The sequence below is a fragment of the Oncorhynchus mykiss genome, chromosome 25, assembly GCF_057628025.1.
Source record: "Oncorhynchus mykiss isolate SJ-2025 chromosome 25, ASM5762802v1, whole genome shotgun sequence".
Classification (NCBI taxonomy): Eukaryota; Metazoa; Chordata; class Actinopteri; order Salmoniformes; family Salmonidae; genus Oncorhynchus; species Oncorhynchus mykiss.
This window is the reverse complement of record NC_143046.1, coordinates 65584844-65828905: the sequence shown is the minus strand read 5'-3', so window position 1 is coordinate 65828905 and position 244062 is coordinate 65584844. Positions and strand designations below refer to the sequence as shown.

General features: G+C 43.7%; 4 protein-coding genes across 6 annotated transcripts; all 4 read left to right on the top strand.

Moving 5' to 3' along the window:
* Nucleotides 1-35790: 35790 nt before the first annotated feature.
* LOC110505531 (latent-transforming growth factor beta-binding protein 2) lies at nucleotides 35791-198632 on the top strand. The gene is made up of 41 exons (XM_036962678.2): nucleotides 35791-36884; nucleotides 41959-42032; nucleotides 67645-67921; nucleotides 129535-129749; nucleotides 130716-130892; nucleotides 137885-138088; nucleotides 139202-139443; nucleotides 140998-141100; nucleotides 153638-153712; nucleotides 161569-161691; nucleotides 161803-161967; nucleotides 164480-164956; nucleotides 165665-165684; nucleotides 165873-165909; nucleotides 166548-166646; nucleotides 167592-167717; nucleotides 168216-168344; nucleotides 168725-168844; nucleotides 169175-169294; nucleotides 172238-172360; nucleotides 172553-172675; nucleotides 172787-172909; nucleotides 173048-173173; nucleotides 173370-173495; nucleotides 173581-173706; nucleotides 174336-174461; nucleotides 175684-175809; nucleotides 176311-176430; nucleotides 176595-176720; nucleotides 179971-180093; nucleotides 180761-180889; nucleotides 189367-189501; nucleotides 189761-189895; nucleotides 191115-191306; nucleotides 191484-191570; nucleotides 192192-192320; nucleotides 192429-192569; nucleotides 192752-192925; nucleotides 193043-193360; nucleotides 193476-193625; nucleotides 194708-198632. Exons 1-41 carry the CDS (start codon nucleotides 36421-36423, stop codon nucleotides 194887-194889), a joined length of 6387 nt encoding a protein of 2128 aa, XP_036818573.2. The 5' UTR covers nucleotides 35791-36420; the 3' UTR covers nucleotides 194890-198632.
* A 1279-nt stretch (nucleotides 198633-199911) lies between these two features.
* Nucleotides 199912-208357, top strand: pomt2 (protein-O-mannosyltransferase 2). Of its 2 annotated transcripts, none has more exons than XM_021584809.3 (20): nucleotides 199912-200155; nucleotides 201088-201172; nucleotides 201316-201420; nucleotides 201519-201627; nucleotides 201846-201954; nucleotides 202079-202238; nucleotides 202339-202445; nucleotides 202569-202651; nucleotides 202836-203012; nucleotides 203114-203174; nucleotides 203305-203383; nucleotides 203504-203655; nucleotides 203766-203857; nucleotides 203982-204058; nucleotides 204144-204215; nucleotides 204312-204371; nucleotides 204450-204555; nucleotides 204638-204778; nucleotides 207171-207282; nucleotides 207502-208357. In XM_021584809.3, exons 1-20 carry the CDS (start codon nucleotides 200034-200036, stop codon nucleotides 207605-207607), a joined length of 2115 nt encoding a protein of 704 aa, XP_021440484.3. In that variant the 5' UTR covers nucleotides 199912-200033; the 3' UTR covers nucleotides 207608-208357. The 2 variants fall into 2 exon arrangements, with proteins under 2 accessions (XP_021440484.3, XP_021440483.1); XM_021584808.3 differs by having other exon boundaries at nucleotides 199986-200992.
* Nucleotides 208358-209406: 1049 nt separating this feature from the next.
* Nucleotides 209407-229974, top strand: LOC100136175 (rtp12.5). The gene is given in 6 exon segments (NM_001124453.1): nucleotides 209407-209430; nucleotides 211352-211426; nucleotides 211532-211569; nucleotides 211667-211733; nucleotides 211823-211906; nucleotides 229376-229974. Coding segments are annotated over 6 exon segments (339 nt in total). The 5' UTR covers nucleotides 209407-209411; the 3' UTR covers nucleotides 229432-229974.
* Nucleotides 229975-235219: 5245 nt separating this feature from the next.
* On the top strand, nucleotides 235220-243040 carry LOC110505529 (visual system homeobox 2-like). 2 transcript variants are annotated; one of them, XM_021584807.3, is made up of 5 exons: nucleotides 235220-235911; nucleotides 236316-236400; nucleotides 237542-237665; nucleotides 240220-240400; nucleotides 240814-243040. In XM_021584807.3, the coding sequence occupies exons 1-5, from the start codon at nucleotides 235497-235499 to the stop codon at nucleotides 241140-241142; spliced, it is 1134 nt and encodes a 377-aa protein (XP_021440482.2). In that variant the 5' UTR covers nucleotides 235220-235496; the 3' UTR covers nucleotides 241143-243040. The 2 variants fall into 2 exon arrangements, with proteins under 2 accessions (XP_021440482.2, XP_021440481.2); XM_021584806.3 differs by having other exon boundaries at nucleotides 235422-235911; nucleotides 240751-241852.
* The last annotated feature ends 1022 nt before the right edge of the window (nucleotides 243041-244062 follow it).

Genomic DNA, 244062 nt, shown 5'->3' with positions numbered 1-244062 from the left:
TGGTCTCAGAACAGGGGACCTTCCAGCTGTCATGAATAACGGCGAGCTATGGCATGACATCATCCTGCACATTGTGCCGCCATAAGCAAGTAAGCAAGCGTTTACTCCATTATTGTACAGCTACATATCAATCAAGTATGCTCCAATTCAAATAATATTCACCTTCATTGCAAATGCCATAGATAAAAAAATGAGGGGGGAAATGATGCTGAAACAGGAAAATCCGATTTGAACAATATTCCGGTGTAATTCAGTGATCAAAACATTGTTAACGTTGCAAATGAAGTCCGGGATCTGGATGTGTCTGACCAGTCCAACATGGCCACCCGACTACTGACTCCAGACTTATAGGAGAACCCTGGGCCTGACCCTCTCTCTGATGGGGAGTGTGACCAATGCTGTCAGAATGATCATGTAGAACCAGGCTAAGTCCAGACCCCAGGTTTCTGACTGCTGAGTGTGGGGGAACTACACTAAGTGGACAAAACATTAGGGACACCTTCCTAATATTGAGTTCCATTCCTTTTTGCCCTCAGAACTGCCTCAATTCGTCAGGGCATGGACTCTACAAGGTGTCGAAAGTGTTCCACAGGGATGCTGGCCCATGTTGACTCCAATGCTTCCCACAGCTGCGTCAAGTTGAATGGATGTCCTTTGGGTGGTGGACCAGTCGTGATACACATAGTAAACAGTTGAGTGTGAAAAACCCAGCAAGCAGCGTTACAGTTCTTGACACAGTCAAACCGGTGCGCCTGACACCTACTACCATACCCCGCTCAAAGATACTTAAATATTTTGTCTTGCCCATTCACTCTCAATGGCACACAGTCCATGTCTCACCTGGATTTACCTGGTCAGTCTATGTCAGGAATGGCCAACTGGCTCCCCTTTTGTAGGCCTGCGGACCAATTTCACACCAAAAATATATAGATATATTTGTATTTATTTTAGGAACACAGTTGGAACTTCCTGTTGAGAGCCAGAATAAAAGAATACATATTGTGCAATTTTGACATTTGGTTGTGCATCAGCAGTCACTCAATTAGCCAGGCCTTTTTTTTAGATTGATGAATTAGTCTAGCGGCCAGCTATCTAAACTTGTAATAAGTATGGTTGAATTACCGACCGGGCTATGGATGTGGTCATGCAGACCCACGAGCCTCGGCGGCCCTCTTTTTAGTTCAGTTTTTTGTGGCCCCCATTAAAGTTGCCTATCCCTGGTCTATGTTATGGAAAGAACTAAGTTTTGTACACTCTGTGTACATGACAGTGATAATTGCAGCAGCCTGGCTAGTGACTATAGTATGTGCCCTTTCACTGCAACACAGACGCACCAGCCTTTCTTGCCACAGCACAAAACTAAAGGTGATTCCCATAGACAGACAAGGTCTTGTCTACAGGTGCTAAAATGGGAAGGTCTCATGTTGCATTAGCATTTCATTGAGATTACATGAAGAGCGCAACCAGATGGTGCATGATTAGCACATGCTGGGAATATCTGGAGGCCTGCTCTTCACCTGGACTGGAGCCTTCAGTAGGCTACCAGACTCCTTTCACTTTCGTCCTACTATGATTTTAGGATCGTCTACCATTTGTGGGACTTGCATGTTTTGTTTAATAGTGCACCATTGCCCTGCTGTGATAGGCTACAACTCTCAGGATTTCAGATGACTGTAATGTTCTTTCAGACACAAGTGGGCAGTATTTCTACATGTAAAGCAAAGCAGCAACAGTATGGAAACACTCCCTCCAGTCAGCAGACTTCACAGGTTACCACTAAGAGAGTGAATGTTATTTATAATAAGGGTTACATGGAGAAAATCGGACCGCTCCGAAATGAAAGTGGATGGCCCTCCCTTCAGCAAATATATTTGACCTAAACCCTCCCTAAACACTTTAAAAAAACAAGTGGCCCTCCCCTATAGCCATAATAATTATTAAATCAAAATGGATAGCAGAGAACATGGATACCCTCACTTCTTGGACTGGACAGACCAGAACCTTAGATAAGCAGTTTTAGGAACGGTTCTGCGTCATATACTCATTACATGGTAAAGCATGAATTTTGATAGCGCACAGGGCTGCAGGCCAGAAGGTTGTGGGTTCGCAGACCACTGTGGACAAGAGTAGGGGTGGAAAGATCTCCTTTATAGTTTAATCATTACATTAATCTATCATCGTATTTGCAGGTCTGAGAAAAAAAATGATTTTTATTAAACATTTCATGCAATTCTACGTCCTTTTACATATTAGCAGAATATTTTTTAATACCACACAAATTACCGACATTACAGGCTAAGGATTGACCTACAGTGGGGCAAAAAAGTATTTAGTCAGCCACCAATTGTGCAAGTTCTCCCACTTAAAAAGATGAGAGAGGCCTGTAATTTTCATCATAGGTACACTTCAACTATGACTGACAAAATTAGATTTTTTTTCTCCAGAAAATCACATTGTAGGATTTTTAATGAATTTATTTGCAAATTATGGTGGAAAATAAGTATTTGGTCAATAACAAAAGTTTATCTCAATACTTTGTTATATACCCTTTTTTTGGCAATGACAGAGGTCAAATGTTTTCTGTAAGTCTACACAAGGTTTTCACACACTGTTGCTGGTATTTTGGGCCCATTCCTCCATGCAGATCTCCCCTAGAGCAGTGATGTTTTGGGGCTGTTGTTGGGCAACACGGACTTTCAACTCCCTCCAAAGATTTTCTATGGGGTTGAGATCTGGAGACTGGCTAGGCCACTCCAGGACCTTGAAATGCTTCTTACGAAGCCACTCCTTCGTTGCCCGGGCGGTGTGTTTGGGATCATTATCATGCTGAAAGACCCAGCCACGTTTCATCTTCAATGCCCTTGCTGATGGAAGGAGGTTTTCACTCAATCTCACGATACATGGCTCCATTCATTCTTTCCTTTACACGGATCAGTCGTCCTGGTACCTTTGCAGAAAAACAGCCCCAAAGCATGATGTTTCCACCCCCATGCTTCACAGTAGGTATGGTGTTCTTTGGATGCAACTCAGCATTCTTTGTCCTCCAAACACGACGAGTTGAGTTTTTACCAAAAAGTTATATTTTGGTTTCATCTGACCATATGACATTCTCCCAATCTTATTCTGGATCATCCAAATGCTCTCTAGCAAACTTCAGACGGGCCTGGACATGTACTGGTTTAAGCAGGGGGACACGTCTGGCACTGCAGGATTTGAGTCCCTAGCGGCGTAGTGTGTTACTGATGGTAGGTTTTGTTACTTTGGTCCCAGCTCTCTGCAGGTCATTCACTAGGTCCCCCTGTGTGGTTCTGGGATTTTTGTGATCATTTTGACCCCACGGGGTGAGATCTTGCGTGGAGCCCCAGATCGAGGGAGATTATCAGTGGTCTTGTATGTCTTCCATTTCCTAATAATTGCTCCCACAGTTGATTTCTTCAAACCAAGCTGCTTACCTATTGCAGATTCAGTCTTCCCTTTGTGCTTACAGCGCAACACCGTGCAGGACGTTTGGCATTTGCCAGAGAACACCAAGATTGGCAAATTCGCCACTGGCGCCCTGTGCTCTTCACAGATGAAAGCAGGTTCACACTGAGCACATGTGATAGTCTGGAGACACCGTAGAGAACATTCTGTTGCCTGCAACATCCTCCAGCATGACCAGTTTGGCGGTGGGTCAGTCATGGTGTCGGGTGGCATTTCTTTGGGGGGCCGCACAGCCCTCCATGTGCTCGCCAGAGGTAGCCTGACTGCCATTAGGTACCGAGATGAGATCCTCAGACCCCTTGTGAGACCATATGCTGGTGCAGTTGGCCCTGGGTTCCTCCTAATGCAAGAAAATGCTAGACCTCATGTGGCTGGAGTGTGTCAGCAGTTCCTGCAAGAGGAAGGCATTGATGCTATGGACTGGCCCGCCCGTTCCCCAGACCTGAATCCAATTGAGCACATCTGGGACATCATGTCTTGCTCCATCCACCAACGCCACGTTGCACCACAGACTGTCCAGGAGTTGGCGGATGCTTTAGTCCAGGTCTGGGAGGAGATCCCTCAGGAGACCATCCGCCACCTCATCAGGAGCATGCCCAGGCGTTGTAGGGAGGTCATACAGGCACGTGGAGGCCACACACACTACTGAGCCTCATTTTGACTTGTTTTAAGGACATTACATCAAAGTTGGATCAGCCTGTAGTGTGGTTTTCCACTTTAATTTTGAGTGTGACTCCAAATCCAGACCTCCATGGGTTGGTACATTTGATTTCCATTGATCATTTTTGTGTGATTTTGTTGTCAGCACATTCAACTATGTAAAGAAAAAAGTATTTAATAAAAATATTTCATTCATTCAGATCTAGGATGTGTTATTTAGTGTTCCCTTTTTTTGAGCAGTGTAGATACAAAGATGAAAAGCCTGGAAGGAGGAGAGATGACTAGAAACAATTTGGTTGACCGTTTTATGTGTGGATTAATTGTCGGAGTTGAGGACCTTGTGCATTTCAGGTAAAATAACAACTCAATGTTTATATCCCAGGACAAATTAGCTAGCAACAGCAAGCTAGCGAAATAGGACAAATTAGCTAGCAAGTGCAAGCTAACTAGCTAAATTGCCTTAAAAGTTTAATGCGCGACCGGGAGGTCCGTGGGGCGACGCACAATTGGCCTAGCGTCGCCCGGGTTAGGGAGGGCTTGGTCGGTAGGGGTGTCCTTGTCTCATCGCGCACCAGCGACTCCTGTGGCGGGCTGGGCGCAGTGTACGCTAGCCAAGGTGGCCAGGTGCACGGTGTTTCCTCCGGCGCATTGGTGCGGCTGGCTTCCGGGTTGGATGTGCGCTGTGTTAAAGAAGCAGCGGCTTGGTTGGTTGTGTATCAGAGGACGCATGACTTTCAACCTTCGTCTCTCCCGAGCCCGTACGGGAGTTGTAGCGATGAGACAAGATAGTAGCTACTACAACAATTGGATACTACGAAATTGGGGAGAAAAAGGGGTAAAAAAATTGTTTTTTTTAAAGTCCCAAATTAATGTAATTGGTTCAGAGTTCGTTTCGATATTTTAACCTCCATGTCGTGATCGTGTTTGGTGTAGGGGGGCAAAATAAATGTATGCACGCGCGCAACCGGTTTGGGTTCTGTGTAGATGCAGAAAATGTTAAGATTTAACTGCTGGCTACTCTTCTTCTGTGGCTTAACCCAACGAGGGAAGGTCACAAGTGTTTCCCTTAAAACCTGTCTGGGTTTAAACATCTTCTATAGTGACCAAATTAGATTGCTTCCCAAGCAAAGCAAAGGCTATAGGTTGTAGCTCAGCCGCTGAATGTCAAATAAACTAAACCATGATATTCCCATAAGCTTCGGAGTCACGTTTTTTCCCCGGGTATTTTACAGCTTGTTTCTAGCATAAAGCATTGTGGACCAAAGCGCCTTTTATAGATCACTTCATATAATCGAATCTGTTTTATTTTCTTCAAAATCTTAAGCTAACAAGGGGTGTTTTTTTTCTCTCCGTTTTCTTTAATACAAGTTAGGTCTATGGAATACCCTCTCATACCCCCTCAATTTGAGTCTTGGTTTTAACTTAACATCACTTCACTGACACACAGGTAGTCTATTTAAAGAGTGCATGGTTGGTGGTGGAATTGACAGACACATCTATGGATATAGCAACCTAAAGCATACATTTTGTCTGTCAAACAGGTAGACCTACTAATTATTTATTACATAGGAAGAAATAGGCCTACACAAAGCCCTATTGTTGTTGGTAAAGTCTAATTAAAAAGAAGACGGTTTAAATGAATTATGTCTACTCGAATTTGCCTATCTTCAGAACCATGAGCTGTCCCCTTCCGGTTGATTGTGCCGTGGCTGCAGCTTCAAGTTTCACCACCACAACGTATATGACTAGAATCTGACTTATTGTGAGGTCAATAACTCTATTTTCTATCAAATCAATTGTAGTCGTAGCAAAGTATTAACATAGCCTATGTTCTGGAGGTCAATCGGCTAGTACACCCGCATTTTTTGGACTAGGTCTAATAAAAAAAGATGTTTCGGGAGAAACCTTTGACTCTCCTGAACTGGCACCATAGGCCTACACAGCCCAGCATTGGTTAGGCAGCACACAAACAAGTGTGGGATCAGCAAAAGCAGAGCAGGCTGGGGCTCAGGGATGGAATATCCATTGCAGTGTGTAATGCAGACCAGTTGTATTTACACCATCCTAGCAGCTATCTTAGCAATATAACTTTCCTCTGTGACTGTGCTTCTCCGGGCATGCACTTCGTAGCCTATAAGCTATGGATCATTTGCTTGAGACCACACTAAATAGCTTACATGCCCACTTGATATTGAGCACGCTGAGGAGAATCAGAGATGAGGGGCAGCACACATCGATATATAGCCTAATAAGCAACTAATTCTAAAACACTGAGAAGTATTAACATTTCATAAATTACAAATTACATGAACCTCCCTTGGACTAGATTAAAAAAATACTAAACCCTCCCCTTGACTGAAATTGAACAAGCATGACCCCCATTTTCCTCCAGATAGGCTAACCATTCTATAAATGTCGATCCATCCCTAACCCTAGAGTAGAGACAGATCCCACAGTAACTGATGATGATGGGGCTTTCCTCTCCTCAACTGACCACCACACCTGTCCTGATATCTCCACTTATGCAGTGTGGGGGAGAGTCAAAGACAGTCCAATGATAATGTATCCAGATGTCTTGTTTATTTACCTAGTGAGTTCAAATGGTTTGGCGAACGACCCTGCTCACACCTCATTACATTTAAAAATAAATACGCCTCTTTCAATAGCACTGGTTTCCCGTCAGTTAAAGACTTAATGAAGTCAACCAATTGAGTGTTCTACTGTGCACTGGAATGTGATACTTGAGTGGAGAAAGTGGAGAATGAGAGAGGGGAAAGAAGACAACCTAGCTTCCCTCAGTCAAAACATACAGAAGTGATAACTGGTGACCAAATAAGGGTTGAATGTAAAATTGTGGCTTTAATATGGCCGGTTACAATGACCATCACTTTGCAGATATCCAGTGCAGAGCCAAGCCTAGTATCTAATGGTTTTGTTGTTGGAATGGGGAGTACTCCAGACATGCAGAACTCCTGGCCCTCCACACTCCATCCACATGCTCACAAGCTGCCTCCCACCATTGTTGTGTAAACCCTATCAAGGCCAAGGCATCTTGAAGCACTTGGAAACAAGAGTTCAGTCCCTCAGTCTTGGCATGCACCTGGGTATTTGCATAATGGTCCCTCTCAAATTCCCTGCAGGAATGCTCGATAAACAAGGACCACAAATCCAGATGGATGCCTCTGGCCCTCCACAGAGATATTGTACCATATTTGTTTGTTTGTTTTTTGTTAGTCCCCTCCCATGAGAAATTTAATATGGAGATAATTTAAGTACATGATGAAGTCACAGAATCATCTTTATCAGTAGAAATCCTGTGGGACATCATCACTTTCCGACAATGTTCCCATTCTCAGGCAATGGCCTAAACGAGCACTTGTGGGTGGTTAGCTCAAACCATTGGATTGCCTTGAATGTGTTGAGCTCCATTTCCTCTCCTGACTTAGACTTCCCCTCAGGAATAGAATGGTTATCTGTTATTCTGCTAGCCCATTTCACAATAATTGTGCACAGACAGTACTGTGCCGTGTGGGACAGAGAACAGAAGTGTGGCCTGGCAGTTCTTAATGTCTGTAGAACATGACTGATGTTTCCTCCTGCTGGACAGCCTCAGGGCCCTCTGCTCCCCATTCCAACATTGGCTCCTGATTACCTGATTGGATGGCGCTGATTAACTGGCAACTCGATTGGCTGTAGGTATTTATCATCCGTGCTGATTGAGCTGATTGAGGGGCCAGTTTCAATCAGTGTTGAAGGACAGACATGCTCTCTCTCTCCAGGAGCAGTCTTGGCTAGACTTCTTCATGGGCTTCCATCCTCCTATCCTTGAAGGCCCCATGGAAGACTGACTTCATGTTACGTGCGATCGGTCCCTTAGGCCTGGGTCCAAAACCCTGGCAAACGTCAGCCGCACGGAGCATCCTCCTCAAAACGAGAACAAAAGCGCTCTCCCTCAGCATGTAACAGAGCACAGCGGCCGGCCAGTCACAACAGCTCTGACAAGGTGATGGATTGACTAAGTTACTTTAGTGGATATTTATCACCGCCGGTTCTGTCCCCTTCAGGTCTTCCTGCTGCACCACTGCCAGGGCCAGCAGTGTGTGGTTTTATGACATGGTGACAGTGTGGCGTTGTGGGGGATTGAAGGGGAAATGACGGTGACCCTGGGGGAGATGGGTGGCCGGGTGATGACAGCACTCTGGCAGATCACTGGGGGTGGAATGTATGCATGGGATGCTGGTGATTAAAGGATTTGTCTCCCTTTCTTTTTTTTCTCCTTTTCTCTCTTTCTCACTCTCTCTATATCTCTGTTACATATGACTGTCTATCTCTGGTTTGCACTGAGACCTGGAACTCATCCCCCTAGAACTCATTACCCATGTTGGGACGCTCTGAACGACTCCAATCTGAACGAGGCCCAGAGCAGAGACCATTCCTGCAGCTTCCCACTGTACAAGGATGAGAGATCTCCATACCAGCTTCACCACCACAACTTGCCTTCATAGGATAGACTATGGGTGATGCAAGTGGCTTTGAATGCTTTAAAATACAGAGATATCTGATATCAATCCATGGGAGGTGAAGTCACTAGTGTCTACAGAATGTGAGATATTTAGGGTGTTTGAATGTTAATGTTCTCACTGAAATATAGCCTTCGTCTTCCTTAAAAAAACAAAACAGCCAACGTGTTATGCGAGACCTGTTTTGAAAATGTACATAAACCCTATAGTTTACATATTGTAGGCTGAGGTCAGACATGTACAGAATCGTTCATCCTCTTTCATTCAAAATATAAAAAACTAGGAATGGACTTGGAAAGATGTTTGGAGGTAGATGGAGTGCTCCCCAGTCTGCTGCTGTCTGTGTTATATATGGTGTTACAGTAAGCCACCTTGATTCATGGGGGTTAGTGGTCCTGAAGGGATGTGCAGCCGTATTATTTTCAGTTTGTCGGGAAACATTTACAGTCCTCATATTTCCTCTGCACTGCCTGGCTCTCTGAAGCCCAGTCCTAAATTGTTTGATGACCCCCCCCATCCCCATCTCTCTCTCCAGGGTCCCCCGCCACCGCCATATCAGGTATGAATCGGTTGTAAAGTGGAGTCCACGCCGTCTTTGGGAACAGGACTCATGTAAAAGTATGGAAAACAAACAACGCGGAACGGCACAGTGTTTTCTCCTGGTCCCATAAACATGGCCATGTCAAATTGTCCCATTTACTGCAAACGCATGTTAAAACACTTTCTATACATCTTCACTCATGCAGGAGGACATGGTACTATTTAGGCTGTCTCCTCCTGGTGTGTGTGAATGGCAGGGACATTGCTGCGAAGCCATTGGAGGGGGAGGGCTCTGCTGAAGGTCAAAGTCAGTGTCATGAATTCAGTCTGAACAATGAGAGCCTTTCTGCCAGCCAGACCTTGGCGTATGTCAAGGCCCTCAGAGATGTGAACATACCCTCACCAGATCCCTCTGAAGGGCCCTTCAGAGGGATCTGTTGAGGGTATGTTCACATCTCTCAGGGCCTTGACACACGCCAAGGTCTGGCTGGCAGTGCCCAGGAATGGGTTTGGCACCAGCCCCCTTTCCAACCGCTGTGACTGACTACAGGCTTACAGAATGATCCAGGCCACTCAGCCAGACCTGAACCCAGCTAGGTTGAAGAGAGCACTGCTACTCTTCAAAGAGCTTTGTTCAGACTAAACACAAATACTGTATGAGAGAGTGGATGTCTCCAGTCATGGATCTGCATGGAGAGAGTAGGCTACAGTGTATTTTATATATATATATATATATATGGTGCTGTTGTAAATTTCCTGCTTCTGTTGCAGTTCCCCTGGTGACACTCACACTGGGGTTAATTTATCTTTTTTTTTTACTAGCCTCAGTAAATCCCCTGGAATGGGGTACTGCTGTAACAGTAGATGACAATGAACATTGTCCTTACCGGGAACCTTGTTTTATGGAAATTCAAAATAGTGTTGGTTTAAGTTAGATTTAGTGCAATCTGCAGTCATAAATGAGTGAGATATACATTCTCTGTCTCTTGTCACTGAGCCTACTCTGCCTGGATTATTTCACCCGTTCCTCATGGAGAGGCTGAGCCTGGTTCTCCACTGTTGACACAGACAGACCACAGTGGTTGTGCTGTCGTCTGTGCATGAGGCTCTCCATGTCAAGGAGATGTGGTGTGGTGCTGGGAGCCTCTTTCAGAGAGCGGAGTGAGCAGTGTCTCTGTGAGAATTGATATCACACAGTTTATCTAGTCTGTGGAAAATTGAGGGACACGTATGACAACAACTGAACAACCACTTCAATAGCAATGTCTGGCAACCACATGTATCACCATGTCTCGTAAGCCCACTATCAGACCTCTTTGTGTGGGTCAGTCAGTAATGGTAATGTTTTGTTGCTAGTTCAATCATACACAGTGTAGACAGGGGGGAATGGACTAAGGGAAAAAAAAGGACAGGGGTTTAAAAGGAGCATCAACGACAGGACGTAGAAATTTGCCAAATAAGGTAGCTGCTCAGGCTGGCATCTAGATTGGCCAGGACAGTGGTGCATGTAACTGGGCTGGCATGGTGCCACACTGAGCAGGCCTGAAGCTACGCAGGCGAAACTGACGGACCTGCCTTGCTGGGAGACCGAAGGGCTGGTTGGAGGATGGGTGGGGTGAGATGGAGGGGTTCCCAGAGGAACCAGGGGGAATACACCTGCTGAAAACTGCTGAGTGAGTGAAGTGTGTTCCTGTCTGTCTGGCCCTGGTGTGAGTAGCATCCTCTGCCAAGCCTTCTCAACAGCCTGCAGATCCATGGGACCACCCTGGCCGTGGGGTAACAGAGAACAGGGCGAGGCTCTGTTCAACACGACTGGAAGATTGACGGAGTGCTATTAGGTACTACTGCCTCCATGCCCACCACCACTCAATCTAGATGAGGCTGGGCTGTGTGGTAAGGCTGTCTGCACGTATAGGGTAGTTCAGAAATGTTTCAGCTTGACAGTTTAATGTATTTTGAGGGTGCATGCAAGGTAAGGTAGCATGTGTATAATCTCACAATGGTCTGGACAGATGAGATGTAGTCATTGTTTATGTCGTTGTTGTTCGTATGTATCAGTTCGTTTTTTGGAGTGTATAAAAAGGGGGGGGGGGGCAATCTCACTGCTTGGAAGTATTTATTTCACTAGAAAATGAACCTGTTCATGAATGTCCTTGATCCCCACTGTCCTCTGTGTTGAGCTAATACCTGATTATTGTATGAGGGCAAAGGTCGATCATTTCCATGCTTCTCTCCATCTCTCAACACATTATGACACTGTTGGCCCCTTAGTTATTACCAGGTGCCATCAGGATGTGATGTAATACTCCCACCATCCTCTCTGCTTTCTGTGTTAGTGCTGTGGGTCAGTACAGGAGCCTCTTCCTGTTTGAAAGTGTCAGCCACCCAATAGGATAATGAGGATAACATCCAGTGCACTCTGGGGAGGACATTAAAGGCCAGATACATGAGAAGGGCCGCAGCCATGGCAGACAGTGTTGACTTTGTTCGGGGTGGGAGCCATGAGAAGAGCTGGCTGTATATATTTTTTTAATGGATTGGACGAGAAGCCTCAGCAGCGGATGTCCTCTGAAAGTCGTAACACTGTTCGAACAGGAATATCAGGGAGAATTTTGTAAACGTATGCCTTTTTAACCACTACCTTTACACTTTCAGTTAGATGATCTGGGACTTTCACAGCTTCCTTCTTCTCTACCAAGAAACGTTTCTTGGACAGATTTCAGACATTTTAGTAAGCCTTGGTAAAAATGTGGCAAGGTTGAGAGACGGCATTGTTATTAGCTTATGTATTAAAGCAGTTGTAATTTCAAACATGCCTTGCCAAACATGCCAAACATGACTGATTTGAGCGTTAGAATATCCATGAATCAGACATCAAAGATGAGAAACATCTGGAGATGACTTAACATAAAAAAATGTATTATTACTCTAATAATTACCAGTGAAAACATCAACGTCAGATGAATAGAATGAAATGGCATCATCTTGATGTCCAAAAGAGGAAGAAATGTCAGTATGCACTTCATGTGAGTTCATGAATAGAAAATACATATATTTAGGGCCTCCTGAGCGCAGTGGTCTAAGGCACTACATCACAGTGCTTGAGAGATGATCTACAGACCCGGGTTCGATCCCAGGCTGTGTCACAACCGGACGTGACCGGGAGTCCCATAGGGTTTGGCCGGGGGGGTGTTACTTGGCTCATCGCGCTGTAGCGACTCCTTGTGGCGGGCCTGACGCCTGCAGGCTGACTTCGGTTTGTTTCCTCCGACAAACATTGGTATGACTGGTTTCCAGGTTAAGCGGGCGGGTGTTGTTTCAGAGGACGCATGACTCAACCTTCGCCTCTCCCGAGCCCATAGGGGAGTTGCAGTGATGAGAGAAGATCGTAATTGAATATCACGAAATTTGGGAGAAAAAAAGAGGGTACAATACAACAACAATAATATCTACATATATTCTTGATGGACAAGAGGAGAGTCTGACAGGCTCCTGATTTGTTTGCTTCCTTTGGACAGGGCTGTAGTTCAGGAAGGCCCGTTGGTGTTTCTTCTCCAGGATGCAGAGACCCAGAACCTGATCAGATGGGTGTTGATTTGCAAGGCATTGTGGGGTGGCAGGTGGAAAGGAACTAGTAACAGCTGCTGGAGGCCCTAACTGAGAGGACAGTAGGTGAGTTATGATTCATGATTTGTAGCAGGGAGGGATTGAGTTTACTGTAAATTCTTTCTCTCCCTCTCTTTTTCTCTCTCTCTCTCTCTTTCTCTCTCTCTCTCTCACACACACACACACACACACACACACACACACACACACACACACACACAGTGTTTATGTAATCCAGTCCAGCCTCCCCATACGCTATATGAATCAAATCTGAAATCTGCCATTCTGACGTCGCTGACATCACAGACTTGACCCCTTTCTCTCTCGGTCTCTGCTTTTTTCCCAGTGTCACTCTTCACAGGGCCAATTAGCAGCGATAATTAATTAACGTCATGGAAGCCCCATTACCTTTTGAAGAATCCCATTCCAGACTGCTGCCGTCACAGAGGGTCTGTCAACCTCAGCCTGGCTCTCAGCATCAGGTCAGCCCAGCCAGACAGCTCAGCCTGGAGGGAGATTCAAAATGTCAGATATGCTACACTGTGCATGCACACCATGGTTTGGATATTTTATTTTCCATCTGATTAATCAATCTTTGATCTGTGTGTTGAGTCTTAAGAGAACTCTGGCAAGACTAAGCTTTCTGCGACAGAGTAAACATATCAGAACAGCCCTTGACCATAAAGGCTTCTTCAATGAGGTTTGGCATGGAAATGAACTTGAACATAATGCCATTCGTCTAGCCATAACTTTAAGCCATAACTTTAATCCAAGTTTATAGTTGTATTGTATAGGCTACGGTTAGGATATGAGCATGACCAGTTAGTTATTTCTAGACTGCAACACTCATGTGACAGAGTTTTGGAAGTGACCGTGGTGTCCTTATTTCAATGAAACTGGCTTCTGTGTGTTGCATATTATATATTTGGTCTACATATTTGGATATAATATGATCTTATGATATGAAAAGCATACTGTACATTCCAAATGACTTACCTGTACAGCACTTATTGCAGTTCTCATTTTCAGAATGAGCTTCTACAGTATACTCCATACTTCTTTCATCCCTTCGCTCACGAACAAAGATGTCATAACAATGTACTTTAACAAGTGACCTAATGCAGTACTTTTGACATTTTGCACCTTTGCCAAAGCTATTTGAGTGTTCTATATTTAGATAGGCCTTGGACAGTGCACACAACAGGTTGTTTCCAGATGTGGTCCTGTATGCCTTTCTGAATAATGAATAATACTTTGTAAAGATTTCCAAGTTAAAAGATACATTTTATCTGACAACATCCATCATCATTAAACATGATGCAGCGATCTGATAAGCACATCAGTCTACAAGCAGCAACCATGGAGTCATTCTTCTCCTCTCCTCAGTAGACTGCTGTGCAGATGGTTGGACCCCTTATCAAGGGATCACAGCCAGAAATTATTCAGCTTCTCGTCACAGACTATCCATAAGAGGAATGAAAACACAAATGTGGCTGAAGGAAACAGCAGGATGAACACAAACATGGCCACTACTACAGCCCTTAGTGTAATTCAACCCTTATGGAAAGCACTGGATTCTCCGCCAACTCTCCTCTGCTGTCTGTTTAATGAGTGAGGAAATTCTGTCTTTTTAGAATGTGCATAGTCATGGTGCCAAACGCCACAGAGTCTGTGTTTATTTTCAAAGGGAGCCGGAGAATGCTCTGGATACATCCATGGTAAACAGGGCTGTATATTAGTGCCACAGACCAGTCCTTGTGCTAATTTGTGAATACTGACTGTCTTTCATCAGCTCACTCAAAACACTATATTTTGTAAAACAATTGACTGCCTTATGGTCTACTTCCAAAGAGACACACTTTTCTGAATGAAAAGTATGATTCCCAACAGCCATAGGGCAGCTAATGAGCATTAACTCTACACCTTCCAGACAGTAAATGACAAGTTGTAACCTATATTTCTATAGTACGTCACCCTGTTTATGTAACTCTTCTCATTTGCAAAAGGAAGGTACATTATCTGAGGATCTATATAAAATATGTGAGAAAAATGTATGCAAAACGATGGAACATTATAAAATGCTTGTTTAATTTCTCAGAGTTTACCTGCTTTCTGCCCACATTCCAGGAGCCAGCACAGTTAAGTACCAAATGCTGAAAGATAATCGTGAAATACTACCTTGTTCGTTCACAGGTCCTGATATTTGTGATGTCTGTCGTCAGGTGCCTTTCTCCTCAGCTGTCACCCTGCCCTTTATAATTCAACTTTTCCCAACAGTCTCAATAGAACAATGTCCTGCATGGGCCAAGTCTGAAAAGGACAGTGAAAGGACTGAAACTGGGTGACTCACTTTTACAGGAGAGGGTTTTGAGATCACGACGATACGAAGGAAACATGATTAATATCAGAAAGATTCCTACATGACCTGGCTGGTCTAGAGGTAATGCCGCAGCCTCCTGCACACGTCTACAGTGTCAGCAGAAATACAAATCTGGCCTACTACCCTTTAATCCGGCCTACTTCCCTTTAATCCGGCCTACTACCCTTTAATCCGGCCTACTTCCCTTTAATCCGGCCTACTTCCCTTTAATCCGGCCTACTTCCCTTTAATCCGGCCTACTACCCTTTAATCCGGCCTACTACCCTTTAATCCGGCCTACTTCCCTTTAATCCGGCCTACTTCCCTTTAATCCGGCCTACTACCCTTTAATCCGGCCTACTTCCCTTTGACTCAACCTCTCTCTTATCTTTCCCCCATTGTCTTCCTCTCTTACTACTCTTACCTCTCTTACTATCCCTCTGCCATCATTGGCTCTTATGATCCTAGCTACTCCTCTAGTACAGTTCTATGACACTCCTGTATCTGGCATGTCTCTGCGTTTCCCTCCTTACCATGGGTTTTAGAGTGTGTGTATTTTCAAGTTGAATCTAAATGGAGAGATATGCAAAGTATTCCTGAGGAGTGAAGATTATGGTGCACATCTGGTGTAAATGTGTGAGTGAGCAAATCAAATGTTATTGGTCACATGCACATGGTTAGCAGATGTTAATGCGAGTGTTTGCGAAATGCCGTGTTGTGCTTCTAGTTCCGACAGTGCAGTAGTATCTGACAGGTAATCTAACAAATTCACAACGACTACCTTATACACACAATGTAAGGAGATGGAATAAGAATATGTATATATAAATATTTGGATGTGTGATGGCAGTGCAGCATAGGCAAGATGCAATAGATGGTATAAAATACAGTATATACGAGATGAGTAATGTAGGATATGTAAACATTATTAAATGTAGGCTGTCTCGTCGTTGTTGGGAATCAAGCCTAACACTGTAGTGTTGTCTGCAACTTGATGATTGAGTTGGAGCCGTGCATGGCCACACAGTCATGGGTAAGCAGGGAGTACAAGAGAGGGCTGAGAACGCACCCTTGTGGGGCCCCAGTGTTGAGGATCAGCGGGGTGGAGATGTTTGTTGTTTCCTACCTTCACCACTTAGGGGGGCGGCCCGTCAGAACGTCCAGGACCCAGTTGCACAGGGCGGGGTCAAGATCCAGGGTCTCGAGCTTAATGATGAGTTTGGAGGGTATGGTGTTGAATGCTGAGCTGTAGTCAATGAACAGCATTCTTACATAGGTATTCCTCTTGTCCAGATGGAATAGGGCAGTGTGATGACGATTGCATCGTCTGTGGACGTATTGTGGCGGTAATCAAATTGGAGCTGGTCTAGGGTATCAGGTAGAGTGGAGATATGATCCTTGACTAGTCTCAAAGCACTTCAGGATGACAGAAGTAAGTGCTACGGGGCGATTGTTCCTGTTCCCACGAAACTATGGTGGAATATGGAAGCATGTGGGGACAGCAGACTGGGATAGGGATTGATTTGAAAATGTCCGTAAACACACCAGCCAGCTGGTCTGCGCATGCTCTGAAGACAAGGCTAGGGATGCCGTCTGGGCCTGCAGCCTTGCGAGGGTTTTACTCACGTTGGCCATGGAGAAGGAGAGCCCACAGGCTTTGGTAGCGGGCCGTTTTGGTGGCACTGTATTGTCCTCAAAGCGTGCAAAGAAGTATTTTAATTTTTCTTGGTGCCAGACGTCGATGTCCACAACAGGGCTGGTCTTTTGTAATCCGTGATTGACTGTAGACCCTACCACATATGTCTTGCTTTTGAGCCGTTGAATTGCGGCGCCACTTTGTCTCTATACTGACGCTTTGCTTGTTTGATTTCCTTGCGGAGGGAATAACTACATTATTTGTATTCGGACATGTTTCCAGTCGCCTTGCCATGATTAAATGCGGTGGTTTGCACTTTCAGTTTTGCCCAAATGCTGCCATCAATCCACGGTTTCTGGTTAGGGAAGATTTTAATAGTCACAGTGGGTACAACCTCTCCAATGCACTTCCTAATAAACTCACTCACCGAGTCAGCGTATACGTTGATGTTATTGTCTGAGGCTACCCAGAACATATCCCAGTCCACGTAATCTCATGCTATTCATGTAGAATATCATGAGATTAGCTATAAAACTGCACGTTTTTCTCTGTGCCCCATGCAATTGTAGAATTCCTGGAAATTAGCTTTATAAATGCAAAATTATCTCAGCCTCATGGCAAAATATGTAGAATTGTAGAAAGTTAGCAGTTTTGGGGCCTTGCTCAGACCTTGCTGGCGGCCCCTGTGAAACTGGTACGCCACTGGTAACGGGGCAGACTGATAACCCATGTCATGATGTGTCCATGATCCCACCACCCCGCCTTCCTCTATTCATAAGGAAGGCCCTTACCATCTCATGACTACTGGGTCAACCCATACATGTAAGACAATGGACATTGACAAAGTATCAGGAAAAGCTACAGATCAGTCTTTGTTAAGGGTGACTGTTTGAAACAGAGAGATGTTTGGCTGCAGGTCATTCAAGATATCTGGAGTCATGAGGGAGAATGTAGTGACTGAGTGCACAAAAGAAAATCACCTTTCCTGGCACTTGGGCTGTGTAGCAGCATGTCTGTCTGCGGGCTTATTAAAACTTGGCTCCTTAATGACCGTTCGCCCTTGAAGCCTGCTGGGTGCTCAGCAGCGCTCAGGAGCCGAGACCATGCAGCACAAGGCCTCTCTTCCTGCTCTCTCCTGACTGCTCAACTCTGTAGCCCCCATAGGCTGCATGGGGGAATTATGATACAAATAATTTGATATCAAGTTCTCCTAATATAAACACAGTGCAGTACAGTAAACACACGGTGATTGTTTCTTCTTCATGTTTTGCAGATATGTGCTTGTTGAGAAGGCATAGTTATTGATAGGAGGGGATGTATGTTTCCTATGTTTCCTTTTCTTTGCATGGTAAACAGCAGAGATGCGGACTCGAGTCACATGACTTGGACTCGTGTCAGACTCGAGTCACAAATATGATAACTTGCAACTCGACTTTGACTTAAACACCAATGACTCGTGACTTGACTTGGACTTGAGCCTTATGACTCGACCTGACTTGATACCCTCCCCAAGCCCAAATATAAAAAATGATGCTATTAAAAGAAGTGTGCAGAGCATCAACTCTTCATTTAACGCATTAAAGTTTGAATCGGACAGCAGCCAATCAAATTGTGCCAGCGGAGAAAAAGTTACGCGTGGCAGTGCAGAGGAACATCGGCGGGTGAATTCAGATGGAGCCCTTGGAAAGATGATACCCCAAATTATTATTTTAGGATATAAAGACAACGCTGTATCAATAAAAAACGGATTGCAACTTGCAAAACATGCGAGAAGAAAATTACAGACGGAGGCGCAACAATTTCCAACTTTGTTCAACATTTGAAGCTGCATAAAGAACGGTAAGTCGTGGCTAATATAGCCGACAGCTATATATTTTATTACCTTACTGGTTTATCATGTAGGCTAACAATGTTAAATCAATGAGCCTCCACACAGTCAGTGAGTGCGGGAACGTAATCATTGCACCAAAGATTGAGCTACAACTGGCTAGGCAGTTGATAGCCTAAATCCTGCCTGATGATACTGCTGTTCCTAAAACCATTGACATACATTAGCCTACTGTAACCACACAGAGAGTGTGTACAAGCCTACATCGCCCGATTGCGATAGTCGATCACTTTTGGTTGGCTGTGTCTTTCTCATGGCTACCCATGTATTTCCATGGAAATATAACGTTTATTTGGAAAGTAATAAATATGTAGATATTTTTAAAAGCATTCATGATTTGCGTAAATGTAATATACTATTACTCTTGTTAAAAATATGAAATGGTACTACATTTGGTGAAGAGCACAACTTGTTTAGGACTTGACTTGAGACTTGCCTGTCTTGACTTGAGACTTACTTGTGACTTGAAAAACAATGTGACTTGGTCCCACCTCTGGTAAACGGTGCCTTCAGGAAAGTATTCAGACCCCTTCACTTTTTACACATTTTGTTAGGTTACAGCATTATGCTAAAATTGATTAAATAGTTGTTTTCCCCTCATTAATCTACACACAATACCCCAGAAAGACAAAGCAAAAACTTTTTAAAACATTTTTGCAAATTTATAAAATATGAAAAACTGATATCACATTTACCTAAGTATTCAGACCCTTTAACTCAACTTTGTTGAAGCACCATTGGCAGCAATTACAGCCTTGAGTTTTCTTGGGTATGACGCTACAAGATTGGCACACCTGTATTTGGGGAGTTTCTCCCATTATTCTCTGCAGATTATCTCAAGCTCTGTCAGGTTGGATGGGGAGCGTTGCTGCACAGCTATTTTCAGGTCTCTCTCTGATCGATCGGGTTGAAGTCTGGGCTCTGGCTGGGCCACTCAAGGACATTCAGAGACTTGTTCTGAATATACTTCTGAGTTGTCTTGGCTGTGTGCTTAGGGTTGTTGTCCTGTTGGAAAGTGAACCTTCACACCAGTCTTTTTTATTACATTTTTTACCTTTATTTAACTAGGCTAGTCAGTTAAGAACAAATTCTTATTTTCAATGACGGCCTAGGAACACTGCCTGTTCAGGGGCAGAACGACAGACTTGCCAGCTCGGGAGTTTTGAACTTGCAACCTTCCGGTTGCTAGTCCAACACTCTAACCACTAGGCTATCCTGCTGCCCCAGTCTGAGGTCCTGAGTGCTCTGGAGCAGGTTTTCATCAAGGATCTCTCTGTACTTTGCTCCGTTCATCTTTGCATCGATCCTGACTAGTCTCCCTGTCACTGAAAAACATCCTCAAAGGCCTCCCGGGTGGCGCAGTGGTTAAGGGCGCTGTACTGCAGTGCCAGCTGTGTCATCAGAGACTCTGGGTTCGCGCCCAGGCTCTGTCGTAACCGGCCGTGACCGGGAGGTCCGTGGGGCGACGCACAATTGGCCTAGCGTCGTCGGGGTTAGGGAGGGCTTGGCCGGTAGGGATGTCCTTGTCTCATCGCGCACCAGCGACTCCTGTGGCGGGCCGGGCGCAGTGCGCGCTAACCAAGGTTGCCAGGTGCACGGTGTTTCCTCCGACACATTGGTGCGGCAGGCTTCCAGGTTGGATGCGCGCTGTGTTAAGAAGCAGTGCGGCTTGGTTGGGTTCGTCTCTCCTGAGCCCGTACGGAAGTTGTAGCGATGAGACAAGATAGTAGCTACTAAAACAATTGGATACCACGAAATTGGGGAGAAAAAGGGGTAAAATTAAAAATAAAATAAAAATCCCCAAAGCATGATGCTGCCACCACGTAGGGATGTGCCAGGTTTCCTCCTGACGTGACGCTTGGTATTCAGGAGTTCAATCTTGGTTTCATCAAGCCAGAGAATCTTGTTTCTCATGGTCTGAGAGTTTTTAGGTGCATTTTGGCAAATTCCAAGCGGGCTGTCATGTGCCTTTTTACTAAGGAGTGGCTTCTGACTGGCCACATAAAGGCCTAATTGGTGAGGTGATGCAGAGATCCTTCAGAGATCCTTAGCCCATAGTCCTTCTGGAAGGTTCTCCCATCTCCACAGAGGAACTCTGGAGCTCTGTCAGAGTGACCATCGGGTTCTTGGTCACCTCCCTGACCAATGCCTTTCTCTCCAGATTGCTCAGTTTGGCCAGGCGGCCAGCTCTAGGAAGTCTTGGTGGTTCCAAACTTCTTCCATTTAAGAATGATGGAGGCCACTGTGTTCTTGGGGACCTTCAATGCTCCAGTCATTTTTTTGGTACCCTTCCCCAGATCTGTGCCTCGACACAATCCTGTTTCGGGGCTCTTTCCAAATCATGTCCAATCAATTGAATTTACCACAGGTGGACTCCAATCAAGTTGTAGAAACATCTCATGGATGATCAATGGAAACAGGATGCACCTGAGCTCAATTTTGTGTCTCATAGCAAGGGGTCTGAATACTTATGCAAATAAGGTATTTCTGTATTTTGTTTTTAATAAATGTCCAAAAACCTGTTTTCACTTTGTCACTATGGGGTATTGTGTGTAGATCGCTGAGGAAATTGTTTTATTTAATCCGTTTTAGAATAAGGCTGTAACGTAACAAAATGGGGGAAAAGTCAAGGGGTTAGGGAGCAAATTAATCAGTGGGCAGTACAAGCAAGGAGGAAGGGAGAGCCAACCAAGAGCTAGCGAGAGCCTATTGTCGCATTCTAGTAAGTATTTGCATATTTCTGTTAGGGAATGCCTACTCTGTCAAGTGCACGTGTGCAATAACTCAATTCGCCCTTGCACTCCTAAACAGTTCAATTTTCCTCCTAAACTTTATAATTTTCTTAACTTTGGCAAAGGGTAAAGTCTACAAAACTTAGTCCACTCTGTTTGTAACCGATCTAGTTCTGGAAACAGAAAACTTTGTTGATATCAAATGTTTCACCGATGAGAAAAATATCAGAAGGTCGACCAAATTCCATCTCGCTCCATCTTCTCCCGCTGCCGGCCACTTGGCTTCCTCTCACCACCATATTTAGTAGTGAGTGGAAACGCCAACCGGATGCTTCACATTTATACATCCGGTGAAATATCTGTCATTGTTCTATCTGTGGCGTTACCTTCCTGCAGTCTAATGATTAGTTATGGTTAGTAGCTATGTTTCCATCCAATTGGCGACAGATTTTCATGCGAATATTCAAAAATCTGCATGAAGAAAATTTGCTCATTTTCCCACAAGTGGTATTTCCACCAAACAGACTTGTTGCAAGATAAAACATCAGTGCGTGATGCCATAGTGCACACAAAAAATAAGGAACTCAGTCCGGCTTTAAACTTACTTGGGGCTCCTGAGTGGTGCACTGCATCTTAGTGTAAGAGGCATTCCTACAGACCCTGGTTTGATTCCAGGGTGTATCACATCCGGCAGTGATTGGGAGTCCCATAGGGCGGCGCACAATTGGCCCAGCGTCTTCCGGGTTTGGCCTGGGTAGGCCGTCATTGTAAATACACATTTGTTCTTATCTGACTTGCCTAGTTAAATAAAGGTTTAATGTAAAACGTTTATAAAATATTCTCTTGAAAGTTGTAATAGTAGAACGCACAAGGTGCAATTTTGAAATTGGGTAGTGCATCATCAGTTCTTCTTGTCATGTTAGTCATTGCATATCTTAGAGAGATATTTATAACATGTAAGAAATGTCCAGATCAACTAGCCCATGTCAGCTAATGTAGTTTTTTTTAGCCCATAGATATTGTTACGTTTTAGTTTTCAAATATCAAAATGTGTAGAATATCAGGAAATAAGCTTTAAACCTGCAAAATTCTCTCCACCAACGAGAGGTGTGAACAGTTTGTGCCCATAGAAATAGATGTGTCGCGTGTGCACTCACGCAAGGGGGGTTCACCAATGCTGGAAGGGGGCTCCGAGTGAAAAGGTTTGGGAACCCCTGGCCTAATAAACTGCATGCTTTCCCGAGTCGTAGTGGGAGGACCATACACCATATCATCGTGTGGCTCCAAGTTTACTTAGATATGATGGTTATTATATCAATATTTGCGCATAATTTATTGCATAATTAATTTTATCGACACAAAAATTCCACCACGTCAAATGAACAAATGATCTGTCTGCATTTATAGAATTGTACCAAACCTCATGATTCTAGCACAGCTGTCGTACTGTTGATCTCTTATTTGTGGTGTTATCCATTTTTACCGTAAGCAAGCTCTCAGAGGGCGAATCCTAACTTTCACTTAAGTCAATTCACTTCATCAAGCATTGATGTCAATGGAAGACTAAGTGAAAATGTGTCTTAAGTTTGGATTCACCCTGTTAACAGAGCTCAAGTATACCTAGTCAGCAGCTTGTGCTGAGTAGGCCTAAGTAGGCTATGTAAAGGTGTAATGGTCTGAAAAATAACACATTTATCATGCTTAATGGGAACCTATTAAGGTCAAATTGACCTTGTGGGGGGGTAAATCTGATAACCTTCTGGCGCGTAAACCTCATTGTTAATTGGGTTAAATGAAGAGGCTTATACTTGGTTGAGATTCACCAATGGGCACTGAAGAGAGCACATGATGAACCTCCACTCAAGCACAAGTCCTTTCCAGGACAAATAATAAAATAACATTGTGGAAATGGTTAATAAACCCATTTAGAACAAAACTTATATCAAATTGGTATTGATAAGTTACAAAATATAAATATCAACCATAGTATTTTTAAATGAATTATGTCTTGAAAACATGGTTTCCAGTAAGTGTATCCTAAAATACTAAGTTGATTTCCTGCCTCTGCTTGTAAGAGAGGTACTTGTCATCAATGAGTCAACCACCAAACACGGTGAATGCCTCATCTATTTTCCAGAAGCAAAACACTTTTACGTTCATTACTCAACTGACTCAATGCTTAGTAATATCAAAATAATTGACATTTTGATTTGTTTGGTAAATCCTTTCCCGCATTTGCTGCATTTCCCCTGTCTTACCCAGCACTCAGAGACAATTGCTGTGAAGAACCAACAGACTATGATTGATTACAATACACATGTTTCAGCCTCAGTAGATCACAATTACTGTCAGGGCAGAACTGTAAACTGTAATTTGTGTTTGTGCGTTATTACTACTACAGCAGCACGTGTGTTTGTTTTTAGGGGCTAAATTATTTCTGCGGGTCATGTAAATAATCTAGATGCTTGCATCCTTCCATAAACATGATGTAGGCTGACACAGTGTTGTAAATATGTGGAGATTTTAAGGGAATGTTTAAAAAAAAAGTTGACCTCTACATTTACTCCTTCAGCAACGTGCTGAAATGTGAGTAACCTTCTGGAGATTATCAAGAAATGTTATTAAAAGGCATTTTACTGCTCCTGATTCAGGTATAAAATCTGAACTAAATGAAAGGGAAGTAGTCAATGTTTCTCCAACTGCAGTGGAAGCTTTAGGTCATGTTATTTTACAACAAACTGCAAGGCAGTGAATTACAATTTAAAAGCTTTGTGTCTTTTTAAAACATTAGGTGATTGTTTACACCTTCTGTGAAATAAACCTGGATGGTAGATCAAAGGAAATACATTAGAATTACAGTATGTGCTGCAACTTCTGACTTCACCTTTCCCCCATTTATTTTACAGTAAGACATCCCCCTTCTAATGGACTCCCAGATATGCGTTATTCATGCCATTGGTTATGAAGTTACAGTAAGGGTTTATGAAATTGTGTTGAATAGAGACATCGGTTGCCATTAGTTGTGGCTTATTGTTGGGACTGATAAGTGTGTTGTGTTTAGCGCTGAGTTAAATGGATACTTCGGGATTTTGGCAATGAGGCTCTTTATCTACTTCCCCAGAGCTTGTTGAAGCATGCTAGTAGACACTCATAGACACAGTGACTTCCAGTCATTGTGCTAACGCTAGTTAGCAATGGGTCGAGAAACTACCCCTAACTTCCTTCATACTGGACTTCCTTCATACTTCCTTCGTCCTTCATTACAACAGAGTTCACAAGTTCATCTGACTCTGGGGTAGATAGAGTTCCTCATTGCCAAAATCCCAAAGTATCCCTTTTTTGGGGGAGTTATTACAACGCGGCAGATACTAATTTCTATCCTCCCGGGTAGTAAAGCTGCTAATGTGGAAAATGCTTGACCCTGATTTTCCATGCTCTGCTGGTGTAGACGCCATGGAACAACGTGAATGGGGAGCAAGGCTGTGATTCGAAAAGGCCGTCTTTCACCCCCTCAGAGCAAATGGCAGCTTCAGAGAGCAAAAGGACAGTCCTACGTGGAAGCAGGAGCCCAGTGGAGGCCAAGCAGTGGACCCAATCCAAATTGCACAGTTGACCAGGTCACAGGAGAGGCCGTGTAGAGGACTCTCATGGGGCTGTGCCACAGGGTATGTAAGAGTACTGTGCAGAGGGTGAAGGGAGGGGGTCCCATAGGGGAAAGGGGTTCACAGGCCCATCCACCACATCCAATGGGCTCTGGTAAAAGCATATCAAAACATGACTGTCACTAAGTATTTGGAGTTCACCCCCCCCCCCCCCTTATTTACTAGTTAAATAGTTTCTCTATAGATTTATGCTGTGACTGATTTTATGTGAGTATGAGAGAGTCTCAGGCTAAGTCAGACTAATGAATGGAAGGCCTCTCAAATTTGGAAAATGTATACTTGCTGGAAAGTTATGGCTGCAGGGTCTTTCTTGGCTTAATTGGCCGCCAGCGTGATCCGCCCTTTGAATTGGGTCCAGTGGCATTTATGATGAAGGGCCATGACATCATGCAGAGCATTGTTCATAAGGGACGCTTCTAAATCAAATGTCTAGAGACGTGACGACTGCCTGCCTCCCCACCATATGCAACAGGGACAAGCTGAGGTGGTGACTTAAGAAACCATTCAAAATGTGTGAGAGGAGTTTGGATCAATGTTTCCATTCTTGCCAGGCAGGAAATAAACAGATGTTTTAAGGGCCGACCTGGTTTGCCACGGACAAAATAACTCTGATGTGCTAAATCTAAGACATAGGTCATAATAAAATAGTAAGGACTAGATGGTATACTTCTACGAACAGAATTGACTTTTCGTAGCAGGTTAGGAGAACTTTTCAGCAGGTTAGGATAATTAACGTAGCAGGTTAGGAGAATTAGGTTATGTTTAGGAAAATTAGGGTCAGTTAAAATGCTCAAATTCTCACCGAAACAACTAAAAAATGCAGATTTTGACTATTTGTGTGTCACTTCCAATCAAAGCTGTATACCATCTAGCCACAACCAGGCTTATAAAACTATGAAACTCATGGTGATCTATGTCCGAGGTTGTAAACTCAGTTCTACTGCCCTTGATCCAAGTCCCCTGGTCCAAAACACACTTCACCTCAGCATCTGAACCAAAACCAGACAAATGAGGGTATGGAGCAAGGCAATTAAATCTCAAGCACCTTATCATTGTGATTTATGCTAATGAGAGGCAGCTGCCCTGATCACATTCCAAATTGCAGAAGTCGTTATGTTTGGTAAACGAGCGTCTCGGAGAGTTGGGCCGACGGAGCTGGATGGGACCGGCGGGAGACCCTGTTTACGTTCAGCCCTCTGCATTCCAGCTCACAGATGAGTTCAATCTCTGCAGGGCAGGCAGCAGGCGGGCCCGACCTTCCCTTGGGCTCCCCAGGCAGACCTCTCAGGAGGGAGAGTGAGAGATGAGTCTATGAGGGAAGCCTGGCTTGTTGAAACACTGGCACCATGGGTGTCTCTGTGTCAGGGTCTGACTTCAGAGGAAGGGCCCCTGTCCACTATAGACACAGTTTATTACATGGGCCGAAGACACACAAACAGCGTCGCTTAGCCCCTGCCGGGTGACCCCAAACATCAGGAACAAGACAAGGAAGCCTCTGAGCTCTACGCTTAAAACACATAGCCCCCCTCAAGTCAGGCAGAAACCTTACTGATCAGCCTGGACCCTGGACGGTCAGCAGGGTCACTGATGCATACGTACGTATACCTAACAAACACGACTCATAAAACATGGAAAATGTATGTTTGGGAGGAATTTATTCATTTTGTTTATCTGCAGAAAGGCTTGTGACTTCAGGCCATTTGTCATTTTCTGCAGTTGGCCCCTGGATCCCTATTACACTACCAGGAGTCATCCACATCACACACTTTGCTGTGGGAGTAGCATGTGCATTATGTACTGGCGGTGCCTTTGCCAAGAAGATGTTAAGAGCAAGCACTTGTCCAGTGATGAAGCTTTGGGAGAGTCAAAAGGGTGATTTGTCTTAAGAGGTTGTAGATTTGAGGGAGCTCCACTCTGAAGTTCTTAATCTGATCCTAATAACTATTTCCTGATTTTAAAATGGTTCATGAATTACATCATCCCTGTGTGGCTAGTGCATGAAGTCTTTGTAAATCTTAAACTACTCACACCCGCTAATGAATGAAACGATCATTCAGCTGTAAATAATGCAGTGTGGATGTCATGCCAGTAATGGATGACATATTTGAAACACATTGCCAAGGGTTCTGAGGTCTGTGTAACTTTGAAGTGTTACTGGACTCCCACTCTCATTTGAACAAAGTTGAGATATTTTTCCACTACTTCTCCAGCAATCCAGGAAGTGAACAATGAATCTGTGGTGAGTCTTTAGGAGGCTTTTAGACACACGCACACGTGCACTTTTGTTACACACACAGCGGTTAGAGCATTGAGCCAGTATGCGAAAGGTCGCTAGTTTGAATTCCAAAACCGACAAGGTGAAAAATCTGTCAATGTGCCCTTGAGCAAGGCACTTAAGCCTAATTGCTCCAGGGTCGCCGTTGATAATGGCTGACCCTGGCCGTGACCCCACTCTCCGAGGGTGTATCAGGGGGAGTTGGGATATGAAATAAACAAACATTTCCAATTCACACCTGCGTATAATACACACTTGTACATGTGTGAACTAGGACAAATATAAGCACCTACCAAATGAATATTATTACGTCTATTTTCTGTGTAGTGCTCTCTCAAGCCAGTACTCCTAATTCCACATAAAAAAAAAATGAAAAGGCAAAGTATGAGTATCATGAAAGAAGTGGACGTGGCTGTCTTAACACCCATGTGACCTAGTTCCATTACCCTGAGCTGACAGCACCTCATTCATTCAGTACAAGCTGGGAGGACTCCTTAGTCTAAGCACATTACTGTTATTCTGCTCTATCTTCCACTGTTTCCTCTTGGTCAGGAGATGCCTGTTTTATGTTCAAAATAAATAAATAAAATAATCTGTAGTGAAACACGATGGAGGTTTAAATGATATCCGCTCCAAGGAGAAGCTGCCATGTTCAATGAAAGAAACTACATTAATAGAACCCATATGCAATTTAGGCTGCGACAAAATGTTATTCTGCCAAAACGAGTCCCATTTCTCTTTAGCTTATAAGATTTGTATTCCCTCCTTTTTTTCCCAGGTCTTGACTGCTGCCCAGCCTGAACAATATGTGTATTATGTTCGCAGTTGGACAGAGAAAAGGGAGCTGAGGACATTGGTACAAATGGCAAAAAGTAGCTAAGAGATTGACATTCTTCATGGTCGCCTCCATCAAGGGCACTCACAGAGGACGATTCAAATGGAACACTTAAAATTCCGGAGCCATGGCTTAGAATGTACTGTTGATACTTGGTTAGAATGAGGGCCCTACATTCTGAGCGTAATGATACTGTTTGGGTTTCTAATGGGTACACTTGAACTCTGACCCCAAGGCAGCACTCTAATGGTGACGGGCCATTCAATCATTGTGCCTTCGACCAAACTAACGCAAATGTGTGTCTCCTGGGACAGTTCCACTGACAGGCAAATCCTCTGTTTTTTGTTCCCCGGATAGAATTGATTAGGAGGTGTCAAACCCATAGAATATGACAACTCAATGGCCCCACAATGCTGTCTCATGGTGACACACAGCCTCAATGGCCTCTCAATTCACAGCACAGAGTGATCATTCAATGAAGGGATTAGTGAGGCCCAAAGCAAAGGCACAGAGACAGACATGCACTCTCTCTCTTTCGCTCGCTCGCACACACACGCATGCACACAAAGTAAACATGCACAGGTTATGTAATATATGTATATCAATTTCTATGAATATTTCTATAAAAAGTTAACAGGAGGGCCTCCCGGGTGGCGCAGTGGTTAAGGGCGCTGTACTGCAGCGCCAGCTGTGCCACCAGAAACTCTGGTGGCACTCTCGCCCAGGCTCTGTCGTAACCGGCCGTGACTGGGAGGTCTGTGGGGCAATGCACAATTGGCCTAGCGTCGTCTGGGTTAGGGAGGGTTTGGCCGGTAGGGTTATCCTTGTCTCATCGTGCACCAGCGACTCCTGTGGCGGGCTGGGTGCAGTGCGTGCCAACCAAGATTGCCAGGTGCACGGTGTTTCCTCCGACACATTGGTGCGGCTGGCTTCCGGGTTGGATGCGTGCTGTGTTAAGAAGCAGTGCGGCTTGGTTGGGTTGTGTATCGGAGGACGCATGACTTTCGACCTTCGTCTCTCCCGAGCCCGTACGGGAGTTGTAGGGATGAGACAAGATAGTAGCTACTAAACAATTGGATACCACGAAATTGGGGAGAAAAAAGGGGGTCTTTTTTTTTTTTTAAACACTTAAAAAAAAGTTAACAGGTATGTCATTTAAGCATGAAGGCACGGTATATGTGTGGTATATGGCCAACATACCACGGCTAAGGGCACATCGCAGAGTTCCTGGATACTGCCATTACTGCCATTAGCAGTGGTTTATTGGCCATATACCACAAACCTCCGAGGTGCCTTATTGCTATTATAAACTGGTTACCAACGTAATTAGAGCAGTAAAAAATAAATATTTTGTCATACCCGTGGTATACGGTCTGATATACCACGTCTGTCAGCCAATCAGCATTCATGGCTGTAACCACCCATACAAAACACTAAATAGTGCACTGTTTGTAATTGTAATTTATGTTCTTAGTAACTGTACTGTTTGTTCACAGAACAGCTATAATTTGTTTTCTATTTGAAAATTGATAGGAGTGGCTTGGTTGTCACGCTGGAGTTTTCTGAGGTCTCTTTGTGTAAAAACCTTGGTCGCAGCCAGAGAGATCCTCCTGGTATTCATTCCTGAGTCACTCCAGATGCTGTAAATTGTGTCAAATTGGGCCAGACTAAGGCAAGCTTTCATAACGTTGATAGCTACTCCAAAGATCCCCTAAACACACGCAACATGTGGGCTGTAAATAGCGTGGAGAAATTGAGAGAATCCCTTCTAGAACAACACATTCCTACAGAGCAGCAGAAAGTAGCAGAGAAACACCTTACTAACTGCCCCTCTGAACTCATATCAACTCTCCAATGCACAACACTCTACCACCAATCTCAGGCTATGTTACAGACCTAGCAATACACGTATTACCAGTGCTTAATCAGATGATGGTGATCAATTAACCAGGAGTGTTTCAGGCATAGACAATATAACATGTTCTATATCTTTGATTTCAGAAGCAACCTTCGGGGGCCTCCCAGACAATAGAGGCCAGAGGCAGGTCAACCCCCCTGATGCCCAGGGCAACACACCAGGGGATCGGAATGAGCACCATCGAGTCGACCCCAGAGTCATAAGACAACTGCAGCTTCCCTTCTAATTAGATTTCCCATTGGCAAGAGGAGGACGAGGAGCGCTAATCAACTCCAGTACATCTCCACTACACAACCTTGGTCAGCCCTGCTCTCTACTCCTCACACACCGGACATGTTTGGGTTGGAAATCATCACACAGGCTGGATTCTGGAGGGGAGCAGCTAAGCAGAGCAAGGGCGAGTGTGGTGGGTCCGATGCTCTTCTCTCTCAGCTGTTATTCATCGGAAGCAGGGGCGTAACGGGACCAGAAATCGTCCCTGGCATTTCTAACACACCGGCACATTTTTTTCTCTTGAGGGCCCATTATTAGACAGATAATGATCATTTTGCGCAGAAAAAACAACAAGTTAGACCCACTGGGCTAAACATGAACAAGCCTATCTGGCATTTGCGCAAAATGATCATTATCTGTCTAATAATGGGGGTCTCGGGAAACATTTTGCCTGTGTGGGGGCCTCGAGGAAAGAAATGGGCCGGTGTGGGGGCCTCAAGGGAAAAAATCGTCCAGTGTTTTAGAAATGCCAGGAACGATTTCTGGTCCCAGTCTGCCCATGAGAGGAAGGACAGCTGGCTTGCTACTCCCAACACACTTAAACTCCACAGTGAAGTTATGATGATTTCCCTGCATGTGATAACCTCTGTTCATTAATTCCCATGAAACTTGGCCAAAGAAAGAGAAACTTACTTCCCTTATGGGTGGGATAGAAAATGAATGGACAAACCATGCATGCTGACCACACTAGCCAACTCCTGTTGACATTTTTGGAAGGTGTGTGTAACGGTAATGGTGTTGGCATGGTGGAGACAGGAGATTGGAGACATACTGTAGGCCTATTTAAGTGTTAGTGATGTGCAGGTTGCTAACCCGCAGGCCCCGCGGTTACTGCGGTAGGGTGGCAGGCAGGTTGAATAAAGAAAAAACAATGCATAAAAAAGTCCATAAAAGTATACTTCTTGTGCAATTCATACTGTCTGTAAAGGTGCTATATTTAACAGCATTATAAAAGCTGATTAGTATTTCAACTAAATAAAATACGCATCCAAGCCGAACTGAAATCTTATCAGAAACATTTTGGGTAGTTTTCAAATATTTTAATTTCCGTATAACCGGTCCAACTGATGTCATTCGGAAAGTTAGCACGAAAAATCTTTCCAGTTGCATTTTCTACCCGGTTCCTAGATGTTTTTGCTTTGGAGCGGCGGTTAAGAGCATTGGGCCAGTAACTGGGTTCGAATCCCAGAGTCGACTAGGTGAATAATCTGTTGATGTGCCCTTGAGCAAGGAATTTAACCCTAATTGTTCCTGTAAGTTGCTCTGGATAAGAGAGTCTGCTAAATGACTTAAATGTTACATTTAAATATGGCGGAACAGAAGCAGAGATGACAGAGAAGCTTTACCGATGCCAACTAGATTGAAGCATTGATTCTATCGATTTATTACATTATTTTGGTGAGCAAGTGTTTGTTTAGTATTCAAGGGCAACAAGTATTGACAGAATATAAGCTGCATGTAGGCCTATTTATTGACAAGTTGACTAACAAATAGCCTTCCAAAATGTTTGAAATTATAAGCAGAAACATAGACATATCTAAAAAGGCCTAAAAAAATAACTCCGCCATCTCTGACTGTACAGCGCCTTTTCTGTATTTGCAGGTTAGGACATCGGGTGCGGGCCTCAGATTTTCACTATGGCGCCGGACGGGATGACTGCAGTTTTACGGGCTCCTAACCAACTGTTTTTTCACATTGTTTGTAACTTATTATGTACATAAAGTTGCTGCTACTGTCTCTTATGACTGAAAAGAGCTTCTGGACATCAGAACAGCGATTACATACCTCGAACTGGACGAATACTTTTTTCTTTAATGATTCCGGAGAACAGGTCCAAATCCCCATCATTCGTTTGAAGAAAAGGCGGAGATACCGAGGGAGAAGGTTGGGATGCCTTGTTAGGATTCGTAGGCGAGTGAGTAAATCGCCATTACCATCGGTTCTATTGTCCAACCTGCCATCACTGGAAAACAAACACTGGAAAACAAACTTGATGATCTACGGTCGAGACTATCCTACCAACGGGACATTAAAAACTGTAATATCTTATCTTTCACCGAGTCGTGGCTGAACGGCATCACACACTGATCTGTTTCACCTGTCTTCGTGATTGTCTCCACCCCCCTCCAAGTGTCGCCCATCTTCCCCATTATCCCCTGTGTATTTATACCTGTGTTCTCTGTTGGTCTGTTGCCAGTTCGTCTTGTTTGTCAAGTCAACCAGCGTTTTTGTATCTCAGCTCCTGCTTTTCCCTGTCTCTCTTTTTCTCGCCCTCCTGGTTTTGAACCTTGCCTGTCCTGACTCAGAGCCCGCCTGCCTGACCACCCTGCCTGTCCCTGACCCTGAGCCTGCCTGCCGACCTGTATCTTTGCCCCACCTCTGGATTACTGACCTCTGACTACCCAGACCCTGAGCCTGCCGGCCGTCCGGTACCGTTGCCCCACCTCTGGTTTACTGACCCCTGCCTGGCTTGACCTGTCTTTTGCCTTCCCCTGTTGGATTATTAAACCATTGTTAATTCGACGTTGTCTGCATCTGGGTCTTACCTTCATACCTGATACACGGATAATATAGAGCTGGCTGTTTTTTCTGTGTATCGCCAGGACACGGTAGCTACAGTTGAAGTCAGAAGTTTACATACACCTTAGCCAAATACATTTCAACTCAGTTTTTCACAATTCCTGACATTTAATCCTCGTAAAAATTCCCTGTCTTAGGTCAGTTAGGATCCTCACTTTATTTTAAGAATGTGAAATGTCAGAATAATAGTAAAGATAATTATTTATTTCATCACATTCCCAGTGGGTCAGAAGTTTAGATACTGTCACGACCTCCGCCGAAGGCTTCTTCCTTTCAGGTTATGTCGATATAGGACTTGTTTTACTGTAGATATAGATACTTTTGTACCTGTTTCCTCCAGCATCTTCACAAGGTCCTTTGCTGTTGTTCTGGGATTGATTTGCACTTTTCGCGCCAACGTACGTTCATCTCTAGGAGACAGAAGGCGTCTCCTTCCTGTGTGGTCCCATGGTGTTTATACTTGCGTACTATTGTTTTTACAGATGAACGTGGTACCTTCAGGCGTTTGGAAATTGCTCCCAAGGATGAACCAAATTTGTGGAGGTCTCCAATTGTTTTTCTGATGTCTTGGCTGAATTCTTTTGATTTTCTCATGATGTCAAGCAAAGAGGCACTGAGTTTGAAGGTAGGCCTTGAAATACATCCATAGGTAGACGTCCAATTGATTCAAATAATGTCAATTAGCCTATCAGAAGTTTCTAAAGCCATAACATAATTTTCTGGAATTTTCCAAGCTGTTTAAAGACACAGCCAACTTAGTGTATATGAACTTCTGACCCACTGGAATTGTGATACAGTAAATTATAAGTGAAATAATCTGTCTGTAAACAATTGTTGGAAGAATTACTTGTGTCATGCACAAAGTAGATGTCCTAACCGACTTGCAAAAACTATAGTTTGTTAACAAGAAATTTGTGGAGTGGTTGAAAAACGAGTTTTAATGACTCCAACCTAAGTAATGTAAACTTCCGACTTCAAATGGATATACCAGGCGGTGTCAGAGGAAGGCCCAAAAATGTGTCAAAGACTCCAGTCACCCAAGTCATACACTGTTCTCTGCTACCGCATGGCAAGTGGTACCGGAGCGCCAAGTCTAGGTCCAAAAGGCTCCTTAACAGCTTCTACCCCCAAGCTATAAGAATGCTGAACAATTAATAAAATGGCCACCCGGACTATTTACATTGACACCCCCGTTCCCCCTTTGTTTTTACACTGCTGCTACTCGCTGTTTATTATCAATGCATAGTCACATTACCTCTACCTACATGTAAAATTACCTTGACTAACCTGTACCCCCGCACATTCACTCGGTACCGGTGCCCCCTGTATATAGCCTCATTATTGTTCTACTGTGTTACTTGTTATTTCGACTTGATTTTATTTAGTAAATATTTTCCCAAATCTATTTCTTGAACTGCACTGTTGGTTAAGGGCCTGTAAGTAAGCATTTCACGGTAAGGTGAACCTGTTGTATTTGCATGTGACAAATACTATTTTATTTTATTTGGGTGGTTGCAGATGGGTTATTTAACAATTGTAGGCAGGTGCTGAAGCGTTACAGATTCTGCGATAGAAATTTTAAGGTAATTTCCGATTGAGCAGACATACAGCATTTACAGTTTGCAGCTTTGTCGCTAAAGCAATAACATTGCCTTTAAATTTAAATCATGCTGTAAAGCTAAACTTCTACAATGCAGATTGAATAAAGCTTATTCACACTGCAGGTCTTAATGCTCAAATCAGTTTTGTTTTTCAAATCCGTTTTGGAGTACTGACTGTCATAACAGTTAGTTATGTTAAGTTACAAGTGACCAAATCGGAATTGTGTGTTCAGACAGTCAATTGCTGACAATTACTGACAATCAGACGCTAGTTGTCATAGTAATGATGGGTGAGGGCACAGTGGTGTAGGCTGATTGGTGGTGGTGCTCCTGCTTCCCATCAAAGGCTAAGGTGACAACAATGCCTGCCATGGATGTTTCCCAGTTGCTTTGAATGTTCAAAATCATAGTGTAACAACCTTTTTAAATCCTCAGAGGATAAGATGATCCAACTTTCACAATGAGTTCATTTTTATCTAGCAACCGCAGTCAACTAGCTAGCAAGGTAGCTGTTGAGCTTTCTAGCACATTCACTAATTCGCCAATCAGCAAGCTAGTTAGCTACCGTGTCATGTTCATGTCAAACTGTCAACAGAGTAGCTAGCAAGCAACAAAATATGCCAAATAGCAGTCTAAAAACCACTTGGGGGTAAATAAACAAGACTTTACCATTCCGACACAAGTCGCATGGCCAGGAATCAGATTTTTATCTGACTTCAAATCAAGCTGATTCCATGTGCTTTTTGGCTTTTCAGACTGCAGAACAGATTTGAATTGTATATGCAAAAACATTGGATTTGAGTAACTTCAAACTGCCAATGTGAACCAAGCTGAAGTGTATCATTGTGGGTTGAATGGGACAAGGCAGCCAACTCTCTTTGGGTTGTTTAAGATCTTATGGGAGAAAAGAAATGTGTTGTTTCCAGGCAGTCCAGGGAAACTGATGATGCAGCATGGAAGAGAGGGGAAGATGAATGGGATTTGTTATATAACTTCTATAGTTTTCCAAGAACTCAAATGTAGCTTTAACCGTGTGTGCACTTCCCATGTCCCCCATGTTGTGTGACATAAACATCATATTGTTATGTCAATGTTCAATTACGAGCCTACTAATTACTCAATCACGTTTATCAATGTGCTATATTATATGACAAGTTGACCTTACCTAGCATACTCAATCTAACATTTACTTGATTTGCATTTTTAATACTATCCTGCAAGTATCCACATTGTGCGCTACATGTGCGTTTATGCAACCGCAGCAAAGAGGAGCGCAGGTTTAGTTTGTGTATGATCTCGTACTGTAGCTTGGCGGCTTGGACTGGGGGGGCTGAGCGTAGGCATCAATACGACCACTAAGGGGGAGTTTTCTACTTGTAAAACGCATGAAAAGCCTCCACAAATTCCCGGTGACTTCAGATTCAAGGAGGTGGTCATATCCATCGGAGCACCATTCATACTCTAGAACTTTCACTTCTAGTAGGACTGCGGCTTCAGACAAAATCCCATTGCTGCCTGAGCGCGCTCTTAACATGAACTCAAATGGATTAAAACGTATCTGACATAAACCTGTTTCTGTAAGTAACCTATAGGTAAGCTTTACATTTTCAATTTTAGGAGAATATGCGAAAGCTGTGAATTGGTTTAAGATTTTGAATCCATCCTGCGTAATGCTTACCTGGACATTATGAAGAGACATCAAAGCATTTTGCATGCTTGGGAAAAGATACAGTATTGCTGAAACTTTCTGTTCGCCTCCATTCAACCACTCGATATTGCTTGTGGCTATCGACACAACTGAATCTTGAGTGACCAGCCTACACGTAGCAGCAATTCCATTTTTGACACAAATATGGACCGTTTATGGATTGCACTTTTAGTGGTTCTAACCATTGCACTAGTACGAATGTGTGACTGCCAGAAGGACTCAACAGGTGGTAGACAGGAGATGTGGGAGCAGCTCCGGGAGCTAGCGAGGAGCCAAGGTCACTCCGCAGTGGGAGCTAAGGACGCTGTCCCCGACATACCATCCAGAGAAAGCTTGCTCAACTTCTCTCATAATGTCTCGCACTCCGGTCGCCGGGCTCCGGTGAGCTCATCATCTCAACGAGATAACAGGTACGCGACGGCAATTAAACCAGTTCCAGCTCCCAGTACGGAAGCTTCCCTCCGGGCGGATGATGCCACGGTCCCACGAGATGCTGCGCGTAGGGCCGCGACACAGCTCGGCACCCATCACTCATCACAGCAAAGACCCCGAATCAGTTCCAGACAGAGCAACAAACCCAGCTCAACGCATACCAGGCGCCTTGCAGGGTAAGACACAGCGCTTGTTTTTTTTGTTGAACAAATATGTACTGCCCGCAGGAGTACTTTTGAGTTTGTCTACAAATTAAACATGTTTTTTTTATTTTTTTTTACATAAATCCTGCTGTTTCTCCTCCAGGGGTTGTGAGGTTACATTATTTATTATCATCTTTGTTGTTTGTGATTTGTGTTGTTGCTATTGTGTCGTGTCATGAATGAACACTAGCCTACTACAGTGAAACATTTGCTTAGTTGATACACTTGCTATTTGTCTGCTACACAATAATGATTGTATTATAGGGTGAATGACTTTCAACAGTAGCCTATGCAGTTGTGTGCCCTCTATCTGCTACAGATGTTTTGTTGCTCTTATTTTCCCCTATATCTCACACAGGATGCAAAACATTGGCTATATTGCTATAATGCCTAATGAATGAATTAAATAATTCCATCCCATGGCTCCAGTGTGTCTGAAGTGAAAGTCGGACCTCTCCTCTATTCAGTCTGACACTGAATTCCTCAGTGACATTTCTCTGAATGGAATGATAATTTGTCATGTGGGGTCATGGCAGGACTTGAACTATATTGGTAGAGGTTAAACCCTTTATTCATATCAGAACAGTGAACACAACATGTTTCTCTGGACTAGGAAGTTGTTCATTAACGACAAGTGTTAAACCACGTTTTTGTCACCAGTTTATGCAGAGCAGTTTATTGAAAGAGCACTACCAGAGCTATCATTTCATCTTAAGAAAACTTTGAAAGCAGTACAGTTACCATGTCCTCAGACTACTCCTAGGTATGTGTGTGTGTGTTGTGTGAATACACATGCTGCCCATGGCCATGTAGTGGTTCTACAAAAGCCCTTGCCCACATTTGCAAATTCACTTAGTGATTAGAAACACCTGTTTTCCTGGAGGCTTTTTCTCAGTGCTGCAAATACCTGGAGTTCTTTCTCTTTCTTTTTACTCAAAACAGAACCATCAGTTGTTTCCATTAAAAGCTGATTCTTTTTAGTAAATGAACCCTCATGCAGCCAACCCTGTTTGTTTCATAGGACAACGCATGGTACACATGCATGGCACACGACCCTATGGGAATCAGGTTATTTATATGGTCAGTTTCTGAGGGACACTTTATGAACAGTGTGAGGATCCCTTCTAATTGGAGAAACACATGTTGGGGGATGAAAGGTGTACTCACAAACCTTACTCTGCTGAATAAGGTGAGGAATGCCTAGCACACTCTGTGTAATGTCTGACAGTTAAGGTTAGGAGGAGGTGAGTAGGGAAAGATCTGGGATGATAGTCTGAGTGCCCTGATTTCAACCACCGTTCTCCTTTTAATATCTTGCACTGGTAGGCTTGTGTCACTTGGTTCCAGAAAAGTCAACCTAATATAATGGTTCCCATAGGAGATTTGGAGATATTAGTGTATCAGTGTGTTCAGCACCAATGTCTTTATTACTGTTGCTGAGTTGCTGTAGAAAGCAGTTCATGTGGCGCCCCCACATCCACACAACACAATGGGCTAGATTCCATCAAACTTGCACGGTAACCAGAAACATCTTACTTCTTGTGCATTAAGAATGCACATTTGGATTCATGGACTCAACAAGCCTATGTTACAAAACAATGTGAATAAAAATATAATCCAACCCATGTGGATTTAAACATGCTTTCTCACTGCACAGAATAAGTGTTATTAAAAAATATATATATATCCAGGAACCTAGTTACTAGTTTGATTGAATAGGGTATGTGCGTCAATCTAATTAACATAATACCAAATCCCCATGAAAATCAGTCTGTTTATGAATGACATCTGTTTTTTGTATGGGCTGCGTCTCAATCCACGGCATCCGCCTATGTCGCCTTCCACATCTTTTTTTAAATGTTTTTTTTTTTTTTTTTAACTAGGCAAGTCAGTTAAGAACAAATTCTTACTTACAATGACGGTCTACTGTGGAACAGTGGGTTCAGCCTTATTCTGCCCCTGAACGACAGATTTTTACCTTGTCAGCTCGGCTTAGACTTGTAGGGGTTAAAGGTCCAATGCAGCTGTTTTTATCTCAATATCAAATAATTTCTGTGTAACAATTAAGTACCTTACTGTGATTGTTTCAATTAAAATGGTCAAAAATAAACATTAGCAAAAAACATTTTCTCAAACAAGAATTTTGATGGGACTGTCTGGGAGTGGTCTGAGTGAGGGACCTAATTGGAGGACCCTAATGGGAGGATATGTAACCTGAAAACTAGTTGTTATTGGCAGATAGGTTTGAAACTTTGTCATTGGTCTATTAACTTATACTGCCTAGTGATGTTGCCAGGCAGGCCAAAACTCCATCCCACCATCTTTTCAAATCGCTCAAACACTAAAAGGGCATTATCATAATTTTCACAATTTCACAGTATTATTTAAACCGTATTGAGTGGAAATACCTGCCCCTTTAAGGGATCGTAACAGTAAAGGTGCCATAAATCTTCAGAGGCATTAATTAACCTTGTGTAATTCACGATTTTTCACCTCTTTCTCTTTCATTAGCTTGAAATGAATTATCTGCTTGTCGTTAGAGAGCGTGTGCTTGCATGACACATTTCCTCTCGGAATTCCCACTGTCTCCTTACTCACTCCCTGATTTCTGGTTAGCCCTCTGGGATAGGGAGTTCCACACGGCGTACCTGTCATGCCCTCTTGAGCTCAGTCTGTCAGGAAGACCCAGGACTGCTCCAACTTGCTCGGAAAATTGCTCAACCTGGCTGCATAAAATGGGTCATTATGAGTGCAAATATGACATCATTGATGTTTATAGAGCTTTTATGAAAGGTTTTGTTATGTAGAACTTGAATACTTTTACCATGCTACTGTACTCTTCATGATGCTATCAGGAATGATACCTATAGGCATCAACTTCCCCACAGACCTGCTGGTCTATTTTGTACGGTTCATATTCATAATTTCTGGGAGATATTATTGTTTTCTAAGTCACTGTTGGATAGTTAAAATATGGTGAATCAGCTGTTTGCAATTGTAAAGGTAATTGATTAACTACCTACTAACTACTTTGCTCTAGTCTGATTGGTCAGATGTTTGTTAGTTGTCAGAAGAGTTCAGGAGTTGATGCATGGTTGTGAATATGGTCAGTTTGCCTTAGCATTTCACAGCTAAGGCAAAGCGACGCAACAACCAATGGTTGCGTGGCACGTCATGGACTGTGTCATGGACTGACAAATTGCTATAGCAGATGTGGTTAACTGATTCTTAAAATACCTATCCAGGCATTGTAAGATCTGTCATGCATCAGCAACGTCTAACAATAGGAACACATCCTAAATCTGCAAAAGAGTCAATGGTCTCCATCCAGTGTTTTTCTACATAGAGAGTAATCTATCCATCTAAAGAACTCTCAAACCACAAAAAAAAAAAACGGATGTAATCGTTAGTCTTAACCGTTTTGCAACGGAAACAAGAGTTTCTATTAGACAAATTCTGGTAGGTCCCTCCCCATTTCATTCCGTTTCCTTCCGTTTGGATCTGGTTCCTAGTGAATACACCCCAGTTGACTGACCAGGTGGTGTTGACAGAAGGCAGACCGTACTACTGTCACCCTGTGTTTACCCTTTAACAGTTTACTAGTCATCTCCTGACCCAGAACAGATATCGTACTGTATCTGCATAAGCCATACATACATTCACTCAACTCATTGCCATTAATATCTCGTGGAAAGAAGATGGCAAGTCAATTTATGCCAGAACTCTTGTTTGTGGTTTGAATTTGCCCTGGAGTTGCTCTTGTGGTGTGGTGCCTTTTCATGCATCTCGCAGTTCAAATTGGCCAGCGCTGTTCTTGCAGAGTAAAATATGTAAAGAATCTAGTTATTATAGTTTGAAACTTGTCATCTTTCATTTTCCTGGAGATTTATGTGAGCAAAGGGTGCTTTTCATGTGTTTCTCCTGTTCCCTCCCAGGCTCAGATAACCACTAGCCTATTTGTTTTCCCTCTGGACTCCATGCAGCACAGAGAGAGAGGGGTGTGTGGCTCTACACTCACAGATAGAGTTTCATGATTTGCCTGCAAATGTTATTGAATAAAATGCAATTATTTCTGAATCTCTAAGGTGCTCCTTCAATAGGCCAACCACATTAAGGGATATGAGACTATAATGGGGTCAGAATTAAATCTCAGATAGAAATGTTAAGGTTTGAGACCATGAACACTCAAAACATTATTCCCCTTATGAATTGTGGGGTACTGTACTTTGTACATGCCAGTCCATTTATTACGTACAAATCAAATAAAATGTATTTATAAAGCCTTTTTTACATCAGCAGATGTCACAAAGTGCTTATACAGAAACCCAACCTAAAACCCCAAAACAGCAAGCAATGCAGATGTAGAAGCACTGTGGCTAGGAAAAATTCCCTAGAAAGGCAGGAACCTAGAGAGGAACCAGACTCTGAGGGGTGTCCAGTCCTCTTCTGGCTGGGCCGGGTGAAGATTATGAGAGTACACTACCATTAAGGCCATATCGTTCTTCAACATATTGAAACATTCATAAATGACCAACAGGGTCAGATAATATTCACAGTGGTTGTTGAGGGTGCAAAAGGTCAGCACCTCAGGAGTACATTTCAGTTGGCTTTTCATAGCCGAGCATTCAGAGGTTGAGACCGCAGGTGAGAGAGAGAGAGAGAGAGATTCAGTTAGTTAGTTGAAAACAGCAGGTGCGGGACAAGGTTGCACGTCCGTCTGGTAAACAGGTCAGGGTTCCATAGCCGCAGGCAGAACAGTTGAAACTGGAGCAGCAGCACAACAGGGTGGGCTGGAGACAGCCAGGAGTCATCAGGCCAGATGGTCCTAGGGTTCAGGTCCTCCGAGAGAGAGAGAGCGATGGGAGAATTAGAGCGAGCATACTTAAGTTCACATAGGCCACCAAATAAGACAGAAGAATTTCACCAGATAGGACAGACCCTAGCCCCCTGGCACATATACTATTGCAGCATAGATACTGGAGGCTGAGTATTACATATCCCCATACAGTATTACATATCCCATTTCTCTCCCTCTCTTTCTCTGCAGGCCTAATGTATGTGGAGGTCACCAGTGCTGCTCTGGATGGGCTGTGGCTTCTGGCACCAACCGCTGTATAAAGCGTAAGTATTCATCTTTGACCATATGCCTTAGGTAAACAATGATCAATGATCATCTCTATCCTTTGGCATGACTGTCTCTTAACCGTCCTTCTCAATAGTTTAAGCATATTGTCTTACCCAATAGCAGGGGTCGGCAACTTTGGCCCCCCAAAGTTTGAAATCAAAAATATATATATAATTTTTGTTTTTGTTTAAGAAAATGACTGTAAAATGTAGGAAATCTGTTCCCAAATATTCCCACAAATAAAACAAAATAGATATGATCGTGTCTCAATGAAATTATGAAATGATTGCTTTCAAAATTTAAACAATCTCTTTTTGGGCTTAGGTGTGGGTCAATTTGGCCATTCGCTCCTACAAAAACCGTCCCGCGGCTGAATCTTGTTGCCTACCCCTGCCCTATAGGAAGTGTTCCGGTGTGTCATTATTACCTCCATGGTCATGTTATTAATGTAGATTAGCATGCTCTTTCATATAAAATCCTAACATGGAACTGACCAGTGCTTAGCACTTGGCTCGCTCTGTTTGACACAAGCCCTTAATTATGGGTGTAACTGCACTTTCTTTATTTGACCACAGCAATATAGGATATCTTAACTACCATATAATTAAAAACTCAATGGCAGATACTGGGGGTGAGTGAATAATTGGGCACTTTTTAAAGCACAATTTTTGCAGAATCTTAATAGCTTACAAGTGTTACCATTGTAACATTCTTGACATTTGGAAAGTTTTTTTGGCCTTTTTACTGTTCTGTGGGTTGTGAAGTGTTCTGTATGTTTTCTAGTGGGGGGCAGGCGCCTTAAACAATCTCTCCTTTTAAGAGAGAATTATGACCTAGTAACCACCCAGCTAGCACTTTTGTTCCTTCAAAGTTTTGGGAACATACGTTTTTGGTTTCCCATTGGTTCTGGGAACGAAGCCATACGTTTCCTGACCGGTTAAACTAAAAGCTTTTTAAACGTGCTGAGAACAGAAGTGAAAATTACGCCTGTCTGGGAATGTTTATTTATCGGTTGAAGGGAGGTTCTGATAATGTTTTACTCTGGTTCTTTGAAAGTTTTCCTGGGAGGTTTTATTAATGCACTGAGAACGGAAATTACAAGTTATTTTGAGGTTTTTGATAACTTCCTTAAAACTTTAATTGAACGTTTCAATAAGACTTTTAATAACACTACTAGCTTGTTTTTTTTACATAAAAAAAACACTCCAAGCACAGATAGGACACATGGTAATTCATTCCCTTAGGAATTAATCACGTGAACACATTTATTTTTTGTGACACGGCGTCAGTGTGATTCGTATATAATCTTCTGTTGTCTATCTATGGAATTAGTCCACTGCGCCACCAGGATGGTGCTAGCATGCCATGTTTTTATACACATACTAAGCTGTTCTTTTAAATCTATTCAAACAGACCTCATTTCAAGCGCTCAAAAACTAGAGTCGATTTCCGTGGCACCGTGGAAATGTAATTTGCATCATTACCTCTGGCTTAAATCTGTCAGTTTAAGCCAGAGATATGTTTTTTTTTCATTAGATACATCTCAATCCACCACATCCGCCGATATCGCATTTCGTGTCTGCGGTGAAAGGGGACAGAGCTAGAGCGGTGTTTGTCCTGAAAATCGGTCTTCTCACAAAATCGTCTGTAGCATCCGAACAGTTTAGCTTACAAACTATTATGACCCTCTATAAAAATATGAGACTCTCACGAACACGATGGTGTTCTCCATTTTGCTCTACGAGCGTCTTGGGACTCGTCGGAAGACGGCACAGCCGATTTGCCAACTTCTGTCTGTAGCGTCCGAACAGTTTGGGCTACACACAAAAAAATGAGACTCTCACAAACACACATATGTCAGGTGTTTTGCTCTAGGATGCCCACAGTCCTCACAAGACTCGTCTGAAGGTCCCCAGGTCCCCGTTTTTTAAAATTATGTATGTACAGTGCCTTGCGAAAGTATTTGGCCCCCTTGAACTGTGCGACCTTTTGCCATATTTCAGGCTTCAAACATAAAGATATAAAACTGTATTTTTTTGTGAAGAATCAACAACAAGTGGGACACAATCATGAAGTGGAATGACATTTATTGGATATTTCAAACTTTTTTAACAAATCAAAAACTGAAAAATTGGGCGTGCAAAATTATTCAGCCCCTTTACTTTCAGTGGAGCAAACTCTCTCCAGAAGTTCAGTGAGGATCTCTGAATGATCCAATGTTGACCTAAATGACTAATGATGATAAATACAATCCACCTGTGTATAATCAAGTCTCCATATAAATGCACCTGCACTGTGATAGTCTCAGAGGTCCGTTAAAAGCGCAGAGAGCATCATGAAGAACAAGGAACACACCAGGCAGGTCCGAGATACTGTTGTGAAGAAGTTTAAAGCCGGATTTGGATACTAAAATATTTCCCAAGCTTTAAACATCCCAAGGAGCACTGTGCAAGCGATAATATTGAAATGGAAGGAGTATGAGACCACTGCAAATCTACCAAGACCTGGCCGTCCCTCTAAACTTTCAGCTCATACAAGGAGAAGACTGATCAGAGATGCAGCCAAGAGGCCCATGATCACTCTGGATGAACTGCAGAGATCTACAGCTGAGGTGGGAGACTCTGTCCATAGGACAACAATCAGTTGTATATTGCACAAATCTGGCCTTTATGGAAGAGTGGCAAGAAGAAAGCCATTTCTTAAAGATATCCATAAAAAGTGTAGTTTAAAGTTTGCCACAAGCCACCTGGGAGACACACCAAACATGTGGAAGAAGGTGCTCTGGTCAGATGAAACCAACATTGAACTTTTTGGCAACAATGCAAAACGTTATGTTTGGCGTAAAAGCAACACAGCTGAACACACCATCCCCACTGTCAAACATGGTGGTGGCAGCATCATGGTTTGGGCCTGCTTTTCTTCAGCAGGGACAGGGAAGATGGTTAAAATTGATGGGAAGATGGATGGAGCCAAATACAGGACCATTCTGGAAGAAAACCTGATGGAGTCTGCAAAAGACCTGAGACTGGGACGGAGATTTGTCTTCCAACAAGACAATGATCCAAAACATAAAGCAAAATCTACAATGGAATGGTTCAAAAATAAACATATCCAGGTGTTAGAATGGCCAAGTCAAAGTCCAGACCTGAATCCAATCGAGAATCTGTGGAAAGAACTGAAAACTGCTGTTCACAAATGCTCTCCATCCAACCTCACTGAGCTCGAGCTGTTTTGCAAGGAGGAATGGGAAAAAATGTCAGTCTCTCGATGTGCAAAACTGATAGAGACATACCCCAAGCGACTTACAGCTGTAATCGCAGCAAAAGGTGGCGCTACAAAGTATTAACTTAAGGGGGCTGAATAATTTTGCACGCCCAATTTTTCAGTTTTTGATTTGTTAAAAGTTTGAAATATCCAATAAATGTCGTTCCACTTCATGATTGTGTCCCACTTGTTGTTGATTCTTCACAAAAAAATACAGTTTTATATCTTTATGTTTGAAGCCTGAAATATGGCAAAAGGTCGCAAAGTTCAAGGGGGCCGAATACTTTCGCAAGGCACTGTATGTATGGAGACTGTAAAAAATAAGGCGTTAAATACATATATCTTTTTTTACATATATTTATAAACTGAGCAAGAAAAGAAACGTCCCTTTTTCAGGACTCTTTTCTTTCAAAGATAATTCGTAAAAATAGATCTTCATTGTAAAGGGTTTTAACACTGTTTCCCATGCTTGTTAAATGAACCTTAAACAATTAATGAACATGCACCTGTGGAACGTTCGTTAAGACACTAACAGCTTACAGACGGTAGGCAATTAAGGTCACAGTTATGAAAACTATGGACACTAAAGAGGCCTTTCTACTGACTAAGAAAGATGCCTAGGGTCCCTGCTCACCTGCGTGAACATGCCTTAGGCATGCTGCAAGGAGGCATGAGGACTGCAGATGTGGCCAGGGCAATAAATTGCAATGTCCGTACTGTGAGACACATAAGACAGCGCTACAGGGAGACTGGACGGACAGTTGATCATCCTCGCTGTGGCAGACCATGTGTAACAACACCTGCACAGGATCTGTACATCCGAACATCACACCTGTTTGACAGGTACAGGATGGCAACAACAACTGCCTGAGTTACACCAGGAACGCACAATCCCTCCATCAGTGCTCAGATTGTCCGCAATAGGCAGAGAGAGGCTGGACTGAGTTCTTGTAGGTCTGTTGTAAGGCAGGTCCTCACCAGACATCACCGGCAACAACGTCGCCTATGGGCACAAACCCACCGTCGCTGGACCATACAGGACTGGCAAAAAGTGCTCTTCATTGACGAGTCGCGGTTTTGTCTCACCAGAGGTGATGGTCGGATTCGCGTTTATCGCTGAAGAAATTTGTGTTACACTGGGACCTGTTTGATCGGAGGGTGAAGGCTTGGGTCATTCCCCCCAGAAATGTCCGGGAACTTGCAGGTGCCTTGGTGGAAGAGTGGGGTAACATCTCACAGCAAGAACTGGCAAACCTGGTGCAGTCCATGAGGAGGGGATGCATTGCAGTACTTAATGCAGCTGGTGGCCACACCAGATACGGTTACTTTTGATTTTGACTAGAGGTCGACCGATTATGATTTTTCAACGCCGATACCAATACCGATTATTGGAGGACCAAAAAAAGCTGATACCGACGTTCAATTAATCGGATGATTTTTTATTTTTATTTGTAATGACAATTACAACAATACTGAATGAACACTTATTTTAACCTAATATAATACATCAATAAAATCATTTTAGCCTCAAATAAATAATGAAACAGTTTCAATTTGGTTTAAATAATGCAAAAACAAAATTTTGGTGAAGAAAGTAAAAGTGCAATATGTGCCATGTAAAAAAGCTAACGCTTAAGGTCCTTGCTCAGAACATGAGAACATATGAAAGCTGGTGGTTGCTTTTAACATGAGTTCAATATTCCCAGGTAAGAAATTTTAGGTTGTAGTTATTATAGGAATTATAGGACTATTCTCTCTATATGATTTGTATTTCGATTTGTATTTGTATTTCATTAACCATTGACTATTGGATGTTCTTATAGGCACTTTAGTATTGCCAGTGTAACAGTATAGTTTCCGTCCCTCTCCTCGCCCCTACCTGAGCTCGAACCAGGAACACATCGACAACAGCCACCCCCGAAGCAGCGTTACCCATGCAGAGCAAGGGGAACAACTACAAGTCTGAGCGAGTGACGTTTGAGACGCTATTAGTGTGCGCCCCGCTAACTAGCTAGCCATTTCACATCAGTTACACCAGCCTAATCTCAGGAGATTATAGGCTTGAAGTCATAAACAGCGCGATAGCTGCTGGCAAACGCACGAAAGTGCTGTTTGAATGAATGCTTATGAGCCTGCTGCTGCCTACCGTCACTCATTCAGACTGCTCTATCAAATCATAGACTTAATTATAACACACAGAAATACGAGCCTTTGATCATTAAAATGGTAGAGTCCGGAAACTATCATTTCGAAAACAAAACTTTTAAAGAAAGGCATTGATGTTTATGGTTAGGTACATTGGTGCAACGACAGTGCTTGTTAAATCCCCGTTTGTCGAAGTAGGCGCAATCGATTATATGCAACGCAGGACGCACTAGATAAACTAGTAATATCATCAACCATGTGTAGTTAACTAGTGATTATGTTAAGATTGATTGTTTTTTATAAGATAAGTTTAATGCTAGCTAGCAACTTACCTTGGCTTCTTGCTGCCCTCGTGTAACCGGTAGTCAGCCTGCTACGTAGGCTCCTTTTGGAGTGCAATGTAAGGCAGGTTGTTCGAGCGTTGGACTAGTAACCGGAAGGTTGCAAAAACGAATCCCCGAGCTGACAAGGTAAAAATCTGTCGTTCTGCCCCTGAACAAGGCAGTTAACCCACCGTTCCTAGGCCGTCATTGAAAATAAGAATGTGTTTTTAATAACTGACTTGCCTAGTTAAATAAAGGTGTAAAAAATAAATAAATAATAATAATCGGCAAATCGGTGTCCAAAAATACAGATTGTTATTGAAAACTTGAAATCGGCCCTAATTAATCGGCCATTCCGATTAACCGGTCAACCTCTAATTTTGACCCCCCCCCCCTTCTTGTTCAGGGACACATTATTCTATTTCTGTTAGTCACATGTCTGTGGAACTTGTTCAGTTTATGTCTCAGTTGTTGAATCTTATGTTCATACAAATATTTACACATGTTAAGTTTGTTGAAAATAAATGCAGTTGACAGTGAGAGGACATTTCTTTTTTTGCTGAGTTTATAAATTGAACTTTTTTTCTCTCTCAGATATAGGACAGACACCTCAGAACAAACTTCCTTTAGATTTTTTGAGGGAGACTATCTGTTGTTCCATGTAGTGAATCTGTTATTCAATGCGTTTGTATGGGCTAATAGCAGTAAGGACAAATGAAAATGGTCATACTTTTTATGTATATATTTGTTTATACTTCAAGTGGTATTAAAATTCTAAATCAAATAGCTAAATGATCCTTGGTATGACCTTCTTAAAAAGACGCAGTCATAGCTTAGTAGAACCCCCCCCCCTCCCCCGGTTTAGACAGGGCTTACACTGTAAAGGGTTAAGATCAGGTGTGGCCAATTAGTGGGCGCGGCCAACACACCTTGGGCGCGTTCAGCAGGATTGAATGTTTTGGAACATTCAGATAGAAATAGTGTATGTACATCAAAAATACCTCTCTGATATGTAGAATAAGGAATCACATCGGCTCTATTCATGGCATTTCTATCTGCAACGTTCAGGAATGTTTGGCAACTGAACATGACCCTGAACACACTTACAAGATAGAGGATAGAGAGAGTTTTGTTGATGCTGAGAACAAAATATATGTTTTTAATAACGTTCTTAGAACATTCTCTGAACGTTACTAAAGTTTTCTTGTGCTTTTTATGGAAAGTTTTCTTAATATTCTGAGATCATAATGTATATTTTTAAGTAAATTCTTAAAATGTTCTCTGAATGTTACTAAACTTTTTTTTGTGGTTTTTATGGAAAGTTTTTATAACGTTCTCAGAACAATTTGAGACCATTACTTTAAATAAGACTGTAGGAAACGTTATACTGAAGTACTGAAATTCACACAGAAGAACTTTACTTCTTAACGTTCTTGGAACAATTTGAGAACATGACTTTAAGTGTTAGCTCGGCAGCTCCTGGTTACAAATATTATCAAAGCTTTTCTATAGCCTATCAAAACATTTTGACAATGTTTCTCCTTTTATTTTTGTCTGTCATCATGTTGCTGACTGAAATAACAGGTTATAGGAGAAGCTGTTCTAGAAAGAGTTATCTTTACGTTTTACAAGCACAGAATGTGAAACCCACACTCACAACCTGCATTTCGGGGCTAGAACAGTTCCCACAGCATCTAGACAGCAGCACACAAACACACACTCACAGTGTCACACGATACAAAAGCTGTAGTTGTTTGCCCATCAGTAAATAAAGTCACCTCCTCATTCGCCAGCCTCCTAATTACTACCGCTGGTTCTGCCTCCTTTTTTTCAAGTCCCAGCTAAAGGCACACTTACAGAGGTGTAAATTACTTAGGATGAAGCAGGAGTTACCCAGATCAGATGGGTAAACAATTTCACCTGCCAGAAAGTAACATGTCCCTTCTAAACCAGTCATGTTAAACACAGTAGACCATCTAAGAAGGCAAGGTCTCCATCCCACCACCATCTGGTCTCTGTTAGGAGTTTGGCCCTCACCCAGGTGTGGCTGGAGGGTAGGGAACCATCAGCTGTGTAGTGAACTCCACATCACGACCCCAGGCCGGGCCCTGGCCTGGAGCCAAAACAAGCCCCCCAGCCAGCCTGCCCTGGGAGCTCCCTTATGGAGACCTCCACCGTGGTGGTGGAAACCCCCCCACTAACTCAGACTATCACATTCTCTGAGTGTGTTACTGCAGACCCTAACAGGGTATAACTAGTGGGGGGCGGCCGCATGAGGAAACATGTTCACAGTGGGGGAAAGAAAAGGAACAAACCTGTCAACTGGGCAATATGTAAAAACATATCCTCACTGAGCCACGTCTTGGAAATTATATATGACGGGATTGAAGTAATGTCTAATATTAAAACTGTCGGCCGTAAGCTTCAACCGGGAGAGCGGATTTGGTGTCTTGAGTTATGGTTTCTCAACAACACGTCCTTGTTGAATCAGGTTGATGTCACAGCAAATATATGGCAGGAATTGGTTTGACAGTTGTCCAGTGAGAATGCCTACAAGGATTTGTAAATGCTATGTTTATAGAAATGTCTGGGTCTTTGTGTGTCTGGTCTGGTATGGAATCAAGATATGGTTTTAAGAGGTTTTCAGAGTTCTTGCCCAGTTAGTACATTTGGTTCCTTGGAAGTTGTGGGAAAGTATATTTTTGGTTTCCCATTGGTTCTGGGAATGAAGCCATAAGTGAAACTTTTTCAAATGTTCTGAGAACGGAAGTGCAAATTTTGCCTGTATTGGGAACATTCATTTTTATTTTGCAGGAAGGTTTTGAGAACGTTTTACTCTGGTTTCTTGAAAGTTGTCCTGGGAGGATTTATTAACGCTCTGAGAACGGATATTATAGGCTATTTGGAGGTTTTTATAATAACTTACTTAAAACTTTCACTAAATGTTACAATAAGACTTTTAATAACACTCCAATCTCATTTTGGGTAAACTTTTATGAACTCCAAGCACATTTAAGAAACGTTCAAACATCCTCATTTAAGGAACTTAGTAAAACAAACGTCATGTAAATGAATTTCCTTTGGCATTAATCATGCAAACACATTTCTTTTTTATTGTGACATGGCATCTGTGAGATTTAAACACATCATCTTTTCTCTACACATGGAATTGGATGGAGCTAGCATGCTATGTTTTTTACACATACAAAGCTGTTCATTTTAGTCAATTCAAACAGACCCCATTTCAAAGGAAACAAGCACTCATTAAGATCACGTGTGGCCAATTAATGGCCGCTTTCTCTATCCTTTATCTTGTTTTGTTGATGCTGAGAATGCAATGTACAGTGCACTCAGAAAGTATTCAGACCCCTTGACTTTTTCCACATTTTGTTACGTTACAGTCTTATTCTAAAATTGATTAAATTGTTTTTTTCCCCTCATCAATCTGCACACAATACTCCATAATTACAAAGCAAAATTGGTTTTTAGACATTTTTGCTAAGTAAAAAAGTAATGAAATATCACATTTACATAAGTATTCAGACTCTTTAATCAGTACTTTGGCACCTTTGGTAGCGATTACAGCCTCAAATCTTCTTGGGTATGACGCTACAAGCTTGTATCACCTATATTTGGGGGGTTTCCCCCATTCTTCTCTGCAGATCCTCTCAAGCTCTGTCAGGTTGGATGGGGAGCGTCACTGCGCAGCTTTTTCAGGTCTCTCCAGAGATGTTAGATTGGGTTCAAGCCCGGGCTCTGGCTAGGCCACTCTAGGACATTGAGGCTTGTCCCAAAGCCACTCCTGCGAAGCAAACTCCTGTGTTGTCTTGGCTGTGTGCTTAGGGTTGTTATCCTGTTGGAAGGTGAACCAGCAGTCTGGTGCAGGTTTTCATCAAGGATCACTCTGTACTTTGTTCCGTTCATCTTTCCCTTGATCCTGACTAGTCTCCCAGTCCCTGCCGCTGAAAACATCCCCACAGCATGATGCTGCCACCACCATGCTTCACAGTAGGGATGGCGTCTTCCAGACGTGACGCTTGGCATTCAGGGCAAAGGGTTCAATCTTGGTTTCATCAGACCAGAGAATCTTGTGCGGGCTGTCATGTGCCTTTTATTGAGGAGTGACTTCCATCTGGCCACTCTAACATAAAAGCCTGATTGGTGGAGTGCTGCAGAGATGGTTGTCCTTCTGGAAGGTTCTCCTATCTCCACAGAGGAACTCTGGAGCTCTATCAGAGTGACCATCGGGTTTTTGATCACCTCCCTGACCAAGGCCCTTCTCCCCAGATTGCTCAGTTTGGCCGAGTGTCCAGCTCTAGGAATAGTCTTGGTGGTTCCAAACTTCTTCCATTTAAGAATGATGGAGGCTACTGAGTTATTGGGGACCTTCAATGCTGCAGAACTTGTTTCGTACCCTTCCCCAGATCTGTGCCTTGACACAATCCTGTCTCGGAGCTCTAGGGACAATTCCTTCAACCTCATGGCTTGGTTTTTTCTCTGACATGCACTGTCAACTGTGGGACCTTATATAGATAGGTGTGTGCCTTTCCAAATCATGTCCAATCAATTGAATTTACCACAGGTGGACTCCAATCAAGTTGTAGAAACATCTCAAGGATGATCAATGGAAACAGGATGCACCTGAGCTCAATTTCGAGTCTCATAGCAAAGGGTCAAAATATATATGTAAATAAGGTATTTCAGTTTTTTATTTTTAATACATTTGCTAACATTTCAAAAAACCTGTTTTCACTTTGTCGTCATGAGGTATTGTGTGTAGATTGATAATGGGGAAAAAAAGTAATCCAAGGCTGTAACGTAACAAAATGTGGAAAAAGTCAAGGGGTAACGACTTTCCGATTGTACTGTATATGTTTTTGAATAACATTCTTAGGTTCTCTGAACATTACTAAAGTTTTATTGTGGTTTTTATGGAAAGTTTTCTTCACGTTCTGAGAACGAAATGTATGTTTTTAAATAACAGTCTTAGAATGTTTTCTGAACATTACTAAAGTTTTCTGGTGATTTTTTTATAGAAAGTTTTCTTAACGTTCCCAGAACAATTTGAGAACATGACATTAAATATAACCATGAAGAAACCAGTAGGAAACATTATGCTGAAGTGCTGAAATTCCCACAGAAGAACGTTGTTTCTTAACATTCTCTGAAATATTTGAAAACATTCCCAATGTCAAACCTGTTGGAGAACATTCCTAGAAAATGACCAAAATTGAAATTAAATGTAACCATGTTTGAGCTTTTTGGAAATGTTCTGTTAAATTATTGAAAACTAAGAAAATGAAGTTTGTTTTACTAAGTTCCTTAAATGAGGATGTTTGAAAGTTTCTTAAATGTGCTGAGAATGATCCATGGCCAAGTAACTATCCTGCACCATTCACATGAAGTTGTGGGAAGGTTGTATACTAAATAACCATAGGACAACTATGGTCTCACCAAGCTCTGAGAAACATTAGGTTCTCAGAACGTTATGTGCTATCTGGGTGTCCTGTTGTGGGTTTGGCCCAAGGTTTGCTCTTGGCTCAGATTCTGCCTTGTTGTTGTAGAAGATGGATGGTAAACACAGTTGTTTTTTCTGTTTTGTGTTGTTTAGTAAGTAACATCCGTCTAAAAGAGTTTGCTGTTATGTAATAGAATACTGAGCAATAATTTGTAATTATTTTTGCTTGAAAGTCACCTTAGTAAATGTTCTTTGAAGTATCATCATTAAAAAGAATACATTGTTGAGAAAATATCTTATGTTATTGTTATGTATATACATTCTGATCAGGCTTTTAAGTCTGTGTTTGTCAGTGTCCAACCACTGGTTTTATTGATGGTTGTCATAAGGCACATAGTTCTGTGGTTATTTCTGCTTAGGTTGGCCAAAGCCATAAAGTGATGCCAGGTGTAACTGTGGCCAATGGCTATAGAAGATTCCCAGTTTACCTTCATATTTATTTACAAGCAGCATTTAGCATAACTATGCCCCACGGATCCAAAAGGGTGCATCTGATTTGGGGGTCATCTCTTTAGTAAATTTGCCAGATTCACATCTGTTGACCAAAAAACCCTCAGTCCCAGAGATCAAGAGCAACGGAAGGCCAGATGTACCCCAGACAGACAGACAGACAGACAGACAGACAGACAGACAGACAGACAGACAGACAGACAGACAGACAGACAGACAGACAGACAGACAGACAGACAGACAGACAGACAGACAGACAGACAGACAGACAGACAGACAGACAGACAGACAGACAGACAGACAGACAGACAGACAGACAGACATACAGACATACATACATACATACATACATACATACATACATACATACATGTATGTCTGCACAACCTGCTTCTGTGAAGACACACACACACTTCTAAATGCACTTTTCATCTTCCAATGTGTTTTACTGTAAAGCCCCCCACACTCCTCCACACATTTATTCCATGATAAAAAAAGACCTGCGGATTCCTCCTTTTGCCAGAACCAGGTTTAGGAATTATAATTAAATGAACTTATACATGTACGGTGTCTTCAAAAGTATTCATACCCCTTTACTTATTCCACATGTTGTTGTGTTACAGCCTGAATTCAACATTGATTAAATATATTTTTCTCACAATATCCCATAATGACAAAGTGAAAACAGGTTTTGAAAATTAAATACAGAAATCTAATTTACATACAGTACCAGTCAAATGTTTGGACACACCTACTCATGTCAGGTTGTAGAATAATAGTGAAGACATCAAAACTATGAAATAACACATATGGAATCATGCAGTAACCAAAAAAGTGTTAAACAAATCAAAATTGATTTTATATTTGAGATTCTTCAAAGTAGCCACCCTTTGCCTTGATGACAGCTTTGTACACTTTTGGCATTCTCTCAACCAGTTTCAGTAACCTGGAATGCATTTCAAATAACATGTATGCCTTGTTAATTTGTGTAATTTTTTCTTTCTTAATGCGTTTGTGCCAATCAGTGTTGTGACAAGTTAGGGGTGGTATACAGAAGATAGCCCTATTTGGTAAAAGACCAAGTCCATATTATGACAAGAACAGCTCAAATAAGCAAAGAGAAATGACAGTCCATCATTTGAAGAACAAGTGCAGTCTCAAAAACCATCAAGCGCTATGATGAAACTGGCTCTCATGAGGACCGCCACAGGAAAGGACGGCCCAGAGTTACCTCTGCTGCAGAGGATAAGTTCATTAGAGTTAACTGCACCTCAGATTGCAGCCCAAATAAATGTTTCACAGAGTGCAAGTAACAGACACATCTCAACATCAACTGTTCAGAGGAGATTGTATGAATCAGGCCTTCATGATCGAATGAGTGCAAAGAAACCTCTACTGAAGGACACAAATAATAAGAAGAGACTTGCTTGGGACAAGAAACACGAGCAATGGACATTAGACCAGTGGAAATCTGTCCTTTGGTCTGATGAGTCCAAATTTGAGATTTTGGGTTCCAACCACCGTGTCTTTGTGAGATGCGAAGCAGGTGAATGGATCATCTCCGCATGTGTGGTTCTCACTGTGAAGCATGGAGGAGGAGGTGTGATGGTGTGGGGGGTGCTTTTGCTGGTAACACTGTCACTTAACCAGCATGGTTACCACAGCATTCTGCAGCGATACGCCATCCAATCTGGTTTGCGATTAGTGGAACTATCATTTGTTTTTCAACAGGACAATGACCCCAAACACACCTCCAGGCTGTGTAAGGGCTATTTGACCAAGGAGAGTGATGGAGTGCTGCATCAGATGACCTTGCCTCCACAATCACCCGACCTCAACCCAATTGAGATGGCTTGGGATGAGTTGGACCGCAGAGTGAAGGAAAAGCAGCCAACAAGTGCTCAGCATATGTGGGAACTTCTTCAAGACGGTTGGAAAAGCATTCCTCATGAAGCTGGTTGAGAGAATGCCAAGAGTGTGCAAAGCTGTCATCAAGGCCAAGGGTGGCTACTTTGAAGAATCTCAAATATAAAATATATTTTTTATTTGTTTCCACTTTTTTGGTTACTACATGATTCCATATGTGTTAATTAATATTTTTGATGTCTTCACTATTATTCTACATTGTAGAAAAACCTAGGTTTGTCCAAACTTTTGACTGATTCTGTAATTATTCACACCCATTTGCTATGACACTCCAAATTGAGCTCAGGTGCTTCCAATTTACTTCGATCATCCTTGAGCTGTCACTACAACTTAATTTGCGCAGTGGTCTAAGTCACTGCATCTCAGTGCAAGAGGCACCACTACAGTCCCTGGTTCGGATCCAGGCTGTATCACATCTGGCCGTGATTGGGAGTCCCATAGGGTGGCGCACAATTGGTCCAGCTTCGTCATTATAAATAAGAATTTGTTCTAAACTGACTTGCCTAGTTAAATAAAGGTTATGTTTAATAAATTAAATTGGAGTCAAGCTGTGGCCAATTCAGTTGTTTGGACATGATTTACAGTGAAACACCTGTCTATATAAGGTCCCACAGTTGACAGTGCATGTCAGAGTAGAAACTATATCATGAAGTCCAAGGAACTGGCTGTAGATTGTGATGAAGCATATATCTGGGGAAGTGTATAAAACAATTTCTAGAGTGTTGAAAGTTTCCAAAGCACAGTGTTCTCCATCATTGGTACATTGAAAAAATGTGTCTGGAGGAAACCTGGCACAGCGCTTTACCCGTCTAACATCATCCCTACCATGAAGCATGGTGGTGGCAGCATCATGCTATGGGGATGCATTTCAGTGGCAGGGACTGGGTGACTGGTAAGAATAGAGGGAACAATGAACAGGCAAATGCTTGATGAGAACCTGCCGCAAATGCCCTTAGACTGGGGAAAAGACTTTACGTTCCAACAGTACAATGACCCCAAGCATACAGCTAAAGAAATTCTGGAATGGCTTCAGAACAAGAATGTGAAAGTCCTTGAGTGGCCCAGTTAAAGCCCAGACTTGAATCCCATTCAAAATCTGTGGAAAGACTTGAAGATTGTTGTTTCCCTCCGCTTTTCATCTAAACTAAGAATTGGAGAAAATCTCCAAATCCAGATGTGCAAAGCTGATACAGATATAAGACGACTCAAAGCTGTAATCACCACAAAAAGTGCTTCTACAAAGTATTTACTCAGGGGTTTGAATACTTATGTAAATTATATTTCTGTATTTCATTTTCAATACATTTACAAAAGATTCTTAACATGTTTTCACTTTGTTATTCTGGGATATTGTGTGTAGATGGGTGAGAATGTATTTTTTTTAATCAATTTTGAATTCAGTAACACAACAAAATGTGGAATAAGTCAAGGGGTATGAATACTTTCTGAATATTTCCAATATTCATTCACAATCGCAATACACCGTTTTAAACCACAGAATGAATGAACACTTCACCAGCAAACCAGTCATTCATTAAATGAGCCAGGAATGATAAGTAGTGGGAATGCAGTCCACCTTGATGACCAATTATTGCCAAAAAAAGGGAAACTGAACATCGAATTACTGGAATTCCTCTGATTTGTATCGTAAATAGCCACAGAAACATGTTTCCAAAATAGCAAAACCTCCGGCAGGCCAAACTGAATCAAATGAGGAGGAAGTAAAAGGTCACCTTATTAGGTGGAAGCACTTTTACTTTACTTATTGACTGTCACTACTGTACCAGAATTGGACTCCAGTATTTTATAGATGAAAATAGTCTCTCTTGTTCTACTGGTATCTCACTCTAATCTATGGACTGTGATATTGAAAGTAAGATTCACAGCAGGCATCTCGCAGTGAACATTATCTGGGCTACAGTATCACACAAAGTTGATCTGAGTCAACTGACTATTCAGATCTCCTATTAGTAGTGTTTATTTTTGGTTGGTTAGAAGGTTTAATCCTCACATATCAAAGTTGCCATTTAAATCCTGACCAACAGGTGTTTACACACTGAGTTTGGCTCGTCATGATCATAAGACGGACTTCACCGGCCATAGAGAGAGGGCTAGCCCTTTGCATTCATACCGCCCGGGTCACTATGCATCAGTGTCATTAGGGTTGCGATGGCTTCTCCTCCTGACATGGTCTCTTTGTTAATTGGATTAATGACATGGTCTGCTGAACACAAACTGAATTTAGGACTGAATGCAGAATGCCTCTCACAGGAGGGAGACTCCCCACAGTGCATACTGTGTCTCGCTGACCATCTCACCCCAACACAGTGAGTTTACCCAGTGCCATGGCACAAAGACTTATCGATGTCTTCTGCAGTTGAATTCATACTTGCTGCACATACTGTAGTGAAGACCAAATGGGACATGGAATGTATTTGAACATGCAATAAGTATAATCAGCCATGAAATAATGGCTCTTGGTTTAAATCCGTAGCTGTCTTTGAGAGGGCAGATGAAAGGTGCATCATTCTTGAAGAGAAATGAAGTTGTTTTCAACCTTTTAAGCAGCCAGTGATTGACAGAGTGAAATGCGGTAGAAAGGAGTTTCTTTTTGATTTCCTTCCAGCTTTCTTTGGCCTGCTGTGCTGCTCAGGGCCCCATCCAAACCTAAAATAACTCTTCATGCAGAAAGTCTGCCTCTCTCTCTTTCATTCCCCCCTTCCTCGCTATTTCTCTCCTTTTCCAAACAAAAATGTCCTGCATGTAGAATGTTTCTTTAATTCCATCATATCCTCACGGCTGTTAGGGATAGATTAAAGCCTTCCAGTGCGGACAGATTTGGAGACACCGTTAGGAATGATGTATGTTTTGTTTCAAGCTGTGCTGCCCAAAATCAGAATTACGTACTTTGTAGTTACCTCATCCTACATAACCTACAGAGGTGTCATGCCCATAGGGGGCACAGGGGCACATGCCCCCTCAGATTCTGGTATTTTTTGTATTTTTTAAATGAACATGACGAGCCAGTTAGCATTTTTATGAAGTTGGCTTTAGCTAGCCCAGATAGGTTCCCAATCACCAAACCTCATATCTAGCTACCTAGCTAAGAAGCCATTGCAGGTTATCATTCAAGTTGGAGTAGATAGCTTGTCTAACCATGCCTGCTGGTAAGGTTGGGAGACTTTAGAAAAGTAAGCAATAACTAAATATACTGAATAAGACTCATATTCCTTTCAATATTTTATCCAGATTTTGGCAGAGATGCGGAGAAGCATATTTTGTTTCTTTAAATAAAGAACCACCAGTCAGCAGGGTACAGACAGCTCAAGAGGTATGCTTATATATGAAGAAAAATAGAATTAAGCATAATGATTATGGCTGTAGATTTCCAACCCCCAGCCATCCTCACATACTTTTTGCCCCCTCAGATTTTTCAGGGTATACAGTATGACGCCTCTGATAACATGGGGCTATGTACCATCCTACTGAAGCTCTCATTTGGGGCCCTGTCAACTCAGGGGGAGTGAGTTCAGGTTGACTATACCTTGTTGTAAAACAGAGTCCACCTGTAATATGCTTTCCTCTCACATAAACATGTGTCCACCAGCTGGTAAAGTAAAGCATCAAGGACATACATGTGTGAGCATTTTGGGATTTTTTTTTTGGCTTGTGGTACTGGTGCTTTTTTGAATATCTATTTTGTTCCAGATGCATTGGGCATGCATTGCTACAGTCCAAACACTGTTCATGATTTAGTGTGAAGACTGTCTTTGCATTCAACCACTGTATATTCAAGCCTATCATTGAATCTGACAGTGTTCCATTGCTTCCATGGCTGTGGGCCAGTTGCTCATCCTTATCAAAACCAAATCTGCTTGTGAGCCAAGTCACCTGTCATTTTCATTGGGAGAAAATATGTTTATGTTCCATTCAATTGTTTGAAGAGCATACACTGCTAAATGCATTAGCTGTATGGAAGAGTTAAATATCAGGCTTGAAGGACATTATGAGCCAATATACAGTACTGTTGAAAATGTCTTTGCCATGTATTGTCATCTAGCATCACACACACATAGAGTTTAGCCTGAAATCTCTTTGAAAGAAAAGTGAATTAGGCATAAACAGTTCATGTATATAGGGCATGCTGATAAGGATCAAATCTGCCTAGAAACGTGGCTTGTTTCTTTACAGGACCACTGGAAGGTATTTAAACCACTGGCCTCTCTGGTGACGTTGTTCAGTCAGGGGTGAAGTAATTGCTACACAGACAGGCCGTCCCTGCTTTACAGGCGCACTGCGGATTAGCAGGGGGTTACACAGTTCACCGTTCAGGGGCATAACTCTCCCTGGCAGTCTGGATGGTTTTATGGGCTATTAGACAGATCCTGTAATCAATACACACACCATGTTCACAGAGCCCTATCATTACCCACACACTGGGATGGACACTCCCCAAACCAGGAGGCCTCCCTTCTCCTCACCAGCTGTTGTCTGTCTGGAGGTGGCAATCAGGTTCTGTTTGGGCCTCCTCTGGCCACATGTTTTTCTAATTGCTACCATGGACCACAGCATAGCTAGAATGAGTTACTGCATTGGCTGTGGATGAGGAGGTGAAAGGTTTGTTTTTCTGTTTACGCGTTGGTTTTGGTTGGCGAGCCCCTGTTGATATAGGGCCACTAGAGACGGAAGTAGAATGCTGCTACTCTGCTCTAGCCATGGGTTGTCTGACGGGTCTAATACATTGTTCAATGACATTTGACTGTTTCTGTTTCTTTAAGCGCAATGTAACTGATGTCGTGATGCAAGGAGAGAGTGGATCTGTCAGAGATATCTTAACAGAGAGACTTTAGAGAACTTTGCAAGACTTTGCTTGATTGACCGGGTCACATACAGTACAACACCAAACGGTAAACACTCCCCACCTCTCTGTACCCGATAGCCTTATGGCCATATGGAAACTGTTGTGATGTTATCCCCTTGAGAATGGAGTCGAAATTACACATACAGTAGTGGGCACATACCCCCAGATATCCCCCCAGAAGATTGCTCATTAAAGGCTGAAGGAGGTGTAGGTGGAGAGGTACAGTATAGCATGGCTAAAAGTAATGTACACAATGTCATGGGTCAGCCTCAGGTTACCTAAATCCCCATGCCAATTTGAGTGGAGAGGGAGTGAAAGCCCAGACTACTGTATTAGATTGAAAAACCGCACTGTGACAGAAAAAGTGAAAAGATATGAAAGGGGCACCTCCATTTTCTGAAATGTTACCCCATAAGGCTTTACTAGAAAGTACCACAGAACTACCACAAAGGACCAGTCATCAGTCAGTCCTGAGCTGAGCTCCCTCACTTCTACTGCTGGTACTGAATAGGCTTCTAGATGGTAGATGGTGACAGGGAGGGTGACAGGGAGGGTGACAGGGATTACATATTGGGCAATGGACAGTGACAAATCTCTTAGGAGGGTTGATTGATTGTACTGAAATGTGCAAATGCTCACTTTTGAAAACAATATAACCTGTGCCATTGAATAACATAAATACTCTGATCAAGATCAGGCTGAAATACCAGTGTACCACAATTCTGCAATGTTACTTATTTGGTAGAAAACATTTTAGACATGATTTCACCCTCCAAAGCTCGGCCTACCGTTTAACTAGCTTTAAAGACATCTGTTGACAAGCAGAAGACAATAGTATTTTCCTAAGTTTGTCCAATGTTGGATAGTGCTGAAAATGGGGTTTAATAAAACCTCCTGGGAGCAGATTTTTTGTTGTAATGGAGAAGGTGAGAGAGTGTGGTAAAGTTAGGGCCACGTGTTATGGTTTCTCTCTGATATCACACACATGGCTTAGTGTTCCAGAGTTTAGCATGTTTCCATTCTTAACTTTGAACAGACATTCTTCCATACATTTCCATATATTTTGAAAATCCAACTCAAAACACAAAAATGATTATCCCCCACCCCCTCTTCCAGTGTTCTAGTTTTGTTTGAAAGGGCCCTTGGTGGTGAGATCTTTAGTTATTTGTGTTCTCTTGTTCAAAGAGTCCCTGAATCCTAATCTGTAGAACGGCTCACTGGCCATAAATCTCTTAATGGCACATCATCTCCTCCAACCGTACAGAGAGGGGTACCCAAGATTATCCCGATTCCGTTCTCATTATTGATATCATTTTCAAAAGCACCAATATCAAGTTAGCGGAAGTAGTATTATTGACCTGGGAAAGAAAATGGAGACAATTTTGTATGTGTTTGAGTTATGTCAAATATTTGGTTTCAAATTGCTTGTCCTGAATGAGAGGATTGTAAAAGTTTGATGGGTTGTATTACTTTTGAGGTGGAGAGAGGGGGCAAATATCTAGTGAATAGTAATGGACTGGAGACAGCCACTCTGTTGGAAACGAGAGCCCGGCTCCATACAGTGGATGTGGGCTGCTGCCTGCTGCCTTCCACTGAAGTAAAGGCTTCCCTCAGGCCTGCTGTGCAAATTAAGGCCCTGGCTTATTTTAATATTCATAATTTAGTATGCTCACCACTAATTCAATCAAAAACTCATACAGTACAATATATTCAAATGTGCTCTGCTTTTTCAGAATAGGTTTTATGGTCTGTTTTGAAGGATGACTGATAGTGTAGTTTGGCCACAGAGTGAATGTTGTTTGGAAAGCAGGGATGATGGGGTAGACCTCAGCTGTCATGGATTTGTTCAGGACTGTTATCCCTCTGACATTCCCCCATTCTCCCTTCCTGAAGACTGTCCTTAGATAACTTCAACTGGAGATTGGTTTTAAGGACAGAACTTGGACTGAATTTCACATGCATACTGTTTTTGCTCCTAGATACAGTGCATTCGGGAAGTATTCAGACCTCTTGACTTTTTCCACATTTTGTTACGTTTCTAAAATGGATTAAATCACATTTTTCCTCATCAATCTACACACAATACCCCATAACCACAAAGCAAAATGTCACGATCGTTGGTTGAATTAATGGACCAAGGCGCAGCGTGCGTAGAGTTCCACATGTTTATTGGATGAAACTCACAGAAAACAATAAAGTGCAAAACGAAACGTGAAACTAATGTAGTGCTCACAGGCAACTAGACATAGACAAGATCCCACAAAAACCCAGTGGGAAAAGGCTGCCTAAATATGATCCCCAATCAGAGACAACGATAGACAGCTGCCTCTGATTGGGAACCATACCAGGCCAACATAGAAATGAAAAAACTAGACTACCCACCCTAGTCACACCCTGACCTAACCAAAATAGAGAATAAAAAGGACTCAAAATTGAGCTCAGGTGCATCCTGTTTCCACTGATCATCTTTGAGATGTTTCTACAACTTGATTGGGGTCCACCTGAGGTATATTCAATTGATTGGACATGATTTGGTAAGGCACACACCTATCTATATAAGGTCCCACAGTTGACAGTGCATGTCAGAGAAAAAACCAAGCCATGAGGTTGAAGGAATTGTCCGTAGAGACAATTGTCCGATACAGGATTGTGTCAAGGCACAGACCTGGGGAAGGGTACCAAAAAATGTCTGCAGCATTGAAGATCCCCAAGAACACAGTGGCCTCCATCATTCTTAAATGGAAGAAGTTTGGAACCACCAAGACTCTTCCTAGAGCTGGACACCCAGCCGAACTGAGCAATCGGGAGAGAAGGGCCTTGGTCAGGAAGGTGAACAAGAACCCAATGGTCACTCTGACAGACCTCCAGAGCTCCTCTGTGGAGATGGGAGACACTTCCAGAAGGACAACAATCTCTGCAGCACTCCACCAATCAGGCGTTTATGGTAGAGTGGCCAGACGGAAGCCACGCCTCAGTAAAAGGCACATGACAGGCAGCTTGGAGTTTTCCAAAAGGCACCTAAAGGACTCTCAGACCATGAAAAACACATGACAGCCCCCTTGAGAAGAATGGGAGAAACTCACCAAATACAGTTGTGCCAAGCTTGTAGCGTCATACCCAAGACGACTCGAGGCTGTAATCAATGCCAAAGGTGCTTAAACAAAGTACTGAGTAAAGGGTCTGAACTCTTATGTGAATGTGATATTTCAGTTTATTTTTAATACATTTAGAATAATGTTTAAAAAAACTATTTTTGCTTTGTCGTTAGATTGATGAGGAACAATTTGTTTTAATCCATTTTAGAAGGGGTCTGAATACTATCCTGACACTACTGTTCAAAAGTTTGGGGTCACTTAGAAATGTCCTTGTTTTTGAAAGAAAAGCAACATTTTTTAGTCCATTAAAATAACTTCAAATTGATGTTCTGCCTTCTAGGCAGAGTTGCAAAGAAAAAGCCATATCTCAGACAGTGGACAGAGGAACTCTGCCTAGAAGGCCAGCATCCCGGAGTCGCCTCTTCACTGTCAATGTTGAGACTGGTGTTTTGCGGGTACTATTTAATGAAGCTTCCAGTTGAGGACTTGTGAGACGTCTGTTTCTCTAATGTACTTGTCCTCTTGCTCAGTTGTGCACCGGGGCCTCCCACTCCTCTTTCTACTTTGGCTAGAGCCAGTATGTGCTGTTCTGTGACGGGAGTAGTACACAGCGTTGTACGAGATCTTCAGTTTTTGGCAATTTCTCGCATGGAATAGCCTTCATTTCTCAGAACAAGAATAAACTGACGAGTTTCAGAAGAAAGTTATTTGTTTCTGGCCATTTTGAGCCTGTAATCGAACCCACAAATGCTGATGCTCCGGATACTCAACTAGTCTAAAGAAAGCCAGTTTTATTGCTTCTTTAATCAGAACAACTTTTTTCAGCTTTGCTAACATCATACCAAAATGGCTTTCTAATTATCAATTAGCCTTTTAAAATGATAAACTTGGATTAGCTAACACAACATGCCATTTGAAAACAGGAGTGATGGTTGCTGATAATGGGCCTCTGTACGCCTCTGTAGATAATCCATTCAAAATCATCCGTTTCCAGCTACATTAGTCATATACAACATTAACAATGTCTACACTATATTTCTGATCAATTTTATGTTATTTTAATGGACAAAAAATAAATGTGCTTTTCTTTCAAAAACAAGGACAAGGACAGGGTAACAAAATGATGCTGACAAATAATTAACACAGAACATTTTGCACAAACACACTTACTTGAACATTGCAGATGGAACGTTTGGTGACAGGATGACGGCACAAACAGCACAATCCATCATTCTGTTATGCATCTGAACTGTTCTTCACGTATCTGTTTTTGGACACATTTTCTGTGGAAATTGTTTAATGTCGTCCTTGTGCATAGAGTTGCATAGTTTGTTTAACTTTGCAATCATTGTGTTTCGTTTGACATACATTTTTAAAGTGAAAAGTCAGAGTCTAAGCATCATTCTGTTACTGTGGAATTGCCCATATGAGATGTTGGAACAGTTCACAAAGTAAAGCTCATGAATGTGATTAATGCACAGAGTCTTGCATGGAGACTCGGAGTGTATGCTTCCATCGCATGACAAGTTCCAATAATGCCCACGTTTATGCACTTTTCAGATGACTGGCTCTGGATTCTGTCTCTTAAGATTGGTCCTCAGCCTCAGTCATAATTAAGCACAACAATGACCCTGCCAGGAATGTTTCCCATTTCTATTAGTGTTTCAAAGAAAATTCGTATTTTATTATTCCCCAATGCAATAATTAAACCACATATTTGTGAAATGGACGGAATGTGAGGCAATTAGTTTTAATGATGTGCAAGACAAATCTGCACGACAGCAATTACTGCGACAAAGTGTTCACCAGCCAGGCAGCCAGACAGGCAGGCCAGCCCCATGCAGCAGGCCGGACCCAGAGAAGAGAGAAAGATAGTGACACTGCACCTGGCCAGACCCAGGGAAGAGAGACAGACAGTGACACTGCAGCAGTCAGGCTTGTGTGGAGCTCTGGTCAGAGTCAAAAGGACCAGGGTCAGTGTCCACTGCCCAGCCAAGTCCATTGTCAATGGAACGCATGTTTGGTGCCACATTGCGTCACTTTAATGACTGCTATTGGGCGACAGAGCTGAAGAGGGTCACATATTCAGGGTCACATACACAGACTCTGACATGTACCAACCATACAGACTGATGATTAGGCCATTTTCTAGGCCAGTTGCACAAATTGATAAGTGAGTATATGTAATTGTTCCAATTTAGATGGTACGGTGTCAATGATTGGGAGGGGTGGGGTGGGGAGTGGGAGCCACTCATTTACTGAACTCTCCCTCATAATGTCAACAGACTCTTTGATCCTCAAAGTCTTCCCCAAACCCTTGTAATCTTTGAGGTTGAACAAGGCTGTGGCACCAGGCCAGCCTCAAGTCTAGTTAGTGGATGATATATTTAACTCCCTGCCAAGTAGAGACCAGGCAATTCTTATTTTATCCCATGGTGGAAACTGGAAAACTCGGATCACATACCAAGTTATATGAGTCCACACTCCACAAGCACATTTCCCTGACTGTGTACACTTCATCAGACAGGGGTATATTTCCCCCCGAAGCAGTTAAAACTAAATGCTCTAGCGAATTTGTTGGATTTAAATAGAATAGACTTAACAATAAACCACAGGAATTTGGTCAAAGGACTATTATTTAATTTAGTGTTTGTTCCCCTTTGCCATCAAGTTGCAATGATTGACTGTAATGCATACTCTCTCAATTAACAAATGTACATCATATTGTAAGAAAGTTGTGGTGCTGAATTCAAAACCATGTGGTGCTAGTTTGCTGCCTTTTCATGGCAATTTTATGTCTACTGTTAGGATACAATTAGAGAGAGCGAGAGAACAAGAGACTGAAGCCAAGCTGTTAGCTACACAGTAGAATAATTATGTTCCTCGGTGTGGCAGCCAAGGACTCAGTCTTCCTCATGCCATAGAGGACACGTAGGAGGTCCATTCTCCTCTCACATCAGACAAACTGGTCCCTGTGTCTGAACAATAACAGGAAGCCTACAGCAGGTAGACCATGCAGCCCTTAGCTACCAGCTCTCTTTTCAGTGCCAGAAACAGTGGAAGCCTTCCTGCCTGCGATCTGTCAGTGTCCACAGCATCTGTGTCAATAGCATTCCACCACTGTTGACGGAGCACTGCTGTTTGCTTTAGCCACCAGAGAGTAGCGACCTGATTTAGTGTTTGAGGACAATGTCATAAATTCTGCAGTGCCATCCAGTACATACATTTGTGTCACAAGATGGAGTGGTTGTTTACTTTGAATCGCATGCCACAGGCCTTTGAATAGTGTTCACGTAGCTGGAGTGAGGTGCAGGGAGGGGCCAGGGTTGGCCGTGTGTGGATTGTTTTGCCATGGCCATAAAATTACCTCAACACTCACTGTATTTTCAGACAATTGATAAATATTGTTTATACATCAATCTTTGACCAGACAAGGAAAACAGATTGGTTTGTTTTTCAAATATAGGAATATCTGCGAGCACGAGCCATGCCATATATGAAAGGTGAGGCATTTACAGTCAGACTCAAGTTAGGCTCCAAGTCGGCCTGGGGAATCTAGTTTCCCATTCGCTAATTTTTTTACGTGCTTCATTTATGACCCTTTTAAGCTGTTTGTCTTTATAATGGCAATGACACACATTCGATTTGGAATCACTAATGAAAGGTATTTCTAGGAAAACTGCTGAGCATTGGAACGCCAGTAGCATTAAACACTGCCAAGGAGCTGAAGTCAAACATTTGAGAAATCGGACAAGGGTTAAATGTAAGCGATCACATACATTTAGACTAAACAAGGCTGTTATGGGCTCAGGTGAAATTGAACATGACATTCCCTCCAGGCTCTGTACTATAAGGAAAAGCAAGGGCAGAGACACACAACTAATCACCCCCTTGATTGAATCACTTAAAGTCAATCTGGGCCAATGCTGAGATAATGTAGGCCATGTCTGGAGCTGCTCCTTTATGTGAAAGACCACATGTTCTAACATGACACCGCTAATGATCTCCCCCCCCCCCCCCCCGCAGCCGACTGCCAGCCCCCCTGCCATAACCGCGGCTCCTGCAGTAGGCCCCACACATGTGTGTGCCGCTCGGGGTTCCAGGGGGCCCGCTGCGAGGAGGCTGCCCCAGAGCAGGTGTACATCCACACCGGAGGGTCCCTGAGGCGCATCCAGCCAGGCACTAACCCCTTCCAGAGAGAGCAGCCCAGGAGGAGACCTACAGAGAGGCAGGCCATAGACAACCCCAGCCCCAGGGCCCAGACAATCAGACCTGATACCACCAGACAGCCTCTTCAACCTGTGTAAGTCCACCGCTGCACTGTACCCACTTCCTGCTGGAGTATTTACACATTTAAAGATGGTTACTCACTGACGTTTACACACTGACCTAATTTATCTCTGTTTAGCTATAGGAACTATGTGTTTTCCCAACAGAAGCAAGGAAAGAAATGTAAATTATCTTTTGATTGTTTGTGTTCAACATGCTTAATGCTTTAAACATACTTTAAGAGGGAAGGAAAGGGAAGGGGGATACCTAGTCCGTTGTACAGCTGAATGCCTTCAACTTAAATGTAGGAGCTCAGTAGACACTGAATATGGAATACTGGACTTACAGAAGTTTCAGTATTTGATCAGATGCATGCATTCTGGATCTGTAACACACTAAATAGTGGGGTGACAGTAAAATATTCTTGGTTTCCAATCCAAGAGTACAGTAGGCCTTTGAAGTGTAATCAAAACTGATTTTCTGGCGCTAGACCACTGACATCTGAGATTTTTGTAATATAATCGCTGAGTTCAGAAGAGGATTTAAACCTCCGATGCCATTTCTTTTGATCTATGATGGCAGTCTGACATGTGGGCATGGCAGCCCTGCGGCTTTATGAAATGTTTTTGGCCCAGTGTCATGGCACACTGATATACATCTTCATTTGAACATGGAATTCGTTTCACAGTCAAACTTGGCCTGAAGTGTAGATTCTGCTGTTTATTCGGGGGGGGGGGGGGGGTTATGCCTCTAAGCTCCTCATTTCTACAGTAAGAAGAGAAAATTATAATTTTGCATCTATTCAAAATCAGCCTTAGTCTTACAGGAGCAGGCAGAGGAAGGAGAAAGGCACTGTACTGTACACACCACCGTGAGTTGAACTACTACAACAGTCACCTGGACAGTGTGAGAAGCAAGTGCAATGATACGCTTTATGATGTGTATGTACGACATAGGGCGTGTGCAAAACAGAAGTTCTTTATCCTGGTATGCACTATGATGTGTGTTTGTCATTGGGTCGAATCATAGCAGATGAGCGGGTCCATATGTTAAATGTTTTATGCTTCATTCTTAATTCTCTGTAGAGCCAGAGCTAAACAACCTAGCATGACTTTCCTTCTTTGCCATTAAAAGAGCTGCTCCATATGAACTCCACAGGGGGTTAAGAAGCCATGGTTGAGGAACATGAAGTTCAACATGAACTTCACGTGAAGTTCAACAAGTGTGAAGGAAAACAACGTCTGATTTGCCACATAGGATTGCCACAGTAACGCTTGCCATTTGCTGTGAAGATAGAAACCAGATTTGAATGAATAATGTATTTTCTTTGGGGTTGTGTAACATTATAAAAATGTCAATTTGTTAATTGGACTAGACTAACAATGACTACCGATGCACATAGCGTGACAACTGGTCCGACTAGGTCATCTCACTAAACATTCAGCTATTCTCCAAAGACCATTAATCAGACCAGAGAATGGCATCAGACTTTTGGCTTCGACAGCATTCTATTTGTCTCGCAATCATTCTGGAAATGATACTCGTGCATTTCTGCTAAAAAATGATTGTATTTTTTTCTCCACTGTTTGCTTAAGTACGTTGTTAAGCTTGGAGGTCACTGCCAAATCTTCTGATTATGGTCGTGTTATGGTTTGAACCGTATTTCCGACTGAGGGTGTTGAAAGGTGATGCTTGTTTGTGTCTATGACTGTGCAGGCCGATTTTTTTGTTATGTATGGGAAAAGTTTATCTTGTCAAATGCTTCTCTGCCTTGGATGAGAGCCCAATGGTTTTCTAATCCTCCTGCAGTTGTATTAAGTGCCATAATTTGTTTGAGCACTGAGGTCACCCTTCGTTTTCAGCCAAAGTGTCATCTGGGTAATATCGTTCTCTGAAATCTCTGCAGTGTATTCGATTACAGTTGACATTTATGGTCCAGTACGATCTAATTGCGAGAACCGAGAGTGCCTTTTGCAGTTATGTCACATTGTATTTCTGTTGGTGTTATGGAATTACACTGGCAAAACCACTCCGATGCATGTAGTAGCTTGAAGTAACCAAAGTCAATGTGTTGGCAGATGTTTTCCCGAAAACAGTTTTTAAATTATTTTCCCTTGCATTGTTTCTTAGTCACGATAGATCTTTAGTTTGTAATCAATACAAGGCATGTGTCAGAAGTGCACAGTTGCTATGCTTATGGTTGCTTTGATATTGACTTAGTGGACATATTTGCAACCTGAGTCACAGGTCTGGGACAAATAAGAGAGCAAAGCTGCATATTTGACATTACAAGAGGCATACACCATTACTTGAGTCACACACAACCTGGCGATGAGCAGCTTGATCTCGCGTGTCTCTAATGGAGCTGACTAACACATCGCAGCAGGTGTTGTTCATCTGAAGATGAGCCATTTCCTACTCCACAACACAAGCCTGGCCAGAGCCTGTCCAACCATTCAAATGAACGCTTGTGGATGAGTTGGCAAACACAGACGTTTAGATAAAATGGGGTTGTGAAGCCAGAAACAGGCCCAAACTATGAGAAGTATAGAAAACAGTGAGTGTGTGGACATTTGGAAAATATTATTCACATAACCCAGTCAGAGAGTGGCAGGCTCACGTGTCTGTATTTTCAGGCTACTAGAGTACTTCTTCTCAGAAGATGTTTGTCTAATGTACTGTATGTGTGGGTCCAGTTCTAGTGAGCACCATTCTCAATTCAGGCCCTGTTGTAACCCAGAGGTGGAAAAACTTCACCCCTGGAGCAGTAGTGGACCCAGGTCTTTGTCTCAGATATCAGGTTTTGGTTGTGCTGTGGCCAGAGGCGTGGGAGCAATGTGAGGTCAGTGAGAGAGTGCAGAGCGGTGCCAAGCCCAAATTAACGGGTGAGGAGAGCTGCCTCGGCACAGATTAGAACATCCTGCTGTTTTTACCCCTGTCCTCTTCTCCGGCCGGGGAGAAAGGGCCACTCTCAACAACAACCGCCGCAGACCCCTGCCCCTGCCTCCGCTGCCTCTACTCTCCTGCCTCCAGCCTGTCCAGGCCTTTCCTGTTCTCCCTAAGAGGGAAGGTGTGAGGTATGTCTCCGTCTGGGAAACAGGTTTGGGTCGTTACGCCAGTAGCACCTTGTTACTGACTTTACCTCTATTGCCTGTTGGGTCACGCCAAGAAAACAGGCATTATGCAGCAGCTCCAAGCAGAGCTGGGCTTAAGATGGGCCAAGTTGGCCGGCAGTGATAAGGGCATGAGGGGTCGTCTGGCTGGCCAACGTGGAGCGGTCTGGGAGTCCAGACAGCCTGCTCTCCCGACCTGCCAGTTAACCTCCAGCGGTAATGAAATCACCCTGTGTGCACTGTGTCCGCAGCAGATGGGAAATGAATACTGTCTGCTGTATTTTGTGAAGTGGTTTGTCAACACTTGGGAATATCGGGACGGTCTGTAAGACATGGATGGTCTGTAAGACATGGATGGTCTGTAAGACATGGACGGTCTGTTAGACATGGACGGTCTGTAAGACATGGATGGTCTGTAAGACATGGACGTTCTGTAAGACATGGACAGTCTGTAAGACATGGACGTCTGTAAGACATGGACGGTCTGTAAGACATGGATGGTCTGTAAGACATGGATGGTCTGTAAGACATGGACGTTCTGTAAGACATGGATGGTCTGTAAGACATGGACGTTCTGTAAGACATGGACAGTCTGTAAGACATGGACGTCTGTAAGACATGGACGGTCTGTAAGACATGGATGGTCTGTAAGACATGGATGGTCTGTAAGACATGGACGTTCTGTAAGACATGGACGGTCTGTAAGACATGGACAGTCTGTAAGACATGGACGTTCTGTAAGACATGGACGGTCTGTAAGACATGGACGGTCTGTAAGACATGGACAGTCTGTAAGACATGGATGGTCTGTAAGACATGGACAGTCTGTAAGACATGGACGGTCTGTAAGACATGGACGGTCTGTAAGACATGGATGGTCTGTAAGACATGGACAGTCTGTAAGACATGGACGGTCTGTAAGACATGGATGGTCTGTAAGACATGGACGTTCTGTAAGACATGGACGTTCTGTAAGACATGGACGGTCTGTAAGACATGGACAGTCTGTAAGACATGGACGTTCTGTAAGACATGGACGGTCTGTAAGACATGGACGGTCTGTAAGACATGGACAGTCTGTAAGACATGGATGGTCTGTAAGACATGGACAGTCTGTAAGACATGGACGGTCTGTAAGACATGGACGGTCTGTAAGACATGGATGGTCTGTAAGACATGGACAGTCTGTAAGACATGGACGGTCTGTAAGACATGGATGGTCTGTAAGACATGGACGGTCTGTAAGACATGGACGGTCTGTAAGACATGGACGGTCTGTAAGACATGGATGGTCTGTAAGACATGGATGGTCTGTAAGACATGGACAGTCTGTAAGACATGGACGGTCTGTAAGACATGGATGGTCTGTAAGACATGGATGGTCTGTAAGACATGGATGGTCTGTAAGACATGGACGGTCTCTAAGACATGGACGGTCTGTAAGACATGGACGGTCTGTAAGACATGGACGGTCTGTAAGACATGGATGGTCTGTAAGACATGGACGGTCTGTAAGACATGGACAGTCTGTAAGACATGGACGGTCTGTAAGACATGGATGGTCTCTAAGACATGGACGGTCTGTAAGACATGGACGGTCTGTAAGACATGGACGGTCTCTAAGACATGGACGGTCTGTAAGACATGGACGGTCTGTAAGACATGGACGGTCTGTAAGACATGGATGGTCTGTAAGACATGGATGGTCTGTAAGACATGGACGGTCTGTAAGACATGGACAGTCTGTAAGACATGGACGGTCTGTAAGACATGGACGGTCTGTAAGACATGGACGGTCTATAAGACATGGACGGTCTGTAAGACATGGATGGTCTGTAAGACATGGATGGTCTGTAAGAAATGGACGGTCTGTAAGACATTCCAGTAAAACAGGTGTAGACTTTTGCTGTGTTTAACTCAGTTTACAGTAGGCCTGTGCAGAGTACTCTGAGGCCAAACACAGACCGTTTAGATTATTCATCAAACAGTAAAGAAAGTGTGTTCATAATGTTTGTAGCTAAAATCATAAATCGGGATCATGCAAACTTACTGTGTCCACCTTGACCATACTCCCACTTTAGTCCCCTACTCTCCCACTGTCCTCCCCTACACGTCCACTGTCCTACCCTACACTCCCACTGTCCTCCCCTACACTCCCACTGTCCTCCCCTACACGTCCACTGTCCTCCCCCACACTCCCACTGTCCTCCCCCACTGTCCTCTCCTACACGTCCACTGTCCTAGCCTACACTCCCACTGTCCTCCCCTACACTCCCACTGTCCTCCCCTACACGTCCACTGTCCTAGCCTACACTCCCACTGTCCTCCCCTACACTCCCACTGTCCTCCCCTACACGTCCACTGTCCTAGCCTACACTCCCACTGTCCTCCCCTACACTCCCACTGTCCTCCCCTACACTTCCACTGTCCTCCCCTACACTCCCACTGTCCTCCCCTACACGTCCACTGTCCTCCCCTACACTCCCACTGTCCTCCCCCACTGTCCTCCCCTACACGTCTACTGTCCTCCCCTACACTCCCACGGTCCTCCCCTACACTTCCACTGTCCTACCCTACACTTCCACTGTCCTCCCCTACACTCCCACTGTCCTCCCCCACTGTCCTCCCCTACACGTCCACTGTCCTCCCCTACACTCCCACTCTCCTCCCCCACTGTCCTCCCCTACACGTCCACTGTCCTCCCCTACACTCCCACTGTCCTCCCCCACACGTCCACTGTCCTCCCCTACACTCCCACTGTCCTCCCCTACACTTCCACTGTCCTACCCTACACTCCCACTGTCCTCCCCCACTGTCCTCCCCTACACGTCTACTGTCCTCCCCTACACTCCCACTGTCCTCCCCTATACTCCCACTGTCCTTCCCTACACTTCCACTGTCCTACCCTACACTTCCACTGTCCTCCCCTACACTTCCACTGTCCTCCCCTACACTCCCTCTGTCCTCCCCTACACTTCCACTGTCCTCCCCTACACTTCCACTGTCCTCCCCTACACTTCCACTGTCCTCCCCTACACTTCCACTGTCCTCCCCTACACTTCCACTGTCCTCCCCTACACTCCCTCTGTCCTCCCCTACTCCCCTACACTTCCACCTACTCCCCTTTATTCCGACCCTTCACCTATAGTGAACTGTGTGGACCTCCCAGGGTCTGGCCAGGTCTAACGGCAGGCTAGAGATTGCCAGGTCTCTGGGCCACACTTCAGAATGAGTACATCCTTACGTGGCTGCCAAATAAATAATCCATTCTCCCCCCATGCCGTCCCTCGTCCGCCCTGTTCGTCACCCCTGCAGTGGGATTCGACAGAGGTTCAGCGTAACACAGGCTTTCCTGTGGGGGGCTTTGCTCAGCTTAAGTAGTGAAACGTCCTTCCCTGCCAGCATGATATCCTGGTGGTCACAGCCAGTCTGTCAGCCCATTTTATGAGGGTCAGGGCCAGCCTTGAACCACTCCAGTCCGAATGGGTGGATCAGTGATACAGCTGGACCAGTAATACAGTACGGCATGGAGGACACAGTCACTGCCTCCCCTGGGTTCTTCCTCTCTCCCGTCCCTCTCTCCTTCTCTGACATCAGGTCTCCACAGGAAACGGGGCCAGGCCAGGGGCAGGGCAGAGCAGGATGTGCAGTCATCTTTCCAAAGGTGATTTCTCTCTGTGCTCCATGGTTACATAATCAAACATGGAGAGACGAGGAACCTGGATTGTACTGTAGGACTCTGCACAGCAACAACTTCACATCTAATGGTCTCTACACTTGTGCTAGCTTATCTGGACTAATATAAATGGATATGCTAACTGCAGTTTGCATTGTTGGAGCAGGTACTGTATTGCTTTCTCAGCCAAAGCTTCATGATAATTTACTCCACAAACACAATGGTGACCTTGCTGTGAGTCCATGCAAAGCTGTTTCACTGAAAGCTCCCGAACAGTCAAAATCATGTTTTTCATGAACTTGGATGATATTTGTATGAAACCAGATCAAAGTACAATTGCTTATACTTGTCCCCTCCCCCATGACAATACACTTTGATTCAGGAGGTCGGGATTAACGCAGGATTATTAAGGTCTTTTTGTGACAGCACAAAAAGCCTCTCATTTTGACTGCAGCACGGCAGCAAATATAATAAGAGGTTTCCCCTATTCATCTAAGGCAAAGATACTTCTAGGGTTCAGCTTTCATCTGTGTCTGGCGTTAGCTAGTAACTGGCTAGCTAGGTCTTCAGCATGGATCAAAAGGGTTGGCCATTACATCAAGACACATGCCAAACGGGAGGTTCATGCAAACTTCTTCACATCATTGACAGTCATGATATATGGACATTGTCTGGCATTCAATATATATATTTATTGAAATGTACCCAGACCTCACCCTGTAAAGTTTCAACTGAAATTCTCCAAGATGAACCAGCTAGCTAGCTTGATAAACAGTGCTGGATTTTAAAAAAAAGTTCCTATTTAAAAAAAATACAAACATATACATACGAACAACAACTTACAAACATCAACTACATCTCCTCTGCCCAGACCCAAATTCCCACACCTCCATCCCTAGTGCTTGCATTGTTTGCCACATGTCCTTAAATTGAGATTTTCTCTAAATTAGATTTTCTCGGTCGCCCATGCTATTTCAATATTTCAATAATAAATCATTTGATTTTCCCATTGTGTTAATGATGGCGGATTAATTGATTTCCAAGTTTTTAATATACTTTTTTCCCAAGATGAGTGATGAGAAGATAATCATCCATGTAACTGCTCTCGTCTGTTGAATGAAGAGTGGACCAAGACGCAGCGTGGAAATTGTTCATGATTTTAATAATCAAAAAACACTTAAACAAAATAACAAACGTGAAAAAAAAGATCATAGTTCTCTCAGGCACAGACACTAAACAGAAAACAAGATCCCACAAAACCCAAAAGGAATATGACAACTTATATGTGATCCCCAATCAGAGACAACGATAGACAGCTGCCTCTGATTGGGAATCACACACGGCCAAAAACAAAGAAATAGAAAACATAGACTTTCCCACCTGAGTCACACACTGACCTAACCAAACATAGAGAATAAAAAGGACCTCTAAGGTCAGGGCCTGACAATCCAGCCCAACGGGTCTCACTACACTCGCATATGCCATGTCCCCCCCAAAGGTGTGGACTCCGGCCGCAAACCTGAACCTATAGGGGAGGGTCCGGGTGGGCATCTACTCACGGTCGGGGCTCCGGTGCGGGACGCAGACCCCGCTCCGCTTGAGGCTCCCCCCACTTTGTTGGCGCCTCTGGTGCAAGGATCGTCACCGGGGCCTCCGGACCGTAGATCGTTGCTGCAGGCTGCGGACCGGGAACCGTCGCTGCAGGCTCCGGACCGGGGACCGTCGCTGGAGGCTCCAGCCCGGGGAACGTCGCAGGAGGCTCCGGACCGGGGATCTTCGCTGGAGGCTTCGTGCAATGGATCATCGCTGGAGGCTTCGTGCCATGGATCATCACTGGAGGCTTCGTGCCATGGATCAACACTGGAGGCTTTGTGGCATGGATCATCACTGGAGGCTTCGTGGCATGGTTCATCACTGGAGGCTTTGGGCCATGGATCATCACTGGAGGCTTCGTACGTGGAGCCGGAACAGGTCTCACCGGACTGAGGAGACGTACTGGAAGCCTGGTACGTGGAGCTGCCACTACACGTCCTGGCTGGATAACCACTTTAGCTCGGTGAGTGTGGAGAGCTGGCACATGACGCACTGGGCTATGAAGGCTCACTGGAGGCATAGTGCGTAGAGCCGGATATACTGGGCCGTGGAGGTGCAGTGGAGGTCTGGAGCGAAGAGCTGGCACAACGCGTCCTGGCTGAATACTCCCTGTAGCACGGCAAGTGCGCGGAGCTGGAACAGGCCACACTGGGTTGTGCTGGCGAACTGGGGATACCGTGCGTAGAACTGGCGCAGGATATCCTGGGCCGAAGAGACGCACCGGAGACCAGGAGTGCTGAGCCAGCACAATCCGTCCTGGCTGAATGCCCAATCTAGCACGGCAACTGAGGGGAGCTGGAACAGAGCGCACTGGGCTGTGAATGTGCACTGGAGACACTGTGCGCATCCCCGCAGACACCGTGCGCATCCCCGCATCCCCGCATCTCCCCGTGTGCCACCCCCCCCACCCAATTTTTTTGGAACTGTCTCTCGGGCTTCCGTCGTTGTCTTAACTCCTCGTATCGTCGCCGTTCCTCACTCGCTGCCTCCGCTGCTTCCATGGCAGGGTCTTGTCCCCTGCCATTACCTCCTCCCAGGTCCAGGATGTCCTCCACTTCCTTTTCTCCCAGGCCCAGGATCCCTGCTCCTCCTGGCCACGCTGCTTGGTCCTTTGCTGGTGGGATCTTCTGTAACGGCTCTCGTTTGTTGAATGAAGAGTGGACCAAGACGCAGCGTGGGAAAGTGTTCATGATTTTAATATTCAAAAAACACTCAAACAAAATAACAAACGTGAACTTCCAATTTAGTCCCAAATAAATAATGAAACATGTTCAATTTGGTTTAAATAATGCAAAAACAAAGTGTTGGAGAAGAAAGTAAAAGTGCAATATGTGCCATGTAAAAAAGTTCCTTGCTCAGAACATGAGAACATATGAAAGCTGGTGGTTCCTTTTAACAATATTCAGTCTTCAATATTTCCACTGTTTGAATTAATGCTTACGAGCCTGCTGCTGCCTACCACCGCTCAGTCAGACTGCTCTATCAAATCATAGACTTAATTATAATATAATAACACAGATAAATACGAGCCTTAGGTCATTAATATTGTCAAATCCAGAAACTATCATTTAAAAAACAAAACGTTTATACTTTCAGTGAAATACGGAACCGTTCCATATTTTATCTAACGGGTGGCATCCCTAAGTCTAAATATTGCTGTTACATTGCACAACCTTTAATGTTATGTCATAATTATGTACAATTTTGGCAAATTAATTACGGTCTTTGTTAGTAAGAAATGGTCTTCACACAGTTCGCAATAAGTCAGGCGGCCCAAACTGCTGCATATACCCTGACTCTGCTTGCACAGAACACAAGAGAAGTGACACAATTTCCCTGTTAAGATTGATTGTTTTTTATTACATAAGTTTAATTCTAGCTAGCACCTTACCTTGGCTCCTTGCTGCACTCGCATAACAGGTAGTCAGCCTGCCACGCAGTCTCCTCGTAGAGTGCAATGTAATCGGCCATAATCGGTGTCCAAAAATGCTGATTACCGATTGTTATGAAAACTTGAAATCGGCCCTAATTAATCAGCCATTACGATTAATCGGTCGACCTCTAATCTCATACAACGCTGTGTACTACTCCCTTCACAGAACAGTGCAAACTGTCTCTAACCAGAATAGAAAGAGGAGTGGGAGGCCCCGGTGCACAACTGAGCAAGAGGACAAGGACATTAGAGTGCCTAGTTTGAGAAACAGCCTCACAAGTCCTGGCAACTGGCATCTTCATTAAAGTAACCGCAAAACACCAGTCTCAATGTGAACAGTGAAGAGGTGACTCTGGGATGCTGGCCTTCTGGGCATGTGTCCTTTAGTAGTGGATTCTTTGCAGCAATTTTACCATGAAGGCCTGATTCACGCAGTCTCCTCTGAACAGTTGATGTTGAGATGTGTTTGTTACTTGAACTCTGTGAAGCATTTATTTGGGCTGCAATCTGAGGTGCAGTTAACGCTAATGAACTTATCCTCTGCAGCAGAGGTATCTCTGGGTCTTCCATTCCTGTGGCGGTCCTCAAGTTTCATCAAGGCGCTTGATGGTTTTTGCGACTGCACTTGTAGAAACTTTCAAAGTTCTTGACATTTTACATGACCTTCATGTCTTAAAGTAATGATGGACTGTCGTTTCTCTTTGCTTATTTGAGCTGTTCTTGACTTGGTCTTTTACCAAATAGGATTATCTTCTGTATACCAACCCTACCTTGTCACAACACAACTGATTGGCTCAAACACATTAAGATGGAAAGAAATTCCACAAATTTGCTTTTAACAAGGGAAACTTGTTAATTAAAATGCATTCCAGGTAACTACCTCATGAAGCTGATTGAGAGAATGCTAAGAGTGTGCAAAGCTGTCATCAAGTTAAAGGGTGGCTACTTTGAATAATCTCAAATTCCCATTCATTTCTGCTGATCCTCTCAAGCTCTGTCAGGTTGGATGGGGAGCGTCGCTGCACAGCTATTTTCAGGTCTCACCAGAGGTGTTAGATCAGGCTCTGGCTGGGCCACTCAAGGACATTCAGAGACTTGTCCCTAAGCCATTGTCTTGGCTGTGTGATCAGGGTTGGTGTCCTGTTGGAAGGTGAACCTTCACCCCAGTCTGAGGTCCTGAGCACTCTGGAGCAGGTTCTCATCAAAGATCTCTCTGTACTGTGCTCCGTTCATCTGTCCCTTGCTCCCAGTTCCTGCCGCTGAAAAACATCCCCACAGCATGATGCTGCCACCCCCATGCTTCACTGTAGGGATGATATTGGCTAGGTGATGACTGGTGCCTAGTTTCCTCCAGACGTGACGCTTGGCATTCAGGCCAAAGAGTTCAATATTGGTTTCATCATGGTCTGAGAGTCTTTTAGGTGACTTTTGGCAAACTCCAAGCAAACTCCAAGCAGGCAAAAGGTAAAATGTGCCTTTTACTGAGGAGTGGTTTCCGTCTGGTCACTCTACCATAAAGGCCTGATTAGTGGAGTGCTGTAGAGATGGTTGTCCTTCTGGAAGGCTCTCCCATCTCCACAAAGGAACTTTGGAGCTCTGTCAGAGTGACCATTGGGTTCTTGGTCACCTTCCTGACCATGGCCCTTCTCTCCCGATTGCTCAGTTTGGCCGGGTGGCCAGCTCTAGGAAGAGTGTTGCTGGTTCCAAACTTCTTCCATTTAAGATTGATGGAGGCCGCTGTGTTTTTGGGGACCTTCAATGTACTTTTTTAGAACCCTTCCCCAGTTCTGTGCCTTGGCACAATCTTGTCTTGGATCCCTACGGACAATTCCTTTGACCTCATGGCTTGGTTTTTGCACTGACATGCACTGCTAACTGTGGGACCTTATATAGACAGGTGTGTACCTTTCCAAATCATGTCCAATCAATTGAATTTACCACAGGTGGACCCCATTCAAGTTGTAGAAACAGTTCAAGGATGATCAATGGAAACAGGTATTTGCAAACATTTCTAAAAACCTGTTTTCACTTTTTCATTATGGGGTATTATGTGTAGCTTGATGAGGATTGTTTTCTTTTTTTTTAATGTAATACATTTTAGAGTAAGGCTGTAAAGTAACAAAATGTGGAAAAATGGTCTGAATACTTCCCGAATGCACTGTATTATTATAGTGTTGTTAACCATGAAGTTGTTAATGTTGTTAGCTTTATCTTTTGAAAAAAGAGTCTGGGGATGAGCATGTGAATCTTTAATATGTACCCATTGTTCCTCTTTAGGGCATTTAACTATATGTCTGTAGTAAAAGCCTTGGGTGGCGAGTTGATACAATTCCAAGTCTAAAGGTTAAAACCACGCTTAGCCTTAGAAAGATTTAAAGCATTCCTATTTATTCTATTAATTTTATTAGCCCATATAAAGTCTGTTATGACCGAGTATACCAAATGTCTTCGGTGGGGTAATTGTTATTGCCGAAAATGAATACAAAACAATTGGGAGACTTGCCATTCCAAAGAGGTTTATTCTCTCTGTAGGATTTATGGGAAGATATTTCAATTGAATTAGATCTGCTTTCATATTGTTGATTAATGGATTAAAGTTATCTTTATATATTTGTTGTTTGTTGACACTTATTAAGTGTTTTATATTTTTTTGTGGTCCACTTAAATGATTGCTGTAGATTGATTGTATTCTTTTTTGCAATTATCAAGATTTTTTTATGTAAAATTTTATATCCTGAATTTTTTGAGTATTCTGAAAATATTTTTAGGAAAGGGGGCATTGAATTTTCAATATTGATCAGGTTTATCTGGAGATCATCTGCAAATAAATGTAGTTTATATTAATGTTTACCAGTACCTGTTACGTTTGGGTCCTGTCTAATTATTTCTGCAAGCGATTCTAGTGCCAGTGCAAACAGGATGGGAGAGAGGAGACATCCCTGTCTTGTGCCCTTTTCTAAAGCAATTTCATCAGATAATGTAATGTTTTGTATGTTTTTGCTTTAGGACATGTAAAGAACATTTTTTATTAAATGTATTATTTCAGTTGGAAAGTTAGTGAAAAGCTTCCAACGTTTTGAATAGAAAAGGCCATTCAAGACGGCTTAAAATACTTTTTGGCATCAACAGCCATTATTAATAAATCTATATCTTGTTTTCTTGCGTATTGTGTTAAATTGAAACATGTCCTTGTATTTGTTTGTAAGTGTCTATTGTTAATAAACCCTGTTTGATTGTTTCATACGTATCAAGTCTGCTTATAAGTTTGTTATTATACTGAACAAAAATATAAACGTAACTTGTAAAGTGTTGGTCCCATGTTCCGTGAGCTGAAATAAAAGATCCCAGAAATGTTCCATACGCACAAAAATATAATTTCTCAAATGTTTGTTTACATCCCTGTTAGTGAGCATTTCTCCTTTGTTAAGATAATCCATCCACCTGACAGTTGTGGTACATCAAAAAGCTGATTAAACAGTATGAACATTACACAGGTGCACCTTGTGTCGGGGATAATAAAAATCCACTCTAAAATGTGCAGTTTTGTCACAGATGTCTCAAATTTTGAGGGAGCTTGCAACTGGCATGCTGACTGCAGGAATGTCCACCAGCATAAAATGGCCTTCTTGGTCCTTGTGCTGGGATATAAGAGAAAATTGTATATTCTTATTTATCAGGATGCTTACACCTCTGCTGTTATGACAGTAGGTGGGAGCATAGGCCTCTCCAATCCAGCTACTCTTTAAATATTCAATTCTCTTTTTTTTATGTAACTCTTACAAGAATCTGCGGACAACCATATGCTGAGAACCATATGTTTTTTTCCTCATCATGGAGCCTGTACACATTCCATGTGATAAGTTGGATTGTGTTCATCTTTACTTGTAAAGAATCAAAGTTAACCTTATCTGTTCTGCCTATCATTGAAGAACCAAGTAAAACATTTTGACAGGAATTATCCCTGTATGATGCATTTCTGTATTTTGAAGGTTACATACAATAGGTTACAACAATGGACTAATGAAACAAATACCAAATAAAATGTTTGAGGTGGAGTTTTCCTTTAAGGCAGCGCAATTTACTCAGCCATATCATGTAAGGTATTGGACCGATGTTGAGGGCAAGGCAACCAGCCATGTGCACAGAGCAAAATGACCCTTAAGTGAATGATGGTGATATATTTATCTTACAGTAGGCAGTGACGGGTTTCCTCATATCGGCCCACACTTGTTGTCTGGTGACTAATAGGCCTAGTGGTTACGGGGCTTATTGACTCTAGGCTTTACATTGAACCACACAGTAACTTCTCAGAGGAAACTGTGGTCAGTGAGGGAGTTCTTCGTGTTAATCATTGAACAGTCATCCCTTTTAGCCTAACCCCAGATATATTCACTGCTGGAAGCTACTGTCACCATACACTAGTAGGTGTTCACGGAAGCTGCCAGAAGTATTATTGTTGTTCTGTAATATACTGTAGTAGTTGTTATAGAATTAGGAGCAGTGTGAGGCATAGTAATAGCAGTAGCTGTGGTGGGAGGCCTAGTGATGGTAATAGTAGCAATTGTGGTGGAATGGTAACTTTAATGTTGACAGTAAGGGAAGACATTTTTACTCACAGTTTCTCATAACTACACAGAAGGGGAAAAATTCAAAATAGCAAATATCCTACTAACTTTAGGTCCCTAATACTCTTGACACTTTCAAGCCTGCATGCTCTTTATGCTAAGTGGTTATGGTAAGACGTTCTGACTGGGAAAGTTATCCTGCCACCTGGTAGTCTGCTATCATAATCAGAGAGGAAGTACCAAGAGTCATCCCCTTGTCCTCAGATTCTACAGCTAAAAGAGTATGCCTTGAGTTGGGGGAATAGAGGGCTATGGAGGGGGGCTCGGACTCGGAGTGTTAATTCCCATATGTCATAACAGTTTTACCTTCACCCGTTCCTGTTCTTTCTAATCTCTGAAAGGATAGGAACTAGGATAGGGACTGTAGCATGGGGATCCCTGATCTATTTCACTAGTGTGGGTGTGAATGAACATGAATGAGTTCTGAGCAGGCTCAGTGTTCAGTGTACTGGAGGGACAGGTTTGTCTTTGTGCTGATGCTACAAACTTGACCTCTGGCTCGACCCTGGTCCCTGATGATCACTTTCACTTGTGATGTGAATGGGTAAGGGCTTTCCGGAGCACTGGTGACATCCTCTGCAATGGTTTAGGAGTGTCCAGGCAATTGTGTTTCTCTGCTAACGCTGGATTATAGAACATCAACATGGCAAAGAGTGCAGACTCAGCTCTGGAGGCTACCTTGGACTCATGTGAACCCTCGTGGGGCTTGGGATGGGATGGGAAGGGGCGGGATGGTTGGGGGATTGGGTAAAAACCAGCTGCCATGTTTAAAGCAACTGTCCAGGGAGAAACTCACTTTTAAAAGTTAATATTATTTGAACTCATACCCAAATAATGTTGTTGACTCATCCCATACTCATATTTGTGGGAAAAGCTTAAATTGGAGAAGAAAACGCTTATCTCAAACAGACCGTTTGATGTCATCTTCCTGAGGAAGTTGAGCTGGCCATTCAGCATTCTACTCCCTTTAATAGTTTTAATGACCAGTGTACTCCCACACCATTCTGTTGTTGGGGTACACCCACACCTTTCCAACACAGAAAAGCTGCCTTTAACATACTTGAACTATTTCACTCATATTGTAATTAATTATAGATATTTTTTTTATAGAAATCTAGAAACACTGGACAGTTACTTTAAAGTTACTTGAATTTTATGGAAGAGTTGTATTTCAGTCAAAGTTTACATTTTACATGAAATTTAGGGAAACGGAAGAAAACGGGAAACAGGAAATGTGAATGTTTTGGGGATATTTTCATGGTAATTATTGTGCCATGTACTAACAGTGGTGGGGATACAATGCTATATTGTATTTTCAACTATTTTACAAGGTTAGACAACTCAACGTTTTTCACACAAAGAAAGTAGCATTTTGACAAGACAGTGATATTGGCAGAGTAAGACTAGGGATCAGAGTTTGTTCCCCTGTTGCAAAGATAAGGACAACAAAGTCCCATGAGTGGTTGACTTTCTTCTCAGGCCACAGGGTCTTAGAAAGCTTGGCAGCGCAGGAAAGATAGATCTTTCTCTCTCTGTCCGTCAAGCTCTCCAGGGCCTTGTCAGACACATACTTAATGCCACAGTTCCCGGCCTGGAGGACTGCAGGTTCCAAGCCAAATCCATCACATCAACCAGCACGCCTTTGTGATGCAGCTGTCATTCGCAGAGACAACAACATTTCTGGGGAACAAAGTGTCCCTTCCACACTGGTCAGGCTGAGTTCCCGTGATGGGGCTTGGTGTTGATAACATGAATTACCAGTATGGCTGTGCATGGGACCAGTTTTATTTAACCAGGTAAGTTCACTGAGAACACATTCTCATTTACAGCAAAGACTTGGGGAATAGTTACAGGGATGAATGAGACAATTGGAAGCTGGGGATGATTAAGTGATGATGGTATAGTATAAAAGCCAGATTGGGAATTTAGCCAGGACACCAGGGTTAACAACCCTACTCTTACAATAAGTGTCATGGGATCTTTTAGTGACCACAGAGAGTCAAGACACCCATTTAACATCCCATCCAAAAGACAGCATCTTACCCAGGGCAATGTCCCCAAACATTGCCCTGGGGAATTGGGATATTTGTTTAGACCATAGGAAAGGGTGCCTCCTACTGGCCTTGCAACATCACTTCCAGCAACATCTGTTCTCCCATCCAGGGACTGACCATGACCAAGACCAACCCTGCTTAGCTTCAGAAACAAACCAGCAGTGGGATTTAGGGTGGTATGCTGCTGGCCCAGTTAATGCAAGCAGAGGTCAGAGAGCTTGATCGCTGGGGGTTGAGGCAGCGGAGTTCAACTTACAGCTCAAAACATCCAACAATGTCAGCCTCTGGTCCTTGGTGAGCACTAGCTAACTTATCCTACGCAATAGGTGATTACATAGATATTTGACATGTCTGGGCCCCCCACAAAAAAAATAGAATTTATCGCAGTTTCTTGTTTCCAGACATCGGAAAACGACCTTTGCTGGCTTTTCTTTTGCTGTTTTAGGTCGTTCTCAGTAAATAAATGTTTCGTATTGCTTTTCAATTAACTTCCTTGTGCTCTATCAAAATCCCCCTTTTAAGTATGAAAACCTATTTCAGAGCTAAACTATGTTTTTATGTTATTAGGACTTGGCTTCACAGAACACCTCTTCCTGCTTAGCTGTCTCGCTATAATTTGGGAAATGAATGATCAGAGCGACTGTAATATGCTGGAGAGGTTTGAATGGCCTCTCAGTTTCGAATGTCTGCAGGCCTTTTGGGCATCTTCCCTGAACCACACAAACCACAGGCATCTCCTCCCCTCGCGTCCAGACCCAGCTCACTAGCCTGCCTCTCACAGCCTAACACTCCTTACTCTCTCCAAGAACCGAGGTGGAAATTGACGGGCTGGCAAGGGTCTCACATAATATGGCCCCCCAGGGGGGACAAAACAACAGTTTATTTCACAACTTTTTGGCCGGAAATATAGTAGACAGAAATATAGTGATTCACTTGCACATAGAGCATCTGTGGACCTCGTTGGAATCAAGTTTAGAAAAAGTATATTCTGATGCAAATCATGAGGGGGAAAATGAAGAAACTGGTTTCAGTTCTATGTGGTTAGCACCTAAATCAAACCCATTAGAGTACCTCGTGGAGAGGAAAATGGACTGTGCTGTGCTCGCTCTCCTCTGGAAGGCACAGTTTGTCCTCTGATATAAGCCTTGTCCCCTGGGGCACATAAAGGCTGAGGTAGGAGTTGGCATGGAGCTACTTCAATGCAGCTCAGGGATTTAATCTAACTCTTTTCTAATTCATTGTGTCCAGGCCATGGCTGCTACCAACTGGATTCTTGGAAGGCTAGACAGGAGGAACATGATTTAATCCAGCCTCTACGTCTGGTGCGATTCACTCTGTGACGCACCCAGATTTTCATGAGGGGAAAATAATCTGCCAGGAGCCACAATTAGCCAAGCCATAATGACTAGAGATGCTATCAAACACAATAGGCCAATCTGGGTTTTAATTGTTCACTGATGTTTGGCCCTGTGCAACTGTGTAACGAGAAGACCCTGAACTCTGAACTCTGCCCTGTTACGCTAACCAGGTGTTTTTCTCTTATGAGATGGGACAAACAACAGCACTAATACTGCTTGCATGTACTCCAGAGAAAATTCCTCAGAGTTGCATCTAGTTTCAGGAGACAGGGTTAGTTAGGGTTTCATCAAAAACATGGGAAAAACTTACAGAGACGTGTTGTAAGATTTGGTATTTGAATTGTAGTCATCCTAGGTTTGAGCATGCGTGTGAATTACAGGGGGTAGAGGAAGGTTTTTTGCTCTGATGTGCAGCCATGGTGGATGTTCAGCAGCACTGTTCAGGCTGTCTCCAACATGGAGGTCAGTGGTACAACTTCTATCTACATAGCTATGTGTCATTTATTTCAACAGTTTGTTGGTGCTTTTTAATGTGGTGCCGATCTCCAGCCAGGAGAGGGAGAAACTCCAATAAAACTCTCAGTTAGCTTCCTCAACTGCTCTATTGCTGGTCCCATAAAAAAGTGTTTTGGATAATGTCGTAATGAGAGCTCACTTGAGAACGCTCCCGCGTCCCCCGTGTCCTCGCTCCTGATTGAATCCACATGTATCTGGTAAAATATTAGTACATGGTAAATTGATAATGAGGACATTGTCTCCTTACATCCCGTTATGTAAGAGCGAGGCAGATGTCAATAAAGATGAATTGATAACGCCTGTCTTCAAAGGAACAACTGATAAGGTTTTATGTCATTTTTGGAAGAAGATGTAATGTTTGGTTGACATACAGAGAAGCTGCGGTGGAGAAGCAACAGCTCAGTGCCAGTTCTGAAAACAGGCCAATTGCTTTTTCTCTCCAAGCCTTCAGTTCACATCACAACCCAGCCATTCTGTAGGGCCCGGCTTACATGACTGACCACCACAGATTCAACTTTCACAGAGGCTATAATTATAGGTCAGGCTTTGATGTGACAGAGACTCCTGAGTTATTTTAAGTTTTCCAATGAACACCAACGCTTCCGCCACTCACTGAATTGTTCATGTTGCCATGAGGAATAAGCAACAACAATATGAAATAAGCCCAGTGCTGTCAGGGTATCATATTTATTATAGCCTGTTCAGTGTCAAGCTTTGAGGTCTTATTGAAAGGAGCACAGAGAGACTTCAATGCACCCACTGCATATGGGCTCTAGAAATAAAGCCAGGGAAATGGGATCTGCCTCTGGAGCTGCATTTGACCACTGTGGTGGCAGCTGTGCTGCTATTCTGTGTGAGTAATGAAGTATTCATGCTTTCACAAGTCCCAGCCACCTCTCTTCTCACTGCTTCTCAATCCACCCAACTGAATCTACATTGAATTTCCAGACAAATAAGAGGCATGCATCAGTTTTCTTAGAACACATGGATCGATGGAGATGGGATAGAATTAGACCAAACCTGATCGAATCAAATCTAAGGTAAACTTCCATCATGAAAAAATAACATTGTTTCTGAAAATGCCAAGTTTGGATTCCTGTGTGCTGATCAAACCTTGTGAAAGCTTATCTGATATGAAATCCTATTTTGAAGGAGAGGTTCAGAGGATTGCATTCTGCAGAAAGATGATAGCATCTTGATGGACAGTCTGGAAAGGTTCCTCTGTGTTATAGTTTGGTTGGTTCGTTCCAGGAACATTATGGTCATTCATTACACAACAGTGTTTCAAATACTAAAACATTGACTTAGTCGAGCATCATGTTAGGTACTTGAACGACAACGCCAGGGCCCTGTTTCAAGTTGTACACTGCACTCTATGAGGACACGCTATGCTGTCCATGTTACAGTCTGTGAATGCTCTCTACACTTCACCTGAAGTACCATCTGTTGAAACTTGAGAACCTTTTAACAATGTAGACAGGCTATGTAATGCCCATTCTAAAGTGCTTCATTGTTTCAGAGATATTCTGTTGTTGAAAAACTCTGTTGGCCAGATGCTCTAGAATTATATCACATACTTTCTCTGTCCAAATGCCTTTCCCTTTATTGCTGCTTTGGAATGTGTGGAGATACATGTAAAAGCATAATGTTTATGTAGTTTGACTGTGTCTAAAACATTTCTTGTTGCAACACAGTATCTACTATGTGTTTAAAAAGATTACAGTAAAGACCTTCTTAGTTCACTGTTCAAGTGCATTCTCACAATACATTCAATTATGGTATTCAATTATTGCATCTGAGCTCCTAGAGTGTGCAGCTCTCCTTCTCTTCTTCACGTGTTCTACTCCGCTAGCCAGCACCTCGCCTAACAAGGTGTGCGTTCCTTTGGCCTCCACGTTCTCACAATACACTCATAAATCGTCTCTACTTCGATTGCCAAAAAAAGGGCGTTTTCAATGACTGAGTACTACAGTGTTCTCACTGTTGAAGCCACAATATGTGCAATTCAATAACAATTGACCAATTTGCCAGGTTTCTGTTGTTCCTCCAAATTAGTCTGATGATCTACATATTCAATCTTCAGCAGTGAAGTGAAGTTCTCTCTCTTCTATTTTCTCCTAATGAGATGAACAAACTTGGATTTCCACTTGATCTTTAATGACTATCATTTACTTTCCTATTTGCCAACTAGACTTCAAATTGCTGCTAATTGCGAGCGACCATTATGCAACAAGAGCATTTTTGACTAGAGTCACTTTTGGAAAGAGGTTCAAAGTTAGCCATTAAGCATTCTGTGTAAATAAAGAGAAAAATAATCACTGGGTTATTTTCCCCTTAATAGTGTGAGCTATTGTTCTGGTGATGTGTTGTAGCATTATAGATTGGCCCTGGGGGCATGTCACTCTTCTTTCTAGGGGTCATGTTCCATGCGAGGCTAAATATAAGGGCTGTACAAAGGAGGCAGTGTGGCTGAGTGTTGGCCTCTGTGCGCTGAGCTGTGTGCTGTGGTGGTGAGACCCAGACCCAGACTGGGACGGCCATGCCAGACACTTCTTTCTGCCTGCTGTCAGACAAGCTTGTTTAGACAGTCGATGCAAAGCCAAATGGCTTTTTCCAAAATCCAGACAGTCTTCATATCAGTATATTTTCTGCGTTAAGCTGCCTGCCACAAGCCAGAGCCAGGCCATTAGATGTGGGTTCTGAGTATGGTATTTTCAAACAAATCTAGATGAAAAATTATTATTGCCAGGGCAAAACAGTTGTGTGGAACTGAGTCTCTCAAAGCGCTGAGAGAGCTGTATAAATCTTTTTTATATATACACCCTGTGCTTCTTTCCAGGCCACCTGGCACTCCAAGTCCAACGAAACAATATTCTGCTATTGAAATGCATTAGTCTCTAACTGACTAACTTCTGATATATTTAGTGTGGATTAGCAGTGATGAAACAGAATTGTGGAAGATGCTACAGTACTCCCTGTATCATACTGAACTATGGATACATTTAGCATGTTTTCCAGGTTGACAGTGTGCAGTAGGCCTGTGATGATTAAGGGGTTAGTTTGAGATGGGGAGCTGGGTCAGGGTGGAAGGTGGTGGTGGGTGGAGGTGGGTGGTGGTGGAGTGGGTCTGGGAGCATCAGAGGATCAGGTGCTGTCTAGCTGGCTGCAGTTTAGAGAGGGCACCACTAGCAGAAACAACAGATTGAGAAATATTAGGCTGATAGGAAGTGATCTGTTTTGAGAGCCCCCCTAGTATCTGGCTGTTCCTGGCAGCATATCAAAGCCACCTTGCAGAATGTCACAACGGAAGCATCAGTTACTATACCCCCCTCTTCAAAGAATGCCTACCATTTTGCTTGGCAAGATTATGTCATTGAGAGCTATTAACAACACGATTTACGAGATTCTGCGTCTGCGTTACCCCTCTAGACTGTTCTTGGTTCTGTCCTCTGTTTTGATTGGGCAGTACTATCAGCAGGGACCCCTAATTGGCCCCTAAGCCCTCTCTTATTATTGTCAAAGGACACGTCAGGAGCAGCCAATCACATTGTCTGTCACTTTTTATTAGACGTGTTATACCTGTGTCGTAATGCTGAAATGGGTTTGAAGATACAGCATATAACAACCCCTTGCCAAAATAATTGTAGGCATTCAGTGTAATGCTTTGGAAGGGATACAATATGTGTGTTTCTATCAAGCAGGACTAGAATGTTACAGTGATTAGTGATTTCCCAGACGTGATAACTTCTAATTCTCTCCCACATAAGTGGAATGATGAACGAAAGCAGTCACTGCCAAGCCGTGCTTCTGGCTCGGAACGATTCCCTGCTAATCATCCCAGGGCTTTCACCAGGTATTTGAGCATAGATTGTCTTGTGTGTTTAAGGTCCTCTGAGATCCGCTTGAGTTTTGATTTACACTGATAATGCTGTAATGTAGAAGCAGGCCTTGCTGGGAATGGGTTAAGACAGTTCGGACCAGGCCTTGTCGCCCTCCGGATCTCACAACCTGCAGTGTACTGTAACTGAAGGGTGAAAGCATAGGGTAAACTTAGGTAAAGCCAGAATTGGAGTGTATTTTCATTTGTTATGACAACGACGTATGTTACTATACAACCTTGCATCACATATCACACGCATGCAAACACACGTTCCTTTAGTATGGCCCTGAAATTTTTGTCATTTAATTTGCTGAGTGATAAGTGTAATTATTTGGTTTCACATGATAACTCCCATCATCAAGTACTCAAGTGTTTAGGGTCTAATGAGGGTTGGGGACAGTTCAGTTGGTAATTCGTTGTTAGTTGTTCAGTCGGGTGTTAGTCGTGGAGCCCTATTTACAGCTCTCTAAGAGCCACCAGCCAGGCTCATATTATGAGCCTGATCCATAGATTTCAGGAACACTTGTCTGTGTGTGAGTGGCGACATCAGACACAAGCCTGTGTTTCTATATTGGACTGTGGAAGGCAAGTGCAAATTCAATAAATGTGTTTCCACTAATTCAATCATTTCTCATTGCTGTCTTTGTTCCTCATCATCATGACGATAATGTGGCCCTCCCTCCCTTTCGTGGCAGATACTGATTGAATTAAAATGTCATAGTATATTATTCGATACTGATTTTTTACGTCTTCCATTGAAGCATGTTTCACGTAATCTTGGCAGAGGGCTCCTCAAATAGCTTTTCATTCACCCATAACATGGTGGGCCGGGAATCCTCCCAACTCCTTGAAGTAGTAATGATGACATCAAACGTACAGAATGAGCTGCCCCCTCCACCCCCTGATCCAAATGCTGTGAGGAAATAGTTTGCGATTGGGAGCGAAACATCTGGCCTGGCCCAGGAAGTGAAGTGAGGCATGATGGGTGCTGGCCAGGTGTAACACACTCAGGAACGGGAAAAAGACATAATCGCCTGGACTGGGCTGGCCACAGCACCGCCATGCACCTCTCCTCTGATTGATGACTGATACAAGCACATCTTGTTTCCCCATTGTCATTTCCTACAGAGAGGGTCTCTAGTAGTGTAAGGAACTACTGGGTCAACAGCTGTCAGCTAGGTGCATGTGGTCTTTCTGAAGGACCAATATCAAATGTTTTTTTTTTCTATTTCTCCTTTTCACTAAGTGTCTTGTTACGCTGGCAGCAGGAATGTGGTTTGCATGCTGAGTCTTGAGCTGTTCAGAACACCTGAGGCGCTGTGTGTGTTTTAAGATAGTTCCGATGGAGTCAGAGGATCAGGTGTAAAACTAGGTGTTATTTAGAGTGGATCTAATGATTTATGTACAAAATATACAAATACAGAAAAGTTATGAAACATGGTTGACAACAATAATGAACTTGAAAAACAAACTTACTTGGCCAATAGTTAAATTATCTCGACTCTATGACTTTGGCAAAAAACCCTCAAACACAGGGCTCATCGCTGATAACCTGATCTGAGTATGGCAGAAAGTAACAACATGTTACCTAGACAAGCAGCTCAAAGAGGGTTTTCCATCCTCTCTGGCTCTCCAAGAATGAGGAGCATAGGTATCCTAAAAGGACCTACCCTCAACTGACATAAACCATTCACACTTTAAATTGCTGAGAATTCTCAATTCCACGATACAATGAAGTTAGCATAAACATGAGCGTTAATGATAAACAATGAAAACACCCCGAAAAGGGAGAAACAGATTATTGGTAGGTGTGCATCCTGTAGCTAAAGCTAACCTTGGCTGGCTGGTGTGCACTCACATAGGAAGCTACTGAAGACAGTTCACACAGCGATGGTAAGTAGCAAGTTGGCTAATCCAAACAAAATAAATACAATGCTAAGCATTTCTAAATAAATGGTAAAGGTAATTTGACTCTCTGGTGTTTGTTCAGTCAATATATCAAGCACAATGTTTGATGGGACTAGCGATAGCATATTCCTAGTTAATTTCACGAGCAATGTTTGTACCAAACAATCAGTCCCTTTGTTTGGGGAGAAATGGACGTCACATGATGCATATTCACTGTGTGTTTGTGTTCGTTTGTGCCCGACTGAAGGTGTGTGTGTCTGGAAACCACATACAGTCCCTTCAGAAAGTATTCATACCCCTTGACTTATTCAAAAATGTTACAGCCTGAATTTAAAATTGATTAAATATACAGTTGAAGTCTGAAGTTTACATACACTTAGGTTTGAGTGATTAAAACTTGTTTTTCAACCACTCCACAAATTTCTTGTTAACAAACTATAGTTTTAGCAAGTCGGTCAGGACATCTACTTTGTGCATGACACAAGTAATTTTTCCAACAATTGTTTACAGACGGATTATTTCACTTATAATTCACTGTATCACAATTCCAGTGGGTCAGAAGTTTACATACACTAAGTTGACTGTCCCTTTAAACAGCTTGGAAAATTCCAGAAGATGATGTCATGGCTTTAGAAGCTTCTGATAGGCTAATTGACATAATTTGAGTCAATTGGAGGTGTACCTGTGGATGTATTTCAAGGCCTACCTTCAAACTCAGTGCCTCTTTGGTTGATATCATGGGTAAAATCAAAATAAATCAGCCAAGAACTCAGAAACAAAATTGTAGACCTCCACAAGTCTGGTTCATCATTGCGAGCAATTTCCAAACGCCTGAAGATACCACGTTCATCTGTACAAACAACAGTACGCAAGTATAAACACCATGGGACCACGCAGCTGTCATACCGCTCAGGAACGAGACGTGTTCTGTCTCCTAGAGATGAAAGTACTTTGGTGCAAAAAGTGCAAATCAATCCCAGAACAACAGCAAGGACCTTGTGAAGATGCTGGAGGAAACAAAACAGGTACAAAAGGATCTATATCCACAGTAAAACGAGTCCTAAATTGACATAACCTGAAAGGCCGCTCAGCAAGGAATACAAGCAGTGAGATTACAACTGCACTGAGACTTAGGGAGTTATTTTGTCTCATAAATGATAAGATTCCAAATGTGAATGTGTCAAGTATGGGTGAGACGACTGTTCAGACTATGGGTGACACAATGGAGAATGACATTCCCCACAGAACGAATACCCATTTTCGAGTCAAAACCACCATGTAACAATGGCGCCGGAGAAGAAGATTGATGTGTTACATGTCCCCAACCGATTTAGTTATTTTGTTTGTTTATTTGAGTTGTTTGTAACTTATTTTTTTACTTATTTTGTCCATAATGTTGCCGCTACTGACTCTTATGAACGAAAATAACTTCTGGACATCAGGACTGCGAATACTCACCACTGACTGGCAGAATCCTTTCTTTCCTTTAACGAGTCTGACGAGCCCGACGCGAATGATATACTGCTTTCTCCGGAACAGGCTCAGATTCCAGTGATTTGCGTGAAGAGGAGGCGGAGAAAAAGGGTCCAGAGGGCGGGCTGCCTTCTGAGAATTCGTAGGCGATCGAATAAACCCCCACTTCCTTCATTTCTGCTAGCAAACTCGCAATCTTTGGAGAATAAAATCGATGACCTACGCAGAGATTAAACTACCAACGGGACATTTGCAGGGACACTTAAATCCGTTTTACCAAATTTCTATCAGCATGTTAAATTTGCAACCAGAGGGAAAAAACTCTGGACCACCTTTACTCCACACACAGAGACGCATAAAAAGCTGGCCCTTGCCCTCCATTTGGCAAATCTGACCATAATTCTATCCTTCTGACTCCTGCTTACAAGCAAAAATGTAATCAGGAAGCACCAGTGACTAGATCAATAAAAAAGTGGTCAGATGTTCCGTGATTCCTCCGATGGCATTGAGGAGTACACCACATCAGTCATTGGCTTCATTGATAACTTGATCGATGACGTCATCCCCACAGTGACCAGTACATACCCCAACCAGAAGCCATGGATTACAGGCAACATCAACACTGAGCTAAAGGCTAGAGCTGCCGCTTTCAAGGAGCGGGACTCTAACCCGGAAGCTTATAAGAAATCCTGCTATGTCCTCCGACAAACCATCAAACAGGCAAAGCATCAATACAGGACTAAGATCAAATCGTAATACACCGGCTCTGACTCTCGTCGGATGTGACAGGGCTTGCAAACCATTACAGACTATAATGGGAAGCACAGCCGAGAGCTGCCCAGTGACACGAGCCTACCAGACGAGCTAAACTACTTCTATGCACGCTTCGAAGCAAATAACACTGAAACATGCATGAGAGCACCAGCTGTTCCGGAAGACTGTGTGATCACGCTCTCCGCAACCGATGTGAGTAAGACCTTTAAACAGATCAACATTCACAAGGCCACAGGGCCAGACGGATTACTAGGACATGTGCTGCGAGCATGCGCTGACCAACTGGCAACTGTTTTCACTGACATTTTCAACCTCTCTCTGTCCGAGTCTGTAATACCAACATGTTTTAAGCAGACCACCATAGTCCCTGTGCCCAAGAACACTAAGGTAACCTGCCTAAATGACTACCAACCCGTAGTACTCACGTCTGTAGCCATGAAGTTCCTTTAAAGGCTGGTCACGGCTCACATCAACACCATTATCCCAGAAACACTAGACCCACTCCAATTTGCATACTGCCCTAACAGATCCACAGATGATGCAATCTCTATTGCACTCCACACTGCCCCTTCCCATCTGGACAAAAGGAACACCAATGTGAGAATGCTATTCATTGACTACAGCTCAACACCATAGTGCCCTCAAAGCTCATCAATAATCTAAGGACCCTGGGACAGAACACCTCCCTCTGCAACTGGATCCTGAACTTCTTGACGGGTTGGCCCCAGGTGGTAAGGGTAGGTAACAACACATCCGCCACACTGATCCTCAACGCAGGGGTGCCTGCTCAGTCCCCTCCTGTACTCCCTGTTCACTCTTGACTGCACGGCTAGGCACGACTCCAACACCATCATTATGTTTGCCACTGTTGTGTCATCGGCAAACATAATGATCACAGACAATGACGAGACAGCCTATAGGGAGGAGGTTAGAGACCTGGCCGTGTGGTGCCAGGACAACAACATCTCCCTCAACATGATCATGACAAGGAGATGATTGTGGACTATAGGAAAAAGAGGACCGAGCATTCCCCCATTCTCATTGACGGGGCTGCAATGGAGCAGGTTGAGAGCGTCAAGTTCCTTGGTGGCCACATCACCGACAAACTAACATTGTCCAAGCACACCAAGGCAGTCGTGAAGAGGGCACTACAAAACCTATTCCCCCCCAGGAGACTTTAAAGATTTTTCATGGGTCCTCATATCCTCAAAAGGTTTTACAGCTGCACCATCGAGAGCATCTTGACTGGTTGCATCACTGCCTGGTATGGCAAATGCTCTGCCTCCGACCGCAAGGCACTACAGAGGGTAGTGAGAACGACCCAGTACATTACTGAGACCAAGCTTCCTGCCATCCAGTACCTCTATACCAGGCGGTGTCAGAGGAAGGCCATAAAAATTGTCAAAGATTCCAGCCACCCTAGTCAGAGACTGTTCTCTCCGCTACCGCACGGCAAGCTGTACCGGAGTGCCAAGTCTAGGTCCAAGAGGCTTGGACATAAGACTCCTGAACATCTAATCAAATGGCTACCCAGACTATTTGCATTGCCTCCCCCCTCTTTTACCATGCTGATACACTCTGTATACCTAAATGTACATATTACCTCAACTAACTGGTGCCCCAGGAACATTGACTCTGTACTGGTACCCCCCTGTACATAGTTTCACTATTGTTATTTTACTGCTGCTCTTTAATTACTTGTTACTTTTATTTCTTATTCTTATCTGTATTTTTTGTTAAACTGCATTGTTGGTTAGGGGCTCGTAAGTAAGCATTTCACTGTCAGGTCTACACCTGTTGTATACGGCGCATGTGACTAATACAATTCGATTTGATTAGATATGATGTGGTCTGCCCAGATACAGAAATCCCTCCCTAGAAACAAACTGCAGATTGGTGGAAAAAGATGTGTCTCAGATTTTGAATAAGAAATGAGAATACAGAGTCTACAAGTATCTCCCTTAAGAACAGAGACAAGCGTTGGATGTGTAAGAAATTATTCCACTTTGATAGTGCGTAATGTTGGCCGGAGTTGTGGTGTTGTTAAACCGTGATGACTATGTGAATGAGATCTGGGGACAATTGAACAACATCACTTTCTATCAAAAATTGTCACGTGACCCCACACCACCGTTCAAAGAAGAGATTCACTGCAAGCTGAAGTCTCTTGTGGAAAGTGGAGACGTTCCAATCAGGAACATTATTTATGCTTTACCAAAAATCCACAAACGACTGGATAAGCCACCAAGGAGACCTATTGTGCCCTTCAGCCTCATTGACTGAAAATATTTCTGCTTTTGTACATTTCGTTCTAAAACCCAGTGTGGTGTCACTCCCAGCATATGTACGTGCTTCTACGGACATGATTAACACCCTCAAGACATTGCACAATACCCATGGGGAGATGCTTATGGCTTGCTTTGATGTTGAATCACTGTACACTAATATCCTCAACCAGGGAGGCCTAGAAGCCATGGCACACTGTCTTAGTCAACGACCCACTGGCACACTGTCTTAGTCAACAACCCACTGGCACACTGTCTTAGTCAACGACCCACTGGCACACTGTCTTAGTCAACGACCCACTGGCACACTGTCTTAGTCAACAACCCACTGGCACACTGTCTTAGTCAACAGCCCACTGGCACACTGTCTTAGTCAACAACCCACTGGCACACTGTCTTAGTCAACAACCCACTGGCACACTGTCTTAGTCAACAACCCACTGGCACACTGTCTTAGTCAACGACCCACTGGCACACTGTCTTAGTCAACAACCCACTGGCACACTGTCTTAGTCAACGACCCACTGGCACACTGTCTTTGTCAACGACCCACTGGCACACTGTCTTAGTCAACAACCCACTGGCACACTGTCTTAGTCAACAACCCACTGGCACACTGTCTTAGTCAACAACCCACTGGCACACTGTCTTAGTCAACAACCCACTGGCACACTGTCTTAGTCAACAACCCACTGGCACACTGTCTTAGTCAACAACCCACTGGCACACTGTCTTAGTCAACGACCCACTGGCACACTGTCTTAGTCAACGACCCACTGGCACACTGTCTTAGTCAACGACCCACTGGCACACTGTCTTTGTCAACAACCCACTGGCACACTGTCTTAGTCAACAACCTACTGGCACACTGTCTTTGTCAACAACCCACTGGCACACTGTCTTAGTCAACAACCCACTGGCACACTGTCTTAGTCAACAACCCACTGGCACACTGTCTTAGTCAACAACCCACTGGCACACTGTCTTAGTCAACAACCCACTGGCACACTGTCTTAGTCAACAACCCACTGGCACACTCCCTAGCACTAACTGTATTGTTAGACTTGCTGAGATTGTTCTGACTAAGAACTTTTTTATGTTTGAAAATGACATGTTCATTCAACAGAAGGGAACTGCTATGAGTAGTAAAATGGCACCGAATTATGACGATCTGTATGTGGGGTTGTTTGAGAAGAATGTGATTTTCAGCCCTAACTATCCATTCTTGCTCCATATCAGACTCTGGAAACGCTTAATTTATGATGTATTCCTTCACAGTAGAGGAACTTTATCTATTCCACTCCTTCATCAATACAAGCAGTGAACATTTGAAATGCCCATTCACCTTTAATGCACATGAAGCAAGTTTTCTGGAAATGTTTATTAAGAGGGAGGGGGGCGGGGTATAGCATGGATCTATACAGGAAGCCGACGGACAGGAATTCTCAATACAGTCGCATACGCAGGATTTGTAACACACAGAGTGACAATGACAACCAAGCCGACTATCTGGATGAGCGTTTCAGACAGCGGGGTTACCCAGAGGAATGGCTGCAGGATGCAAGGGAACGTTATAAAAATATGACCCAGGATGACAGCCTCACGCCCAAACCTCCCCGCCCTCCTGACCAACCACGTTCAATGCTTCCTTCACTTGGTAAACAGTTCAACCACATCATTAAAAAACACAGGCACATCTTGCGCACTGATCTACAACTGGAAGAGACGTTTAAAGAACCCCCACGGGTTATCTTCAGACTCGCCCCCAACATCAGTTAAATGGTGGTGAGGTCTGATCTTCCACCAGAGCCACATAGTACCTTTCTAGACAAGTGCTGGACAGTAACTATAGATGTGGCGGATGTACCCAGTGTAACTTTATGAACAAATGCACAATGTTCGTAAAGACCATTAAGATTAAGGGCATCATTATTCTATAAAAAAAAAAGTCATATGCCTGATCAAGTGTATTTGTGGTCTATGCTATGTAGGAAAAACAAAACGAGCTCTGAAAACAAGGATAGCAGATCACATGAGTAATATCAGGACACTTGACCAGAGAAACCCTGTGGCTGCACATATCATGGAGGCTCGTCAGAACATTAGCTCTTTGAGACACATTGGCATCGAACATGGTAAGACTCCTAGGAGGGGGGAGATACTGATAATCTATTGTTGAGAAGAGAATTGTATTGGATTCACCGGTTTTGTACCATGTCTCCTAGAGGTTTGATATCAGACCATTTCTTATATGAATATGGCACTTTGATTTGTCTTGCCTTCCAGTTTACGCACTTGGTCATTTTGTAAATATATATTATTTTCTGGAACTACTGCATGTACCCATCTCATTGTTATTGAATTATTAGATAAACAATTTGTTTTGGCACCCACCATGCGTCATGATTGCAATGGTCATGTGAAGTGAAATGTGGATATTTTGGGATGTGAGCACTCAGTTTGTTTGACATGACGAAGATCCGTTTCAGATTGAATCGGTGTCAATAAATCTGTGAATTGGGAGGTTTAACAGTGTACAGGCCTTGTTCTATATCATTCAAGGACTTTCAAATTCTTGTTCTGGAGCCATTGCAGCTTTGCTTTGGCTGTATGCTTGCGATCATTGTTTTGTTGGAACGTACATTTTCAGTCTAAGATCATTGGCACTCTGGGGTAGGGTCTCATCAAGGATTTGCCTGTATTTGGCTCCATTCATTGTTCCCTCTATCATTTCCAGTCTCCCTGCGCTTGCCACTGATAAGCATCACTATCCACCACCATGCTTCCCAGTAGTGATGGTGTTAAACAGGTGATGAGCTGTGCCTGGTTTTCTCCAGACATAGTGCTTTGCATTCAGGTCAAAGAGTAAAATGTTTGTCTCATCAGACCACAGAATCTTTTGCCTCATGCTCTGAGTCTTTCACGTGCCTTTTTGCAAACTCCAGGTGTGCTCTCATGTGACTTCATCTCAGGAGTGGCTTCCGTCAGGCTACTCTCCCATGAAGTTCAGAATGGTGTAGTGCTGTAGAAACTGTTGGCCTTCTTGCAGGTTCTCCACTCTCAGCCAAGGAACTCTGTAGTTCTGTCAAAGTAATCACTGGGTTCTTGGCCACCTCTCTGACCTAGGTCCTTCTTGCCCTGTTGTTCAGTTTGGTTGGACGGCCAGCTCTAGGCAGAATCTGGGTAGTTTCATTTTTTTTTCAATTTCCCAATGATGGAGACCACTGTGTTCTTGGAAACTTTCAACACTCTAGAAATTGTTTTATACACTTCCCCAGATATATGCTTCATCACAATCTACAGCCAGTTCCTTGGACTTCATGATATAGTTTCTACTTTGACATGCACTGTCAACTGTGGGACCTTATATAGACAGGTGTTTCATTCTAAATCATGTCCAAACAATTGAATTGACCACAGGTGGACTCCAATCAAGTTGTAGCGACATCTCAAGGATGATCAAAGGAAATTGAATGCACCTGAGCTCAATTTGGAATGGTACAGCAAAGGGGTGTGAATACTTATGTCTCATCAGACCATTATTACGGAGAATCAGACAAATTGTTGCTCTCTTTGCCAGTCACGCTCTGTTAAAGGTCCCCAAATCACACACATCACTGGGTCGCTCGTCTTTTAAGATCGCTGCAGCTAGCAACTTGAACAAGCTGCAACAAATACTCAAACTGGAAAGTTTTATCTCAATCTCTTCATTCAAAGACTCAATAATGGACACTCTTACTAACAGTTGTGGCTGCTTTGAGTGATATATTGATGTCTCTACCTTCTTACCCTTTGTGTTGTTGTCTGTGCCCAATAATGTTTGTACCATGTTTTGTGCTTGCTACCATGTTCTACTGCTGCCATGTTGTGTTACTACCATGCTGTGTTGTCATGTGTTGCTGCCTTGCTATGCCTTGCTTTGGGCTCTCTTTATGTAGTGTTGTGTTGTCTCTCTTGTTGTGATGCGTGTTTTTTTCTGTATATATATATACAGTGCCTTGCGAAAGTATTCGGCCCCCTTGAACTTTGCGACCTTTTGCCACATTTCAGGCTTCAAACATAAAGATATAAAACTGTATTTTTTTGTGAAGAATCAACAACAAGTGGGACACAATCATGAAGTGGAACGACATTTATTGGATATTTCTAACTTTTTTAACAAATCAAAAACTGAAAAATTGGGCGTGCAAAATGATTCAGCCCCCTTAAGTTAATACTTTGTAGCGCCACCTTTTGTTGCGATTACAGCTGTAAGTCGCTTGGGGTATGTCTCTATCAGTTTTGCACATCGAGAGATTGAAATTTTTCCCCATTCCTCCTTGAACTTTGCGACCTTTTGCCACATTTCAGGCTTCAAACATAAAGATATAAAACTGTATTTTTTTGTGAAGAATCAACAACAAGTGGGACACAATCATGAAGTGGAACGACATTTATTGGATATTTCAAACTTTTTTAACAAATCAAAAACTGAAAAATTGGGCTCCTGCTTACTTCTGACTCCTGCTTACAAGCAAAAATGTAATCAGGAAGCACCAGTGACTAGATCAATAAAAAAGTGGTCAGATGTTCCGTGATTCCTCCGATGGCATTGAGGAGTACACCACATCAGTCATTGGCTTCATTGATAACTTGATCGATGACGTCATCCCCACAGTGACCAGTACATACCCCAACCAGAAGCCATGGATTACAGGCAACATCAACACTGAGCTAAAGGCTAGAGCTGCCGCTTTCAAGGAGCGGGACTCTAACCCGGAAGCTTATAAGAAATCCTGCTATGTCCTCCGACAAACCATCAAACAGGCAAAGCATCAATACAGGACTAAGATCAAATCGTAATACACCGGCTCTGACTCTCGTCGGATGTGACAGGGCTTGCAAACCATTACAGACTATAATGGGAAGCACAGCCGAGAGCTGCCCAGTGACACGAGCCTACCAGACGAGCTAAACTACTTCTATGCACGCTTCGAAGCAAATAACACTGAAACATGCATGAGAGCACCAGCTGTTCCGGAAGACTGTGTGATCACGCTCTCCGCAACCGATGTGAGTAAGACCTTTAAACAGATCAACATTCACAAGGCCACAGGGCCAGACGGATTACTAGGACATGTGCTGCGAGCATGCGCTGACCAACTGGCAACTGTTTTCACTGACATTTTCAACCTCTCTCTGTCCGAGTCTGTAATACCAACATGTTTTAAGCAGACCACCATAGTCCCTGTGCCCAAGAACACTAAGGTAACCTGCCTAAATGACTACCAACCCGTAGTACTCACGTCTGTAGCCATGAAGTTCCTTTAAAGGCTGGTCACGGCTCACATCAACACCATTATCCCAGAAACACTAGACCCACTCCAATTTGCATACTGCCCTAACAGATCCACAGATGATGCAATCTCTATTGCACTCCACACTGCCCCTTCCCATCTGGACAAAAGGAACACCAATGTGAGAATGCTATTCATTGACTACAGCTCAACACCATAGTGCCCTCAAAGCTCATCAATAATCTAAGGACCCTGGGACAGAACACCTCCCTCTGCAACTGGATCCTGGACTTCTTGACGGGTTGGCCCCAGGTGGTAAGGGTAGGTAACAACACATCCGCCACACTGATCCTCAACGCAGGGGTGCCTGCTCAGTCCCCTCCTGTACTCCCTGTTCACTCTTGACTGCACGGCTAGGCACGACTCCAACACCATCATTATGTTTGCCACTGTTGTGTCATCGGCAAACATAATGATCACAGACAATGACGAGACAGCCTATAGGGAGGAGGTTAGAGACCTGGCCGTGTGGTGCCAGGACAACAACATCTCCCTCAACATGATCATGACAAGGAGATGATTGTGGACTATAGGAAAAAGAGGACCGAGCATTCCCCCATTCTCATTGACGGGGCTGCAATGGAGCAGGTTGAGAGCGTCAAGTTCCTTGGTGGCCACATCACCGACAAACTAACATTGTCCAAGCACACCAAGGCAGTCGTGAAGAGGGCACTACAAAACCTATTCCCCCCCAGGAGACTTTAAAGATTTTTCATGGGTCCTCATATCCTCAAAAGGTTTTACAGCTGCACCATCGAGAGCATCTTGACTGGTTGCATCACTGCCTGGTATGGCAAATGCTCTGCCTCCGACCGCAAGGCACTACAGAGGGTAGTGAGAACGACCCAGTACATTACTGAGACCAAGCTTCCTGCCATCCAGTACCTCTATACCAGGCGGTGTCAGAGGAAGGCCATAAAAATTGTCAAAGATTCCAGCCACCCTAGTCAGAGACTGTTCTCTCCGCTACCGCACGGCAAGCGGTACCGGAGTGCCAAGTCTAGGTCCAAGAGGCTTGGACATAAGACTCCTGAACATCTAATCAAATGGCTACCCAGACTATTTGCATTGCCTCCCCCCTCTTTTACCATGCTGATACACTCTGTATACCTAAATGTACATATTACCTCAACTAACTGGTGCCCCAGGAACATTGACTCTGTACTGGTACCCCACTGTACATAGTTTCACTATTGTTATTTTACTGCTGCTCTTTAATTACTTGTTACTTTTATTTCTTATTCTTATCCGTATTTTTTGTTAAACTGCATTGTTGGTTAGGGGCTCGTAAGTAAGCATTTCACTGTCAGGTCTACACCTGTTGTATACGGCGCATGTGACTAATACAATTCGATTTGATTAGATATTATGTGGTCTGCCCAGATACAGAAATCCCTCCCTAGAAACAAACTGCAGATTGGTGGAAAAAGATGTGTCTCAGATTTTGAATAAGAAATGAGAATACAGAGTCTACAAGTATCTCCCTTAAGAACAGAGACAAGCGTTGGATGTGTAAGAAATTATTCCACTTTGATAGTGCGTAATGTTGGCCGGAGTTGTGGTGTTGTTAAACCGTGATGACTATGTGAATGAGATCTGGGGACAATTGAACAACATCACTTTCTATCAAAAATTGTCACGTGACCCCACACCACCGTTCAAAGAAGAGATTCACTGCAAGCTGAAGTCTCTTGTGGAAAGTGGAGACGTTCCAATCAGGAACATTATTTATGCTTTACCAAAAATCCACAAACGACTGGATAAGCCACCAAGGAGACCTATTGTGGCCTTCAGCCTCATTGACTGAAAATATTTCTGCTTTTGTACATTTCGTTCTAAAACCCAGTGTGGTGTCACTCCCAGCATATGTACGTGCTTCTACGGACATGATTAACACCCTCAAGACATTGCACAATATCCATGGGGAGATGCTTATGGCTTGCTTTGATGTTGAATCACTGTACACTAATATCCTCAACCAGGGAGGCCTAGAAGCCATGGCACACTGTCTTAGTCAACGACCCACTGGCACACTGTCTTAGTCAACAACCCACTGGCACACTGTCTTAGTCAACGACCCACTGGCACACTGTCTTAGTCAACGACCCACTGGCACACTGTCTTAGTCAACAACCCACTGGCACACTGTCTTAGTCAACAACCCACTGGCACACTGTCTTAGTCAACGACCCACTGGCACACTGTCTTAGTCAACAACCCACTGGCACACTGTCTTAGTCAACGACCCACTGGCACACTGTCTTAGTCAACGACCCACTGGCACACTGTCTTAGTCAACAACCCACTGGCACACTGTCTTAGTCAACAACCCACTGGCACACTGTCTTAGTCAACGACCCACTGGCACACTGTCTTAGTCAACAACCCACTGGCACACTGTCTTAGTCAACGACCTACTGGCACACTGTCTTTGTCAACGACCCACTGGCACACTGTCTTAGTCAACAACCCACTGGCACACTGTCTTAGTCAACAACCCACTGGCACACTGTCTTAGTCAACGACCCACTGGCACACTGTCTTAGTCAACGACCCACTGGCACACTGTCTTAGTCAACGACCCACTGGCACACTATCTTAGTCAATGACCCACTGGCATACTGTCTTAGTCAACAACCCACTGGCACACTGTCTTAGTCAACGACCCACTGGCACACTGTCTTAGTCAACAACCCACTGGCACACTGTCTTAGTCAACGACCCACTGGCACACTGTCTTAGTCAACAACCCACTGGCACACTGTCTTAGTCAACAACCCACTGGCACACTGTCTTAGTCAACAACCCACTGGCACACTGTCTTAGTCAACAACCCACTGGCACACTGTCTTAGTCAACAACCCACTGGCACACTGTCTTAGTCAACGACCCACTGGCACACTGTCTTAGTCAACGACCCACTGGCACACTGTCTTAGTCAACGACCCACTGGCACACTGTCTTTGTCAACAACCCACTGGCACACTGTCTTAGTCAACAACCTACTGGCACACTGTCTTTGTCAACAACCCACTGGCACACTGTCTTAGTCAACAACCCACTGGCACACTGTCTTAGTCAACAACCCACTGGCACACTGTCTTAGTCAACAACCCACTGGCACACTGTCTTAGTCAACAACCCACTGGCACACTGTCTTAGTCAACAACCCACTGGCACACTCCCTAGCACTAACTGTATTGTTAGACTTGCTGAGATTGTTCTGACTAAGAACTTTTTTATGTTTGAAAATGACATGTTCATTCAACAGAAGGGAACTGCTATGAGTAGTAAAATGGCACCGAATTATGACGATCTGTATGTGGGGTTGTTTGAGAAGAATGTGATTTTCAGCCCTAACTATCCATTCTTGCTCCATATCAGACTCTGGAAACGCTTAATTTATGATGTATTCCTTCACAGTAGAGGAACTTTATCTATTCCACTCCTTCATCAATACAAGCAGTGAACATTTGAAATGCCCATTCACCTTTAATGCACATGAAGCAAGTTTTCTGGAAATTTTTATTAAGAGGGAGGGGGGCGGGGTATAGCATGGATCTATACAGGAAGCCGACGGACAGGAATTCTCAATACAGTCGCATACGCAGGATTTGTAACACACAGAGTGACAATGACAACCAAGCCGACTATCTGGATGAGCGTTTCAGACAGCGGGGTTACCCAGAGGAATGGCTGCAGGATGCAAGGGAACGTTATAAAAATATGACCCAGGATGACAGCCTCACGCCCAAACCTCCCCGCCCTCCTGACCAACCACGTTCAATGCTTCCTTCACTTGGTAAACAGTTCAACCACATCATTAAAAAACACAGGCACATCTTGCGCACTGATCTACAACTGGAAGAGACGTTTAAAGAACCCCCACGGGTTATCTTCAGACTCGCCCCCAACATCAGTTAAATGGTGGTGAGGTCTGATCTTCCACCAGAGCCACATAGTACCTTTCTAGACAAGTGCTGGACAGTAACTATAGATGTGGCGGATGTACCCAGTGTAACTTTATGAACAAATGCACAATGTTCGTAAAGACCATTAAGATTAAGGGCATCATTATTCTATAAAAAAAAAAGTCATATGCCTGATCAAGTGTATTTGTGGTCTATGCTATGTAGGAAAAACAAAACGAGCTCTGAAAACAAGGATAGCAGATCACATGAGTAATATCAGGACACTTGACCAGAGAAACCCTGTGGCTGCACATATCATGGAGGCTCGTCAGAACATTAGCTCTTTGAGACACATTGGCATCGAACATGGTAAGACTCCTAGGAGGGGGGAGATACTGATAATCTATTGTTGAGAAGAGAATTGTATTGGATTCACCGGTTTTGTACCATGTCTCCTAGAGGTTTGATATCAGACCATTTCTTATATGAATATGGCACTTTGATTTGTCTTGCCTTCCAGTTTACGCACTTGGTCATTTTGTAAATATATATTATTTTCTGGAACTACTGCATGTACCCATCTCATTGTTATTGAATTATTAGATAAACAATTTGTTTTGGCACCCACCATGCGTCATGATTGCAATGGTCATGTGAAGTGAAATGTGGATATTTTGGGATGTGAGCACTCAGTTTGTTTGACATGACGAAGATCCGTTTCAGATTGAATCGGTGTCAATAAATCTGTGAATTGGGAGGTTTAACAGTGTACAGGCCTTGTTCTATATCATTCAAGGACTTTCAAATTCTTGTTCTGGAGCCATTGCAGCTTTGCTTTGGCTGTATGCTTGCGATCATTGTTTTGTTGGAACGTACATTTTCAGTCTAAGATCATTGGCACTCTGGGGTAGGGTCTCATCAAGGATTTGCCTGTATTTGGCTCCATTCATTGTTCCCTCTATCATTTCCAGTCTCCCTGCGCTTGCCACTGATAAGCATCACTATCCACCACCATGCTTCCCAGTAGTGATGGTGTTAAACAGGTGATGAGCTGTGCCTGGTTTTCTCCAGACATAGTGCTTTGCATTCAGGTCAAAGAGTAAAATGTTTGTCTCATCAGACCACAGAATCTTTTGCCTCATGCTCTGAGTCTTTCACGTGCCTTTTTGCAAACTCCAGGTGTGCTCTCATGTGACTTCATCTCAGGAGTGGCTTCCGTCAGGCTACTCTCCCATGAAGTTCAGAATGGTGTAGTGCTGTAGAAACTGTTGGCCTTCTTGCAGGTTCTCCACTCTCAGCCAAGGAACTCTGTAGTTCTGTCAAAGTAATCACTGGGTTCTTGGCCACCTCTCTGACCTAGGTCCTTCTTGCCCTGTTGTTCAGTTTGGTTGGACGGCCAGCTCTAGGCAGAATCTGGGTAGTTTCATTTTTTTTTCAATTTCCCAATGATGGAGACCACTGTGTTCTTGGAAACTTTCAACACTCTAGAAATTGTTTTATACACTTCCCCAGATATATGCTTCATCACAATCTACAGCCAGTTCCTTGGACTTCATGATATAGTTTCTACTTTGACATGCACTGTCAACTGTGGGACCTTATATAGACAGGTGTTTCATTCTAAATCATGTCCAAACAATTGAATTGACCACAGGTGGACTCCAATCAAGTTGTAGCGACATCTCAAGGATGATCAAAGGAAATTGAATGCACCTGAGCTCAATTTGGAATGGTACAGCAAAGGGGTGTGAATACTTATGTCTCATCAGACCATTATTACGGAGAATCAGACAAATTGTTGCTCTCTTTGCCAGTCACGCTCTGTTAAAGGTCCCCAAATCACACACATCACTGGGTCGCTCGTCTTTTAAGATCGCTGCAGCTAGCAACTTGAACAAGCTGCAACAAATACTCAAACTGGAAAGTTTTATCTCAATCTCTTCATTCAAAGACTCAATAATGGACACTCTTACTAACAGTTGTGGCTGCTTTGAGTGATATATTGATGTCTCTACCTTCTTACCCTTTGTGTTGTTGTCTGTGCCCAATAATGTTTGTACCATGTTTTGTGCTTGCTACCATGTTCTACTGCTGCCATGTTGTGTTACTACCATGCTGTGTTGTCATGTGTTGCTGCCTTGCTATGCCTTGCTTTGGGCTCTCTTTATGTAGTGTTGTGTTGTCTCTCTTGTTGTGATGCGTGTTTTTTTCTGTATATATATATACAGTGCCTTGCGAAAGTATTCGGCCCCCTTGAACTTTGCGACCTTTTGCCACATTTCAGGCTTCAAACATAAAGATATAAAACTGTATTTTTTTGTGAAGAATCAACAACAAGTGGGACACAATCATGAAGTGGAACGACATTTATTGGATATTTCTAACTTTTTTAACAAATCAAAAACTGAAAAATTGGGCGTGCAAAATGATTCAGCCCCCTTAAGTTAATACTTTGTAGCGCCACCTTTTGTTGCGATTACAGCTGTAAGTCGCTTGGGGTATGTCTCTATCAGTTTTGCACATCGAGAGATTGAAATTTTTCCCCATTCCTCCTTGAACTTTGCGACCTTTTGCCACATTTCAGGCTTCAAACATAAAGATATAAAACTGTATTTTTTTGTGAAGAATCAACAACAAGTGGGACACAATCATGAAGTGGAACGACATTTATTGGATATTTCAAACTTTTTTAACAAATCAAAAACTGAAAAATTGGGCTCCTGCTTACTTCTGACTCCTGCTTACAAGCAAAAATGTAATCAGGAAGCACCAGTGACTAGATCAATAAAAAAGTGGTCAGATGTTCCGTGATTCCTCCGATGGCATTGAGGAGTACACCACATCAGTCATTGGCTTCATTGATAACTTGATCGATGACGTCATCCCCACAGTGACCAGTACATACCCCAACCAGAAGCCATGGATTACAGGCAACATCAACACTGAGCTAAAGGCTAGAGCTGCCGCTTTCAAGGAGCGGGACTCTAACCCGGAAGCTTATAAGAAATCCTGCTATGTCCTCCGACAAACCATCAAACAGGCAAAGCATCAATACAGGACTAAGATCAAATCGTAATACACCGGCTCTGACTCTCGTCGGATGTGACAGGGCTTGCAAACCATTACAGACTATAATGGGAAGCACAGCCGAGAGCTGCCCAGTGACACGAGCCTACCAGACGAGCTAAACTACTTCTATGCACGCTTCGAAGCAAATAACACTGAAACATGCATGAGAGCACCAGCTGTTCCGGAAGACTGTGTGATCACGCTCTCCGCAACCGATGTGAGTAAGACCTTTAAACAGATCAACATTCACAAGGCCACAGGGCCAGACGGATTACTAGGACATGTGCTGCGAGCATGCGCTGACCAACTGGCAACTGTTTTCACTGACATTTTCAACCTCTCTCTGTCCGAGTCTGTAATACCAACATGTTTTAAGCAGACCACCATAGTCCCTGTGCCCAAGAACACTAAGGTAACCTGCCTAAATGACTACCAACCCGTAGTACTCACGTCTGTAGCCATGAAGTTCCTTTAAAGGCTGGTCACGGCTCACATCAACACCATTATCCCAGAAACACTAGACCCACTCCAATTTGCATACTGCCCTAACAGATCCACAGATGATGCAATCTCTATTGCACTCCACACTGCCCCTTCCCATCTGGACAAAAGGAACACCAATGTGAGAATGCTATTCATTGACTACAGCTCAACACCATAGTGCCCTCAAAGCTCATCAATAATCTAAGGACCCTGGGACAGAACACCTCCCTCTGCAACTGGATCCTGGACTTCTTGACGGGTTGGCCCCAGGTGGTAAGGGTAGGTAACAACACATCCGCCACACTGATCCTCAACGCAGGGGTGCCTGCTCAGTCCCCTCCTGTACTCCCTGTTCACTCTTGACTGCACGGCTAGGCACGACTCCAACACCATCATTATGTTTGCCACTGTTGTGTCATCGGCAAACATAATGATCACAGACAATGACGAGACAGCCTATAGGGAGGAGGTTAGAGACCTGGCCGTGTGGTGCCAGGACAACAACATCTCCCTCAACATGATCATGACAAGGAGATGATTGTGGACTATAGGAAAAAGAGGACCGAGCATTCCCCCATTCTCATTGACGGGGCTGCAATGGAGCAGGTTGAGAGCGTCAAGTTCCTTGGTGGCCACATCACCGACAAACTAACATTGTCCAAGCACACCAAGGCAGTCGTGAAGAGGGCACTACAAAACCTATTCCCCCCCAGGAGACTTTAAAGATTTTTCATGGGTCCTCATATCCTCAAAAGGTTTTACAGCTGCACCATCGAGAGCATCTTGACTGGTTGCATCACTGCCTGGTATGGCAAATGCTCTGCCTCCGACCGCAAGGCACTACAGAGGGTAGTGAGAACGACCCAGTACATTACTGAGACCAAGCTTCCTGCCATCCAGTACCTCTATACCAGGCGGTGTCAGAGGAAGGCCATAAAAATTGTCAAAGATTCCAGCCACCCTAGTCAGAGACTGTTCTCTCCGCTACCGCACGGCAAGCGGTACCGGAGTGCCAAGTCTAGGTCCAAGAGGCTTGGACATAAGACTCCTGAACATCTAATCAAATGGCTACCCAGACTATTTGCATTGCCTCCCCCCTCTTTTACCATGCTGATACACTCTGTATACCTAAATGTACATATTACCTCAACTAACTGGTGCCCCAGGAACATTGACTCTGTACTGGTACCCCCCTGTACATAGTTTCACTATTGTTATTTTACTGCTGCTCTTTAATTACTTGTTACTTTTATTTCTTATTCTTATCCGTATTTTTTGTTAAACTGCATTGTTGGTTAGGGGCTCGTAAGTAAGCATTTCACTGTCAGGTCTACACCTGTTGTATACGGCGCATGTGACTAATACAATTCGATTTGATTAGATATTATGTGGTCTGCCCAGATACAGAAATCCCTCCCTACAAACAAACTGCAGATTGGTGGAAAAAGATGTGTCTCAGATTTTGAATAAGAAATGAGAATACAGAGTCTACAAGTATCTCCCTTAAGAACAGAGACAAGCGTTGGATGTGTAAGAAATTATTCCACTTTGATAGTGCGTAATGTTGGCCGGAGTTGTGGTGTTGTTAAACCGTGATGACTATGTGAATGAGATCTGGGGACAATTGAACAACATCACTTTCTATCAAAAATTGTCACGTGACCCCACACCACCGTTCAAAGAAGAGATTCACTGCAAGCTGAAGTCTCTTGTGGAAAGTGGAGACGTTCCAATCAGGAACATTATTTATGCTTTACCAAAAATCCACAAACGACTGGATAAGCCACCAAGGAGACCTATTGTGGCCTTCAGCCTCATTGACTGAAAATATTTCTGCTTTTGTACATTTCGTTCTAAAACCCAGTGTGGTGTCACTCCCAGCATATGTACGTGCTTCTACGGACATGATTAACACCCTCAAGACATTGCACAATATCCATGGGGAGATGCTTATGGCTTGCTTTGATGTTGAATCACTGTACACTAATATCCTCAACCAGGGAGGCCTAGAAGCCATGGCACACTGTCTTAGTCAACGACCCACTGGCACACTGTCTTAGTCAACAACCCACTGGCACACTGTCTTAGTCAACGACCCACTGGCACACTGTCTTAGTCAACGACCCACTGGCACACTGTCTTAGTCAACAACCCACTGGCACACTGTCTTAGTCAACAACCCACTGGCACACTGTCTTAGTCAACGACCCACTGGCACACTGTCTTAGTCAACAACCCACTGGCACACTGTCTTAGTCAACGACCCACTGGCACACTGTCTTAGTCAACGACCCACTGGCACACTGTCTTAGTCAACAACCCACTGGCACACTGTCTTAGTCAACAACCCACTGGCACACTGTCTTAGTCAACGACCCACTGGCACACTGTCTTAGTCAACAACCCACTGGCACACTGTCTTAGTCAACGACCTACTGGCACACTGTCTTTGTCAACGACCCACTGGCACACTGTCTTAGTCAACAACCCACTGGCACACTGTCTTAGTCAACAACCCACTGGCACACTGTCTTAGTCAACGACCCACTGGCACACTGTCTTAGTCAACGACCCACTGGCACACTGTCTTAGTCAACGACCCACTGGCACACTATCTTAGTCAATGACCCACTGGCATACTGTCTTAGTCAACAACCCACTGGCACACTGTCTTAGTCAACGACCCACTGGCACACTGTCTTAGTCAACAACCCACTGGCACACTGTCTTAGTCAACGACCCACTGGCACACTGTCTTAGTCAACAACCCACTGGCATACTGTCTTAGTCAACAACCCACTGGCACACTGTCTTAGTCAACAACCCACTGGCACACTGTCTTAGTCAACAACCCACTGGCACACTGTCTTAGTCAACAACCCACTGGCACACTGTCTTAGTCAACGACCCACTGGCACACTGTCTTAGTCAACGACCCACTGGCACACTGTCTTAGTCAACGACCCACTGGCACACTGTCTTTGTCAACAACCCACTGGCACACTGTCTTAGTCAACAACCTACTGGCACACTGTCTTTGTCAACAACCCACTGGCACACTGTCTTAGTCAACAACCCACTGGCACACTGTCTTAGTCAACAACCCACTGGCACACTGTCTTAGTCAACAACCCACTGGCACACTGTCTTAGTCAACAACCCACTGGCACACTGTCTTAGTCAACAACCCACTGGCACACTCCCTAGCACTAACTGTATTGTTAGACTTGCTGAGATTGTTCTGACTAAGAACTTTTTTATGTTTGAAAATGACATGTTCATTCAACAGAAGGGAACTGCTATGAGTAGTAAAATGGCACCGAATTATGACGATCTGTATGTGGGGTTGTTTGAGAAGAATGTGATTTTCAGCCCTAACTATCCATTCTTGCTCCATATCAGACTCTGGAAACGCTTAATTTATGATGTATTCCTTCACAGTAGAGGAACTTTATCTATTCCACTCCTTCATCAATACAAGCAGTGAACATTTGAAATGCCCATTCACCTTTAATGCACATGAAGCAAGTTTTCTGGAAATTTTTATTAAGAGGGAGGGGGGCGGGGTATAGCATGGATCTATACAGGAAGCCGACGGACAGGAATTCTCAATACAGTCGCATACGCAGGATTTGTAACACACAGAGTGACAATGACAACCAAGCCGACTATCTGGATGAGCGTTTCAGACAGCGGGGTTACCCAGAGGAATGGCTGCAGGATGCAAGGGAACGTTATAAAAATATGACCCAGGATGACAGCCTCACGCCCAAACCTCCCCGCCCTCCTGACCAACCACGTTCAATGCTTCCTTCACTTGGTAAACAGTTCAACCACATCATTAAAAAACACAGGCACATCTTGCGCACTGATCTACAACTGGAAGAGACGTTTAAAGAACCCCCACGGGTTATCTTCAGACTCGCCCCCAACATCAGTTAAATGGTGGTGAGGTCTGATCTTCCACCAGAGCCACATAGTACCTTTCTAGACAAGTGCTGGACAGTAACTATAGATGTGGCGGATGTACCCAGTGTAACTTTATGAACAAATGCACAATGTTCGTAAAGACCATTAAGATTAAGGGCATCATTATTCTATAAAAAAAAAAGTCATATGCCTGATCAAGTGTATTTGTGGTCTATGCTATGTAGGAAAAACAAAACGAGCTCTGAAAACAAGGATAGCAGATCACATGAGTAATATCAGGACACTTGACCAGAGAAACCCTGTGGCTGCACATATCATGGAGGCTCGTCAGAACATTAGCTCTTTGAGACACATTGGCATCGAACATGGTAAGACTCCTAGGAGGGGGGAGATACTGATAATCTATTGTTGAGAAGAGAATTGTATTGGATTCACCGGTTTTGTACCATGTCTCCTAGAGGTTTGATATCAGACCATTTCTTATATGAATATGGCACTTTGATTTGTCTTGCCTTCCAGTTTACGCACTTGGTCATTTTGTAAATATATATTATTTTCTGGAACTACTGCATGTACCCATCTCATTGTTATTGAATTATTAGATAAACAATTTGTTTTGGCACCCACCATGCGTCATGATTGCAATGGTCATGTGAAGTGAAATGTGGATATTTTGGGATGTGAGCACTCAGTTTGTTTGACATGACGAAGATCCGTTTCAGATTGAATCGGTGTCAATAAATCTGTGAATTGGGAGGTTTAACAGTGTACAGGCCTTGTTCTATATCATTCAAGGACTTTCAAATTCTTGTTCTGGAGCCATTGCAGCTTTGCTTTGGCTGTATGCTTGCGATCATTGTTTTGTTGGAACGTACATTTTCAGTCTAAGATCATTGGCACTCTGGGGTAGGGTCTCATCAAGGATTTGCCTGTATTTGGCTCCATTCATTGTTCCCTCTATCATTTCCAGTCTCCCTGCGCTTGCCACTGATAAGCATCACTATCCACCACCATGCTTCCCAGTAGTGATGGTGTTAAACAGGTGATGAGCTGTGCCTGGTTTTCTCCAGACATAGTGCTTTGCATTCAGGTCAAAGAGTAAAATGTTTGTCTCATCAGACCACAGAATCTTTTGCCTCATGCTCTGAGTCTTTCACGTGCCTTTTTGCAAACTCCAGGTGTGCTCTCATGTGACTTCATCTCAGGAGTGGCTTCCGTCAGGCTACTCTCCCATGAAGTTCAGAATGGTGTAGTGCTGTAGAAACTGTTGGCCTTCTTGCAGGTTCTCCACTCTCAGCCAAGGAACTCTGTAGTTCTGTCAAAGTAATCACTGGGTTCTTGGCCACCTCTCTGACCTAGGTCCTTCTTGCCCTGTTGTTCAGTTTGGTTGGACGGCCAGCTCTAGGCAGAATCTGGGTAGTTTCATTTTTTTTTCAATTTCCCAATGATGGAGACCACTGTGTTCTTGGAAACTTTCAACACTCTAGAAATTGTTTTATACACTTCCCCAGATATATGCTTCATCACAATCTACAGCCAGTTCCTTGGACTTCATGATATAGTTTCTACTTTGACATGCACTGTCAACTGTGGGACCTTATATAGACAGGTGTTTCATTCTAAATCATGTCCAAACAATTGAATTGACCACAGGTGGACTCCAATCAAGTTGTAGCGACATCTCAAGGATGATCAAAGGAAATTGAATGCACCTGAGCTCAATTTGGAATGGTACAGCAAAGGGGTGTGAATACTTATGTCTCATCAGACCATTATTACGGAGAATCAGACAAATTGTTGCTCTCTTTGCCAGTCACGCTCTGTTAAAGGTCCCCAAATCACACACATCACTGGGTCGCTCGTCTTTTAAGATCGCTGCAGCTAGCAACTTGAACAAGCTGCAACAAATACTCAAACTGGAAAGTTTTATCTCAATCTCTTCATTCAAAGACTCAATAATGGACACTCTTACTAACAGTTGTGGCTGCTTTGAGTGATATATTGATGTATCTACCTTCTTACCCTTTGTGTTGTTGTCTGTGCCCAATAATGTTTGTACCATGTTTTGTGCTTGCTACCATGTTCTACTGCTGCCATGTTGTGTTACTACCATGCTGTGTTGTCATGTGTTGCTGCCTTGCTATGCCTTGCTTTGGGCTCTCTTTATGTAGTGTTGTGTTGTCTCTCTTGTTGTGATGCGTGTTTTTTTCTGTATATATATATACAGTGCCTTGCGAAAGTATTCGGCCCCCTTGAACTTTGCGACCTTTTGCCACATTTCAGGCTTCAAACATAAAGATATAAAACTGTATTTTTTTGTGAAGAATCAACAACAAGTGGGACACAATCATGAAGTGGAACGACATTTATTGGATATTTCTAACTTTTTTAACAAATCAAAAACTGAAAAATTGGGCGTGCAAAATGATTCAGCCCCCTTAAGTTAATACTTTGTAGCGCCACCTTTTGTTGCGATTACAGCTGTAAGTCGCTTGGGGTATGTCTCTATCAGTTTTGCACATCGAGAGATTGAAATTTTTCCCCATTCCTCCTTGAACTTTGCGACCTTTTGCCACATTTCAGGCTTCAAACATAAAGATATAAAACTGTATTTTTTTGTGAAGAATCAACAACAAGTGGGACACAATCATGAAGTGGAACGACATTTATTGGATATTTCAAACTTTTTTAACAAATCAAAAACTGAAAAATTGGGCTCCTGCTTACTTCTGACTCCTGCTTACAAGCAAAAATGTAATCAGGAAGCACCAGTGACTAGATCAATAAAAAAGTGGTCAGATGTTCCGTGATTCCTCCGATGGCATTGAGGAGTACACCACATCAGTCATTGGCTTCATTGATAACTTGATCGATGACGTCATCCCCACAGTGACCAGTACATACCCCAACCAGAAGCCATGGATTACAGGCAACATCAACACTGAGCTAAAGGCTAGAGCTGCCGCTTTCAAGGAGCGGGACTCTAACCCGGAAGCTTATAAGAAATCCTGCTATGTCCTCCGACAAACCATCAAACAGGCAAAGCATCAATACAGGACTAAGATCAAATCGTAATACACCGGCTCTGACTCTCGTCGGATGTGACAGGGCTTGCAAACCATTACAGACTATAATGGGAAGCACAGCCGAGAGCTGCCCAGTGACACGAGCCTACCAGACGAGCTAAACTACTTATATGCACGCTTCGAAGCAAATAACACTGAAACATGCATGAGAGCACCAGCTGTTCCGGAAGACTGTGTGATCACGCTCTCCGCAACCGATGTGAGTAAGACCTTTAAACAGATCAACATTCACAAGGCCACAGGGCCAGACGGATTACTAGGACATGTGCTGCGAGCATGCGCTGACCAACTGGCAACTGTTTTCACTGACATTTTCAACCTCTCTCTGTCCGAGTCTGTAATACCAACATGTTTTAAGCAGACCACCATAGTCCCTGTGCCCAAGAACACTAAGGTAACCTGCCTAAATGACTACCAACCCGTAGTACTCACGTCTGTAGCCATGAAGTTCCTTTAAAGGCTGGTCACGGCTCACATCAACACCATTATCCCAGAAACACTAGACCCACTCCAATTTGCATACTGCCCTAACAGATCCACAGATGATGCAATCTCTATTGCACTCCACACTGCCCCTTCCCATCTGGACAAAAGGAACACCAATGTGAGAATGCTATTCATTGACTAAAGCTTAACACCATAGTGCCCTCAAAGCTCATCAATAATCTAAGGACCCTGGGACAGAACACCTCCCTCTGCAACTGGATCCTGGACTTCTTGACGGGTTGGCCCCAGGTGGTAAGGGTAGGTAACAACACATCCGCCACACTGATCCTCAACGCAGGGGTGCCTGCTCAGTCCCCTCCTGTACTCCCTGTTCACTCTTGACTGCACGGCTAGGCACGACTCCAACACCATCATTATGTTTGCCACTGTTGTGTCATCGGCAAACATAATGATCACAGACAATGACGAGACAGCCTATAGGGAGGAGGTTAGAGACCTGGCCGTGTGGTGCCAGGACAACAACATCTCCCTCAACATGATCATGACAAGGAGATGATTGTGGACTATAGGAAAAAGAGGACCGAGCATTCCCCCATTCTCATTGACGGGGCTGCAATGGAGCAGGTTGAGAGCGTCAAGTTCCTTGGTGGCCACATCACCGACAAACTAACATTGTCCAAGCACACCAAGGCAGTCGTGAAGAGGGCACTACAAAACCTATTCCCCCCCAGGAGACTTTAAAGATTTTTCATGGGTCCTCATATCCTCAAAAGGTTTTACAGCTGCACCATCGAGAGCATCTTGACTGGTTGCATCACTGCCTGGTATGGCAAATGCTCTGCCTCCGACCGCAAGGCACTACAGAGGGTAGTGAGAACGACCCAGTACATTACTGAGACCAAGCTTCCTGCCATCCAGTACCTCTATACCAGGCGGTGTCAGAGGAAGGCCATAAAAATTGTCAAAGATTCCAGCCACCCTAGTCAGAGACTGTTCTCTCCGCTACCGCACGGCAAGCGGTACCGGAGTGCCAAGTCTAGGTCCAAGAGGCTTGGACATAAGACTCCTGAACATCTAATCAAATGGCTACCCAGACTATTTGCATTGCCTCCCCCCTCTTTTACCATGCTGATACACTCTGTATACCTAAATGTACATATTACCTCAACTAACTGGTGCCCCAGGAACATTGACTCTGTACTGGTACCCCCCTGTACATAGTTTCACTATTGTTATTTTACTGCTGCTCTTTAATTACTTGTTACTTTTATTTCTTATTCTTATCCGTATTTTTTGTTAAACTGCATTGTTGGTTAGGGGCTCGTAAGTAAGCATTTCACTGTCAGGTCTACACCTGTTGTATACGGCGCATGTGACTAATACAATTCGATTTGATTAGATATGATGTGGTCTGCCCAGATACAGAAATCCCTCCCTAGAAACAAACTGCAGATTGGTGGAAAAAGATGTGTCTCAGATTTTGAATAAGAAATGAGAATACAGAGTCTACAAGTATCTCCCTTAAGAACAGAGACAAGCGTTGGATGTGTAAGAAATTATTCCACTTTGATAGTGCGTAATGTTGGCCGGAGTTGTGGTGTTGTTAAACCGTGATGACTATGTGAATGAGATCTGGGGACAATTGAACAACATCACTTTCTATCAAAAATTGTCACGTGACCCCACACCACCGTTCAAAGAAGAGATTCACTGCAAGCTGAAGTCTCTTGTGGAAAGTGGAGACGTTCCAATCAGGAACATTATTTATGCTTTACCAAAAATCCACAAACGACTGGATAAGCCACCAAGGAGACCTATTGTGGCCTTCAGCCTCATTGACTGAAAATATTTCTGCTTTTGTACATTTCGTTCTAAAACCCAGTGTGGTGTCACTCCCAGCATATGTACGTGCTTCTACGGACATGATTAACACCCTCAAGACATTGCACAATATCCATGGGGAGATGCTTATGGCTTGCTTTGATGTTGAATCACTGTACACTAATATCCTCAACCAGGGAGGCCTAGAAGCCATGGCACACTGTCTTAGTCAACGACCCACTGGCACACTGTCTTAGTCAACAACCCACTGGCACACTGTCTTAGTCAACGACCCACTGGCACACTGTCTTAGTCAACGACCCACTGGCACACTGTCTTAGTCAACAACCCACTGGCACACTGTCTTAGTCAACAGCCCACTGGCACACTGTCTTAGTCAACAACCCACTGGCACACTGTCTTAGTCAACAACCCACTGGCACACTGTCTTAGTCAACAACCCACTGGCACACTGTCTTAGTCAACGACCCACTGGCACACTGTCTTAGTCAACAACCCACTGGCACACTGTCTTAGTCAACGACCCACTGGCACACTGTCTTTGTCAACGACCCACTGGCACACTGTCTTAGTCAACAACCCACTGGCACACTGTCTTAGTCAACAACCCACTGGCACACTGTCTTAGTCAACGACCCACTGGCACACTGTCTTAGTCAACGACCCACTGGCACACTGTCTTAGTCAACGACCCACTGGCACACTATCTTAGTCAATGACCCACTGGCATACTGTCTTAGTCAACAACCCACTGGCACACTGTCTTAGTCAACGACCCACTGGCACACTGTCTTAGTCAACGACCCACTGGCACACTGTCTTAGTCAACGACCCACTGGCACACTGTCTTAGTCAACAACCCACTGGCACACTGTCTTAGTCAACAACCCACTGGCACACTGTCTTAGTCAACAACCCACTGGCACACTGTCTTAGTCAACAACCCACTGGCACACTGTCTTAGTCAACAACCCACTGGCACACTGTCTTAGTCAACGACCCACTGGCACACTGTCTTAGTCAACGACCCACTGGCACACTGTCTTAGTCAACGACCCACTGGCACACTGTCTTTGTCAACAACCCACTGGCACACTGTCTTAGTCAACAACCTACTGGCACACTGTCTTTGTCAACAACCCACTGGCACACTGTCTTAGTCAACAACCCACTGGCACACTGTCTTAGTCAACAACCCACTGGCACACTGTCTTAGTCAACAACCCACTGGCACACTGTCTTAGTCAACAACCCACTGGCACACTGTCTTAGTCAACAACCCACTGGCACACTCCCTAGCACTAACTGTATTGTTAGACTTGCTGAGATTGTTCTGACTAAGAACTTTTTTATGTTTGAAAATGACATGTTCATTCAACAGAAGGGAACTGCTATGAGTAGTAAAATGGCACCGAATTATGACGATCTGTATGTGGGGTTGTTTGAGAAGAATGTGATTTTCAGCCCTAACTATCCATTCTTGCTCCATATCAGACTCTGGAAACGCTTAATTTATGATGTATTCCTTCACAGTAGAGGAACTTTATCTATTCCACTCCTTCATCAATACAAGCAGTGAACATTTGAAATGCCCATTCACCTTTAATGCACATGAAGCAAGTTTTCTGGAAATTTTTATTAAGAGGGAGGGGGGCGGGGTATAGCATGGATCTATACAGGAAGCCGACGGACAGGAATTCTCAATACAGTCGCATACGCAGGATTTGTAACACACAGAGTGACAATGACAACCAAGCCGACTATCTGGATGAGCGTTTCAGACAGCGGGGTTACCCAGAGGAATGGCTGCAGGATGCAAGGGAACGTTATAAAAATATGACCCAGGATGACAGCCTCACGCCCAAACCTCCCCGCCCTCCTGACCAACCACGTTCAATGCTTCCTTCACTTGGTAAACAGTTCAACCACATCATTAAAAAACACAGGCACATCTTGCGCACTGATCTACAACTGGAAGAGACGTTTAAAGAACCCCCACGGGTTATCTTCAGACTCGCCCCCAACATCAGTTAAATGGTGGTGAGGTCTGATCTTCCACCAGAGCCACATAGTACCTTTCTAGACAAGTGCTGGACAGTAACTATAGATGTGGCGGATGTACCCAGTGTAACTTTATGAACAAATGCACAATGTTCGTAAAGACCATTAAGATTAAGGGCATCATTATTCTATAAAAAAAAAAGTCATATGCCTGATCAAGTGTATTTGTGGTCTATGCTATGTAGGAAAAACAAAACGAGCTCTGAAAACAAGGATAGCAGATCACATGAGTAATATCAGGACACTTGACCAGAGAAACCCTGTGGCTGCACATATCATGGAGGCTCGTCAGAACATTAGCTCTTTGAGACACATTGGCATCGAACATGGTAAGACTCCTAGGAGGGGGGAGATACTGATAATCTATTGTTGAGAAGAGAATTGTATTGGATTCACCGGTTTTGTACCATGTCTCCTAGAGGTTTGATATCAGACCATTTCTTATATGAATATGGCACTTTGATTTGTCTTGCCTTCCAGTTTACGCACTTGGTCATTTTGTAAATATATATTATTTTCTGGAACTACTGCATGTACCCATCTCATTGTTATTGAATTATTAGATAAACAATTTGTTTTGGCACCCACCATGCGTCATGATTGCAATGGTCATGTGAAGTGAAATGTGGATATTTTGGGATGTGAGCACTCAGTTTGTTTGACATGACGAAGATCCGTTTCAGATTGAATCGGTGTCAATAAATCTGTGAATTGGGAGGTTTAACAGTGTACAGGCCTTGTTCTATATCATTCAAGGACTTTCAAATTCTTGTTCTGGAGCCATTGCAGCTTTGCTTTGGCTGTATGCTTGCGATCATTGTTTTGTTGGAACGTACATTTTCAGTCTAAGATCATTGGCACTCTGGGGTAGGGTCTCATCAAGGATTTGCCTGTATTTGGCTCCATTCATTGTTCCCTCTATCATTTCCAGTCTCCCTGCGCTTGCCACTGATAAGCATCACTATCCACCACCATGCTTCCCAGTAGTGATGGTGTTAAACAGGTGATGAGCTGTGCCTGGTTTTCTCCAGACATAGTGCTTTGCATTCAGGTCAAAGAGTAAAATGTTTGTCTCATCAGACCACAGAATCTTTTGCCTCATGCTCTGAGTCTTTCACGTGCCTTTTTGCAAACTCCAGGTGTGCTCTCATGTGACTTCATCTCAGGAGTGGCTTCCGTCAGGCTACTCTCCCATGAAGTTCAGAATGGTGTAGTGCTGTAGAAACTGTTGGCCTTCTTGCAGGTTCTCCACTCTCAGCCAAGGAACTCTGTAGTTCTGTCAAAGTAATCACTGGGTTCTTGGCCACCTCTCTGACCTAGGTCCTTCTTGCCCTGTTGTTCAGTTTGGTTGGACGGCCAGCTCTAGGCAGAATCTGGGTAGTTTCATTTTTTTTTCAATTTCCCAATGATGGAGACCACTGTGTTCTTGGAAACTTTCAACACTCTAGAAATTGTTTTATACACTTCCCCAGATATATGCTTCATCACAATCTACAGCCAGTTCCTTGGACTTCATGATATAGTTTCTACTTTGACATGCACTGTCAACTGTGGGACCTTATATAGACAGGTGTTTCATTCTAAATCATGTCCAAACAATTGAATTGACCACAGGTGGACTCCAATCAAGTTGTAGCGACATCTCAAGGATGATCAAAGGAAATTGAATGCACCTGAGCTCAATTTGGAATGGTACAGCAAAGGGGTGTGAATACTTATGTCTCATCAGACCATTATTACGGAGAATCAGACAAATTGTTGCTCTCTTTGCCAGTCACGCTCTGTTAAAGGTCCCCAAATCACACACATCACTGGGTCGCTCGTCTTTTAAGATCGCTGCAGCTAGCAACTTGAACAAGCTGCAACAAATACTCAAACTGGAAAGTTTTATCTCAATCTCTTCATTCAAAGACTCAATAATGGACACTCTTACTAACAGTTGTGGCTGCTTTGAGTGATATATTGATGTCTCTACCTTCTTACCCTTTGTGTTGTTGTCTGTGCCCAATAATGTTTGTACCATGTTTTGTGCTTGCTACCATGTTCTACTGCTGCCATGTTGTGTTACTACCATGCTGTGTTGTCATGTGTTGCTGCCTTGCTATGCCTTGCTTTGGGCTCTCTTTATGTAGTGTTGTGTTGTCTCTCTTGTTGTGATGCGTGTTTTTTTCTGTATATATATATACAGTGCCTTGCGAAAGTATTCGGCCCCCTTGAACTTTGCGACCTTTTGCCACATTTCAGGCTTCAAACATAAAGATATAAAACTGTATTTTTTTGTGAAGAATCAACAACAAGTGGGACACAATCATGAAGTGGAACGACATTTATTGGATATTTCTAACTTTTTTAACAAATCAAAAACTGAAAAATTGGGCGTGCAAAATGATTCAGCCCCCTTAAGTTAATACTTTGTAGCGCCACCTTTTGTTGCGATTACAGCTGTAAGTCGCTTGGGGTATGTCTCTATCAGTTTTGCACATCGAGAGATTGAAATTTTTCCCCATTCCTCCTTGAACTTTGCGACCTTTTGCCACATTTCAGGCTTCAAACATAAATATATAAAACTGTATTTTTTTGTGAAGAATCAACAACAAGTGGGACACAATCATGAAGTGGAACGACATTTATTGGATATTTCAAACTTTTTTAACAAATCAAAAACTGAAAAATTGGGCGTGCAAAATTATTCAGCCCCCTTAAGTTAATAATACTTTGTAGCGCCACCTTTTGCTGCGATTACAGCTGTAAGTCGCTTGGGGTATGTCTCTATCAGTTTTTCACATCGAGAGACTGAAATTTTTTCCCATTCCTCCTTGCAAAACAGCTCGAGCTCAGTGAGGTTGGATGGAGAGCATTTGTGAACAGCAGTTTTCAGTTCTTTCCACAGATTCTCGATTGGATTCAGGTCTGGACTTTGACTTGGCCATTCTAACACCTGGATATGTTTATTTTTGAACCATTCCATTGTAGATTTTGCTTTATGTTTTGGATCATTGTCTTGTTGGAAGACAAATCTCCGTCCCAGTCTCAGGTCTTTTGCAGACTCCATCAGGTTTTCTTCCAGAATGGTCCTGTATTTGGCTCCATCCATCTTCCCATCAATTGTAACCATCTTCCCTGTCCCTGCTGAAGAAAAGCAGGCCCAAACCATGATGCTGCCACCACCATGTTTGACAGTGGGGATGGTGTGTTCAGCTGTGTTGCTTTTACGCCAAACATAACGTTTTGCATTGTTGCCAAAAAGTTCAATTTTGGTTTCATCTGACCAGAGCACCTTCTTCCACATGTTTGGTGTGTCTCCCAGATGGCTTGTGGCAAACTTTAAACAACACTTTTTATGGATATCTTTAAGAAATGGCTTTCTTCTTGCCACTCTTCCATAAAGGCCAGATTTGTGCAATATACGACTGATTGTTGTCCTATGGACAGAGTCTCCCACCTCAGCTGTAGATCTCTGCAGTTCATCCAGAGTGATCATGGGCCTCTTGGCTGCATCTCTGATCAGTCTTCTCCTTGTATGAGCTGAAAGTTTAGAGGGACGGCCAGGTCTTGGTAGATTTGCAGTGGTCTGATACTCCTTCCATTTCAATATTATCGCTTGCTCAGTGCTCCTTGGGATGTTTAAAGCTTGGGAAATATTTTTGTATCCAAATCCGGCTTTAAACTTCTCCACAACAGTATCTCGGACCTGCCTGGTGTGTTCCTTGTTCTTCATGATGCTCTCTGCGCTTTTAACGGACCTCCTAGACGATCACAGTGCAGGTGCATTTATACGGAGACTTGCTTACACACAGGTGGATTGTATTTATCATCATTAGTCATTTAGGTCAACATTGGATCATTCAGAGATCCTCACTGAACTTCTGGAGAGAGTTTGCTGCACTGAAAGTAAAGGGGCTGAATAATTCTGCACGCCCAATTTTTCAGTTTTTGATTTGTTAAAAAAGTTTGAAATATCCAATAAATGTCGTTCCCCTTCATGATTGTGTCCCACTTGTTGTTGATTCTTCACAAAAAAATACAGTTTTATATCTTTATGTTTGAAGCCTGAAATGTGGCAAAAGGTCGCAAAGTTCAAGGGGGCCGAATACTTTTGCAAGGCACTGTACAGTACTAATAATAATAAATACACAGGGCTATATACAGTACTAATAATAATAAATACACAGGGCTATCTACAGTACTAATAATAATAAATACGCAGGGCTATCTATAGTACTGCTAATAACAAACACGCAGGGCTATCTTGTAAGAGTCGTGTGTATAGGTGGCAGGGAAGTCAGGCGCATCAAACTGAGTGTAAGGCCGTAGGGAGACCGGGCAAAGGGAGGACAGGACTTAGAAAAACGATCCACAATGACCAGGATCGTGGTGTTACCCTGTGAAGGTGGAAGATCAGTTAAAAAATCCACCGACAGGTGCGACCACGGCTGTTGTGGAACGGGTAAGGGTTGTAACTTACCTCTGGGCAGGTGTCTAGGAGCCTTGCACTGGGCGCACACTGAGCATGAGGAAACATAAATCCTCACGTCCCTAGCTAAAGTGGGCCACCAGTACCTCCCATCAAGACAGCGCACCGTCCAACCTATCACAGGATGAACAGAAGGGGGTTAGGTGTGGGCCAAATAGATCAGTCGGTCGCGGACAGCAGATGGAACGTACAGATGCTCAGCTGGACACTGAGGGGGAGAGGGCTCTGCACCTGACGCCCGCTCAATGTCCGTGTCCAGCTCCCACACTACTGGCGCCATCAAACACCAAACCGCCATCCTTCTTCTTCACAAAAAATAAACTCCAGGAGACGGGTGAAATGGAGGGCTGAATTAACCCCTAATGCAGGGATTCAGAGACATATGTCTCCATAGCCTCCGTCTCCGCTTGCGACGGGATACACGTGACTCCTGGGAAATGCAGCATCTACCAGGAGATCTATCGCACAACCCCATCGATGGGGTGGTAATTGAGTCGCCTTCTTTTTACAGAAGGCGAGAGTCAAATCGGCATATTCTGGGGGAATGCGCCCGGTGGAGACCTGAACTTTTATTCATGAAATTCCCAGCTTCGCCTGAATCTACTAGCGGGGGGAAATACTGGGAACGCGGGGAAAATTCAGGAAAGTGACAGAGACAAACATATGTGCAACAGAGGGCTCTGGATGAGAATGGTTCCTACTCACCTGGGGTGACGCCAGAGTGCCCTGCCTGCTGCCTTGATTCCCAGAGGAACCAACCCAGCACCGACCAGCAATGTGACCTCTGCGACCACATATGGTGCTCGAGCGGGAACCCCCTCAGGTCTCCCTGCGCACCATCCCTCCCAACTCCATGGGTACAGGAGAGAGGGTGCGGGAGGATGGAACAACCAGACCCCGATCCAGACGTCCACGAGTAGCCAGCATGTTGTCCAGCCTGATGGACATGTCAAATACTGTCCTGAAATGGCGGGTGAACTCCTCAAAGCTGGTTGAGAGAATGCCAAGAGTGGGCAAAGCTGTCATCAAGGCAAAAGGTGGCTACTTTGAAGAATCTCAAATGTAAAATATATTTTGATTTGTTTAGCACTTTTTTGGTTACTACATGATTCCATATGTTTTATTTGTATTTTTGATGACTTCACTATTATTCTACAATATAGAAATTGTTAATTATATGTATAGTGTATATATATATATATATATATATATATATATATATATATATATATATATATATATTTATTTAGTATTTTTATGAATTATACATTTTTGTATGAATTTTTCAGGGGGTGCTGCATCATTCTCAGCATCACTACTTAGCGTGGCTATGGTTGTGATAGTGCATGCGATGCAACAACAGTACTTGAAAGAAGGTGTCCAGGAGGAATGTCCAGAATATTTTGGTGTCTCATTTGTGCCTGGATCCATGTTGGATCTAATATCCCTAATGGGTTGATGTTGATCATTTCTTCTTGTCTGCTTGATTTACAGCAGGGTCTCGTTAGATTTAACAGAGGAAGCATGAAGGTATTGTCTTCATGTTTTCATATGTTTTTGTGCCTGGGATTGGACATCGAGTCTACTGTGCGCAGTTGTGTAGGATCGACTATTGTGCAACACCCATCACTATTCCTATACATTGTTCTGGATATAATGAGAACAAATTACACAGCCTAGTGTGGTTCTTCACAATATGATCTGTTAATGAGAAAACATGACAAATGCATTTTGTTTTCCATGTTACACCTGCAATTTTAAAACAATACAAGGGGCCGCCAACTTGAACTTGAATTTGGAGCTCAGAAATTTAATTACTAGAATAGGCCTGCCTTGAAAATCAGACATCTCCTAAATTTGGTGCTTGAAAAGTCCTTGTAATTATTGTAGCCAATTTATAAGTTATCCTGCTCCTTTATAATTATCCGTGATTTCATTTTTGATCCGTTTTTGTGAGAGATTTTTTGTTTGTTTACCGTCGCTTCAATGGAAGGGTGAGGATCTACTCTGTTGCGGTAAAACCACGCGTGGTTATTAGTAGGACGACAACATCTGTTGGCTTCAACTTGACTTTCCATACAAATCCTGTTTTTTGGTCACTTTCTCATTATAAAAACAGCAACGGTGAGATTCAAATGGTGAGATTAATGCTACTGCGCTATTCACTACTTTATTATGTGTGTCGGCCACATAGGTTACAGAACAATCGCCATTCATGCATCCAATCTATTTAGGCATTGTCCACATTATTCTGAGATATTTTAGAATGTAATAATAATGTGAATATCAATACATTAGCAAGGCCTAAAAAATGACATCTCGAGCATGCAAGCTAACTCCCTTTTACATCAAAAACATACACATACACATCACAGGAAGCCCCTAATATCTAACAGGTACTGTACACATATATACAGTGCACTCAGAAAGTATTCATACCCCTTGACTTATTCCACGTTTTGTTGTGTTACAGCCTGAATTCAAAATGGATTCAATTCAACAACACTCATCTACACACGTTTTACAAATGTATTGAAAATGAAATACAGAGATATCTCATTTACATGAGCATTCACACCCCTGTTAGAATCACCTTTGCCAGCGATTACAGCTGAGATTCTCAATTTTCTTTTTTATTATTCTTCAAGTTCTTGTCAATTTCGTTGTTGATAATTGCTAGACAGCCGTTTTCAAGTCTTGCCATAGATTTTCAAGCTGACTTATATCAAAACTGTAACTAGGCCACTCGGTAACATTCGATGCCGTCTTGGTAAGCAACTTCAGTGTATATTTTGGCCTTGTATTTTAGGTTATTGTCCTGCTGAAAGGTGAATTTGTCTGAACCAGGTTCAGACTGAACCAGGTTTTCATCTAGGATTTTGCCTGTGCTTAGCTCTATTCCGTTTATTTTTAGTCCTTGCCGATGACAAGCATACCGATGCTAGAAAATATGAAGAGTAGTTCTAAGTGATGTGTTGTGATAGATTTGTGGGACACAAAGATGAGGTAGTCGTTCAACAATCATGTTAAACACTATTATTGCTCACAGGGAGTCCATGCAACTTATTATGTGACTTGTTAAGCACATTATTAGTCCTGAACTTATTTAGGCTTGCCATAACAAAGGGGTTGAATACTTATTTACTCAAGACATGTCAGCTTTTCATTTTTTATTCACTTGTAAACATTTAGGCTAGTTACACAACAACATTTGGAAAAAGTCACGGGGTGTGAATACTTTCTGGAGGCACTGTATTTGTCCGTAAATGTACATAGTGAACTCGTACACATTGTAAATACGTAAATAGATATTTACCAGTCTAACATTTCAGAAAATGACCTACTGCTTGCATGTCAAAATCAGACTGGGAAGAAGTGACGTTTTGCAGTCTCCCCCTATCTGCAAGCGTAGCCAATGACATAACACCAACTAATAGAAATGCATAAACATTGAATACATATTTCTGCAGTGGCAAGTGGAAACATAACCAACTCTGCTACACACATGCTGCCCTGACTTGCAACAGATGTGAGTAAGTGGATCACTATAGGGCCTAAGTACGATATGATATTCTTGATTCAATTATATAAAAAAAACATGGAATCTCATCTATAAAATAAACTAAGTAATGCTATGACCTAAGACAGACATAATGCTGTTTGTCTTTCACACTCTCTCAGACATGCGGTGTTAGGTTTAACATGTTGACCATGTGTAAGTGGATTATACGCTGGTTTTCTCTATGTTGGTCGTGTATGTTTAGTGACTGTTGTTGAGGGAGAGGTTTGAAGGGTCTGGTGTCATCTGTCTCGTTACCAGGACCCAGGTGAGGCGAGGACCAGCCGACTCATCGTCTCCTCAGCAGACTGGGACGTCTCGCACCGTCAAGCGATACCCATCGTCCACTGGCCCCATCACATCCAACGCTCTGCCTAATGGGAACGGACATGACATTGGGAACGCCAATGGACACTCAAGTAACGGCCACAGACCCACCACCAATGGCCACGCCAACAATGCAGTGGCGCCAGCAGGTAATGACCAGAATAAATGTTTCACCCGAGATGATACAACGGTTCTTTATTGCTTTATTGCCCTGCTTTGACAAAAAAGAAGGGGAAAAAATAAGAAAAATGACATGTATGACACACACAGTGAGTTTCTGTCTTCACTAAATGTAACATTAGATTTGGGGGGAAAAGTGTTGTTGGCTCTGTCCCAGGCTCCTCTCTTCTCCCTTCCTCCCTCTGCCCTCTCTTCCCTCCCTCCCCTCCCTGTGGTTTTCATCACACGAGTGACAGACGTTTGATATCCCAGCCGTGTGCCTGGGGGGTTAGCCGTCTCCACTCTATGCTCTGGAGCGTCTCCAGTGTGCAGACACAGGACAGCCCTGCTCCCTCTCTGTAGACCCAGAGAGGGAGGTGGGAGGAGGGGGGAGGCACCACAGTCCTCACTGTCACCTTGGATCCATGACAGCTCACACCCGACAGAAACCTCCAAAAACAAAACCTTTTAATGACCTACTCCTCTCCCCTCCAACCCTCTCAGAACAGAACACTGCCCTCTGTAAAGCTGTCTGCTGTCCAAGTTTCTCTTGTTTTTCCATCCTACCAGGGCAACGGGTGTTGAACAGCTTTCCACCATTACACAAGGTTTACTCACACATCTAGAACACCTTATCCCAATGACAAAGGCTTGGAGGCCAGCCCCCATGCTTAACTAGATTCCCCCCCCCCCCCACCCCTCCACAGGCATGCCCAGTGACACATCCTCCTTTCAGCTGCACCGTGCCATTGCCCAGACACTGGCACACACACTCATGCATAAACACACACACACATCCAAACACACTCAAACTCAAATAAACCTCCCCTTCTGCTGGGCTGACGAGGCAGCAGGTCCGGGGATTGTGTCTGTCTGTCGTCCATTAAAGATGCAGCTCTTCTCCAGAGCAGCGCTGCTCCTGTTCACCCAGGTCTCTGTGTGTCTTTGTGCTCCAGGGGCCAACCTCACTTCCAGCCTTGACCGCATCAAGATTGTCTTCACCCCCATGGTGTGTCGGAGGGTGTGCAGCGGCGGCCGCTGCTACAACAGCTGTGAGAAGGGTGACACCACCACCGTCTACAGTGAGAACCAGCAGCAGCATCAGCCGGCAAAGACCCAGGGCTTCAGACTCTGTGAGTGTTCCCCCTTTTTAATTCTCCTTCTCCTTCTCTCACTCCACCCATTTCTCTTCCTACGCTGTCTGAATGTAGTCCAGAGGTGAGAGGGGGAAAGAGGGGCTCTTGATAGATAAACCCATTCCCACTGTGGAGCTGTCAACACTGAATGCCAGGCAGTGGGGAGAGAGAGGTGACAGAGTGGGGGAGATTATATGCCTGGGAGCAGTGTGAAAGAGAGAGAGGGGTAGAGGGAGGGAGAGAGAGAGGGGTAGAGGGAGGGAGAGAGAAAAAGGGGAGAGCAGATTAAGAGCAGGTCTCCCTCCCTTCGTGTCGCAGGACTCAGTGGAGGCTAACCACACACGTGGAAGGACCGGTCTCACGCTCCCAACAGTTAGCCCGGTTTCTTTGTGGTTTACACCTCCACGGTTAACCATTTAATGTGCTCACTGGGAGAGGGGGAGAGAGACAAAGAGAAAGGGAGAGAGAGGGAGTTGCAGAGTGAATAGGATTTTATAGGGATTACATTAAAGCTGCTATTTATCCGTGGGCTTTGCTACAAACTCACACAGGAGAGTAGTCTCCCTCTCTGCCTCTCCATGTGGGGGAGAACAATAACCAATACTGGGGGCCCGGCCCTGTTTCCCTTAGTGTTCCCCTCAGCCCTTACCATACAGCTAAGGCTTACAGTAATCACTCAAACTGATTAAAAGTGAAGGGTGCCCATACCACACACACACATGAACACAGGCTGCCGCCGCCCCACACTTAACACACTAAACTCCTCATGGGAGGAACTGGCTGAGTTATGAATAGATAAACAGGTTGTTTTGTAGATTTATGCTCCCATTAATAGGTTTTTGGAAAATGTAAAGCTACTCCAAACACAATGACTTGGCAGAGTCGTTGCACAACAATGCATTTCTGGCACTTCTGGGTGATCCTGAGAAGCAGTTTGTTTTTATGCCCGATTTTATTTTAAAGAAATCTCTGATCATTAAAACATCTGTAAAAAAGACTCCGTTAAAGGAAATTACTCAACATTCAAGCTGGCATTTTGTTGTTGCGGAAGTGCATGCTCCTCCTCAAGGAATGTCAAGTAGACAGCAAACAGTTATGTCATGTTGTTGTTATGTTCCCAACGTGGGGCAGTAAAAACTGGGTGGATTGCATCATTCCACTTTTGGGCTCCCTGGATTCACAACATTGAACAGTTATTCTAAACCCTGACATTACTCAGACAAGTGACTTAGAGAAACCCTTCAACAATGCATGTTAAAGGCAGATGGGGCTGGTGCTGGGGATGTGTGAGTGTGTGGCACGGGCATGAGTCTTCCTGTCTGTCTGGTGTCTGAATAGATGTGTGATGGGAGGTAAAGGGTAGATGAGAAAAAAGGTCAGGTTGATGTCTAGGAATAATTCCTGCCCCATGCTGAGGTGAGTTAGGTGAGACTGAGCCTAAGGCCGAGGCTGAGACAACCATCTAAGGCGAGGCTGAGTATGAGGCCGAGGCTGAGACAACACTCTGAGGCGAGGCTGACATGAGACTGAGGCCGAGGCTGAGACAACACTCTGAGGCGAGACTGAGTCTGAGCTTGAGACTGAGGCCAAGGCTGAGACAACACTCTGAGGCGAGTCTGAGTCTGAGACTGAGGCCGATGCTGAGACAACACTCTGAGGCGAGGCTGAGACAACACTCTGAGGCAAGGCTGAGGCCAAGGCTGAGACAACACTCTGAGGTGAGTCTGAGCCTGAGACTGAGGCCAAGGCTGAGACAACACTCTGAGGCGAGTCTGAGTCTGAGGCAGAGACTGAGACAACACTCTGAGGCGAGTCTAAGACTGAGGCAGAGGCTGCGACAACACTCTGAGGCGAGGCTGAGACAACACTCTGAGGCAAGGCTGAGGCCGAGGATGAGACAACACTCTGAGGTGAGACTGAGTCTGAGCCTGAGACTGAGGCCAAGGCTGAGACAACACTCTGAGGCGAGAATGAGTATGAGGCCGAGGCTGAGACAACACTCTGAGGCGAATCTGTCTGAGACTGAGGCCGATGCTGAGACAACACTCTGAGACGAGACTGAGTCTGAGGCCGAGGCTGAGACAACACTCTGAGGCTGAGACTGAGACAACACTCTGAGGCAAGTCTGAGTCTGAGACTGAGGCCAAGACTGAGACAACACTCTGAGGCGAGTCTGGGACTGAGGCCAAGACTGAGACAACACTCTGAGGCGAGTCTGGGACTGAGGCCAAGACTGAGACAACACTCTGAGGCGAGTCTGGGACTGAGGCCAAGACTGAGACAACACTCTGAGTCGAGGCTGAGTATGAGGCCAAGACTGAGACAACACTCTGAGTCGAGGCTGAGTATGAGCCTGAGACAACACTCTGAGGCTTAGACTGAGGCCGAGGCTGAGACAACACTCTGAGGCGAGGCTGAGTCTGAGGCTGAGTCCGAGGCTAAGACAACACTCTGAGGCCGAGGCTGAGGCTGTTCAGGCCTGTGCAGGGCTGCTCCCCAGATTGTTAAGAATTAATGGCCCTTTGTAGCTGATAATTTAGCCAGCATGTGTAATCACAGGGGGGCTTCCTGTGGGCCTGAACACTGGCTCCATGTCCCCCTCTTTCTCCACCACTCTCTTTCCTTCCTTCTCTCTCTCTCTCTCTCTCTCTCTCTCTCTCTCTCTCTCTCTCTCTCTCTCTCTCTCTCTCCACCACTTTTTTTTCCAGCCAGACTATCATGCCACAGCCCTCCAAGATTTGCTCACACCCGGAGTCTGTCTGTCTGTCTGTCTGTCTGTCTGTCTGTCTGTGACAAGGGTTATAGCGCCACAACATGATTGGGTCCGAAGCCTTTAATGCCACAGATACAACTCTCTTTCATCTGCTGTTTTAGAAACCTGCCTCATCACAGGGCTCAGGATAATGGCATCCAAATATGCATTATAAAAAAAGGCATAGATATTTTTTCTTTTTTGCCTATAGAAGATTCCCTTTTATTGTGCCAGGCTGTTATCGATTTTTCATTTTCCAGGCTTTGAAGTTTGAGTCAGTTGAGGTTAAGGTTTGAGCGTCTCTGTAGATCCTGATATAGAGCAGGTATGTAGGACACTGGCACCTCTGCCAAGAGATAAGCAGAATGAAAGGCTGTGAAAGCAACCTGTCAAACACCAGCTGCTTTTCCTTCTAGAGGAACCTGTCATCACTACTGGAAGATTGCAGGGCGTAAATCAAACTATATGCAAAGACAATGTCAGCTAGGGATTCAATAGTCTTAAATGCTTAAGAACCAATTGCCGCACTCCATTGGAATTCTATCCAAGCTGTTATTTTGGTATGTGAGATTTCTTTTCTCTTGTATTCCAGTGTTTCCCCTATTTGCATTTAGCGCGGTGCATCACTGCAATTAAAAAAAAAATAAAAAAAAAATATATATATATATATATATATATATATATATATATATATATATATATATAAAACGATGCCTTCAGAAAGCATACACACCCCTTGACTTTTTCCGCATTTTGCTGTGGCCTGAATTTTAAATTGATAAAAAACAAAATGTCACTGATCTACACACAATACCCCATAATGTCAAAGTGGAATTATGTTTTTTGAAAATGTACAAAATTAAAAGCTGAAATGTCTTGAGTGAATAAGTAATGTACCCCTTTGTTATGGCAAGCCTAAATAAGTACCACGCTCCATATTTTTAAGCATAGTGGTGGCTGCGTGGGTATGTTTGTAATCATTCAGAACTGGGGAGTTTTTCAGGATAAAAAAATGGCGCCAAGGACAGGCAAAATCATTGAGGAAAACCTGGTTCAGACAAGACACTGAGTGATGAATTCACCTTTCAGCAGGACAATAACCTAAAACACAAGGCCACATCTACACTGGAGTTGCTTACCATGAAGACATGGAGTGGCCGAGTTACAGTTTTGACTGAAATCTCCTTGAAAATCTATGTCAAGATCTGAAACTGTTTGTCTAGCAATGAGCAAATTGGCAAATGTTGCACAATCCAGTTGTGGAAAGCTCTTAGAGACTTACCCAGAAAGACTCACAACTATAATTGCTGCCAAATGTGCTTCAACAAACTATTTACTCAAGGGTGTGAATACTTATGAACAGTGCCTTGCGAAAGTATTCGGCCCCCTTGAACTTTGCGACCTTTTGCCACATTTCAGGCTTCAAACATAAAGATATAAAACTGTATTTTTTTGTGAAGAATCAACAACAAGTGGGACACAATCATGAAGTGGAACGACATTTATTGGATATTTCAAACTTTTTTAACAAATCAAAAACTGAAAAATAGAACTGCCAAAGGGGGAGGAGTTGCAGTCTACTGCAGAGATAGCCTGCAAAGTAATGTCATATTTTCCAGGTCCATACCCAAACAGTTCGAACTACTAATTTTAAAAATTACTCTCTCCAGAAATAAGTCTCTCACTGTTGCCGCCTGCTACCGACCCCCCTCAGCTCCCAGCTTTGCCCTGGACACCATTTGTGAATTGATCGCCCCCCATCTAGCTTCAGAGTTTGTTCTGTTAGGTGACCTAAACTGGGATATGCTTAACACCCTGGCAGTCCTACAATCTAAGCTAGATGCCCTCAATCTCACACAAATCATCAAGGAACCCACCAGGTACAACCCTAAATCTGTAAACAAGGGCACCCTCATAGACGTCATCCTGACCAACTGGCCCTCCAAATACACCTCCGCTGTCTTCAACCAGGATCTCAGCGATCACTGCCTCATTGCCTGTATCCGCTACGGAGCCGCAGTCAAACGACCACCCCTCATCACTGTCAAACGCTCCCTAAAACACTTCTGTGAGCAGGCCTTTCTAATCGACCTGGCCCGGGTATCCTGGAAGGACATTAACCTCATCCCGTCAGTTGAGGATGCCTGGTCATTCTTTAAAAGTAACTTCCTCACCATTTTAGATAAGCATGTTCCTTTCAAAAAATGCAGAACTAAGAACAGATATAGCCCTTGGTTCACTCCAGACCTGACTGCCCTCGACCAGCACAAAAACAGCCTGTGGCGGACTGCAATAGCATCGAATAGTCCCCGCGATATGCAACTGTTCAGGGAAGTCAGGAACCAATACACGCAGTCAGTCAGGAAAGCTAAGGCCAGCTTCTTCAGGTAGAAATTTGCATCCTGTAGCTCCAACTCCAAAAAGTTCTGGGACACTGTGAAGTCCATGGAGAACAAGAGCACCTCCTCCCAGCTGCCCACTGCACTGAGGCTAGGTAACACGGTCACCACCGATAAATCCATGATTATCGAAAACTTCAACAAGCATTTCTCAATGGCTGGCCATGGCTTCTGCCTGGCTACTCCAACCTCGGCCTCTCCCTCACCAACTTCAAACATCTGCAATCTGAGCAGCTAACCGATCGCTGCAGCTGTACATAGTCTATTGGTAAATAGCCCACCCATTTTTACCTACCTCGTCCCCATACTGTTTTTATTTATTTACTTTTCTGCTCTTTTGCACACCAATATCTCTGTACATGACCATCTGATCATTTATCACTCCAGTGTTAATCTGCAAAATTGTAATTATTCGCCTACCTCCTCATGCCTTTTGCACACAATGTATATAGACTCTTTTTTTTCCTACTGTATTATTGACTTGTTAATTGTTTACTCCATGTGTAACTCTGTGTTGTCTGTTCACACTGCTATGCTTTATCTTGGCCAGGTCGCAGTTGCAAATGAGAACTTGTTCTCAACTGGCCTACCTGGTTAAATAAAGGTGAAATAAAAAATAAATAAAAAAATACAAATTTAAAATAATTTGTCAGCCATAGTCATTTCACGTCTCGCAAGACGCATGTGTCTCTCTGCAGCTTAATTGGTGTCTCGCTGCAATAATCTGAATGAATGTGTTGTGCAAGTTGATTTCCTCAGTCAGCTGAATGCACCGCTTAATTAGTTTATAGAACTGTGGTTACGTAAGTAACCTTCAATATCCACTATTAGCTGCTGGGACAAATGGAGTGGTAATATTAATGTGAATTTGGCTATAGCTTTTGAACAGTTGAAGCTATTTAGAGAATTTAACCACATTCCTGAATGCCAATACTTTCAGGAACGCGTCCATGTACGACGTACATAAACTGTGCAGGACTCGTTAGAAGGGAGGGTAGTGAATCTGTATGACTGGGGAAATGAATAGATTAAAGCATACTTCCTTCAAAAAGCATACTTCCTTCAAAAAGCATACTTCCTTCAAAAAGCATACTTCCTTCAAAAAGCATACTTCCTTCAAAAAGCATATAGTTCCTTCAAAACAGAAATTTGACATTACCTGATTTGACTTATCTTTGTGCTATATCTTTCATTGAGATAATGGCAATAAGGCCCGATTCAAAAGAATAAATACTTTTTACACATTTGTTTCTGTGATAGTGTCCTACATTAGAGATTGAAACAGTTTGATCATCCATGCTAATAGTATCTTAAATATTGTGTCTGAATCAATTTAAAATCATGTATGAATCAGTTTAAAGTCGTGACCCCCCAACCCCCCTTATTAGTGATATGTCATCATGCAAAATTCATACCAACTGTATTTCTGCCTGCTTGAACACCGAATAGCTCAGATACTCCTGAAAACATGAAATGACCCCAGGAATCGATAGAACATCACTCAGAGCTGTACAAAAACAATATAACATTCAAAATGGGTGAATCTTCTCTTTAATAGGGAGAGGTTATATTTGAAGTGTGTTTTACCTCAGGGTGAAGTTGGAGCTTCATAAACCCATGTCAAATGAGGTTTCTGCTAGTGAATGTGGTGACGGTTATGTGAGCAACAGGAAGGTAGTTGTCCATATGAAGTCTCAGTCTACACTACCTATTGGAATTTTCTCTCCTGCTTCTCATTATGTGTATGGGCCCCAGCATATGAGGACGCATAAATCAACTTAATTCAATCTGGCGGTTCCTTACACTAACAAACCTCCCCCTTCCTCTCTCCCCTGCAGTCTTCTGTCAGATCCCCTGTCTGAACGGCGGGCGCTGCATTGGCAGGGACCAGTGCTGGTGCCCAACAAACTCCACGGGGAAGTTCTGCCACCTCCCAGCCCCCCCTCCTGCCCGACCCACCCCCAGCAGGAAGGACGGCAGCCTGGCCGGACACAACTCGTCCTCCCACTCCATGTACACCCTGCCGCTGTCCAATCAACAAGGTGATCACCTAGCCGTCTGTCTGGCTGGATGGGACATAGGAACACAGTCTCTGGCCAGGTCTCCAGGACCTCCCCCAGCTAGGTCTCCTGTAGTCACACTGTGTCCTCCAGTTCTGCTGATTTTACTGCTGTCTTTTATTCATCTGATTCATCATGCCCTCTCAACTGTGCTGGTTTTGTTTCAACTAACTCAGGTTTATTTGTTGACGTGCAACGGCCCAGTTAGTAACTCTGCTGAATTCTACCTTCGTGAACCAGCAGTGAAAGTCAGAATGGGTTCTCAGTAGAATATGTAAAGGGGTGTTTCTTTGGAGTTCCCCATATTGTTCACACAGTGCTCCCTCTTATCAACAGAAGACCCTATAGTGAATTAGAAACAGAGCATGCCCTAACCATGAAGAGCCGCTAAAATAAGCAGCATTAGAGCAACATTCCCCTTTTGTCCTGGCTTCTCTTTGGCCTGCTGTAAGTAGAAGCAGAAGCTCTCTCTTCAGATTCTCACTTAGCTCCTTTGAATTCCATTCTCCATTTTTTCCCCAGCCCTTCCTGACTTTATAATGCTAATCTAATGACAGACCACATGTGTGGGTTGTTACATCACAGGGCAGGCATCTGCCTGTCTGTCTGACTGTGTCGAGAGAGTCACTACAAGGCCATGGTAAAGTCATGTGCTCTCTCTCACTCTCTGTAGTATATCAAACACAGGGCCTGTTTGTGGAGCTGTGATTTATGAAAGGGGAGAGTATGTCAGAATTCCTGGGAAATTCCTCGGCACATCCTGAATATGGATGTGCTCTGGTGTCACATGGACAAAGGAGAATGTCCTCAATATTACAACAGTTCTGCAATTCCTTCAACCTGCCTCGGGTCATAAACATATAATAATGGAATTCAACTTTTGTGTGTTTTAAGTGTCTTTTCGTTTGTACTGTATCTCAGTTAAGACCTGACTTTGGGAACACCCTTTGAGAAGCATCACTGCAAGGTCAGGTCCAGGACTGTTCATCATGCTCTTTCCCATGTCCAGACAGATTGGGCTCAATGTGTTTCTGCTGAATGTGGTAGTAGAGTGTTGCCTGACAGACTGTGCTGTGCGCTCTGTGTCCTGTCCAGCCTCTCTGCACCCATCCATGGTGAATGTCCACATCCAGCACCCCCACGAGGCTGAGGTGCAGATCCACCAAGTTGCCCGGGTCAAGCCTGGCCAGAGACCCCCCGCGGCTGAGGGGGCTCACTCTGTACAGCAGCGCTCCCAACCTGGCAATGGCATCGGCAATGGGCATGGGCACACCAGACCACACAACCGGCAGAACGGATATGTGGGGAGGTGCTTCCAAGAGACCGTTGATGGACAGGTATAGTACGGTCCGCTGAGTATGATGTTTTGAGTGGCACACTCTGAACACAGTGCATTATAGTTGATGATGATCTTAGCAGTCTTTTGGGGTGGAGACCAGGTTTGGCTTCCATGTGCCTTACCGTCCGTCCGGCAGGGCAGCATTCATGTCTTCCCTCCTCTGTCTGTCTGATAGTAGGTGTCTGGGACAGGAGGTCTGTCTGTGGCTTTGAATTATACTGCAGCCAGGATTTATAAGCTCTCAACACATTGATCATCTCGTGTTCCCCTCCCAACGCCCACAGACGTGTTATGAGTTAGGCTTGAGAGGGAGGACTATAAAGTGAGAGGCTGAAATCCAACCCACGTCTCAAACACAGAGCGATCTCCTTCACATACACACACACACACACACACACATACCACACTCTCATCTCTCTCACACACACACTCTATATCTCACATCTCACACATACACACACACACTTTCTATCTCATCTCTCACACACACACACTCTCTATCTCATCTCTCACACATAGAGAGTAAAGAGCAGTGGTGGTGGTTGGAGGAACCCATGGAGGTAGAAATCTGAGGAACGGCTCATTGGAACAGCTGGAATGGAATATGTGGAAAGGTATCAAACACATGGAAACCATGGAAACCATGTGTTTACGATACCGTTCCATTCCAGCCGTTCCTCAGATTTCTACCTCCACTGGTAACGAGAGCTCCTCATCGTAGGTTCTGTACAGGCAGCATCTGTTGGCTTGGCTGTGAGAGATGCTGTTATTCTCCCTTCCAACTCTAACAGTAGTGTCCTCTGTAGAGCTACTGCCAGCCCAGTGTTAGACTATGTGTTATCAGCTACTTGACACGCAGAGCAGAGAAAGTGTATGTTCGTGCTGGAAGGGATCTTTCATTGTCCATGCCATTTTGAAAATAACCTACAGTCAGATTCATGCCGCTCATTGGTCCTCCCCCCAAAAAAGAAGATCTCTGTTTGGCCTTGACTGACTTTACCAATTAGGTGTTCCATAGCAATGTGTCCTTAACTCTTTTCCCAAAGCTCCATGAGGCACCATTTGTCAGGCAGAATTCAGTGATGTTTGATAATAATATCTCCACAATTAGCCAAGTTCCTTAACGAGCCAAGCCAAGAGCAGCATTAGAGCTATTCCTGGTTCAGCCTGTTTATGTCCTCTGCTGTGGCCTAACCAATCTCAGATGTGTTCAGTTCAGCTTACTCTGTCCTCATTCAGATGAGAAGACTCACAAACTGCTAAACACCCACAAAAACACCCACAAAAACACACACACACACACACACACACACACACACACACACACACACACACACACACACACACACACACACACAGTCCAATTAAAACACGCAAACACACACACACACACACACACACACACACACACACACACACACACACACACACACATACAGTATATAAAGTCAGGTTAAACAACATGCTGTCAGAGTGGAAAAAGGAAAGGTGTCGGTGATGTGTCCTGTGTTGTGTGAGTGTGTTGAGATGTGTGTGTGTGTTGAAATTGCAGTGTGGGAAGCCTCTTCCGGGCCTGACCAAACAGGATGACTGCTGTGGAAGTGTGGGTGCCTCATGGGGCCTGAACAAGTGCACAGAGTGTCCAACCAAACCAGGTAAGTCCCCTTTACCCTCACATCCTGAACACACTAAACCAGTGAACCTAGATCCTCCCAGGCTATTCCTTCTGTTATGTTATGATGTGTTCATTTGGCTAAACAATGTATTTTACGTCAATCGTGAACCCGATCTATCTCTGAAATGAACCGTCAATCCCTTTAACAGTGGGGTGATAATTCAGGATGATTACTGAGTTTTGTATCCTAGATTAGAAGGATCGTGCCTCAACTTTTGGCATCACTTGTCGTCTCATTGTAAAATGTAGTTGTTTTCGCTTCTAAAAACAAAACAAGGCACCAAATGAAAACACATTTAGCATGACTGGCAGGAGTGCCACCCAGCCTGCCGTCAGGCAGAGAGAGAGGCCAGCTCTGCCTCTACTATAGCTAACAGAAGAGAAATGGACAGCCATGGTTCCTGACCAGAGCTGCCTGTGCTGCTGCTGTGAGGGTTTTGAGAAGCAGCCGTGTGCCTGTTGGGTGGTTCTTCCCCTCTCTCTGTGTGTGGAGGCAGCAGACTCTCAGTCAAGTTGTTGGCAGCGTTTCTTCATTATGTTTTAAATAGAGGAGCGCTCCGGGCCCCTGATGACCCCCACCCAAGGGCCTCCAGGCCCTACTGAAGCTCCCCACGAGGGTTGTTTGGTGGTTAGGAGGGACGGTCCCCACCCTGCTCTTCCCTGTTAATCCTATCAGGAAGAGGCCTGGCTGCGGTAGATGTCAATAGCCTGTCACAGGGTGCTGTCATAGCCCCTTCCCTGTGAAGTGTCTGTCTGCCGGAGCTCTAATCACAAGCAGACATCATCTCATCTAAGGTCCATTCATCATAGACGAACATCTATTTTTCTCTTCTCTCTGTGCCAGAATCTCTCTCTCTCTATCTCTTTCTTTCTTTCTCTATCTTATTCTCTCTCTCTTTCTCTCTCTCACTCTCTCTGTCTCTCTCTATCTCTTTCTTTCTCTCTCCCACACCAGCATCTCGTTTGACTCACAGATGTTTTCCTCTCCTCCGTCCTTTGAAGTGGGGAGAAACAGAACTATCCCTCCATTCTCTCATTGTGTAGTTGTTTCGGGGCAGCTTGGGCCTTGGTCCCGGGTCACACGCAGAGTCGCTGGAGATGAGAGAATGAAAGACAAAAGAGGGAAAGATGAAGCCACATACTGTATGTCCCATGCTGATTGGTGCATACTTTGAAGGACTTTATGGGGAATTACTTGGCATTCCTTTCCAGTCTTATGGTTCCCTGTATTATTAATATGGCCAGAACCCGCTTTAGCTGGCTTCATTATACTTTGTGTACTATGTAGTAACTTAAACAAGTGGACACGCGCTAATGAAGAGTAATCATTTTGTCATCCCGTACATCTGTCTTGGACTGCTCCCAGCCAGGTCAGTTGATGGCTTGATGACAAGTATCTGGAAACTAGTCATTTACCTCAATGAGAGAGGCTTGTGTCTCTCCTCTCCGAGCTTGTGATGCTGAGGTCATAATGCCCAGCTTGTTTTTGGGTGTGACTCACGCAACACCCGTCAGTTTATTATTGTTTGTAAAACATACAGGCCATTGAAAACAAGTGTCACCGCAACAGGAGCCTCTTAACAACATATTTTGTAGACACTGAGAACTATGTCGCTTAGCTGTTTAAGAACTAGTGTCGAATGTGGTTCCATTAAGGAATGCTAAATCCAGACCTACTGTTTCCCGGAACCTTTTAATGTCTCCTCTGCTCAGATCCAAGTGCCAGGATGTCTCGTTCTCTGTTGCCTATCTTGGCTTCAGTCCTGACTGTGATCTCCACACCATTCCCACGTTATTCTCCTATAGTTCTCCCTCTATCCAATGGGAGGGAATCACTGAACTCTCTGACTGATTCAGTGAAAGACATCAATCCAAGACACTGCCAGACTACTCTGTTGTTTTAGGCAGATAAAGTATTATTATTGTTATATGGAGTGGAGGAAGCCGCAGTGCGGTGGGGAAACCAACGGGTGTGTGTTTTTGGGAGGGAAGTTGACGTAATGGAGGTAATGACAGTGACACTGTGGAAGCCCCAGCACCAGCCCCAGCCCCGTTCAGCCCTTTAGGATCGAATGCACTATAAACCCACATGCTGCACATTTCAGTGAGTAATGAACTTCAGATAAAATAAGATCCTGGTCCATCTCTCCTCTCTCTCTCTGGTTCATATGTCCATCTCTCCTCTCTCTCTCTGGTTCATATGTCCATCTCTCCTCTCTCTCTCTGGTTCATATGTCCATCTCTCCTCTCTCTCTCTGGTTCATGTGTCCATCTCTCCTCTCTCTCTCTGGTTCATATGTCCATCTCTCCTCTCTCTCTCTGGTTCGTGTGTCCATCTCTCCTCTCTCTCTCTGGTTCATGTGTCCATCTCTCCTCTCTCTCTATGGTTCGTATGTCCATCTCTCCTCTCTCTCTCTCTGGTTCGTATGTCCATCTCTCCTCTCTCTCTCTGGTTCGTATGTCCATCTCTCCTCTCTCTCTCTGGTTCGTATGTCCATCTCTCCTCTCTCTCTCTGGTTCGTATGTCCATCTCTCCTTTCTCTCTCTGGCTCATATGTCCATCTCTCCTCTCTCTCTCTGGTTCGTATGTCCATCTCTCCTCTCTCTCTCTGGCTCATATGTCCATCTCTCCTCTCTCTCTCTGGTTCGAATGTCCATCTCTCCTCTCTCTTTCTGGCTCATATGTCCATCTCTCCTCTCTCTCTCTGGTTCATATTTACGTCTCTCCTCTCTCTCTCTGGTTCATATGTCCATCTCTCCTCTCTCTCTGGTTCATATGAGGCTGAGGCTGAGGCTGAGAGAGAGAGAGAGAGAGAGAGAGCGAGAGAGAGAGAGAGAGAGAGAGAGAGAGAGAGAGAGAGAGAGAGAGAGAGAGAGAGAGAGAGAGAGAGACCACAAGAAAAGGTCAACCAGTGTATGCTTATTTATTTTCCCTTATGTACTTTAACCGTTTGTACATCGTTACAACACTGTATAAATACATGATATGACATTTGTAATGTCTTCTTTTGGAACTTCTGTGAGTGTAATGTTTACTGTTAATTTTTATTGTTTATTTCACTTTTGTATATTATCTACTTCACTTGCTTAACATTAACTTAACATATGTTTCCCATGCCAATGAAGCCCCTTGAATTGAATTGAATTGAATTGAGAGAAAACAGCGCCAGACCTTATTTAAATTTCAGGCTTATGGCTGAAATGTTGAAGTGTGTCCTCTGACAGGAGAGGAGATGTAAGCAATTAGAGCTGCTTGTCCCCCTAGACTGCAAGATGACACCTGATTGGATGAGGCAAGGCCAATGTGGGGTATGGAGTTGATTGACAGCTAATTTGCTTTCAAAGTACAGTATATTGGGAAACGTACCCAATAAAGTGAATCCAGCTACTTGTAGATACAGTAGATCAGAACAATGATAGGTAGATCAGTGTCATTCAGACTGTTTGTTGGGGTTTTCTGCATTGTGGATCACTTTAAGTGAAAGGTTCATGTGAAAACTGATCTGAGGTACTTTAGAAGAAAAAGTGTGACTGCCTCTGCCCTGAGTGTGACCCTATGACCTGGTGCGAGAGTGGCATGGCTGTTTCTGACTTTAAATGGAGTAGCTGGCCACCCATAGTCATTTTATTTCTAAGTGGCCATCTGTACCAGTGTGTTCCATGGCTTATTCAATTCCATGAAGCATGGCTCCGGTCGTCTCCCTATCTGTCATTCCAGGAAGTCTTCCCTCCAAGTGACTCTCCCACTCCGGGTTGCTTCCCAGGGAGCAGGAACAGAGTTCCCCGGGGCCAACATAAATCACAGACACACCCACAGGAGCCCTGGCCTCTGGCCCTGGAGCCACTACCTCCCCAGGCCACCGAGGTCACAGCATGATGTCACAGCATGATGATGTCAGCCCTCTGCCCCTCCTTCCTCAACCCCGACCACACCAGCAGGCCCGCCCCATACTGAGGGAGCAACCTCCCTCTGACTCTACTATCTCTCTCTCATAGGAATGTTATTCCTGAGCATCAGATTAATCAAATAAGATGAGAAGGAGGAGAAGAAGGCCCTGTTCCAAATCACCCTACATGAGATCATCCCTTCCAGTCCCATGGAGAACTATTGAATCTGCCCATTTAAGACCAAAGCATGTGCCTAGTACTTTTTATTAGCAGTGATCAAACATTGAACACTTGTTAATGACCAACATCCAAACCCAGTGATGGGGCGACTTGTTCAGAACAACACAGACAGAGCTGAACATGTGCTGTAGTCCGTGCCAAGGTTCCAGGCTGCTCTCGCTCTCTGCCACTGCAGCCTCTCTCATGGTGATTAGACAGAGACGTTGCCATCCTTTGACAGGTTCTGATTCGCTCTGTGTTGATTTAGCTTAATGCCGGGTACAAACAGTGTGATGGAATCTATTAGCTAGACAGCAGTGTGGCTAATGGGGGCTGACTGGGCCTGACTGCGAGCAGGAATGCATCCCAATGCAGACATACAGTATCTATCTATCTGGCCCGGAGAGGACTGCTAAGTCCAAGGCACTGTGCCAGTGAGTTGGAGGCACATGGAAATGAAATCTCTGTTGCATGGCTGGATATGATACATGTTTAGCCTGTTCATCATGGGGTATGGACTATACCATTTCATCTCTTGGCCTCACCCCCAGTGGTAAATATTTCATGTCAAGTGGCAGCAGTGGGAGATTATGGAAGAATGTGTGTCTATTTAAATGGGAGGTCACAGCCACACCGCTGTGGGCGTCGTAAAGAAGGGAGGACAGAACAAAATTAAAAAAACGGTCAAACTACAAACAGATGCAAAAAGCATCAAATTATGTTAAAAACTGAGATAAATATAATGTTTTTGAAGAAGGATTAAGCCAAGCCGAACATGAGGGAGAAGCACTTTGCGACATCTCATGATGTGAAAAGGCCTTTATAAATACAGTTGATTTCATTTGATGAAATAAATGCCTTGATCGGACCAGCTGCATTGTCTTTATACAATGTCTGTCAAAACATGGTAATTGTCTGTGCCTATGAACACACAGCTGGGAATGTCATTTACCCCATATCAAACTCCAAGCTGGTATACTGGAGCTTTTTAAGAAAGCAAATGTTAGCTTTGCATGAGTGTGTGGTGTCTGAGGCTGATCTCATCATGGGGATGTTGATGTTAGGTCCATGTGGCTGTCTCGTCTCATCTGATGCCCCAGCGCTTGACTGGCTGGCAGCTGGGGCTTATTTACAGGGCTCGTGATATGGGCTGTGCCAGAATGGCAAACTTGGCTTGTGCCAATGAGACGTTCTGCTTTGAAAGCAAATGACTTCCCCTTAGCTGTTTTCTGTAATCAGTCGTTGGCCTGGAGGCCAGAGGGACATGGGTTCTTTCTCATCTTCATCTCCTTGTGATTAAAGGATTGTGTTGGGTTTACCCCTCCATGGCACCAGTTTGTCCCATGGCCGTCTGTTCTCAGTAAGCAAGTCGCTTAAAGGGTTTTAAAGGTTCTTGGCACTCATGTCTGCTATGTTCCTATAGAATGGCTAACTTTGGAATGGATAGAGATGACTGTCTCCCATCCTCCTGTGACTCACATCCATTCCCCCTCTCTGGTCTACTACTTCTTCTCAGGTTCTCCAGCTAGGCTCCGGGATAAGCCTGGGAGTAGGGGGTGACCCAGGGCAGGCCCCATGGAGGAGCAGTATATTGGGGTTGAGGCAGTACAGTACATTGTGGGTTCAGTACCGTGCTCTCAGCCTGTGATGGGTGTGCCTGGCACTCGTACGTCTAAGCAGGCGAATAGAAGCCTCCCTCAGGCCAGGTGGTCCACATAATGATTGCACTAAATTACCAATTAAAGATTTCTGTCAAGCAGAACCCATTTGACTAGGCGCGCTCCTTTCCCTTCAGACTCCTTCCCTCTCGCTCTTTTCTTACCTTCACTCCCCTTTTGCCTATCCTCCTCTCTCATTCCCTCTGTAAACACCCACATCTCAAATGGCCTATTTCAAAGAACGTGCTGAGTTAGCTTTGACTCCTGTTTTAGAGTAGGCTCTCAAAAGAAAGTGATGCCACCTATTAAGAAATGTTATGAGGCTTCAACTGTTTACAAGCAAATATTACTGGTTGCAAATAAAATGCCTGACACAATTTAGAGATGACTGGTGAAGTACAACAAATCAGTCAAGGGTGACAAAGTCTTTTGGTAAAGTGCAATGAATGAATGGAGGGGAACAAGTGGGGCCAACAGTCTGTGTCCCTGTACTTCCTCTTTGTAAAGCACAATGAAGATGGGCCAGTCTGGTCTCTCTGTCCCAGCATCCACGTAACCAAGGGGAACACTAATGATGCAGCGAGGTCACTCTTGCGTTTCACTGCATTGGGATCTGTGACAATGAACATTGTCTGGGTCAGCATGACGGCATGGCACGTCCATTCCACAGTGGCATTCTACCCACAGTAGGTTACAAAACATCCTGAACTAGCATATATCCTAGATACATAGCTTCCAGTACATTTCACTCTTTGGGTTTGCTGTCCATTATACTGGCCTATAACTCGTTTTCCCTTGTAAGGAGGCCTGCGCCCTGCCAGGCATCCCTTGGCATGTGCCCCTGCAGTCAATCAGGGCAGACTGATCCTGTTCTCATAGGGGTTCACACCCGCCTCGCCCACCGCCCTGTCACAACAGCTCATTACCCAGAGGCCTCTCTGGGGATTCCAGGGGTGCAGGGCGGGACCGGAATAGCCGCTTCGCTTTGACACGATTATCCCCGACCCTGACCCTGCAGGGGAGCTCCCGTCTGGTCTGATCCACTTCTGATCTGCTGTGTGAACCTGCAGATACTACAGCCTTACTGCCTCCTTCAGTGATCACTGAGTCACGTCATGACCAACAGTATGAACTCATACTGTTAGACTCTCACAACCACTCAGAACACAGATGGGAAAACACCATAAATAAGACAGATTGATGGCACATTCCAGGTAGACTACAAGATCTCCCCCTATTCTTTCTCCTCCCTGCGATATTGATAGCCTGCTGATGAACTGAGGTTCACCAGTACCACAAACGGAGACAACTTTGGCAGCTGGATCTGGAATCAGAATTCCACAAAAAAAATTCCAATTAACAGCTTGTCGCCTGTGTAGGAAGGAAAAGGAAAATAAATGACGGGGGGTTCCCAAACAAACAGAGGAGAAGGAAGGCTGACTGCAGGGTCAGCTTTACATCAGTGCTACACTGAGTAAAGGGCAGATGTGCTGCTGTGGCTGAGGGGATGCCGGACCTATTTGCACTGCCCTGGTGTCTAGATTGATGGGTTGTATGAGAGGGGCTCTTATCAGGTCCTGTTGACCCACCATCTGCTTACCTGCCAGACGGCCTGCGACACCACTGTCTGCCAGACGGCCTGCGACACCACTGTCTGCCAGGCGGCCTGCGACACCACTCTCTGCCAGGCGGCCTGCGACACCACTGTCTGCCAGGCGGCCTGCGACACCACTGTCTGCCAGGCGGCCTGCGACACCACTGTCTGCCAGGCGGCCAGCGACACCACTGTCTGCCAGGCGGCCTGCGACACCACTTTCTGCCAGGCGGCCTGCGACACCACTGTCTGCCAGGCGGCCTGCGACACCACTGTCTGCCAGGCGGCCTGCGACACCACTGTCTGCCAGGCGGCCTGCGACACCACTGTCTGCCAGGCGGCCTGCGACACCACTGTCTGCCAGGCGGCCTGCGACACCACTGTCTGCCAGACGGCCTGCGACACCACTGTCTGCCAGGCGGCCTGCGACACCACTGTCTGCCAGGCGGCCTGCGACACCACTGTCTGCCAGGCGGCCTGCGACACCACTGTCTGCCAGGCGGCCTGCGACACCACTGTCTGCCAGGCGGCCTGCGACACCACTGTCTGCCAGACGGCCTGCGACACCACTGTCTGCCAGGCGGCCTGCGACACCACTGTCTGCCAGGTGGCCTGCGACACCACTGTCTGTCACTCCCAGGCCTCCAGATCAACACCCTGCAATCTGCTGCAGCGTTGCCTGAAGATAAACGTCCCCTCAGGGCCCACTCAGCCGGAGAAGAGCCTGGAGGGAAGAGAACATGTTTTCATTGGTACTGGTGGCGAAATTCCTGCTGTGCTCCAATTGACGTTATAGATACTGTGTAAGAGCAAAGATATTGAAGGTACTTATGGAGCTCACATGTAGTGTGCCATACTGTGTGCATATTGCAAGCTATTAATGAGTGTGTGTGTGCATACACTACCGGTCAAAAGTTTTACAACACCTACTGATTCAAGGGTTTTTCTTTATTTTTACTATTTTCTACATTGTAGAATAATAGTGAGGACATCAAAACTTTGAAAAAACACATATGGAATCATGCAGTAACCAAAAAAGAGTTAAACAAATCAAAAAATATTTTATATTTGAGATTCTTCAAATAGCCACCCTTTGCCTCGATGACAGCTTTGCACACTCTTGGCATTCTCTCAACCAGCTTCACCTGGAATGCTTTTCCAACAGTCTTGAAGGAGTTCCCACATATGCTGAGCACTTGTTGGCTGCTTTTCCTTCACTCTGTGGTCCAGCATTCTCGCAACCAGTTTCATGGGGTAGTCACCTGGAATCCATTTCAATTAACAGTGTGCCTTCTTAAAAGTTAATTTGTGGATTTTTTTCCCTTCTTAATGCATTTGAGCCAATCAGTTGTGTTGTGACAAGGTGGGGGGTATACAGAAGATATCCCTATTTGGTAAAATGCCAAGTCCATATTATGGCAAGATCAGCTCAAATAAGCAAAGAGAAACGACAGTCCAACCTTACTTTAAGACATTAAGGTCAGTCAATACGGAACATTTCCAGAACTTTCTTTAAGTGCAGTTGCAAAAACCATCAAGCGCCTTGATGAAACTGGCTCTCATGAGGACCACCACAGGAATGGAAGACCCAGAGTTACCTCTGCTGCTGAGGATAAGTTCATTGGCGTTACCAGCCTCAGAAATTTCACCCCAAATAAATGCTTCACAGAGTTCAAGTAACAGACACATCTCAACATCAACTGTTCAGAGGAGACTGTGTGAATCAGGCTTCTATGGTTGAATTGCTGCAAAGAAACCACTACTAAAAGACACCAATAAGAAGAAGAGACTTGCTTGGGCCAAGAAACACGAGCAATGGACATTAGACTGGTGGAAATTTGTATTTTGGTCTGGAGTCCAAATTTGAGATTTTTGGTTCCAACCGCTGTGTATTTGTGAGACGCGGTGTGGGTGAACGGATGATCTCCACATGTCTGTGATTTATTTAGAATTCAATGCACACTTAACCAGCATGGCTACCACAGCATTCCACAGCGATAGCGATACGCCATCACATCTGGTTTGGGCTTAGTGGGACTATCATTTGTTTTTCAACAGGACAATGACCCATAACACCTCTAGGCTGTGTAAGGGCTACTTTACCAAGAAGGACTGATGGAGTGCTGCATCAGATGACCTGGCCTCCACAATCTCCTGACCTCAACCAAATTGAGATGGTTGGGATGAGTTGGACCACAGAGTGAAGGAAAAGCAGCCAACAAGTGCTCAGCATATGTGGGAAACTCCTTCAAGACTGTTGGAAAAGCATTCCAGGTGAAGCTGGTTGAGAGAATGCCAAGAGTGTGCAAAGCTGTCATCAAGGCAAAGGGTGGCTATTTGAAGAATCTCAAATGTAAAATATATTTTGATTTGTTTAACCTTTCTAGCACATGTGGAACCCCTCGACAACATTCCGCTGAACAGGCAGCGAGCGGAATTCAAAAATATATTTTTTTAAATATGTAACTTTCACACATTAACAAGTCCAATACAGCAAATGAAAGATAAACATCTTGTTAATCTACCCATCGTGTCCGATTTTAAAAAATGCTTTACAGCTAAAGCACAACAAACAATTATGTTAGGTCAGAGCCAAGTCACAAAACACACAGCCATTTTTCCAGCCAAAGATAGGAGTCACAAAAAGCAGAAATATAGATAAGATTAATCACTAACCTTTGATGATCTTCAGCAGATGACACTCATAGGACATCATGTTACATAATACATGTATGTTTTGTTCGATAATGTGCATATTTTTATCCAAAAATCTCAGTTTACATTGGCGCCTTACGTGCAGTAATGTTTTGATTCCAAAACATCCGGTGATTTTAGCAGAAATACTCATAATAAACATTGATAAAAGATACTAGTGTTATTCACAGAATTAAAAGATAGACTTCTCCTTAATGCAACCGCTGTGCCAGATTTTTTTTAAACTTTACTGAAAAAGCATAATCTGAGAATGGCGCTCAGAACCCAAAACAGCCAGAGTAATAGCCGCCATTTTGGAATCAACAAAGTTAGAAACAACACCATAAATATTCACTTACCTTTGATGATCTTCATCAGAAGACACTCCCAGGAATCCCAGTTCGACAATAAATGACTGATTTGTTCCGTAAAGTCCGTCATTTATGTCCAAATAGCCACTTGTTGTTAGCGTGTTCAGCCCAGTAATCCATCTTCATGAGGTGCGAGCATTTCATCCAGACAATAAACTCAAAAAGTTCCATTACAGTCCTTTAGAAACATGTCAAATTATGTATGGAATCAATCGTTAGGATGTTTTTAACATAAAACATCAATAATGTTCCAACCGGAGAATTTCTGTCTTCAGAAAAAGCACTGGAACGCGAGGTAACTCTGTCGGGAGCGCGCGTCATGAGACCGAGGCTCTCTGCCAGACCACTGACTCAAACAGGTCTCATGAGCCTCTCCTTTATAGTAGAATCCTCATTCAACTTTCAAAAAGACAGTTGACATCTAGTGGAAGCCCTAGGAAGTGCAACCTCATCAATATCTCAATGTGTACTCGGTAGGCAAAGCTTTAAAAAACTACAAACCTCAGATGTCCCACTTTCTGGTTGGATTTTTCTCAGGTTTTCGCCTGCCATATGAGTTCTGTTATACTCACAGACATCATTCAAACAGTTTTAAAAACTTCAGAGTGTTTTCTATCCAATACTAATAATAATATGCATATATTAGCATCTGGGACAGAGTAGGAGGCAGTTCACTCTGGGCACGCTATTCATCCAAAGGGGAAAATGCTGCCCCCTATCCCAAAAAGGTTAACACTATATTGGTTACGACATGATTCCATATGTGTTATTTTATAGTTTTGATGTCTACACCATTATTGTACAATGTAGAAAATAGTAAAAAATAAAGAAAAACCCTTCAATGAGTAGGTGTTCTAAAATTTTGGAACGGTAGTGTATATGCTGAAAATGAGATCAAATGTACGTATGAGATATCAACATTCTTTTGAAGGCTTGTCAATTGTGTGGTTCCGCTCACAATCTGATGAACTAGAAAAGCTAAGAATGGTCTGGAAGTCACATGAAAAACATTCTCTGCTCTTCCGCTGGATGTAAAGGGAGTGAATACACTACTGTCCCATTATGTTGAAATGAAAAATCCACCCTAGCCAGACACTACTAAATCATGAAGAGGACCGTTATCCTTTCAACATGTGTCTGATGATATTCTAGGAGACTCTTCTCCTGCGTCTCCTCTTTCACCTTTCCATAACTGTGAAATCTGTGACTAATCACTTTGATTCTGTCCAGCAATCGGCTCTGATTACCCCCTACCTTCCCCACAAGTGAAGCCTCAGTCCTGGCCATCTGATATTGAGAATAGCCTCCTTCCCTGTCCCAACAACTAATTGAGCATGCCCTGCACCCTGACTGGGTGCCGCCGAATGAATAATGACATCATGTTTTCAGGCCTCTGTCAGCAAGTGTATGGCCACGCCGGGGGCATGAACAAACACAGAGCGTTATTTACAACACCGCTTCTGTGAACCTCTAAAGTACCTCGCTGAAGGACATGCTACATGAGGAGATTGTTATTGTTATATAGTAGAACAAGCAAGAAAAAATATGCGCAGCATCCTCGTAAGAACCCCAGTAAACCTACATTCCTCATCATTCCTGGCGTGTACACATGAAGCATTAGTCTGGTGTTTAAGTGGATTTTCGCCGTGGTTGGTGACACAGGTCATGGCTGTGGCATGTGTTTTCTCGAAACAATTTATGATATACAGGCTCTCTTTCACTGTGTATGTGTCCCCAGGGCTGTGGACCTCTGGGTAATATGATTAAAAATGACGTGCGGTGTTGATGATTGTGCGTGATGGCAGTGCTGTCGTATAACTGTAGTTAATGGGGATTCGTTTACATGGCAGCATTGTGGTGTCCCGCAGGGCCCAGCTGTGGGTCCCCGTCTCATTTCTCCCCCTGCCAAGCTCAGCACATCTGTAACTTATATGCTCCCATGCTACACATGAACCACCTCCCTCCCTCCCTCCCTCCCTCCCTCTGTGTCATATGGATGCAATGTTTTTTAAAGTAGACAAGCAGTGTGATAATTTCTCTTTCTCTAATCAGTGCTCTCACTCATCACCTTCTTTATTTTCCTTTTCCCGCAGCGTATGCAGTGATTGCGAACGGACAAGTGGAATGCCCTAAGGGTTACAAAAGGATGAACATGACTCATTGTCAAGGTAAGGGGAATGAAAGATGTCTTGTTGTTTGATTGTGTTTAGTAATACCAATAGTGCCTGAAGAACTGTCATTTAATTTTTTCTCATAGATCAAATCAAATCAAAGTTTATTTGTCACGTGTGCCGAATACAACAGGTGTAGTAGACCTTACAGTGAAACGCTTACTTACAGGCTCTAACCAATGGTGCTGGGGGAAAAAAGGTATATGTGTGTGTAGATAAGTAAAGAAATAAAACAACAGTAAAAAGACACGTGAAAAAAGAGTAGCAAGGCTATATACAGACAGACACCTGTTAGTCAGGCTTATTGAGGTAGTATGTACATGAAGGTATTGTTAAAGTGACTATGCATATATGATGAACAGAGAGTAGCAGAAGCGATGAACAGAGAGCAGAGAGCAGATTGTATTCTAACAATATGTCTGCATTGAATTCAAATGACCCAAGTCAACCCCCATACATGCATTGTGTTGCAGCCACACTCCACCACACCCTATTCTCAAAACGTTATGTCTGTATTGTGATAAGAACAGTTGTACAGTGACTGCCCATACATGACCATGCTTAACAAACCCCCAGGGCCTGTATAAAAGTATTCCTGTCTATATGTCTAGCCCACTGGGAACAGGGTCATGGGTACAACAAGCTGTGGCCTGGGTCAGAGTTCAGCTGCCCTAATATTCCCCAGGAGGGAGTGGTGTTTTTAATTGCTCTGTGGAGGTCTGTATGGAGCTATATAGCCAAAGCCTTTTGTTAAACTTCTGTTACAGTTTGTTCTCAACACTCCCACTCAATCTGTCAGCGGGGGATAGACGGCGTGACTTCCAGCTCACCCATCCATCTGTGTGTGAAAACAAACTGTGTCCGTCCGTCCCTGAATGTGTTGGATGCCTCCCTCCTCACTGCCTTTTAGTGGGCCCTGTCATCCTGCTGACGGCTATAGAAGAGATATCCTCCCACAACGTACATCCACTGGATGCTGTAGATACTGTAGACCAGTACCCCCAACAGTACATATTTTGTTGTGGCCCCGGACAACCACACCTGATTTTACTTGTCAACTAATCATCAAGCCCTTGACAAGTTGAATCAGGTATTTTTGTCCGGGGCTACAGCAAACAAATTGTACTATTGGGGGAACTGGAGGACCAGAGTTGGGAAACACTGCTGTAGACAACCACAAAGAGGGAGAGAATCACATATAAGATGGTGTTAAATCATATTGGAATTCAAAGATCAATAGGTCTATTTTGGCCTGAAGATATATGCATTACCTCATACATCAGTGATTTCTGGATGTTTCTCGTGCTATTCTCCAAATATAGTTTCTGTCAGTGCTAAGGACTATCAGTTAGATTTATGACCAGCTCTTCCACTCCCAACTTCCAAAGACTTGATTTATGTTTTTTTAATCTGGATGACATTGCACACTTAATCTTATGGAGTGTACCATCATCAACAGATCATTTTAGATGTTATAATGGTTTGAAATGCACATCACAGACAACAAAAAAATACACACAATGTAAAACAAGAAGATTCGTTTTATTTTATTAGATGGGTCATCATCAACAGTAAATTCCAACAAGTTGCACGGCAACTACTGTAGTAGAGTGTATTGTGGATACTGTGGGTGTTTCTTATTTGTGGTGATGGAGTTATTAATATGCTAAATTATTTTGCATTCCTCATATTTATATTAAAAAAAAGCGGTGGACAAAGACACTTTTTATGCTGTCCAAAAGGGTGTCAAGAGTTGCCAGTAAAGTAATTTATCTGACTTTAATTCAGCTGGCTTTTTCTGATCACTTCAAGATGTTCTCCCCTCACAGTCCCTCATTTTTGGAGGCTGGAAAACCAAACTGACAGATATTCACAATATTTACTGGCCAGCTTCAAAGTCTTGTTCCAATTCAGCTGGAGCTCCATTCCACAAAATTATTTTATTTTACCCCTCAGAACAACTGCCAAGGAGGCAAAAAGCTGATTTTTCAGTGATTCTGTCATTATTATCAAACGGGTGTCCTCCTTGCCAAAGCGTGACTCCTCGCCTTGAGCTTCTTGCTCTGTATTTCAGAGTAGGAGAAAAAGTATTGTGTCCTACCCTGTGTCTGAGCACAGACGTCACAGATAAGATGTCCCCCTGGAAACACAAGCTGTTTTGTGACCTCCGGACAGGCCCTTATCCTTATCCAGAGAAACTGGGTCAGCTGGAGTCACCATGAATATATATAGGGCTGCTTATGTAGTGGAACATCTATGGCCTCACTGCCATACACTTAGTATGTGCTGTTTCTGTTGTGAGTGGGGGCTTAAGTCTCTATAGACAGCAGGTCATATTGTTAGTTAGCCTATATCGAGATGTTATTGTGAACGGATCAGCTTGTCGAAGCACCCTAACACAGGCGGGAGGTATAAAATGAACAGACCAGAGGCAGTGGTTGTGGTTCCTCTTGCATTGTTTACTAAACGGGTCTTCTTTCACCTGACAAAAATAACTCCCGTGCAGGGAGCGTCCAACTCTGAAACAACTGCGTAACAAAATAAATAAACATAAACTATGCCATTGACCAAAAGGCCGTGGCCAAAAAAAGCAAAACAAAAACAACAAACGGCTACTCCTGTCTTTAGACTATCGTCTACTCATAATAGTTACAAGAGGAACACTCCTCTCTACCTATAGCCTGCCTTGGTTAACAGAGAGACAAGGTGCCCCATACACAAACGCTTTCTCTGAGGTAGGAAAACCCCATGTCTCTACTCCCAATCGTCCCCCAGCTCCTCTCCTGGCACACCAATATAGAGGAAGACACAAAGCAATTAGTGGGCCCAGCTGTGTACTAATTGGCTTTACACTGAGTACCTGTCCCCTGAGGATGGTGCTGTCGTGTCGTCTTCCTCCGGCTGGTCACTGAACTCTCACATTATGGATTGAGATTTGACAGATGTTCCATCTAAGGACCGGTCAAGTTCTTACATGTATCTGAGAAGATTTGGAAAAGGAACACTTATTCTTCCCAAATCCTCAAATGGATGGGTTTTTCGCTTCTTGACTTATGTTTAGTGTCTGACTCAAAACATTTAAACACCTCAGTCTTCACAGAGGACCCACCAGTCCCCACTCCAATAGTACTAGATATTTCCTTTACAATGACAGTAAATAATTATCCTGGTTGTTTATGTGAATCCTCTACAAGCTTATTTTGGCCCTGCCGTCATAAAGTGAGAAATGGCGAGTCGGGTGAGTTCAGGGCCGGCAGGTTGTCAGTTTAAGCGCAGTCAGGGGACTCTTTGGGTGGAGTCATCATTCCGCGTCATTACTACAATAACAATGGCGTCATGAGAAACCTGTCGGAGGGCTCTGATGGACGTCTATGTGTGTTCCATCTGTGCGTATATAATAACAGAGAATGTCTCTTGGAGAATGAGTGAGCGACCAACCATGAAGTCAGATAGGTGTTGAGATTAGTGCAGGTCATGACAGGCTGTCAGTTCCAATCTCTTACCCCCGACCAGACTGTACCACTAACACTAATCTGGAGTCAACCTGACCCTGGATTACAGACCCCATGTGATGAAGGAAGGCTGAGCCTAACGTTAAACTTCAGCCTTCAGCTCTACATCCCTATAGTCCCTGTCGCCTCCACAAGCAGTGTTGTCTCTCTGAGTGGGAGCTAGCAGAGTTCCGTTTCCCCAAGAGATATGGTTTGGTCAGAGCTCATAGTGTATAACCCCATGACATGAGTTGTCCATTGCGTCTTCTTTATGTGCCCCATGGCTCACCCAAACAGGAAACAATGTCCGCCCATTTGCTTACACTTGAGTCGGCCTGTTTACATCATTACTAACAGAGGGGCTTGGGGATAAGTCATGGGGGAGTCAGCTATTTATGACCTTAAACTTGTTCCCCTTTTAATCCCCCATACCACCAACACACATGCACGCACACAGGCACACACAGACACACACACACACACACACACAGTGCATTCAGAAAGTATTCAGACCCCTTGTCTTTTTCCAGTTTGTTACGTTACAGCTTTATTCTAAAATTGATTAAATCGTTTTTTTCCTTGTCAATCTACAGACAAATACCCCATAATGACTAAGCAAAATCAGGTTTTTATACATTTTTGCTCATTTGTAAAGAATTTAAAACTAAAATATCACATGTACATAAGTATTCAGACCCTTTACTCAGTACTTTGTTGAAGGACCTTTGGCAGCAATTACAGTCTCGAGTCTTCTTGGGTATGACGCTACAAGCTTGGCACACCTGTATTTGGGGATTTTCTCCCATTATTCTCTGCAGATCCTCTTAAGCTCTCTCAGGTTGGATGGGTAGCGTCGATGCACAGCTATTTTCAGGTCTCTCCAGAGATGTTCGATCGGGTTCAAGTCCGGGCTCTAGCTGGGCCGCTCAAGGACATTCAGAGACTTGTCCTGGAGCCACTCCTGCGTTGTCTTGGCTGTGTGCTTAGCGTCATTGTCCTGGTGGAAGGTGAACCTTGGCATTCAGGCCAAAGAGTTCAATCTTGGTTTCATCAGACAAGAAAATCTTGTTTCTCATGGTCTGAGTCTTTAGGTGTTTTTTGGCAAACTCCAAGCGGGCTGTCATGTGCCTTTTACTGAGAAGTGGCTTCCGTTCTACCATAAAGCCCTGATTGGTGGAGTGCTGCAGAGATGCTTGTCCTTCTGGAAGATTATCACATCTCCACAGAGGAACTCTGGAGCCATGTCAGAGTAACCATCGGATTCTTTGTTACCTCCCTAACCAAGGCCCTTCTCCCTCGATTGCTCAGTTTGGCCGGGTGGCCAGCTCTAGGAAGAGTCTTGGTGGTTCAAAACTTCTTCCATTTAAGATGGATGGAGGCTACTGAGTTCTTGGGGATGTACAATGCTGCAGAAATTGTTTCGTACCCTGCCACAGATCTGTGCCCCAACACAATCCTGTCTAGGAGCTCTACGGACAATTCCTTTGACCTCATGGCTTTGTTTTTGCTCTGACATGCATTGTCAACTGTGAGACATTATATAGACCGGTGTGTGCCTTTCCAAATCATGTCCAATCAATTGAATTCACCACAAGTGGACTCCAATCAATTTGTAGAAACATCTCAAGGATGATCAATGGAAACAGGATGCACCTGACCTCAATTTCGAGTCTCATAGCAAAGGGTCTGAATACTTATGTAAATATGTTTTTTATGTTTTTTATTTTTAATACATTTTTAATACATACAAATTTGTAAAACCCTGTTTTCAATTTGTCATTATGGGATATTGTATGTAGATTGATGATTTATTTAATACATTTTAGACTAAGGCTGTAATGTAACAAAATGCGGAAAAGGTCAAGGGTTCTGAATACTTTCCAAATGCACTGTATATATACAGTACGCTGAGTGTATAATACATTAGGAGCACCTTCCTAATATTGAGTTGCACCCCCTTTTGCCCTCAGAACAGCCTCAATTTGTTGGGGCTTGGATTCTACAAGTTGTCGAAAGCGTTCCACAGGGATACTGGTCCATGTTGACTCCAATGCTTCCCACAGTTGTGTCAAGTTTTACTTTGGGTGGTGGACCCGTTCTTGAGAAACACAGGAAACTGTTGGGCATGAAAAAAACTGCAACGTTTGCAGTTCTTGACTAATTCAAAGGCACTTTAATATTTGTTCTTGCCCATTCACCCCCTGAATGGCACACATACACAATCCATGTCTCAATTGTCTCAATGCTCAATTTACTATAAAAGTGACCAAAAAAAACACAATACATTATTTACCATTCATTTCTATTGGTCACAAAATAATCTGAAACACAACCAAAACAAACAACAAATGCATCCAACAAGTTTGTAGAGTTACGAGCTTGATGTAATCATCGCGTGCTAGAAATATGAGGCCAAGTACTAAACTTTTGACTACTTTAATACACTTATAAGGGAATTTGTCCCAATAATTTTGCTCCCCTAAAATGTACAAAAAGTGCTGTAATTTCTAAATGGATTAGAATACCCTAAAATTAAAGTTGACAGCCTGCACATTAACCTCATAGTTACTGCATCATTTCAAATCTAAAGTGCTGGAGTACAGCACCAAAACAACAAAACATGTGTCACAGTCTCAATTATTTTGGAGCTGACTGTATATACAGTATATATAGAGAGAGAGGCCTGTACTCACATGATAGTTTGTTTGGCCTCCCATCACTCCCCAGACCCTGCCTGTTCCCTTATAAGCTCACTATTTCCACCAGCTAGCACACCAGCAAAACAAGAGCAGATACATTATTATTGGGAAAATTTGCCATGGCAGCTTGTCAGGTTCCAGTCGTCACGGCGATGGGAAAAGGCCTAATGATTTACTCTTTGTTTAACTCTGTGAAAAAACAAACCCTGCATGGTCCCAATGTGGTGGCATGACTAAGAGGCTGAGGCATGTGGTGCTCTTCTCCTGCCTCCTGCCTGGGCCACTAGCTACCTCCTCTGGCTGGCTGGGTGACTCAGGAGCACAGCTCTCTGCTGTTGAATGGACACATAAACAAACGCCACTCACCATCACGCTATCTTTCCTCCTTTCCACACATGGTTGAGGGGGAAAAACACTCTCTGCCTCCAGTATATTTCCTAACGTGAGCTTATAGGATGCATTGACCTTGGTCACAGTGTGGGAAATAAACTGTAGGAACAGGGATGCTAATCTAAGACATACCCATCTCTGCTCTGTTTTATAAAAAAATATTTGATAAGATACCAAGAACAAATACAATAGAGCGTGTGTGTGTGTACACAGTTCACGTGCATTTCACACTATCTAGTGATGTCACTCCACTCTGCTCTGATGTATTATATTGTTAAAAAAAGCCATTTATCATATGTCATCTAGGGCATCTATCATATGTCATCTAGGGCATCTATCATATGTCATCTATCATATGTCATCTATCATATGTCATCTAGGGCATCTATCATATGTCATCTAGGGCATCTATAAGTATGTGGACACCCCTTCAAATGACTGGATTTGGCCATTTCAGCCACACCCGTTGCTGACAGTTGTACAGTATAAAGTCGAGCACACAGCCATGCAATCTCCATAGACAAACATTGGCGGTAGAATGGCCTTACTGAAGAGCTCAGTGACTTTCAACGTGGCACCGTCGTAGGATGTCACCTTTCCAACAAGTCAGTTTGTCAAATTTCTGCCCTGCTAGAGCTGCCCCGGTCAATTCTAAGTGCTGTTATTATGAAGTGGAAACGTCTAGGAGCAACAACGTCTCAGCGGCAAAGTGTAGGCCGCACAAACTCACAGAATGGGACCGCCGAGTGCTGAAGCATGTAGCGTCTGTCCTCGGTTGCAACACTCACTACCGAGTTCCAAACTGCCTCTGGAAGCAACGTCAGCACAATAACTGTTCGTCGGGAGCTTCATGAAATGGGTTTCCATGGCCAACCAGCCGCACACCAGCCAAGATCACCATGCACAATGCCAGCGTCTGCTGTAGGGGTCTAAAGCTCACTGCCATTGGACTCTGGAGCAGTGGAAACGCGTTCTCTGGAGTGATGAATCACGCTTCACCATCTGGGTTTGACGGATGCCAGGAGAACTCTACTTACCAAAATGCATGGTGCCAATTGTAATGTTTGGTGGAGAAGAAATAATGGTCTGGGGCTGTTTTTCATGGTTCGGGCTCGGTCCCGTAGTTCCAGTGAAGAGACATCTTTACACTACATTCTAGACGATTCTGTGATTCCAACTTTGTGGCAACAGTTTGGGGAAGACCCTTTCCTGTTTCACGATGACAACCCAACAATCAGATACTGTACTACCATGGAGTGTTTTCTTTTCTCAGACATCAACGAGTGTCTGATGAACGGGATCTGTAAGAACGCTGAGTGTCTGAATACCAGAGGAAGCTACAGATGCACCTGTAAACCAGGCTACATGCTGGACCCTGCCAGGAGCCACTGTGTCTGTGAGTACTCCTACTGCCTTCCTGTTACGTCTGATGGTCTGTCTGTCTTATGGTGTTTCCTTGGTCTGTGAGGTCTGTCTCATGGAGGCTTGTATATGTTTTTTCGGACAGCGGACAAGGCTGTGTCGGACCAGAGGGGGATGTGTTACCGCTCAGCGTCAGCGGGGATCTGCTCTCTGCCTCTCGCTCAGCACATCACCAAACAGATCTGCTGCTGCAGCCGTGTGGGCAAGGCCTGGGGCACGGCCTGCGAGAGGTGCCCTCTGCCAGACACAGGTACCCACACACCCTCTCTCTCTATTTCTCTCTCTTACTTCTCTCTCTTTCATTTCTCTCTCTTATTTCTCTCTCTTATCTCTCTCTCAACACTACAACCTCGATGAACTCGTTAAATATCTCTAGTTTGATTACACTTGGCTGGGTTGGATTCATTCATTGGCTGGGTTGGATTTTAACAGCGGGACGAAATGTGGGATCTTAGGCTGCGTATTGTGATGTTAATGAAAGCATACAGTACATGCTACTCAACACATCAGTCATTCAGGCTTCACTCACTATATTATACTGGCCTGGATAGCCAGTCATGTATTGCAGTTCAAAGATAACCCAATGTGTTTGATGTGGAATAAGATCAAAACAACAGAACCTTTATATGTTGAGACTGTATAATATTATAATAGTGGGAGTGAATGGTGTGTTATCACACAGGCCCTTGGAGAGAAACGCCAGTTATAGTCCAGCCATGTCTCCCAAAGAAAGAAAAATGAGTCAAGCCAAATCAAACATGGGCTGTGGTTGTCATCCTCTTTTTTTCTTGCCGATTTTATCTTCAACGTCAAAGAAAAGGCCATTATTTAGAGCAGTGACCGTTTTGGCAAGTGATTCATGGAGGTTGTCATAGATCCGATATCAGAGAGCCAGACCTCCATGGTGCTATGCCAGACTAGTGCTCTGCTCTATGTGTAGATGCAGTCCACATACAGCCTGATTACCCTGTCATCGCCAGACACTGACTTTTGTACAGATGAAGGATCTTCATGTGAAACAGTTTGCTACAGCAGGAAAATAATACTGCAGCTACAGGAGATGTGAATTATAATGTGGATTATAATTCATGGATATTTTTGTAGGGGTTGATACATTTTTCTTAAGGGAAAATCAAGTCTGAAATTTCCAAGTGGAAATTACAAACTTCAGAAGCCTTTTTAAACCTCAAATACGATACATGTTTTACATTTCCTTGCAGGAAGTTGTCCTGTAAAAGGGGAATCTAATTAAGATCCCAACATCTGTATGGCGTGACAAGCTGTTAGAGCCATGTTGAACACAGAGCATCCAGACTCATTATTAGTCGTAATAGGAGCACAAATCCCCATCTCTATCCGCATTAGACAGATCAGTTAGGAGACTTCATCGTATCCATGCTTCTTGCATTTACAGTTGCACCTAACCACAGTGCTGTCAGTATTGGTATCTATATTCTAGAGATTATTTGTCCATTATAAAATTGTCATAGAGGCCTGTGTTCCAGGTCAGGCAGGGTACAATACTATTTAACTGTAATAGATTCACCCCTGTTGAAATGTGTTGGGCTCCAACACAAAGAGATGCAATCACCCTCCTTTTATTTCTTCAGTCAGTCCTCCACACACTGGCACTGGCTCGCTTACTCACTCTTCTCCTGCCCAGAGTTCAAAGGTCAGTTAGTATTACATGATCCTCTACTTCCCCCCCTGACACTGCCCCCCTGGCACTGCCCTGAGCCTGTGTCTGAAACTAGGGATGTGACAAATGAAAAACAAATATATATCTTTAAACATATATTTTTTTCTTAGTTTAAATGCTATGAAAAAAAGAAAAAAAAATTGCATGTGAATTCGCAAGGCAAAATATGGTCCTGCGTATGACCGCTAGGGGTTGATGCAGTTCCATCTACCTCAGTCATGGCTACTCCGTCCATCCATCCTTGGGTCTCACGGTGCGTCCCTTTCAGATGGTTAAGCATTGCACCTGTACTACATTTACTGTACATTTGCATTTTATCACCTTCTCATTTACCTTCTCAAATTATTGTCATACAGGACTTCGCTGCTGTCACTTGCCTTTCTCTGCCATTTTCCCAACTGTTAACGATAGTGACGTAGTGGTGGAGAGTCAACTCCAAACGGAATGCTGTATCTCGCAATTTCTTGGCTTGCATGTGTCTCGCAACTTCAGTAAAGCAGGGCCCTATCATCAATGAATAGGCTAGGATATTCTACACGCAACAGACCGAAGACTGAACACACATTCACATCATGAGCAAAGAGAAGGAGCAAGTGAGCGGAGAGAGGAGTGGGCAGGCAGAAAGAATTGCATGTGTCTTGGTAATATGTATCGCGCATATTACTAAAGTAGCCTAAAGTTCACGTCTTCCTCTTTGGTTTTATTTCAATTACACAAATTTCTTCTAAATGCTAACAATCCCAATTTAATTTAAACGTTCACACCCATCTGACACATCCACATCCCATCTGTGATAGCCTCTCTGACGGCTGTCACTGCCCTGGCAGCTCCCTCCCTGGCCATGGATGAAACCCAATCTCCTTCACAGAGGAGAGACTACAGTATGGCATGCTGTACATAATGGTATTACATGGATGGCTTTTGGTATTGCTGCGAACACCAGACAGAAATACGACCCATAATTACTGTCTGGCAGCGTTTCATGTTAGCTCAGGAGCCCAAGGGGGGAATATGGCCTTATGATGTTTTCTATGGTTCTTTGTTTGCCCCTGTACGCCTGCAGACCATTTCAAGGAGATCTGTCCCGCTGGCCACGGCTACACATACTCGCGCTCCGACGTGCAGATCTCCCTGAGACAGCTGGAGGAAGAGGAGCTGAGGAGGACTGGCGTTTCCTGGGAGGCCCAAAACCCTAGCCACCCCCAACTGCCCCAGCAGCCAGCTCAGCCCCCGCAGCAGCTGCCCCACGTCCCACAGATCCCACAGTACCCCTACCACCGCCAACCACATCAACCACAGCATACACTACACCCCCACCAACCACAACACCCACAACACCCACAGGAGATACCCCACCACCCCCAGACCCCACAGTACCCTCATCAATCCCACAAACCCCACCATCCACAGCACCCGCAAGAGCTCCCCCAGACTCCCCAGATCCCCCAGTACCCTCACACCCCCCAACAACCACAACACCCTCTCCATCCAGTCCCAGACACCCAGCATCCAGCTGGGGAGACCCCCAGCCAGCCTCAAGGTGAGAACAATTATATTGTTAGGCATATTTTATTGAGGTATTTGTGTCCAAATAAGGTAGCAAGTCGACCATTGATAATATTATTTCTACAACATACTGTATTAAAATGGGTCTGAAGTTACGAGGTTACACAATGGAAAACCTTTTAGTAGACGAGGATAAAGTAGCTATTTACACAGACGAAAACATCAACAGGATGTTTTTATCTCCACAAATAACAGGTTTATCCTCATCTACTAAATATCAAACAGTATTCGCTTCCCCTATCTGTCAGAATACACCTCCCATAAGCATTTGAGCAGAGTACTTAATCCACACAGGTCAAACATCTGCGACCTCTGGATCTTCTGTGAAACATTCTTCTGATTTACAGTTATGAGATAAATTATCGGCATGGCCCGAGCAAAATTATTTATATAAGGAGACCATAAATATTTAGGGATTGTGTCTTCACTATCTGAGATATCTGTTTCAAATGTTTCCATAGGCTCTATAGTACATGATCAGAGTCAAGGTCTTCTCCCTGGCTTTAGGGATAAATGTGCTGTAAGATGAGTTTTATTGGAAACAAAGACCTTAAGATGGCGTCTAAACAGTAAAACGCCCGATGAGAACATGGATTGATATCTCAATGACAATGCATGGTAATGCTAACCGAATGTCAGTTTTCTCTACTGATAACACGGCCGCTTCTCTCTCTCCAAACAGATGTGGAAATATTGAACCCGGTGAGTTCCTCTTCTCTCAGAAAAAAATGTTTATGTTAGAAGAAAATCACAGCGTCTTAGCTTTAAGACTCCTATGGTATTAAGTAATTGCAATCGATATGAAAAATACATTTATGGTAAAAACTGTCAAAAGAGAGAAACAAATTTTGTTATAACCAAATTCGAACCTATTCTTGCTTATTCCACAGCGTCCTGTTGCGACTGACTCCCCACTGAAGTACCCAGGTAATGTATCTAAATCCCAATCCATCAAAGAACCTCGTCACAATGGTGTCTGTTCATATTCATAACTCTTAATCACAGTTTCAGCCTGTAATTTACTGTGGTGTTTTTACACAGTGATCCTACACCTCATGGTGCATTGATAAAACCAATGAGAGTGCCAGAGAAAACAGAGATTCATCAAGTAGTCAGGCACATGGAGTCCTGATCCATTTTCTATAAATTGCTCACACAAAGCACACAGCAGAGGCAGCCTGCCCCGGGATTCCCCTGCCAATGAAAACATTGACAGTCTGTAGGTTGAGTCCATCTATGGGTCCAGCTGATTGATGTCTGTTATCTGTTTTTAGCAAGCATAAAGGGCATATTTCATCTTTATATCACTGCCATGCTACCGTAGGAGGACCTTGTGAGTGATTGTCATGCCATTGCCAGTTGGAAAAGCAGATACTGGGTCACTCAGGGGAAAGTAGCAGCAGCCAAGGCTGTTGGATATCCAGTGTGCTCTCCCCATTGGCCCATTGACACGTTGACACCTCGTCTTTCTATCTTTCGCTCTCTGTCTTTCTTCTCTCTTTCTCTCTATGTTTCTCTCTCTGTCTCTCTCCCTCTCTCTTGTCCTCCAACTTTGTCTCCAGTAGATGTGGTAGAGAAAGTGACTCCTGACTCTCCCATCAACCTGGGGCCTGAATCTGAGGGCAAGGACACAGCCTCCATCAATGTGGCCACTCAGGTCACAGGTGAGAGGCATGGTCACAATACACTTCATGGTCTCCACTGCACTGGCCACTGTGCCTCAACATCCACTGATGCTAGATGAGTACAGTACATTAGCAGACGCAGATTTAGTTTGATTTAATGGGGTGACAAGCTTTGGTAATTCAATGAATTGGAACAGTCTACTCATAATGCTCCCCAATAACTATTTAAATGTAGAATTGCAATTAAACTTTATGCTTTCTAGATACAAATGGGATTTCTCAGTTCATTTGTGACTGATGAATGTCCAACAGGCCTGTTTGATAGACATTTCTTAGGGCTGACCCGTAGTTTAGCAAGGGGAAGCAAAGGATGTGTTGTCCTCTTCGTGGACCTTCTCCCCCAAGCCAACTTGGCTTCAGGCTTCCGAGCAGCACAGAGGGCGAGAGGGCGAGAAACCAGAGAGAGTGTGCCTTTTGGAAGAGGAAACTGTCTGGACTGGACAGACGCCAGGCCTGCATGAAAAGAAGAGAGAGAAGACTGTGTGTTTGTGACTCGCGGTCATCCTATGGAGAGGGTCAGAGCTCTGAGTCAAACACAGCAGCCCACCCTCAGCTCATGTTTACATGAACCACTTTGGACTGAAACAAACAACTGACAAGTCCAATGACAGGCTTAACAGTGCATGGCCCCTCCCTGTCATCCTGACTCTTAGTGAGCGCCCCCTGCCACATGTTTGAACACTACACCGCAGTAAAACGTGTCCCCTCCATGCAGCCTGCCATAAAACAGCCTGCGCGTTTCCATGGAGAAAAACACGTGGTGGTCGAGTAAACTTCCTTTGGAGTAGATAGTGTTTAAGAAGAGTTGTGTGGAAAAGACAACTTAATAGGATAGGACGAACACGGCATGTCTGTTGGTATTGTATTGTATTGTATTGTATTGAATGTTCACACAGGTAAGTCAGTGTCAGTATCTCCTCACAGATATTGACAAGTGCTCCATCACTCCAACCATATGTGGCCATGGGCTGTGCGTACCAGTGCAGACAGGCTACACCTGCTACTGTGACCCCGGCTACAAGCTGAGCGCGCTCCAGACCAACTGCATCGGTAAGACGGGAATAGCTGGGTGGGCAAAGGGGGCTTCTGTCAGCTCTCCATATCATTGTCTTAACACGAGCCTCGCCGTTCACACCACATACGATACAAGCACAGAGGCCTTGAGAACTCAAGAGCCAAGTGAAAGCGATCCCTGTGTTTATGTTGACCCTTTATGCGACGCCTGACAACAAGGTCGGAGCAATCCAGAGAGCTGCCACGGAGCTGTGATCCGTTACCTCACTCTGCAGTCGCCGTCCAAACCCTGCTCTGGCCCATCACTGAGGAATGCTTGCACTCCACTCTGCACTGTGGAGGGGCTCCAGAATGAAGGGTTGGAAAGGACAAGGTCTCCAGTGGTGAAATGGAACTGAAATGGAACACTCTTGCCTTTCTCCCCCCTCTTTCTTTCTCTCTATGTCTATCTCTCTCTTTATTTGTGTCTTTCTGTCTCTCTCCCCTTCCTCTCTCTCTCTCTGTCTGTCTCCCTCCTTCCCTGTCTCTGTCCAGATGTGAATGAGTGTGAGGGGGACCCTTGTGGAGGGAAGGGCCGTTGTGTGAACACCTTTGGCTCCTACACCTGCCAATGCTACAGCGGCTACAGCCAGGTCATCACCCAGAACAGGAAGTTCTGCCAGGGTGAGATGGGGAAAAGCATGCTGGGTGCTGTAGTTTTAGGAAGGGATGTTCACCCAGTGATGTTCTCACTGCTCACATAAATACTGTACTAGCTGGTGCTCTCACACGAGAATACTAGCTAAAGCCCTCCCCAGAGCGACCAGGGGAACTGAGAGACAGATTTAAATATGAATGATGCTCTAAGAAGACACATTTGAGCTTTTTAAACGTGCTATATAAGTGTAATGTGTCATCATTTTCAAACAGTCTTTTATGTTGTATTTCAAGGCAATTTAAGGCCAATTTCAGACTAGCAATGTTTCTCTAATGAGCCATATTCATAGAACAATAGCCACTCTTTGTTACTTCCCTCTCTGACCTGTTCCGGGGATTCTGTGCAGATATAAATGAGTGTGACATGGCCAACAAGTGCCAGGATGGTGACTGTGTCAACACGGAGGGATCTTACACCTGTGAATGCAAGAGTGGCTACGCCAAGTCCTGGAAAGGGCCGTGTGAAGGTGAATCCAGCACAGAGACAGACAACCTTGATACTCTTTACTTTCAGAACATCACAATGCTGGCCATGGGTGTTTATTGGCTGCACTGGGTTCATATCTAATCCAGCCACAGAACAGACATTGTTGTATTTTCCTCAGCTCTGAGCCAGGGGAAAAACAAAGTGTAGACTTTAAATAGGAGGCAATACCAGAGGGAGGATATGGGCATGATTATTGGTGTGTGTGTGAGCGTGCGAGTGCCCTTGTAAATGTAGAGACTAGATCCAGGCTTATCTTAATGGTATTTCCTCAACTCCACTCTCTCCTCTCCCTCCCCTGTTCCATTGCCAGACGTAGATGAGTGCCAGGGCCCCAGTCCGTGCCCCAGTGGAAGGTGTGTCAACACCCCAGGCTCCTTCCAGTGCCAGGCCTGTGGCCCCGGGTTCAGGGCTGCCAGCGGGAGATGTCTGGGTAAGATGGGCCTCCAGGGGCCATGCCTGGAAATGAGCTGGGTTTCCCTCTTAAACTTCTTTATGATTTGATAATATTCCCCCAGCCTGCCTGGCACACTTTACGTAAGCAAAGCTTACAGTTGGCAACACCAGAAATGACCAATAAGATGTCATCAGTGCAACCGTGAATGGTCTTAAGGACATGTTGACAGGCCTGATACTCTACAGTTTGCAACCAAATTGGACTGTCTGAATTAGATTTTTCACTTATGGCTTTGCTCTAAGTGCTAGAGTCATTAAGGATAGTGGAAAACGTATTTCATGCTGTTATACTCTTTTCAAAGGGGTTAATATTGGATGTTTTATGTGCAGGGGACTACCACAGCACCCCAACCACAGCGCTCGCAGGAGAGGCCTTGGCGGGGCTTGAGTGATGGCTCTCTCATAGCGTGGGCAGTGATTTAGTGACTCATAGGCTAGGTCCTTCTCTCCCTCACTCTCCCTCGCTCTATTATTTTTGTAATATCAGCCAATCCCTAGCCCCCAGGGCCAGACCCATATTGTTCAACCCCCTAGAGTCGATGTCCACGCCCCCGCTGAAATTTTATGAGCATAATTAAAAAATCTCCATAAAAATCTTTTTACATTGGATGCGTCTTAATATGCCGATGTCTCACTTCCGCATCTGCAGTGAAAGGTAACAGATGTTTGTCAGACCAAACCGGTCTTCTCACAATATCGTCTGTAGCGTTCGAACGATTTGGGCCACACACTAATATGACCCCTCTGTGGAAAGGTGAGACTCTCATGAACACGTACAGTGGGGCAAAAAAGTATTTAGTCAGCCACCAATTGTGCAAGTTCTCCGACTTAAAAAGATGAGACAGGCCTGTAATTTTCATCATAGGTACACTTCAACTATGACAGACAAAATGAGAAAACAAATCCAGAAAATCACATTGTAAGATTTTTAATATATTTATTTTCAAATTATGGTGGAAAATAAGTATTTGGTCACCTACAAACAAGCAAGATTTCTGGCTCTCACAGACCTGTAACTTATTTTTTATTTTTGGGGGGACTATCTGTTGTTCCGTGTAGTGAATCTGTTATTCAATGTGTTTGTATGGGCTAATAGCAGTAAGGCCAAATAAAAATTAAAAAACATACTTAAATTCTAAATGAAATAGCTAAATGATCCTTGTATGACCTTCTTAAAACAATTCCATATAGCTTAGTAGAACCCCCCCCTCTGGCTTAGACAGTGCTTAGACTGTTATGGGTTAAACATATCACCCTTGTTATTGCTGATCTTTTCATATCATCTGCTGCTGTAAAAGATTGTTTGTAATACTTCAATTTGTGAGAGTCAAAATATTTTCCCTTGGCCTCAGCCTTAAACAAACAGCCTATTATTTTTGGATGGCTCCGGCCTCTGCAGTGGAGCCCAGCGGGGCTATGTCTTTATTACTTGGTCAAGGGGAGAGGACTGGAGTGATGACTGAGATGAATGAAGGGGTCAAGGGGTCAATATTACCCAACTGTTAAAAGGCCCTGTCAGACAAAAAGGGCTGTGGTTAGTCACCCATATAACTGCCACTGTTATACTATAAAACCACTACGAGGGTTTATAGGGCTTCAATACACAATGCATGACACACTATACAAGGTCTGTAGCATGCTGAACGAGCCAACGTCCCAGTGTAGCAACCCCCACCCAACCTTGAGGTGTTCCTGTTACGTAAGATGCTCCAGGCTGGTATTGTGACATCTTCTCCTTCTCACCTCCTCCAGAAGAATATTGTATATTTTAGCGTCTGAGGTGATTATTGTGTAAAGGTCAAGTCCTCCCTGACTGAGCTGGCCTGTGAAAGGTGAACTTATCCAGGCAGGTTTTCTGGTCCGTTCTACAACTTCTTCCCAATGACTCCTAGGATAGAAGAAGGCTCGACCTTACAGGCTCTTTGATTACTCCAGTCGTATTACTTTCCCTTCAAAGAAAACACTACATGGGCTCCATTATTTTCTGCTAGTAGGTCTTTAAACAAATACAATCAAGGCACTCATAGCGTTCTATATTGTGATGTGGAGTATGACTAGCTGCTGAGTTGCACTTCCTCTGGAAATGAGGTGGAACAGAGGAGCTAAATACAGTTGGTTCAAAACCCCCACTAATATCCACATGGGTGATGGAACTCAACTAAAACGGGGGACCATGTATGCAAGCAGCGTGTGTGTTCTCTATGTTTGTTTCCAGTGTTTGCCTCAGTCAATTGCCTGTAGCACAGTAGTTGGAGCCCAATTGGCTGCGTTGTGGATAAGCCTAATTGGTTGTGCGATAGAGAGAACAGCTCCAGCCTCATGTCGGGCTTATCGTAGAGGACTGAGAGATGCCAGGAGATTGCAGAAACAAAGTTTTGGGCCGTACTGACAGACGTCTGGCTAGAGCCGTCGTGAGACGAGACACACAAAGCCCTGCCTGTATTCCACTGAATGTTTTCAGTGCAGTAGCCCTCTGTTTCTACTGTGTCGTTCACCTCACACTGAACCTGCCCACACAACTGTGTTGAGAGAGTTGTACTCTGCCCACTCACACACTCACAGACACACAGATGCTCTCTATCACACGCACAGAGGAAGGAGCTGCCTGGCAAATTCTTAGAGAGCCATGAAATATAGTCTTTGTTTTATGCCTTTTGGAGTCCACTAAAACGACATTTCTGTATGATTTCTTCCACAAAAATAACTTGCTTTTGACATTGTCATGAGTATTGACTTAGAGCATGAATTGGAAAGATTAAGGCGGGGCAATAGATAATAACAAACATTCACAGGGTACAGTATATTCCAACTAATCATGTTGTGGGTTCTGGGTGTTTTACTGTCTGAAATCTGTCACAGTGAAACTCATGTGTCTTTGTGCGTGGTGACCTCAATGTTGGTGACCTGTCTTGACCCTCAGATGTCAACGAGTGTTTGGACCAATCGGCGTGCGCCCACGGTAGGTGTGTCAACTCCGAGGGCTCCTACAGCTGCAGCTGTTACCAAGGATACCAGGCTTCTCTGGACAACAGCAGTTGCCAAGGTACTTGTTTGTGAAAACATAAGTCCCACATCATTCATTCTCCAGTTTCGGTATTAAAATAAACAGTTCTCTGAAGCGGAAATGGTGCTACTGAAGAAGCCTTTGAGGCCCAGGGGGTTTTAATAAATGTTGTTAACAGTGAGGAGGAGTGGTGGTTTAACAAGGTCCTCCAACATACGGTCTTTTCTCCAGATGTGGATGAGTGTCTGCTCCCTGGAGCCTGCCTCCATGGCAGGTGTGTCAATCTGGATGGCTCCCACAGGTGCAGCTGTAACCCTGGTTACCAAAGCGCTCCTGACGGCAGGGCCTGTGAAGGTCTGTAAAAGATTAGATGTGTGGAATACAACCCTTCACGGCATGCTGCTGTTCTCCTCGAGCTCTGAGCTCTCTATGGCTCTTTTAATGCCTCGTTGTTGTTTTTATTAGATGTTGACGAATGTGCTACACCTGTGTGCCCCGCGGGAATTTGCACCAATTCCGAAGGTTCCTACTCATGCAAGAACTGCCGACCTGGATTCCAGCGATCAGCGGATGGACAGAGATGTGAAGGTATGAAACCCGTACAACCTTTGGCATTTCAGGCAACACACTGAAGGATCATCATCCACCATAGACAGATAAAGCATTTCAGACAGTGTGTAGCCTCCTACTGTTCATTCTTCATGTCAATCTGTCATTTTATTCCAGATGTGGATGAGTGCTCCAAGGCAGACGTGTGTCTGGGAGGGGTGTGTGCCAACACAGAGGGCTCCTTCACCTGCACCCGCTGTAAAGACGGATACAGGGTGTCCCAGGACAGGCAGAGGTGTGAGGGTGAGTCCAGACAAAGCCTTCCCCAGCTGGAACATTCACCCACGCCTTCTGTAAAGGATGCCCTTTGCGTGCATCAACTGTATATCTGTCTCTGTTACTGTGATCTAGGTGTGTCTTAGAACTGTAACACAATACTTGTATAAAGTTTGTTTGACAATAGTAATTAATGTCTGTGCTGGTCTGGTGTCTCCTCCAGATATTGATGAGTGCCAGTCTGGGTCTGTGTGTGCTAATGGGATCTGTCTGAACTCTGAGGGCTCCTTCTCCTGCATCACCTGTCCCTCAGGCTACAGCGTCTCCCTAGACGGAGAGCTGTGTGAAGGTCGGTCCATTCTCCCTGAAACCACATCTAATGGTCCATCAAAGGAGTGGTGTTTTACTTAAACGACCATATTGGTGTATTACAGATATTGATGAGTGTGAGCTGCCCACTACGTGCCCCAGGGGAACATGCACCAACACTGAGGGTTCCTTCACCTGCACCACCTGTGGGTCAGGCTATAGAGTGACTGAGGATGGGCTGGAGTGTGATGGTGAGTCTTGGACGCATTTCCTGCGTACATGTGAGTTGGTGTGTGCGTGCGTGTCTGAGTTTGTGCATTTGTGTGCGTTAGCAGGCCATGTGTTACCGAGTACTCTATGAGCATGTTAGGCTCTGATCTCTGCCCTGCCTGTGACAGATGTGAGTGAGTGTGCCAGGTAACGCCCCCATTGGGCCCCGCGTGAGTCCAGTCAGGCCTCTCTCCCACATCGCCTTTTGTTAACAGCAGGCTCAGGTTGTCTGTAAATGATGTCAGGTGTGACGGCTTGGACCCAAAGCCCCTCTCCTTAGCTAAAGATCCCAAAATACTCCTCCCAGACATCACATCATAACTGGATCCTGCATCCCTCTCCCTCTGGCACCATCCATCTGATCCGCGTTCAAAAGAAAGAGACATGGGCTTCAAATAAAACACAGTGAAGTCAGCCTGTCCCACTGATAGATCAGCTGGAGAGATAGATGTGTTGACAGTGGAACTCTATGCCATATCAATTAGAAACGGATCGAAATGATTACATGTGGCATGTGGTCATGTTTTCCACCAGGCATTCTATCCTCTGCTACAGTTCAGGTATGTAGTTCACTGGCCTTCTCTCTCTGTTTCTCTGTCCTGTTGTTCAGATGTGGATGAGTGCTTGGTGGCTAACGTGTGCCCAGGCCAGCTGTGTCGGAACAGTCCTGGATCCTTCTCCTGCAGCAGCTGTGGGACTGGCTTTACCCTGTCTGAGGTTGGCTCCCACTGCCAGGGTAAGACTGTCTAACCTCTGGAACACACTCACCTCCGCCCTCCTATTCTTCTCCCCAAGATGAACAGCACAGATCCAGTTCATACTCTAATGTCATTTAATGGAAGGGTGGATCGAGACTAGGAAGAAGATCTCCTTTTTTGAAATGTTTTTGCCCTGGGAAAATCCTGAAAACAAGTCCAAGTCAGACTTTGATTGGATTTTAATGGATGTCTTCATGCCAGGGAAAGATTAACGGCTTAATTTGAAATGAAACCAACCACTCCCCAGCTCCTACGCAGCCAGCACAAACTGTGGAACTCCTCTGTTGACCCACAGGCAAACCAAAAGCCATTCCATTCACTTAACAATGGCCTTCACTATTTCCCCTGTAAGAAATACAATCTGTACCAGAGCAAGGAATTTCCAATGATCACATAACAGAGAGCCATGAGTGTTTGTTGATACAGTAATTATACACCACCTGTAATAGCTTGCTGTTTTGGAATAGATGCCTGTCCCGCATACTTCTCTCCACCCTTTTTAATAAAGCACTGTCAGTGCAAGCTAATAAAGGAGGCTTTGCTTACTGTACGTGCAGACTGACTCCTTGCGTTCAGCCATTAGTCATGTTATCAGGCCAGAGGCAGACTGAGAGACTGACTCCTTGCATTCAGCCATTAGTCATGTTATCAGGCCAGAGTCAGACTGAGAGACTGGCTCCTTGTATTCAGTCATGAGTCATGTTGTCAGGCCAGAGGCAGACTGAAAGAGTGGCTCCTTGCATTCAGCCATTAGTCATGTTGTCAGGCCAGAGGCAGACTGAGAGACTGGCTCCTTGTATTCAGTCATGAGTCATGTTGTCAGGCCAGAGGCAGACTGAGAGACTGGCTCCTTAGGCTAGATCTGACCTCACTCATGTTATGATGCTCTCCCTCTTTTCTCTCTTCTCCCTCTCTGTCTCCATCTTTATCTCTTCTCTCTATCCCTCTCTCTCTCCTCTGTCTCCATCTCTCTTCTCTCTCTCCTCTCTTTCTCCTCTCTTTCTTTCATTCTCTCCTCTCCTCTCCTCTCCTCTCCTCTCCTCTCCTCTCCTCTCCTCTCCTCTCCTCTCCTCTCCTCTCCTCTCCTCTCCTCTCCTCTCCTCTCCTCTCTCTCTCTCTCTCTCTCTCTCTCTCTCTCTCTCTGTCTCTGTCTCCATCTCTCTTCTCTTTGTCTCTCCCCCCCCCCTCTCTCTCCTTCAGACATAAATGAGTGCCTGTCCCCAGGGGTCTGTCCCATGGGCGTTTGCAGCAACACAGAGGGCTCCTACTCCTGTATGACCTGTGACCTTGGCTTCACGCGGGCGCCCAATGGGCTCACTTGTGAAGGTACTACTTTTTTTACTTGGGACTAAACTCTAATGACCCTTCAATCCAGCGGGAAGTTCACCTCTTCTGCTGATGATTTTATTTGTAGTCAGTCACAACTCTGCGTGGTAGACGAGTACCTGCAGATCAGTGGAGGCTGGAACGGAGCAAATGGAATGGCATCAAACATCTGGAAACAATGTGTTTGATGTATTTGATACCATTCCACTGATGCCGCTCCAGTCATTACCACGAGCCCATCCTCCCCAATTAAGGTGCCACCAGCCTCCTTTGCAGTAGATGCGATTTGAGTCGTCATAATTCCCTGATGTAAAAGATGAAAATAATGTATATTCATGTGGTAGGTTGTGACACTTTCCTTGAAGTTTTGGCCGCTTTATTTGGAGGACAAACTGAGGACCCACTTGGATTAAGACCTAATGACCTCCCAGCTGTGGTGGGAATGTGTCACACTACATTACCCACTGTGTGTGTCTGTTTTCCCTACGTGTCCCCCGGCAGACATCAACGAGTGTGAGGACCGCGGTCTGTGTCTGGCAGGACAGTGTACCAACAACCCTGGTTCATACAGCTGCTCCTGTCCATCGGGCCTGGAGATGGTGGACGGGACATCTTGCAGAGGTACACACACTCACACCCTCTCTCTTAGGATGGGGGGGGGGGGGGGGGTGTGACGTCCTCTCCTGTTCAGCTGTGTGTGTATTGATGAACTGTCCTTGATTAACTATCCGATTAGCCTGTCATGTTGTCATGTTTGCCTCTGTGTGTGTGTATATGTATTACAGATGTGGATGAGTGTCAGTCTGGGGGGATCTGTGGAGATGGGGACTGTCTAAACACAGAGGGTTCCTACCTCTGCATCTGCCCTGATGGATACACCACAGGCACCACAGATGGAATTGGCTGCCAAGGTGAGAGAGAACAAAATATACTGTTTATAACTAACTACCAACTTGTTTGAATGTATTACCACAATTAGGACAAGCCACAAGCCCCGCTCCTGTCTGGGTGAGGGCATACAGTGCATGTAGAGGGCAGCTTGTACTCCCTGACCCTGTCTCTCTCAGGGCTGACCCCTCTCCCCCTTGACACCCCCCCCCCCCCTGCTCCTGCTCTGGGGTGCCTGGGTGTCCACTTGTTCCCCAGACCAGTTAGGCAGCAGTCATAAAACACAGCCATTGTTTCTAACAGGCCATGGCCAGACATCAACCGTCTCACTGCTCCCCCTCTCTCAGCTCCACTGGACCAGGTTTGATGTCATTCCAGCCGCACCCATTGCCCTGGTCACAACAGAGGGGGGAAAATGCTGCTCCTAATTGTTGGCAAGAGAACTAGCTAGCCTTTCACTGAAACCTTCTGGAGCATTAGCTGTCAAAATACAGAGGAATTGAACCCTCTGGGAGAATCAATATGAAGGGAACATAACTCAGGCTAAATGTCTGATCTGCGTATTATTGATTCTGGTATAGTTTACTGCTGAAGGGTACCTAAAGTTAGCATAGCCTGGATGAAAAAACATTGGGCATTACACTGAGCATGTTATCCCTCTAGAGTGATGTGAAGCAGGTAAGCATAGAGCAGGGCCACTCTCTGGGGGTAGAGGATCCTGGAGGGGGTTATGAGGGCCCGAGACCTCTTCCAGCATTCATTTACATTTTAGTCATTTAGCAGACACTCTTATCCAAGGGCACATCAACAGATTTTTCACCTAGTCAGCTTGGGGATTCGAACCAACAACCTTTAGTTTACTGGCCCCACGCTCGTAACCGCCAGGCTACCTACCGCCCCATACGTACTCAGCAGGCTAGGCATCCCCTTCCCAGTACCCAGTACTGATGGCTGGGCTCTCCCTGATGTCCCCTGGCCATGTACTACAGCACCACAGCAGTGAGCAAGGCAGACCCAACCTGCACACTCCCCTGGCCCTCTGCCACAGCAAATATTTCCCTTTAATTGTCCTATAAATCAGATGCTGGGTATATTTTCATGCCGTCTGCTGTTGTGTGTGCAGCGCTGACACAATGAAAGCCAGGCCTCTCTGCCATGGGCCCTGCAGGGAGTGGAGAGGGGGTACATGGGAAGGCGGGGGAGCCCTAAGTGTTTGGTCTTCTGGTTGGAACACAGTTGGACTGGCTGAATAGATGGTTGCTTACAGGGCTATGGGCACTTTCACTGTCTGGGACTCAACAGTGGACATAGGACTAATATAAATCACAAAGATGAACTAATCACTTGTCAATCTAGTATAACCTGCCATTCAGCTCTGTTTGAGATAAATCATTGCTATAAATGCTTTGTTATGGAATCACATAGTTATTAAACTGGAACATACATTAAGGTGTTTACCTAGGCACTTCTCAGACTGTTTTGTTCCCTGTACCTCCATACATGTGTTTACTATCTACCTTGAGAGATTTGTCTCATTATCAGCCCTTGGCAGAAGAAGAGGGGCTTTTCATTCGTGTTCTATTTTTGTTGCTTTTCTGCCTTGCCCCCCCCACTTATTATTCAGTCCAAATACCTGGTAAGTTATGTTGTAATGTGGCAATTATCCACCAATCTACATTTAATCAAGCATAAAGCCATCATTATAAATGTTTTACTAGTCGGAGTGAATGTTCCCAGACCAATAGCTAACCCAGCAAACCGGGAACAATCCCAGGACATTATCTAAGATTCCCATTAAGTTTTAGTAAGGATTTGATCTAACATTATGATTATAACATCCGAAAAACATTAAAAGTAAATTGTTGATAACCAAATCGTATTTTTTCAGTATATAACCATGGCAGTATGGTCAGTCGTTAGCCTTGTTAGACATAACTAACCCAGGGATATACTGTTAACTGGGTTATTCACCATCACTTTGCCCAGACTCTTTATATGCTACCTACTTCTGGGCCATAATTACAAGGTATCCAAGACTATGAGGGCTGATCTAGGATCACTTTGTTTTCTTAGCTAATGAAAAATAAGATAGCTGGGACCATATCAAGCTTCTCAAATTAGGAATTATATCGGGTGTGTAAACAGTACATTTTTACAGAATGTTTTATTTTCTACAGTTAAATCTAAATTCTGCCTGGACTTCTATATCTAAATGAAATAAAGACATCCTCTCTTCTAGTAGATTATATCTGAGCTTCAATATCACCGTTTTTTTCCCTTCAAAAGAACATGGTTAAAGAATATGTGAGATTGAACCTGCAATCTTCAGATCTACAGCAAGATCATCAACCCTCGTTGTATAATCATCAACTCTCGTTGTATAATCACCAACCCTCGTTTTATAATCACCAACCCTCGTTGTATAATCATCAACCCTCATTGTATAATCATCAACTCTCGTTGTATAATCACCAACCCTTGTTTTATAATCATCAACCCTCGTTGTATAATCATCAACCCTCGTTGTATAATCATCAACCCTCGTTGTATAATCATCAACTCTCGTTGTATAATCACCAACCCTCGTTTTATAATCACCAACCCTCGTTGTATAATCATCAACCCTCATTGTATAATCATCAACTCTCGTTGTATAATCACCAACCCTTGTTTTATAATCATCAACCCTCGTTGTATAATCATCAACTCTCGTTGTATAATCACCAACCCTCGTTTTATAATCACCAACCCTCGTTGTATAATCATCAACCCTCATTGTATAATCATCAACCCTCATTGTATAATTACCAACCCTTGTTTTATAATCATCAACCCTCGTTGTATAATCATCAGCACGACTGGACAGTTTTTGTGTTATGAGAAAATTTGCCAGATCTAACTAATGTTCTGGGAACTTGCCTAAAACAAATTCTGGTTTGCTGGGAAGGTACATCGTTTTTTAAAAAATATTTCCTGTTTGCCAGTACAGTAAAGTGTTCCAAATGGGCAGTGTATCTTACTCTCAGACAAACCCTTGACTGCACACATCATTTTTCTTCATGGTAAAAGAGAATGAGATTCTCAATGGGTGGACTGATTCATATTGTACCAAAGGAGATAATACTTCAAGACTGTAATCAACAAAGAAAACTTAACAATCATTGCCTTTCACACGTTCCTCTCCCATTGTCTCTTTTTCTCTCCGTCGCACTCTTCCCTCGTCTCTCTCTTTCACTCTCTCTCTCCCCCCTCTCATCCTCCTTTCTCCTCTAGATGTTGATGAGTGCAGCAAGGATGGCGTGTGCTCCCATGGTCAGTGTCTAAACACGGATGGCTCCTACATCTGCCTTTGTGAGACTGGCTTCAAGTACTCTGTAGACACAGCCGACTGTGAGGGTAAGAACACTCTACCAACCTCATGCCTCCCTCACTCTTCCCACAACAAGCCACTGCTTCTGCCCCAGCTGAAAAACTACATTCTCACAACATTTCAGCAGAGTTAATAGAATGTTCTGGTCCATTTAGACCAGAGTTCGCACCACGGTGTGACACGTTGCCTATGATCGATTATGTAGCTGTAATCAGTTTGGTTTCAGTGGTGACGTTCCCTCAGTGAGAGAGTCCAATCCTGGCTCAGAGGCTTTCCTCTGGCTGTAGCCTTGCGTAAGAGAGCTCCAAGTGACTGGAGCTCTCCTTCCCATCTCCCCTTTGTGGGGTGAATTAACCCATTGTAGGATGGAGGTGATTCTCCCTCTGGAACGTCTCCCTTTGCTCCTTCACACGTTTTTCAGTTGCTCCAAAATATTGCTCTTGGCCATGCTGCTGCTGAGCAGCACCACAGGCCTCCTACTCATGCTGGGGGAGCTATTGTGCTGCCTGTGAGGAGTGGGGTTGCTGTGTGTCAGTGCATGTGTGCGTGTGCATGCATGTATGACATAAGCACATGTTTATCTCAGGGCTCCTGGCCGGCCCTACTCATGCTGGAGATCCATGCTGCTGTGAGAGGTGGAGGATAGGATTGATATGTGTATGACATTAGAACACCTTCTGTCTCTCTCCACAGATCAGAATGAGTGTAAGGAGTTTGGTAGCTCAGTGTGTGGCACCTGGCGCTGTGAGAACACCATTGGCTCATACCGATGCTTCATGGGCTGCCAGCCTGGCCTGTATGGACAGGACAACCCAGACTGTGGTAAGTCAGAGTGGACACACAGGCACTGTGCTTAGTCAACAGGTAATGTACTTACTTAATGGATAGCTGAAGGCACCCGAGTATCAGCCTCACTGCTCATTTACCTTGGGGCGGGAGAGGACAGGGCAGTGGTCTGAAAGAAGCACTCTGCATTATCTCGATAGCCTCCCAGCTCACCCCCACCATACAGAGATACTGATATCACTCTGGCACGCATACACAAAGAGGCTCGTGTGAATCAAACGCTATCAAGTGCACTGGGCCTTCCTGGCCAGGGGAGCATAGAAAGGGGAAGTGGACCCTGAAATTGGGCCATTTAGAAAGGGAGCAGCAGTGTCATCCGAGGCAGTGTTTGAGGCCTGTCTGATAATAGGGCCAGGTCTCATCCTCCAGACAATGGGGCTAATGGAGCCCTATTGGCAGGGACCAGGGGTGTAACCTGATCCCAGCTGTTCCCCTCTCTAAGTGGGGCAAGGCTGTCGTTTGATGGGACGTACGGTGCACCCTACCCCTCCCATCCAGCCACCCGCTCCGACCCTCAACCTCCTCAGGTCTCTGCAACTTGAGACACCCGTTCTGGTGGTCACCTGGTCCGGGATGGGTGTAGATGACCGATAAATCTGTGTCTAACATCTGTAAGGTTGAACCAAAAGATTACATGTAATGAAATACAAAATTATTATGTGAAATTGAATGAAACAATAATGTACGTTGATGCTAATACGATGTACAATATTCCATTATATTTCTATATGATAACAATAGCATAATACAGTCGTGGCCAAAAGTTTTGAGAATGACACAAATATTAATTTCCACAAAGTTTTCTGTTTCAGTGTCTTTAGATATTTTTGTCAAATGTTACTATGGAATACTGAAGTATAATTACAAGCATTTCATAAATGTCAAAGGCTTTTATTGACATTTACATGACGTTGATGCAAAGAGTCAATATTTGCAGTGTTGACCCTTCTTTTTCAAGACCTCTGCAATACGCCCTGGCATGCTGTCAATTAACTTCTGGGCCACATCCTGACTGATGGCAGCCCATTCTTGCATAATCAATGCTTGGAGTTTGTCAGAATTTGTGGGTTTTTGTTTGTCCACCCTCCTCTTGAGGATTGACCACAAGTTCTCAATGGGATTATGGTCTGGGGAGTTTCCTGGCCATGGACCCAAAATATTGATGTTTTGTTCCCCGGGCCACTTAGTTATCACTTTTGCCTTATGGCAAGGTGCTCCATCATGCTGGAAAAGGCATTGTTCATCACCAATCTGTTCCTGGATGGTTGCGAGAAGTTGCTCTCGGAGGATGTGTTGGTACCATTCTTTATTCATGGCTGTGTTCTTAGGCAAAATTGTGAGTGAGCCCACTCCCTTGGCTGAGAAGCAACCCCATGCATGAATGGTCTCAGGATGCTTTACTGTTGGCATGACACAGGACTGATGGTAGCACTCACCTTGTCTTCTCCGGACAAGCTTTTTTCCGGATGCCCCAAACGATCTTGACCCCAGGCCATCCTCCAAAGGTCTTTGCCTCACTGTGCGTGCAGATGCACTCACACCTGCCTGCTGCCATTCCTGAGCACGCTCTGTACTGGTGGTGCCCCGATCCCGCAGCTGAATCAACTTTAGGAGACGGTCCTGGCGCTTGCTGGACTTTCTTGGGCGCCCTGAAGCCTTCTTCACAACAATTGAACCGCTCTCCTTTAAGTTCTTGATGATCCGATAAATTGTTGATTTAGGTGCAATCTTACTGGCAGCAATATCCTTGCCTGCAAAGCAATGATGACGGCACATGTTTCCTTGAAGATAACAATGGTTGACAGAGGAAGAACAATGATTCCAGGCACCATCCTCCTTTTGAAGCTTCCAGTCTGTTATTCGAACTCAATCAGCATGACAGAGTGATCTCCAGCCTTGTGCTCGTCAACACTCACACCTGTGTTAACGAGAAATCACTGACATGATGTCAGCTGGTCCTTTTGTGGCAGAGCTGAAATGCAGTGGAAATGTTTTTTGGGGGATTCAGTTCATTTGCATGGCAAAGAGGGACTTTGCAATTAATTGCAATTCATCTGATCACTCTTCATAACATTCTCGAGTATATGCAAATTGCCGTGAGGCAGCAGACTTTGTGAAAATTAATATTTGTGTCATTCTTAAAACTTTTGGCCACGACTGTATATTTAATGTGCCATATACAATTTTTTAAAACATTTTCACTGATTAATTTTAATTAACTTAATCATTAATCATTATGACACACCCCTCACTAATGTCATTGGTTACACTAATTGCACTGTGTGTCTACATAACCTAGTTCAAGTATTCATGACATGACCCTGAGGAAGACACAGTGATGCACAAACATTGGTAAATACCCATTAAATTGCTGGGAGATTATTCATGGAGTGTGCAAGTTTTTTATTTTGACAGTTTATAACATCAGTCCAAAAACAACAGAAGAGCACCGTCTCTATGACAATTGAAAACAAGAGCGCCTATGTGTTTACTGGCAAGGACAGACCATCAGTTTGTGTATGTGTGTCCATGAGAGATGAACATCATTTTACTATATACAGAAGAGTGTTTGATTAATGCTGGTGCACACCCGTTTTCTAAGCAGGTTGAATAGGCCATGGCTGGCGCTGTTGTTCGCCTTTGCCGGCTTGCTTCTCGCTTACCGTAACTTCTCGCTTACCGTAAACTTCTCGCTTACCGCTTACATGATTAAGTTGGTTTTATATGAGGCATATCTGACATTCAACAAACATACAGGCCAAGTATTTGCTCATATCAAAATGGCTTCCAAACCGGCAGGGCCAGCCCTGAAGGGGAGAGAGTTGTGATAGCATGATCTAGTGGAAAGAGCCCCAGATGGGGTGGCCTGAAAGAGAGAGAGAGGGTGTTGAGATGTGGTGAACGTCGAGCAGCCTGTTATATTCTCATCGCCATGCCTCTTTATTTGACTCACAGTGGAGAGCAGAGCCTAGCTGAGCGTCAGCACCCTGGCCGATGACAGAGCCTGGCTTGGTGTGTCCCTCTCTCTTCTGAAGACCATGATGTTGTGTGGCTGGATCCCAGTGTGGAGGGCCTGTTGTGAGAGCTGGCCAGATCCATAACAGCTGCTCACAGCCTCCCCTGTTTTACCATTTACCATCAATTTGGCCTGTCTCCTGCTCGCATAGGCTCAGTTCAATATAGTCTGAATAAGTTGTGTGATGTAAATAGGTGCTGCTGGTTATTGCATTAGGCGCCCACAATAGCCATGTTGTTGTGTAACTGTCTCCTCTCACTTATCTAACCACCAACAAGGTTTTTTTCACAACAGTTTGACCATAGAGGTCACACATTGTGGGCCATGACCCACACACGCTTTAGGCTGAACCTGTTCAAAGGCAACAGCCCAAGTCCAAGTCAAAATAGCTCCAGCCTCTCTGGTCAGTTCCAGTGGTGCAGCCAGCCATGGCCATCTCTGACCCGTTCTCTCCTCACTTCTTTTCTGGTGCCTCTCCTCCTCTCTTCCAGGCTCCCCAGCATCTTCCTGGGACATATATTCGGTACATCCACACAAAGCAGCACAGATGTTGACTCAGAACTTCTCCCCTCCATCCCCCGCTGATCTGAGGACCAAGCCCTCTCGCCTCTCTCTCTCCCCTCCACAGCTCAGCATCTCAGCACAATGGCCACTTGTTCCAGGGCATTATGGGAGGTTATGAGAGATGCTGCCGTCACCCCAATAAAGTGTCTGGGGAGGGAGCTCAATTACTCTGAGGCGTTTATGTCTGCTTGTAAAAATCATCAAATATGAGGCCAGACACTGTAATTTGCCATTTCTTCGAGGGGCGTTGTTTTATTTTTACTCCGATGGGGTGGCGGTTGTCTTTGGCTCTGCTCGCCAAACTCATTTTGTGGTCATAATACAAAAGGGGGAAACAGTCTTAAGCTGCAAATGCGCTCTACCTCCGCCCATTTGAGTTGTTCACTCATCCCTGCTACGCCAGCCTATAGAGACAAACTGTGGGTACTGTATGGGGAAAAACAGTGTGTGCGTGTCAATGTGTTTGTGTTGGAAAAGAAACACGTATCTCATTTTGATCCAGCTGCAGATCGGCGTTTTGGCTATACATTTTGTGTGGCTACAACTTGTCTTTATTAAACTCTCTTCAAGCTCCTACACGAATGTATGGAAATGTGATGTGTTTGAAAAGACATTTAGCACACTGTTGTCCAGATGTAGGGTTATGTTGGGGAATGGGCATAGTACACACAGGTTATAAAACACGGCTTCATCTTGGAGGTGGCCGGGCTCGGCTGGGGAATGAAACAACAGATGAAACAGAGAAAAACGCTCCTGTAAAATAAATATCCCTCCTCATCCCTGGCTAATCCTATGTGTCAAATAACCCTGGCCTGCATATGGGTCCAATCAGGCCATGGGTTTCCCAGGGAACCAGGGAACACAGGGGAGAAGTGTGGAGGGTGTGCCAACAGTCAGCTAGCCACACAGGCCCACCATGTGCTCCACATTACAACACGGCACCGAGACCTTCACTTAACATGCTCACCTGATCTGGCCTGAACCATTACCGGCCCAGGCTGATTTACACTCAGGAAGGGGCTCCTGGGTCAGACCATTATGAGAGACGGGGGTGGGGTGGGGTAATGGAGGAGATGGCCCATCCGCTCAGAAACTCCCATCTAAAGTTAACTTCTCACCCCACCTCAAATCCACCCCCTCGAGCAATTCCGTCTCACATGCTTCCTGTTGTTACTACGGTGATCATGACTTGGAAAGTGTAGGAGAGGGGTTTCAGCTTCCTGCTGTACTGTGTCAGTGTTCATGTTGCTGTATGTTACTGACAGTGCCTGTATTATTAGAGTTAGAGCATACATTATGCATTTCCCACAGGCCATTTAGCATGTGATTAACATGCTCACGGTCTGGCTGGACAGATTAATTGAAGAGTTTAGTAAGGCTGTCAGTCCCAGTGCTTCAGAACATCCATGGAAAGACCATTAAAGCGATGTCCCCTTCCTTTCTGGGATGATGGTTTGAAAGCGTCATATATGCCGCTACACATGTGGAAAAAGAAACATTGCTTCCATGTTTCAGATGGATGACAATCGCGGGGCAGCTGAGAGTTTAGATGACCTTCCTGAGAGACCTCCCAACTGTCTGCTTTACTCACACTGACAATCCCAAACCCCACTTCAGCTTTTCACACATGCTGAAATGTTCTTCAGTGTTACAGTATACACCTCCCATTACTATTAGTCTGTAGCAAGTCCTCAAAATCCAGACGGTGCAGAGGGACTATAGCTACTTAAAACATTTAAATAAGTGAACATTTTAATGGGGAAACAACTACATGTTTTTGATAACGGCCCCTTCTACTGAGTTTGTAAACACAACGTTTGTATTTTGGTGGCTCATGTCCCCACGTCAACTTTTGTCTTCATCGTGTCAGAGCCATTTGGCTGACATCACTAGAAGCACTATTTTGGACCATCTTCGGGGTGGCTGGACAGTCAGGTCTCCCAGAATGCAGTTGTCTGTAATGTAACTGTACAGCAAGGGCCCAAGCCAAGCCCTCTCCATCCCTGCTGAATGGGTTGCTTAATCCAGTCATTCTGGCTGCCTCTTCTCCTTCCCCGAATGATGCAGCATTTACGAGAGCTAGGAGACAGAATAAATTGCTGCTAGACAATATGTGAATGTCAGTTCTTTTTTCCTTAGCAAATCGACTAACGTTATGAATCATTGGCACAACTGTATTTCCATTTGATTCCAATTGATGTGTTAGCATGTTTAATAAGACACACAGGGCTATTAGATGCCATGAAGGTGATTTATACTTTACTGTCTACTGTTCCTGTCATTATGTCATGCCCATAACTTTGTAACATATAGAGAAAATAATACCAAATACTCCTCCATTTCCCCACGACTGCAAATGTCCTGTAAAAGATTCTCTTTCGCTGATTCAGCCATTTTCATTCTAATTAGAAAAGAACACACACAGCATGGAGTCTCTAACAAAGGAGAACTTGGCAAACTTCCCTCAAATTCCGCAACAAAGGTGCCCTTCTAAAAAAAAAAGAGAACACTGCTGAATGTGGCTTTTGTGCGTATTTTACCTTTCTGTGATCTCTAGAGGAAGCACGCGATAACATAAGCGATGATGTAGGAACATAATAATGGTTGTTTGTGTGTCACAGAACCTGGTGAATTGGAAGGTGGTCAGTGCATAAGCAGGTTAAAGTTGACCAGCGGTTTATGTGATTGACCAGAGAACAACCGCAGATGACTGAAGTGTGATCAAACCATATGTTTTTTTAAACAATTATAATCAGCCTGGCCTCTCTAACATTGTCTGTCGTTGACCTCTGCACCATGCACCATACTCCAATGAATACTAAATGATGTATGTAAGAAATTGCTAACAAATGTTACATTTAAACAGAGGGTGGTTGGGAATCAATCAGTGTTATATGGTTCAGTGTTAACCAGAACCAGAACTCAGAACCAAGTTCTGTGCTTTACCTCTCCTCACGCATCCAAATGTACACATAACAAGGCTTTCCCCTGACTTCATTAAACATGCTTTATGATATATGGCTGTGCATGCGAGCGGCTGCACATGGTTTCCAGGTATCGGCCTCTCCCTCCTTTTAAACCAAAACATCTTCTGAATGAGTCCAGATCAGCCCTCCTGCTTAGATTTGTTGCATGCGACACATTTTTGGAATTATAAAAGTAAGATGTAAAATAAGTCAAAATAGGTTAACTGATTAAAATAGGAAACAATGTGGACCAGTCAGAGTTGTTGGACAAATTGTACATTCATTCAAGCCAAATGGAAATCCTATCCTAGCCATTTGGACAAAATATCTCTCAAGTGGCTTATGTGGATGTGGAAGCCAGTCAGTCCCATGTTGTTACATCATCTCAGACCTCACTGGACCAGTAAGTGGGTGACAAGAACTTCTCACTCCATAGACCCCAGCAAGTTTCAAGTTTTATTAGTCGTACTGTATGTACAGGATACGCATCACAGGAGGTCAAATCAAATCAAATCAAATTTTATTTGCCACATACACATGGTTAGCAGATGTTAATGCGAGTGTAGCGAAATGCTTGTGCTGGTTGGTGGCACCTTAATTGGGGAGGACAGGCGTATGGTAATGGCTGGAGCGGAATAGGTGGAATGGTATCAAATACATCAAACAAATGGTTTCAATGTGTTGGATGCCATTCCACAGCTCAATTCCAGACATTATTTCAGAGCCGTCCTCCACTCAGCAGCCTCCACTGATACACATGGTATACACTTTCTAACAAAATGCTTACTTGCAAATTCCTTCTCAACAATGAAACAACAAAAATAAATAATAAAAGATAAGAATACGAACATGAAGTAAATGGCTCAGTAGAATAGAATAGGCATTTTAGCATAAGTAAAATACAGAATAGAATAGGCATTTTAGCATAAGTAAAATACAGGAAGGCACAAGTTATAGTCCAATATGTACACATGTATCAGGGAAGGGGGTGCAAGTGTTTAAATTGTACAGTATTAACAATAGTAAATAAGAATCTGGTAGCAGCAATTGTGATCTGTGTGTGTGTGTGTGTGTGTGTGTGTGTGTGTGTGTGTGTGTGTGTGTGTGTGTGTGTGTGTGTGTGTGTGTGTGTGTGTGTGTGTGTGTGTGTGTGTGTGTGTGTGTGTGTGTGTGTGTGTGCGTGTGTGTGTGTGTGCGCGTGTGTGTGTGTGTCAGAGAAACCCTTAGAGCAGAGGAACCTTAGAGCAGAGGAACCCTTAGAGCAGAGGAACCCTTAGAGCAGAGGAACCCTTAGAGCAGAGGAACCATTAGAGCAGAGGAACCCTTAGAACAGAGGAACCCTTAGAGCAGAGGAACCTTAGAACAGAGGAACCCTTAGAGCAGAGGAACCCTTAGAGCAGAGAGTAGAGGAACCCTTAGAGCAGAGGAACCCTTAGAACAGAGGAACCCTTAGGGCAGAGAGTAGAGGAACCCTTCGAGCAGAGGAACCCTTCGAGCAGAGGAACCCTTAGAACAGAGGAACCCTTAGAACAGAGGAACCCTTAGAACAGAGGAACCCTTAGAACAGAGGAAACCTTAGAGTAGACATGCTGAGAGGCAGCCCTTACAGACCTTTCACCTCTTTAATTGATTGCCTTCGGGGTCAGCAGAATGGGTTCCATCAAATGATCTGGGTCCCCACGAAGCTGTAAACTATCCCATTCTCTTCCTGTATTCATTTTCTCTGTTTGACATGTTATGATGATGGTTATTGTTATTGTAAGTCGTAGCGGTAGTAGTGTTTATTTTAGTATTACAACACACGGTCATTAGCAAGCCAGTCTTGAAATAGTACAGTTATACATGCGTAGAAGATAAACATTGGAATGCATTATGTTATGCTCACCTTTGGGTGCTCTCTTGTTTAGATATTGATGAGTGTGTGAATGAGACCATCTGTGGGGACCATGGCTTCTGTGAGAACACAGATGGCTCCTACCGTTGTCAGTGTGACCAGGGCTACAGCAACCCCCCTGGTGATGCCAGGGCCCATAGCTGTGTGGGTAAGTAACTGTTAAATGATAAACTTCACTGGTTAGCATGGTCAGTGACTGTATACCAATGTGCAGTATGTACTGTATTGTGTGTGTGTGTGTGTGTGTGTGTGTGTGTGTGTGTGTGTGTGTGTGTGTGTGTGTGTGTGTGTGTGTGTGTGTGTGTGTGTGTGTGTGTGTGTAAGCCCACTCGTGCCTGTCAGTGTGCATATGTACGTGCTGTGCATCGGTGTGTGTAAATTTACCCCCCCATCCCCGTCCTGTGCAGACGTGAACGAGTGTGAGATGAGCACGGCGCTGTGTGGAGAGGCCCTGTGTGAGAATGTGGATGGCAGCTTCCTGTGCATCTGCCCCAGCGACAATGAGGAATTTGATCCCATCACCAGCCAGTGCCGCCCGCAGGGTAACACACCACACACAGGGACTTATGGGACTTAAGGGTTCATTCTGTCTATGCGGGATTGAGTTTTCACTGTCTTAATGAGGCATCTCATATTATCATGACATCTGGGGAACTAGCGAGTGGTTTGCATGTTCCCTGTAGTAGATGTTTCTATTGGAAACCTTTCTGCTGAGTTTGACTCCATGCTATTGGATGAATGGAGAGTCATGTTTTATCCCTACAAGGATAAATGCATTGCAGTTCAAGTCTGCAAAAAACAAATTGCAGGAAAACTATTCCAGCCATCCCTTACAGAATTGATTTGCTGTGCTCAGAGCACAACTCCAAGCTCTCACTCATGGTCAAATCTCCCCAGTCAAATCTCCCCAGTCAAATCTCCCCAGTCAAATCTCCCCAGTCAAATCTCCCCAAGTAAAATCTCCCCAGTCAAATCTCCCCAGTCAAATCTCCCCAGTCAAATCTCCCCAGTCAAATCTCCCCAAGTCAAATTCCCCCCAAAGACAAACAAGGATAAGGTATAGCTATTGGCAAAACTGCCATGGAAAGATCTCTCTCAGAAACACTAACAGTGTTCACTGTAAACAGATTACTGAAATACAATGTCAAACTTACCTTGAGTCTGTGGCATTGGCTTGTCTTTAGCTTGACAATGGGCATGTACACACAAGCGAGCCATATTTACATTAATAAGCAGCATGCTCGCGACGGGGATGTTTTTGTTCTCGTTCTGTATTAAACCCCAAGTATGCCTTGTGTACTTTGACCCCATTCCGCTGTTTGCTTTTGACGTGTGGTAATCAATCATGTGAGAATGAATGGTGTGTTGACTCACATGCCAGTGTTTCCATTTGGCTAAGCCCGCTGCTTAACTGTGAATGCCTGAGACCATGTCTGTGGATAAAAGAGCAGCCTCAGCAGTGTCAGCTGAAGGTACTCAGGCCTACTGCCTGCCCTACTGTATGTTGTGGAGCTCCTGACCCAGGGAAACACAGTGGCACTCACTATGCTAATAGACATGGGGCCAGTAGACTGATTCTTGCTGATATCATGATGGCAATACATATTATTCGTAGTGGTAATGGCTGTAGTCTTTATTGTAGTAATTCAACCCTGAAAGTAGCAACTAGTATCACAATTTATTCTGCAAATCCCCTCCATTTATTCCCCTCTGCATCTATTTCTCCTCATGAGAGGTGTGATTTCCCTACGTGTTCTACAGGTGAAGATGCTCCTCCTAAGCCAGCCTCACCCACTGAGGAACAGAGGAAGGAGTGTTACTACAACCTGAACGATGCTAACTTCTGTGACAACGTGCTGTCTCGCAACACCACCAAGCAGGAGTGCTGCTGCACGGTGGGGGCCGGCTGGGGGGACGACTGTGAGATCCACCCCTGCCCAGTCCCAGGGAGAGGTATGATTTGAGACTGAGTGAGATTCCCAAGAGGGATCGAATGATCAACCTTTAGGAGACAGATATTCAGATACAACTGTTCACATATACTCACTCCTTTTTGCTTCACGATGTATAATACATTATTACAGTAAGGAGAAAGTATGTTTGTCCATTCATTCTTATTTGTTTCTCCAGAGGAGTATGACCAGTTGTGTCCACATGGAAGTGGTCTTCTGCCCCAAGCTGTTTTCTCCCACAGCCTGGAACAGCAGAGTTTCAAAGGTACTTCACTTCCATGTTGTCTCCTCAACCCACTGGCTACTGTTAAGAGTCGGTATACCTGAGGTTTCACAGTTTTTCCTTCTCCCATAACTTTGTACCAACACAAAGAAAATGGCTGTTTCAGCTCCCCTTTTATTTACACCCATGGCAGCCGTTAAAAAAGTCCTGCGTAATTTCCTACCAAATTTATGGTTCTCTTTAAAGCTAGCTCTTTACACCGTGACGGGATACCTGCATACCTAGCTAATTAAGCACAAGTGTTGTGCACTAACCAGCTTGACCTTATAGAGAAGGCTGTCTCAACAAGGTGCTGTGCTCATTTTACAGTAGGGGCCAGGATTTGAGGGGTCTAGCTAGCTACAGCACATGGAGGGGTTATATTGAGATTCTACAGACACAGTAGGCCTTCACAAAGTTTAGGCTGATTCTAGAGGTGATATGTTACAGACAAGGTGATTTGGATGAATGGTATGTGAATTTATCAACCGATGTCACCTTTCTTTCTTTCTTTCTTTCTTTCTCTCTCTCTCTTTCTCTATCTCTCTCTCTCTCTCTCTCTCTCTCTCTCTCTATCTCTCTCTCTCTCTCTCTCTCTCTCTCTCTCTCTCTCTCTCTCACCAGATGTGGACGAGTGTCAGATGTTTGGGCCAGATATCTGTAAGAATGGCCGTTGCTCTAACAACTTCTCCTCGTACTCCTGCTTCTGCCGTACAGGCTTCTACTACGACAACATCCGGCTGGAGTGTGTGGGTAAGGGCCGCCCACTGTCTCTGCTTTAATCAGTTTCACCAAACCTGCTCCAACTCTCAACTATGGGACTCAGTCGTTGACGTATGCGTGTGTGTGTGTGTGTTCCAGATTATGACGAGTGCCTGACAGAGAAGGAGTGTGTGGATGGGGTGTGTGTGAACACTGCCGGCTCTTTCGACTGTTTCTGCAGTCCCCCTCTGGTCCTGGACACCACCCGCCGTCGTTGCGTCAGCGTCAACACCACCGAGGGTGAGACTCACACACTCCTACATCTCAGAGTTTATCCAGATGAAACCGTTACCAGCCAGATTATTGATTCAGCTGTCCAACATTAACAACATAGAATTAGTAGAAACTCCCTTCTTTCCTCTTTTGTGAATCACTCTTCCCTTCTCCTTCCTTCCCTCTCTTCTCCCTTCCCTGAACCACAGAGACTCATGAGCCTGAGGAGGACATCCACCTGGACATCTGCTGGCAGGGCCTGGTAGATGAGCGTATGTGTGCCCAGCCCCTCATCGGCAGGAGGACCACCTACACGGAGTGCTGCTGTCTCTATGGAGTGGCCTGGAGCGAACAGTGTGCATTTTGCCCCATGAGGGACTCTGGTAAGGGACACAGCTAGTCAACATTCATGCTGTTACTATTCAGTTGAAATGTAGAAGTAACATGTGATACATATCTCACTAAAACACTGACCTGTGTGTTTGTTTGTGTCCGATCAGATGACTACGCAGCAGTGTGTAACCTGCCAAGGAGAGGGGGGTCTGACAGTCTACGAGAGAGGCCAGGCTATGAGTACGGTCCTGGGGTTGAGGGTCCTGATGGGCCCTATGTCCCCCCCTACTGGGACAACTATGGAGGAGGGCCCATCACTGGGCCTGGGGGTACCTACTACAACCCAGAGGACACCCAGGGCATCCCCCTGTTCACAGACAACACCAACGACTATGGCTCCCGAGAGGGAGACATAGAGCCGCCACTACGTGTCCCTGTCCACCGGCCAAGAGAGTTCCAGCCTCGCCCTATAGACTCATATAATGGTAAGCTCATAAGAATCATTCAAAAAATACACATCGATTAATATTATTGCTAATGCATGGTGAAATGCTACCTCTGTAGGGACTCCTTCTTCATTCATATTATGTTTCCAATAAGACCGCTTTGATGGCTTCGAGGGCCTGCGAGCAGAGGAGTGTGGCATCCTGAACGGCTGTGAGAATGGCCGGTGTGTCCGCGTGAGGGAAGGTTACACCTGTGACTGCTTTGATGGATACGAGCTTGACCTCACCAAAATGGCCTGCATCGGTAGGTTCCTCTCCCAGTGTCTCATAATGTCCACCTGCAGTCAGAGTCAGACTCTCCTCTCTGTGTTCTTACCAGATATATAATTTCCTTTTGGAATTCCTAGAAAGAAATGAGTCAATTCAGATAACCTTTTGATCAGTTCCATTTTCCCACATTTAAAAATGATATATGGTTTGGGGCTAAGATCAAACCCTACTTCAGAATGAGGAAGCATTCCCTAGGTTTGTGCCTTTTGGAGACAGGTCTTGGGGTTCTCTTTAGTGAGGTAACTCGCCATGCAATATCACGCAGAGTTTGGCTGCAGAGAAATTACAATCAAACCTCCCATGTCAGATTTAAGCAATAAGGCCCAAGGGGGTGTGGTATATGGCCAATATGCCACTGCTAAGGGCTGTTCTTAAGCACGACGCAACGCGGAGTTCCTGGATACTGCCCTTAGCTGTGGTATATTGGCCATATACCACAAACCCCTGAGGTACCTTATTGCTATTATAAACTGGTTACCAATGTAATTAGAGCAGTAAAAATAAATGTTTTGTCATACCCGTGGTATACGGTCTGATAGACCACAGCTGTGCAGGGCTCGAAACACCAGCATTCAGGGCTCGAAACACCCAGTTTATAATAGAAAATAGAAACCACTTGAAGGCAAACAATGAAAGGACATTTGGCTGCTGCCTTCCAAATAATATTGAGAGAGAGAGAAAGAGAGAGAGAGAGAGAGAGAGAGAGAGAGAGAGAGAGAGAGAGAGAGAGAGAGAGAGAGAGAGAGAGAGAGAGAGAGAGAGAGAGAGAGAGAGAGAGAGAGAGAGAGAGAGAGAGAGAGAGAGAGAGAGAGAGAGAGAGAGAGAGAGAGAGAGAGAGAGAGAGAGCAGTTTTTACTTCAAGTACTGAGAGTTAGGCATCCCTCTAGCCTCCACTGTCACCAGACATCTACTGCACCTGACTGTGGAGCCATCCTACCACCCATACTGACCAGGCCACTATGTCGGACTTCTGACACAGGACGTGTGGCATGAACAGCTGCATTTGCTGTGAAATCGGTCTCCTCAGTTAACTCTGCGTGTCTCCTTTTCCTGCAGACATAAACGAGTGTGAGGATATCAGTGACAACGTGGCGCTGTGTAAGAACGGGGCCTGTACCAACACCGAGGGGTCGTACAAGTGCACCTGCCTGCCTGGCTTCCAGGCCTCTGCCAAGCCCCATGAATGCATCCCAGAGGTCCCAGTGGCTGGCTTTAGAGAGAGAGTGGCAGGGAAATGAGGGTGTGCCTGTTGGAGCTTTTTCTCTCCTCCCCCCACCACCCCACACCCTTACCCCCCCCCCCCCCCCCCGCCCTCTCACAGGGCCTGGCACTAAACCTCCATCAAAAAACACTGAAACGTCCACGCTTGTCCCCTAAACACACACACACCAACACACATACACACATACTCTTATTGACTCTTTCATATTTTCTCTCTCTCTACCACACACATACTCATTCACATTTCCACAGGGGACCAGGAGCTATCCAGTGAATGTATTCCATGGGATATCCTATTTCTTAACATTTATATTTTGCCTAAAGGGATTTTCTGAGGAGTGACCTTTTATTCAGTGATCCCAGGCAGTTTGGTATGCATACATACATTTTTTTCTGCATTGTTTTTCTCCATGTGTCTTTTTGGTTGATTATTTATTTCATGTACATGACAAGGCTCTGTAAAGTAAGAGGGCATAGGATGTATATTGTCTTATTTGTCAGACCAATATACTTTACTAACGATGAGGGGAAACAGTGTGAATAGTTTTTGAAGTTTGGTAACTAAGCCTGGAGGAAGCTTATTGTCGTAAGCATGCCACATGTTATATTCATATTATAACATAATAATCACATTGCTATACAGGGAAAGTTACTTTCAAACCACTTTTTACTAGTATTTGGGATGCTTCTGTTGTCAGCAAGGCCTTTAAAAGGACCAACCACCCCTTCCACTGGTCTTCTGTGTTTCTTATAACAGTGCAATCCTACAGTCATCTTCGAGACAAAGAGGCTCCTCTGTTGGCAAGGTTGTCTCAAGAGCAATAACTACGATCAAACAAGGTCCAGACCAGATTCATATGCTATCACAATGTTGCTTTGACCTGCTGCCAGTACAAAGAGAGAGAGCGAGAGAGAGAGAGAGAGAGAGAGAGAGAGAGAATTGAATATGGGCTTGGAAAGGCTATAAATGTACAGTACCAGTCAAAAGTTTGGACACCTACTCATTCCAGGGTATTCCTTTATTTTTATTATTTTCTACATTGTAGAATAATAGTGAAGACATCAAACCTATGAAATAACACATATGGAATCATGTAGTAACCAAAAAAAGTGTTAATAAAATCGAAATATATTTTATATTTGAGATTCTTCAAAGTTGCCACCCTTTGCCTTGATGACAGCTTTGCACACTCTTGGCATTCTCTCAACCTGCTTCATGAGGTAGTCACCTGGAATGCATTTCAATTAACAGGTATGCCTTGTTAAAAGTTAAATTGTGCAATTTATTTTTGAGCCAGTCAGTGGTGTTGTTACAAGGTAGGGGTGGACACATCTCAACATCAACTGTTCAGACTCTCTGAGGTCATTAAAGATCCCATGGCACTTATCGTAAGAGTAGGGGTGTTAACCCCGGTGTCCTGGCTAAATTCCCAATCTGGCCCTCAAACCATCATGGCCACCTAATCATCCCCAGCTTACAGTTGGCTCATTCATCCCCCTCTTCTCCCCTGTAACTATTCCCCAGGTCGTTGCTGTAAATGAGAATGTGTTCTCAGTCAACTTACCTGGTAAAATAACAGTAAAATAAATAAAAAGAGGACGCTGCGTGAATCAGGCCTTCATGGTCAAATTGCTACTAAAGGACACCAATAACAAGAAGAGACTTGCTTGGGCCAAGAAACACAAGCAATGGACATTAGACCAGTGGAAATCTGTTCTTTGGCCCAATAAGTCCAAAGTTGAGATTTTTGGTTCCAACCGTCGAGTCTTTGTGAGGTGCTGAGTAGGTGAACGGATGATCTCCACATGTGTAGTTATAAAAAAAATACAGTAGAAATACATTACTGTACTTACAGATTTCTTAATTCCATTATTTTACTTTTAGATTTGTGTGTATTGTTGTGAATTGTTAGATACTACTGCACTGTTGGAGCTCTGAACACAAGCATTTCACTACACCCACAACAACATCTGCTAAATATGTGTATGCGACCAATAAAATTTGATTTGATTTGATTTAGTTCCCACCGTGAAGCATAAAGGAGGTGTGATGGTGTGGGGGTGCTTTGCTGGTGAAACTGTCGGTGATTTATTTAGAATTCAAAGCACACTTAACCAGCATGGCCACCACAGCATTCTGCAGCAATACGCCATCCCATCTGGTTTGCACTTAGTGGGACTATCATTTGTTTTTCAACAGGACCAATACCCAACACACCTCCGGGATGTGTAAGGGCAATTTGACCAAGAAGGAGAGTGATGGATTGCTGCATCAGATGACCTGGCCTCCACAATCACCCGACCTCAACCCAATTGAGATGGTTTGGGATGAGTTGGACCGCAGAGTGAAGGAAAAGCAGCCAACAAGTGCTCAGCATATATGGGAACTCCTTCAAGATGGTTGGAAAAGCATTCCAGGTTTAAGATGGTTGAGGGAATGCCAAGAGTGTGCAAGGCTGTCATCAAGGCAAAGGGTGGCTACTTTGAAGAATCAAAAATATGATATATATTTAGATTTGTTTAACACTTTTTTTGGTTACTGCATAATGCCATGTGTGTTATTTCATAGTGTTGATGTCTTCACTATTATTCTACAATGTAGAAAATAGTAAAAATAAAGAAAAACCTTTAAAGGAGTAGGTGTGTCCAAACGTTTGACTGGTACTGTATATGATTAAATATGTAATGTGTTTGTATAGATTCCACTAGCCTTCTCCCTCTAGTCAAGAGAGTAGTTAAGCAAACATATTGTCCCATAGCAATTTTTTTATGTTTACATTCAATCACATTCACATTCACAATTGACTTCAGATCCCATGTAAGAACATTCCCATTAATGCATCTCTGATTGTGAGTAAAGGCTTTGTTGACGAGGTTTAGGATATTTTGTACAGATCTAGTACTATGTATTAATGTTTTTGTTACATTCTAATAATGCATATAGTGCAGCCAATATTTTTGTTTGACAAAAAAATTTCTAAAAAATCCAGCATTACAGTTTAGCCATTTAGATTTATATATTTCTGTAAAATAAAAACTAAAAAAAAACATATCTTTATGTATGAGAAAAGTGGTTTACACTGTACCAGAGAAAGTGTATGTATCCTGCCCTGTGGAGCAGACATTGAAATGTAATGTTGGGGAATGGCAGTACTTTTTTAAACACAATGTGGTGCCATTGATCCTACAAGTACAATACAAAGAAGAATGCCTCCTGAAATGCAAGCATTATTCTTTGTGCCATTAAAACACAACTTTTTTGCCTTTCAAATAATGTTACTGGGAACAGTATGTCATTCTGGTGACCTTTTTTTAAAATCAATATAGTGAACACTATTCGTCATTTAACATTGTTGTCCTTTCACATTCAACTCTAGAAACATATGATTGCTGATTAGTCATGTTTTCAAATTTTCCATTAAGAGAAATGCGTATCTTGCCAGCACCTATCTTACACATATTTGGAGGATGCCTTTTTTCAATGACTGATGCCCTTGACCTGCATTCAAAAAGATGTTCACTGTACTCTTTATCAGTCTATCTATACTGTATGATTCATCCCTCCACAAGTCTTACATTGAGGTTAAACAAATTGTGAACATGTATTTTATATTATTTAAAGCTTTGTAAACCACAAGTTGTGGTGTAGGATGTGATGTATGCTGTGGTCAATGAAAATATCATGTTCATTCCTTTTGTTTACCTCTTGACTGTAGTCACTATCTGTCATCAAAATAAACTTTGAAAATATCAATATTTATTTGTCTCCCTAATCTGTGGAATATTCTACACACATTACACAGTAATACATTTCATTACGATACAATAATATCCTAATTTCGAAACCAAATGTTTATAATGCAAATATACTTTCGCCTCAAATGGAGCACTTGCATGAGTATGGAGGGTGATCAATGCCAGTTTGAGAAATATAATATATCAGCGCGCATGATTCATGACCTAGTGAAAATGCTATGTTAAAATGAAAATCGAAAATGGCTAATTGAAAATTGGAAATGGTAAATAGAAATTATAAATGAAAATGGTAAACACAACATGACAAATGGTTTACAGATAATGGTAAATGCTATGTGCAAAATGGATGTCTACATTTTCCAACTGCCCAATTTAGTACTTACTCTTTTCATTTTCAAAGTGTATGCAAATTGCTTTCCGGAGGCATGAACCAGGAGAGCAAAACAATACCACCATGCAGTGATACATCCTAGCCATGCCATGTTTTCTGTGCATTCATTTTAGACTAGTGTAACTGACAGGGGTTGAACCTGGTGTCCTGTACACCAGAAGAACAGCTTAGCCAAAGCCTAGGAAATGTAGCTTGGGGAGCCAATGCAATTTTTCTGGTCTTAGCAAAGTTACTCAACACTGGGCAAAGTTATTCCTCATATGTGCGTGGTCACCAAACCACTTCTCCTTGGTTAGCTGTTCACATAATGAGTAACCTTGTCTGATACCTGAAGAGTTGCATTGGCTCCCAGAGCCTTGGCTTCAGCTAAGCTGGCCTATGCTTTTCTGGTGTGCAGGAGACCTGGGTTGGTTACACTAGTCTAAAATCAATGTACAGAGAGATGTACCACTACATGGGGGTGTTGTGTTGCTCTCCAGGTCCACACCTCCAAAAATCAATTTGCAAACACTTTGAAAATTCTAATGCAAATTGAAATAGAAAACGCTTAATTGGGTAGATGGAAAATGAAAACAGCCACTTTCAATTTCAAATAATATTTTGCGATTTTCTGTTTACCATTTGGCTTTTTTCATTGATCATTACCATTTTTATTTCAAATTTGTATAATTTCACATTTTTCTATTTTCATTTTAACTTTGCAATTTATCGTGGAATGAATCATGCACACTGATATGAAAATAAAAATACATTGATTATTTTTACATTCTTATTCAGCATTTGAGCATTGAATTTTCGAACTGGCACTCATCACCCTCCACGTGTTGTGAGCATGTGTGGTGTGCGAGCCTGTGATTTATTGTGCTCTCTCGCCACCCAGTGGCCGTAATGTCTATGCGTACAGCACAACCACATTGTGGAAGGCGTTTCCCACTGATCCCCAGCCTTGTCCTGAATTTCAGTTGTATACTGGGAAATTGTGTCCGTATTCCCGTGTCATGGATTTAATGAAGGATGGAAAAGCATACAGATCCCAGAAACCACGCAACGTGCGTGGCTAAAAATGGATTGTTGAAATTCGACTACATTGTGCGCGTGCTGCGCACTTTTTGCAGATATTTCATGAAGCACATCGGGTAAATGTTTTGTTTTATTTTACAATAATACCGGTAGATGCTTTGAAATCTGTGCATCGTAAATTCCGTCAGGAGTGTATGCCAGAGTAGTAGTTTAATTTTAGAAATGCTTGTTTTCCAAATGCGTAAAATGTAACCAGCAAAGTCCTGCTTTTAATGCATTACGTTACCTACGGAATATCAGGTGAAAACAGGAATGATTAGATTGATATTAATTTTGGTTGGAAATGCACAAAGCTGTCTGACAGCTGCTACTGCGAGCTAGCTACAATGCTAGCTAGTGTACGGATAACATTACAATATATATATATTAATTGCAACGTTGTTATTCGACATTGTTACTAGCTAGCTATTCCCTGCATAGACCAATCTACAATGTAACGGGACTTGTTTTGCTGCTGCTTGTTAGCTACTTTGTTGTAGCAGTCTGTCACAAACATTCCACTGACAAAATATTCCTATTTCTTAAGCTTTCAATGGACATTGTGGGCGGTTCTAAGAATACCAATTAAATTGACAAACTTTGTTTAAGTTTTAACTAATGGCAAAGAAAAAATGTGTTGCACAATACAACGAAGAATGCTCAATGCTACGAAATCGGAGAGGCCAGATGAATACAGGGGAGCAGAGCCCTGTTTCAACCCATCATGAGTCGACCCAGGAGGATGATAGACTGTCTGAAGGTGACAGCCAATCCTTAAATGGGACATCAGCACAACATGACCAGGGCATTTACTCTCCAAATAATGAGGCACAAAGCACAGCTTTCTTTCTGCTGGTGGTGTTGCTCTCTTTTTCCACACGCCTTTACAAAATCATGGAACCCCCTCATGTATGGTGAGTGATGGTGCCCCAAGAGACGTTGTAAGGCTCCCTCATGAAGTCACTGTGTGTTTATGTATCATCTCATTGTGTGATCCTATCTGTTTTAGTTGGGATGAAACCCACTTTGGGAAAATGGGGAGTTACTACATTAACAGGACCTTCTTCTTTGATGTCCACCCACCACTTGGCAAAGTAAGACAATGCCAATGTCTTTTAGCATTCTAAACATTCTTAGAATATCTCTTTCTACAGTCATCATTACTTCCATAACTTGATAAGTATCTTGATTTACATCATGTGTATGTGTTTTTAAGTAACCATTCCCCCTATGCCAGATGCTGATCGGGCTAGCTGGGTACATGACTGGCTACGATGGCACCTACCCTTTCCTTAAACCTGGGGACAGATATGAGCACCACAACTACTGGGGGATGAGAGGGGTAAGGCCTACAAAGACAGAATGGTTTTTATGTTGTGTGAATAATGTCATGCTCCACAGTACTAGTTTGACCTGTGAACGTGCTCTGCCTCTGTGCAGTTCTGTGCATCTCTGGGCTCCTGTCTGCCCCCCTTTGCCTACCTCACAGTGCTGGAGTTGTCCCAGTCCCCGACAGCTGCCCTCATCACTGCTGCAGTGCTGGCCTTTGGTGAGTATGTACCACCAGCACTAACAAAGTAACCAGAGACAGCCTGGGGGAGAGTCTGGATTTACTTTAGCCAATTACCTTGCCAAACAGACTTGAGTATGGACTGGTCAACCATTCTTATGTTATAACTGTGGTGAAGTTTAAGATGTGTATTGTGTTATATCACAATCTAAATAACTTGTACCTTGGGTTGTCGTCGACCCCCCCCCCCCATTCAGACACTGGCTGCATAACCATCTCTCAGTACATCCTTCTCGACCCCATTCTCATGTTCTTTATAATGGGAGCAGTGCTCAGCATGGTCAAGTTTAATCGACAGAGATATAGGTAAGGAACCTCCAGAGCAGAGCAAACCTACATCTGAATTGTCAGTTAAGTCATTAGAATCAGATTAAAGGGACTTGTTATTTGTACATAGTGATGCTGCTATGCTCTCTCCTATGGTATTCAGGCCCTTTAGCACACCCTGGTGGTTCTGGCTGGTACTGACAGGGGTGAACCTGTCTGGGGCTCTGGGGGTTAAGTTTGTGGGGCTGTTTGTCATCCTGCTGGTGGGAATGAACACAGCCTGGGACCTGTGGAGTTTGCTGGGGGATCTGCACCTCTCTCTGGTACTCATCAACTGATTATGAATCACCTATGATATTGATGTACCAAACTGACTTACATTGGAGGCCAACACTGACTCCTCCCTTTTCTTCATTCTACCAGATTGATTTTGGGAAGCACGTGTTGTCCAGGGTGTTTGGGCTTATCCTGCTTCCCCTGTTCCTGTATGTTACAATATTTGCAGTCCACTTTGTTGTCCTGAACAAAAGGTAAGGTGATTATTGGCTTTGCTTTTGTTATAGTGGGGTTATTGGAAAGCTTTAAATTGATTCGCCCCTAAATAATGTCTAATCACATTTACACAATGTGTTTCCATTGTCCCCTGTCTCCAGCGGTCCAGGAGATGGATTCTTCAGCTCTGCTTTTCAGTCCCGTCTGATTGGAAACAACCTACACAATGCATCCATGCCTGAGTGTGAGTTGATTTAAATAGCATCTTCTACGTTTTTGTCTGTACCATAGTGGTGCCTTACAGTATATTTCCACTTGTCAGTTTGAATGACGTGTATTCAAATAATGTCCTAAGTAACCCCTTGCTTCTAATAATGCTGATCTGTCCTCCTTGTTCTACTATGATGGTGGCCTGTGCTCTCCTACAGACCTGGCATATGGCTCTATCATCACTGTGAAGAACCTGCGTATCGCTGGAGGATACCTCCACTCTCACTGGCATCTGTACCCAGAGGGTGTCGGAGCAAAACAGCAGCAGGTCACAGCATACCTCCATAAGGACTATAACAACATGTGGCTGGTGCATAGATCCAATGACAGTGATGGTGAGAGGACAGCCTTGTTGTGCAGTCAGAATATGTCACTCATAAAGGTTAATTGCAACATACGTATTATTATGTATTTTGTTCTTTTTTTTTTTGTCCAGCACAATCAGGAGAACCTGACCTTGTTCGTCATGGTGACATTATTCAATTGGAGCACAAAGAGTAAGTGGTTTGACAGTGACACCCCTCATCTGTTTGAAGCTTATCATTGTACTGCACCCATACTGTACCTGTTTTGACATTACAACAAATTCTTCAATGCAATAATGGTTGATTCTCTTGTGTCCACCAGGACTACCCGTAACCTTCACAGTCACCTCCACGAGGCACCTCTCACTAAAAAACACTTCCAGGTCACAGGCTATGGCATCGTGAGTAAGCATATACAATGCTTGCACAGTTCTCAGAAGTTATTGATAGGTTGTGTGTGAGAGAGGTTTCATTCTTCAGCCTAAATATTGATCAGTATCATTCCTTTCTGGTGCTTTCAGAATGGAACAGGTGACCCTAATGACCTGTGGCAGGTGGAGGTGTGTGGGGGTCGGAAGGGCGACCTGGTCAAGGTGTTACGCAGCAAAGTACGCTTCCTGCACCGAGCAACTGGCTGTGTGCTCTACTCCTCTGGCAAGACTCTCCCCAAATGGTAAGAAATGGAGGAATGATCTAGACTCTTCTAAAGTTCTCTAATATCTTTATTTACAAACGTTAACATTACCGATGATGACAGTGTCAAATTGTGTCTTCTCTGTTCAGGGGCTGGGAACAGGTGGAGATTACATGTAGCCCATATCTGAAGGAGACCCCAAACTCTCAATGGAATATTGAGGATCATATCAATACCAAATGTACACCTCCATTCCTGCATTTAAAAAAATTGTGTTCCCATGGCCCACTGCTTGATATGTGATGGTGTTGTGTGTTTACCTAATACCTAAAGGTGTGTGTTTTTGTTTGTGTGTGCATTGATAGTGCCCAACATTAGCCTTTCAGTGCTGAAGCCCCACTTCCTGGAGATATTGCTGGAGTCCCACATCGTTATGATCAGGGTGAGAGAACAAGACAACACAAGTGTGCCAAATTCTCCCACACACTTATTGTATTGATTACAACTAAATGTGTCTATTTTTACAGGGTAACAGTGGGTTGAAGCCCAAAGACAATGAAATGAACTCTAAACCCTGGCATTGGCCAATCAACTACCAGGTTTGCATGTTGAATACCCCATGACTTCAATGTGGTTGGACAGTCACAAAATGAAATAGTCTCTTATTACTGTGCCTTTGTTCTGTTTTTGCAAAGGGATTGAGGTTTTCTGGAGTGAATGAGACTGAATACCGTGTCTACCTGTTAGGGAACCCTGTAAGTACCTCTCTCCACTCACTGAGTATGCTAACACATAACACTGCTACAATATAGTTAAATCTACTTCTTCTGCAGGTGATCTGGTGGCTGAACCTGGTCAGTCTGGGCCTGTATGTGGTTATGGTGGCAGTGGCCTCTCTGGCCCTCCGCAGAGGAGTCCAGCTGGACAAGAGAAGAATTGGTAGGAGCTTTTAGAACTTCCCTGTCAGTTTCATGAGTAACTCGTTTGAGTACTTGATTCTAACAGTGATGTGTGTGTGCAGAGCATTGTCGCGTGCTGATGGAAGGTGGAGGGCTGCTGCTCCTGGGCTGGTTGCTGCACTACGTACCCTTCTACACCATGGGCCGCATCCTCTACTACCACCACTACTTCCCTGCCATGCTCTTCAGCAGCATGCTAACAGGTAAAGTGGGTCTACCCCAAACACATGCTCCCCATAATGCCCCCTTCATATTGATCGCACATTACACACTCATCCAGGAGTCATACATGAAATAATGTTGGAGTAGTTCAGATCAGGGAAGTCAGGAACCAATACACGCAGTCAGGAAAGCAAAGGCTAGCTTTTTCAAGCAGAAATTCGCATCCTAACTCCAAAAAGTTTTGGGACACTGTAAAGTCGATGGAGAACAAGAGCACCTCCTCCCAGCTGCCCACTGCACTGAGGCTAGGTAACACGGTCACCACTGATAAATTCATGATAATCGAAAATTTCAATAAGCATTTCTCAACGGCTGGCTATGCCTTCCTCCTGGCTACTCCAACCTGGGCCAACAGCTCCACCCAAGCATCCCCAGCTTCTCCTTCACCCATATCCAGACAGCAGATGTTCTGAAAGAGCTGCAAAACCTGGACCAGTACAAATCAGCTGGGCTAGACAATCTGGACCCTCTCTTTCTAAAACTATCCGCCGCCATTGTTGCAACCACTATTACCAGCCTGTTCAACCTCTTTTTTTCGTATCGTCCGGGATCCCTAAAAATTGGAAAGCTGCCGCGGTCATCCCCCTCTTCAAAGGTGGTGACACCGTAGACCCAAACTGTTACAGACTTATATCCATCCTGTCCTACCTATTTAAAGTCTTCGAAAGCCAACTTAATAAACAGATCACTGACCATTTCGAGTCCCACCGTACCTTCTCCGCTGTGCAATCCGGCTTCCGAGCCGGTCACGGGTGCACCTCAGCCACGCTCAAGGTACTAAACGATATCATAACCGCCATCGATAAAAGACAGTACTGTGCAGCCGTCTTCATTGACCTGGCCAAGGCTTTCGACTCTGTCAATCACCGTATTCTTATCGGCAGACTCAATAGCCTTGGTTTTTTCTGACGACTGCCTCGCCTGGTTCACCAACTACTTTGCAGACATAGTTCAGTGTGTCAAATCGGAGGGCATGTTGTCCGGACCTCTGGCAGTCTCTGGGGGTACCACAGGGTTCAATTCTCGGGCCGACTCTTTTCTCTGTATATATCGATGATGTCGCTCTTTCTGCGGCCGATTCCCTGATCCACCTCTACGCAGACGACACCATTCTGTATACTTCTGGCCCTTCCTTGGACACTGTGCTAACTAACCTCCAAACGAGCTTCAATGCCATACAACACTCCTTCCATGGTCTCCGACTGCTCTTAAACACTAGTAAAACCAAATGCATGCTTTTCAACAGTTCACTACCCGCACCCGCCCGCCCGACTAGCATCACCACCCTGGACAGTTCCGACCTATGTGGACAACTATACATACCTAGGTAAACTCTCCTTCCATACTCATATTAAACATCTCCAATCCAAAATCAAATCTAGAATCTTTCTATAGCTTTCTATTTCGCAACAAAGCCTCCTTCACTCACGCCGCCAAACTTACCCTAGTAAAACTGACTATCCTACCGATCCTCGACTTCGGCGATGTTATCTACAAAATAGCTTCCAACACTCTACTCAGCAAACTGGATGCAGTCTATCACAGTGCCATCCGTTTTGTTACCAAATCACCTTCTACCACCCACCACTGCGACCTGTATGCTCTAGTCAGCTGGCCCTCGCTACATATTCGTTGCCAGACCCACAGGTACCAGGTCATCTATAAGTCAAGGCGGAGCTTTACCTAGCATAATCTCAGTTCACTGGTCACGATAACAACACCCACCCGTAGCACACGTTCCAGCAGGTATATCTCATTGATCATCCCCAAAGCCAACACCTCATTTGGCCGCCTTTCCCTCCAGTTCTCTGCTGCCAGTGACTGGAACAAATTGCAAAAATCGCTGAAGTTGGAGACTTATTTCCCTCACCAACTTTAAACATCAACTATCTGAGCAGCTAACCGATCACTGCAGCTGTACTTAGTCCATCTGTAAATAGCCCACCCAATCTACCTACCTCATCCCCATACTGTTTTTATTTTATTTACTTTTCTGCTCTTTTGCACACCAGTATCTCTACTTGCACATCATCATCTGCTCATTTATCACTCCAGTGTTAATCTGCTAAATTGTAATTATTCGCTCCTATGGCCTATTTATTGCCTACCTCCTCATGCCTTTTGCACACACTGTATAAGACTTTCTTTTCTCTACTGTGTCATTGACTTGTTTGTGTTATTGGCTTGTTTATTGTTTACTCCATGTGTAACTCTGTGTTGTTGTCTTGTGTCACACTGCTTTGCTTTATCTTGGCCAGGTCGCAATTGCAAATGAGAACTTGTTCTCAACTAGCCTAGCTGGTTAAATAAAGGTGAAATAAATAAAAATCCAGTTATATTTATAAAGATCTTGAATTGTCATCTCTGTCTCAGGGATTACTTTGGACACCCTGCTGCAGAGTGCTGACCTATGGCTCCGCCCACCCTATTCTGACTGGCTGCTCAGAGGAGGACAGGCAATGCTATTCCTGGCCATCCTTGATAGGTGAGATAAACATGAGACCTCTTCTGTGCCTTTGAACCTGATTTAAATTGTAAACAGAAGTTTTCTGTTGGCTTTATTGGCTATATATATATCACATTCACTGTATGTCATTGGCGCAATAGTTCATCTACACCCAAAAATGAATTTTGAAATTGGTTGTTCTCTCTTCTCATCTTCAGTTTACATCTGTTTCTCTCTCTGCCTTTCTAAACCATGCAGCTTTTACATGTTTCACCCTCTGTCCTATGGTATGAGAGGGCCGCTTGCCCATGACCCTGATAGTACCATGGCTGGCCTGAAGTGGATGGACTCCTGGGAGTTTTAGGCAGGTGAACAGTCAGGGAGAGTTCTGACTGACATAGTGATGTATCAGTGGTATTTTAGCAGACATGCAAGTGTCTGTTTCTTATACACTATGTGAACTTCAGTATTTTTCATAATGTGCATAGCTATGGATTGTTAAATATTTAACATTAAAGTATTTTATAGTCAGTTACGTCCAAATATTTCTAAGTGTTTTAATTCAACATTGAAAACTGAATATTTTAGTGACTTTCTACACTTGAATTGCGCAGCAGTGCATTGTGAAACAATACTAAGAACAGAATATACTATTAACAATCATAGCCTACTCTTTTTGTGTTGGGAGATAAAAACGTGATAAATAAACGTGATGAATACATTCATGTGCATTAGGTGGATGTTGAAATGTGTGAATGATGTGTTTATTTAATTGAGACCGTTAGTGACGTCTAATGATGTCTATTGTACTGCCTTAACATGTTTTAGTTTTTTCTTGACTGAGTTGCAATAATGAGCTAAGTGCCTAGGGACTAAATCAATTTTAAATACTTATGAGAATCTAATATTCTAATTAAAAGTTTTATGATGGGAATGAGTTAACCTGTTTCCGTTACATTATATCAAATTATCTTGTAATGTTTTCTCAATCTTAGTGTGCACAGTATTGTATACATCTTTGGCAAGATACTGTGCTTTCAATGACTGTCTGTTCCGCATTTTGCTTTCTCAAAGAAAGGAATCTGTTACTTTTCAATACAACTCTCCAAAACAACCTTTGTATATAGTGCACATTCATTGCCTTTTGTTTCTCCTGCAATGTCCTATATATATTTTTTGCAATGTGTGATCTTATTTCATGTGTGGGTATGATTTTAATAATTCGTTTTTTTTGCATTTGTGACAAGTTTACAGACATGATCGTCATACTTCTCAAATACAGAAAAGCACCACAATGTCATGCATGCATATTTATTTCTAGGTCGAAACAATCTCTCAAACTCTGAGAAATGTTGCCTTCTCCCTACAGTTTTCAGCCGTTAGCTTTGCCCACGACTGGCTCATGTGAACTACAATACTGTGTTTTAACGTTTAGAAACTATCTAATTATCATCGCTTTCGAAACATATGGACCTTGTCTTTCATCAGCGAGAAAGAATCCTTAAAATAAAAAAGATACACAGACTGTAGCAGTTTTGCACAGATAGATACAGCTATGGGTACCTCCATCTGACGAAACTACACTTCCGAGTTACACAAGTGTTCGGGGGACACTAATTTAGATAGCTAATTAGCACAGGTGGTCGCCTCTGGTCTTGTCTATTTTCCTTAAACAAGCGCTGTAACACATGGCCGTGTGGGAACACAACATTTTTTCTTCGTGGTATGTTTGATAAGGTCCTAATGATTCAAAAACGGTTCTGCAAGCGTCGCGTGTTAATGTAAAGATTTGAGAGTCGGGGGTCTTAACAAAATCCCCCGTACAGAAGTTGCCTTTGTCCAAGGACTCTTGTGTGTAATGTAATGGAACTGAGAGTCGTTATCAAGGGCTAGATAGAAACAGGCTGACAATATTCGTAGAATCAATATTACTGCTATGTAATCACCCAGAGCTTCATCTAGATTTTTTTTCAAGAAATTGAGCATACAGTCACAGATGGAGGTAGGAAAGCTTTTTTTCTTAGAGACGGATTTATCGATAAGAATATTTGATGCAATTTATGTGGCACTGTGATACATGTGCCACCTGTTGACAGAAGTTTGCAGTGCAGCTTGGTGCAGACACGTCAACCCATTGGTTGCATTATATCACGTGTGTGGATCGAAAGATGGCGTCTCCAAATGGAGGTAAATTCTAATTCTTTACTCTGTTGTTGGGTGTATAAATTTACATTTTGAGAGCGAGGTGCTAATTCAACGTGTATGTTTCCTATATATTTGCTGAAACATTCTGAGTTGATAAAAGTTTATATTTTGTACAAATAATGCATCACGTTTTGTTTTTACCAGGCTTTGCTCACACAAATGTTTTTGTCTGCCAAACCAAAATAACACAGTTTACATTAGCTACAGTAGCTAACTAACAGTTAACGAGCTAGCTACTTGGTAAGGTACACAATATATACAAAATTATGTGGACCTTCAAATTACTGGATTCGGCTATTTCAGCCACACCCGTTGCTGACAGGTGTATAAAATCGAGCACACAGCCTTGCGATCCCCATAGACAAACATTGTCAGAATGGCGTCACTGAAGAGCTCAGTGACTTGCAATGTGGCACCTTTCCAACAAGTCCTTTTTTCAAGTTTCTGCCCTGCAGTGCTATAGCTGCCCCAGTCAACTGTAAGTGCTGTTAATGTAAAGTGGAAACTAGGCGCAACAAAGGCTCAGCCACAAAGTGGTAGGCCACAAAAGTTCACAGAACGGGACTACTGAGTGCTGAAGTGCGTAGAGCTTAAAAAAAATAATCGGGAGCTCCATGAAATGGGTTTCCATGGCTGAGCAGCCGCACACAAGCCTAAGATCCCAATGCCAAGCGTCGGCTGGAGTGGTGTAAAGCTCGCTGCCATAGGACTATCTGGAGTGATGAATCACGCTTCACCATCTGACAGTCCAACAGACTAATCTGGGTTTGAAGGATGCCAGGAGAACGCTACCTTCCCGAATGCATAGTGCCAACTGTATAGTTTGGTGGAGGAGGAATAATGGTCTGGGGCTGTTTTTCATGGTTCTGGCTCAGCTCCTTATTTCCAGTGAAGGGAAATCTTAACGCTACAGCATACAATGACATTCTAGATGATTATATGCTTCCAACTTTGTGGCAACAGTTTGGGGAATGCCCCTATCCTGTTTTAGCATGACAATGCCCCTGTGCACAAAGCGAGGTCCATACAGAAGTAGTTTGATGATGATCGGTGTGGAAGAACTTGACTGGCCTCCACAGAGCCCTGACCTCAACCCCATCTAGCACGTTTGGAATGAATTGGAATCCCGACTGTGAGCTAGGCCTAATCGCCAAACATCAGTAATGCTCTTGTGGCTGAATGGAAGCAAGTCCCCGCAGCGATGTTCCAACATCTAGTGGAAAGCCTTCCCAGAAGACTGGAGGCTGTTATAGCATCAAAGTGGGGACCTACTCCATATTAATGCCCATGATTTTTATAATGAGATGTTTGACAAGCAAGTGTATACAAACATTTTGGCCATGTAGTGTAGCTATGCCGGTTGTCAACCATTAGCTAGCTAGGCCTATCCAATTTAACAATAAATTGAAGTGCATTTAAATGGACACTGACCTAGCTAGGTGGCCAGCAAAGGAACAGTAGCTCTAACTAATTAATGTGAGCTAATGTTAACGTAGCCAACTAGCTAATGCGTTGTGACATAACAAGGGATGGGTGAAAAATAACTGATAGCTAGCTATTTAATGTTAGAAATACAGTAAAAATAACTTCCATACTGTCAAACATCTGACAATAACTATATTTCTAGCTAGCTGTCTAACTATGGTACTAGGTAGCTACTAGCTAACGTTAGTTCCTTAAGCAATAGTCTACATGCAATCTCACTGTATATTGAGAAGAAAGGATCATGACCCCTTTCATAACATTATTTTCAATTCAAATCCAATTACCACTAGCAAGGTATAGTAGATGAGCCCTGTTGATGTAGCTAGCAAGCTCTGACTTAGTTTGTACAGCACACTTTCATATTTAATAGTGTTCAATCTGTTGATGATGACTAAAATCTCCATTTCAACTTTGTAAGGTGATGATTTTGAATCATCTCTGCTGAGTTTTGAGAAGCTGGATAGAGCATCTCCTGACCTATGGCCAGAGCAATGTAAGTGTGTCTTCTCTGTGTTAGCCTCATAAAGACTATCATTGCAATTGACTCATTCCTGGTTTTGATTGGTTTGCCTGTTTCATGCTGTCATCCCTCACACAGTGCCAGGAGTCGCAGATTTTGCTGCATCATGCAAAAATGTAAGTAAAAAAAAAAAAAGATCTATAGCATTGATAAATTAATTGACCTACATGGCAGAGAGAATGCACAATCTTATTTACTTGTTTTGCATTGCAGCCAATTACCAATTCCCCACCCAAATGGATGGCTGAACTGGAGAGTGAGGACATTGAAATGTTAAAAGGTAAATTACAGTAGCATCATATGGTACACTGTTGAGCGTAGTCTTTTCACAGGTAGGCAATGTTTTGACTAACTGTATTCCTCCAACAGAGCTGGGGAGCCTGACCATAGCCAACCTGATGGAGAAGGTCAAAGGGCTACAGAACTTGGCCTACCAGCTGGGCCTTGAGGAGTGTAAGAATTTACCTGAGAAACACACACATGAACAACACACACAAGAACGACACCCGCACTCACCACTTATTTGGTCTAGGTTGTCATTCCGTACACTACCTCTAGATGGTGTTGCTAGCCTTATGGCTAATTTATGTCTGAACAGTCAAGGAACATCTCAAGTATTTGGTGATAGTAATTCTACTCATTTATATTTCACGCAACAGACACCTCTTAGTAAGATTCAATGTATTTCTAATTCAATCTTTCTGAATATTTTTGTTATGAATAAGACATCAATAGATTGTAAATGGAGTATAACTCAGCAAAAAAAGAAACTTTCCTTTTTCAGGACCCTGTCTTTCAAAGATAATTCGTAGAAATACAAATAACTTCACAGATCTTCATTGTAAAGGTTTTTAACACTGTTTCCCATGCTTGTTCAATGAACCATAAACAATTAATGAACATGCACCTGTGGAACGGTCGTTAAGACACTAACAGCTTACAGACGGTAGGCAATTAAGGTCACAGTTATGAAAACTTAGGACACTAAAGAGGCCTTTCTACTGACTCTGAAAAACACCATCAGAAAGATGCCTAGGGTCCCTGCTCATCTGTGTGAAAGTGCCTTAGGCATGCTGCAGGGAGGCATGAGGACTGCAGATGTGGCCAGGGCAATAAATTGCAATGTCCGTACTGTGAGACGCCTACGACAGCGCTACAGGGAGACAGGATGGACAGCTGATCGTCCTCCCAGTGGCAGACCATGTGTAGCAACACCTGCACAGGATTGGTACATCCGAACATCACACCTGCGGGATAGGTACAGGATGGCAGCAACAACTGCCCGAGTTACACCAGAAACACACAATCCCTCCATCAGTGCTCAGACTGTCCGCAATAGGCTGAGAGAGGCTGGACTGAGGGCTTGTAAGGCAGATCCTCACCAGACATCACCGGCAACAACGTTACCTATGGGTACAAACCCACCATCGCTGGACCAGGCAGGACTGGCAAAAAGTGCTCTTTCACTGACAAGTTGCAGTTTTGTCTCACCAGGGTTGATGGTCGGATTTTCGTTTATTGTCAAAGGAAATAGCGTGTATTCTGGAGCAGGATCGATTTGGAGGATGAGGGTCCGTCATGGTCTGGGGCGGTGTGTCACAGCATCCTCGGACTGAGCTTGTTGTCATTGCAGGCAATCTCAACGCTGTGCGTTACAGGGAAGACATCCTCCTGCCTCATGTGGTACCCTTCCTGCAGGCTCATCCTGACATGACCCTCCAGCAAGACAATGCCACCAGCCATACTGCTCGTTCTGTGCGTGATTTCCTGCAAGGCAGGGATGTCAGTGTTCTGCCATGGCCAGCTAAAAGCCCAGATCTCAATCCCATTGAGCACGTCTGGGACTTGTTGGATCGGAGGGTGAGGGCTAGGGCCATCCCCCCCCAAAAATGTCTGGGAACTCGCAGGTGCCTTGGTGGAAGAGTGGGGTAACATCTCACAGCAAGAACGGGAAAATCTGGTGCAGTCCATGAGGAGATGCACTGCAGGGATGCAGCTGGTGGCCACACCAGATACGAACTGTTACTTTTGATTTTGACCCCCCCTTTGTTCAGGGACACATTATTCAATTTCTGTTAGTCACATGTCTGTGGAACTTGTTCAGTTTATGTCTGTTGTTGAATCTTGTTATGTTCATACAAATATTTACACATGTTAAGTTTGTTGAAAATCAACACAGTTGACAGTGAAAGGCTGTTTCTTTTTTTGCTGAATTTATATACAGTACCAGTCAAAAGTTTGGACACACCTACTCATTAAAGGTTTTTTTTCCTACATTGTGGGAATAATAGTGAAGAGATCAACACTATGAAATAACACACATGGAATCATGTATTAACCAAAAAAGTATAAAACAAATCAAGATATATTTTAGATTCTTCAAAGTAGCCACCCTTTGCCTTGATGACAGCTTTGCACACTCTTGGCATTCTCTCAACCAGCTTCACCTGGAATAATTTTCCAACAGTCTTGAAGGAGTTCCCACATTTGCTGAGCACTTGTTGGCTGCTTTTCTTCACTCTGCGGTCAACTCATCCCAAACCATCTCAATTGGGTTGAGGCGGGTGATTGTGGAGGCCAGGTCATCCGATGCAGCACTCCATCACTCTCCTTCTTGGTCAAATAACTCTTAAACAACCTGGAGGTGTGTTGGGTCATTATCCTGTTGAAATACAAATGATAGTCCCACTAAGCACAAACCAGATTGGATGGCGTATCGCTGCAGAATGCTGTGGTAGCCATGTTGGTGTGTGCCTTGAATTTAAAATAAATCCCAGACAGTGTCACCAGCAAAGCACCATCGCACCACCTCCAGGCTTCAAGTTGGGAACCACACGTGCAGAGATCATCCGTTCACCTACTCTGCGTCTCTCAAATCTGGACTCGTCAGACCAAAGGACAGCTTTCCACCGGTCGAATGTCTATTGCTTGTGTTTCTTGGCCCCAAGCAAGTTTCTTCTTCTTATCGGTGACCTTTGGTAATGGTTTCTTTGAAGCAATTCGACCATGAAGGCCTGATTCACGCAGTCTCTTCTGAACAGTTGATGTTGAGATGTGTCTGTTACTTGAACTCTGTGAAGCATTTATGTGGGATGCAATCTGAGGTGCAGTTAACTCTAATGAACTTATCCTCTGCAGCAGAGGTAACTCTGGATCTTCCTTTCCTGTCACGGTCCTCATGAGAGGCAGTTTCATCATACCGCTTGATGGAATTTGCAACAGCACTTTAAGAAACTTTCAAAGTTCTTGAACTGTTCCGGATTGACTGACCTTCATGTCTTTAAAGTAATAATGGACTGTCATTTCTCTCTACCTATTTGAGCTGTTCTTGTGTGGACTTGGTCTTTTACCAAATAGGGCTACCTTGTCACAACACAACTGATTGGCTCAAATGTATTAAGATGGAAAATAATTCCACAAATGAACCTTTAACAAGGCACACCTTTTAATTGAAATGCATTCCAGGCGACTACCTCATAAAGCTGATTGAGAGAATGCCAAGAGTGTGCAAATCTGTCTTCAAGGCAAATATAACATATATTTAGATATGTTTAACACTTTTTTGGTTCGCTTCCAGCGCCGACAGAGATGGCCGCCTCGCTTAACGTCCCTAGGAAACTATGCAGTATTTTGTTTTTTTATGTAATATTTATTACATTGTTACCCCAGGAAATCATAAGTTTTATTACATACAGCCAGGAAGAACTATTGGATATAAGAGCAACGTCAACTCCCCAACATTACGACCAGGAATACGACTTTCCTGAAGCGGAACCTCTGTTTGGTCCACCACCCAGGACAATGGATCAGATCCCAGCTGGCGACCCAAAACAACGGCGCCGCAGATGGAGCGGTCTTCTGGACAGGGTCCGTAGACTGGCACATCGCACACCGCTCCCGAATATACTACTCGCCAATGTCCAGTCTCTTGACAACAAGGTAGACGAAATCCGAGCAAGGGTTGCCTTCCAGAGAGACATCAGAGATTGTGACGTTCTTTGTTTCACGGAAACATGGCTCACTCGGGATATGTTATCAGATTCGGTACAGCCACCTGGTTTCTTCATGCATCGCGCCGAAAGAAACAAACATCTTTCTTGTAAGAAGAAGGGCGGAGGTGTATGCCTTATGATTAACGAGACGTGTGTGATCATAACAACATACAGGAGCTCAAGTCCTTTTGTTCACCTGACCTAGAATTCCTTACAATCAAATGCCGACCGCATTATCTACCAAGAGAATTCTCTTCGAATCTAATCACCATCATGTTTTTCCCCCCCAAGCAGACACATCGACGGCCCTGAAAGAACTTCATTGGACTCTATGTAAACTGGAAACCACATATCCTGAGGCTGCATTTATTGTAGCTGGGGATTTTAACAAGGCTAATCTGAAAACAAGGCTCCCTAAATTCTATCAGCACATCTAATGTGCGACCCGGGCTGGCAAAACACTGGATCATTGTTATTCTAACTTCCACGATGCATACAAGCCCTCCCCCCGCCCTCCTTTTGGAAAATCTGACCACGACTCCATTTTGTTGCTCCCAGCCTATAGACAGAAACTAAAACAGGTTTTGCCCGTGCTCAGATCTGTTAAATGCTGGTCCGACCAATCGGATTCTACGCTTCAAGATTGCTTCGATCACGTGGACTGGGATATGTACCGCATAGCGTCGGACAATAACATTGATGAATACGCTGATTCGGTGAGCGAGTTTATTAGCAAGTGCATCGGTGATGTAACCACAGTGACTGTTAACCTTCCCCAACCAGAAAACGTGGATTGACGGCAGCATTCGCGCAAAACTGAAAGCTCGAACCACGACTTTTAATCATGGCGACCAGAAACATGACCGAATACAAACCGTGTAGCTATTCCCTCCGCAAGGCAATCAAACAAGCTCAGCGTCAGTATAGAGACAAAGTAGAGTTGCAATTCAACGGCTCAGATACGACAGGTACAGTGGGGCAAAAAGTATTTAGTCAGCCACCAATTGTGCAAGTTCTCCCACTTAAAAAGATGAGAGGCCTGTAACTGTCATCATAGGTACACTTCAACTATGACAAACAAAATGAGAAAAAAAATCCAGAAAATCACATTGTAGGATTTTTTATGAATTTATTTGCAAATTAGGGTGAGAAATAAACTTTTGTTATTGACCAAATACTTATCTCAATACTTTGTTATATACCCTTTGTTGGCAATGACAGAGGTGAAGACTTAGAGAAAACGTTTGACAAGGTTTTCACACACTGTTGCTGGTATTTTGGCCCATTCCTCCATGCAGATCTCCTCTAGAGCAGTGATGTTTTGGGGCTGTTGCTGGGCAACACGGACTTTCAACTCCCTCCAAAGATTTTCTATGGGTTTGAGATCTGGAGACTGGCTAGGCCACTCCAGGACCTTGAAATGCTTCTTACGAAGCCACTCCTTCGTTGCCCGGGCGGTGTGTTTGGGATCATTGTCATGCTGAAAGACCCAGCCACGTTTCATCTTCAATGCCCTTGCTGATGGAAGGAGGTTTTCACTCAAAATCTCACACTACATGGCCCCATTCATTCTTTCCTTTACACGGATCAGTCGTCCTGGTCCCTTTGCAGAAAAACAGCTCCAAATCATGATATTTCCACCCCCATGCTTCACAGTAGGTATGGTGTTCTTTGGATGCAACTCAGCATTATTTTTCTTCCAAACACGACGAGTTGAGTTTTTACCAAAAAGTTATATTTTGGTTTCATCTGACCATATGACATTCTCCCAATCTTCTTCTGGATCATCCAAATGCTGTCTAGCAAACTTCAGACGGGCCTGGACATGTACTGGCTTAAGCAAGGGGGACACGTCTGGCACTGCAGGATCTGAGTCCCTGGCGGCATAGTGTGTACTGATGGTAGGCTTTGTTACTTTGTTACTTTGGTCCCAGCTCTCTGCAGGTCATTCGCTAGGTCCCCCCGTGTGGTTCTGGGATTTTTGCTCACCGTTCTTGTGATCATTTTGACCCCACGGGGTGAGATCTTGCGTGGAGCCCCAGATCGAGGGAGATTATCAGTGGTCTTGTATGTCTTCCATTTCCTAATAATTGCTCCCACAGTTGATTTCTTCAAACCAAGCTGCTTACCTATTGCAGATTCAGTCTTCCCAGCCTGGTGCAGGTCTACAATTTTGTTTCTGGTGTCCTTTGACAGCTCTTTGGTCTTGGCCATGGTGGAGTTTGGACTGTTTGAGGTTGTGTCTTTTGTACTGATAACAAGTTCAAACAGGTGCCATTAATACAGGTAATGAGTGGAGGACAGAAGAACCTCTTAAAGAAGAAGTTACAGGTCTGTGAGAGCCAGAAATCTTGCTTGTTTGTAGGTGACCAAATACTTATTTTCCACCATAATTTGCAAATAAATTCCTTAAAAATCCTACAATGTGATTTTCTGGATTTTTTTCTTCTCATTTTGTCTGTCATTGTTGAAGTGTACCTATGATGAAAATTACAGGCCTCTCTCATCTTTTTAAGTGGGAGTTCTTGCACAATTGGTGGCTGACTAAATACTTTTTTGCCCCACTGTATGTGGCAGGGTCTACAGTCAATCACGGACTACAAAAAGAAAACCAGCCCCGTCGCGCACCACAATGTCTTGCTCCCAGACAAACTAAACAACTTCTTTGCTCGCTTTGAGGACAATACAGTGCCACCGACACGGCCCGCTAACAAAACCTGCGGGCTCTACTTCACTGCAGCCAACGTGAGTAAAACATTTAAACATGTTAACCCTCGCAGGGCTGCAGGCCCAGACGGCATCCCTAGCCGCGTCCTCAGAGCATGCGCAGACCAGCTGATTGGTTTGTTTACGGACATATTCAATCAATCCTTATCCCAGTCTGCTGTTCCCACATGCTTTAAGAGGGCCACCATTGTTCCTGTTCCCAAAAGTCATTTAGCTCAGTTACCTTAGCTATCGCCCTGTAGCACTCACTTCCGTCATCATACTTTGAGAGACTAGTCAAAGACCATGTCACCTCCACCCTACCTGACACCCTAGACCCACTCCAATTTGCTTACCGCCCCAATAGGTCCACAGACGACGCAATCGCAATCACACTGCACACTGCCCTAACCCATCTGGACAAGAGGAATGCCTATGTAAGAATGCTGTTCATCGACTACAGCTCAGCATTTAACACCATCGTACCCTCCAAACTCGTCATCAAGCTCGAGACCCTGGACTTCCTGACGGGCCGCCCCCAGGTGGTGAGGGTAGGAAACATCTCCACCCCGCTGAACCGCAATACTGGGGCGTCACAAGGGTGCATTCTCAGCCCTCTCCTGTACTCCCTATTCACCCATGACTGCGTGGCCATGCACACCAACTCAATCATCAAGTTTGCAGACGACACTGCAGTGGTAGTCTTGATTACCAACAACGACGAGACGGCCTGCAGGAGGAGGTGAGGGCCCTCGGAGTGTGGTGTCAGGAAAATAACCTCACACTCAATGTCAACAAAACAAAGGAGATGATCGTGGACTTCAGGAAACAGCAGAGGGAGCAGCCCCCTCTCCACATCGATGGTTCAGTAGTGGAGAAGATGCTAAGTTTTAAGTTCCTCTGCATACACATCACGGACAAACTGAAATGGTCCACCCACAGAGAGTTCAGGAGGCTGAAGAAATTTGTCTTGTCACCAAAAACACTCACAAACTTTTACAGATGTACAATCGAGAGCATCCTGTCCGGCTGTATCACTGCCTGGAACGGCAACTGCTCCGCCCACAACCATAAGGCTCTCCAGAGGGTAGTGAGGTCTGCACAACACATCACTGGGGGCAAACTACCTGCCCTCCAGGACACCTACACCGCCTGATGATGTCACAGGAAGGCCAAAAAGATCATCAAGGACAACAACCACCCGAGCCACTGCCTGTTCACCCCACTAACCTCCAGAAGGCGAGTTCAGTACAGGTGCATCAAAGCTGAGACCAAGACTATCTCAAAGCCATGAGACTGTTAAACAGCCATCACTAACATTGAGTGTCTGCTGCCAACATACTGACTCATCTCTAGCCACTTTAATAATTAAAAATTGGATCTAATAAATGTATCACTAGACACTTTAAACAATGCCACTTTATATGTTTACATACCCTACATTACTCATCTCATATGTATATACTGTACTCTATACCATCTACTGCATATTGCCTATGCCGTTCGGCCATCGCTCAACCATATATTTTTATGTACATATTCTTATTAATTCCTTTACACTTGTGTGTATAAGGTAGTTGTTGTGAAATGGTTAGGTTACTTGTTAGATATTACTGCATGGTCAGAACTAGAAGCACAAGCATGTTGCTACACTTGCATTAACATTTGCTAACCATGAGTATGTGACAAATAAAATGTGATTTACATGATTTCATAGTTTTGATGTCTTCACTATTATTCTACAATGTAGAAAATAGTAAAAATAAAGAAAAACCCTTCAATGAGAATGTCAAATTTTGACTGGTACTGTCTGTTTAAGGCTATCTTGTTGTCTAATCGGGTGTATAAAACAGTTGGAGCACTGCACGTATGAATCTATTATTTTCATTGTGTTGATTATGGTTTGGTAATTCAGCATAAAACAACAGCATTTCGAGAGTGCATTTAGAAGCCTTGTGAAGTGGGGGAAGGTCTCACATAAGCATAACACATCAACGATTGAAGCATGTGATGGATGCAAAATGTGGTCTGACATATTTTCTGCATCTGTTGTCCTAATCCTTAACATGTGGATTAGAGAGATATAGCTAAGTGCTCCTATTTTTCCTAAGAGGAAGATGGGTACTTGGCTTACTGTGGACAAAGCACACCATGCACAAACCCAGAAAGAGCGATTTGATACAGACTGAAATGTTTCCTCTCAAAATTATATGGTTGCTTCCAAAATAACAGTATTGTAAAATTCTGACACACTGCATGCTTTTAATGTTGACTGCACTTTCCTTTTCAATTGTTTTGCGCTCTTGTTGTAGAGTAAAGCACTCCCTGACAATCAGATTTATATATATATATGCTTTGTGGTGGGAGTTCTCCCTTAAATCTGGAGTGGATTTAGTCTCCATACAATGCTTAAAACAGAAACTGTAATATTGTACGATGGGGACCAAGAACCCTCTGCCCCTCTTTGCGATCCTGAGCGATGTAGAGCATGTTGCTATGCAGAGTTGGTACAGGGCTGATACGTCCCGCGCCACAGCGAGCACCACGCTGATTTGTCAAATTCCATAAAGACAGGATGATTAAAGTAGGCTCATTCTGGAGAGGATTATGCCAAACATGATTTGTCTGGGCTTTGCCCCGCTCACTCAGAAAAATGAGAAATACATTTTTATTTAATGGCAACTTTTGAGTAGATCAAGGAGGCATGCCACGTCAGAATATTGCCACCAAGATATAGAGCATGACTTGACAGCTTGAATGACAATGAATTGCCTCAAAATGCGTGTAGACTTGGTGGGGATGACACTGCTCTATCGAATGTCCCACATATTATGTCGCAGGCATTATGAAAGCTCAGATTAGTGTAATTGACTTCAGCATAGATGAAATGTGTTATCTGCTTATTTCAGGCTCATATTTACAGGTCAGGATCCTCTGTCTACCACACACATTTGAGCATATTATTCCTGCTAAATACAAAATGAAACAGGCTGATCATACAGTCTGATCCAGGGTCTGTGGGACCAATCTCACCCAAACGTGATAATCTTCATTTACAGGCATTTATGGCCAAATGAAGCTATCTGATGTCCCTCACATTTTTCAGATCAGCTCGACTCATGGCCTGAGCATGCACTGGTCTGTTAATGAGCTTTAATTCAATGCTTCATGTTGTCTACCATACCACGTATTTATTAGTCAAGAACGTGTTGTAGCTGGTTCTTATAAAGCTGTTATCTGGCATAAAGGAAGGGACGTTGTTTTTGCAACCATGTCATGTACCTCGGGATGACGCAACACAATGATGGTTATTATAGGTCTCAGAGCAGCTTGTACTGGAGCCTCTTTAATGTGCTCTGGTTTAATTTTCTCCTTTTCCCGCTGTCAGGGGAGGCCTTGTAAATCTCAGCTACTTTTTCATCATGTTTGTGCGCTCTTCAGTGCCCCGTAAACAAGCCACCTGAGAGAGAAGCGGAGAGAGAGAGAGAGCATGAAGGCAGGGGACAGGATTTACTATCCCCCTTAAACATGTGGCCCATTGAACTGTGGGCTGTTTAATGGGAAGAGCACAATCAGCCAGTGAAAACACACCACCCTGCGGCCCGAGGAGGAAGGGGACTGGCCAGAGGTAGACACCTCTCACCTAGAGGACACTGATTTCACCTAGCCCTTCAGGATGACTTGGAACATTACCATGGCAATATTATAGATGCCATTCAGAATTTTTTTTAAAAATTAAATGACTAAAACATATAAATATGAAGATGGGCCTAATGTGAAATGACAATGTAACGTTTGGAGATTGAGGCAGATTATGCCTGTAGATCATAGACCCCAAGACTAGAAGGCATGTGGGACAGCACTTTGTGTAGATGTGTATTTATATATGCCTATGTGTTAGTATAAGTGTGTGGCAGGCTGTCCCCTGGGGAGGGGGCTCCACATCCCCATGGCTGTGTGACGCTGCCCGGGTGGGTCCCAGCGGGGGCCTGGCGCGTGCCTCCTCCCCAGACCCCAGCTGCTTCCCCACCCTGTGATGAATGCCCCTGTCGTGGGCCGCTGAGCCCGGCATCAGGCCCTGGGTCCTAGGGGAGCACTGACTACTGTGATAAGTGATGTTATTGGAGGTAATTGAAAGGAGAGTGGTCCTGAGGGACATGTCTCAGGCTGCTGCTCTAACACACTTGTAGGTTTCACTGATCACCACCACCACTGACTGACTGGCTGACTGACTGACTGGGCCTTGGCTCGTTGGTAATGCAGTGATACCTTTGTATCACTGCAAAGGCAGCCCTTTGTGTCACTGCAAAATCAGCCCTATGCAGAGACCATAAGTGTAGTGATAGTATTTTTTAAAATAATTCTTCAGTTAGATTATGAAAAGAACTGTACCGACTGAGCCTCCTGATTATTCACTGCAATGGATTTATTATTGGAAATAGAATGAGGCTGTCATGATCATCCAGGTTTGGTTTGATACGAAGGAATGCCAGTCAAGACCAGTCCTGCTCAGTATTGGCTGGCAGTGGCACAGAGCTGTCATGTACTCCACTGTGCCGCCACCACCAGAGTAGAACCAGGATGACACCCACATCCTTGCCTATGTGGAGGTGAGGCTGAAGGTCAGCGCAGACAGCTCTTAATGGCCCAACATTCACAGCCTCCTCTCCTCCTCAGCATCAATCTCCTGCCTATAAACAGGCCTGTGCTGCTGAATATGATTGCATTCACACTGGCCCACGGTGCTAATGTGCTTCCATCAATCCATCCAGGGCGACCTGAGTGACCGCGGGGCGGGCCGTTATGAAGTGCTGCTCCCTGACAGCCTCTGAATGAGGAACAGGGGACCCTCCTCCTCTGTCCTCCTCTTCTCTCTGCACCGGCCTGCTTTATGGGCTCATAGTGGAGACGAATGGCAGCTCCCCTTCGCCAGAGAGTTGTTAGGATTGGCATGAAGGGAAACTGAAATAGGACATCAACGATGCTGTGTATGTGTTGATCAGTTTTCTGTATCAAATTATTATTATGTGTTGGAACTTGTTGTTTTTTTGTGTGTGATTTGAGATGCATGTTTTGGGGGAAATATTGTGTGGCTTGAAGAGATGAAATCGCTGGTATGAGAAAATTGTCCCCGAAAAGCTTGTTTGTTCAGCCAAATATATATCAAGTTATTCCAGAAGCTTCAAACCAGTGTTGCATGGTTATCGCAGAATAGGTTCCTGACTGTTGGTTTAGTGTAGCTGTTGCAGCATGAAGCAACAGTTGTTGCTGAATCGCAATCGTACGAACAATCATAATTGAGTTTCATCAAGATTGTCTAAACAAGTCAATTGATCACCCAGTAGCAGTGGAGCTGTGTCTTCTGTATCAGTATTATGTGTGTATCATGGTAGAGGGAGGGAGAGCTGCACACACCGCCTGTTCCTCAGCCCTGCCTGCCTTCCGCCTCCCTGATCAGATCGGAAATGACACCTCATTTCCATAAATGCATTAAGAATTCATTGGATTTTTTTATTTCCCAGCTAATCATTTTGGCGGTGTAAAACCTTTTAGGCTTTTTAATGAATTAATTTTGACTGATTGCCTATTAATAAGGACACCTCTTGAGCAGGGATAGGCTGTGGCAGGGGTGAGGCGGTGTAGATGTTTGTTTGTGCGAGCAAGCTTGTGTGTGTGTGTCAGTGCACACAGGCAGCTGGCAGGAAGACATTGGAGGGAGAGAAGAGGGGGGAGGAGAGGAGCGCGCTCTCGGTTGGGACATAAAGAGGAACCAGTGGCTCCCCTGGGAAATCACTGGTCGTGTCTGCATCTTAAATATCCCTGTGAAGTATCAATAAGTGGGTAATTGAATTTTGAACACAAACATGAGCGTCAGGTGTATGTGTTGTGAGGCGGGGGGTTATATGGGGGGGGGGTGAATGTGTTGATGGCAGAAGGAGGTGGGGTGTGTGGGGGGGGGGTGTCATCTCCTCTGTGCCTCTCCAGTCCCTGGGGAAGTGGGCAGTGAGAATGGATGTTAAATCCATTAAATAAAGCTTACAGACAGTAATAGCTGAGTGGCACTTGAAGATGGGCAGTGGTGGCCAGATTAGTATGCTTGACTCTTAATGAAAGTGAATTGGGGCAGTCAGGGCTGGAGGCTGGGACACCAGTTAACCCAGGTGGTCATCTGTCTCTGGGGCTAACAGGGGTCTGGCTGGCTTCTCTGGCGTGTGCCTGGAGTGGTGAAGCGACCTCACCATGATTACTACCATTCCACACACGGGAGGGGGCGCAGGGGGAAACAAGATGATGTGACTGACACCCAGATCACTCACTCCAAACGGTAGGAAGGTGATGTCACACATTTAGGCTATATATTTACATTTTGAGAGTATCATTTTGAGAAGTGCCGGTGAACGAATATTGTATTCAGTTTTGGATATTCATCTGGTTGAGGGGGACATTGTGTAATTGTATTTTCCTGTGTACATCAGGTTGTGATATCATCCCCAGACCAGCCAGGGCTCAATGATAATTAGAGAGCAACTAATCAACAGGGTTAAGACAAGGCCCTCACAATCCATAAGCCAAATGTGTCATTTAGTATAATGGCAGCTGTAACAAGTCGCTGATTAACAAAGTACAGAATTAGGGATTGACCTTTCTAATCAACTAAACACATCTCTCACTCCCTCTAATCAGTATTGATCACTCCTGGCCTGTAACAACATGTATGTGTGGGCATGTGCACTCACATCTGTGTGTGCTCTGAGGTGGGGGGGGCTGTTGTGTGCACAAGGCAGACCTCATTGACAGAGATCTATGTGGGTGTCTTTCAGTCCGTGTGTGTGAGTCCAGTTGCCTGAGGGGGGTGGCTTGCTGGTCCTTTCTCTTCCCACGTTTAATCTTTCTCTTACAATGCAAATCGTATGAGTTTCTATCTGTCAGACAGAGGGGGTGGCTAAACGGAACTCTAATTAATGAGTGGCTCAGAGGGGTGAGTCCTGATGGAGGGGGTCTCTGGGGGAGGTGAGGGGCACAGCCACAGACCAGGCTGCTCTACTTTATTTTTGGGGGATGGAGAGATACAGAGGAAGAGACACCAGTCTGTCCCATTTAGCAGGCCTCTCCAGAAACCAGTGGTCCATTTAACAAGCCCTTAGCAGAGAGATCAGAAAGACAAACCTGGGATTAGGAGACCAATGACTCAATAGGATTCTCTAAAGGTCCTGTCTCCATCAGCATAACGTTTAGAGAGAATGCCATTTGTATTTGGGAACGCGATACAGCGATAATTCCATCATTTTATGTTATAGTTTTATCTACAGTCTTGTCTTTTCATTAAGTATCAAATGCAAGGTCAAAGCAGACATTTAATTATGCTCTTCTCTATTTAACATGTAGATCTCTCTTTCTCCATGCCCCAAGATTGAGTATAGGTCTAACTAGATATATAGAGCACTGTTGTGATAGCCTTTGGCTCACTAAACCCAACTCCTCCTAATAGGGAAATGATATTTGTGCACCAGTAGTTTTGTGTCATCTTAATTCATTACATCCCACGTGATTCTGATGGTTTCATTCCATCTAAGACCCTGTATGTCGGTCTGTCCGGGGGCACTAATTATTTTGTTTAGTGTTATTCGAAGAGACCACAGCACCGCGCAAAATTAATCAATCCCAATCCAATTAGCATCATGTTGAACCTGATGATGGACGCCTCAAGGTGAAGCGGCCCGTGCCCAGCCGGGGCATTATCATTCCAGGGAGGGCGGCTCATCTAAATTACAATTCACCCTGCTTTTTCATTAGCCGCCGTGGCGCCGCTAACCTCTTCACCGCTTTGCACAGCCCAACAAACACCTAGGCAGCTCATCAGCTCTAGTGTCTGGTTCAACAAGCAGAGAGAGACAGTTGTACAACCTTCTGTGTGGGTGGGAAGGCTTGGGACAGTCAGACACACTCACACTCATGTGTTTGCATGTTTTTCCAAAAATCTACAAGAATTGTCAGTGTGGCCTGTAATGCTCTTCGTGTCCTGGTGGGTATGTTTATCAACTGTATGAAGCTGGTGTTTTTGTGTACGTTTGAAGAGGTGGTCCCAGCTCCCCTCTTGGCCCTGAGCTTTGATTCTGTACTGATGCTAAGAGCCTGCTCCTCCTATTATCAGGAACAAAGTGTAATTACTGGACCTGGATGAGGCCTCTCCAGGGTGGCTCTGATGCTGGAGGAACATCCCTGTAGCTTCCCTTGTGACACAACCTGGCTGTTGTTGACTGAAAACCTCCTGGAATACGCTCCTTACCAGATAGAAGCAAGGTGACAAGGCGTTCAGTTGGGGCCAATCTGTTTTCGACGCAATGGGGTTGGCACAGATCCAGAACTATTGTGCAGAGCTTGTTTTGTAGACCCCCACCAAGTGCTCTTCATTATGTCTCCCTACAGTACATCTCCCATTTTCATGGGCTTTCCTAGCTAACCTTCATGGTTTATGTTGTGAGTGCTATCTGATCAGTGTCTTCGGTTCTTATGACGGTCATTCAGTGGTAACTAAGTGTATTCAGTGAGAAGAAATGTGGTTATGGCCATAGTCTCTTAGACATAAGGCACCATGGAAAGTTGTGGATTGATTAGTTTGCGTTCCAGAGAACGGTATCTCTCAGACAACATCCCCCTTTCACTCCCCCCATCTTTTTCTTTAACACAGTTATACATGCACATACTGAGATGCTTGAATACATGTATCTGGCTGCCTTGATAAGGCAATCACAAGGGGTGTGTGTCTCTTTAGTAGCTAGTTTGCGTCTTATGTTGTTTTCCGTGTCCAGAATGAACAGATGTTTGGATAAATTACCTCCCCGTTAGATGTTTCACAAATGAAATGCATGCTGTGCATTGATAAGTGATTCTGCTCTGAAGTGAGGGACTGGGTGATGGAGTGCTGTAGCTTGTTTGAGTCTAAATCCATGGTTGAAGCATAAGTTTTGACAGCATACAGTGGCAATAAAAATGATGTGAACCCTTTGGAATTACCTGGATATCTGCATAAATTGGTCATCAAATCTTAATCTAAGTCACAATAATAGACAAACATAGTGTGCTTAAACTAATAACACACAACTTATTGTATTATTCTTGTCTATAGTGAATACATTATTTAAACATTCACAGTGTAGGTTGGGAAAAGTATGTAAACCCCTAGGCTAATGACTTCTCCAAAAGCTAATTGGAGTCAGGAGTCAGCTAACCTGGAATCCAGTCAATGAGATGAGATTGGAGATGTTGGTTAGAGGTGCCTTTCCCTATAAAAAACACTCACAAAATATGAGTTTGCTATATACAAGAAGCATTGCCTGATGTGAACCATGCCTCGAACAAAAGAGATCTCAGAAGACCTAAGCTTAAGAATTGATGACTTGCATAAAGCTGCAAAAGGTTATAAAAGTATATCTAAAAGCCTTGATGTGCATCAGTCCACAGTATGACAAATGGTCTATAAATGGAGAAAGTTCAGCACTGTTGCTACTCTCCCTAGGAGTGGCCGTCCTGAAAAAATGACTGCAAGAGCACAGTGCAGAATGCTCAATGAGGTTAAGAAGAATCTAGTGTCAGCTAAAGACTTACAGAAATCTCTGGAACATGCTAACATCTCTGTTGACAAGTCTTTGATACGTTAAACACTAAACAAGAATGGTGTTCATGGGAGGACACCACAGAAGAAGCCACTGCTGTCCAAAAAAAAACATTTCTGCAAGTTTGAAAAAGTGCACCTGGATGTTCCACAGCGCTACTGGCAAAATATTCTGTGGACAGATGAAACTACAGTTGAGTTGTTTGGAAGGAACACACAACACTATGTGTGGAGAAAAAAAGGCACAGCACACCAACATCAAAACCTCATCTCAACTGTAAAGTATGGTGGCGGGAGCATCATGGTTTGGGGCTGCTTATTCAATAAAGACATCAAAACATATAATTGTTTGTGTGTTATTAGTTTAAGCAGACTGTGTTTGTCTATTGTTGTGACTTGGATGAAGATCAGATGAAATTTTAGGACCAATTTATGCAGAAATCCAGGTAAACTCAGCAAAAAAAGAAACGTCCCTTTTTCAGGACCCTGTCTTTAAAGATAATTCGTAAAAATCCAAATAACTTCACAGATCTTCATTGTAAAGGGTTTAAACACTGTTTCCCATGCTTGTTCAATGAACCATAAACAATTCATGTACATGCACCTCTGGAACAGTCGTTAAGACACTAACAGCTTACAGACGGAAGGCAATTAAGGTCAAAGTTATGAAAACTTAAGACACTAAAGAGACCTTTCTACTGACTCTGGGGGACAAAATGCCCAGGATCCCTGCTCATCTGCATGAAAGTGGATTAAGCGTGCTGCAAGGAGGCATGAGGACTGCAGATGTGGCCAGGGCAATTAACTGCAATGTCCGTACTGTGAGACGCCTAGGACAGCGCTACAGGGAAACAGGATGGACAGCTGATCGTCCTCGCAGTGGCAGACCACGTGTAGCAACACCTTCACAGGATTGGTACATCCGAACATCACACCTGCGGGATAGGTACAGGATGGCAGCAACAACTGCCCGAGTTACACCAGAAACACACAATCCCTCCTGCTCAGACTGTCCGCAATAGGCTGAGAGAGGCTGGACTGAGGGCTTGTAGGTCTGTTGTATGGAAGGGAACTCGCAGGTGCCTTGGTAGAAGAATGGGGTAACATCTCACAGTAAGAACTGGCAAATCTGGTGCAGTCCATGAGGAGATACACTGCCGTACTTAATGCAGCTGGTGGCCACACCAGATACTGTTACTTTTGATTTTGACCCCCCCCCCCCTTTGTTCAGGGACACATTATTACATTTCTGTTAGTCACATGTCTGTGGAACTTGTTCAGTTTACGTCTCAGTTGTTGAATCTTGCTATGTTCATACAAATATTTTCACATATTTACACAAGTTTGCTGAAAATAAATGCAGTTGACAGTGAGAAGGCGTTTCTTTTTTTGCTGAGTTTATTTCCAAAATGTTTGCATACTTTTTCTTGCCACTGTAGGTTGTAGTGTACCCAGAAGTTTACTATACAGAAGTCAGTGGAAATACTTTCAATTAATCAATTGTTTTTAGGTAGGTTACCTCAAGCATCCTTGAGTAAGAGGTGCTCAAAAAGGTTTGATTTCTGAAATGTACAGTTGATATTTACATCGTATCATTTGTTCATTCTCCAGCCAGGGAGATGACCAGGGGAAAGTTCCTGAACATCCTGGAGAGACCCAAAAAGTGAAGACCCAGGATGTGTCTGCACAGAGAGTAAAACAACACCCAGACGACTGACTTGAGACAGAAGAGGAATCAGACCTATGCCTTTATGTATACACTCATACTACTACTACCACCATCAAGTCCCTGGATTTGAATATTGACACTAAATTCATTCACTGCGGAGTTCCCCTCGAGTCAAAGGGCAGCAACACTTTTCACCCCTTGACCTGTACATTTATTTTGTCCTTAAAGGCAGTTCCATTTACTTTTATAATGATTTGAAATGGTGAATTACTTTCCTGTTTAGCTAGCTTGCAGGACTGTTTTGAAATGTGTATATTCTGTATTTATTATTTTTCTATTTGGAGCATTCTAAAAAAAAAGTGCAATTTGTCAAAGAAAATTGTGTAATTCTTTAAAAAAATTAATAAATTGCTCCCTCTTTTAGGCTATAACATGTTTATTAATTGTCCTTGTAATTGGTAATTACCCTCAGTGTGCATCTATGGATACAATTTAATCTTTCAATGGTTTAGGATACAATTAAATTCACTTCAGAAACTGGTTCCATGATGCAACAGTTTTTTGGGGGGATTCAAACTTTTAATTAGGGCAATAACTTCATGCCTGTGCCACTCCATAGACGCTTTCTGTTAGAGCACCTCTCTGGCTTTGGACATGTAAGGAGCTGTGACATGAGAGTGCTTCCCTGCTACAAGGGCATTTTTTCATTTAATGAGGAAGTAGAGGCCCTACACAAAACGTTGCGTAAAAATAATATTTCTCATTGTCATCCCTTTTAATGAGAGTTGACATAATTACTAGGACCATTTCTTTTCTAATTAGCACACTTCCAGCGACGTCGGAGCTAGCGGCCAGGCAAAAAGGAAATCAGACAGGCATGCTGAATGGGAAACAAAAAGAAGTCCGTCCAACATAATTAGGTGAGACAATGCCTCAGACTGTTCCCGGCTGGAGATGTCGCAGGGGCTCTGGCCGCGCTGGGGAGCGCTCACTCTCCACAAGTTACACATCTCCACAGGCCGCTAATAAGCCCCTAATTGTCTTTCCGAGTCACACGGACAGAGGCAGCCACTGCCCAAGTGGCTGCACCCCCTGCCTCTCGCACGTACCCAGCTTCACCTCTTGCAAAATACTGATTATTTATATAATTTCCCCGTTCCCAGACAGCGTGTGTGTTTTCCTGTGTGTGCTGGAGATTCCTGTGACGGGTTGGGTGTGGGGAGTGGAAGTACAGCATGGCCTGATGGGCAGGAATGTAAGTTGGCGGAGGAGGGCAAGCTACTTATTTTACCCCCACTGCATCAGGGTTTATTATAGTCTCCTGTAGTCTGTTTAATTTATCTGCTCTAGTCTAGTGTACAGTGTTTATTTTCTGTCAAATTTAACCACTACTGTACCTTATAACACAAGTTTTACATCATTTTAGGGGTGAAAAGTGAGTATGTAGCTCAGATAGTGTAGAGCTGACTGGTTGACATGGCCTATTGCTGTGTTGGCTGGTTAACACTTGTTGATATTGACTGATGTACATTGATCAGTCTACTGAGTGTTGACACAGTAAGTGACCTGGCGTTCACAATATGGTGCAATCACTGGTGGCTGTATCTCATGCGAGGCTTCCGGTCCGTTGGATGCTCCTCGAGAAACGGGTCATTCCCCATGGAGGGGTCGTCTATTCAGAGAGAACAAACTCCTCCATCCGTCAACAATACATCGCCCTGACCTCACCGAGCCTCACTGCCCAGACAAACGTCAATTCGATGTTCCCTCAGGCCTTTAATTAGCTGTCAATTAGTGCAAATTAATCAACTCCTCGCCTAGTTAAGCAATGCCGGCAGGCAGCTCCCAAACACGCCATTGTAGAGGAGCCATGAGAACTGGAACTAGCAAACTCACTTTGCATCAGGGGGTCATCAAGCCCTGGACAGCGCTTTGGGGAAAGAAAAAAAGCAGACCTTCTTGCAGTGTTTTAGTTTTCCCCTGACTCGGCACAAGATGTGTGCTGTCATCAGTACTGGCTCACTGTTTCAACACAGCTATAGAGTTAGGGGCCCGGGCTTGATTCAGCACTATAACAGGCTGAATCACCAAATGTGTTGGATTTACCTGCTGGCAGTCTTAGAGCAGAAAAATGCTGCTTTCATTCATATCTGCTGCACAGTATAGCGCGACTGCAGATGTGTGCTTGGGGAGCGTCGGTGATCCTTCATTTTGATTGCATAGTATGAAATATCAAGCTCAAGCAATCTGCAGGGGTTGGTCTAATGCATAGTTATGTTACTGATACAGCCCATCACATAGCCCATTATCTAGTGACCTTCCTGTGGATTGAAAGTTATTTACTTATTCATTATTACAAATAGACTTCAAGCCTTTCCAATCAAAATGACTGCAGACTGAAGACTCAACTGGTATTTATTCAAAGGGGGAGGTTTTAATTTGCAACATTTAGATGCCTGGTGAAATGGGAAGATGCAGTTTAACACCCTCTGCTTTGACCTCTAGCCTATAGAGGTCAATACTTCTCTTGTTTGTCGAACACACTAGAAAATCATGTTTGGAATGGATATGTAATGTGTTTTAAAGCTAAATCCCACATTTGTTTATTTATTCCACTTTTCAGCCTTATAGCATCCTCAGGCCATCCACTTGAGTTGGGATCTTGAACTATAGAAGTGTTTCTCATACCATTGTTTGAGGGCAATCTGTTTTACACAACATGACAACTCGCCCACAGCAAGATGGAAACAGGGGGAACAGGGGGAAACAACAGATAAACACATTTTTGCAACAGCTGTTTGTTTGCCATTTAATCTGCAGCCTTTGGATGTTGTGGTCTTTGATGGGAAACCCAATATACACGAATGAGTGAACTAAAACTGCCTTTAATCTAGAACCCTATTAGACCGTTCGCTCATCTGCATGTAAATCAGGGTGGAGTCATTTTGATATGGAGATGGGTTATTAAAAGCCTAGTGAGAGAGAGAGGGTCTCCAGCAACAATAAACAACAAAGCCGTGATAGATTGCAACAGAAGTGGTGGTGGAGTGAGGGCAGGAACCCGCGGTGTAATTGACAGGTCATCCTGACTCACGGTTCCATGTGAATAGATGGGTTTATCTCTACTGGCTGATGCGTCATTAGCATATTCCCGATAACATTGATTTCTTCATTACCCGTAATGAAATTTTGACTTAATAGCCTCCTAATTAGTTTCAACTGGTCATCGAGTAATTGTGTCGGTAATTTTTTTCTCCCTCTTAATCTGTGGCTCAATTTTTACTGTTTGATGTAAAATATGATTTTGCTGAACAGATTCGTTTTAGGTCTGGGCTATAGTTTACAATATTTATTTTGTTTTAACCTCTGTGTCTCTCACCCTATCGACTAGATCAGATATGAACGAAATCTAAATGGTCTGTAGATTAACTCAACTACAAAATAGGATGTCAAAATTGCCATTTCACCAGAAGTATGCATTCTGGCGCACAAATTGCAATACCCTAATTGCTAGGCCTATTTATCTACATCGAAAGGGTGTTTTCTTCAAATGTGTAAGATGTAGTCCTATATAGGCTAATATCTTATATGAACCTCAATGTAGCCATGGATATGTCGTTATTAGCATGACACAAAACAGATACAGTCTGTAATGTCTTGCTTATAAATCTGATAATCCCGTTGATGCCTGGTGTGGGTTATCTCTCTGTCAATAGTCATGGCTGGACATCATACGTAAATTTCACATCCACAATAACAAGTTCCCATAGAATCAGCATGTAATTTCTTGTTGTGGAATAACTAAGTAGGCATACTAATTGTCCATTGTGTTTCATTGGCTAAAACCTTGTCAGTCACGTGATTTTATATTTGTATCAACTGTTTTTGCCACGCGCCAACGTTGCTTTCTTCCTCTGGCCCGCCTGACTCTCTGCCCGTCCCCTTTAAACCAGGACATGTATTCATCTGTTACCACATGGCACTTAGATAAGATCTGAGTTTGCTTTGTCCCCCTCAAATAGTTTCAGTACATTTCCATAAATGATCTTGGTGTAATTATCTGTGCAGATGTTCAAATTGTGCCACACACATCTCAAAACTCACCCAGTCTCTATGCGTAAAATGGTTGTATTAATTTCTTGACCCATGGAGCTGTTCACAAGTAGGCCTAATCGTAAATATGCTCCTCATAAGGGCATTTATTTGTGTCCAAGGCAGTATTGACAAAAGAAGGCTGCCATATCTAAATATTTTCCAAATTGTTGTTTACATTTGAACATTATTCTGGTACTCTGCAAATGCCCAATAGAATGTGATTAAACATGTCAAACTATTTAATTATTTATTCATTATATTCAAAACTAACCAAGTATAGGCTACTTTGTAAATTGCACCAAATGTAGTCCTTATTGTTATTTTATTTAGCGGAAAAGACTCCTGATATTTAGCATAAAGAAGTATATTGGAAGTATAAAAGGGGGGCTATATCTAATTCCTTGATGAACATTTTAAATTATAAGAAAAACGTCAATTTAATTATACCAAATCAATGTTTTTCAAATAGGCAAATTCGATAAGATATATGAAAAAAAAAATTGAAATAGATCATTTTTACATTAAAATACAATAGGCTATATGTTCTCCCCATTAAAATATGAAACATAAACTGACTATCTAAACTAAGCGACTTGTGCATATAGAAAGATAAACTACAAAGCCTCCACACAGAGTTAAATTGTTTAGGATTGCAACGGGGATTAAAATGTGGATTGGATAAAACCCATTAGCAAGACAAATAGGGCCTAAAGAAAATTATGTAACACATTAAACATCCGATAAAATGGTGCAATGTTTGATAATGGTAATCATCTTTATTAATGTAATTGCACTTTATGAACATGCTTGGCATGCTCCCCAAATGACCCCATGCATCAATAACTATCCTTTTCTAAACGATTAAGAGTGATATAGGCTAGGCCTAATGCTGTTTTTGTTCGCATTAATTAATTTGTGAACGTTGTTTAGTAAATAGCTTCTAATGCCTACACGTTGGTAGCCCAGATTCTTTCCTAATTTTCCATTTATTTTGCGAAATGCCCATCTCCGTCTTGTATGCTGCTGTGAGATCAGTCTCTAGCGAAGCAGGGATGTGTTTTCGCGTCCAGCTGTCGTTATGGAGAGGCTTTGATGTCCATGTGATGGTTTCCTTGCCTCGGATCAATGATCCGTTCATGTGTGAGGCAAGGGATGGACATAGCGATCATAGAAGATGGAAATAGCACTAGAAGAGGCGGCAGTTAGCCAAGTGGTTAGAGCATTGGGTAACCGAAAGGTTGCTAGATCGAATCCCCGAGCTGACAAGGTAAGAATCTGTCGTTCTGCCCCTGAACAAGGCAGTTAACCCACTGGTCCTAGGCCGTCATTGTAAATAATAATTCATTCTTAACTGACTTGCCTAGTTAAATATAGGTTAAAAAAAGATGGACTGAAACATGCGTTTTATTTTTATGAAACTAAACTATTTTTATGGTAACTAAATCCAGGCCCGGATTCATTCAATCCGCCTCATATAGTTTTAATTCTGCATGGCATTATAATATCGAGATCACGTTTAAATACCAGAATCATTTTTATAGTCAATATACAGTATAAACGAGTACACACGCTAGCCCACAAACGAAAAACATTTCAAAAGGCCTGTGGCTGCATTGATGCAATTGTTTTCAATAAATTGGATGAATAGCATGGCTTTAACTACGTGCACCTGTTTCATTCTCTTTATCCGCAGGCGTTTTGGGTATCCTCATACTCTCGGTTTTGTGCCCATAGCCTTAATATATCAGTTCTCAGCGAATAAACCATTTCCAAAGGCGCGTAATGCTTGATGCGCAGGAATCCCGAAAAATCCCTAGTAGTTGATTGGCTGCTGGGCTCTGACTCTTGTTGGGGTGGACCTGTTTGATAAAAGAACCATTTTCAAGAGTCTGGAGTAATACAGAGTGGTTCGTGCACCGGGGACCGACCTGCGAGCCGCTAAAAATAGGGAATACTATCGAAGACACCATGACAGGTAAACAAGGAGCTGTGCTATCTGAAACGCTGAATATATCCAAAACGTCCACTCTCGGTGCTAACGGAGGTAACAGTCTGCACCAACAATCAAAGAACAGCGCCACGCACCCTCCCAGATGCACGGGATTCGGGATCCAGGAAATTTTAGGGCTGAATAAAGACTCTTCGGCGGTCCCGAGGAGCACCCTGCAGTCTCTGCCATCTGGGGCGCACCTGCTTGCCGCCAGGTCAATGCTTGGTACCGCTGGTGTCGGAGTTGGGATGGGATTAATCGGGCCTGGAGGGATTCCGTCGTTCTACAGCCAACCAGCGTTTTTGGAGGTCCTGCAGGATGCGCAGAACGTTCACTTGCAGCCCCACAATAGAACTGTGGGACCTCTGGACCACAGCCAGTCCGCCAGTTCGGGTAGGAATTTCAGTCGTTGTCATTAGCCTGAAATAAGGACTTAAAATATATGCTTGTATTTATTCGAATAATAATTGTAATATTATTATTAGGCTGAGCTATAAAGGGACAATGGATAACCATTGGCTAATAATAATATACAATAATAGCAATAGGCTACTTATGTCAGTAAGTAGGCCGTCATTGTAAATAAGAATTTGTTCTTAACTGACTTGCCTAGTTAAATAAAGGTAAAATAAATAAAACATAATTTAAAAAAATATAACAGTAACAAAATACAACGATAACATTTGTGTTGGAGAAATTGTACTCAATGTCATCACTAACAATTGTGATAACACATTGGAAATGATCTAATGTCTCAAACGAGTCATTCACGTTGTCACGTTTTCTAATATTCACAGACTCGGAAGATTTTTCGTCAAACGAACGAAAACTCTCAAAGACCTCATTAAGCCAGAGCAAGAAACGGAAGAAAAGACGGCACCGGTAAGCGTTGCATTCCAACACATGATATTATTGTTTTATCAGAATGCTAATAACTTGTTCAATTTCTGAAGCTCGCATGTTTCATAATTTTTGGTGTGGCCTAACACTCCTTTTTAATATTACATGGTTTAGGCATTCCAGCTGTCTTAATTCAACAACAAGATAAGACTAGGATTTAATTTGAAATAGTAGCCTGTGCTAATTACTGAGATGATTTACAGGTTGTCAGTGGCCATTAGGCTATCAATAACCGTATATACCTAACAAACATGGAATTAAATCGAATAGGGTCTAGGCCTATATGTTTGAAATTCAAGTTAATTAAACGCAATTAGGCAACGCATTGCCTTATTTCCCAATAGCCCTTGGTTTCAAATGTTTGACATGTTTCATAGCAAATACATAATATTTACACCTCGTATTTTATTTCAAGCTGAATTTACAGGCTAGCCTACTCTAACATGTCCGTCTTTTTTCATATATTTTTATGTATGTTTGTTTTGGGGTGTGAAAGCATTGGCCTATTTTAACCATCGAGTGTAGGCCTACAAGTAGGCTATGTCAAAACCTTTCATAGAGATAGGCTTAGTCTGTGAATACTCTTATTCAATAAGGGTGATCAGACATTGAAATGGAAAAATATGATTCCCTTTATACCAGCATATATCCCTATAAAGGAATAGACCCTGCAAAAAATTTTTTTGCTAACCTTTTTAATGAATCCCCTTATTTTTTGTAGCCTACTCACTGAATGCATGTTTATAGTCCTACGCATTGGCTTCTGGGATACATCCACTGCCTCAAATAGGCTACTGAATAGGCCTTTTTAAAATTATTGTAAACAAATAATAAGATAATAAATCATCAAATCTAGCAGCTGCTTTTGGAGGCTATGTGAGTTAGTCTACTGTAGGTCTATTTCTAAAATGCACCATTGTTGTTAATGTACCTAAGATGAAATGCATACAGACACCTTGGATAGATAAGATGTAATGGAATGCATTGCCACCATACAAATGAAGGTGTGCATTTGTGCATCTGATCTGTTTGAAATAAATAATAGCCAACCGAGCTTGCCTATTAGTCGCCTTTCGAACATTTTTCAATGTCCACAATTTACACATATTTCATATTCCTACAGAACCATATTCACATCTTACCAGCTCGAGGAATTGGAGAAGGCCTTTAACGAAGCCCACTACCCTGATGTGTATGCACGGGAGATGCTGGCCATGAAAACAGAGCTTCCTGAGGACAGAATACAGGTATGACTACAGGTTATATATAGCCTATTGTTGGCACTGTTGTTATTGTATCATGTCAGGGGAAATGTATTTTGGAACTGCAGTTCTTCCTCCCCTAAATAGCATTTAAATGTCTCAAAACAGCATTCTTCATGTTAATAATATTTTTTATTTGATTGGAATATCATGTCAAATATAGTTTTTTATATAATTCGCATTGTCCCTTGCAAGAAACTCAAATGTACTTATTATGTTACTCTCCAAAATATTTCCTACAGGAGAACATGTGCTAATTGTAAAATGTATTTCTCCAATGAGATGTGATTATCAGTGACACATTAGTTTTTTTAAACACCTTTTCTGCATTTATTTTGGAGCAAGGACTACTAAAGGGATACTTCAGGATTTTGTAAATTAAGCCCTTTATCTACTTTCCCTGAGTCAGATGAACTGGTGGATACCATTTTTATGTCTCTGCATGTAGTTTGAAGGTAAATTGCTAACCAGCATTAGTGCAATTGCTAACTAGCGTTAGTGCAATGACAATTGATAACTAGCGTTAGTGCAATGACAATTGATAGCGTTAGCGAATGCTAGTGGATACCAAATACTTCCAGTCATTGCGCTAACGCAAGTTATCAATTGTCATTGCACTAACGCCAGTTAGCAATGGCTTGCGAAACTACCTCTAACTTCCTTCATACTGGATGGCGAGACATCAAAATGGTATCCGAGTTCATCTGACTCTGGGCAAGTAGATAAAGGTCCAACATTCATTGTCATAATCCCGAAGTAGCCCTTTAAACCACCACTGACATCTGCCACTGTACATTGGGACCATCATCTGCGTTTGATATGTATTATAATAATTCAGATAAAGTATCTTACAAACAATTTCAGTCATTCACAAAGAAGGCCTATGGTATCAGGTGGTTTTTGCGTCCCCGGCCAGAATAAAGGACATTGGTACCTGAATAGGTTTATGCAGTGTAGACCTATAGGCAGGTCTACCTTTGTTGCTTTAACCTTGACATTTAAATAGCCTGGGCCTAGGTTATAAAGCAGGCGTCTACTAACCAATGAATGGCGTGGAAAATGAAAAGTAAAGTGATATAGGCTTACTCTGCTCTTGACGAAATAGTTAGCTCCTTAATGTTTTACGGAGGAGGCAAAGTGAGCCCACATAAATCGAACAATAATGCCTCTCTACCTGTCTGAACAAAGACACCTCTAGTAGCATCCTCGCCAGATAATCTCTCATTAGGTGTAGTTGGATGTGAAACAATTTGTTCTCGGACAGGAGCACTAACGACCTAATCAAGCTATCAAGGCAGAAGAAGATTGCGGTGTGACCTGGACCATCCATCTGCCCGAGCGGCGTTTAATTTCGTTCTCATTATGGCTCTATAAATAATAAGGAAGAAAAACTGTATTCCAATCCTAAATAAAATTAACATCCAATTTTCTCATACAGTCTAATTAGTTGAATCAGATGAGCATGCCTTGTTCCGGGGGGAAGCTGGCTCGAAACGCGGGGAGTTCAAATGATATAACTACATTGAATTTATTAGCACGGGTCAATAGTGCCGCTCCCCGGAGTACCGCTCGTTTAATTTCCCGTGATATTTGCCCGCCTGTCCACCATCGATTGAGCTTGAAATTAACTTAGTTTTCAATCAGTCTTGGCGTGCCCTAGGGGTCGCTTCTGCTCGCAGCTTCCCCCTCAGCTTCCTTTGAGGGCCAGAGAAGCAATTTCTTATAAAAAAAAGTATATTGTATGAAATAAGGGCTATCATTAGAATGAACAGAAAAAGGTTTGAAATGGTTTTGTTAATTTTCAATTTAATGTCTGGTTCCCCTCCACAGTCGAGACATCTCTGTGCTTGCACCTCCTCTTTTGTTTTTTTGCACTTTACACACAGCCATCAGATGTGGCCAAGTAGGCTGTTTAACAGCTCTGTGTTGTGCTATGAAATCAATTTGGCCTCTCACTGAGCTGACAGATAGCATGGGGCCCCAACCAGTGGTCATGGAGTTCCACATTTGGCATTGGGCAAGTTGATGTTTCACTGAATATTCTTCCACACTACCTCAGACTGGGTGGAGATAGCCAAACATTGCATAAGGGGTCTTACAGAGTTCTCAAAACAACACAACACTAGAGTGACTGAAATAAAACCAGATTTAGTTATGTTGTTTTCACAAATTATAGAACAGAATTGGCATGAAGGGCCATTGGGTCTTTATTTGGAATCTCATTAGCGTTTCCAAAAGCAGCAGCTGGCGTCCACAAAAAAAAAAACACAAAACAAGTAACAAACACTGATACATTGATAGACAAGGACAGTCACACAAATGTAGAATACAACGATATACAACCAATAAAACAACAAAAATGATAAAAACAATTTTTCAAGAGTTGGAACACTGTGGCGCAATGTGATGGTAGTGCTAAAGCCTTTTAAGGTGGTGGTGTCTGTCAGAAGACTCATTGATGCTGCTAGTGTCAGTGTGTCTGAATATTGCTAGATTCCGTGTTGATAGGTGGTACTTAATGACTCCTCTTGGGTTAAAGGTCTGGTTTCAGAACCGCAGGGCCAAATGGAGGAAGAGGGAGAAGTGCTGGGGACGCAGCAGTGTGATGGCAGAGTATGGGCTGTATGGAGCCATGGTCCGTCACTCCATCCCCCTACCGGATTCCATCCTCAAGTCTGCCAAGGATGGCATCATGGACTCTTGTGCCCCATGGCTGCTTGGTATGAGACTAATGTTCAATCTACAGCAGGTTTCATCCTCCATGCTTTGAATTAATTCTTGCTCTCATATATTCTCCACATCCTACTTTTCTACTTGTGTTGGTGGGGTGTGTTCCTCGTCATTCAGGGCAGAGGGAAAATACTTTATTCTTGGTTTCATCCTTTCATCAAATGGCTCTGAAATTATCAAGATATCATCATTTATATTTGGTAGGCTTACTTCTTGCGTAGTGGGGGAAAAAACTATACAGCAAGTATTGACTATTGGTCTACATTTATTATGCATCCTCAATTTGAAGATCATATTCCTATAGCTAAATCAGAACTATTTCTTTGTTTAATATTTTCAGTTGAAGATGGCTTTCCAATCAGCAGACGCTTTTCTAAATCCGAATACCCCCAATTCTTTACAGGGATGCACAAAAAGTCCATGGAGACCACGGTCGTCCAGCCAACAGGGAAGTTCGACATACCCCAGCAGCCAGCCATTCAGAGAGGAGAAGAATGTGACGTGGAGGAGAAGAGGCCGGAGGGCAAGTCACCCATCTCCAAAGAGGAACTGAGGGAGAACAGCATCGCAGCCCTCAGGGCAAAAGCACAGGAGCACAGTGCCAAGGTGCTCGGGACTGTTACATGTGAGAGACCAGAGAGCAAAGTGGAGAGACAGGCAGCAGAGGAAAAATCTAGTGGCCCTTTGAGTCCAGTGGAAGAGCCCAAGAGTCCAGAGACCCTCACTTTGTAAAGACTTTGCAGTTCTCTTGACTGTTCTCTAAACGTCTGTATGGACTCAACTAGATCTATCAGTTTTATTCAGTGTTCCCTGAGGTTTTTACATGTTGAACTCATCCTAGATCTCTATTATGCTGTTTTAAAATGACCTTATTTAAACTGGTCTTCCTATTGGAGAGATAAGATAACTGAATTTGTCTCTTATTGACTAAGAAAAACACCAATGCACTTTCTGTCTTTCTTACTCCCCGACATTCATACATATATTGTTGCTTATATATTGTTAAAACGTGTTTAATATGGGGGTTAACACTACATACATATGTATATTGCTGACAACCCCTATAACTAGAAGATACCCACTTTACAAATGTCTCTCATTGAATGTTCTTAAACTACTCATTCAGTATGCAAAGTGCATACTTGTGTTTGTTAGAATGAGCCAATTAGGACATTTGTTGATATATAAGTAGCCAATCTTTGAAAGTATACTGTATATTGAATTCACAGCATCCATAATATTGATGCTGACTATGTTTCTTGTATAGTCGCTCCCTGAAGACTCATATTCAAGATTTTTCTTTGGGATGATGATGTATGAAAGGGAAAACAATTTTCTCTTAATTAAGAGGAACACAACAATTAAAAAGTTATCTTACCTTGTTATTATGCTGTATATAATAAAGATAAAGAAAGATAGCTCACAAAGGCACTGTTAAAACATAATTTTATGTCGTCTTTAAATGTTTGCGTTTTTGTTTCATAGTCTGAATAATATGCAATACAGAGTATAATTAGTTTTGTTGATGAGGTCTGCTGTTGCTTGATTTAGTGTTTTACCTAAACACAAAGCCAAGTGGCCAGGTGGACCTGCATGAGAGAAGCTGTAGCTCAAATAATTATCTACAGTATATTCTTCACTGTATTTGTCTTTTCTCCAGTCCACTACCTGGGCATACTTATGCTATTTCTGTCTTCAGTAAGTAGTAGTAAGTCCTGGACTGCTGTACCAGACAATGGACGCTCTAAAAACTACCAGAGTTCAAATCAAATCAAATTTTATTTGTCACATACAATGGGTGTAAACTTTATCATGAAATGCTTGCTTACGAGCCCTTCCCAAAGGTGCAGAGTTAATGCAAAAAAATGTAATACAAAAATAGTAAGAAAAGGGGAATAAAATACACAAAGATGAAGTTATATACAGAACCATATGCTCTAAGAACCATACATTTCTTAGAACTTGGCGAGAGCGGGACAAAATAATGTTCTTTCCTTGGTATTTCATTACTTTAAAATAAAGTTTCCTAAAATTTCAAACATGGTTCCATTTAATTACATTTTTGGTAATGTTCTAGGAACGTTTTCCAACTGGTTTGACATGTAAGATATTTCACAGCAGTTTAGATGGTACAATGATTCTCTACACTATACATGCATGTTTTGTCACAAACTGAAATTATGTGAACTATTCGAATTTTAGCAACCAGGAAATGGCAGAGCAATTTCTGCATAGTGCATCTTTTAAGCATAACATTTCCTACAGTTTTTTTCTCATGGTTCTATTTAAAGACATGTTCTCAGTAGGTTCAGAGAACGTTAAAAAAAAACGTTATTTTGTGGGATTTTCAGTACTTCAGTATAACAATTGCCATTGAAATGGGGTCCGTTTGAATAGACCAAAATGAACAGTTTCGCATGAGTAAAAAAACCCATAGTATACTAGGTCCATCCAGGTGGCTCAGCTTATTCCATAGATATAGAACAGAAGATCATAGGTTTGAATCTCATTGATGCTATGCTGCAATGTTTGCATGATTAATGCCTAAGCAAATTAATTTCCATGTGTCCTATCTGTGCTTGGAGCTAAACTAAGCCAGCAGTGTTATTAAAAGTCTTATTGAAATATTCAGTGAATGTTTTAAGGAAGTTATTAAAAAACTCAAAATAACCTATAATTTCCGTTGATAAAACCTCCCAGGAAAACTTTCAGGTAATTGTAGTAAAACGTCCTCAGGACCTGCCTTCAACTAAAAATGTACATTCCCATAACAGGCAAAATGTTCACTTCCATTCTCAGAACGTTTAAAAAACGTTATATTTTATCGGTCAGAAAACATATGGCTTTATTCCCAGAACCAATGGGAAACCCAAACCCACAACTTCCAAGGAACCAAATGTGCTAGCTGGGAGTACCATGTCACTGTGTAGGGGTACGAGGTACAGAATATGAGGTAGATATGTACATAAAGGCAGGGTATAGTGACTAGGCAGCAGGATAAATAATAAGAAATAGTAAAATAAAGAACAGAGTAGGAGCAGCTTATGATGTGTGTGTGTGTGCATGCATGCCTACATGCGTGTGTGTGCGTATGTAGTGTATGTGAATGTGTGTGGGTTTGTGTGAGTGTCAGTGTAGTGTGTGAGAGTGTATACATATGGTGTCTATATATAGTATTGTAAGTGTGCATAGACTCAGTGTAAGATAGGGTCAATGCAAATAGTTTGGGTAACCATTTAATTAGCTATTTAGCAGTCTTATGGCTGTTTAGCAGTCTAATGGCTTGGGGGTAGAATCTGTCTCGGAGCCTGTTGGTACCATTTGCCGTTTTGTCCTTGTCATTCCCTGTGCTCTGCCTGTTCCCAGGGAAGCCAAGTGCAGTATTTTGTTCTGCTGCCTGTAATCCATTGAAGTAGAGAGGCTTCAATCGCTCAGATTAAAGTATGGGGCCAGTGCATAAGGGTCATATCGGAGAGGGGAGCCAGTGAGAGCAGCTCAGATGAGGTGCTCTCAGCCTGTATTAAAGGCACCTGCTCTGTTACTTAGCCAGAACCATATCTGTCTCCATTAATGCTGTTTTATCCTGTTATTCTAGATGTTTAGATCACTTATCCATCCAGCTTTTTTAAGTATGCACATACTGCTAGCTGAA

Bases quoted from the DNA above. Each gene is read 5' to 3' on its own strand.
- LOC110505531 (XM_036962678.2), top strand. From the start codon at position 36,421: ATGGACCGTTTATGGATTGCACTTTTAGTGGTTCTAACCATTGCACTA. The intron at 189,502-189,760 runs GTAAGTAACTGT...CGTCCTGTGCAG, and splicing joins CAGGGCCCATAGCTGTGTGG to ACGTGAACGAGTGTGAGATG. The intron at 193,626-194,707 runs GTAGGTTCCTCT...CTTTTCCTGCAG, and splicing joins CACCAAAATGGCCTGCATCG to ACATAAACGAGTGTGAGGAT.
- pomt2 (XM_021584808.3), top strand. From the start codon at position 200,697: ATGGCAAAGAAAAAATGTGTTGCACAATACAACGAAGAATGCTCAATG. The intron at 200,993-201,087 runs GTGAGTGATGGT...TATCTGTTTTAG, and splicing joins ATGGAACCCCCTCATGTATG to TTGGGATGAAACCCACTTTG. The intron at 204,779-207,170 runs GTAAAGTGGGTC...TCTCTGTCTCAG, and splicing joins CTTCAGCAGCATGCTAACAG to GGATTACTTTGGACACCCTG.
- LOC110505529 (XM_021584806.3), top strand. From the start codon at position 235,497: ATGACAGGTAAACAAGGAGCTGTGCTATCTGAAACGCTGAATATATCC. The intron at 235,912-236,315 runs GTAGGAATTTCA...TAATATTCACAG, and splicing joins CAGCCAGTCCGCCAGTTCGG to ACTCGGAAGATTTTTCGTCA. The intron at 240,401-240,750 runs GTATGAGACTAA...TAATATTTTCAG, and splicing joins TTGTGCCCCATGGCTGCTTG to TTGAAGATGGCTTTCCAATC.